Source organism: Trichosurus vulpecula, chromosome 6 (genome assembly GCF_011100635.1).
Source record: "Trichosurus vulpecula isolate mTriVul1 chromosome 6, mTriVul1.pri, whole genome shotgun sequence".
Classification (NCBI taxonomy): domain Eukaryota; kingdom Metazoa; phylum Chordata; class Mammalia; order Diprotodontia; family Phalangeridae; genus Trichosurus; species Trichosurus vulpecula.
In genome coordinates this window covers 259,422,284-259,710,641 of record NC_050578.1, presented here as the reverse complement: position 1 = coordinate 259,710,641, position 288,358 = coordinate 259,422,284, and the positions used below count along the sequence as shown (strand labels likewise).

At 42.6% G+C, this 288,358-nt stretch overlaps 5 protein-coding genes and 1 non-coding gene across 7 annotated transcripts; 1 reads left to right on the top strand and 5 right to left on the bottom strand.

The window, feature by feature from the left end:
- Positions 1 to 2,497: 2,497 nt before the first annotated feature.
- LOC118854199 (olfactory receptor 4B1-like) lies at positions 2,498 to 3,427 on the bottom strand. Its single transcript, XM_036764542.1, has one exon. The coding sequence runs from the start codon at positions 3,425 to 3,427 to the stop codon at positions 2,498 to 2,500; it is 930 nt and encodes a 309-aa protein (XP_036620437.1).
- An 18,559-nt stretch (positions 3,428 to 21,986) lies between these two features.
- Positions 21,987 to 22,916, bottom strand: LOC118854002 (olfactory receptor 4B1-like). The gene has a single exon (XM_036764295.1). The coding sequence runs from the start codon at positions 22,914 to 22,916 to the stop codon at positions 21,987 to 21,989; it is 930 nt and encodes a 309-aa protein (XP_036620190.1).
- A 10,783-nt stretch (positions 22,917 to 33,699) lies between these two features.
- On the top strand, positions 33,700 to 33,804 carry LOC118855615. The gene has a single exon (XR_005010784.1). It is a non-coding gene; the product is annotated as a U6 spliceosomal RNA (small nuclear RNA).
- An 8,282-nt stretch (positions 33,805 to 42,086) lies between these two features.
- On the bottom strand, positions 42,087 to 43,016 carry LOC118853999 (olfactory receptor 4B1-like). Its single transcript, XM_036764291.1, has one exon. It carries the CDS (start codon positions 43,014 to 43,016, stop codon positions 42,087 to 42,089), a length of 930 nt encoding a protein of 309 aa, XP_036620186.1.
- A 9,673-nt stretch (positions 43,017 to 52,689) lies between these two features.
- Positions 52,690 to 56,375, bottom strand: LOC118853701 (olfactory receptor 4S2-like). Of its 2 annotated transcripts, XM_036763887.1 has the most exons (2): positions 56,362 to 56,375; positions 52,690 to 53,617 (listed from the first exon to the last, which is right to left on the bottom strand). In XM_036763887.1, the coding sequence occupies exons 1-2, from the start codon at positions 56,373 to 56,375 to the stop codon at positions 52,690 to 52,692; spliced, it is 942 nt and encodes a 313-aa protein (XP_036619782.1). The 2 variants fall into 2 exon arrangements, with proteins under 2 accessions (XP_036619782.1, XP_036619783.1); XM_036763888.1 differs by lacking the exon at positions 56,362 to 56,375 and having other exon boundaries at positions 52,690 to 53,625.
- A 33,135-nt stretch (positions 56,376 to 89,510) lies between these two features.
- On the bottom strand, positions 89,511 to 259,855 carry PTPRJ (protein tyrosine phosphatase receptor type J). The gene is made up of 25 exons (XM_036763376.1): positions 259,586 to 259,855; positions 134,539 to 134,557; positions 132,327 to 132,557; positions 128,753 to 129,016; positions 126,566 to 126,817; positions 123,111 to 123,347; positions 118,527 to 118,790; positions 116,856 to 117,113; positions 115,935 to 116,201; positions 113,955 to 114,239; positions 111,449 to 111,736; positions 109,720 to 109,851; positions 108,738 to 108,951; positions 107,768 to 107,886; positions 105,831 to 105,918; positions 104,802 to 104,843; positions 102,980 to 102,988; positions 102,794 to 102,881; positions 101,610 to 101,700; positions 100,410 to 100,483; positions 100,144 to 100,278; positions 96,915 to 97,034; positions 96,068 to 96,228; positions 94,142 to 94,277; positions 89,511 to 91,159 (listed from the first exon to the last, which is right to left on the bottom strand). Exons 1-25 carry the CDS (start codon positions 259,853 to 259,855, stop codon positions 91,001 to 91,003), a joined length of 4,203 nt encoding a protein of 1,400 aa, XP_036619271.1. The 3' UTR covers positions 89,511 to 91,000.
- Positions 259,856 to 288,358: the final 28,503 nt, after the last annotated feature.

The window sequence follows — 288,358 nt, the reverse complement described above, 5'->3', positions numbered from 1 at the left end:
AGAGAATCTTTTTTAAAGATTGATGAAAGACGTCCAGACATCAGGAAAATACCAGCAAAATGCATCTTTTGGGAAGAAGGTGGAGACTTCCTAGTGTCTCTTCAACTACACCATGGTAGCATTTGGTTTTTTCCTCTAAATTCCTCAGAATAGGAGGAAATTGACCTCTTTCAGCAACATTGCATGAAATTCAAACAATGATGGGTGAGGAGAAGCTCATGCTACAGTACTATGAAGAGAGGAAAGCATCCTGATTCCTCCAGTCTTAGTGACCCGTTCAATGTCTGCATCTATTTTTATATCTTCTATTTAATCCTCTATAAACATGTATGAACCAAGTGAATTTTGGTCTTTATATCTCAGCTTCCAAGATGATGACTGGCACAGAGTAGGCTCATCACAAATGTTTGTTTGTTGAATGATTGAGGGCAAGCCTACATTTAGAGCTGGAAAAGACCATCTTACCCAATGTCACTATCTTATAGGTGATAAAACTGAAACCAAGGGAGGTTACATGGATGATCCTGGGTCACACAAGTTGTCCTGGTTTTTGTCAGGACTCAAAAGAGGTTTTGACTATAAATCCAAGACTATGTTACAATATACAGTTTCACACATGCCTCTTTTAAAGACACAGATGAATTCCTTGCATAAGTTTGTTTCTGCTTCTTCTGTAGCCACTCTAGAATCAAATTGAAAATATCCACTATTCCCCGAGCCTCTGTTCTCTGAGCCTAGAGGAGGAAACCCCATCCAGAAACTGAACATGTATAATTACATGATCCAAGCAAGAGAGATCTTTCACTCTCATGGAAACTCCACTGTTGAAGTTAATCTCTACATTGAAAAAGGTCAGTTCCAAGCTGCTGTGCCCACTGGGCCTTCTACCAGTATCCATGAAGCCATGGAGCTCTGAGGCAATGATAAGACCCACTACATGGGGAAGGGTGTCTCAAAAGTGGTTGAACACATTAATAAAACTATTTCCCCGACCCTGATTAGCAAGAAACTGAATGTTGTGGAGCAGAAGATTGACAAATTGATGATAGAGATGGACAGCATGAAGACTAATCCAAATTTGGTGTAAATTCCATGTTGGGAGTGTCTCTGGCTGTTTCTAACCTGGAGCTGCTGAGAAAGGTGTCTCCCTGAACCACCATATTGCTTACCTTGCAGGCAATGATGAAGTCATCCTGCCAGGTCCACCCTTCAATGTGAGAAATGGTGGCTCCCATGCTGGTAACAAGCTGGCCATACAGGAGTTCATGATCCTGCTTGTTGGAGTAGCAAACCTTAACCTGAGATCTACCACAATCTGAAGGCATGATTAAGCATAAATATGTACAGAAAGTTACCAACATAAGGGATGAGGTCGGCTTTGCTCCTGACATCCTGGAGAATAAAAAAGCTTTGGACCTGCTAAAGAATGCTATTAGTAAGGCTGGTTATACTGAGAAGGTCGTAATTAGCATGGATGTCACTGTCTCAGAATTCTTCTGACATGGGAAATATGACTTGAACTTCAAGTCTCCTGATGATTCCAGCAGATACATCTTTCCTTCTGAGCTTCAGTACCTCTACAAGACCTTCATCAAGGACTATCCAGTGGTGTCTATTGAAGATCCCTTTGACTAGGATGACTGGGAAGCTTGGAAGAATTTCATTGCTACTGCAGCCATCCAGGTGGTAGGGGATGATCTTACAGTGACCACTCACAAGTGCATTGAAAAGTCTGTGAATGAGAAAGACTGCAACTACCTCCTACTCAAAGTGAACCAGGTTGGCTCTGTGACTGAATCCCTCCAGGGATGCAAGCCAGCCCGGTCCAATGGGTGAGGAGTAATGGTATCCCATCATTCTTGGGAGATTGAAGATACCTTCATTTGCAGACCTGGTGGTGGGTCTCTGCACTGGGCAGATCAATATGGGTTCCCCCTGAAAATCTGAGTGGCTGGCCAAGTATAATCAGCTTCTCAGAATTGAGGAAGAGCTAGGCAGCAAGGCTAAATTTCCTGGAAGGAAATTCAGAAACCCTCGGGCCAAGTAAGTTCTGTGGCCAGGAGGTCTAAGAGCTCACAGGTAGCAGTCATCTCTGTAGAAGTCTGCTCCTGTTCTAAGAATAGGCAGCACCAAGTACTACACCAGGTTGGGGGGGGGGGTGGAGAGGGCAGGGGTCTCTGCTGCTTAGCTTCCTTCTCCCTTCCACCATTCTGAGATGTTCTCACTTCTTCATTAGAACTGTCTTATACCAGAGACTACCTGATGATCTGGCTCTCTGTCAGAAGACACTTATCACCTTGTGATCAGGAAAGAATAACCTGTTCTCCCCGCAAACTCTGGTGTTGATGTGTGGAGACATGTATTTGAGATGAAGCCCTGACAAGCTCACAGGCCAGATCCTTAGTGCCTTCTATGTGCAGAATACAAGTATTCAGTAACCCCCCCCCAAAAATAACAACTATTGTCAAAATCACAAATAATTTTTATGTACACATTTTCATTTCCCTCTCAAGTTCACTTTCTTCCTCCACAACTTCTTCATGGCATTCTTCACTTCTGCATTTCTCAAGGTATAAATAATGGGGTTCAACATTGGAGTAACCATTGTGTAGAACACAGCCACAAGTTTGTCTTCAGTGAAGGTGGAAGAGGGCCGCAAGTACAGAAAGGTGGCAGGACCAAAGAATAAGAGGACAACAGTGATGTGGGACGCACAAGTGGAGAGGGCCTTGCGTCTCCCCTCTGCTGACTGGTTTCTCAAGTAAACCAAGATGACAATATAAGAAGAAATCAAGAAGAGAAGGGAAATCACAGAGAATAAACCACTATTGGCAAACACAATAATTCCTGGAACAAAAGTATCAGTACAGGCAAGCTTGAACAATGGATGGAGGTCACAGAAATAATGGTCAATCACATTGGGACCACAGAAGGGCAATTGCACAGTGATGAGAATCTGAATCACAGAATGGAACATGCCCCCTAGCCAGGAGCTAAGCACCAACACATGACACACAGGACGGCTCATGAGGGTCATGTAGTGCAGGGGTTTACAGATGGCCACATACCGGTCATAGGCCATCACTGTGAGCAGGACAGTCTCAGCAACTCCAAAAAAGTGGAAGAAAAAGATCTGGGTCATGCAGCCATTCAAGGAGATGGTTTTATTCTCAGCCAATAAACCAGAAATGAACTTAGGAACAACAGTAGAGGAGTAACAGATCTCTACTAAGGACAGGTGGCTAAGGAAGAAGTACATGGGGGAGCTTAGGCTTTTGCTAGTGTTCACAGTTAAAATGATAAGGCCATTGCCCAACATTGTGGCCACATACAAAGGAAGAAACGCCACAAAAGAAACTCTCTGTGCTTCTCGATTCTGGAAGAGCCCTGTGAATATCAACTGGGTCATGTTGTTTGTAACAGCCATGGAATCCAATCATGTCATGTCACCTCTAAAGAAGCTCAATAGCCCTGAAACAAGATGAAAGAAGATAAGGCCACTGTAACTATTAATATGGTTTCCTACAACAAGAACAACAAATGGATGGATGGATGGATGGATGGATGGATGGACAGACGGATGAGTCAAAAGGTACTTATTAAGTGCTATCTACGTGCAAAACTCTGTGGTCAATTCTAGGATTAGAGTAGAATAGCAATACAGTTCCTGCTCTCAAGGAACTCACATTCTAATAGGAGAAGATAACACATAGCAAGTTTGTTTTAAAAGTATCTGCAAGTCAGGTACTTCAAAATGCTAAATGAGAAGGGTGAATTAAAATTCATAATATTGATCTCACTCCACAAATCAAAAAGTTATAGTCACATAAAAAAGTTAAATGTAAATCAAGAAATAATAAGAGAGAAACATGAGCTTTTGTTATGCTTAAAGAGACCATGGCAAGTATCAAAGCAATAAAGAGACCACTGAGAATGAAAATCATAGCAATAAAAAATAAGAATAGTTACTATTAAACTGACTTTATTTAGAACTTCAAGATTTGCAAATCTTACTACACTCACTATCTTGTTTGATCCTCAAAACAAACTTATGAATTACCACGAGTAACTCATTGATCTTCAAAACAACATAGGAGTTAGTACAAGTAATTCATTACTAATTACTACAAGTATTAATATCTCTATTCTATAACTAATTCAGTCAATAAGAATTTATTAAGTGCCTTTTGTGTGCCAAGAACGTTAGGAGAATGAATCCAAAGAATGAGATCTATGAGTAAGCTGAAATTTAGAGAAATCACACAGCTGGTGAAGTCTGGAGGCTGACCTTGAGCTTCAGCATCTCCTGATTTCAAAGCCAGTGCTCTTTCCATGACATCACAATGAATAAATATATGGACACTCAATGACATGGCAACCAAAATGGAAAAGTAACCTGAATTGAAAAAATATTGAAAGAGAAAACCATGTGCAGTGTGACTCTTCAGTACTCTACTAAAGAAAGATGATGTGCCAAGCAGAAAGATAAATGAGATGTTAAGAGACATGAACAGAATATTAGAAAGATTGGTTGTTCAGTTGTTTCAGTCATGTCTGACTCTTCATGGCCCAATTTGGGGTTTTCTCAACAAAGATGCTGGAGTGGTTTGCCATTTCCTTCTCCAACTCATTTTACACAGGAGGAAACTGAGACAAACAGGTTGAAGTGACTTGTCCAGAGTCACATAATGTCTGAGATCTGAGTTTAATTCAGGTCTACCTAACTCCAGGCCTGGTGCTCTAACCACTGCACCAATAGAAGAATAACTAACTGGATCAAAGGATCATAAATCCAGTGCTAGAAGGGACCACAGAGATCATCCAATCCAACACTCTTGTTCCATTGTTGAGGAAACTGAAACCCAAGGAGACAATGGTAAGTGACTTACCTAAGGTCACATAGGTAGTAAGTATCTCAGGTAGGGTTCAAACTCAGCTTCTCTGACTCTGGAGAGAGTTCTTCCTTATGTGCAATGCTGATTGTCAGGAAACTTTGTTTCTATTAAAAAACACAGGGAATATTTACTAAAATTCATCACACTTTAGGCCACATAAAGAATTTACCCCAAAAAAAAGACAGAAAAGAAAACTCGAAATGCAACTGTTATTAACCATAATTTAAATTTTAAAAAAATAACCAAAAAGTGAATCGCAACAAGAAGGAAGGAGCCCATATGGAAACTGTTTTAAAAAAGACTTGATTATTTCTAATTACTTTTCTAATATTGAGATATTCTTGAAATCATGGTATAAATTCAATTTGACCATAAAGAGTACTTTTTTGATATGGTGCTGTCATCATTTCCTTATATTTTATTCATCCTTTTGTTGATCCCATAATATTCTGTGCGTATTTCTCTCTGTCTCTCTCTGTCTCTGTCTCTCTCTGTCTCTTTCTGTCTCTCTGTCTCTGTCTCTGTCTCTCTCTCTCTCTCTCGTGCACGCGCCCGCTTTCTGTCCCTCTTTCTCTCTCTCCCTTCCTCCTTCCCTCCCTCCCTTTCTCTCTGCCTCCCTCCCTCCTACTCCTCCTCCTCCTTCTTCTTTCTCTCTCTCTCTGAATTTTTTCTAATTTGTGGGTAAGAACCACATACACTTACAAGTCAATCCCACTGAGCATTTGAAAAACAAAAATTCCTCAAATCTAGAGAAGGAAGGTACTTGACCTGAAGATCTAACACCACTAAAGGAAGTAGGGATGTGCTAGCAAATGTCTAACTGATTCTCAAAAATCTCTGATGGACTATCAAGTTTAATATATACTTTTAACATTTTCTCAATCACTTTCTTAAGTCTAAACATTCAACAAAACAGTAAATCAAGTTTTGTAACATTTTGTGCTGTCTACTGATTTCTGAAGTAAAAATGTTCACACTGAAAATGTAATACTGGGTTCTTCAGAGAGTGAGAGTTGGCCCCAGCACCCACCTGCTGGACACTAAGAATCTTTATCTCCACTTAAGAAGTGATCCAAGGATATACATGGGCCATTCCTGAACTAGAAGCAAAACAGATTATCCAATACAACAAAAATATATTTCCAATTTTCTAATGATCAGAAAAAGGATAATGAAAATAACCTTGAAATTCTCCCTTTACACCCATCAAAATGCCAAAGTAATACAAATGATGAAATTAAATGCTGGTTTGGCTGTGATTTAAAAAAGAAATCAGCCACATTGTTGGACTGTAGGCAGAGCTTTGGACTGGTTCAAACTTTTTGAAAAGCAACAAGACATTGTGCCATAATAAAAGCTACAAATCCCAGTTAGCTACCCAGAAATGTTTTCAAAAAGGGAAGTTAAGACAAGCAAGACAATGACTATATATTGAACATGGATAGGTCCCAATTAGTAAGAGTAATGGATCCCATAAAGTAGTCTCGTTATTCAAATTTGCACCATTCTATGCTATACATATATATAAAATATGATGATTGGTTCCAATCCATATGTCAAAAACACTATATATCACTCCTGTGTTGAACTTAAATGTCAGCAAACAATAGCAATGGTTGGTCTCAATAATTTACACCTTCTTTATCTTTCCTTCTTTATTTTAAATAGCAATTTTTTCTTTATTCTCAACACAAAAATTGAAGGGAGGGAGAATTGGATAGGAGTCTGACAAAAAAAATGGACTACAAAAGCATTTGACATATTGAATGACAAAAAAAACTGAATGGAATTTAAAAATAATTAAGAGTTGTCAAGGTAGTCAGACTTTTTTTAAGGAATGGGAGCCAACAGATGGACAGCCAAGGAGATGCCCTGGTTAAAGACATAGAGGAAGACCTTTAGTGCTTCCAATAGACCCTCCACAGGAAAGGGAGGAGGAAGAGGGAGAGAATGGGAAGATGACAAGATCACAGCAGACGAGAAAATGAAGAAGACAGAAGAGATTCCTTGCTAATTATGATTCTATTTCTTATTAATACATGGTTTTACACCTCATGTTCAACAAAAAAAGACATTTTTATTTCAATACATGCATGCACACATATCTCTATTTAATTGTATTCTTAGGTTGATAGGTTCTACAAATGTTGTGACTTAAACTTATACATACAGATGTGTGTATATGTGTATGTGTGTATGATATTTATATGTAGATCATATATATATATAAACAAAATGAATATATGAGTTTGATACTTTTAGCTTTTGTAACAATAAAGGTACAGGGTCATTGGAAGAGTAGTAGGTGATTCAATTTAACTAAACTCAAAAAACAGTTATTAAGCATCTATGATATGAGGGGACATCATGCCAGGAGATAAGATTAGAAATTTTGTGTTAAAACAGTCCTTACTTCCAAGGAGCTCCTATTTTATTAGTGGTAACGATACTAGTTTTAGGTGATAGTTCTCTGAGGGCCAGAAGACCAAGACCCTCACAGTTTCCCTTAACTGGTGACACAAAGGAGATAGAAAATGAGAAGAGGAAAATGGGGTGAAATGATGCCCCTCTCCTTCTTGCTTTATTTTCCCTCCCTGTTCAATCTTCTGTGCATATAATTTCTCCCTCTGGTTCCCCTTTCTTAAAGGATGCAAACAGATATTTCTCAACTTTAACAATACACCTGCCCACCAAAGCCAGTCCTGGGAATTAAAAATGAGTGAGTGGCTGAGAAGGCTATCTCTAGGTATATAATCTTTCCTGGCCCTTAAATTTCAGGTCTCTGAAGGGTGATCAAAAGTGGCCATGAAAGAAAGAAACCAACAGACCTTTCAAGGCGTATCTAAGATAAACATTCAAGATTTCTAAAAAGAGCAGGCATGAGAAAGGACTGTGTGACAAATGCATTTCCAACATTCTCTTGCTGGGACAGAAATGAAACACCGACCAACTTTGGAAAATGAACATAAACTTGACTATTGACTTATTCTCAGGAATCCTAGCCAGTTGATTCTGAAAATCCTTTAGACCCCAGGAACATGCAATCCCTAACAGTCAGTAAGTCTTCTTTAGACATAGTGCTGCCTTGAGACAATGTGGAAGTCAAAATGACCTTCCAAATAAAAGGAGCACCAAAGGACAGACTCAGAATTCTGTACATGATCAGAAGAGATGGAAGGCTTATAGGCAGGCTGTGGGATGCAAAGACTGGAGCACTTTCCCTCTGATTGTCATCCTTTGAAAAAAATTGAGAAAAATCTAACCTTTTAAAACATATATATGTGTATATATATATAATATATATTAGATATATATTATATAACATATATTATACCTTAGACATATAGATATAACACATTATGTATTAGATAAAACATATTGTATATTTTATTATTTATTAAACATATTTTAATAAAATATTATATTATATTCAACATATAATATGTAATAATATATTGTATAGATTATATATGTACATATTAGACATATATATGTATTTGTTGGCCCACAATAGTCTAAAGATGTTAGCACCCATGGAAAGTAAAGGAAGAATCATAGAATGATAGAATTTCAGGGCTGGAATTGACATCAGAACATACATTGCTAGAATTCAGAAATAACTGAGAATACAGAATGTCAGAGTTGTGATTGTCTTTAGAACAATGGAAATAGAATGACAGATTTAAGAGAAAGTTAGCCAGTCAACACACATTTATTAAAATTTAGTATGCACAAACACTGCATGGAGTTCTGGAGATACAAAGAAAGGCCAAAAGAAAATGTAGTTACTGGCAAAGAGCTCACAATGTAACAATGGAAATAACATGAAAACAACTATGTATAAATAACCTATATATAAGACAAATCAGAGAAAACCAACAGAAGGAAAGTACTTAAAAGGGAGATTGGAAGCCTTCTTACAAAAGGTGAGATTTTATTTGGGATTAAAAGGAAGTCAAGGAATAGAAATGAGGAATAAGAGAATACCAAGGAAGGGGGACAGTCTGTGAAAATGTCCACAGTTAAGAAATAGTGTGTCTTGTTTGAGGAATAGCAAGGAGGCCCATGTCATTGTATCAGTGGAGAAATGGAAGGGAATGAGATATAGGAAGGAGTGAGGTTACTGAGGATTTTAAAAGACAAGCAGGAGATATTATATTTGATCCTGGAGATAAGAGGGACCCCTGAGTCAGAGGTGGAGGAGTGACAGGATCAGACCTTCACTTTAGGAAGATCAGTTTCATAGCTGAGCAACAGATGGACAGGAGTAAAAAGAGGCTTGAGGCAAGAAGACCAATCAAAAGGTTACACAAGAGTGTAAGTATGATGTAATGAGGGCCTGCACCATGGAGGTGCCTGTGTCAGAGAAGAAAGGGGAGACTATAAAGAGAGGTATTATCAAGGTAGAAGCAATGGTATTTAATAAATGATTAGATATGGGTGGTGAGAGAAAGTTAAAGATGACAGCTAGATTATAAGCCTAAGGAAATGACAGGATGGTGGTGCCCTCAAGAGAAATGGGAAATTGAAGAGAGAAGCATTTCAGGGAGGAAGATATGGGCTTCCACTATGGACATGTTGCGTTTCTGGTGTCCATTGTACATCCAGTGTAAATTATCCAAGAGGAAGTTGAAGATGCAAAATGGGAGTCAGGAGAGATACCAGGGCTGTATACATGGGTATGGACATCATATGCATAGAAATTAAATGAACCCATTGGAAATGATGAGATCTATAAATGAAGTACTATAGAGGAACATGAGAGAAGGATGCTGGACAAAGCCTTGGTAAAAGCCCATGGTTAATGCTTATGACCTGGATGAAGATCCCACAGTGAAGAATGAGGAATGGACCTTAAAATGTTGAACACAGAATTCAGAGGTGGAAGCGACTTATAACATAAAACATTCAGTGTCATAACCATAAAGGACCTAGAGATCATCTAATCCAACTTTTTCATTTGACCAAACAGAATAAATGAGACCCAGAAAGAAGAGACTTGCTCAAGGCCACCCAACTACTTAGCATCAACACCCATACTAGAACCTGTCTCTCCATTCAACGCTCTTTCAACTACACAGTCTTACTTTCCCCAAGAAGTCACCTTTACTATTGATATTGCTCAATCACAGTTTATAACTTGCCTTCACCTACACCTAATCTCAAGGTAGTCCATGATCTCTGAAAACAAGCAAGTGTGTCCTGCTAGCAGGTAAATCATTCAGAGCCCAGTTCAAGATTACATGGTCAATCCTTTTGTCCCTTCCTCTAGAAAGAAGGAAGAATTATGAAAGACAACAAAGCCACAGCTACTCACATTGTGTGAGATCACAGACTCACCTGCATGATTTCAATTCTGAGGTGCCCTAACCTTATAAAATGCAGTAACCCAGGAGCTAAGATCAGGAGATCAAATTCTCTGTGGTCTTCTTTGGCTCCCTTAGGAGAGAACAGTGCCAAAGAAATAATGACTTGGAGAAAGGGTGAATGCCTGCTTCAATTATTTATTTAGAGGTCTGAGTCTTAACCCATTTCTAGAGGAACACTGGTAGGTGTCTCTGTGGCAGGGAGAGTTGACTGGCCAGTACTAGATCCTTTCCACTCTTTCCTCTATGGTCATTTAATTAGCTACACTACATTAAAGTCAGCTTGTTTTTGTTGTTGTTCAGTCATTTTAGCCATGTCTGACCCTTTTTAATGCAATTTGGGATTTTTCTTTAGTTTGCCATTTCCTCCTCCAGCTCATTTTTACAGATGAGGTATTGAGGCAAAGTTAATTAACTTACCCAGGGTCACGCAACTAGTAAGTGTCTGAGATGAAATTTGAACTCAGAAAAATGAGTCTTTCTGTCTTCAGGCCTGGCACTCTTTTTACTGGCTGCCATAGCTTGCATTTAACCTCAATGAAATATAATGGCATGCAAGATCCATGTGCCGCTTCCTCTGCTATTTCATGGAGTTTATATCAGACAAAAAGTTATTAATATTATCGTAATAGTTCAGAGCCCTCACTTAGGAAAATCTCAAATGATATTTTGTTCTCAGCCCTAATGTAAATTTTGTTTATTCACAAATCATTCTTGGTTTATATTTATTTGAGACAAAATCAAGACTCAGGAAATACTAAGACAAAAGAAGCTAGTAAAATATATTACAATACCAGTTATAGGATATGGAAAGGATGGAGAAAGAGTGGGTAAGGACAAACCTTATAAAATTTCCTGCAACTTCTGGGAGCCAAAATCTCAGTGTAAGAAAAAAGTCATTCCCACCCTCCCTTAATGACCTCTAAAAACACAGAAAATATCACCCCAGGAAAAACCATGGAACAGCTGATCCAGCAGAAAAACAGGGGGCTGCAGTCTTGTAGCCCATGAACTTGGGGGATTAATAGGAAAGGTCCCTCTCACTCTAGTGGAAGGGGAGTAGTACAGAACAGGAGGCATACCTACAAGCCACAAGCAAGCCCCACTTCACCAAACCAGGGGAACATCTTGAGCCCCAAGGTGGTAGAGCAGGCAAGCACCAACACCCAGATCCCTCCTGTCCCCAAGTGCTTTGACACAGGCAGTGGAACCAGTAGATTCCAGATTGAAAACTACCATGTGCACTGGCAGATGTCCTCCAGTAACCAAACCTCCTGGTCCTTCAGTACAACTCTAGGAGGCACAAATCCAGACAGGAAACCATTAGCCAGTAGCCAAACATTCAATGCTTCAAAGCAGCCCTGGTCAACAGCCATCCTCCAGGGTCCAGATGCCCCATTCCCACCCTGGTAGGTTCAGTGTTGCTGATCTCAGCTTAGCACCAGGCAAGCTGCCAGACCCCTACAGCCTCCAGCTGCCATGATCTGAGGCCACAGCACACAAAACCAGGGAACAGGTGCATGGACCCCAGCACAAGGTGCCAGTGCCCCTTCTGCTACAGCAAGGGAGCTCAACTTTAAAAGCCAGGAAATAGGCAAACACCATGAACAAAAAGCATAAACAGACAATGACCATGGATTCTTACTATGGGGACAGGGAAGATCAAAACGCAAATTCAGAAGAGGACAACATTGTCAATATACCAACATCCAAAACCTCAAAGAAGAATATGAACTGCTCTCAAGCCTAAAAAGCCTTCTTGGAAGAGCTCAAGAAGGATTTTAAAAGTCAAATAAGAGAGGCAGAAGAAAAATTAGGAAAAGAAATGAGAGGAATGCAAAGACAGTCAATAGCTTGGAAAAGGAAGGACAAAAATGGATTGTAGACAACAAGTCCTAAAAAATATGGAGAGAAATGGAGTGAAAAAGTAAACTGAAGAAAATAACTCCTTAAAAATTTATATGGGCCAAATGGAAAAGAATGTACAAATTCTAATTAAAGAAAACAATTTGTTAAAAATTAGAATTGGGCGAGTGGAAGCTAATGACTCTATGAAACAGCAAGAATCAGTCAAACAAAACCAAAGAATGAAAAAATAGAAGAAAACAAGAAATGCCTCATTAGAAAAATAACAGAACTGGAAAATAGATCCAGGAGAGATAATTTTAAAATTATTGGTCTACCTGAAAGCCATGATGAAAAAAATAGCCTGAACAACATTTTCCACAAAATCATCAAGGAAAACTTCCCTGAGGTCATAGAACCAGAGGGTAAAATAATCAACAAAAGAATACACCAATCACCTCCTGAAAGAGATCTCAAACTAAAAAGGTCAAGGAATGTTGTAGCCAAATTCCAAAATTTCCAGGTAAAAAAGAAAATACAGCAAGCAGCCACAAAGAAACCATTTACATCTCATGCAACCACAGTGAGAATTATACAGGACTTTCTACAATAAAACATCAGAGGACTTGGAATATGATATTTCAAAAGGCAAAGAAGCTTGAATTAAAACCAAGGATCAACTACACATCAAAATTGAGCATAATCTTTCACAGGAGGAGATAGACATTCAATGAGATAGGGGACTTCCAAACCTTCTAGAAGAAAAGACCAGAGCTCACCAGAAAATTTGATCTTCAAATACAAGACTCAGGAGAGGCATAAAAAGGTAAACAGAAAATAAATAAAACATGTTATTCTATAAGGCCAAATTGTTTTCATCCTTACAAGGTGAAATGATACTTTTACTCTTGAGAACTGTATCTTTGTTATGACATTTAAAACAGGTATACATAGACAGAGGGTGTGGGTATAAGTTGACTTTGATGTGATGAAAAGAAACTAATGAAGTGGCCAAAAGGAATTGTATTGGGAGAAGAGGAAAGGAAAAGGCAGAAGAGGGTAAATTAAATCAAATGAAGAGGCACAACGACCTATTACAGTAGAATAAAAGAAGTGAGGGACATGAATATTGTTTGAAACTCTCATCAGATTGGCTCAAAGAGTGAATAATATAATCAGTTAGGTACAGAAATCTAACTTACCCTATTGGCAGTAGTGGGGGGAAATGGGGAAAAAAGAGAAGTGTGGACAGAAGGAAGGGAAGAAGTACTAAAGGAAAAGGGGAAGAAAAGGGAGGGGCATGGAGAAGGCGGGCAGATTGAGGGAGGTGGTGGTTGACAGCAAAATTCTTGTGAGGGAAAGGGAGAAAAGAAAGAATAAAACATAAACATCGTAGGGAATAGGATGGAGAGAAAGACACAGATAGTAATCATAACTGTGAATATGAATGGTATGAACTCTCCCATAAAAGAGAAGCAGATAGCAAAGTGGATGGAAAACCATAATCCTACAATATGTTGCTTATAAGAAAGACATTATAAGCATAGGAATACACACAGAGTAAAAGTAAAAGGCCACAGCAAAATACATTATGATTTAGCTAAAGAAAAACAAGCAGGGGTAGCAATCCTAATCTCAGACAAAGCAAAACCAAAAAAAAGATCTAATTAAAAGAGCTAAGGAAGGAAACTACATCCTGCTAAAAGGTACCTTAGATAATGAAGTAATATCATTAAGAAACATATATGCACCAAGTGGTAAAGGATCTGGATCCTCAGAGGAAAAGTTAAGGGAGTTACAGAAAGAAACAGACAGCAAAACTATACTCGTGGGAGACCTCAACTTCCTCCTCTCTAAACTAGATATATATAACCAAAAAAAAAACAATAAAAAACTTTAGGAGACAAATATAATTTTTGAAAAGTTGCACATGATTGAACTCTGGAGAAAACTGAATGGGGATACAAAGTAATATAATATTTTCTCATTGGTATATTGCACCTACTCAAAAATTGATCATGTATTAGGCATGAAGACCTCACAATCCAATGAAGAAAGGCAGAAATTTTAAATGCATTATTTTCACATCATGAGGCAATAAAAATTACATGTAAAAAAAGGGCCATGGAAAGATAGACTCAAAGTTGATTGGAAACTAAATAATCTAATCCTAAAGAATGAGTGCGTCAAACATCAAATCATAGAAACATAAGAAGGGAATAACAATTATGAGACAACATAATAAAACTTATGTGCTACAACACAAGTGGATTTTAGGGGAAGTTTTATATCTCTAAATGTTTACATGAATAAAATAGAGAAAGAGCAAATCAATGAATTAGGCACACAACTAAAAAAAGCTAGGAAAAAAACAAATTTTAAAATCCCCAATTAAATTCCAAATTAGAAATTCTAAAAACCAAAGGAGAGATTAATAAAATTGAATTTAAGAAAACTATTGAACTTATAAATAAAACTAAGAGCTGGTTTTATGAAAAAACAGTAAAATAGATAAACCTTTGGTTAATTTTATTTTAAAAAGAAAGAAGAAAACCACATTATCACTATCAAAAATGAAAAAGGTGAATTCACAACCAACGAAGAGGAAATCAAAACAATAATTAAGAGCAAAACTGTACGCCAATAAATTTGACAATCTTAGTGAATTGGATGAATAGTTACAAAAAATAGAGTTGCCCAGAGTAACAGATGATGAAATAAACCACTTAAATAGCCTCATTTCAGTAAAAGAAATTGAACAACTCATCAATGAACTCCTTAAGAAAAAATCTCCAGAGCCAGATGGATTTACAAGTGAACTCTATCAAACATTTAAAAAACAATTAATTCCAAGACTATATAAACTATTTGGGGAAAATAGGCACAGAAGCTGTCTTACCAAACTCTTTTTATGATATAAATATGGTGCTGATACCTAAACTGGGAAGATCAAAACAGAGAAAGAAAATTATAAACCAATTTCCCCAATGAATATAGATGCAAAAATTTTATATAAAATATTAGCAGAGACTACAGCAACTTATCTCAAGGCTTGTATACTATGATCAGGTAAGATTTATACCAGGAATGCAGGGCTGGTTCAATATTAGGAAAGCTATCAGCATAATTGACCATATCAATGACAAAACTCAAAGAAGTCATACCATTATCTCAATAGGTGCAGAAAAAACTTTTGACAAAATACAACATCCATTCCTATTAAAAACACTAGAGAGGATAGGAATAAATGGAGTCTTCCTTAAAATGATAGGTAGCACCTACCTAAAACCATAAGCAAGAATTATTGTAATTGGGATAAGCTAGAAGCATTTCCAATAAGATTGGGGGTGAAACAAGCATGTCCATTTTCACCTGTGTTATTCCATGTTGTGCTAGAAAGGTTAGCTTTAGCAACAAGAAAAACAGTTGAAGTAACTAGAATAGGCAAAGAAGAAACAAGGCCATCCCTCTGTGCAGATGATGCAATGGTATAGAGAACCAAGTAAAAAATATTTGAAATGATAAAGAAATTTAGCAAAGTTGCAGGATATGAAATAAACCCACATAAATCATCAGCCTTTCTATATATTGATAACAAAGCCCAACAGCAAGACACAGAAATAGAAATTCCATTTAAAGTTACTGTAGACATTATAAAATATTTGGGACTCTACCTGCCAAAACAAACCCAAAAACTATATGAACAAAATTACAAAACACTCTTCACACAAATAAAGTCACATATAAATAATTGGGAAAACATCAGTTGCTCATGGGTAGGCTGAGTTAATATAATAAAAATGACAACTCTAGCTTAATTAATTTACTTATTCAATGCCATTCAAATCAAACTACTAAAAAATTAAATTATAGAGCTCAAAAAAATGATCACAAAATTTATCTGGAAGAACAAAAGGTCCAGAATATCAAGAGAATTAATTAAAAGAAATGCTAGGGAAGGTGGCCTAGCCATACCAGATCTTAAATTGTATTATAAAGCAGCAATCAAAGAAATAGGATGGTGGATTGATGGAACAGGTTAGGGACACAAGACACAATAGTCAATGACTATAGTAATCTACTGTTTGCTAAACCCAAAGACTCCAGCTTCTGGGAAAGGAACTCACTATTTAACAAAATCTTCTGGGAAAACTGGAAAATAGTATGGCAGAAACTAGGCATAGACCAACATCTTACACTCTATACCAAGATAAAATCCAAATGGGCACATGATTTATATATAAAAGCTGATACTGTAAGCAAACTAGGAGAACAAAGAATAGTTTACCTCTCAGACCTTTGGAGAAGGGAAGAATTTATGATCAAACCAGAGATGGATAACATTATGATTTTGATTACATTAAATTGAAAAGTTTTGGCACAAAGCCAATGCAACCAAGTTTAGAAGGGAAGCAGAAAGCTGGGAAACAATTTTTACAGCCAGTATCTCTGATAAAGACCTTATTTCTAAAATAGTATAACATTAAGGCAGAATTCGTGACTTCAAAGATAACCATGAATATACCTGAATGGTCCAGAATAGCAGGATATAAGTACTTCTCTAAGTAGAAGATAGAGGAGTTAAAGCATTTATTGAAACTCAAAAGTAGCAGACGCATGGACCAGTGTCCCCAGTTTGACATCCTGGCAAGAACCTTCCAAAACCGGTATGCCCATCTCACAATAGTGACCAGGAGTCCACAGAAAAACATTATGGCAGCAAGCCAAGCCATACTGGTGCTTCCTCCCCTCCCCCCCACCAATGCCAGGGCCTTCCAGCATGAAGACCACCCACTGGCCTCAAGCCCCTGCTCAGCACTCTCTGGTCTCCACAAGGGTCAATCCTGCCTTCTTGTAGTGCCTGCCACTGTCCCTGCCACTTCCACTGCAATCTCCAAGCTGTGTTCCAGCTAGCTGACTACTTCCTCTCTCCTTCAGCTCTTAACTGCTCTCACCAACTGCCTCACCAACTGCCTCTCCAACTGCCTCTTAGCTCTACTCCAACCATTCAGCAAGCTCACCCCACCACAGGCTTCCATTGGCTCCAGTCCTAGCCACTCCCCCCAGGATGCTGAGAGCTCTGCCCCCCAAGCCCACTCAAATGGGTGGGGCAGATCTTCCCATTCACTGATTGCCTTTACAAATATATAGAGAAATGAGTCAAATTTATAAAAATACAAGTCATTCCCCAATTGATAAATGGTCAAAGGATATGATTAAGCAGTTTTCTGAGGAAGAAATAAGAGTTATCTACAGGCATATGAAGAAAATGTGCTAAATCACTTGATGAGAGAAATGCAAATCAAAACAACTCTGAGGTATGAAACAGTAAGGCAATAAACATAACATCAACCATAATTGTGAATATGCCTATGTAGTTCTGCATCACAAAGTATGAGAGACTCTACATAAAGAAGATAAAAGAAGCATAACATTTATTCAGACACCAGAAAACCATATCCCATAACCAAATGTTCAGCTCCCACAGCCAGTCAGCCCACTTTATCATCACATCAAGGAACTTAAAACACCATATAATGGCCAGGAGCTTGACCATCCCAAAACCTCTCTGACCCCCTGCTGGAGTCTTCCCCAAAAGAAACTCACAGGACATCTAAGTCAGCCTGTTCAGTTCTAACAATCAGGAAGATGGCCATTAGCAGCCATAACATCTCTATCTCTATCTCTCTCTCTCAGCATTTCCTGTGATGCAACTTCCTTTTCCTGTCAGGAAGCTCCTCCCACCATGTAACTTAGGCTCCCTGTGATGTAATCAGGTCACATGGCCAATAAAGGGTGGGAAATGTACTCAAATCTAACTGCTACTACATTCGGCCCCTAGATATTTCTTATCCAGTACATAGGGCAATGGGAATTCTGGGATAACTGGTGTCAACAGAACTTTACACAACAATATAACAGGAATAACACAAAATAAGTATATAAAACAATGCCATTATTCCCCCCTTGAATGAATGGGGCTCGAAATCTTGGGGTAAGGAGTGAAGATCTCATCCTCCAAAGCTTCTTCCTGCTGCAATTGGATACATAGCTGTCCCTGCCCCAAAAGATAAAGTCCTATTTGAGAGGTGAGTTCTTTAGCAAGCTGGCATCTGGAACTCAGTTGATGCCAGGTTCATGGATGACACATCACAGTTGTGGACAGGTCCAGAGATGACACATCATAGACACGGACAGGTCCAGAGGTGACATCCAAACACATCAGAGGGTGACATTTGGCATAAGCAATCAGGCATCTGCAGGTGAATGTTACTAAGCCTGCAGGAAACAACTCACAAAAAAATTTAAGAGACAAAAGCCAAAAAGAAACAAAGAGAATATTATAGCCTCATTCATGATAGAATACATGAGTCAAAGATACAGTTTAATAACCATTTTTTCCTGGGTAAACCACTGTATGAAAATATCATCTATGTAGTGGGTAAGCTGTACACCAGGCAACTTCAATTCATCCAAATGTTCAGCTACAATCCTATGACAAATAGTCAGGCTATGCCTGTAGCAATTGTGTAAAAGTAAATTCTAGGCCCTGCCACATGAAAGAAAACAGGTCCCATTGTTTGGAGTCTATGGGGATCATAAAGAAAGCATTGACCAAATCAATAACTGCGTGGCAAGTCCCATCATATTTCTGGATCCTTTCTATTAAGGTGAAAGTATCTGAAACAGCAGCATACAAGGATGGAGCCTCTTTACTCAATTGACTGTAGTCCACTGTCATTCTCCACATTCCATCTAACTTTCATACTGGCCATACAGGATGATTCCATCTAGTGGTGGTAGGGACTAACACTCCTGCTTCAATGTAATCCTTTATGGTATTGGCAATTTCTTGCCCACCTGGCACATAATACTGCTTCAAAGAAATTTAGAAATTTCAGGTAAAGTGATTGGGTCCGTCTTTACTTTTCCCACCAAAACTGTATTAATTCCCATCTTCCTTACTGCTAGTTGATATCTCCCCTCAGGCAAATTCAGAGTCATGCCTTTCAATATATCTATTCCAATGATGTATTCAGGAATGGTACAATGACCGCAGTATATTCGTTCTTAGGCACTTGCCCAATTTTCATCATCAGTTTCTCTTGTTTGGCTGATATTTCAGCCCCTCCTAGTCCTGTGATGGTAATGGGAGTTCCATGTTTAAATTTGTCAGGGTTTCCTTAAATCAAGCTGGCCACTGCCCCAGTGTCTATCAAAGCTCTAGTTACCGTATTTGATCCATTCTTCCAATATATACTCAGATTAATATGGGGTCTGTAACCCCATCTGTGTATTTCTCTAATCTTAACTGGGGTTTGGTCAATCACCTAGTCTCCTTGAAGGTGTGACTCACTTGGATACAAGAGTTCAAGATCTGTAGGAATTGTAGGGGCAGTTCTTATTTCTATATTCTGTTTGCTATTAAGCCCCTTATTTCAGTACATTTTGTATAGCTCATTAGTTGGGATACCAGCTCTTCTTCTAAAATCTACCACTGCTTTCAATAGAGCTTTAAATACCTCTTTCCTTGTCATTCTATTCCAACATTGAATCTGTTGGCTATGTACCCTTCTTTCCCAAGAAAGATTATTATTTCCCCAGTCTCCTAAGTCACTTAACTGTGAAATCTTTTCCAGCACCTCTGAAAGAGGGTTCCCTAGTTCTGCAATCAGCAGAGTCAGAATCCCATGTGTAAAGGTGGGGGGGAGCTGCCAAATTAACTACCAAATTCCTATGAGAGACTCCCAAGGGAGTATCATAATAAACTTCAGCATTCCCAAACATAATAGCAGTCTTCATTATCTGCTCCTTTAACTTTCTCATACAGTCCCTAATTGAATACCAGGGTCTATCTGCAGAAGGCCACATAGTATCAGCAGTATATTCCTATTTACAGCCTGTCACAGCCAAAGCCAACAAATTGGTTGCTTGATTAGTTCTTTGCAAATGATAATCCCTAAAAGCTTGCTGTACAAAAGAATTCTGACTAATACTTATGAATCTCACCATCCAAGACATAGATGTTTCTCCCCGCTCTGGGTGAACCTATTCAAGATATCTGTGATTTCCTGCTCTGTAAAATCCTCCAAAACCAGCCTAAACTGAGTAGCATCATCTTTTGTTTCCTGCCTCCTCCTCCCTATGAGGCAAATTTCTCTTTGAGAAGTCAGGCATGATACTGTCTGACTCTCTCTGTGAGGAGTACCATGTGAAAAAGTGTTGCCTCCTACCAGAGGTTCTGACATTATATCCTGTCTTTTACAACATGATACATGTGGAAATATGTTTAATATGATTGTATATGTAGAGCCTGTATCAGATTGCATGCCAACTTGGGAATGGGGGAGGGAAAGGAGGAGGGAAAATTTTAGAACTTAAAATCTTGTAAAAGTGTATGTTGAAAACTAAAACTAAATAAATAAATTTAAAATAATTTTTTTAAATACCCTCTCTCCTTTTTTTGGAATATATCTTTATTTGACTGACCAAAGTATGTTTCAGAGAGCATGGAAAGGACTCTGGAAGAGCTCACTGGGGCTTCCAGGTATTGTTATTGACAAACTCAGCTGAGATGTGACTCTAGACACTTTGGTATTGGGGCAGATTTGGGACAGATGTATTAAGTGAGACAAAGTACAAGATGCTAATATGAGTATGACCTTGTGAGATGAGCAGCTAGAAACCTCATTTTGGCTTTCAAATACAGCTATCTTACTTGGAATTGCCTGAAAGGGGAAATTTAGACTACTAAGATGCCATTTTAGGTGTCACTTTTCTCACCATGACTATATTTTAAAGGGTGGATTGTGGAGTTTAAAAATAATACTTTTAGCTGTATTTTCTGGCATTTGTAAGCATTTCAAAATTTATAAGAAGATGAAAATTTTTTATGAAATTAAAGTTGTTTTAATTTATTGACTTCATTGGGAGAAATGAACTCTGTTATATATTATAAACAAATACTATATAATAAGGCATTGTATATTATAAACATATTAGATAATATGTTGTAGGTATTATAAATAATATGTGTAATGTTACATTATATATTATATATTATGAATAATGGGGTTCAACATCAGAGCTGGTGTGGGACTCTGTCACCAGTGTCTCACAACAAACAGACTGATAGAGAAGGATTGCATTTAGTTTCATGTATATTTAATGGCATAATTTCAGAAATACAAAGAAAGAACCATGTTTAAAAAAATTATTAGGTCTAATAAGGTAATCATTGTGTAAACTATCACTGAACCAAAGTTAAAGAGTTCAGAACATTTGGTCATGAGAGAATTCATGGCCAACATTGCATGAAATTCATACAGTGATGAGTGAGGAGAGGCTCATGCTGCAGTACTACGAGAGGAGGACAGCATGCTGATTCCTCCAGTCTTAGTGACCCATTCAATGCCTGCATTTATTTTATACCTTCTATTTACTTCTCTATAAACATGTATGAACCAAGGGAATTTTGGTCTTTCTGTCTTAGCTTCCAGGATGATGACTAGCACAGAGTAGACTTGTCATAAATATTTGTTTGTTGAATGATGGAGAGGTCAGTCCTAGATTTAGAGTTGGAAAAGTCCATCTTGCCCAATGTCACTATCTTATAAGTGATAAAACTGAAACCAAGGGAGGTTACATGGATGACCCTGGGTCACTCAAGTAGTCCTGGTTTTTGTCAGGACTCAAAAGAAGAGGCTTTGACTCTAAATCCAAGACTCTCTTACAATATCCAGTTTTACACATGCCACTTTTAAAGACACAGAAGAATTCCTTACATAAATTTGTTTCTGCTTCTTCTGTAGCCATTCCAGAATCAAATTCAAAATAAGCACTATCACCCATGTCACAATTCATTTTTATATACGCATTTTCATTCCATTCTCAAGTTCACTTTCTTCCTCCACAACTTCTTCATGGCATTCTTCACTTCTGCATTTCTCAAAGTATAAATAATGGGGTTCAACATTGGAGTAACCATTGTGTAGAACACAGCCACAAGTTTGTCTTCAGTGAAGGTGGAAGAGGGCCGCAAGTACAGAAAGATGGCAGGACCAAAGAATAAGAGGACAACAGTGATGTGGGAGGCACAAGTGGAGAGGGCCTTGTGTCTCCCCTCTGCTGACTGGTTTCTCAAGTGAACCAAGATAACAACATAAGAAGAAATCAAGAAGAGAAAGGAAATCACAGAGAATAAACCACTATTGGCAAACACAATAATTCCTGCGACAAAAGTATCAGTACAGGCAAGCTTGAACAATGGATGGAGGTCACAGAAATAATGGTCAATCACATTGGGACCACAGAAGGGCAATTGCACAGTGATGAGAATCTGAATCACAGAATGGAACATGCCCCCTAGCCAGGAGCTAAGCACCAGCACATGACACACAGGACGGCTCATGATGGTCATGTAGTGCAGGGGTTTACAGATGGCCACATACCGGTCATAGGCCATCACAGTGAGCAGGAGGATCTCAGCAACTCCAAAGAAATGGAAGAAAAAGATTTGGGTCATGCAGCCATCCAAAGAGATGGTTTTATTCTCAGCCAATAAGCCAGAAATGAACTTAGGAACTATAGTAGAGGAGTAACAGATCTCTACTAAGGACAAGTGACTAAGGAAGAAGTACATGGGGGAGCTTAGGCTTTTGCTAGTGTTCACAGTTAAGATGATGAGGCCATTGCCCAACATTGTGGCCACATACAAGGGAAGAAACACCACAAACGAAACTCTCTGTGCTTCTCGATCCTGGAAGAGCCCCGTGAATATTAACTGGGTCACATTGTTTGTAACTGCCATGGAATCAAATCATGTCATATCACCTCTAAAGAAGCTCAATAGCCCTGAAATAAGATGAAAGAAGATGAGGCTACTGTAACTATTAATATGGCTTACTATAACAAAAACAACGGATGGATGGATGGATGGATGGATGGATCAATGAATCGATGGATTGTTGGATCAATGGATGGATAAAAAGGTAGATACATTGACATGGATGCATGGATGCATGAAGTCATAGATTAATAGATGCATAGGTAGATGAATTGATGGGTGAATGGGTCAAAAGGTACTTATTAAGTGCTTACTAAGTGCAAAATTCTGTGGTAAATTCTAGTATAAGAATAGAATAGCAATAGAATCCTTGCAAGTAACTCATTACTAATTACTACAAGTATTAGTATATTTATATCTACAAGAAGGATGCTGCCAGCACAGGTTCTTTTGATTTGCTTTACTAAGGAAAGCAACCTTAAGGGGTTAACAATCTTATTTCAATCTAACATACAACTTTCATTCACTTAGTTCAGGGGAAAAATCCAGCACTCTAAACTTCAGAGGAAATACAAACAAATTACAAACATACATTATAAACAGACCAAATACAATTCATAGTTACCCAGAAACCATCAACATGTGGGTGAGCCGGGAGGCTCTTTAGAGCAGCTGCCCAGAGTCCCCCACCAGCCTACCTCCAGGAGTGAGAGCCTCAAGCTAATAGAGCTGATCTCTCTTTTTATACAGTATTTGGACATCATCAAACATCTTCTGAACAACCAGGACTTAGGCTTCTACTATTGGCTCTGGTCTTAGCAACTCCCCTTAGGGACCTGAGGGCTTCACGCCCACCCATTGGCTTAGGACCTAGTAATTAGGGTTTGGTGCCTGGGGCTTTGCACCTAGTAAGGCTCAATCAAAGACACTTACTTAGTTTAGCATTCTAAAACAGTAAAGAAAAAAGTCCCAACTTAATTAATATCACAGTACCCTTTGACCTAATAATACCACTTCTAGGTCTGTATCCTAAAGAGATCAAAGAAATGGGAAAAGGACCAACGTGCACAAAAATATTTATAGCAGCTCTTTTGGTGGTGGCTAAGACTTGGAAATTGAGGGAATGCCCATGAACTGGGGAATAGCTGAACAAGTTGTGGTATATGAATGTAATGGAATACTATTGTGCTATAAGAAATGAGCAGGTGGAATTCAGAAAAACTTGGAAAGATTTATATGAACTGATGCTGAGTGAAGTTAGCAGAACCAGGAGAAAAGTGCACAAAATAACAGCATCATTGTGCGACGGCTAACTTTCACAGACTTGGCTCTTCTCAGCAATGCAAAGATCTAAAACAGATCCAAAAGATTCATGAGGGAAAATGCTGTCCAAATCCAGAGAAAGAACTAGGGAGTCTGAATGCAGACTGAAGCATACTATTTCATCTCTTTTTCTGTTGCTTTGTTTTATTTCTTCTTTCTTATAGTTCCTCCCATTGACTGTAACACTTCTTTACAATATGACTAATGTGAAAATATGTTTGATATTAATGTATGTGTAGAGCCTATACCAAACAGCATGCCATCTTGGGGTGGGGGGGGGGGAATTGAAAACTCAAAAGCTGATGAAAGTGAATATTGAAAAGTAAAAAATAATTAATTTTTTAAAAATGTTTAAGCATCCCTGGATGGATGGAAAAAAAAGAAACCATCTGCCATTCTGAAATCATTATTATGTAAAAATACAGTATACTTAAGAAAATTGGTTCTGAAAATAGCACCTCTCTTGGGGAATGGCTGAACAAGTCGTGGCATATGAATGTAATGGAATACTATTGTTTCAGAAGAAATGGTGAGCAGGTGGATTTCACAAAATCTGGAAAGACTTAGATGAACTGATGCTGAGTGAAATGAGCAGAACCAGTAGAACACGGTACACAGTAACAGTAATATTGTTTGATGACTTACTCTGTTAGATTTAGCTCTTCTGAGCAATGCAAGGATCTAAGACAATTCCAAAAGACTTATGATGGGAAATGCTATCCACCTCCAGAGAAAGATGCCAGTGTAAATATTAACATGGTTTACTACAACAACAAGAACAAATGGATGGATGGATGGATGGATGGATGGATGGATGGATGGATGGATGGATGGATCAATCAATCTATGGATCAATGGATAGATAAAAAGATATATACATTAATGCGTGCATGCATGGATGCATGAAGGCATGAATAATACATGCATGGGTAGATGAATTGAGGGATGGATGAGTCAAAAGGTATTTATTAAGTGCTTCCTATGTGCAAAATTCTGTGATAAATTCTAGGGTGAGAATAGAATAGCAATACAGTCCCTACTCTCAAAGAACTCATATTCTAATCAGGGAAGATAACATATAGCAACATTTTTAAAGTTTCTGCAAGTCAGGTACTTCAAAATGTTACATGAGGAGGGTGAATTACAATTTATAATACTGATCTGACTCCAGAAATTCAAAAGTTTCAGTCACATAAAAAAGTTGAATTTAAATCAAGAAATGATAAAGCAGAGAAACATGAGCACATTATGCTTAAAGGGAAAGTTGCAAGGATCAAAATAATAAAGAGATCACTGAGAATGGAAATCGTATCAATTAAAAAATAATAATAGTTCCAATTACAACTGATTTTATTTCGAACTTTAAGGTTTGCAAACCATATGATGCGAATGTTTGATCTTCAAAACAACCCTATGAATCACTACAAGTAACTCATTACTAATTACTAGAAGTACTAATATCTTTATTTTATTAGTAAACAATAAGAATTGATTGGGGGCAGCTAGGTGGTGCAGTGAGTGGAGCACCTGCCCTGGAGTCAGGAGGACCTGAGTTCAAATCTGGCCACAGACACTTACACATGTACTAGCTTGTGTGACCTTGGGCAAGTCACTTAACCCAATTGCCCTGGAAAAAAAAATAATTTATTGAGTGCCTTCTGTGTGCCAAGAACATTAGGAATATGCATCCAAAGAATAAGATCTATAAGTAAACGGCAATTTAGAGAAATCACACAGCTGGTGAATTCTGAAGGCTGACAATGAACTTAAGCATCTCCTGATTTCAAAGCCAGTGTTCTTTCCATCACATCACACTGAATAAATATATGGACACTCAATGATATGGCAACTAAAATTGAAAAGTTACCTGAACTGCAAAAAAGATTAAAAGAGAAAACCATGTGCAGTGTGACTCTTCAGTACTCTACTAAAGAAAGATGATGAGCCAGACAGAAAGATAAATGAGATGTTACAGATATCAACAAAACAGAAAAAAGATTTGTTGTTGTTCAGTCATTTCAGTCGTGTCTGACCATTCATGACCCCATTTGGGGTTTTCTCAGCAAAGATGCTGGAGTGGTTTGCCATTTCCTTCTCCAGCTCACTTTACACAGGAGGAAACTGAGGCATAAAGGGTGAAGTGACTTCTCCAAGATCACATAGGGTCTAAGACCAGATGTGAATTCAGGTCATCCTACCTCCAGGCCTTGAGCTCTAACCACTGCACCAATAGAAGAATAAATGACTGGATCAAAGGATGATAAATCCAGTGCTAGAAGGGACCACAGAGATCATCCAATCCAACTCTCTTGTTTTATTGTTGAGGAAACTGAAACCCAAGGAGACAATGGTAAGTGACTTACCTAAGGTCACATAGGTAGTAAGCATCTCAGGTAGGGTTCAAACTCAGCTTCTCTGACTCTGAAGAGAGTTCTTCCCTATGTACAATGCTGAGTGTCAAGGAACTTAGTCTCTATTTAAAAAACACAGAGAACATTTACCAAAATTGATCACACTTTAGGCCAAATAAAGAATTTAGCAAAAAAAAAAAAGACAGAAAAGCAGGACTCGAAATGCAACTGTTATTAACCATAATTTAAATTTTAAAAAATAATCAAAAGTGAATTGTGATCAGAAGGCAGAAGCCCAAATGGAAACAGTTAAAAAGCCTCGATTATTTCTAATTACTTTTAGAATATTAAGTTATTCTTGAAATCCTGGTATAAATTCAACTTGACCATGAAGACTACTTTTGTGATATGTTGCAGTTTTTACTTCCTTATATTTTACTTGCTCTTTTTCTTGATGAGATAGTATTCTCTCTCTCTCTCTCTCTCTCTCTCTCTCTCTCTCTCTCTCTCTCTCTCTCTCTCTCTCTCTCTCTCTATGTCTCTGTCTGTCTCTCTCTCTCTCTCTCTGTATGTGTCTCCCTCTCTCTGTCTCTCTTTCTCTCTCTGTCTTTCTCTAACTCTCTCTTCACTTTTTCTGATTTGTGGATCAGAACCACATACACTTATAAGTCAATCTTATTGAGCATTTGAAAAACAAAAACTCTTCAAACCTAGAGAAGGAAGGTACTTGACCAGAAGATCTAACACCATTAAAGGAAGCAGGAGTGTGCTAGCAATGTCTAACTGGCTCTCAAAAATTTCTGATGGACTATCAAGCTTAATCTGTACTTTTAACATTTTCTCAATCACTTTCTTAAGTCTAAACATTCAATGAAACAATAAATCAAGTTTTTTAATATTTTTTAGTGTCTACCAATTTCTGAGGTAGAAATGCTCACACTCCAAATGCAACAGTGTGCTCTTAAGAGAGTGAGAACTGCCCCAGCACCCACATGCAGGAGAGTAATAACCTTTACCTCCACTGAACAAGTGATCCAAGGATATGCATGGGCCATTCTTGAACTAGCAGCAAAACTGATCATCTATTACAACAAAAAAACCTTCCAATTCTCTAAAGATCACAAAAATGCTAATGAAAATAACCTTGAAATTCTCCCTTTACACTCATCAAAATGCCAAAGGTGATAAAAATGATCAAAGTTAATGCTGGTTTGGCTGTGATTAAAAAATAAATCAGCTGCATTGTTCCACTGTTGGCAGAGCTCTGGATTGGTTCAAACATTTCGGAAAGCAACAGGACATTATGCCACAATAGAAGCTACAAATCCAGGTTAGCTACCCAGAAAACATTTTCAAAAAAAGGAAGTAGAAACAAGGAAGACAATGACTGTGTTTTGAACACAGATAAGTCCCAATTAGTAGAAATAATGGATCTCATAAAGTGATCTCATTATGCAAATTTGCACTATTCTATGCCATAAATACATGTAAATCTAGAGATGAGTTCCAATCTATATATCTAAAACAGTATGTATAATCTGTGTATTGAGCTTAAATGTCAGCAAACAATAGAAATTGGTGGTCTCATAATAATTTACAACCTCTTTACCTTCCCTTGTTTATTTTCAATAGCATTTTTTTCTTTACTCTCAATACAAAAATTGAAGGGAGGGAGAATTGGGTAGGAGTTTAACAAAAAAAAATGGACTCTGAAAGCATCTGACATATTGAATGACAGAAAAGACTGAATGGAATTAAGACTTCTCAATAGTAGTCAGACTTTTATAAGGAATGAGAGACAACAGATGGACAGTCAAGAAAATGCCCTGGTACACTCAAGATCTTTTTAAAGAACTAGAGGAAGATCCTTAGTGCTTCCAGTAGATCCTCCAGGGGAAGGGGAGAAGGAGAAGATGACAAAAATTATAGCAGATGAAAGGAGATATAAGAGATTACTTCCTTCTTATCATTCTATTTCTTATAAAATAAATTCTTTTCTACCTGACATTCAACAAGAAAGATATTTTTACTTCAATACATGCATTGTCATTTAAACTGATACATATATCAATATGAGTGTTTGTATACATGCATATGTGTGTACAATTATATATACAGTACACATCATATATATTACATATATATATACAAAATAAATATATTAGATATGTCTAGCCTTTGTAAATATAAAGCCACAGAGATATTGGAAGAGTAGTAAGTGATTCAATTTAACTACACTAACAAAAATTTACTAGGCAACTATTACATTGGGGGACATCATGCAAGGAGTTAAGTTTAGAAGTTTTATTTTAAAACAGTCCATATTTCCAAGGAGTTTACATTTTATTTGGGGTAATGATACTAGTTTCAGATGATAGGATTCTGAGGGTCAGAAGACCAAGATTCTCACAGTTTCCCTTAACTGGTGGCACAAAGAAAATGGAAAATGAGAAGAGGAAAATGGGGTGACCTGATAGCCCTCTGCTTCTTGCTTAATTTTCCCTCCATTTACAATCTTCTGTGCATATAGGTACCTTCCTTAAAGGATGCAAAGAGCTATTTCTCAACTTTCACAATACACCTTCCCACCAAAGCCAGACCTGGGAATTAAAAATGAGTCAGTGGCTGAGAAGGCTATCTCTAGGTATATAACTTTTCCTGGCCCTTAAATTTCAAGGCTCTGAATAGTGATCACAGGCAGCCATGAAAGAATGAAACCAACAGACCTTTCAAAGCATATTTAAGATGAACATTTGAGATTTCTAACAAATATCATGCAAGAGAAGGGACTGTGTAACAAATGGATTTCCCATATTCTCCCACTGGGACAGAAGTGAATCAACACTGGCCAACCTAAGAAAACATAACCAAAAGAAACTTAACTATTTCCTTAATCTTAGGAATCCTACCCAGTTGATCATGAAAGTCCTTTGGACCCCAAGAACATTCAATCCCTAAGAGTCAGTAAGTCTTCTTTACACATAATGTTGCCTTGAGACAGTATGGACGTCAAGATGACACTCCAAAGATGAGGAGAACCAAAGGATAGACTCAGAACTCTGTACATTATCAGAAGGGAGAGAGGGCTTATAGGGAGGCTGTAGGATACAAAGACTGCAGGACTGGGCTATTCCTTTCCTCTGATTATCATCCTTTGAAAAAATCAAGAGAAATCCAATCAATTAAACATGTATGTAATATTATATATTGGACATATATAATACATGATTAATATTTTATTATTATATGTATTTTTGAACTATATTATATTTTATGCCAGACATGTATAATAATATATTATGCATAATGTATGATGTAATATATTATATTTTAGATAAATATGAGCAGATATTAGCCTACAATGGGCTAAATATGTTCTCCTGGAACTGAAATAGAATGATAGATTTAAGAGTAAGTTGGCCAGTAAACATGCATTTATTGAAACTTAATATGTGCCAAATGTTGCCAAAATATCTGGAGATACAAAGAAAGATCAAAAGAAAATATACTCATCGGAAAAGAGCTCACATTCTAACAATGCAAATGACATGAAAACAACTATGTATAAATAGCCTACATATAAGGGAAATCAGAGAAAACTCATAGAGGGAAAGTACTAAGAAGGGGATTGGGAAGACTTCTTATAAGAGGTGGGATTTTATCTGGGATTAAAAGGAAGTTAAGAAATAGAAATGAGGAAGAAGAGAATACCAAGGAAGGTGGACAGTCTGTGAAAATGTCCACATTTAAGAAATAGTGTGTCTTGTTTGAGGAACATCAAAAAGGGTTATGTCATTGTATCAGTGAAGAAATGGAAGGGAATGAGACGTAGGAAGGAGTGAGGTTATTGAGGACTTTAAAAGACAAGCAGGAGATATTATATTTGATCCTGGAGACAAGAGGGACCCCTGAGTAAGAGGTCGAGGAGTGATATGATCAGACCTTCACTTTAGGAAGTTCAGTTTCATAGCTGAGCAAAAGATGGACTGGAGTGAGAAGAGGCTTGAGGCAGGAAGGCCAACCAAATGGTTACACAATACTGTAGTTATGATGTAAGGAGGGCCTGCACCATGGAGGTGCCTGTGTCAGAGAAGAAAACAGACCATAAGGAGAGATATTGTAAAGGTAGAAGCAATAGGACTTAACAAATGATTGGATATAGGTGGTAAGAGAAAGTGAGAAGTTAAGGATGACGCCTAGATTATAAGCCTGAGTAACCGAGAGCATAAGGATGCACTCAAGAGGAATGGGGAATTGAAGAAGAGAGAAGGGTTTCAGGGGGGAAGATTGGGGGTTCTGCTATGGACATGTTAAGTTTCAGGTGTCTATTGGACATCCTGTGTGAAATATCCAAGAGGAGGTTGAAGATGCAAAATGGGTCTCAGAAGGGATACCAGTGCTGGACACGTAAGTATGGGAATCATATGTATAGAGACTAAATGAACCCATTGAAAATGATGACATCAATAAATGAAGTAGTAAAGAGGAAGATGAGAGAAGGATGCTGGACAAAGCTTGGTAAAAGCCCATGGTTAATGCTCATGACCTGGATGAAGATCCCACAGTGAAGAATGAGGAGTGGACCTGAAAATAGTGAACACAGAATTCAGAGGTGGAGGGAGCTTATAATATAAAACATTCAGTGTCATAACTATAAAGGACCTAAAAATAAGCTAGTCCAACTTTTTCATTTGACAAAGAGAAAAAATCAGACCCAGAAAGAAGAGACTTCCTCAAGGTCATCCAACTACTTAGCATCAAGAACCCTACTAGAACCTGTCTCTCCATTCACACAATCTAAGTTTACCCAAGATATCACCTTTATTATTGATATTGCTCAATCACAGTTTATAACTTGCCTTCACCCACACCAAATCTCAAGGTAATCCATGATCTCTAAAAACAAGCAAAGTGTGTCCTGCCGGCAGGTAAATCATTCAGAGCCCAGGTCAAGATTACATGGCCAATCCTTTAGTCCCTTCCCAAAGAAAGAGGGAAGAATTATGAAAGGCAACTAAGCCACAGCTACTCACATTGTGTGACATCACAGACTCACCTGCATGATTTCAATGTTGAGATGCCCTAACCTTATAAAATGCAGTAACCCAGCAGCTAAGATCAGGAGATCAAATTCTCTGGGGTCTTCTTTGGGTCCTTTGGGAGAGAAGTGTGCCAAAGAAATAATGACTTGGGGAAAGGTTGAATGCCTTCTTCAATTATTTATTTAGAGGTCTGAGTCTTCACCCATTTCTAGAGGAACACTGGTAGGTGTCTCTGTGGTAGGTAGAGTTGGCTGACCAGTACTAGATCCTTTCCATTCTTTCCTCTCTAGTGATTAAATTAGCTACACCATGTTACAGTTACCTTGCTTTTCTAGTTGCTCAGTCATTTCAGTCATGTGTGACTCTTTCTGACCCCATTTGGGGTTTTCTTGGCAAAGATACTTGAGGGGTTTGCCATTTCCTTCTCCAGCTCATTTTTACAGATGAGGAACTGAGATGAAGTTAAGTAACTTGTCCAGGGTCACAAAACTAGTAAGTGTCTGAGACCAGATTTGAACTCAGAGAGATGAGTCTTTCTGTCTTCAGGACTGGCATTGTTTCCAATGTCTGCCATAGCTTCCTTTTAACCTAGAAAAAATATAATGGCATGCAAGGTCCATGTGGCCCCTTCCTCTGCTACTTTATGGTGTTTATATCAGACAAAAAGTTATTAATATTATCATAATAGTTCAGAGCCCTCACTTAGGAAAATCCCTAATGATATTTTGTTTTCAACCCTAACTTAATTTTGTTTATTCACAAATCATTCTTGGTTTATATTTATTTGAGGCAAAATCAAAATTCAGGAAATACTAAGGTAAAAGAAGCAAGTAAAATAAATGACAGTACCAGTTATAGGATATGGAAAGGAGAGAGAAATAGTGAGTAAAGACAGACCTTATAAACTTTCCTGCAACTTCTGGCAGCCAAAATAACAGAGTAAGAAATAAGTCACTCCCACCCTCCTTTGCTAACCTCTAAAAACACAGAAAATATCACCCAGGGAAAAATACTGGAACAGCTGAGCCAGCAGAAAGACAAGGAGATACAGTCTTGTAGCCTACGAACTTGGGGGATTAACAGGAAAGGTCCCTCTCACTCTGATGGAAAGGGAGTAGTACAGGACAGGAGGTGTCCCAGAAAGCCAATGTCAAGCCCCACATCAGCAAAACAGGGGAAGGTCTTGAGCCTCAGGCAATAAAGCATCAACACTAGGATCTCCACTTTCCCCCTCCCCCAATTGCGGGCCTTGAAAAAGGCATTGGAACAGTAGATTCCACATTGAAAACTACCATGTGCACTGGCAGGTGTCCTCCAGCAGCCAAACCTCCCAGTCCTTCAGTACAACTCCAGGAGGCACAAATCCAGGAAGGCAGGCATCAGCCAGTAGCCAAATATTCCAGTGCTTCAAAGCAGTCCTGGCGAACAGGCATCCTCCAGGGGCCAGAACTCACTCCCAACCTGAAAGCTTCAGTGTTGCTGATCTCAGCTTAGCACCAGGCAACCTGCCATACCCCTACAGCCTCCAGCTGCCAGCACCTGAGGCCCCAGCCCACAAAGCCAGTGATAAGGCCCATGGCCCCCAGCACAAGAAGCTTGGATCACTGCCCCTTCTGCTATAGCAGGAGTGCTCAACTTTTAAAGTCAGGAAATAGGCAAACACCATGAACAAAAAGCAGAAACAGACAATGACCATAGATTCTTACTATGGGGACAAGGAAGGTAAAAACACAAATTCAGAAGAGGACAACATTGTCAATATACCAACATCCGAAACCTCAAAAAAGAATATGAACTAGTCTCAGGCCCAAAAATCCTTCTTGGAAGAGCTCAAGAAGGATTTAAAAGTCAAATAAGAGAGGCAGAAGAATAATTGAGAAAAGAAATGAGAGGTATGAAAAAGAATCAATAGCTTGGAAAAGGAAGGACAAATATGGATTGTACAAAACAAGTCCTTAAAAAATACAATTGACCAAATGGATGGAAAAAGTACACTGAAGAAAATAACTCCTTCAAAAGTAAAATAGGCCAAATGGAAAATGAGGTACCAATTATAATTGAAGAAAACAATTTGTTAAAAATTAGAATTCAGTGCTTGCTTCAGCAGGACATATTCTAAAATTTGAATGATACAGAGAAGATTAGCATGGCCTCTGTTCAAGGATGACACAAATTCGTGAATTGTTCCATGTTTTTAAGCTCATGCTGGTATACACGAGAATCTGGTGTATGAGAGGAAATCCAAGAGGGAATTAAAAAGAAAAGATGGAACTGCCCCAAAATGTCCCTTGCCCAGAAGAAAGACTTGCTTGCTCAGAAGAAGGTGAGTTTCCTCAGAGTCCAGGAGAGAGCAGCTGATAGTTAAAACATCAAAATCTGTAATTTTCCGTGAAGATTTTCAAATTAAGACAATAAACATAATGAACGTCAAAAAAAGTTAGAATCAGGCAAGGGGAAGCTAATAACTCTATGACGCAGCAAGAATCAGTCAAACAAAATCAAAAGAATGAAAAAAATAGAAGAAAACACAAAATGCCTCATTAGAAAAACAAGAGACCTGGAAAATAGATCCAGGAGGGGTACTTTTAAAATTATTGTTCTACATGAAAGCCATGATAAAGAAAAGACCCTGAACAACATCCTCCACAAAATCAGCAAGGGAAATTGTCCTGAGGTCATAGAACCAGAGGGTAAAATAATCATCAAAAGAATACACCAATCACCTCCTAAAAGAGATCCCAAACTAAAAAGGCCAAGGAATGTTGTGGCCAAATTCCAAAATTTCCAGGTCAAAAAGAAAATACGGCAAGCAGCAACAAAGAATTACATCTCATGCAACCACAGTCAGGATTATGCAAGACCTTCTACAATAAAAGATCAGAGGACTTGGAATATGACATTCCATAAGGCAAAGGAGCTTGGATTCAAACCAAGGATCAACTACATATCAAAATTGAGCATAATCTTTCATGGGAAGAGATAGACATTCAATGAAATTGTTGACTTCCGAACCTTCCTGAAGAAAAGAATAGAGCTCACCAGAAAATTTGATCTTCAAATACAAGATTCAGGAGAGGCATAAAAAGGTAAACAGGAAAGAAAAAAAAAACATGTTATTCTACAAGGGCAAACTGTTTACATCCCTACAACGGAAGATGATACTTGTAACTCTTGAGAACTGTATCTTTGTTATGACATTTAAAACAGGTATACACAGACAGAGGGTGTGGGTATAAGTTGATGTTGATGTGATGATAAAAAAATCTAATTAAGTGGCAAAAAGGAATTATTTTGTGAGTCGAGGAAAATGAGAGGCATAAGAGGGTAAATTACATCAGATGAAGAGGCACAAAGACCTATTACAGTAGAGTGAAAGAAGGGAGGGACATGCATATTCTTTGACCTTTACTCTCATCAGATTGGCTCAAAGAGTGAATAACATAATCAGTTAGGTATAGAAATCTAACTTCCCTTATAGGAAGTAGGAAGGGAAAGGGGAAAGAAAAGGAAGGGGTGGAAAGAAGAAAGGGAAGATGTAGTAAAGGAAAAGGGGAAGAAAAGAGAGAGGTGGCTTAGAAAAGGGAGGGCAGATTGAGGGAGGTCTGGTTGACAGCAAAACTCTAGTGAGGAAAAGGGAGAAAAGAAAGAGTAAAACATAAACTGGCAGGGGCGGAACTAGGATTGAGAGAAAGACACAGGTAGTAATCATTACTGTGAATGTGAATGGGATGAATTCCCCCATAAAACAGAAGCAGATAGCAGAGTAGATTGAAAACCATAGTCTTAAAATATGATGCTTACAAAAAACACATTTGCAGCAGAGGAATACACATGAGTAAAAGTAAAAGGGTGGAGCACAATATAGTATGCTTTAGCTAAAGAAAAAAAGGCAGGGGTAGCAACCCTAATCTTAGACAAAGCAAAAGCAAAAATAGATCTCACTAAAAGAGATAAGGAAGGAAACTACATCCTGCTAAAAGGTACCATAGAAAATGCAGTATTATCATTACTAAAAATATATGCACCAAGTGGTATACCATCTAGATTCTTAGAAGAGAAGTTAAGGGAGTTACAGAAAGAAACAGACAGCTAAACTATATTAGTGGGGGACCTCAACCTCCCCCTCTCTAAACTACATAAATCTAACCACAAAATGAACAAGAAAGAAATTGAGGAGACAAATAGAATTTTTGAAAAGTTACATATGATTGACCTCTGAAGAAAACTGAATGGGGATAGAAAGGAATATAATATTTTCTCATTGGTGTATGGCATCTACACAAAAATTGACCATGTATTAGGGCATGATGAATTCACAACCCAATGTAAAAAGGCAGAAATTTTACATGCATTATTTTCACATCATGATGCAATAAAATTTACATGTAAGAAAGTCCATGGAAAATAGACTCAAAGACTAAATAATCTAATCCTGAAGAATGAGTGGGTCAGACATCAAGTCATAGAAACATAACTTCACATGAGAGAATGACAATAATGAGACAACATACCAAAACTTATGGGTTGCAGCAAAAGTGGTTCTTAGGTGAAGTTTTATATCTCTAAATGTGTACATGAATAAAATAGAGAAAAGGGAGATCAATGAATTGGGCATGCAAATAAAAAAAAGCTAGAAAAAGAACAAATTTTAAAATCCCCAATTAAATATCAAATTAGAAATTCTAAAAACCAAAGGAGAGATTAATAAAATTGAAATTAAGAAAACTATTGAACTAATAAATAAAACTAAGAGCTGGTATTATGAAAAAACAATATACTAGAAAACCTTTGGTTAATTTGATATTAAAAATAAAGGAGAAAACCAAATTACTACTATCAAAAAATGAAAAAGATGAATTCACAACCAATGAAGAAGAAATCTAAACAATAATTCAAGTGAAGTTTTGCCCAACTGTATGCCAAGAAACTTTACAATCTTAGTGAATTGGATGAATAGTTCTAAAAATATAAATGCCCAGAGTAACAGATGAGGAAACAAAATACTTAAATAACCCCATTTCCAAAAAAGAAATTGAACAAGTCATCAATGAACTCCCTAAGAAAAAATCTCAAGAGCCAGATGGATTTACAAGTGAATTCTATCAAACATTTAAAAAACAATTAATTCCAATACTATATAAACTATTTGGGGAAAATAGGCACAGAAGCTGTCCTACCAAATTCTTTTTATGATACAAATATGGTGCTGATACCTAAACTGGGAAGATCAAAACAGAGAAAGAAAATTATAGGCCAATTTCAACTAAGGAATATAGATACAAAAATTTTATATAAAATATTAGCAAAGAGATTACAGTAACTTTTCTCAGGTGTAATATAATACGATCAGGGAAGATTTATACCAGGAATGCAGGGCTGGTTCAATATTAGGAAATCTATCAGCGTAATTGACCATATCAACATCAAAACTCACAGAAGTCATACCATTTTCCAAATAGAGGCAAAAAAAAAGCTTTTGACAAAATACAACATCCATTCCTGTTTAAAAAAAAAACACTAGAGAGCATAGGAATAAATGGATTCTTCCTTAAAATTATAAGTAGCATCTACCTAAAACCATCAGCAAGCATTATGTAATGTGAATGAACTAGAAGCATTTCCAACAAGATTGGGGGTGAAACAAGAATGTCCATTATAACTCTTGTTATTCAACATTGTGCTAGAAGTGTTAACTTTAGCAATAAAAGAAAAAAACAATTGAAGGAATCAGAATAGGTCCAGAAGAAACAAAGCTATCACTCTGTACAGATGATACAATGGCATACATACAGAATTCTAGAGAATCAAGTAAAAAAATACTTGAGATGATAAAGAAATTTAGCAAAGTTGCAGGATATAAAATAAACCCACATAAATCATCAGCCTTTCTATATATTACTAACAAAGCCCAACAGCAAGAGACACAAAGAGAAATTCCATTTAAAGTTACTGTAGAAATTATAAAATATTTGGGACTCTACCTGCCAAAACAAACCCAGGAACTATATGAACACAATTACAAAACATTCTTTATACAAATAAAGTCACATCTAAATAATTAGAAAAACATCAGTTGCTCATGGGTAGACTGAGTTAATGCAATAAAAATGACAATTCTAGCTTAATTAATTTACTTATTCAATGCCATTCAAATCAAACCACCAAACAATTAAATTATAGAGCTAGAAAAAATGATAACAAAATTCATCTAGAAGAACAAAAGGTTCACAATATCAAGGGAATTAATGAAAAGAAATGAAAGGGAAGGTGGCCTAGCCATACCAGATCTTAAATTGTATTATAAAGCAGCAATCAAAGAAATAGAATGGTGGAAACAATGGAATAGGTTAGGGACACAAGACGCAATACTCAATGACTATAGTAATCTACTGTTTGATAAACCCAAAGACTCCAGCTTCTATGATGAGAACTCACCATTTAACAGAAACTTCTGGGAAAACTGGAAAATAATATGACAGAAACTAGGCATAGACCAACATCTTACACCCTATACCAAGATAAAGTCAAAATGAGTACATGATTTATATATAAAACCTGACACTATAAGCAAACTAGGAGAGCAAAGGATAGTTTACCTCTCAGATCTATGGAGAAGGGAAGAATTTATAACCAAACAAAAGGTAGAGAACATTATGAAATACAAAAGGGATGATTTTGATTACATTAAATTGAAAAGTTTTGGCACAAAGCCAATGCAACCAAGATTAGAAGGGAAACAGAAAGCTGGGAAATAATTTTTATAGTCAGTATCTCTGAAAATGTACTTATTTCTAAAATATATAGAGAACTGAGTCAAATTTATAAAAATACTAGTCATTCCCATATGATAAATGGTTAAGGGGTATGATTAGGCAGTTTTCAGAAGAAGAAATTAAAGCTATTCATAGATATGAAAAAACGTTCTAAATCATTTGATGAAAGAAATGCAAATCAAAACAACTCTGAGGTACCAATTTAATTAATATCATAATACCCTTTGCCCCAACAATACCACTTCTAGGTCTATATCCTAAAGAGATCAAAAAAACAGGAAAAGGACCCATATGTACAAAAACATTTATAGCAGCTCTTTTGGTGGTGACCAAGAATTGGAAATTGAGGGAATGCCCATCAATTGGGGAATGGCTGAACAAGTTGTGGTATATGAACATAATGAAACAATATTGTGCTATAAGAAATGAGCAGGTGGAATTCAGAAAAACCTGGAAAGACTTATATGAACTGATGCTGAGTGAAGTGAGTAGAACCAGGAGAACATTGCACAGAGTAACAGCATCGTTGTGCAATGACTAAATTTCACAGACTTGGCTCTTAGCCATGCAAGGGTCTAAGACAACTACAAAAGATTCAAGATGGAAAATGCTGTCTAAATCCAGAGAAAGCACTATGAAGTCTGAATGCAGACCGAAGCATACTATTTCATCTTTATTTTGTTGTTGGTTTGTTTTCTTTCTTCTTTCTTATGGTTCCTCCCATTGGTTGTAATACTTCTTTACAATATGACTAATGTGAAAATATGTTTGATATTAATGTATGTGTAGAGACTATATCAAACTGCAGGCCATCTTGGGAAGAGGTAGGGGAGAAATTTGAAAACTCAAAAGTTGATGAAAGTGAATATTGAAAAAGTAAAAAATAATTAATTTTTTAAAAATGTTTAAGCATCCCTGGATGGGTGGAAAAAAAGAAACCATCTGCCATTCTGAAATCATTATTATGTAAAAATACAGTATACTTAAGAAAATTGGTTCTGAAAATAGCACCTCTCTTGGGGAATGGCTGAACAAGTTGTGGTATATGAATGTAATAGAATACTATCGTTTCAGAAGAAATGGCGAGCAGGTGGATTTCAGGAAACCTGGAAAAACTTATATGAACTGATGCTGAGTGAAATGAGCAGAACCAGTAGAACATAGTACACAGCAAGAGCAACATTGTGCGATGACTTCCTCTGTTAGACTTAGCTCCTTGGAGCAATGCAAGGATCTAAGACAATTCCAAAAGACTTATGATGGAAAATACTATCCACATCCAAAGAAAGAAATGTGGAGTCTGAGTGAAGATAGAAGCATACTATTTTCTCTTTTTTCTTTTTTGTTTTTTCTTTCTCATGGTTTTTCTCTTTTGCTCTGATTGTTCTTTTACAACATGACAAATGTGGAAATATGTTTAATACGATTGTGTATGTATAGCCTGTATCAGATATGCCAACTTGGGAATGGGGGAGGGAAAGAGGAGGGAAAAATTTAGAACTTAAAATCTTGTAAAAGTGAATGTTGAAAACTAAAAGAAGATAAATAAATTTAAAATAATTTTTAAATAACCTCTTTCCTTTTTTGAAGCATATCTTTAGTTGACTGAGACCAAAGCATGTTTCAGAGTGCAGTGAAGTGTCTCTGGGAGAGCTCATTGGGGCTCCCAGGTATTGTTATTGACACACTCAGCTAAGATGTGACTCTAGACATTTTGGCATTGGGGCAGATTTGGGGCAGATGCATTAAGTGAAACAAAGTACAAGATGCAAATATGAATAGCATCTTTTGGAATGAGCAGCTGGAAACCTCATTTTGGCTTTCAAATGCAGCCATTTTGCTTGGAATTGGCTGAAAGGGGAAATTTAGACTACTGAGATGCCATTTTACCTGCACTTTTCTCATCATAACTATATTTTAAAGGGTGGATGTTTCAGTCTAAAAACAATACTTTTAACTGTATTTTCTGGGTTTTGTAAGCATTACAAAATTTATAAGAAGATAAAAATTTTTATAAAATTAAATTTTTTTAATTTATTAACTTCATTTGGGGAAATGAACTCTGTTATATAATATAAATATATAATATATAATAACACATTGCTTATTTTAAACATATTGTATTATATGCTGTAGGTATTATAAATATTGTGTAACATTACATTATATATTGAATATTATCAATAATGGGGTTCATTGTCAGAGCAGGTGTGGGGCTCACAACAAACAGACTTATAGAGAAGCATTGCATTTAGTTTCATTTTATATTTAATGGCATAGTTTCAGAAACACAAACAAATAACCATATTTTAAAAATAATTATATCTAATGAGGTAATCATTGTGTAAACTATCATTGAACCAAAGTTAAAGAGTTAAGGACATCTGGCCATGAAAGAATGCATGGCCCAAGTGTATTCTAAGACCTAACAGTGTTGGTCATTGAAATGTCCTAGGCTCCAAAATTCTTTTGATGTCCTGACTTCTGCTTTTGTTGACTCACTCACTCACTGGCCTTGGGATGACAGCCTCTTTACCATGAGGAAATAAAAATAAGTTCCAGAAATAAAACTCTTGTGTAACAAAAGAGTAGTCAACAAAAACAAATCAACATATAAATTTTTATTTAGGGGAAGGGGTTTATGGATAGTGATAGATATGAAGATAAAAAATCAGTAAAATATTTAATGCACAAAAGAAAGCAAAATGAATACAGAAAAATGCAAAACTAAAGCAGCCATGTTACTCTCGTTAAATTATATATACACATATATGTATATATATGTATGTATGTATATACATGTGTGTTTAATTTCTTTATAAAATTTTTAATATTCACATTAAAGAATAATTCTACATAATGGAAGTCTGAATTTTCTTATATAATCCTCTTGCTTTTTCTTTTAATATTGAAATACATGTTTGTTGATAATTATAAAGTTCACAACAAAAAGAGAATTTAAAAAAAAAGATTGATGAAAGAAGTCCAGACATCAGGAAAAGACCAGGAAAGAAAATCTTTTGGGGAGAAGGTGGGGACTTCCTAGTGTCTCTTGAACTACACCATGGTAGAGTTTGTTTTTTTCCTCTAAATGTAAAACCAGCACAGAATAGGAGGAAATTGGACTCTTTCTACAACATTGTATGAAATTTGTACAGCAGTGGGTGAGAAGAGGCTCATGCTGCAGTACTATGAAGGGAGGAGAGCATGCTGATTTCTCCAGTCTTAGTGACCCATTCAATGCCTGCATTTACTTTTACACTTTCTATTTACTTCTCTATAAACATGTACAAACCAAGGGAATTTTGGTCTTTCCGTCTTAGCTTCCAGGATGATGACTGGCACAGAGTAGACTTGTCATGAATGTTTGTTTGTTGAATGATTGAGATGTCAAGCCTAGATTTAGAGTTGGAAAAGACCATCTTGCCCAATGTCACTATTTATAGATAAAAAAACTGAAACCAAGAGAGGTTACATGGATGAAACTGGGTCACTCAAGTAGTCCTGGTTTTTGTCAGGACTCAAAAGAAGAGGCTTTGACTCTAAATCCAAGACAATTACAATACCCAGTTTCACATATGCTGCTTTTAAAGACAGATGAATTCCTTGCATAAGTTTGTTTCTGCTTCTTCTGTAGCCATTCCAGAATGAAATTCAAAACAAGCCCTATCACCAAAGTCGCAATTCACTTTCATATACACATTTTCATTCTACTGTCAAGTTCACTTTCTTCCTCCACAACCTCTTCATGGCATTCTTCACTTCTGCATTTCTCAAAGTATAAATAATGGGGTTCAACATTGGAGTAACCATTGTGTAGAACACAGCCACAAGTTTGTCTTCAGTGAAGGTGGAAGAGGGCCGCAAGTACAGAAAGATGGCAGGACCAAAGAATAAGAGGACAACAGTGATGTGGGAGGCACAAGTGGAGAGGGCCTTGCGTCTCCCCTCTGCTGACTGGTTTCTCAAGTGAACCAAGATAACAACATAAGAAGAAATCAAGAAGAGAAAGGAAATCACAGAGAATAAACCACTATTGGCAAACATAATAATTCCTGGAACAAAAGTATCAGTACAGGCAAGCTTGAACAATGGATGGAGGTCACAGAAATAATGGTCAATCACATTGGGACCACAGAAGGGCAATTGCACAGTGATGAGAATCTGAACCACAGAATGGAACATGCCCCCTAGCCAGGAGCTAAGCACCAACACATGACACACAGGACGGCTCATGATGGTCATGTAGTGCAGGGGTTTACAGATGGCCACATACCGGTCATAAGCCATCACTGTGAGCAGAAGAATCTCAGCAACTCCAAAGAAGTGGAAGAAAAAGATTTGGGTCATGCAGCCATCAAAAGAGATGGTTTTATTCTCAGCCAATAAGCCAGAAATGAACTTAGGAACAATAGTAGAGGAGTAACAGATTTCTACTAGGGACAGGTGACTGAGGAAGAAGTACATGGGGGAACTCAGGCTCTTGCTAGTGTTGACAGTTAAGATGATGAGGCCATTGCCCAACATTGTGGCCATGTACACAGGAAGAAACACCACAAAAGAAACTATCTGTGCTTCTCGATCCTGGAAGAGCCCCGTGAATATTAACTGGGTCACATTGTTTGTAATGGCCATGAAATCCAATCATGTCATATCACCTCTAAAGAAGCTCAAGAGACCTGAAATAAGACAAAAGAAGATAAGGACACTGTAACTATTAACATGGTTTACCATAACAAGAACAACAAATGGATGGATGGATGGATGGATGGATGGATGGATGGATGGATAGATGGATGGATGGATAGATCAATGGATATATAGATCAATGGATCGATGTATAGATTGATCAATAGATAGATAAAAAGATACATTGATGCATGCATGCATGGATACATGAAGGCATGGATTAGTATGTGCATAGGTAGATGAATTGATGGATGAATGGGTCAAAAGGTACTTATTAAGTGCTTCCTATGTGCAAAATTCTGTGATAAATTCTAGGATAAGAATAGAATAGTAATACAGTCCATGCTCTCAAGGAACTCACATTCGAATCAGGGACGATAACATATAGCAACATATAGCAAAGAATGAGATCTGTGAGTAAACCGAAATTTAGAGAAATCACACAGCTGGTGAATTCTGGAGGCTGACCTTTGAACTTATGCCTCTCCTGATTTCAAAGCCAGTGTTCTTTCCATCACATTACAATGAATAAATATATGGACACTCGATGATATGGCAACTAAAAGTGAAAGGTTATCTGAATGGCAAAAATATTGAAAGAGAAAACCATGTGCAGTGTGACTCTTCAGTACTCTACTAAAGAAAGATGATGTGCCAAACAGAAAGATAAATGAGATGTTACAGATATCAACACAACACAAAAAAGATCTGTTGTTCAATCATTTCAGTCGCGTCTGACCATTCATGACCCCATTTGGGGTTTTCTCAGCAAAGATGCTAGAGTGGTTTGTCATTTCCTTCTCCAGCTCATTTTACACATGAGGAAACTGAGGCAACAAGGGTGAAGTGACTTCTCCAGGGTCACATAGGGTCTAAGACCAGATGTTAATTCAGGCCATCCTAACTCCAGGCCTTGAGCTCTAACCACTGAACCAATTGAAGAATAACTGACCGCATCAAAGGATCATAAATCCAGTGCTAGAAGGGACCACAGAGTTCATCCAATACAACACTCTCATTTTATTGTTGATAAAACTGAAACCCAAGGAGACAATGGTAAGTGACTTACCTAAGGTCACACAGATAGTAAGCATCTCAGGTAGGGTTCAAACTCAGCTATATGTGTGTTTGTGTACATACATAGGTGTGTATGATACATATATATGTATATACATATATATCACATCATATATACATATATATAAACAAAATAAATATATTAGATACTTCTAGCTTTTGTAAAGATAAAGCTACAGAATCATTGGAAGAATAGTAAGTGATTCAATTTAATTAAACTAAAAAATGTTTATTAGGCATCTATTATATGGAGAGACATCATGCAAGGGGTTAAGATTAGAAATTTTATTTTAAAACAGTGCATATTTCCAAGTAGTTTACATTTTATTAGAGGCAATGATACTAATTTCAGGTGATAGGGTTCTGAGGGTCAGAATAACAAGATCCTCACATTTTCCCTTAACTGGTGGCACAAAGAAGATGGAAAATAAGAAGAGGAAAATGGGTGACCTGATAGCCCTCTCCTTCTTGCTTAATTTTCCCTCCCTTTTCAATCATCTTCCACATATAGTTTCTCCCTCCGGTTCACCTTTCTTAAAGGATTCAAAGAGATATTTCTCAACTTTCCAATACAACTTCCCACCATAGCCAGACCTGGGAATTAAAAATGAGTCAGTGGCTGAGAAGGATATCAATAGGGTAATCTTTCTTGGCCCTTAAACTTCAAGGCTCTGAAGAGTGATCACAGGCAACCATGAAAGAGTGAAACCATCAGACCTTTCAAAGCATATCTAAGATGAACATTTGAGATTTCTAACAAAGATCAGGCATGAAAAGGGACTGTGTGACAAATGGATTTCCCATATTCTCCCACTGGGACAGAAGTGAATCAACACTGGCCAACCTAAGAAAACATAACCAAAAGAAACTTAACTATTTCCTTAATCTTAGGAATCCTAGCCAGTTGATTTTGAAATTCTTTTGGACCCCAAGAACATTCAATCCCAAAGAGTCAGTAAGTCTTCTTTACACATAATATTGCCTTGGGACAGTGTGGAAGTCAAGATGACATTCCAAAGATGAGGAGAATCAAAGGGTAGACTCAGAAGTCTGTACATGATCAGAAGGGATGGAGGGCTTATAGGCAGCCTATGGGATGCAGAGACTGGAGCACTGGGTTGTGCTTTCCCTCTGATTATCATCCTTTGAAAAAATCGAGGAAAGCATGTATGTGATAGTGTATATTAAACATATATAATAAATGTTTAATATTTTATTATTTGTTTTGTGTATTTTTAAAATATACTATGTTTTATACTAGACATATATAACAATGTATTATGCATAATATACTGGGTAATACATTATATTTTAGATATATATAAGTAGATACTAGCCCATAATAGGCTCAATATGTTGGCCATCATGGAAAATAAAGGAAGGATCATAGAATAATAGAACTTCAAGGTCGGAATTGACAACAGAACGTACATTGTTAGAACTTAGAATGAACTGATGATACAGAATATCGGACTTGTAACTGTCCTTAAAACACTGGAAACAGAATGACAGATTTAAGAGTCAGTCAGCCAGTAAACACACATTTATTGAAACTTAATATGTGCCAAATGTTGCCTTAAGACCTGGAGATACAAAGAAAGATCAAAAGAAAATATACTCATTGCAAAAGAGCTCACATTCTATCAATGGAAATTAAATGAAAACAACTATATATAAATAACCTATACATAAGACAAATCAGAGAAAACTGATAGAGGGAAAGTATTAAAAAGGGGATTGGGAGGTCTTCTCACAAGAGGTGGGATTTTATCTGGGATTAAAAGGAAGTCAAGAAATAGAAATGAGGAAGAAGAGAATACTAAAGAAAGGGGACAATCTGTGAAAATATCCACAGTTAAGAAATAGTGTGTACAGTTTGAGGAATAGCAAAGAGGTCAATGTCATTGAATAAGTGGAGATATGGAAGGGAATGAGATGTAGGAAGGAGTGAGGTTATTGAGGACTTTAAAAGACAAGCAGGAAATATTATATTTGATCCCTGAGATAAAAGGCACCCCTGAGTAAGAGGTGGAGGAGTGACTTGATCAGACCTTCACTTTAGGAAGTTCAGTTTCATAGCTGAGCAAAAGATGGATTGGACTTAGAAGAAGCTGGAGGCAGGGAGGCCAACCAAACTGTTACACAATAGTGTAGCTATGATGTAAGGAGGGCCTGCACCATGAAGGTGCCTGTGTCAGAGAAGAAATGAGAGACTGTAAGAAGAGACATTGAATAGGTAGAAGCTATAGGACTTAACAAATGATTGGATATAGGTGATAAGACAAAGTGAGAAGTGAAGGATGACACCTAGATTATAAGCCTGAGTAACTGAGAACATAAGGATGCCCTCAAGAGGAATGGGAAATTAAAGAAGAGAGAACCATTTCAAGGAGGATGATTGGGGGTTCTGCTATGGACATGTTGAGTTTCAGGTGTCTATTGGACTTCCGTTGTGAGATATCCAAGAGGAGGTTGAAGATGCAAAATGGGTGTCAGAAGGGATACCAGTGCTGGATACATAAGTATTGGAATCATATGCATAGAGATTAAATGAACCCATTGAAAATGATGTGATCAATAAATGAAGTAGTAAAGAGGAAGATGAGAGAAGGATGCTGGACAAAGCCTTGGTAAAAGCCCATGGTTAATACTCATGACCTGGATGAAGACCCCACAGTAAAGAATGAGGAGTGGACCTTAAAATGTTGAATAAAGAATTCAGAGGTGGAGAGAGCTTATAATATAAAACATCCAGTGTCATAACTATAAAGGACCTAAAGATAATCTAGTCCAACTTTTCATTTGACAAAAAGAAAAAATCAGACCCAGAAAGAAGAGACTTCCTCAAGGTCATCCAACTACTTAGCATCAAGAACCCTACTAGAACCTGTCTCCCCATTCAATGCTCTTTCCACTACACAGTCTTACTTTCCCCCCAAGATATCACTTTTATTATTGTTATTGCTGAATCACAGTTTATAACTTGCCTTCACCCACACCAAATCTCAAGGTAGTCCATGATCTCTAAAAAACAAGCAAAGTGTGTCCTGCTGGTAGGTAAATCATTGAGAGCCCAGTTCAAGATTACATGGTCAATCCCTTTGTCCCTTCCCCAAGAAAGAGGGAAGAATTATGAAAGGCAACAAAGCCACAGCTACTCACATCGTGTGACATCGCCGACTTACCTGCATGATTTCAATCCTAAGGTGCCCTAACCTTATAAAATGCAGTAACCCAACAGCTAAGATCAGGAGATCAAATTCTCTGGGGTCTTCTTTGGGTCTTTTGGGAGAGAAGTGTGCCAAAGAAATAATGACTTGGGGAAAGGTTGAATGCCTGCTTCAATTATTTGTTTAATGGTCTGAGTGTTCACTCATTTCTAGAGGAACACTGGTAGGTGTCTCTGTGGCAGGTAGAGTTGGCTGACCAGTACTAGTGCCATCCTAAGGGGCCATTGCTTGGATCCTCCTTAGGGTCTGACCCCTAGGAGGCCCTGTGATCCCCACAGATTAAGGGGTGGCTACCACTTGGTCTTCCTCTGGGAGTCCTGTGGTCTGTACAGCCTTCCCTAGGGATTATCACAGGGTTCTTCCTCAGGACTTTGGCCCTACCTAGGAAGTCCAATGATCCCCAAAGCCGCGTGTTCTCACATGAGTGAAGATAGAAGCATATAATTTTCTCCTTTTCTTTTTGGTTTTCTCTTTCTCATGGTTTTTCTCTTTTGCTCTGATTCTTCTTTTACAACATGACAAATGTGGAAAATGTTTAATATGATTGTATGTGTAGAGCCTGCATCAGATTGCGTGCCAACTGGGAACGGCAGAGGGAAAAATTTAGAACTTAAAATCTTGTAAAAGTGAATGTTGAAAACCAAAACTAAATAATTACATTTAAAATAATTTTTTTAAATAACTTCTCTCTCCTTTTTTTTTTTGAAACATATCTTTAGTTGATTGACCAAAGAATGTTTCAGAGCACAGTGAAGTATCCCTGGGAGAGCTCATTGGGTCTCCCAGGTATTGTTATTGACACACTCAGCCGAGATGTGACTCTAGACACTTTGGTATTGGGGCAGATTTGGGGCAGAGGCATTAAGTGAAACAAAGTACAAGATGCAAATATGAGTAGGACCTTGTGACATGAACAGCCGGAAACCTCATTTTGATTTTCAAATACAGCCATTTTGCTTGGAATTGGCTGAGGGGAAATTTAGACTACTGAGATGCCATTTTAGCAGTCACTTTTCTCACCATGACTATGTTTTAAAGAGTGGATCTTTCAGTTTAAAAATAATACTTTCAAATGTATTTTCTGGCTTTTGTAAGCATTTCAAAATTTATAAGAAGGTGAAAATTTTTTTATAAAATTAAAGGTTTTTTAATTTATTGACTTAAATGAACTGTTACATTATATATTATAAACATATACTATATAATAATACATTGTATATTATAAGCATATTATATACTATGTTGTAGGTATTATAAATATCATGTGTTATGTTACATTATACATTATATGTTATCAAAAATGGGGTTCAACATCTGAGTGGGTGTGGGGCTCTTACCAGTGTCTCACAACAAATGGACTTACAGAGAAGCATTGCATTTAGTTTCATATATACTTAATGGAATAGTTTCAGAAACACAAAGAAAGAACCATTTTTTAAAAATAATTATAACTAATAAGGTAATCACTGTGTAAACTATCATTGATAAGAAGTTAAAGAGTTAAGAACATTTGACCATGAACGAATTCATGTCCCAAGTGTATTCTAAGACCTGACTGTACTGGTCATTGAAATGCCCAAGCCTCCAAAATTCCTTTGATGTGCTGACTTCTGCTTTTGGTGACTCACTCACTCACTCACTGGCCCTGGGATAACAGCCTCTTTACCTTGAGAAAAGGAAAATGTTTCAAAAAAAAAACTCTTGTGTAACAATAATGAGTAGTCAAGAAAAACAAATCAACATATTAATTTTTTTTAGGGTAAGGGGTTTATGGGTAGTGATAGATATGAAGAAACAAAGAACATCAATAAAATATTTTATGCACAAAAGAAAGAAAAATGAATACAGAAAAATGCAAAAACTAAAGCAACCATGTTACTATCTTATTAAATTATATATGTATATAGGAGTGTTTAATATATTTTACCATGAATGGGGCTATAATAATAGATTCATGAACTCCAGAAGCATGGCTGATGCTGATAAATGCCACAAGCCACTCAGAGGGAATGTGATCTTGTGTGATTAACAGATGAAAGTTTGTATGTGGGGCAAAAAGCCTAGAGGGCAATCCTAGTCTCTATCTAGGATGGGATCCTCCTGATTTAGTTTCCCATTGTGTTCCCTGGTACATCTGGGGAAAGGCTGGGAGAACAATCTTAGCCTCTATCTAGGATGGGATCCTCCTGAGTTAGTTTCCTTATTGTGTTCCTTTTGAAAAGAAACATTTCCCAGCTGAGTTTGGCTATGAGATTGAATCTTTGCATAATTGGAGTCTCAATCAAAATGGAGATGATTTTATTTGAAGGGTAATAGCCCATATTTACCTAGTTTTTTGTTCTTTGTTTTGGTTGACTTTGTTGGTAGTTCTGTGCCCTTCAGGCTTAAGTACCCTAAGTACCCCACACTTTCAGATGACTGACTGCCTAAGCACCTGGCATTCCTGGAATTCCTGCCAACTTGCTAAAGAAGTTACCTCTGAAATGGGACTCTTTACCACTTGGGGCAAGGACAGCTCTACATCAAATTTCAGAAAGAAGAAGCTATGGAGAATAAGACATTTACCCCTTACCCCAAGATTTTGAGCCCCATTCATTTGAAGTGGGGAATGATGATATAACTCTGTGTACTTATTTTGTATTAGACTTGTTGTATTGTTATATTGTTATGGTTTTATTGATACCAGGTTCCCATTGACCTATATGGTGGATACAAAGATCTAGGGGCCAACACGTGAGCCATGTGGCCACTCTGATGATGAGATGTTATGTTACATATTTTGCAAATGTGATGTGTTCATTTTCTGTGATTCTATTGTACTTGAAAAAAAGAGTTTGTACCTATTTAGACACAAGTTGCCTATGTAATGGATGTGAAAGATCTTGGGGCTGAATTTAAAGGCAATAAGTAAGTGAGAAGATCTTTCCCACTCATTTAATAGGCCTCAGGTGGGGCCAATGAAGGGAGTTCTGATTAGATTTTGCTCCTAAGTAGGCCCCAAACCCCTAGCTCCTAGGTGCTAAGCCATAAGCATGAAGCCCCCAGGGTACTAAGGGGAGTTGCTAAGAGCAGAGCCAGTAGTAGGCACCTAAGTTCTGGTCACTCAGAAGACATTCTAGTTCATTGGATGATGTCTAAGGATTGTATAAAAAGAGAAAACAGAGCTTGGAGAGGCAGACATGGTGGAAACAGGAGAAGTAGAAGCAGAACCAGCAGAAGCAGGAGCAGTAGAAGCTGAGAAGCAGAAGAAGCTGAAGCAGCAGGCACTACTGAGAGCAGGACTGACCTGAGAACCAGCTTCCAGAGCATATAAACAGGAGAGTGCTGAGCAAGGGCTTGAGACCAGTGGGTAATCTTCTTACATGAGGGCCCTAGCATTGGGGGGAAGCACAAGTATGGTTTGGCTTACTGCTATAACATTTTTCTGTAACCTCCTGGTTACTGTTGTGAGGCAGGCATATTGGATCTGGAAGGTTTTGGCCACAATATCAAATTGAGGACATTGGTCTGTGGGTCTGCTGCTTTGGAGCTTGAATAAATGCTTTAATTCCGCTGCCTTCTACTTAGAGAATTTCTTATATCCTATGGTTCCAAACCATTATGGCACATTCATGATTTTTTTTGAAGTCACGAATTCCGCCTTAATGCTATAGGATGGTGACTCACACAGAAAAACATCCACCAAGCCTGAGAGGCACTAAGTTCTTATGGGCTGGTCTCTTTTATACTTTTAGGCAAATGGGAAGGTGTGTCAGTGGCTTGAGCCTTGGGATCCTGGATTGATCAAGTTACAGAAATAACTTCTTTGACTTTTTTGGGCGGGGGGCAATATCCTAGTATAGCATGGTGGAGCTATATTGGGAATTAAGATGGGACTTTTTTACTGTTTTAGAATGCTAAACTAAGTAAGTGTCTTTGATTGAGCCTTACTAGGTGCAAAGTCCCAGGCCCAAACCCCTATCTACTAGGTGCTAAGCCAATGGATGGGCATGAAGCCCTTAGGACCCTAAGGGGAGTTGCTAAGACCAGTGCCAATAGTATGCACCTAAGTTCTGGTGGTTAAGATGATGTCTGATGATGTCCAAAGACTGTATAAAAAGAGAGAACAGAGCTATGTGCTTGAAGCTCTCACTCCTGGAGGAGTGTTGGTGCAGGACTCTGGGTAGCCAGAGCCTCCCAGCTCACCCAGATGTTGATGCTTTCTTGGTAACTATGAATTGTATTTGGTCTGTTTATAATGTATGTTTGTAATTTCTTTGCATTTGCTCTGAACTTCAGAGCTGGCTTTTTCCCCTGAACTAAGTGAATGATATTTTTATGTTGGATTGAAATAAGATTGTGAACCCCCTTAACATTGCTTTCCTTAGTAAAGCAGATCAAAAGAACCTGTGCTGGCAGCATGCTTGTGGGCTTGCATTGGCCTTTCACTCCCATAACAGCTGCTAGCTGAATTGTTGCAACAGGATCCCTAAATGATATTATTTCCACTATACCAAGGTATCAGGATGGTAGAATTGCTCCTTGTAGGGCATGGCTATTGAGTCTGCTTAGCCTGCTTCATGATGGGATAGCCAACGCTAAAATCATTCAATATTCCCTGCCAGGGACAGAGACCAGAGAGAGCACCAACTTTCACGAATTCCAGTTCATACTAGATCCCAAGCCCCATAACCTAAGCAAAGCTGTAGTTCTGAATCCAGAGTTTGTCATCATCCAATGATGGACCTACTGAAAACATGAGTCAAGATTAAGTAGGCACTTCTTTGCCCACTCACAAGAGTTGTGACTATGGAGAACTAAATAAACTTAAATGATGCATTTCCTAGAAATCCTGAGTTCATATCAGTCCTATACGATTCTGGATATATCCAGAATCTAAGCGGGCAAAGAATGGCTGGTAGCCGTTCAATAGATATTTTTTGTGTGATTAGGTATTATTCATTGTATTTGTTGATTCTATCCTAAGAACAAATGTTCCATATACCATCTAAGCATGGTTATCTGCTTCTGTGAAGAGTTGACTCCATTATTCCACTCACTGGGCATGCATATATATATAGTTGATATGAATCTGGCACTCCTGAAAGCCTAAGGCTCTTTGCTGAACAGGATCAGGTGAGAGGTTATCAATGCCACCCAGTGATTAAACAAATAAAGGACAAATTGAAAGAAATCACAAGTCAGAGGTGGTTGATTTGAGAAGTAAGAATGACAAGATCTTTCCTAGGTCATGCGAATGACAGATTCAAAGGAAAATTGCTAGAAAACTCTTCTACCATCCCTCTATTAGCTGGTACAACAATAGTTAAGTCTCATTTAGGGTCTTTACTTGTCTCTTCCATCACTTTCTTGTTCCACCGCTTCTTCATGGCATTCTTCACATCTGCATTCCTCAGAGTGTAGATAAGTGGGTTCAGCATGGGGGTTATGATGGTATAGAACACAGCTACCATCTTATCTTCTGTGAAGGTGGTTGAGGGCCGCATGTAGATAAAGATGCAGGGTCCAAACAATAAAATGACCACCATGATATGGGAAGCACAGGTAGAGAGAGCCTTACGCCGACCCTCTGAGGAATGGGTCCTGAGGGAGAACAGTATGACAGCATAGGAGCCCACAAGAATGATGAAGCAGCTCAAGGATATCATGCCACTATTGGCCACCACAATGATACCCACTACATAAGTGTCTGTGCAGGCCAGCTTCAAGAGGGGATGGACATCACAGAAGTAATGGTCAATCAGGTTGGGGCCACAGAAGGGCAGCCACACAGTGAGAAGGGTCTGTATAAGAGAATGAATAAAGCCCCCTGCCCAAGAACTCACCATCAATATGATACATACCCTCTGGTCCATAATGGTTGTATAATACAGGGGTTTACAGATGGCCACATACCGATCATAGGCCATTACTGTGAGGATGAAGATTTCAGTGCAGCCAAAGAAATGGAGACCAAAGAGCTGAGCCATGCAACCTACAAAGGAGATGGTCTTGACCTTGGCTTGGAAGTCTATGATCAATTTTGGGGAAGTGACAGAAGAGACACAAATATCAACAAAAGATAAAAAACAGAGGAAGAAGTACATGGGAGAGTTGAGATTTGGACTGACAGTGATGGTCAGGATGATGAGAAAGTTCCCAAAGATGATGATTGTGTAAAAAAGTAAGAAGAGTAAGAAGCATACTTGCTGTACCATTTCATTCTGGGACAGACCTGTCAGAATAAACTCTGTGACATTACTTTCCATGAGATCTTGATGGTTTTCAAGTATGCCAAACTGTGCAAATTCACCTAAGGGTATGAATAAATAAGAATACCATTAGTCATGAGTCATATGTGAAATCAATGCCAACTTTTACTAAACACACTGCCTTGAAGTTCTAGCTCAGTGGCACACTCTGGTAGGTGGTGGGAAGGTAATGAAATGAACAGATCAAAGAATTAAAATTACTATGTTGCTACATGAAAGATCATAGAATCATAGATGTTCATGGATGGCCTCAGAGGCCATCTAACCCAAACCTTCAATTTCCAGATGAAGAAGTTGGGACCCAGAGTGTGACTTGCTCAAGATCACACAGTTATTCAGTGACAAAGCTATGTCCTAGGCTTTCCTAGTTCCTTCTGGGAAATTGCCATTGTGGAGACTACTACTCCCCCACACACAAAAAAAGACCCATCACAACCCATCTACAACTTAGTAGAAAGATAACTGAGGCGCAGAGGGATTAAGTGACTGCCAAGGGTCACACATGAGAGGAATTATTATTTCTCTGATATTAGTAACCAATTGCTAAACTAGGATTTAGTTTTTCCCTTCCTATTCCTCATTCAGGGACCAGCTCCTGTTGGTCACCCAGCCAGTCTCTGAAGGACATTGCTGTTAGATGAGATTGCCCAAATCCACTGGGTACACACTTCTTGATCTTGGGTGGACCCCACCCAACTAGAATACCTTACAAACAGAATCCAGTGTAGGTGAGTTCTTGCCCTTAGGAAATAAGCCCCCCTCTTTGGAACCTTCCATTAGAATTTAGGATGACCCAGCTTGAGAAGGAGAAAACCAACCAAGTGGTCTGGATAGAGATGGATTCTTTTGTCCAGATTGCTAGAGTCTCATGATCAAGTTATATCCTCAGTAGGAGGAGCTGAAGACTTTTAGCCCACCTCCTCATTAATATATCTACTCCCTAACTGATTGTTCACCAATCACGCTTGATCTACATCTCTCAGGGACATCTACTTTTCCAAAGGTGTTTAAGCATTAGATAATCTCAATGGTCAGTGTCTTTGGTTATCAAGGGAAACCACTGATCATGAATTTATTGGTCATTTGCTAACCTAATTAATAAACTGATTATTAATTACCCAGAAACTGTCTCTCAGGATTTCCATTCATCACACACACTAGTAATACTCACATGATTCGAACTTAGGTTTTCTTGAATCCTATGCTATAATCCTCTTTTCAGAATTAATAAACAAAGAAAAACTAGCCATCTAATTCACTCTTTGTAGCAGAAATAATATCTACTGTCAGAGAAGGGAACCTTAGGTAATTGAGAGACTCTGAAGAAATAGCATCAGTAAGAAAAATGTTCAGTAGTAGCTTTTAATTCTCATGGATACATTTGGATTTAATAGAATGAGCCCAGGACTAAGAGCCAAGTCATTTGGGCTTTAATCTTAGTCCTGCAGTGTGCTTATGTGACTCTGGAATATTTGACTTCTCTTCCTTGGGCTTCGGTTTCTTCATCTGTAAAATGAGGTGCTTGGACTAGGGAATCTCAGATGTCCTTTCCAGCTCTGACATTGTGACTCTGACTCTGACATGAGTCTTTGTTCCTTGACCACATTTCCTGAGTCATTAGCAAGGCAGGTGGGAAGTGGCCACATGCCAGTTTCCATGGAAGCAAATTCAAATGAGGAAATAAGGAAGCAGTACCTTCCATCCACTGAATCTTCTCACCCCCATAAGTTGACTACTCATCTCATTTCCCTCATTCCTGTCACTGCCCACCTTTCCTGATCTCCAAAAATGTATCTGCTCAACACAAAAGCTCAAAAGATGCTGGAACAGCAAGGGATTTTTAGAACACTGATCACAGAACATCAGAGATAGAAGAGACCATAGAACATAGAACAAAGAATGTCAGAGATAGAAAGAACCTTAGCTGGGAAGGGGAACTCTGGATAAGAAAGGAATGAGAATCCAACTGCTCTGAAGGAATTCAAGTCACCTGGCTTAGAAGTACTGATCCTAGACCTAGAGTAACTAAGCCACCAATAAGCATGGATTAAGTGCTCACTATGTGCCAAGCACTGTGCTAAATTCTAGGGACATAAAGGACACAAAAACAGTCTATACCATTTAAGAGGGGCAGTTAGGTATGGCAGTGGAGAGCATCAGGCCTGGGATCAGGAAGACATGAGTTCAAATCTGGCCTCAGACACCACTCATATGACCCTAGGAAAGTCACTTAACTCTCTTTGCCTCAGTTTCCTCATCTGTAAAATGAGCCGGAAAAGGAAATGACAAACCGCTCCAGTATCATTGCCAAGAAAACCCCAAATGGGGTCACAAAGAGTCAGGCACAACTGGAAAACGACTGAACAACGAACTATCTAAGGGCATACATCCTAATAGGGGAGATAACATGTACTTAAACTGGTATATGCAAGATACATGCAGAGTAGATAGAAGGTAACCTGAAAGGGGAAGGCTTTAGCAGCAGGCTGAGGTTGGGGGAGGTGGAGAGGGGAAGGCTTCCTGCCAAAGGTGGTAGCTGAGAAGTGACTGCTGAGGGGCTATTGGTGATCATGCAAAGACCAAACGAGATGATGTAGACATAGCCAAGAGTCTGACAAGAAGCATTTCTCTAGCACCTACAATGCCCCAGGCACTTTGCCTTGAAAAACTTCAAGCATCATATAAATTACCTCTGGTATTGTTGCCGTTGTTAGTGTTGCTGTTTTAGAAAACAAGAGAGGTGCCATGGAACTGGAGAAGAAGAGATGTCCCCATGATCATGGAAAGGGATTGGAGCGTGATCAGAAAACCATTAACTAGCGAGTCTGGCTTTCATTTCTGGAAGGATTCTCGAAGGTGTGATCAAGGGGAAGTTTTCTGGAAGCATTTAGAAAAGGAAGGAGCAATTGCTAAATGCCAGGATGACAGGCCCAGGGCAGACCACATTCGCTTCCTTTCATTTTTCTAACCGAGTTACTAGACTAACCGAAATGTTTTGAAAAATCTCTTGCGTGATTTTTAGAAGACCTACTCTGAAATTGTAGTCATTCCATGGCCTAAGCAAGAGTTAAAATTAGTGTTTGAGCTTATCATATATACACATATATATATGTGTATGTACATATATATATGTATATATAATATGTTTTAATTCCTGAAGTGTCCCTTTCCTCCAGAATGAGTATAATTGGGGAAGAATAAACAAGCTTGTGAAACATGGACATAAATCCATCAACCTGTGGGGTTGGTCATTAACCTCTTTGTTTTGTTTAAGCTGGAATGAGATTCCAGTACAGACAGTTATGTCAGCAAAAAGTACTAACTTATGAGCTATCTTGTCTTATGTTTGAAATTTAAAGGAAAGCTGAATAGTGGGTTTGAAAGATTTGGAAAGATAAATAAAGGTTTGATTGGAAATATGAAAGGCAGATAAGGTTTGGGGACAAATGAAAGTTATCCAAGTCTCTCCTGTCCCTAGATAATTGAGTTTCAGATGGTTTAAGTGTGTTGAGAGAGTGTGAGTACGTATTTTAGAAGACAGAAAGTTATGTAACTTGATTTGATAATTAATGCTCAATCAAATTTGGGATGGTCCTATCTGAAAGATACCAGCCCATATTTATTTGCTGTTTAAGACTTTATGGGAATGCAGTGTACTATTGTTTTAAGCTCTGATTACACGGATAGGTGTCATAAAGTAGATAGTAGAATGGCATGCACTACAGGCTAAGAACTTCTAAAGGTGGATGTCTGTGCCTGGGAAAAGTTTTGAAGACAACCTTGGACACAGCCAAGGTAGGATCTTCCTGACTCTATTTCCCAATTTCACTATTTCCTTTCTGAAAAGGAAAATTCCCCACCTGATTACTCTTAAGCCCTGCTTTCAGCATCTGGTGACTATATGATTGGCTGTCAGGTATGACTCATGCCTGGAATCAAACAGAGCTAAGGAAGTTCTTTCCTTCCGTTAAGATATATGACATTGTCCTTCTTTTTCTTTCATAGCAAATTTATATTATTAAGAAGTTCTGTAAGTACAATGATAAATCTATTAAACAGTAGATGGAAAATTAGAACATCTCTGAGTTAAAAATAAAATTAATATACAGATAACATCCTCCAAACGGAGGAAATGATTAGACAAAGTAATAAGACAAAGATGTAATGTCATAGATGTGTAATTTTAAAAAAGGATAGCAAAATTTTGAGAAAAGCAACAGGATCAGACTGATTCCTCTAAGAATTACATACGGATGTATATGATTGGCTTCCAAAATTTATCATGTTTTGCTAATAAGATCTCAAATTTGGATTTTTGCACAAAATAATTGTATAAGATAGTAGTAAAAGTGAATTATATCTTCTTTATTAAAGTATCTGTCTGATAATTTTGAAAGGCAGATAAGCTCATTTTACATTTGGACCTCCATATTTTAAAGGATTCTTATACCAGGTACAAGATTTAGGTAATATCCAAAGCATCCAAACTGCTTTTGCTCTACTCTAAAAATGCCCTTTCTGTGTCAGCATCTTCAAAGACCAGATAAAACTAACAAGGGGTATCTTTCCTGTTGGTGACAGGATGTCTGCAACCAGAACAGTGGGATTTCTCTTATCCTGACATTCTAGAGACATTTGCATCTTAGGATCATAAACTCTAAGTGACACTACCTTGTCAATTGTCTTGTTCAACTAAGAACTTCCTTTTAAATGATATGGAGATCATAAGATTGAGTCACACAGACATGCTGAGTTGGGACTAAAAATGTACTTAAACCTTCTCATTCCTTCGTTCAGACAGTCAGAACTTACGCTCTGTCTCCTTGTATGTACAAGTAAGCTAGCTCGGCTAGCTTTAAGGGAATAAACATTATGAATTTACATGTCACCTAGCTTGTTTGCCTCCTTTAACCAAACTTTCAGGTCAATGCTGCATACAATGTTCTCTTGGTTCTCATTTCACTCTTCATTATTTTGTGCAAGTCTTTCCATGTCTTTCTAAAATTGACAAGCTCATCATTCTTAATATGCAGTACTATTCTATCACAATCATATACCATAACTTGTTCAACTTTCCGCACTTGATGGGCATCCCCGCAATTTCCAGTTTTTTGCCACCACAAAGAGAGGTACTATAAACATTTTAGAACATGGAGGTTCTTTTCTTTTTTCCATAAAATCTCCCATATGTACCTGCTTCTCCCCTCTGACACTGAACCCACCCTGGGGCAGGACTTCCTACACAAACTATTGCAATAACCTGCTAACTGACCTCCCAGCCTTGTCTCTCACCACCTAATCCATCCTCCATTCAGCTGCCAAAGTGATCTTCCTAAAGCCATATCTATAAAAATAAAAAAGCCATATCTATCCATATCACAGCTATATTCTACTATTACCTCCAGGATCCAATAGAAAATTCTGTCTCAAGAAGCCCTTCATAATCTGCCCCATTCTGGCCTTTCTAGTGTTCTTCTACCTTACTCCTCTCCACATACTCTTGGACCCAGTGACTCTGGCCCCCTTACTCTTCCTTTCACGTGACTCCTTCTCCTGATGCAGTGTTTTCATGGCCTCTCTCACAGGCCTAGCATGCTCTCCCATCTCATCTCTACCTCCTAGTTTCCCTGTTGTTGTTCAGTCATTTAGTTATGTCTGACTCTTTGTAACCATGTCTGGGGTTTTCTTGGCAGAGAGGCTGAAGTAAATTGCCATTTACTTCTCCAGTTCATTTTACAGATGGGGAAAACTGAGACAAATTGGGTTAAGTGACTTGCCCAGAGTCACACAGAAGTGTCTAAGGCCAGATCTGAACTCAGGAAGATAAGTTTTTTTCTGACTGCAGGGTCAGCACTCTATCCACTGCACTACGCGGGTCCCACCTAGTGTCCCAAGCTTCCCTCTAAAGTCCCACTTTCTGCTAGAATCTTTTCCCAGGCCTCCATAATCTTAGTAACTTCCCTCTAAGATCAGCTCCAGTTTATCCTGTGTACCTCTTATTTATGTTGTCTCTTTCTCATTTACCTGGAACTTTCTTAAAAGCAGAGACAGTTTTTTGTCTTTTTATCTCTAATGCTTAGCTTGGTGCCTGGACTAAAGTAGGTGCTTAATCCATGCTAATTTAGTGACTGATCTGATCCAAAAAGCCACCATTAATGAAACAATGTCAACTTGAAGAGAGGTCTCTGGTAGAGTGCCCCAGATATCTATCCTTTACCCAGTACTATTAAATATTTTTACAATTGGTACAAAGCCAGAGATAGCACACTTCTCAGGTGTGCAGATGGAGGGCTTGACATGTGGTGATAGGGTCCAAATCTAAAAAGATGTCAACAAGCTACACCAGGGGTGGGGAGCCTACAGCCTTGAGGCCACATGTGGCCCTCTAGGTCCTCAAGTGCAGCCCTTTGACTAAATCCAAACTTCACAAAACAAATCCTTTTATTAAGGCCTCAAGGCCACAGGTTACCCACCCCTGAGCTAAACCAATGGGTAGAGTCAAATAAGATCAAATTTAATGTATATTTATTATAAAATTCCCCAGCTGTGTTCAAAAAATCAAATTCACAAACACAGGGTAGAAAAAGCATGGCTCAGCAGTATCAGACCTTAAGCTATATTATGAAAGCATTGTTGAAGTATAAAATGGATAATTTGGTTTATTTTAAATTGAAATATTCTTATGTAAATAAAACTAATATAGCCAAGAATAAAAGGAATGCAGAAAACTGTGAGGAAACTTTTATAAACTATCTCTCAGATAGGATGTCCTTGTGTTAGAATATTGCTGTGATATAGGAAATGGTGAGCTGGTTGATTTAGAAAAACATGGAAACACTTGGACTTGTGAAGGGAGATGCTCTCTACCCCCAGACAAATAGATATAGGGAAATATGCATGGTATGGTTTTATATATATGTATGTGTGGGTTTATAGAGATCTATGTATATGTATGTATATGTACACAGATATGTGCGTACATACATATACATACACAGATATATAGATTTGGATATAGATCTATCACTATATACACACTCACAAATAACTAGATTTAGATGTAGAGATCTGAATTTAATTGTAGCCTTCTTTAGGATTGGGGGTTGGGGGGAAACAAAATAAAAAGTGTACAGCAGAAAACAAAAGAAAACCTAGAAGGAAGCAAAGAAAAGCTGGACAGTTTTAAAAATAATATGTAGTATTATATAGGCCTTCTTGAAATAGTAATTTATCGTTTTATATTGAATCCTCTCCTATTTCCTGCTGTGTATGTGGAAATGTTCTTTTTTTTTCTTTTCTTATTTTGTATTTAAGTTAAAAATGAATAAAAAATTTACAAAAAAAAAAAAGAAATAAAGGAAAGGCTTGGCTAAATAGCAATTCCTATGAAAAAAGTTCACAAGGTTTCAGTGCACCACAAGCTTAATGCATGCCTAGAGGATGACACGGTAGCCAAAAGAACAAATGCTACCCTAAGCTGTTTTGACAAGCATCCTGTTCAGAATGATACTCTTCCTTAGTCAGGCTTCATATGAAGAATGGAATCCTAGGAGAGAAAGCCAGATCTATGAGTGGTTGAGAAGTGAGGAGGAACAAAGTAAATGTATTGTGGTGAAAGTTTAACAACTGGTTCTCAAAAAAAAAAAAAAAACGTAAACATGACACATTGGAGTGTTAATGATCTGGGTTACTATCATCTCTCCACAACTTTCTTAAATCACTCCAGACAATCAACAAAACAATGAACCAAGCCCTAATTTGAGATGGCTCCAGCATACCCTCAGATTTAGCAGTGAAGAGTAGGAAAGATGATAATTGTACAATGGAGTGGAAGAGCCAAAGAAAGGCCTTTTCTTAGGACTGGGGAGACCTGAGAATTGATTGTGCATTCATTTTTTCAAGGAGCCAATAGTGAAGGAAAGATTGACAGATGGAAGATGGGTAGAGGGGATAGCAGATTATCACAAGAGCAATATCTTGGAATAGGCAAGAGGGAAAGCAATCCAAGGCCCAAAGAGAGGGTTTAGGCTTAGGGAGTAGAAGCTGTACCTCTTCTTCCAGGATGGGAGGGAAAGAGAAGAGAGTGTGTGACAAGAAAAGGGGGAGGAAAGTGAGAGAAAGAACTTCTGTTAACCTTCCTCTTCTTTCTTAAGTAGGAAACCAAATTATCCCTTATAAGTATCAGCTGGCAAAATGGGCTTGGGAGAAAGGAAGGCTTAGGGCACTTTCTGCAGGAACTGAGATGGGTAGTCAATCAAATTAAGTGAGAAGCAGAATGACATCATATAGAGAGAAATGGGTTTGGCACCAGGAAGGCCTTGGTTCAGGTCCCATATCTGACACCCATTGGCTATAGAACCCTGAAAATCTCTCCGAGATTATAAATTACAGGTTCTAAGCTGTAGGTCTGGTTGGGGGAGGGGGGGCAGGGGGACAGATAGAGAGAGAGAGAGAGAGAGAGAGAGAGAGAGAGAGAGACTGAGAGACTGAGAGACTGAGACAGAGAGAGAAAGACTGAGACACTGAGACAATGAGAGAGACTGAGACAGAGAGACTAAGACAGAGGGACAGAGACAGAAAGAGAGAGAACAAACAAAAAATAAACTAAAAACAAGTAAACTAAGAACAAGTAAAAAATAAACTTTGGACAAGAAGTAAAAAATAAACTAAAGCTCTGAGAATCAGGAAACCCAGGTTCAAATACCATCGGTACATTTATTATTTACTACTTGGGTGATTCATTTCATCTCCTCTCACCTTTACTTTCCTCATCTATAAATGGGTACAATAATAACAGCTCTTACTTAACAGGGTTGTTATGAGGATTGAGTGAGATCATGTTTATCACATACTTTGTGAACCTTCAAGAATTCCATAACTGGCCTTTAATATGAAAGGACAGGCAGTGTAGAGCCACAGGCCCATGTGGGCAGCAGTGCAATTTTATGGGCCTGCCTGTGGGTTTTAATTTTCATGAGCAAAAATAAAAATAATGATAATAATTTGCATGGAATGAGTATTAGATTTTTTAATTCCATCACCAATAAATAATCTGGTTGATGTTAATTTTCTTTGGTGTTTTTAAGCAGTATTACAGAAGGAATACATCACATGGAATTTTCAATCAATCTGTGGGACATGTTCCATCTGTACCACGCAGACTATTCAGTATGCACCTACCTTTATAGTGTTTTGTCATAGCTTTGTCGTTTTGTGTTTGCTTTTGGGCTTCACGGTCGTATTGATGATGCATATTCCCCCACTTTCTATTAGTGTACTGTATTTTTTTATTGTCGGTGTGGCCCTCCAATAACTATTTTATTTTAATGGGGCCCTAAGATAACCTAAGGTTGGACAGCCCTGGTGTAGGGCATAGCAGAAAGAGAATCAGTCTTGGCCTAGGAAGGTTCCTCTTCAAATCCTGCCTCTGACATATTGACTAGATGGCCTCGGGGAAGTAAGTCACCACCACCACCACCACCACTCCCAAACCCACCCATCCACCCCCCCTCCCCTCCACCTCCCTTCCCTTCTTCCCTGCCCCTGCCCCCATTCCAGTGCTCTAGGCAACTAGTTTTCTAAGACTATAAATTAGAAGGTACCAATCTGCATTGCTAATTTCTTATCTATGGGAGAGTTTCCTAAAACAATGAAATCACAGATCCAGTCATTTTTCATATCCCTATTATTATTAATAATACAAAGAAGACTGTGCAGCTTGGCACCTAGTTTCTTATTCAGTTCAGTTGGCCTAAGTATGTTCTAGCACATGTCTAGTCATATCACGGCAAGAATGGTGGACATTCAAAGACATTGACTTACTAAATTTCAAGGTGTTTCTGGTTCCTATTCACCTCCTGCCTGTTATATCCTAGTACTTTTTTTTCTACTTCCAGGGGCATCAGTTGCCTGGAGGTCACAGTGTCTGCGACTCAGGGAGGACTGATCACCCAATGAAAAAATATTTCTTCCCCTCTCTATTCCCAATTTAAGAAATCCAGTGCTACTGAGGATACAGGCTAGAAATTATCTATTTACAAAACAAGAAAAGTGTCCTGAGCCTTATAGTGCCATACCCTTGATAGGGACCCAATACTTACTTGTGGGACTGATTGGAACTAATGGATGATCCAAAAGTCATTTCACCCTCACTCTGAGGTCCACAGGCATCTTGAATAGTGACTCCATCCAAAGTAAAGTGGTACAGCTTGGGAAAGAGATAGACAAGCCCTTTGGACTTCCAAGTGACACAAGAGCTAATGAAAGTGCATTGTCCCTGCCATCACTGGCCCAAATAATGAGCTCCCAAGAGTTTTTATATCTGGAAACTTTGGGCCAAGGAGGAAATCAGTTTTCTGTTGTGCACTGGTGAGGTGTGGAAGCCTACTGGGAAGAGGGTGTGCCAAGTGTATACTCTGGACTTTTGGGACACCCAGGAACCCAATCACCTCGGGTCTTCTGGTTTGGCCCATTTTGCAAGTAAGGCCATTGCCAATTATATGAGTGGGTTACTTTCTAGCAGTTTGAATTCTAATTGAATGAAAAGTTATTAAATGACTCCTGTTAATTCAATTAAACAAATATTTATTAGGCAGCTCCCATGTACCAGACACTGTGCTTGATACTGGGAATACAAAAGTAGAATACCAAAGACAAACAAACTCTGCTTTCAAGAAGCTTGCGTTCTACCAGAGGATGTGACATATAGACAGATAGGTAAATATTAAGTATGGACAAAGCTACAAAAGCTAATTTCAATATGTAGGAAGTTCTAATAACTGAAGGGGGTAAGGAAAGGCCTTGTGTGGAAGGTAGTACCTGAGCTGTGATTTTAGAGAAACCAAATATTCTAAGAGGCAGATGTGAGGTTGTGTTTCCAAATATGAGGAACCAGACTTTGCAGTTGGGTGGAAGATCAAACAGTCACTTCCTCCAACAGGCCATAAACTCCTTGAAAGGAGAGATTGTTAACATTCTTTGTCTTCAATGCTTTTTTTTCCTTTGTGGTTGTTCAGTCACATCTGACTATCTGTGACTCTGTTTGAGGTTTTCTTAGCAAAGATACTGGAGTGGTTTGCCATTTCCTTCTCCAGTTCATTTTACAGATGTGGAAACTGAGGCAAGCAGAGTTAAGTGACTTGCCCAGGGTCACACAGCTAGTAAATGTCTGAGGCTAGATTTGAACTCACGTCCTTTTGATTCTAGGCCCAGTACTCCACATGCTGCTTCGCCAGTTGCCTCTAATGAGGATCTGGGCTCAAATCAGGAAATTTTCCATTAAAGTAATTCCAATATTATCAAGGGGTCTTGCTGTTCAGTCATTTCAGTTGTATCTGATTCTTCATGACCCCATTTGGGTTCTTCTTGACAAAGATATTGGAATGGTTTGCACTTCCTTCTCCAGCTAATTTTATAAATGAAGAAACTGAGGCAGAGATTAAGTGGCTTGTCCAGAGTCACACAGGTAGGAAGTATCTGAGATCAGACTTGAACTCCGGTCTTCCTGACTCCACATCCAGCACGCTATCCACTGCACTACCTAGCTGCCCGAATTATGTGAGAAAAATCACTAAGCTATTCTTATTCCTTGATTTAGCAACCCTACAACTGCACATATTCTCTAAGAAGATTAAAAAGTAGAGCAAAAATGTCTCCTTTATACAAAAATATTTTAGCATCACTTTTTTTATGATAACAAAAATCTGGAAACAAAGTGTGTAGCCTTCAATTGGAAAATGGCTAAACAAGTTAGGATATGTGAATGTGATATAATATTGTTATATAGACAAAAATAAAGATGAGAAATTTAGGGAAACATGGGAAAACTCATCATCTCACCTCTCCAGTCCTGTTTCCTTATCTGCAAGACAAGAAGTTTGAATTAGAAGACTCCAGAAGTTCCCACCAACTTTAAATCTGCATCCCTATGATTCTATTTTTTAATGTTCCTTTTGTTATTATGAACTTGAAGGATATCAGCAAGCATCACCATTTCTCTGTATAAATGTGATGGGGGAGGGGACAACTAGCCATTGAAGGTCTAGCTAGGAGTGTACTGGAGCCAGCTGGAACCAGTTCATAAGAGCTAATTGTTATATTTTTAGCATGAGCATTTACACCTCCAAAATTGACAAATTCTATGAATCCTGGCTTGATGTCACAGTTTGTTGATTGTTTAGACTTCATAAAGTCATGAAGAAAAAGTTAATAGTGCAAACTAAATTTTAAAATGTGCCCTTTGTATTTTTTTTTTCAGAGAGCGAGTTGTAAAAGATTTGTCAGCATACCCCTAAATAATCCCTGAAAGAAGTGTAGATATTCTCTATCTACCTCCAATTCTGCCAGATGGAAACCTTGATGATCCAGTATATTGCCATGAATGCTTCAGAGGTTACTTGTGTGTGATGACAGTAAGTCTTTTAATTGGCTATGAAACCAGAAGTAGTAGTGACTCAAGAAAAGCTAATCCAGAGCCAAGAGTGCGCACATGCATGCGCGCGCGCACACACACACACACGGTGACTGTAAGAAAGAAGATTGCTTTGAGCTACATGCCCAAGGAGTGAGGAGGAGCCTAGCCACATCTCCAACCCAAATATGGCAGCTATGAGCATATGGTCAGTCACCTCTGTCTGCTTATGTTTATCTTTCCTGATATTAAGAAGATGGTACTCCAATATGGACATGTCTGGACAATGGCCACACACATTGGACTAACTGGTGGACCCACTAGTAGTGAGTAGCAGAGATTGAATGAAACCAATATCAGTGGCCACAGGAGTTAATATGACCAAGAGGCAATATTGAGATGAACAGGCCCAGAAAGCAACATTAGAACCATTGCAGGGCCTGGAGAGATTCAGGCCAAGCAACCTGGCCAATCTAGCCCAGCAGCAGCCAAGCCTGGTGTGGACCTGGCTTAGTGACACATCCAGCTGAGACGCTGTGCCTTGGAAGGAGGCAGCTCAGTTGGATTCATTCACCATCAGTGCCAAAACTGACAGAAAACTTCCTGAGGACTCCATAATGAAAAAAAAATTACTTTCAGGGCCACGAGTCAGGAGGTACTGCCTGGGCCTCACATGCTCTCTATCAATGAACAAGCAGTAGATAGAGTGCTGGGACTGAAGTCAGGAAGACCTAAGTTCGAATCCACCCTCAGACATTTACTAGCTGTGTGACCCTGGGAAAGTCATTTAACTTCTTTCTACTTCAATTTCATCAACTGTAAAATGTGAGCGACAGTGGCAGTAACCCGCAAGGGTTTTTGTGAATATAAAATGAGATATTCGTAAAGCATTTATTAAATGCCTGGCACATAGTAGATGCTTAATAAATGGTTATTCTCTCCCTATTCTTCCTCTCTATATGCCTCCCCATCATCATATTTTGTTTGCATCCACTCTTTCCGGTGATCACATGTGTACAATAGGAAGATAAATCCCTGGTTTAGAGGGTACGTTATGCACCACCTGAAAAAAAAAAAAAGTAAAAGACCAATGGTTGATTGATGGAGACTTGTGAAGTACTAGAAACCCTAGCCTCTCAGGATTCCTGGGTAGAAGCCTGAGAATAGTCAGTTCAGCCTCTAGGTACACATATAAGGAAACTCTCTCTGCCAGTAGAGGTCAGTAGTTTCTCTGCAACTTAGAGTTGTCTAGAATATTGAGAGGTTAAGTGAATTGCCCAGAGTCCCACTGCTAGTCTATCCAAGGCAGGACTTGAACCCAGATCTTCCTGGCTTTGAGAGCAGCTCTACATGCATACTAACTCTCCTTCTTTATATTAAGAACAAGAAAATATAATGGTATGTAATACTGTGAATCCCCACTGTGTACAGCTAGGTTTTTTAAATAGAATATATGAAATTTAACACAGTAATCTCAACATTGCCCAGAATGTATCTTCTTCTGAACTTCTCTTTGTTGTCTTCTGCGTATTTCTTAATATTTCATTAATACCCTTTTCTTTCTCTTTTTTCTGGGGTGGGGAGGAGAAGGCATAAATACAATTTTTCCTCCTACAGCTCTTCCCCCCCAAAAAATAAATTAAATTACTTTTTAATTTCATATAACTAAAATTGTCTATTTTATCTCCTAAAATCCTCTCTATCCCATTTGTTCAAGAACCTTTCCCATATTCATAGCTGTAAAAAGCATCCCTTTGTTATTGTTTAGTCATGTCCAACTCCATGTGTCAAAGTCCGTGGAGTTTGGGGGTTTTTGGTGGGGAGGGTGGTATTTTGTCTTCTGGCAAAGATACTGAAATGGTTTGCCATTTCCTTCTCCAGTGTGTCCCCATTTCATAGTTGAGGAACTGAGGCAAATAAGGGTTAAGTGACTTGCCCAGGGTCACACAGCCAGCAAGTGCCTGAGACTAAATTTGAACTCATATCTTCCTGACTCCAGGCCCAACACTCTGTCCACTGTACCACCAAGCTGCCCCATAAAGACATCCCCTACTGTTCTCTAATTTGTTCATGTTACAAAGTTTTATATTTAGGTCATGTATCAATTTGTGAGCTGTTGGTCTAAACTCTAAACCTAATTTCTGCCAGACTACTTGTCCAGCTTTCTCACTAGTTTGTGTCAAATAGTGCAACAATTAGTGCAACAGTTGCCTTTGAGTTTATTGAACCCTATGCTACTATATTCACTTGCTTCTAGGTCTTGTGCCCTTAATCTCTTCCACTAAACAATTTTTCCACTTTTAATAGTACCAGAGTTGATGATCATTGCTTTCAAGTATAATTTGATGTTTGGTACCACTGGCCCCACTTCCCTCACACTTTTTTTCATGATTTTCCTTGAAATTCTTAACCTTTTGTTCCTCCAATTGAATTTTGTCATTTTTTTCCTTGTACTTTTTATCACTGTCCCCCTGGAACCATAGTCATTCATTATATGGACCAAAGCGCTTAATTCTTTACTAGTTGATTTTTATAATGTCATTATTGTTACATAAATTGTTCTTTAGTTTCTGTTCACTTTGCTCTACGTGGATTTGTTTCATCCTGCTCCTTCCAAAGTTACCGTTTCGATTGAAGTTACTGTTTCAAGGTTTATCATCTCATGTGCAAAAAGCCTTGAGTTTGCTTTCTCTATACTGAACCTTATTCCCTCAATTTGCTTTTCTTTTCTTACTGCTTTAGCTATCATTTCTTGAACTGTACCTAATCTTGAAAGACCTCTGGGATTTCTTCATTAGAGATAATTCTAGTTTGTGGTTTTAGATAGATACTATTTTTTACATTAAGAAATTATATTTGTTCTTATGTTTTTAAATGAAAGTATTACTATTTTATCAAAAGCCTCTTCTTATAGATATAATCAAGTTATTTTTATTCTTTTTATAATTTCTGTGAAATATTATATTTATAGCTTTAATTATGATTATAACTTTATTCCATCACACATTCTTATTATAAAATCAACCAGGCCATTGTGTATAATCTTTTTAACATGTTTTTGCATCTTCTTGCCTAACATTTTATACTATATTTTGGGTTGATATTCATAAGAAATGTTGATTATAGTTGTCTTTCTCTGCTTTTTCTCTAGATTTAGGAATCAAGACTTTAGTTACCTCATAGTAAGAGTCTGGCATTTTTGAAGAGCATATTTTTGAAAGTAATTTATGCAATATTGGAATTGATTGCTCTTTGAATGTAATAAAAATTCATTTGTAAATCTATCTAACTCTGGTTTTTCCCCCATTTGAGAATTCCCTTTAACTTGTTCAATTCCTCCCACTGATATTAGGCTATTTAATTGTCTATTTATTGTTTTGTTAATATGGGTATTTTATAGTTTTATAAATATGTTAATTGAATTACTTAGTTTTATTGGTCTAAAATTGGACAAAATAGCTTTTAGTAATTCCCTTTACTGCCTCTGAATTTGCTGTTAAATTACTCTTTTATCTTTGATATGAGAAATTTGGCTCTTTTCTTTTTAATAGAAAAAAGAACTAATGTTTTATCTATTTTATTAGTATTTTAAACCAGTTTCTATTGTTAGTTATCAATTTTTATTTTGTCTCTTTGATTTTCAGAATTTATATTTGTATTCTTAGTTTGACTATTTTTACTTGTTGCTTTTTGAGACTTTTTAGTTGTATCCATAAATCATTGATCTATTATTTCTCTTTTATTAATAAAATTATTTAGAAATATCCACTTTACCCATGGAAGTGTAAAGTTTTTGCTATGTTGTCTCATTACTGCCCTCTACTTTGATGAAATTATCTAAAATTTATAATTTGTTCTTTAACCCATATATTCTTTAGGACTCTACTAGTCTCCATTTAATTTCTAATACTTTCTTCATAGGTCTTTTATTATCATTTTAATTACATTTTATCAGTAAAAGATGTACCTAATACTTTTATCTTTATACATTTGTTTAAGGGGGTTTATGCATTAGCACATGATCAATTTCTCTAAAAATGCAATACAATTCTGAAAAAAGATACATTCCTTTCTATTCCCCTTCAATAATCTCCAGAGTTATCATATCAAATGTTTCTAAAATTCTATTCAAGTTCTCATTTCATTTCTTGATTACCTTTTTGCTAGATTTATCTAGGTTTGAAAGGAACATGATGAAATATTCAACTATTATATTTTTCTGACTATATCTCCCTATAATTCAATTAACTATTCCTTCGAATATTTAAGAATTGCTATGCAACTCAGTGCCTCTGTGTGTGTATTGATATTGATATTATTTCATTACCTCTGATGCCTTTACATACCAAGTAGATTCCATACTCATCTCTTTTAATAATATCTATTTTTACTGTTGCCTTATCTGATCATGATTGATACTTCTGCTTTTTTTAGTTTGCCTGAAAAATAATAAATTCTGTTCCAGCCACTCATTTTAATTCTGTGTGAGTCTTTATGCTTCATGTGTGTTTTTTTAGCAAAATAGTGTTGGATTTTGTTTCCTAATACATTGTTCTACTCTCCTTCATTTTATGGATGAGTTCATCCCAATTACAGTTGTGGTTATGATTGTTGATTTTGCATTTTCCTCCATCATATCCTCATGTATTTTCATCTGTTCCATCTCCCATCTTTGCAAATGCAAGGCTGGATTTGGTTTCCCACCCTGTACTCATCTGATATAATCACAAGCTATAATCACAGATGTGAGGTGTTAATGTGGTAACAAGAAGTTAACATTTGGTGATCCCTTTACAAAGAATTAACATCCTCCACTTCTCTCTCTCATTGTGTATGTGTGTGTATATATAACTTTTTCTTCTGTCTATGTATGTGTCTCTCTTTCTTTGTCTCTGTATCTTTCTCTGTCTCTCTTTCTCTCTCTCTCTCTCTCTCTCTCTCTCTCTCTCTCTCTCTCTCTCTCTGTCTCTCTCTTTCCCTCTTTCTCTCGAGTCATAAGAAAGCAACATCCCCAAACAAGTCCACTTCCCATCTGTAGCTCTGCTTGATTGATGCCCCAATCAGGGTAATATTATTACCTGAAATTTCATTACCATGTTGTTAACTCAGCTTCAGATACTCATCACCTTCCCAACTCCCTCAGCCTCCTTTTCCCTCTGATTGGAGGGTGGAAGGATGGAGCACTAAATTTCTCCCAAAATTATCCTTTAAAGAGAGCTGGATCCCAAAGAGATCAAAAAAAGCAGCAAGGACCTATTTGTACAAAAATATTACAGCAGCATTTTAGTAGGCAAAAAATTGGAAATTGAGGGAATGACCATCAATTGGGGAATGGCTGAACAAGTTGTGGCATATCATTGTAATAGAATATTATTGTACTATAAGAAATGATGTGCAGGCAGATTTCAGAAAAACTTGGACTTCTATGAACTGATATAAAGTGAAGGGAGCAGAAACAGTAGAACATTATACACCATAACAGCAATACTGTACAAGGATCAACTGTGTATGACTTAGCTATTCTTAGCAATACAATGATCCAAAACAATTCCAAAGGATCCATGGTGAAAATGCTATCCACCTCCAGAGAAAGAACTGATGGAGTCTGAAAGCAGATTGAAGCAGACTTTTTTTCACTTTCTATATTTTTTCATGTTTTTTTTCCTTTTGGTGTATGTCTTCTTTCATGACATGACTAATAGGGTAAATGTGTTTTGTGTGACTGAACAACTAAAACCTAAATTAAATTGCTTACTGTCTCAGGGAAGGGAGAAGTGAGTGGGGGAAAGAGAAAATTTGGAACTCAAAAAAATATAATGTTAAAAATTATCTTTACATGTAACTGGGGAAAAATAAAATATTGTCTTAAATTTTTAAAAGACTGTCCATTACTCAATGGAGTTAAGATACAGCAAGCAAACCAACCAAGAAAACCCAGTTATGACAGAAAGAGAAATAATTTTTGTGCCTCATTTGGTTAATTAAATTGATGAGATGTTTTCCCTTTAAAAATATAAAGAAGACTGGAATCTGGACATTTCAGCTAACTCTCCACTTTCCATCTGCAACTGCTTGGTTTGAATTCCATGGAAAATGATTGCCTTGGCTGGGTTACCCATCCCCACCTCCACTCCCAGCCCTGCTTTTGAGCTTTAACTGTCATCCTTGATTCATCATTCTCACATCCACTCCCCTATTCAAGTCCTGTCAATGCTACCTTTGTCTTCTCTGACACCATAATCATTCTGATGCAGATCCTCATCACCTCATGTGTGGACTATTACAACATCCTTCTGATTGGTCTTCCTACCTCAGGTTTCTCTGCACTCCAATCCATCCTTAAGGAATAGAAAATTGTACATAATAGTTTCGCAGTTTCATGTTCAATCATCTTTCTTATTATACTATGTTATGGAAATGCGTGTTTCAAATAAATACGATTAATAAAATAAATATTGATATAATTAAAATAAAATAAAATAAATATTAAAAATAAAACCAACTAATAAATGAATGCTAGTTGGCTTGATTAGAAAGAAAAGGGATTGTTGAAATTCTCAGCATTTGTATTTTGAGAGACAGAGAGAGAGGCCAAGCAGAGGTGTACTGCGAGACCTAGAAAGGAAATCTTGAGGAGTGTTTCTGTGTTTATTCATAACAAAATCTGAGGATAGAAAGAGACCTCAGCAGCCATCTAGTCTAACCCATACATGAAAAGAATCCCAGAGAAGGGACCATCCAAGTTGTGCTTGAAGACCTCCAAGGAGGAGGCAGCTACCATCTCTCAAAGCAGCCCATGTTCCATATTTGGATAGATCTCATTATGAGGAAGATTTCCCTGACATCAAGCCCAAATCTATGTCTTTGCAGCATCTTTCTACCCATTGTTCCCAGTCTGCCAGCTGAGGCCAAAAAAGAATAAGTTTCATCTTTCTCCTACCCAGATCAGCTGGCAGCAATGTAAGCCTCTTTGGAAGCCAAGGACAGACTGGGCAGTGCTCCAGGAAGCCCAAAGACAGTGTACCATATCATTTGACCAGGATGGCAGTGGCTCCCAATTTTTCGGCAATGTTCTTGAAGTGCCCCTGTACCAGCTGGCAGCAGTATCTGCATTAAGAATCAAAGACAGATGGACTCAGATTCACCAGGCTTATGAGAGACCCTCCTTGGCTCCTCAGAAATGGGAAAAAAGGACTTTTAGCAACCAGGGGCTATGAGTTACTCCCTTACCACATATGCTCTTTAAATTTGAGTCTACTTTCTCCTAAATTCTACATGTGCTTGTGGAAGAATGTATCACAAGCATTTGTGAGACTGTTTTGTACCATCTAGCCTTACTATCCCATTCAGAATGTCCCGTTCTGAAACATACTTAAAGTTTTCTGACTAAATGATTCTCAACTGATAATCTTGGTGGGAAGCACACTAGTTGGGGTTCTAGACACTTGCATCAGCAAATCACCCCTAACCCCTTGGGGATACCCCTAAACTCCTAAGGGAGAGATGTAGTCAAGCTCCGGGGATCCAATTCACCAATGGTAGTAGGAATTGGGATAAGGATCCTCAGGGCTTCCATGAGCTACAATAAAATGTAATATACTAAAGGGCAGCAACCTTAGTCTTTGCTTTTGTATCACCAACAAGTAGCACAGTGACTAGAACAGAGTAAATACTTAAATGCTCTTTGAACTGAAATCATTTTGCTCCTGTAGGCCTCAATTACCACATTTTTAGATAATTATAACTGTCTTTTTAAAAGTTTCATTGATGCTTTATTTAAAAAATCACTATCATCTCTGTACATTACAATGACCTCCATCCAGTGAACCTTCTCAGTGTATGGGAGGAAGCTCTCCTCTCCACATCAGTTGCTCAATTAATCACGGAGGCTCAAAATGTAATTAAGAAGTTTTCCTACCTCCTACAACAATGTGTGAATAAGTTTCCTAATTGATCTGAAAGGACTGTAGGACTTTGGCCATTTTGTTGCTATTCAGTTGTGTCCAACTTCCCGACCCCATTTGGGGTTTTCTTGGCAAAGATACTGTAGAAGCTTGCCATCTCCTTCTCCAGCTCATTTTACACATGAAGGAACTAAGGCAAACAGGGTTGCCCAGGGTCACATAGCTAGTAAGTGTCTAGTAAGTGACTAGTAAGTATCAAATATCTCAGGGGCAGATGTCCTAAGTCATGGCCCAACAATCTATCCACTGTGCCACCTGGCTGCCCTTCTTGGCCATTACATGAAGGCAAATGACATCACACAAGAAATATCTAGTGATTGGCTGGGAGAATCAGAAATCCCTCTTGGACTTATCAATAAAAGAGGCAAGCTATTAAGTAGTTCAGGACCTTGAGAATTGGAGGTACTTCATCCAATGGCCATCCAGTGGTGAAAGGCATGACAGATTAGTGCCCTGTGACTCCAAGAATTCTGAAAAATAGATTGCCTAGAATCTAGGCAATGTAGGGATCTAGGCCCTAGATAGAAGCTCCCTTGTTGGGTCAACATTCCCTACTCTCTCATACTTATCCATGGCATCCCCATTCCTCCCATGCTTCTATCTCACTTTATCTTCACCCTCCCACTGTGCCCCTTGGAAATTACTTTGTATGTATTTTGTTTTTAGTGTTCTATGTACATTTTATTTCTCTTACAATTGAATATAAGGTCTGAGGACAGAAAATCCATTTTACCTTTGTATCTCTAGCACCTAACACTACCTGCAAAAAAAAATGCTTATAAAACTGAATTGAAAGGAGGTAAGAAATACAGGTACTTGAGAGTCATTGTGACCTTGTCTGGACTCAGCAAGACCCAGGTTCGAGTCTTGCTTCTGATCCATTTTTCCTGTGAGACTCTGAGCAAGTGACTCAACAGAATCTTAGGCCGTTGTCTAAGACTATAAATTGCAGATAAAGTGCTGAGCCATATTAGAAAACAGAATTTCCTCACTGGGAGTTCCCTAAAGTGACGAAATCATCGGTCTGGTACAAAACAGCTGATGGATCTGGGTCGCCCAGTGGACAGAGCACCCAAGTGGAAGCCTGGGACACCTAACTCCCAATTCTGCCTCAAACATTCACTATCTGTGCAGATTTGGACAAATCGTTTCACTGTTTTCAGTCTCAGTTTCCTCAGCTGTAAAGTGGGGACATGAGCGGGACCTGCCTCCCAAGTGTGTTGTGAGGATCAAACATGTTAACTTGTAAAGTACTTTCTAAACCTTAAAGCACTATATGAATGCTAGCTATTAAAAAAACTACAGTTACCATGACCCCCCCCTCCATTTCCTAAATGACCCCTCATGGTCACACAGTTAGGGGTTAGACTAGGTAACTTCTGAGGTCCTTCCTTTCCGATGGGAAATGGCATCATGAGTACCCTTTGACCTAGAGATTCCACCACCAAATGGATAATCCAAGAGCCTAACGATTTTTAATGGCCCCAGATACATCAAAGTGTTTACAGCTGTATTTCTTGAAGTATCAAAGAACTCAAAACAAAGTAAAGGCCCAATGATTGGAGGAATAGCTAAATAAGTTGGAGTATGTGAATGGAATGGAATGTTACTATGCCATAAGAAGCAATGAATATGAGGAATATAGAGAAGGATGAGAAGTCTCATATGAACTGATATGAAGGAAAGTAAGCAGAACCATGGGGCCACTAGGTGGTATGGTATAGTGGATAGAGCCCCCGGCCTGAAGTCGAAAAGACTCATCTTCCTGAGTTCAAATCTAGCCTCAGACCCTTGCTAGTTTTGTGACCCTGGACAAGTCACTTAACCCTGTTTGCCTCAGTTTCTCATATCTCTCCCAAATGGGGTCACAAAGAGTCATACACGACTGAAAGAACTGGACAAATTCATTACATCCAATGGCAATAACATGGTAATTAGAAAGAATAGCCACAAAACAATCAAAACCAAATGCTGTGAAGTTATGATGACCAAGTTTGGCCCCAAAGAGGAGCAAAAAAGCAACTCAGGCCATTTCTTCACAGAAGTGAGGATTATGGCTCAGGGAGCACCACCCATGATGTCACACTCTATAGATATCTTGGCTAATTTTGTTAAACTGCTTTTTTTTCTCCTCTTATAATAAAAGATCGTCCTCTAGGAAGCTATGAGAGGGAGACATTGGGAAATGTAGGTGATGCAAAAACAAAATATGTCGATATAAATTTATTTCTTAATAAGAAAGAGCAAGAAATGTGACTTTTGATGTTATACCAAAAAAGAAAAAAGAAAATAATGAGACAATTCCATCTGTCGCTGTCAACATTCCACCAGCCAGATGTCAGCCTCTTTGAATTTATTAGAAAGTGTTCCCAGAGCAATCGGCAAGAAACCTTGGCTGATTGCCCCTGTGAGCTGAAAGTTTGCTAATGAGTCAGGCTACAGTATGCCAGGGCAACCCCCATGCGGGCTGAGACACCTAGCTGAGGTTTGGTGACTTAATTGGCCCCCAAGGAGCCAAGGCAGAGAGAGTAAAGAAAGTTTGCAAAGCAACAAATTAGCAACGAGCCTCTGAGAATTCTTCCCAATATACTGAAAACTTCTACTACTTCCTTGGGAGTCTCAGGAGCTGCTGGGAATCATTAAGAGTCTGTTTTAAGACAGGGAGAGAGAATAACCTGCCAACTTCCCATTCCCCAAACTTTAGTGGTTATGTTTCCTGGTAATGGCAGACCAGGGACTCATCAGAGCTGCTGCTAGGAGGGCTTGGAGGCTTAGAACAACAACCTCTTAGGTTGACTGGGCAACTTAATGTGTGCAATGTACTTTACACATTCTCTTGTTTGAGCTAGAGAAACTGTGATGTCCATTTTACAGCAAAAGGAATTCAGGCCAGACCAGATTAAGTGATTTACCCAGGGTCGCAAAGTTTGTCGGAGATGTATTTCAGATGTGGGTCTCTTGACTATAAGCCTTGCTATCTAGCATGCCACAAAGCATTACTGACAACAACAATAGCTAACATTTATAAAGCAATTTAAGATTTGCGCTTTAAACTTCTAAAGCACTTTAAGTTATATATACATGTGTTATTTCATTTTACTCTCACAATTCTGTAAGCACCATCATTATTATCCCCATTTTCCAGATGAAAAAAACTGAGCAGACAGAGGTTAAGTGACTTGCCAAAGGTTACACAGCTGGTAAATCATCTCAGGCTGGAATTGACCTCGGGTCTTCCTAACTCTAAGTTCTATTCACTAGAGCACATAGCTTCCCCTTTCTTTGCAACGGCCCCGTAGGGCAAGTTAAATAAGTCCATTCTATGGATGGAGAAATTTAGAGAGGTGAGGTGATTTTCCCAGTTTCATACAACTACAAAGGCAGGATGGAAACCCAGGTCTCCAATTCCGAATCCTGAACTTTTTCCACGGCCCACTCCTCCTTTTGAAGGGTCAAGCTTTACAGTTCCTTACGTGGCAAATCAAATCATTTCCCACTCCTCTCACCTCCCCTGGCCCCATGCCTGACCCCACAGCAGGGCTCACCTCCCACCCTCAGCAAAAATGTGAGGCGGACAATCTGTCCACATCCCCCTCCCGCCCCCAGCTCCTGCCCCGCTCTCAGGCACTCACTAGATTCTCCCTGATCCTATTCAGCCTGTCTCTCATCCTGTTCCTCTCCCCACCTCGCTCATTTCTCCGAGCCACTGCCCTCAGTTATAAAATGAAGGGTTGGGACCATCCGGCTGCAACTACTTCCAGCCTTCAATTTGCATGATGTAAGCCCCCCACTGCCAGAAAAAAATGTCAGATGAATTCAGAGTTCTGGGTTTGAATGCTAATGCAGTCTCTTTCCACTCATATTAGTGTGGTACTAGGTGAAAAAAACACAGGATCTGGAGTCCGAGGTCCTGGACTCAAATTCTCCTCAGTTAACTACGCGTGTTACCTTAGAAAAGTCACTTAATTTCTGCAGGCCTCAGATGCCTCCTCTGCAAAATGAGAAGGTTAGACTAAATAATGTCTAAGGTCCTTTCAGTTAGAAGTCTGTGATCTAACAACTTAACGCAATCCTGGCAAGACATTTCCACTTTCTGAGCCAGTTTCTCCTTAGGAGGATGAGGGGGGCAGATCGGGCATCTGACCCATATAGTGCTGTCCTAGCTCTGGGCCTTGCTGGGGTTGGACCAAACATCTGCTCTATATTCTATACGCCCTCCCCCTCTCTGGGCCTCTGTCAGGTGAGAGATTGCACTAGATGACCTCTGCGGTCCCTCCCGGCTCTGGACCTAGGCGCCAAAGAGCTTAATAATTTCAGTGATTCCCATAATCAGGGCCAGTGCCAAAGGTGAAAAACCAGATCATCCTGGCTTTGAAGCTGGGACTGTACGACACTGTTTCCCACACCTGTTACTGTCAACTTCCCTGATCTGTGAAACAAGGAGGGTTGGCCTAGCTGCTCTCTAGGGCCGCTTACAGCTCTAAACCAGATGCTCAGGCTCAGCTCCCCTGTGACTGTTGGGAAGATGTGAGCCAGGCAAGCAGGTTCAGCCTCCCCTACCTCCCTGAAGAATGAGCCAATGTTGCCTAATGCCAATCCTATCTTGCCACCTAGTGGCTGTTCGTAGCTCCAGCTACCCTGAACCCACCCCTTTGGAAACAGTTCAAAAGATAGAGGGAAAGGGGGTCCCACTTTCTCCATTTCAACCCCCAATTCCATTCTTTCTTCCCGAGATGCACAATGAGCTTCCTTGGCTCTGCCCACAGAGGAACAATTGAATGGCCTGTCCCTCTTCTCTGTTGGATTTAAGTTCCATCCTTTACAGACACACACACACACACACACACACACACACACACACACACACACACGTCAGTCCACAAAAGGAAATTTAAAGGATTTCTTAGAATGCAAAGGAAGATGAATTAGGCTTAGGGTATTCGAGAATCTCCATTTTTTTCCCTTACTTGCATATGGGAAAGTTCAAGAAAGAAAATTAGCCATTTCTCCCACAATCTGGTTAATTGGCAGATTAGAGAAAACTTTTGGATTGTGTACTCCAAGCACTTAAAAAAAATGAGCACATTTCAATATATGTAGATTTACCAATTTACAAGTTAGATATCCATGCTAGGGACAGGGATAGAGACTGAACCTGTGATTTTTGGGTACTTCCAGGTGAGCAAACTCCTTCCACCAAAGCAGGCCAGCACCTTCTCTGTAACTTCTTGCCTAGAGCACAGAAAGACTGTGACTTACCCAGGGTCACACAACTAGTGTCAAAGGTGGGAATCCTGGTCTTCCTGTTTTTGAAGCTGGTTCTCTATTTGTACCACATTACCTTCTACACCAGTATTACTGTACTAATTAATAATTATGTATGTTATAAAACTTGGCCATTTGACTATACAGGTGAAGACCTTTCAGTTTTCTCATCTTTAAGGTGAGGGGTCTGGCCTAAATATCTAATTGACATTCTCTTCCACTGGGCCTCAGTTTCTTCATCTGTAAAAATCAGACTAGATCTTTCATCTATGTATTCATTTCTCCTCTCAGCACCTTAATTGGCTTATCTGTAAAATGAGATTGTTTGACTCTCCTCCTGATCTATACATTCCCTTCCCCTCTCTGGGGCTCAGTTTGCTCAGCTAGAAAATGAGAGGGTAGGACAAGCTGACCTCTAAGGTGCCTCCCAGCTCTCGACCTATGACCCCATAACCCCAGCCCTCTGACCTCTAAGGTCCCTTATGGTTCTGACAACCCACAATTTAACTGATATGTAAAACAAGGGGGGTTGGCCTAGTTGGTCTTGGGGGTCCCCTGCCTCCCATGCCTGTGTACTAATTAATAATTAGGAATGCTATAATACTTACACAGGAAGAGAAATTTAAAAGTTATGTGGTAAAGATGAAATAGGATTCGATCACAGACTAAAGGAATAGTGGAGTTTAGTAAGGGAGAGAGCTGCCTGGGAGATGTTCTAGTGAGATCAGTCTGGCAGCTGCTGAGCAGAGAATAGATTGGAGTGGGGAGAGGCCTGAGGCAAGGAGACCAAACCCGAGACCTCACTGCCATGTCCAGGGGGAGGAGGAGCCTTGGCCTGCACTGCTGGGGTGGCCATGACAGTGGGGAGAAGGGACAGATGGAAGAGATGGTCGGTCAGTAAGGAAGAGAGAGGTGTCAAAGGCAACCCAGGGGTTGGAAGGATGGAGGGAAGTTTGTCCAGTAAGTGTTCAGCGTTTGCTGAGTTTTGTCCCCAGGGAGCATCAAACCAACGGAACTTTGTATAATAAACGTCTGAATTTTGGAGTTCCTCATGCTCTAACTTCTCCTTTTACAGGGGCTGCCGGCATGTTGGAAACTGAGGTGTGGCAGAGGAGAACCCTGAAGTTTTACTCATTTTGTATGAGGCAGAAACATGAATGAGGAAGTTCAGGCATGACTAGTGCAGGCCACCAGCCCTTCGAGAGCCCACCCAACCGTGTTTTATGCTAAGAGGGGTTTTCACCTCTGTCATCTCATCCAAAGCTCACAACCACCCGGTCAAACTATTCTTATTATCCCCATTTTACAGAGGAAGAAACTGATACCCAGATACCAACACAAGGTCTCAGGGCTAGTTTGTGGTTGAAATGGAAGCTGTGTGATCCCGGGCCAGTCACTTAAGCCCTGTTTGCCTCAGTTACCTCCCAGGGCCATTGTGAGGTTGAAATAAGCCAATAATTGTAAAGCACTTAGCTCGGTGCCTAGCACCGATAGTGCTATATAGTGAAGTAGTGATATATATATAAATTTATTTATATATATATAAAGACCAGTAGCAGCAGCAGCAGCAGCAGCAGAAGTAGGAGCAGCAGCAGCTCTCCTGACTCCCAGGCCTTTGCTTTATCTTCAATGCCAAATTATTTATTTCTCTGGAATAACATCCATTTAAAATGTCGGATACCTACAATTTACGATTCTGTTTACGCTGCCACATAAAGAAAATATTAAAGGCAAAGAAAGCTTTTGGGGGAGAATGTTTTCAAATTCTAGCCTGGGAGTCAGGATTGCTTGGTCACAGCACAGGTTCCTCATTGCCGCTGGGGGCAAACTACTCACTTCTCCTCCCTGGGCCCTAGTTTTATCACAGGTAAATAAAGGTGTTTAGATGAAATGAACTTTAAGACACCCTACTTTCCCACTTGAAAGTATTCTCCTTAGTAGGAAATCTTTCCTTTTACCTCTTGATGTGGTCAGAATTTCTTATTACCACAAATGCTTGGAAGTTTATTTGAGTTCTTACGGCTATCATGACTTTTGTGAATGAAGTATAGTTTCCATCCTGTTCAAAGTACCATAATAATGTTTAAATAAAATTATACTGGAAATGTATGCAGTAGGAAAAGAGCTATTGGTTGTTGTTTAATCATGTCCAACTCTGCGTGCCCAGACTTGGGGTTGTCTTGGCAGAGATACTAGAGTGGTTTGCCATTTCCTTCCCTTGCTCACTTAACAGATGAGGAAACTGAGGCAAGAAGGATTAAGTGACTTGCCCAGGGTCACACAGCTAGTGTCAGAGGCTGGAGCTGTTTAGAGCCATTCAAACATGATCTAATTGAGGGCAAGGACTTTTTTTTTTTACCTTTCTTTGTACCCTCAATGCTTAGCATAAGGACTGGCACCTATTAAACGCTTATTGACTGACTTCCAGCCCTGACATTCTCTGTTCGGTGTTATAAAGGCCCTCGGAGCTCCTGGAGACCAGGGCCTGGTAAGTATTTTTGGTTTGGAGTTTGCAGTTGGGGGGAGGGGGAGCTTTTGCCTCTCTTTGTACCCCTAACACTTAGCACTGCTTAGCACATAGTAGGCAAACTTGTAGTGAGCTTAATATTTGACCTGAACATCTTTTCTAAGTCACTTGTCCACATTCTCTGTTCTAATGAATGGGAAAAAATTAAATATTTTTATTTATTAAGGTCCCTTTCAATTTTGACATTCTGTGTTCTAGGATGAATTAAAATAACTGTGGGGAGGGGGGAACTGTTTGGAGTCAATGCACTGGAGCCAAAAAAAGCTAACATTCTTCATTTAAGGAGAAATAAGGAGCTTTAGGAGCTGACATGGAGTAAATAGTGCAACCATGGCTTAAGAAATTAAAAGCAAAACCTGGTCAGGGTGAGGGGTGAAAGAACACTTGAGAGAATGATCTCACCTTGCCTTAATGGTGTCTCAGGGAGTGTGGGGGAAGGGAGGGAACAGAGCTGTAAAAGAGCCCTGATATCCAAGCAGGGCAGGGTATCCTACCTGAGGCTAGCCCATCCTTAGATTCCTGGGGATCAGCTGGTTCATGCATTCACTACATATCCTTACCTTTCTTCAGGCATCCATCTGAATATGGGTGTGAGTAGGTATGCTACCAAACAGTATGGAGGCAGCTGGTGGCACCGTGGATAGAGCACTGGACCTGGAGTCCCCAAGACCCAAGTTCGAATGTGACCTCAGACACCTAACAGCCGTATGACCCTGAGCAGCTGTTTAACCACAGTCTGCCTCAGTTTCCACATTTGTAGTTTGTGGATGATAGCAGCACCTACCTCACAAGCTTGTAGGGATAAAGTGAAATAAAATGTGGAAAGCACTTTGGAAATGTTAAGGCACCATATAAATGCTGGGACCAGTAAAGGTTCATTTCTCCTACGTAGTTCTGTGCACTTGAAGATTCTAGGGCCGTCTAGTCCTGCTCCTTCAGTTGCCAGAAACTGAGTCATAGAGGGAACTTACTCCACAGGTAAGAACACAGCTGAGATTTGTACCTCAGGGACTCAGACTTGAAATGCATCTTAAGAAGCATCACAATATCGCCACCTTGTGGTAGCTCATGGTAGCACAGCACGCTGATGGAAGGCTCTTTCACATGCATCCCCACACTGTGAGGAAGGAGGAACATAGACTGATTATCCTCACTTTACAAATGAGAAACTGGACTCACAGAGATTAGATGATCTGTACAGGAGCACAAATTAGTGACTGATGGAGTCAGGACACAAACCCAGGTCACCCATTGCCCTGGCCAAACTGAGGCAATCATGGCCTAATGGTAGAACTCTGGATTTGGGAAAAACTTGGTTCAAAATCTGCCTGTGACAAACACTGGCTGAGGGACTCTGAGCATGTCATTTCACTCCCTCGGGCCTCAGTTTCCACATCTGTCAAATGGGGATAATTCCACTCATGCTTCACAGAGTAATCAAGAGATTCAAACTAAATGGCTGCTTTACAAACTTTAAAATTAGATAAACATCAGTTGTTACTGTTATAACACCAGAACACCTCTGAGATACACACAATGCAACTCAAATGGAAGTGATTCGTTTTCCTGGCATGGCTCTGGTAGACGGTCCAGGTTTCACAGGCATACAACAATGAGGTCAGCACCACAGCTCCGTAGACCTTCAGTTTGTTAGTCAGTCTAATACCTCTTCTCTGCCACACTTTCCTTTGGAGCCTCCCAAACACTGAGCTAGCTCTGACAATGGGTGCATTAACCTCATTATCAATGTGCAGTACACTGCCAAGCTAAATGAACTTACCCACAGCATTCAAAACTTCTCCATTCGCTGTAACTAATGGTTCCATGTATGGATGGTGTGGTGGTGGTTGATGGAGCACCCATTTTCTTAGTGTTAATTGTTAGGCCAAAATTAGCACAAGCAGCAGAGAATTAACCCATACTTTGTTGCATCTCAGCTTCAAAGGCTGCGTTGAGTGCACAATGATTTGCAAACAGAAAATCACACACCAACACTCCCTCCACTTTGGTCTTGGCTTGTAGCCTTTTCAAGTTGAAGAATTAACCATCAGTGCACAGCTAACCTTGATGCCATGTGCATCCTCATCGAAAGTATTTGACAACCTGGCTGAAAACATCGTGCTAAAAAGCATGAAAGCAAGCCCACAGCTTTGGTCCACTCCACCTAGTCAACAAGCTTGTATGCCTACAAAAAGGAGTGTACAACAGGCTCATGACAACACAATTGCCACTTGCAGAAAAATGTCACGCCACCATCACCAGTGCACCATGACAAACCCTGATGAGGTCAAAGAAAAATCTTATGAGGACCTGGAGATCCTTATCATCAATGTGCCAAAAGAAGACAAGCTTATAATAATTCTGGGTGACTTTAATGCTACTAGACTTGGCAAGGAGTCCTTGGGAGGAATGGAGTTGGAAACAGCAACAGCAACGGTCACTTACTACTGAAGACTTGTGCATCTTGTGACCTTCTCATCCCCAACACTGTCTTCTGTTTACCCAGACACAGTGCAAAATGTCCATTTGAAAGCAATCTCTTCTCCAGAGGCCTCTTCTCTACTCCCATAAGCCCCTGGAACTGATGGGGGAAAACAAGGCAACTTGATTGCACATTTGCGTTTTGTGTTTATACCTGTGAGTTCACTCTTATAGAGAAGCCTCAATGAGAAACTCCCCAGAGCCACAATGGATCTGCAATTTATGATCTTAAAGAATTGCTTAGGACACTAATTATGTGACTTGCCCAGGGGCACACAGTCCTAGGCAGGACTTGAACCCAGGTCTTCCCAGGCCAGCTCTTTAGCTCTTATTCCTATACACTTCAAGGAAGATCTGCAAAGCCTTCATTCCACCCAAAAGGTAGGCATGGTAAATATTGTTACCCCCATTTGCCAGATAGGAACCTAATGTCCAGAGTGTTGAAAGGAGTTGCATCTACTCACACAGCTAGTAATGACAGAGGCAGGATTCAAACTCAGGTCTGCCTGCTTGGAAGTATGGGTTCTAGCCATTACACCACACTGCCAAATTGCGATGCTGATGTCACAATGAGTGTGACAGTTTTAGCCAGGCAAATGGCCTGTAGTCAGAGGGGCTGGAGATAGGTTTTGGGAGGACAAGGGGGGGAGGGGGGGGCAGGGCAGGCATTAAAAGGAAAAAAACAAGTTCATAGAAGCTGACACTTTGTATTTGATATCTTTAAGTCTTTTGAAACCATTTGCCAAGCCATTTATGTCTTAAACATCCAGAAAAGCAACTGCAATGCTTTGTATATGTGTAATAAATATTAGCACCAAATATGGTGTCTTTAGGGGGGCAGCTAGGCGGCTCAGTGGGTAAAATGCTGGGACCAAAGTCAGGAAGACTCACCTTAATGAGTTCAAATCCATCCCCAGATACTTACAAGCTGTGTGACCCTGGGAAAGTCACTTACCTCTGTTTGCCTCAGTTTCCTGATCTATAATATGAGCTGGAGAAGGAAATGGCAAACCACTCCAGCATCTTCATCAAGAAAACCACAAATGGAGTCATGAAGAGTCAGACACAACTGAAAAATGCCTGAACAGCAGGGTCCACATCAACACATTCATTTCTAGCGGTTCTCAAGTGGATTGAAGTCTAAAGAAACACTCAGCCACGAAAATCAACTGGATTTTTTTGGCAGCAAATTAACATCAGGAAACAAGGTCCAAGGAACAAGCAAAGAAAGCACAAGCAAGTGTTTTAAAAGATGGCTCAGTCCTGTCCACCCCAAAGACAAGCTGCCCATTAGCTACACTTGTGCCCCTTGCACAGGGGGAGCATCGGCCTTTGGAAAGTATGACCTCAGAGAATTCAAGGGGAAACACAAAGATTCCAGACCCTGACTGCAACCCCTCTGGATCTCAGACCTTAGGGCCAACCACCGGTCCAACTCACCTGACAGGTCCAAAAAAGGGAACTGACTTATCCAAAGTCACCCATGCAGTAAGAAGCAGAATCAGCATTTGAAGTGAGGGCCTATAGACCTTTAGAGGTCACTGGATCATAGTTCTAGAGCTGAAAGGGATACCTAAGAGGCAGCTAGGACAACCTTCATTTTACAGTTGGGGAGGCTGAGGTTCAAGAGGCTCAACCTCCCCAGCTGACTCAATCACTTGGGCTATCACCCTTCATCATCCTGATTTACCCTCAGAGGATTCACAATATCACATCTCTAGAGCTGGGAAGAGAGAGTTGAGGGAAGGTGGGGAGGAAGGGGAAGAGGAAGGGAGAGAGGGAGAGGGGGAGAGGAAGGGGAAGAGGAAGGGGGAGAGGAACAGAGAGAGAGAAGACAAGAGAAGAGAGAAGAGATTATACATACATACATATATATAAATATACACATGCATTTATATATTTATAAAGATAGATGGTGGCAGACAGATAGATGGATGGATGGATGGATGGATAGCTAGCCAGACACAGAAACCTCTCCACTAGCCACCTTCTTCCTCTGATTGTAAGGAAAGACTTCATAGCCTGCTGCCCATCTCCCAAGTTTGTATTAGATGAAAAGGAGAGATCCTTGAAGTGTGCGTGTGCGTGTGTGTGTGTTTTAAGGTCTGGTCCCAACCATGGGAGCTTTTCACTTAACCTTTTTTCTATATCATACTGGAGGTTCCCAGGGAGAGAAGGGATATTTGTAGGAATTACTAGTATAAAAAGCCAAGGAAATCAGTAAAGCTTCTTTGAAAAAATAAAGGAGGCAGCTTTTCTGCCTACATTTCGCAAGGAAGAAACCAAATAACTGCACTGAAGGTATGAATATGAATTCTCTGGACTCTGTCTCATTGTTCCTGAAAAGAACTGGAGGCCCCCTCTTGCCCCACCGCCACCCCACCCCCGCTTCTGTCTGAGGTTCCAGCCGCTTTCCACATGCCCTTTGTCTTCACAGTTAGGGTCCTCTTCTCTTCTTACTGTACATATTACTATAAATAGGCATCCTATATTTCCCCGGCCACTAGAAGATGCAGATCAGAATCTCCCTGCCCCATGTGTGACCTCTCAGGAGTCACACTGGGCCTCTCCATTGGCCGTCTTCCTCCCTCCGAGGGTCAGAAACAACGTCAGAACTGCTGCCCCCATCTCCCAAGTCCACACCGGGAGGAAGGGAGGGGTCCTTTAAACAATGTACTTATTTAAGGGGGGGGAAATCTTCTGAAAGGACTGAAGGGGCAAGTCTTTTCCTCTGTTTTTCTTTCCAGAGAGAACGCCCAGATCCAGAGATAGCAACTGGCAGAGCACGGCCAGGGTACAAGGGGTGAGCTGATCATCTGGATGCCTATCCTAGTAATGCCCAAAACAAGGGATAGGATCATAGATTGAAAGCCAGGAGGGACCTTAGCAGTCACCTGGCCCAACACTGTCGTATTAATAATGATAATGGCAAATATACAGAGCATTAATGTTTGCAAAGCTCTTTCCATGGATATTGTCCCATCTGAGTACCACAAACCTGTGGGGTAGGTGCTTTTGCAACACCTCAGATGAGGTAACTGAATGTGGAAGAGATAAAGTGACTTGCCTAAAATCACACAGGCAGTAAGTGGATTTGAACTTGGATCCTGTGACATCAAAGCCAGTGTTTTTCCCATAATGTCACACTGACCACCCTGGAGGATGGAATTTCTACCTGAAGCACTTACCACCAAGTTTTTTGTTGTTGTTGTCAGTCAGTCATTTCAATCACGTCTGACTCTTCATGACCTCATTTGGGTTTTCTTGGCAAAGATAATGGAGTAGTTTACCATTTCCTCTCCAGCTCATTTTACAGATAAGGAAACTGAGGCAAACAGGGATAAGTGACTTGCCCAGGATCACACAGCTGGTAAGTGTGTGAGGTCAGATTTGAACTCACAAAGATGAGTCTTTCTGACTCGACATCTCTTACCTTTGTCCAAATCTGTGGGACTCTTCTTGATTCCCACAGACCCCATCAGAGAAGAAAGAGGGTCTTTCATACTTATTACTCTTTGAATTCTTCAAAAAGCAATAATAATGATAACTGGCATTCATATGGCATGCTAGAGATGGCCAAGTGCTTTATGTAACAGTATCTCAGTTGAGCTTCACCACAACCACTCTGTGTGGCAAGTAAATACTTCAGGTATTACTCCTAATTTACAGTTGAAAAAACTGACCCTCCAAGTGTCTAGCCCATTGTCATACCTCTGTTTCAGTGCTGGAGACAGGACTCAAGTCTAGGTCTTCCTGACTCCAAGCCCATTGCTTGAGCCACTTGCCAGGCTGCGTACCAGTGTCCACATTCCTCCCAAACTCTGGGCACAAAGAGGCTCTCCAGACTTTGAGTCTTCAACAACAAAGTACCTCCCGAAGGGAGAGTCTGAGGACAGGGTCAATAGAATATGAACCAACCAGCCTCATCCATCCCAAATCATGTTCCATCTCATCATGGATTCAAGTCTGAGGTTCAGACCCAATATTAAATGTATTAATAGCTGCTAGAGAAAGCAGAGGATTTAGAAAGAGTAACTCCCTACCATACAAGGACTGGCTGAAGGAGCTGAGATGTTTGGCCAGAAGAGAAGAAGGCTGATGGAGAGGGGCTGGAAAAGTTGTCGTTTGGAAAAGGGATTTAGCTTGTTCCATCAGCACTGAGAGAGCAGAATTAGGAGCAATGGGTGGGAGTGACGAGGAGGCAGATTTGGACTGGATGTCAGGAGAAACTGAGTCACCGAGTTATCTGAGAGCAACATGATGGCCTCTCATTGGAGATCACCATGCAGAGGCTGGTTGACCTCTTATTGGGCACACTGTATGAAGACTCTGACTGGTCCAGGCTGGACCAGATTGGATGGCTGACATCTCTCCCCACTCTGCTATCCCAGAATTCCTCCTGTGGGGATGGGACTAGATCTCATCTTCTAGAACACCAGCTTCTCTTTTAACCCCTTCTGTACCTCAAAAAAAAATTTCTTGTTGTTGTTGTTTGTCCTTCTCTCTCGAAGACCATGAAGTCTTTGAGAGACACACAGAGCTGGAATCCCCTGTTGCTCCCCCTTTATAGCTCTGCTCTGTACCTTGGCTGCCATCTAGTTATTTCTCCAGGATGTACCTGAGGTGAAGGGCACAACCGTGCCAGGAGACAAGCAGGTGCCACACATCAATGGGATTCTAAGACGAAGCCCAAGTCAGCAGCCTGAGTGTTCTGGTCATTGAGGGAAATGTCCACCCAATTACTGGAACTTTGTGTTATTTCATCATGAGACCCTGGAGACATGGAACCCCAAATGCTTTTAATGAGAAGAGTATCTCATGTAGTGTTTCAAGGTTTGTAACATGATTCACAAATATCGCATTTTACCCTCGCACCAACCCTGGGAGATAGTCTCTATTATTGTCCCCACTTTGCAGGTGAGGCAGATAGAGATTAAGTGGCTTGCCCAGGATCATACAACTAGTAAATGTCTGAGGCTGGATCTGAACTCAGGTCTTGCTGACTCCAGGTTCAGTGCTCAGTCTACTGCCCTACCTAAGCTGCCCTCTGTCAGCTCTGAGAGCAAAAAAAAAAAAAAAGACAAAACCCTACCAAATGCCGGATCCTTCCATCTCAAGACTCTGAGGAGTTTCCAAACCAGATACCATTAAAAATAAGTCCACGTTAAATTCTTGCATTTTCAAAAAACACACACTTGACACCTCCCTCCCCCAAAGTGATATTTGAAACAGCAAATTCATGACAGCAGCAGTATATTGAAAAGAATTTTTTAAAATAATAATTACATCTTTGATACAAATTCAAATTTTTTACACCTCAGTTCTGACTCACAGGAGTTTGATATATATACAGTAGATATCAATGCATGTCACTGCTAATAGAGACAAGAGCCAGTGGACTTGGGGGAGGGAGAGGGGGCCTGATTGGACACTGATCATTACACAGAAGTTTTCACAGAATCATACACATATTTTTCTTAAAAAAAAAAAGACATACATAAAATACCAACCTGAGTAAATCTCTACTAAAAAACATAGAGCATTGTGAATCACTACGTCACATATTGCACCTTTAAATAATCCTTCTTACCAAACACAGAAACAACAAAAAAGCCCAGGTTGGGCAAGCGGAGCTGTGTCACTGTAGGGGCAGAGAGCCCATCCCTACCCCTGCCCAGCCAGTGAAGGGCTGGGGGACAAAAGTGACCAAGTCTTTGGGAAGAAACTGGGGAAGTAAAGGGTAGTCAACTAGAGTGAAGGGGAGGAAGAAAGGAGAGGAAGAGGGGAAAGAAAGATGAGGAAGGGGGAAAGAGAGGAGGGAAACATAGAAAGGGAGGAAAGAAGACAGGGAGGGAAGAAAGAGAAAAGAGAGAAAAGAGAGAAAAGAAAAAAGAAAGAGGGAATAAGAGAAGATGGGATTTGAAAGAGAGAAAAGGCTGCTTTAAAAAACACCATAGGAATGGCACTGAAAAGGCTAAGCCTTTTCTACTAATCTATTTTTAAATATAATGTATATTCCAATTATGAGATTCAATATAAAAATATAGATATCTACTGATTTTTGCCTACAGAAGCATAATTAGGAAAGGCACATGTTTAAATATAAAATCCACATGGAGGAGATACCACATCTCCCTTTTGACACTATAAACAACCAAAATTATGCATTTATCCATCAGTGAGATTCCAAGATACAGTAGGTAAAAATAGACTTCTGATCCTCAAAATATAGTCAACTCAACACAATCTTGGCTTCAGAATGTGAACCATATAAAAGAGTTTGCTCATTTAAAAAAAGAGAGAAGGAGAGACAGAGAGAGAGAGAGAGAGAGAGAGAGAGAGAGAGAGAGAGAGAGAGAGAACGAGAACAAGTGTGTCCTTTAGAAAGAAGAGGGGGAAAGATTTGCAGCTCACTTTTCCTCGTTGGTCTGCAACCCCCAGGGAAAAAGTCAACTCATCCTATTCTTAATCCGGAATGTAGTTGGTTTACTCAGCCACAGTCCCTGAAGTCCGACTTCTTGTTTGCATTTTCTTACATATGTATCTTCAAGCCTTCGATTGGTCGTAACCAAACAGAATACATACACGCACACACACACGCACACGCACACACACAAATTAAGACACTGTACATATAAAAACATATCCACAACAGTGCATTCATTTCCCTTTACTGTGGGGGTGCCGGGCCCAGGAATCCCTGGGCAGGAAGGTTTTCCTTTGGAATTAAGCAATGTAACCATTTGTCTTCCCAAAAGCAGTCACTGGCGCGAGGTTCTCATAGATGGTCATGGCCGTCGTGTTTTGGTAGATGAGATCAGCTTTGGAGTCTTTCTGAGATTTGATAATATCCCAAACGCATTGATTGAGGAAGACATACTGATCCTGACCAAAGAAAAGGCAAGAGAAAAACAATGATCAGGAGTTTCACTGATGTCAGCAGGAAAGTTGATTTGAAACTGGGCATGGGACATGAGCAGAAAACCTATTTGGGCCCGAAACTGACTCATGGTCTTTGTTTGGATGGGTCCCAGAGGCTGGAATAAAAGCTTCCTGTCTCTTCCCTTCACCTGCCAAATTCCTCCCAATCCTGTAAAGTTGCTCTCTCCTCCAGGATGCCTTCCTTGATTCCTGGTGGGGAATGAGTGACTATCCCCCTTGGAGCTCTCTGACTACAGAACTGCACTTCTCTGTCATACTTATCATGCAGTGCTGTTAGATAGACATGCCTGTATTAGTGACTTAACCCCCTGGCCCCTACTAGACTCTAAACTCCCTAAAGGATATAGAATTAGAAGGACTCTCAGAGACCATCTAACCTGCACTCTCATTTTACAGGTGAAGAAACTGAGGCCTAGTGATTTGCCAAGGTCAAAAGGTACTAAGTGTCAGGAATGGTATTTGAACATGTATCATCTGACTTCAAAACCAGTGTTCTTTCCACTGCTGGAAAGATACAATGGACTATTGTTAGAGGGGAACAAATGGAAAGACAGCTTAGTTAGATGGCAGGATCCAGTGGGATGTGGAGTAATGGATGATGAGCTGGGGGACGTAGGTTAGGGATAGGTTGTGATCAGAGATCTTGAAGGGACCTTAGAGGTCATCAAGAGGCTATCTTAGCTTTCTATTGGGGAACAAATATTCATACTCTCTCCCCGTGGCCCTCATCGCCTGGCCCTCAACCACCTTTCCAGCCACCTCCAAAATTATTCCCCATCCTGTACCATGTGGTCCAGATGAACTGTCTTCCCTGTTGGTCCTCATGCATGACACTCCATCACCCATCCCTGGGTTTCTGCCCTGGCCATTTCCTCATGCCTAGAATGTACTCCTTGCCTCCTTCCAGGCATGGGCCAAATGCCATCTTCTCCATGAGGCCTTGACCACTGCCCTCATCTACTAAGTGCCCAAAATAACCTTCTACTTGTCTGTTACACATTCATTTTATACATATGTACCTACTGTGTGCCCTCAACAGAATGGAGACACCTTGAGGGAGAGGCTAGGAGTTTGTATCTTTGTTCTCCCAGGGCCTCTGTGCACAGGAAGGGCTTAGGAAATGCTGGGCTATTATTCTGTTTGTGAAGCAAACCAACCCAGAGGATGAGATGCTTTGTTCAACGGCATTCGATTTTGAGCCAAAAAATTTAAAAAAAGAGTGCCTACATCTTTCTCCTTGCCAACAACAGGCTAGATCTGCAGTTTTCTTCTAGGTAAGAGAAGGCTTCCCCAAGGAAACACCATGTGCCTCCAAAAGTCTTAGTAACAGCTAGTGTTTCCATATTGCACCAAGGTCTTTAGAGCGTTTTGATACAACAGGACTGAATCATCTAGTGCTGCTGGTATCATTAGCCCCATTTTGTGGATAAGGACACTGAGGTTCAGACGAGGAAAACAATTTGGCCAAAGTCAGAGAGGCAGGGAGAGACAGCTAAGTAACACAGTGGATAGTGAGGGTTGGACTTCCAACTCGAAATCTGCAATCACAACCGCTCTCCAACCCACCTTCCCCAACTCATCACCCATTACTCCATTTCCTCCAAATTGTCCTTCCTATTGTTCTTCACAAACACCCCATCGTAAAGTGGCAAAGTTAGGGCGCAAACCCTGGTGTACAGGTCCTTCTGACTAGCACAGTGACCTCAAGAGAGCCAGAGAAAGTGCTTAGAAGGCAGCCAGGGAGGGCTGAAGAGTCAGGAAACTCAAGTTCGAATCTTGCCTCAAATGCCTACTAGCTGTCTGACCCTAGGCATGTCACTAAGCCCCTCTGAGCCTCAGTTTCTTCACCTGTAAAACAAGGATAATAATAACGCCTACTTCAGATGGTTGTTGTGAGGATAGAAGAGGAGAACATGGAAAGTGTTCTGCAAACCACGATGTGGTTATTGTTGTAGTTGTTGTGAATTAAAAAACCCTGAGGAAGAAGGAGAGAACCTTTTTATATGAGAGGGACAAGGAGAGGTTTTGAGAAGGAGGTGGCACCTGAGAGAAGCCTTTGAGCCGAGGCAAGACCAAATCCAACCATCCTGCCAGAGCTCCCAAGTGTTCACCCAGTCCTTTGGGCTGGCACTCTGCCAACGTGGGGCCAATGCTTCTGGGCACATTACTGAAATGGCACTGGACTATTAATATATTATTTCATCAAATAAACCTTTGATCTTCATCAGGGGTCCTTGGCCTTTTCTGTATGTCAAAGACCCTCTGGTAGTCTGGTGGAGGCCATGGACCCCTTCTCAGAATCATCTTTGTGAATGCATAAAATTAACTCCATAGGTTTACAAAGGAAACCAGAGATATTGAAATAGTTACCAAATACTAAAAACAAGCCAACAAATTCGCCAACCCAAGGTGAAGGCCTATCCTGGAAGACAGAGCCTTCATCTTTTCTATTTGGATCTTCTGGTACTATAGGCCCAGAACTTTGTAGATTATGAGCTCTGAGGGCAGGGACTGATTTTTACCTTTCTTTGTACCTGGGGCATTTGTGTGCCTGACACATAGTAGGTGCTCAATAAATGCTTACTGACTGTAAGTGTTCAGTGAACAGAAATGAATGTAGTCCAACCTCTCCATGAAGCATAACCTTAGCCAGTGCCCAACTATTTGCCTTGCATTTCAATCAAACAAATCAATCAACATTTATTAAGCATTTGCTATGTGACATGCACTAGGTGAGGCCATCAGGTAAAAGAATTTTTTTTTTCAGATCCAGTAAATCAGGACAAGAATCCCTTCCTACCACCCGTTTTCCAAAAGGGATATTGGAATGCAATATCTGAACAAGAGGGCAAAGTGTGCCTCTTCCTGCTCCTCCTCCTCCTCCTTCTCTCCCCCTTGGCTCGTGGGTACGGCATTTGGCCATACCTCTGTTTGCACCATCAGGGGTCGATGCAGGCGGAGGTCATATACAATCCCATACACGTCTACGGCATTCTCGTTCTCCATCTGGTGGATGAGTCTGTCTATGGCGATGAATGTACCTGTCCTGCCAACTCCAGCACTGAAAGGAAAAACATACGCACTCACGTCACATCACCAAATAACAACAGTTCTCTCTTGGGGACCTAAAACTCAACTTTCCTAGAGGATGCTGCCTTTTGTTCCCATCACATTCTTGGCGCAGTGGAAAGTAGACTAGATCTGGAGGTAGACACAATAAAAGTTTGATAAACTGAATTTAATCTACCAGGGGTAGGGAACCTGTGGCCTCAAGGCCACATGTGGTAGCCTAATCCTTTGCTGAAGCATGAATCTTCCTGTGTACGCACACGTATACACACACGTGTACACACACACACACACACACACACACACATACACCCCTGGGTTTGCTGCTCTAGTCCAGCCCATTTATCTTAGTGCTCCCAATTTCTATGAATAGCTTATTTAAAAAAAGAATATTTAGGTTCTTTCAAATCACCCAGGACTTTGTAATAAATTAAGACTGCATCCCTGCTAGCCATCATCCCATATCTAGGATAACAGGAGCTTGGCCTATATATAAGACACTTCACAGTTTGCAAAGCCTTTCGCATGGGTTCTCTGATGTGCACTTCACAGTAACTCTGAGCCAAGTAGACCAAGTTTGAGTGGATGTTGGTGAGCAGTGACAGTCCCCTTTCTTCCACCCCCTCCTCCACCTGCCCTCTTCTGTTCTTCCAGTTGAACACATCCAGGAACCATAGCATCACAGAATTTGAAAGTGGAGAAGGACCTCAGTAGCAATATTCTGTCATAAGTTCATGAAAAGATTCCTCAAGGTAGCATCCCTGCTCAGTGACCCTCTAGCCTACTTCTTAAAAAACCCCAAGGAGAGGGGAGGGGCACCATCACCTCCCGAGACAACCCATCCAACTTTGGGACAGCTTTAATTGGCAGGAGACACGTCCCCACATCCAGTTCTCTAGACCTGTCCCCCAGAACCTTTCCCTTTCTCTGTCTGCCCCAGGAGCAATCGGTGCCTGCCCGTATCTCTGAGGAGCACATCGGCTACCAGTGACAGAGTGTGCCACCCAATGCTATCCCCACCTTGGACGTGCCTGGCATACCAACAAGCTTTTGGCCACTGGAGGACCTTCTTGTGAGATTCAGAACGAGGTAGTTTGAGCACTTGAGTGCTCTGAAGGATGGTGTTCAGTCCAGAACACCACATTTTAAGAAGGACACTGATAAACTGGAGGGGGTCCAAAGGAAGGTAAAGGGGGTAGCGAAGGGCCTGAATTCATGCCATGTGAGTACTGCTTGAAGTAACTTGGCATGCTGAGTCTGGAGAAGAGAAGATTTGGGAAAAGGGCAAAGTGGAGTCCTTGCCGACTGTCTTCTGATATTTGAAGGGCTGTCAGATAGAAAAGAGGCCTCAAAAAAGCAGAATTAGCAACAATGGAGAGAAGTTACATCAAGTCTAATTGGTTTTCTTTGCAAACAGGAACGTCAAAGAAATTACAGCTATCCAAAACTGAAAATGCCTGGCTCAGAAATTAATCAGATCTTCCAGCCAAAACAGGATAATCACTTGGTATGTTGCAGAATCACAAATGGACAGAAGCTGTGAGGTACAGTGGAAAGAGAGGGCTGGCTTATTAGGGTCAAGGAGTATGGGTTCAAACCCTGCCTCTGCCACTTACTCTTTGCTCTGTGTGACCACAGGTAAATCACTTAAAATCTCTCCACCTGACTTTCTTCATCTATAAAATGAGGGGGCTGTCCTAAATGGCTTGTAGGGTCCCTTCTGAGTCCAAGATCCATTCTACAAAATGCCTCTTGGAATAATCCTGGGCTTGGCCACCATACCTGCAGTGTACCAGCACCGGGGACTCTGGAGGGCTCTGCTTCATGTAATCATTGACCAGGTAGCGGAAGTTGATGAGCAGGTCTGTGGTGTCCGGCACGCCGTGGTCAGGCCAGGAAGTAAAATGGAACTGACGCAAAGGATGGCTCTCACTGGTCTTGTTCTGTCAAGCAAGGAAAGCAATGGAGAAAGATGGCAACCCAGCCTGAAGAGCTCTTGGAGGAGAGCAGGAAGCACTAGGCCTCCACTGGAACTGCAGTTCTCAACTTCTACTAAAATGCTGCTGAATTCATACTATGAATGCTAATTATTAATGAGCTAATACAAACTAAATAATAATGGATATTGGTATTTTATGGGAAGGTAGGGAGTGAGGAAGGCTTTGGGATGGTGGCCAGTGTTTTCATCAGTGCAGGGAGCACTTCAATGAAGGAACTCCCACTACCAAAACAGAGTGGAAGTTATTCTGTAAGTCAAAGCCTTCAAGAGTAGGCTGGAGCAATCACTGGGGTGATGAAATAGCAATTCATACTAAGATTTTTTTTCCCAAAAAAAAATGATCTTCTGGCTAGTTTTTTTTTTTTCAGGAGACTATTTTGGTTGGGGAGGACAAAGAAGTCTATTCCGCACTCTGAGTAAATATCCTGTCTTTAGTCTATCACCCAACAAAGCAATCCAAAAAGGACAGGGAGTCTCTGTCCAGGGCACCTTGTGCTTTTCCAGCAGTGTCTGGATGGCCCCTTGTCAGAGATGATATAGAGAAAACCCCTGCTTGTGAGAGATAGGACTAGAGGCCTTCTCAGGCCCCCCCAAAACTCAAAGACCCCCTTCCCCTCAGCTCTTACTCACATTTTTCACTGTGAAATCCCTTATTGTCCATTCTGGAAGAATGATTTCTGATATTATGCCAACAGTTATATCCCCATAGTTCTGGGTTTGTTTGGAAGGCCAGTATTCCTCACATTTGGTCTGAAACAAAAGATAGCATCAATCCAATCAGCATTTATGCAATACTTATTATGTGCAAGAAGACACAGGACCAGGAATAAAAAGACAAAACAAAGGTATGAGATCCAGGACCAGAGAGGGAAACACTCCTCAGTGTACAAGGGACACACCCAAACTCCACCACAAAACCAAAAGCTTCAACGAGTGACCAAAATCAGAGGATGGTTTCTGGCCAGATTCCATCAGACAGAATAATAAATGGGCAAAGAAACAAAGACCGGACTCTCATTCAAGGCTCTCAACACCACACTCATTGTGAAGTCAGCGTTGATTTTAAATAAAGTAAAAATAGCTGCACAAGTCCAGCTACTTTAGTGCCTTAGAATATGGTGGAGATGGCAGGTAGTGGGTGGAACTGAGAAAATTAAGAAATTCAGCTCCAAGACCACCAGAACCCACCCCCAAGATGGAAAATTACCAAGACCATCCAGATGGTCCAGATGGTAACTGTATTAACAAAAGTTTAAAAAAAAAAAAAAACAAGCTTCACAGAATCCAAACCAACCAGTTCAATCCCTGGGGCGGGGCGGGGAGGAGAACCTATAAGTTGAAGATTCTCCATTAATTGGACCCTACTGTATAAAGTACAAAAACAAAGTTGCTTTCTATGTATACAATGATATTCCCTTAAGTTGTTGATGGTTTCATTAGCCCTATAAGAGATGTTTACAAGAGAAACTACAAACATCATTGCAGTAAAACAAGCATAATTGCGATGAATAATCTTGGTTCTAGAGAACAAGAGACATAACAAACATCTCTCTCTTGTCAAAAGGAAAGAGGGGAACTAAAGGGATGGAATATAAACTGGCAAACTTTATTATGTTGATTGTACGTTTTTCCTGTTCTTCTTTGTTACAATGGAAGGTTCGATGCCCTGGAGTTAATGCCCACTGTCCCTGAGTGATGATGACTCGAGCTATGCTTCACTCCACTGCTGATGCCCCAGTCATCTCCTTGACAGTCCCACCAACCACTCTGCCCATTTCCAACCCCTCCCCCCTCTCTCTGGTTCTGGATACATGATCAAATCAACTACGCCAATTGACCTGGGAAGGAATGTGGCAATGGACTCCCCCTGTATCTCCCCTCACCATCTCTGTAACTTCCTGGGTCCAGGTGCCCCTCCCTAGCTACCAATCTCCTATGTGTGCTGTCTCTAACCCCCATTCCTCTCCCCGGTGGCCTTTAAATATAAGCTCTTAGAGGAGAAAACCTATTTTTGCTTTTCTATTTGTATACCCAGTGCACAAAGTAAGTGACCAATTAATGGGGTTTTTTTTCATTTATTCATTCAATATAAAGGAGGGTGTATATCAGAAAAATCACTATAATGAAAAAACAATCCCAAAAAATCATGAATTTTTTAATGGAATTAGAGAAAAAGAAAGTACACCTAGCAGAATCCTGCTTGCTACCTAGAGAGAGATTCCAGGCTTCCTTTCCAACCATTTCCTCCTAAAATAGTTTCCTATAAATACATGTTCATTGACGTCGTGGATCACATCATGATCTCAGCCTGCTGTGCATCCTTCACAAATTTTACTGACTTATTCAAAAATATCATTGAACCAAGTTCCAAGTTGAACACATTGGGTGGATCTTCCTATGAAGTAATTAGTAGAAAGACTTAGACTAGGATCTCACGGCCTAAGAAGGTATTAAGGCATAAGAAGGTATCATTTTAACTTGGATTCATCCTAGGAGTTGAGTTGTTGGGTTTTTTTTTAAGCTGTTACCTGAGCAGCACATTTCATACTAGTGAAAAAAAAATGGAAACTACCTAGTGTGAAGGTGGCTAAACATTTATGGTATATGAGTATAATGGAATATTACTGTATCATAAGAAATGACACAATAGACAGTTTCAAAACTAGAAAACTAGGAAGACCTGTATGAACTGATGGAAAGCAAAGTAAACAGAACCAAGAGAACAATCTATACAATAACAGCTTTAAAGAAAAATAACTTTTGTGGCAGCTAGGTGGCAAAGTGAGTAGATCACTGGCCCTGGAGTAAGGAGGACCTGACTTCAAATCCGGCCTCAGACACTTGACACATTTACTAGTTGTGTGACCTTGGGCAAGTCACTTAACCCCAATTGCTCCACCTTCCCCCCCTCCAAAATAAATAAATAATTTTTTTTAAAAAATTAACTTTGAAAGACTTTAAAACTCTGATCAAAACAGTGACAAACCACAACTCTGGAGTACTGATAATGAAGCATATCACTCGCTTCACAAGAGAAAGGTGATGGATTCTAAATACAGACCGAGACATACATTGCTGCTCACAGCCAATGAGAGAATCTGCCTTGCTTAACTCTGTGTGTGTGTGTGTGTGTGTGTGTGTGTGTGTGTGTGTGTGTGTGAGAGAGAGAGAGAGAGAGAGCGCGAGAGCGTTTGTGTATGTGAGACAAAGAGAGTGTGTGTGTGTGTGTCTGTGTCTGTGTCTGTGTCTGTGTGTATGTGGATGTGAGTGTGTGTGTGTTTTATGAGGATATTTTTATCATTTCTTTTCGGAGGAAGAATGGGAGGGGAAAAAATAAATGTTTAATTCTCAACTCTGAGCATTTTCACTCCCTCGTGCCTGGAATTCTCCCTCCTTATCTCCACCTACTGGTTTCTCTTCTTTTCTTTAAGTTCCACTCAAAATCTCACCTTCTACAAGAAGTCTTTCCCATTTTTCCTCAGAACTAGTTCCTTCCCTTTCTTGATTACTTCCAATTTATCCTGTAAATATCTTGTTTGTCTGTCTTCATTTGTACGTTGTCTCCTCCCTTAGACCATGAATTCCTTTAGAGCATGGACTGCCTTTTACCTTTCTTTTTATCCCCAGGATTCAGCACAGTGCCTGGCATATGGTAGGCCCTTCATAAATGCATGGTGATTTGACTTGATTGAAAAAAATAACAAAATTAAATAAAAATTAAAAGATGCTATCTAAAAAAGCGAGATATTTCTATTTATGGAGGTAATAAGTTCATTTTTCGCTTTCCTCTTACTTAAGAAAAAAATATTTTTTGGAATCCTAGGAGAAAGGATGCTGATTTTTTTTAAAAGATACTTACCCTTCCCTGTTCAACACACTTGGTCAACATAACAATAGAATAAATATTTTTCTCCCAGACCATACGCCAAAAGTCTTTTAGCGTATTTGGTAAGGGTCCTTGAGTGGCAATAAATTCCTTCTTAGAGTAGTAGCCCTAAAAAAAGAAAGAGAAAGAAAGCCAAGGGACTCATTTTGTACACATAAGAGCCATGAAGAAAGGTTCTGAAGGGTGGGGGAGGGCAGGAGGAGGGAGGAATGGTGTTATCTCAACCTTGGGGTACTTACTGGCATGTAATTGGCATTAATGTAGTCATCAGTCACTTGTGTCTGGATGGAAAGCTTCACACGAGAAATGTCATCTGGGATGTCAGAAGAAAATGGCTATCATAGAAGCATTATACCAGGAAAGTTGCACAGAATTAGTCATGACAGAGCACAGTATTTAGAATGGGGGAAGACATGGCCACAATCTCCTCAAGGAAGAATGCACCCACACTAACATGGCATTTTCAATAACCAATAGTTAACATAAAGCAACACTGGCTCACAGAGCTGGAAGGGCCTCGCCAAAGCCTAGGCCAACCTCAGACACCCTCTCCAGCACCATCACACCACCACCTCTGCCGTCATTCAAAGAGTTTGACTATTAGAAGTACTAAAAGAAGCCAGGTCTTTGAGCTGGAATGGGCATCTGAAGCCACCTAGTCCAAAGCCTAACTTTATGAGGACTTTGGCCAACAACTCAAATCAACAGTTTTCCAACCACCATTGAAAGACTTCCAGCACTAGGAGAGGGATCTACTATCTCCTTGGACAGTCCATTCCACTGGGGTACTTCCAAGCAAATTTTCTTCCTTGGGGCCTCTCTGCCGCTTATAGACTCAGAGATGTGTAACTAGAAGGGACCTCAGAGGTTCTTTGGTGCCCATCCTCCTCATTTTACAGCTGAAGAAATTGGGGTGCCAGAAAGTTGTGACCTACCCAAGGTGACTCATCTCCAAAGAACACAACCACCACCCCACTCCCACTCCCCACTAATCTCCTTTTAAGGAGGCTCCTTTCAGTCTCAGTAAGCTGACAAAAGGAGAAACTACATTGGATAATTCACAAAAGGGATGATTGCCCAGTAAGGGGGCGCCATGGACAGAGTGTTGGACTTGGAGGTAGAAGAGCTGAGTTCAAATCCTAGCTTAGACACTTACTATATGACACTGAGCAAGTACTTAACCTCTCTCAATCTCAGACTCCTCATCTGTAAAATGGGGATCATACTGCACAGGGTTGCTGTGAGGATCAAATTAGATAATATATTAAAGTGTTTTGGAAATCTTAAAGAGCTATGGAAGTGCTTGGTGGTGGTGGTGGATGAACTTCTGGGATTACAACAGACCCAGCACCACCACCAGTCTATCTGTACGATCGTGGATGAAAAAGACTGGTAGAAATTGCCAAAATATTTTCAATGAAACAAAGGAAACAACGTACATGGTAGGACATTATTATATCGGTTCTTTCCTCTATTTTCTGGAATCTCAGCTGCAAATTTCGGTTGATTAACACCGATGAGCTTCAGATCCTAAAAAACAAGAGAGTAGATATTAAGGATATAGCCCAAAGCAGGGGCTTCCACACAATCCCAAGAGGCAACATCACATCACTAACACAGGATTCTAAGTATCCAGGAATGGCCTCACAGTGGGCTACATAATGGCAGAGGGTTTGGTGTGCTGAAAAGAGCCCTAGATTTGGAATCAGAGGCCCTGACAGTACATATGACCTTGAACAGGTCAGCTACCTTATCTAGGGCTCAGTTTTAGCACCTGTAAAATGGTTGGTTTGGGTTGATCCCAAAGGTCCCTGCCAGCTCTGACGCCCAGAATTACTGACTATGGGTAATAATTCCCCCATTATAGGGCTGCCCCAATGCTTCACCATGTCATAGAGGGGATGTTAGGTTTTCAAAGGATACAATGGTAAAGCACAGGGACTAGCAGGTCCCACCAAAGTAGAAAGATTTCAAATGACTAACTCAATGAGGAATTACAAATCTGTCATCCAAGCACTACCAAATGATGCATTTTTTTTTTGGTTCTAGCAATTTAATGACCATGTAGTAGGGCATGGAGAGGTAGAGGGAGGCCCTAGCCCAAACCAATCAGAGATCCATGAAATACTACAATATTGGCATATAGTCTACTGACTTGAGACTCAGCGTCTTAATTTCTACTTCTAAATAATCTTCACTGATTGATAAGATTGAACCTAAATATTAATTTCAAATTCTGAGGCTCCTAGAACTGACAGCTGTAAAGGACCTTAGCACTCAAAACAGCCAACCGACTCATTTCACAGATAAACAACTGGAGGCCAAGAGGAAAAGGGCCTTGTCACAAGGGAAGAAGAGTGACAAAGGAAAGTCTCCAGCCCTCTGATCATACTGTGAAAGGAAAGGCCTCCACATTACTGCTCTAGTCAGTGGGTGGTTGAATGTCGGCCGCCTTTTGGGAGACAAGTTGACTGGTATTCTCAGGGCCCTCTTCTCTAAGTGAGGCCCGGCTCTGGGCTGCCAAAGCTTCTTTCTGCCACCAAAGTGGGTGGGTTTCCTCTAAATTCAAGCTAAAGAAATAAAAGGGCCCCAACATAAAATGTGACTCCCTGGAGATACATACTTCATACTCTTCTGCAAAACCGCAGTTGGAGTCGGCCTGCTGTTTCTTAAAGTACGATTCAAAATTCTCCACTTTAATTATTTTGGATCTGAAATGGGAGAAGAGTCATTAGAAATGCCCTAGCTCACAGTTCACCTAAGTGTGAACCAAAGACATGTGCTAAAGAAATAATGAGAACTTACTTACTTTTTAGGTCTTTACCATAGAGGAAAGAAGAAGAAAAAATCATTAGAAATCAATTGCTTGTATTAGAGACAAAAAAACCCTAAACTATAACTCTGGTCATTAAAAATGTGTTTATCCTGCAAAGAACAATTAACTATATTCTATATATTTATATATGTACATATATAAAATACAGAAACTAGTTAACATGTAAAAGGTATCCCAAAAGTCTTAGCTCAATTTTCAACTATTAGAGCTTATAACTACACTAAGACTTCTGAGACACTCTGTATATATGACCTATTTATGTAAAATATAAATATGTGCAGAATTAAATATACGTATATAAACAACAAAACCCAAGAAACAAAGCTAAAAATCCCAGGCTATAAGGTCTCCATCTGAAAGAAGCACAGTCATAGAGGAAAACACAAGACTAGGGATCAATCAAGACTGGGTCTAAATTCTGGTTCACTACCATTTACTAGTGGTGTAAACTTGGGCAAGTCGCTCACTTTTCTAGACCTCACTTTCCACATCTGTAAAACAGGGAGAAGATGATGGGGGTAGCTTTAGTCCCTCCCTCACAGAGTTAATAATATAACTGCGGCCCCTCCCTCAAATGAGACAACGTACATAAAGGGCTTTGTAAACTTTACAGCACTCCATAAATAGAAGCCTTAGTGTTGTTGGTATTAGTTATTACTATTTCCTCATCTGCAAAATGATTAAAGAATTTCATAGAAGGTGCTCTTGGTCAGAGTTCCAAGAGAACCAAGTGGAGGAAGAAGTGAATTCAAAGGCTGAAACACAAGAGGAGAAAGACGAGGCAGAGGCTGTCCCAGGCGCCTGGCAGCACTCATGCAGAGGCCAAAGGAGGAAAGAGATGGAATGCTAGGCCCCTGTGTACACAGCAAGCTGAAGCCTTGAGAGCCATGACCCTACAAAGGAGGTCCCAGCTCTGCCACTTGATTCAGATCTCTATCTCCCTGCTGATACAGGCTTCATGCCATCTTTTAGTTCAAGGTCTAGCGGCCTGAAATCCATGCCATCGGTTGTGTGCCATGGACTCTGGACATTCTGGTCTAGCTGTTTTCTTTGGGGCAGAGGGGAGCACGTATATAATAAGTCATCTCTACTCTTAGCTAGAAGAGATGATACTTTCATCAAAGGAAGGGACCCTAGAGATGATCTGGTCCAACCCTCTTATTGGACACAAGAAAACAAGCCCAGAAAGGTAAGTGACTTACCCATAGCCACTCGGCAGAGTGAGGACTAGAATGCAAGTCCCCTGATGCCCAAAGATTCTTTACACTAGCATACACTGCCTCCTCTCAGACACCAATGTGACATTGCCACAAAGCCCACACTGGTAAACAGACCAAGGCCAGGAATGGAGCTTCTTACTGTTGTTGGAGAGAGGGAGGGAGGAGGATGGTGGTGGGGGTGGGGGATCCTATGATCTCATCCCAGGGAACTGTAGGAAACTCCTACTATAGAAACTCCCTTCTTTGATACAGACAAGTTACTTATCAACAGCTCAAAGGTGCATTAGACACCAAGAAGCTACGTGACTTGCCCAGGATCACAGAGCTAGTCTGCCTCAGTGGCAGACCATGGATTTAGGTCTTCTTGATCCCAAGTCTGGCTGTCTCCATCAAAACTAAAATGCTGCCTTTTCTAACTTCATTAGATTTGTGAAAAAGAAATCTCTCAGCACTGAAATATAAAATACTAGGCTGGCATGGTCCTTCAAAAGACCACCGCCACATCTACGAACAAACAAGGTACTAGGAGATTGACGATACTCTTACATTTAAAGAACAAAACCATATAAACTCACTTAATTTGAGAAAAGGACACATCACTATTCTTTGCATCTTTCCTGTTTTCAAAGAAAAGGAGAAAAAAGACCCATTATTTAAAGATACACACAAAGTTACTCAATGCAGCAAAGTTTGCTCTCTCTTTGCTATATCTGAATATAGCTATTTGCCCTCTGGGCCTGAATTCCCATAAGGTACGTGAGGTAGAACCTTTGCAGAGCCTGGCAAGTCTGTGGATTCTAGAGGAGTAATAACATAATTAAGAGATGACAAACAAGAATCAAAATCCCTCAGAAGTGCAAAAACCACTTCAATAGACATTGTGCCAGCCCAGTCAAGTTTGGGAGAACAGATTTTACACCTTGCTGTACCCAAGGTGGAGAAAATCCAAACTCTGAAGAAATGTCTATTTCTGCTAACAAAAAAAAATTACTGCAGTCTGGATCTAAGGAACTACCAAGGGGCACTGTCCACCATTGCAGGTGTAACTCATGGTCTTAGAAAGTTGCCTAGAACACTGAAAAGTGTAGTGACTTGTCTAGGGTCAAAAAGCCAGTAGATGTGGGAGGCAGTACCTGACTCCAGAGCTTCCTTACTCCAATCTGGCTCTCTCTCCAAGGGGGTATAGAACTCCTCAGCTCAGAAATTTGCGATGATTTTTTCCCATGACACTCAGAGAATGAAATATCAGTGAGTTGGGTATCCAAAGTACTCAGGGAGTCATAGCTTAGCAAACTGAGTTCCCCCGACTCCTTTCTCCCAAGTGCCACTTCCCATTCCTATATGCCTTTGGCAAAGGACTCTCTGAGGGTTTCCCAAGCAGGAGATGAGAGAGCACCTTTGACAATGTGACCGGTGGTGGCACTAATAACCTGGGCCTTGGCAAAAAGAGCCTGGCTTCTAGGCCTTTGCTAGCGACAGAGCTGGAAGAGCCTTTTTCTAGTGGTGATGAAAGGGTGAAGGGTTAGGCTCCAGGATGAGCAGCATTGCCTATGATAGCTGAGGGGCACTGCTTGGACAAAACCATGCAAATCAACAAGAGTCACCTTTTCCTTCTCCAGAAAATAAAGCCTCCAACAGCCACGATCACCAGGGCACCAAAGATACACCCAAAGACAGCGCCGCAGATAACAGCTGTGGAAAAACCAAATGAGAGATGAATCATCTATCCAGGATGAGTCATGGGACTCGAGGAGCACAGGAAGTCCCATAGCCGTGAACAAATGTGCAAATTACAGACCCACACGCACCCAACAACACCCCAGAAGAAAAACCAGTTAGAACAATGGAAAGAGCACTGGAAGCTTTGGAGTCAAAGGAACTGAGTTCAAATTCCACCTCCGATGGGTACTTCCTGGGTAACTACGGGCAATCCACATCAACCTCTAAGGGGCCCAGCTCCTCATCTGTCAAATAGAAGGCACTGGACGAGGTGGGCTCTAAATCCCTTCGGGTTCTGTATCTCTGATCCTATGATCCAAAGGTTGGCCTCGCCATGTCATTTTAGATGTAACAGCATTATGCCTTAAGGCCCCAAAGGATGGGATGCCAGGTGATGGACACGAGTCAGGAAGAACCTGGGTTCAAATCCTAGTTCAATGACACAGCCTAGCGGGGTGGTCTTACTGCAAGCCATTTAAATACTCCGTACCTCAGTTTCCTCATCTACAAAACAGGTTAGGTCCCTTACATCATAATGAGAAACAGAGGGGACACTTTTGTAAAGCACTTTGTAAACCACAAAGGGCTAATGATAGTGATGACAACCATAATAACTAATGATGACGCAGCACTTGGACTTTTGCAAAGTGTCGTACGGACATTATCCCACGTTATCTTCCCAATGTCTTTGGGAGGTGGGTGCTATTAGAATCCCCATTAGACAAGTAAGGAATCAGAGGACTCGGAAAGAGGCTAAGTGACTTTCCCAGAGTCACATCATTGGTGTCGGAGGCCACATTTGAACTCAAGTCTTCTTGACGCTAGGCCCAGCACCCTATCCTAGCCATTCAGCTGCAACTATTATTAGGAGGAAGCAGGCTTTGACTCAACAGACAACTCTGAATCTTGCCTCTGCCACCGTAGGCAAGCTGGCTCAACCTCTCTGGGCCTCAGTTTCCTCATCCATAAAGTAGATACAATAATATACAAACACTACCTCCTTCATGGTGTCATAGGGAGCATCAAGACGTTCGTCAAGTACTGTGTAACCTCAAAACATTATCAGAAATGAAATTTTTATTTGTTTATATTATATATATTATATGTGTGTTATATATATGTTATACATAATACATGTTATATATAATATCTATTATGTATTATATTACTTATTATTTTTATTATTAGTAGCCATATAAGAAATATTCTGACTGGCCTTGCAGGGTTTGGGGTGACAACACTGTAAACCATGGAGCACTGCAGGGGAAAAGTGCCATCTTTGTAGTCAGAAACTCTGGGGTCAAGACCTGGTCCTGCCTATTACTGCTTTGTGACTCTGAGCAAGTGACCGAAACTCTCTGGGCCTGTTTCCTCATCTAGACAACGAGCTGCAGCTGACCTAGGAGATGTCTAAGGTCTCTTTCATTCCCATAATGCTAAATACGTAACGCTAATGCATACAGAATCTAGGTGGTCAGAAATAGGGGCATCCCGGGCATTCCAAAGTGGGAGTCACACATTTAGAGCTAGAAGTGATCTCAAGAATCATGCAGTCCAACTCCTTCATTTTACAGGTAAGAAAACTGAGAGATTAAGTGATTTGCCCAAGGTTACACAAGTGACCCAGAATTTGAATTCAAGACCTTAGACTCCAATGCCAGGTTATGATACTGATTCCTTCTCCCCAGGAGAGAACACAATGTATTATGGATTCTTAAATGGGTAAGTGGACATCTTAAGTAAAAAATACACCATGCAGAATATGTCATTTCTTCACAATACAGTGAACTTTTGTTTTGTCTTAGCCTCCCCGCCCCTCTACCTGGATTCTGAGGTAAAGAGATTGCATCCGAATAGAGGCTGAATGAGACATAGCTTTCTGTGCCATTAATGAGGTGGAGGCTGTCAAAGGTAATATTGGTGAATCCAGCAATGCAAGCCCTGTTAATGAAGGGAAAAGAATGCATCTGAAACCATACCAACATTCAATCACAGGGAAGCCATGCAAGGAAAACCCCATTTAGCTTAAACGGCAGGGGAAGCAAATCTGCAGAAGGGATGGCCCTGAGGAACTGTGGCATTCTCCAAGCCACTGCAGAGTCTTAGCTGTCTCCATCTGGCCTGGCATGTCCAGGACTTCCCAGCTGGGCTCCAGCCAACCCTTCCAGACTTATTTCACCTGTCCCCCCTCCTTTACCCAGGCGGCATGACAGCCAAACTCAGCTACTGCTCTTTCCTGAGCTGAATGTCTCATCTCCTGCTTCTATGCTTTTATCCAGGCTGTCCCCCTATGCTTGATATGCATTCCTTGGTCACCTGCTCCCTTTAGAATTCCTACCTTTTATTTCTTTCTTTTTTTTGCTCAAGTCTTCTCGTACAAAATGACTAATATGGAAATGTTTCATATGATTGCACATGTATCACCTATTTCAGATTACTGTCTCAGGAAGGGGAGAAGGAAGGGAGGGAGGGAAAAAAATTTGGAACTCAAAACTTTTTTAAAAATATTAAAAACGATTTTAACACCTAATTAGTGGGAAATATTATTTTTTTTTAAAAAAGGATTCCTAGCTTTCTTCACAGCTCAGGTGTCTTTCTGGATCCTCCTGGTTGTTCATACCCTTGCACTTCAGACTGGCAGACACTGACCCAGCCTTATACATGTCAGTGTCCCTCCAGCAAAGAATAGAAGCCCCTTGAGGGCAGGGACTGTTTTGATGTTGTCTTTGTATCTCCAGTGCCTAGGACATAGTGGACATTTAATAAATGTGCATGGAATGGAATGGAATTACCGATAGGAACTGAGGGGTTCCAATTTCCCATTATAATAGCCATCCGTGGTAGATTCATTTCCTACAATGACTTCATACTTCAAGACATCAGACAAAGCCGAGGCAGCTCTCTCTTCTTTCACTGACATGAGGTAAGTCACGTAAGTCTTCGAAGTTCCTTTCTTGAAATCATCATAGGTATATTTCAAAAAGTCAACAGAAGACTTGTTACCACCTAAGTAGCAGACAAACAAATGAAACCTTTAAAAAGGCAACAGACTCATCATATAAGAGAAGTGACAGGTGAGAGATTTGTCTCATCATCTAACCTGAATTCCCATGGACAGACAGGGATTGGGGAGGACCCAGTCAAAACAACCGTGGCAAGATGGCGACAGTCATGGGGAACATTGTGTACTACATCAGACTTCTTGGATGTGATGGTTAGTTTTACTGAACTTTTTCCCCCGCTTTTTTTCCTTTGTTATAAGCCATGACATAGTGGATAGAGCTGGTTTAGAATCAGGAACACCTGGGTCCCAGGCCTGCCTATGACACATAGTGGCCATGTAATCTTAGGCAAGACACTTAATCTCACCAGGCATCAGTTCCTTCATCTGCAAAATGAGAGGGTTGGACCAGATGACCTCCCAAGGTCCCTGCCAACTGTAAATCTATGCTTTGGTGGCGGTTAGGTGGATCAAGTACCAGGCCTGGCGGCAAAAAGACCCGAGTTCAAATGCAGCCTCAGACACCAGCTATCTGACCCTGGGCAGGTCAAATGACCTCTCTTTGCCTCAGTTCTCTATCAGTAAAACAGAGACAATAAGAGCACCTGCCTCCCAGGGCTGTCGTGATGATCAAACGAGATCATTGTGAAGCACTCAGCACAGCACCGGGCACATAGTAAGAGCTATAGAAATGTCAGCTATCATCATCATCATCATCACTACAGTCCTATAAGTAACCACCTGGCACAATACACCAAACCACAGTTCCTTACTTCCATCCGTGGTGAGGATGACCGCATATGCTGTTATTGGTCCGTGGCTGGCCTCAAACTTGCCAAATTTTACTTTCAATGAGTTGTGGCTGATGGGGAAAATATTTGGCAATCCATCTGGAGGAGGTGGGTCTGAAAAGGACAATAAAAATCACCTCTATGTTAACATCATAGAAAATGAAGATGCAGCAACATTTGACTTTGGAAAGCACCTGAAGATTTGCACACAAGGGGTTGCTGTCTCATCGTGGAACAACAGAATTTCAAAGTTGAATGGGACCTCAGCAGCCATCCATTCCAACCTGCTCCCTTCCACGACCCATCCAACAAGTGGTCAGCTTATACAAAGGTAAGTATCAGCTCATTCTCTAGTTCAAGTGACAAGTGTTGACATAATATCCCTCTGCAGCCTCTATCTCTTCCTCTGGACTACCACTGCCAAATATCCTCCCTCCCCAAAGCCATAACTCCCTGCAATATGCCTCCATGCTGTCAGGTGAAGTTTCCCCAGAAGGGCAGCTGCTACACTCAATTCTGTCAGAGTCCAAGGGATAACCCACATACATAACTATGGCAACTAACACTATGGTTCATGAGCCCCTGTTGCTATGTTTCCCACTAATAAATTAGGGGCTGACAATTAACATTAACCAAAACATTTACTGAAAATGAAAAGCAAATATGAAATATTTGAAAAACATTCTATCCATACACCCAAATCACGTCTCCAACGCACATGGGGAGAACAGGCACACACTTAAAGTCCCAGGGCAAAAAGGCACATGCACAAGGAATGCAGGTGATCAGGATAACTCACAACTCAGGAACTGTAGATTTCTACATCCCCTTTCTGTTTTAGGAACTGTTCATAAAATGATGACCATGGCTTCTATGCAAACAATGCTTCCGCTGTTAATATGAGCTGTTTTATGCAGTGCTAGATTAATATTTCACTAGGCACAGCATCTCAACTACAGGAACTAATCTTTTGGGCTGCTTCTCTGATGCTCTGCTTCTAAACTGTCCCTCTGCTCAGCTGGGCTTTCTTGATAGCAACTATAGTATCCATCACTTCCAGCTTCAGGTTTAGCTGACATCTTCAACTGAAGTAGTATTGGGCCTTTCTAGGAAAAGGCAACAACTCTTATCCTAACATTGGCAAAAGGGTCAGAACTCTTTTCTCCTTTGGCAGGATTCTTCTTTTCTACCTCTCAGGTACAATATAGAAAAATATCTTGCCTTTTCTTCTCTCTTTTTCTCAGCAAGTTTGAGTAGAAAATAAAATATATTCTTTCCACTCCTTCTTCTTCTTGTCTCTAGCAGTAGGCCATATATAATTAGCAACTATCTTGTCATATGTAAATCAGCAACTGCTGTCTCACAACACTTAGCAACTTCTTTCCTCAGGCAGCTCAGAAACTATTTTTCTTAGAATACTAAAGCACTTAAATCCCAGACAAGTGAACTGTCAAGGGTCATCCTCCAAATATCGATATTTTACAGGAGGTTGACTTCCCACAATATTATCATCTTTCTTCAAATGACACTGTCAGTTTTCAAAACACAAGTGGAAAATAAAGTTGGGCAGATGGGGATATGGTGAGTAGGAAGAAAGGTTGTGGTTGGGAGGAGAAGCAAACTACAACAGCGTGGCTAACCATAACCGCTGTCTCTTTTTCCAGACTTCAGGAAACAAACAGATGCCCATAACAACATCTCTGTAGCTTACCTGTGATACTAGTTTGGGAAACATTCTGGGTGGGGAAACTCTTTTTCCCACAGGACAAGGTGGTAAGGCTGATGTTGTAGGTAGTAGAATAATTTAAATGTGCCACATTAAAGTCATCAGCCAAATCTGTCGAATTGCAGGGTGGGAGGCTTATTTCCTGGCTCCACTCCCCACTATTGATAGTCAGACTGAAGCCACTGTTGCTGCCAGGGGGGCAGGGCCATCTTAAAGTGAGGGTCGATTGTTTGGGCACTGGATTGCACTCAAGGAAAGCTACAGATGCAGCATCTAGGAAAAAAAAAGTGAAAATGTTGAATCTTCATTTTGGACTCTGAGACAGAGAAATACAGATATCAACTGTTTGGTCTGTCACAGAATCAGAGAGTAAGAAGGAACCATCTACCGCAACCTGGACCTGGACAGGAATCCTCTCAGTAACATCCGTGACAATTGCTCATTCAGTATTTACCTAGAGACCTCTAGTAACCTGAAACTCAATCCCGCCCCTCCCCCCACATCCCCTTTGACTTTAAGGAAGTTCTCAGTTTTTTAGGACGTTCTTGCATAGGTTGAGCCAAAACCTGTATCTCTACAACTTTTATCCCTTGCTGCTAGTTCTGTCCTCTGGGACCATCAAGGAAGCAGTCTGATCCCTCTTGAAGAGCTTTCAGAGGTCCCTGAGCCACCTCTTCTCCAGGCCAACCTTTGCCATTTCCTTCAAACCAAACTTACATGGCATGGTCTCCTGTATCCTCACTCCAGTACCCTCATCATTTCCCCTGTGTATGCTCTGTGGCTTATCAATATTCTTCCTAAACTATGGTCCCAGAACTGAAAAACAACACTGTGGCTGTGATCTGAGACCAGGACAAAGGAGAACAAGACAATCCTATGATAGGACTGTGACCACCAGCTGCTGGTAGCAATTGGAAAACACAAGAATATACCACTGCCATAACTTCAGAGGAGGCAGCGTAGTACCAGGAACAAATCCTGGCTTGGGGGACAGAGGACTTTGATTCAAATTCTACCTCTTAGGGAGGGAGAGGGAAGGACGGAAGGGAGATAATTTGGAACTCAACAAATTTTTTAAATGAATGTTAAAAAAAAAACTGTCTTGCCATGTAATTGGGAAAAAATAAAATACTATTTTTTTAAAGAGAAAAAGAGATCAACAAATTGAGATTATAGCAAAAACATCTAGAAAACCAACAAATTTTTTAAAACTTAATTAAACACCAAAATAAATATCTTGAAAATCAAAGAAAAATTAATAAAATTGAAAGAAAACATTTGATTTACAAAGCTAGAAGTTATTTTAAAAAGACAAAATAGAAAAACCATTAGCTAATTGTAATTTTTTTTTAGGGAAGATGGAGAAAAAGGGGAACAGAAAAACCAAAACCCAAAGTGTGAGGCTTTTTCTTTTTTAAAGTGTCACACACCATTTCTCATCTCGATGCCTTTACACTGACTGTCCCCCAAGAGAGAAATGCCCTCTCTCCTCATCATTGCCTCTTAGACTCTGGCTTTCCTCAAGCTTCAGCTCAAGTACCATTTTCTCCAGGTCATTCCCAGTTCCTCCAGCTGCTAATACTTCCCCTTCTAAGGTTACCTTGTATCTGCATTGTATGTATCTTATACATGCTATCTCTTTTTTCTCATTTTCTTTATAATCCCTCTACCTAGCACAGTGCTTGGCACATAGGAAGTGATCAATAAAGGCTTACTGAGTGATTATCATGCAACTAACAAGGCAGACGACAGTCCCCACTCTATAACAAATCAATTCAACAAACATATGAAATGCCTACCATGTGCCAGGCATTGAGCCAGGTGCTCAGGATATAGAAAGACTAACAATAAGAGTCAAGGAATTTGCATTCCCCAAGAGTAGATAAGAAAGAAAGAAAGAAAGAAAGAAAGAAAGAAAGAAAGAAAGAAAGAAAGAAAGGAAGTAAGGAAGGAAGAAGGAAGGAAGGAGAGAAAGAGAAAGAAAGAGGGAGAAAGAGAGAGAAAGAAAGAGGGAGGGAAGGAGGGAGGAAGGAAGGAAAGAAGAGAGGAAGGAAGGAAAGAAGGAAGGGAGGGAAGGAAGGAAGGAGGGAGGGAAGGAAGGAAGAAGAGAGAGACAGAGAGGAAAGAGAGAGATGCAAAATAATTTCGAACAGCTAAGAGCTGTAACAGCTAAGGGAAATAAAGCTGAATGCTTGGAAATCTTTATCTTTACATTGTGTGTGGGTGTGTGTACATAGGTCTATGCATATGTATATTATTATTAATAAAATATCTGTGACAGACTTAAAGCCACCAATGTAGAGTATTCCAGTTTTTCTCCACCAGGCAGCACCTAAGGAAAGGCAGAGAAGGGGAGGAAGTATACACAGGATATCAGATTTTCTGAAGACAACGTGGGAATGATGACCCGGATGGACCAAGGCAACAAGGAAGACACATGGCCATGATAAAGCAGATGGAGATTAAAGGACAAGCATCTGGAACAACTCACCTGTACAGAAGGATTGATGGGCAGGCTCTCCTTGAAGATCATCTTCTCCTACTTGGGAATAGATTGCAACTTCATAAGAAGTGCCGGGGCTCAGGTCTGTGATTGTAGCATATCTGACTCTCAGTGTCTGGTTGATGGGCGTTGATCCTGGCCTGACAGACCCTCCCTCAACAAGAATGACGAGATAGGTGTAGCCAGTGGACGGACTGTCAGTTTCCTGCCAGCTTAACGTTACCTCTGTGGTACCGATGCTTGAAATACTGATGTTGGACACTGGGCTAGGTTCTTGACAAATAAAAGGTAGTTAGTTAACTAGAATTACAGCATCACATACACTTGTGTTTGGTTGGTTTTTTTGCACTTCCTTAACCCCTCACTAACTTCTTAGGCCTCTGCAATCTACACCCCAACTCCCCATCCCTCTAATGAATCAATTCCCTGGAAGTAACCAATGATCTCTCAACTGCCAGATCCAATGGCATTTGCTCAGTACTCATTCTACTTAGTTTCCCTGAAGTGTTTGATACCAGTGTTCCAGCCTCCTCCTGGATACCCCTTCCTCCCTTGGCTTCCCTCCGGATTCTCCTCCTCCCTCCCTGACTGCTTCTTCTCAGTTGCCCCGGCTAGAATACTAGCCATCTCCTACCACCTTAGCATGGGCATCCCTCAGAGAACTAGCCTAGGTTCTCTTCTATTCTCTCTCTACTATCTCCACCCCCTCTCACCCCACCCTCCCTCCACATCTGCTCCTATGGATTCAAGTGTCATTTCATTGCAGATGGCAGCCCTAATCTCTCTAGGACTCCAGTCTCATATCATCAGCTGCCGCCCAAATAGTTTCTGCTGGATGGCCCACAGAATTTCAATATGTTGAAGATGAAAATTATCATCTTCACCCCCTCCCCTTCCCAAAAACCAAACACTTCTCCAAAATTTCCTCTTCCTGTTGCAGGCCCCAACATTTTCTCAGCCATCTTGGTTTGAAACCTCAGTCATCTTTGATTTTTCCTTCTTCCTCACCCCTCATCTCGAATCAGTTGCCAAGTCTCCACCCTAGCCATCATTCATCTTCTTCTCTATTCACTTGGTTTCTACCCTATTTCAGGCCCACACCACTACTCCCTGGACAACCATAATAGCCTAATAGCCTTTCTTATTGGTCTTTTGGTTTGCCATCTCTCCTCAGCTTTCACCCTGCTGAAGTTCAGAACTCCGAACTCAAGAGATTGACCTGCCTCAGCGTCCCCAGCAGCAGGTAGAGAGTGTGTGAGTGTGTGAGTGTGTGTGTGTGTGTGTGTGTGTGTGTGTGTGTGTGTGTGTGTGTGCGTGCGTGCGTGCCACCACATCCAGGCCCCGAACCATCTCATAAGGCCCAGGCCTATCCATGTCTTTCCCCAGCTCAAAGACATTCCTCAGCTCCCCATTACCTCTAAGATAAAACGTCACCTCCTCATGCTAGCTTTTAAGGCCCTCCACTGCCTGAACCTTATTCACCTTTCTGGTTGTATTTCCTAGTCCTCCTCACTGCACAGAGTCACACATGCTCTTGCTAGCCCTGAACCCACCCATGACTGGAAGACACTGCCTGAAGTCTTCATAGCTGGCTCTCAGAATTCCTATTTTCCTTCCAGATTCAGCTCAGACAAAACTGCTCAGGAAGGCTTCCCTGAGGCCTCCATCCTGAACCCCAATTGTTAATGGCCACCCACTTCAATTTTCCTAGGATTAAACCTTGTTTGAGTAGATGTTATATTCCATGCCCAGGAAAAGAAGGATTTCAGCTCATTGAAGGCAGGAATACCTTTGTCTTTATATTCTCCAGGCCTAGCACCTACTGCCTAATGAAAGTTTGCACAATTTAAAATGCAGTCTTCTCTCACCCAGGTGAAATCTAGCTTAGCCAAACTAATTTTTGTCCTCTCAAGATAATGAAATTCTCAGTTAAGATGTTTATGAGGAAAGATAATCTGAGAAACTCACTTGTATACACAACTCTCGACATTGGACTCCCTTTCGTCCCATTTCCTGCTTCTGGATAGATGGTAACATTATAGCGTGTACCCGGTAGTAGGCCTCCAACGGTCTCATTAAGGAAGCTGACTGTAGAGTTAAAGACCCAGGATCCATCTGTTTCTACCAGCAGGTGATAATGATACTCTAGGGATGCGCTGTCCCAGTTCTGCCATTTTAAGTGTATTGCAGTTGTGTTAACACTTACAACTTCAATGTCTGAAACAGCACTCGGCTCTGTTTAAAGGGAAATGAGGAAGAGTAAAAATTAGTGCAGAGATGAACATGAATGGGGAAAAAATTACTCCCAATATCATCCCCTCACCCAGCCAAGAGATGTCATTGGCAGAACTTGATCCTGCCCCTTTCTGACTCCCAGGCTGGCTTTCCAATGGCTCCCCCACTATAGTAACTCCCCTGTGCAACTGCCCCTGTGATTTCAATTATACTTGCTACAATAAAACCTCTTCTGAGGAACCTCAGTTAACAAATCCTGTCTACTAGTGCCTTCCTCTACTATTTCATCATGGTCCAAAGATGACTCTGGGTTCTTGGAGGCTCTGAGGAAGGTGCAATGAGCTCTGCCAAGCCAAGTCACACTTCAAAGTCTTTGAATCTGGACCCAAGGACAGATTCCATGACCACCCTCTGGGGACCTGCTGACCTACTCTTGTAGAAAGCAGTCACTGGGAAGTCAGCCATCAGGCAGAATTGTTTGTTTTTTTTTTTTTCCCAAAGAACAAGCATCTCCTAAAGGTTGTTAAGGTACTGCAGTGCAGGGAGCACCTACGATAATGAAATCTTGGATCTTGGAAGCATTTAAGTTACTAAGCACAGCTATGTCTTAATAAAGAAATAAAACAATAAGTAAAAAGATTCTTTAACACTCACCAGTTGTTTGTTCCAGTTTTCGAGAGACTCCTTCCCTTCCATCCGGTGCTCGAGGAAATATTTCAAAACAATAGGGTGTCCCAGGTGTTAAGTCTGTAACTAGAAGCTGTTTTTCTTGGTGTGTCTCATTTCTGGGGAACGAATGATTCGTGAGATCTTTAACAAGGATCCTGAAGGAGGAACCTTCGCTGTTCCAAGTCAAGCTGATGCTGGTGGTGTTGAAATACTGCACTCGAAATTCAGAGACCTGATGGGGTGCTGTGGGAAGGAAAAAGGTGCCATAGGTCACAGAGAGTCATAGAACAACTCAGGAGACCCAGGCTGAAATTCCCTACACTTCTCACTGCCTGGCCACTGGACTGAGGACCATGATGTAGGTATATATGAATACCTGACATTGAAGCCAGATGAACTCCCACATTCCTGAATCTCAGAATGGAAGGGACCTGAGAAGCCCAACCCATATCAGGATAAGACTCCCTCCCCTACAACATATTGACAAGTGATCACCTAGTCTCTGTTCAAAGCCCTCCAAGGATGGGAAACCTACAACCATCCTAGGCATCCCATTCCCCTTTGGGATAGCTCTTGTCACCACCACCATCATCATCATTATTACTATTAGCACCTCACTCTTTTTGTGGAGTTCCAATTTATCATTGTCATCGTTAATCATTAGTTATGATGAAGGCTTTCTTGACATCTAAACTTATCTCTTTGCAACTTCAACTACTGCTCCTAATTCTTTCTTCTGGAGCCAAGAAGACCAAATCTCTTTATTCTTTCACATATCAGCCCTTCAAATCTGGGAAAATAGTTATTATGTTCCCTCTAAATCTTCTCTTTTAGAGGCTACACAATCCCAGTTCCTTCAATGAACCTTCAGATAGCAAGAACTCAAGGCCCTTCACTATCATGGTCATCCCACTCTGGACAATTTCTAGCTTACCAATGTCCTTCCTAAAAGGTGGTGCCCAGGAGTGAATGCATTAGAGAGAGGGGGTAGAATTTGGGCCATAAACAACCAGGGACAATCTAGACTTCTCAAGGCATTAGAAACATAACTCTTAACAAGAAAAATCCCACTTCTACATTTGACTCAATCTAATAAGCATTTACTGAGCCCTGACTATGTATCAGGCTTCAAGCTGGGCACTGGGGACACAAAGACAAAAAAAGAAACCTTATCAGAGTACTACACCTTTGCTTCATTTTAAACATATACATTCTAGTATATCATTGGCTCCATGAGGGCTAAGACTGTTTCATTTTTGTCTTTTATCCAGCACCAAGGACAGTGCCTTGAGCAGGGCACTTAATAATGTTTGTTGAATTTAATTAAGCAAACAATGTGTTACTTTTCATGAACTGAATTTTTTGCAAACTAACTGTCTCAAATGACTGGATTTTCTTCAGAATGAGAGCCAGCCTATCTGTTTTCTACATATCAGGTAAACAAGAAGATGGAGCAAAAGAAAAAAGGTAATGCAAAACAGAGGACCAGCTAGACCAGGATTTTTCCAGCAAATGGTGCAAAGGCTCACTGAGTAGCATCCTCTCTCTAGCCCAGAGTTCAAGTTTGGGGCCCAAACTTTAGATTCTTGCTTTTGTTTTCCTCTTTATCATTGACATGTTCAACGGCAGAGACTAGCTGCTAGACAGTGGACTTACCTGTATAAGCCTGGGTAAAAGCTGGCTGGCCTTCAGGATCTTCATTTCTTCTAGGATACACTGTGAAGTTATACAATGTGCTAGAATTGAGCCCTCCGATGGCAACATGGGTATTACTAGAATTCCGGTCAAAGGAAATGGCATCCCCAGCAACATGTATTCTGTACATGTAGCCAGACGATGAGTTATCACTGTTCTCCCAAGTCAAGGTCACTTCTGTGTCACTGACTTCCTCAACTCGGACATTAACCACTCGACTAGAATCTGTTGAAAATGGAAATGTACAAAGTTAGCCATGTGACCAGCAGGAAACGGGATACACTCTTCCTCAGTGCATGTACCCAATCTAATACAAGGCATTCTCTCATCAGGTAAGTACTCATAGAGGAGGGGAAAGAGCATGAGACTTGAAGTCTGAAAACCTGTGTTTCATCAGTCAGTCTACAAGCATTTATTAATTGCTTACTATATACCTGGCACCATGTTAAACACTAGGATACAAAGAAAGTCAAAAACATGGGCTCAATTTCTACTTCTGATACTTACTAGCTGTTTGACCCTGAACAAGTCATTTCACATGGCTAAGCCTCAGTTTCCCCATCTGTAAAATGTAAAAATGGTCCCTGCTCACAAAGAACTAACATTTCACTTTGGGAACATGATACAAAAAAAATATGAGTATTGGATCATAGACTTGGAGCTAGAAGAGACTGTGGAAAACGAGTGAAATTCCTTCATTTTATGGTTGAGGAAATAGAGACTAAAGTAGGGGGAGTAACTTGCCCAAGGTCACATGGCTCATAAGCTTAAGGCATAAGATGTGATCAAGGTCCTCTGACTTGGAGGAAGTGTTTTCTCCATTGTGCTCTGCTGCCACCATGATCATTCAAGGAGGAAAAGAGCATTAAGAACTAAGAATATAAAGAAATGCTTCCCTTCCAGGAATGCATGCTAAAAAGCATCCTACCTAGGCAGTGAGGTGGTCCAGTGACTAGGGAACTAGCCTTGGACTCAGGAAGACCTAAGTTCAAATCAGCCTTAAGATACTTCCAAGACGGAAGGACTTGCGTGAGCTCTCCACCAGGTCCCTCCAAATACCTACAAAAAATGGCTCTGAACAAAGTCTAGAGCTGCAGAACCCACAGAATAACAGAGGGAAGCAGGGCTCCAGCCAAGGACAGCCTGGATGGTCACTGGGTAAGGTCTACCACACAGAGCTGGGAGTGGAGTGGAACAGAGCCCAGCATGAGCCGTGCCAGGACCAACCAGCCGGGAGCCAGGCAGAACAGGCCACAGGTGCCTGAATCATTGAGCTGTGGCAGTTACCAGACTTCTCAACCCACAAACACCAAAGACAACAGAGAAGGTTAGTGGGTAGAACAGCTAGAACTGAGTGAAAGGAGTGCACAGTCGGACACAGCCCCAGGGGTGCGGAAGTGGCGCAGCTCTGGGGCTGCTTCCACCTGCAGTTGCTTCTGGCCCCAGGCCCACCAAGTGGGAGGAACTAAGCAGCAGATCAGAGTGGGAGTGCAGAGCCTGCTTGGATCTGAGTCGAGGTCCAGGTTGGCAGTTCTTGGGGGAGGAGTAGCACTGGTGTGGCAGAGCTTGCTGTATAGAAGTAGCTCTGAAAACAGCAGTATAAGGCCCCTAAAGCTTGAGACAAAGTACTCTCTACTCTACAAGCAGTCATATCTTTACAAAAAGCTCAAGGGTCAAGTAGTTGGCTGGGAACATGAACACTCAGTGAAAACAGACCCAGATTCAGAATCAGACTTTGGAATCTTTTTTTGGTGACAAAAAAGACCAAAACATACAGACAGAAGAAGTTAACAAAGTCAAAGAGACTACATCAAAAGCCTCCAAGAAAAATATGAATTGGTCTCAGGCCATGGAAGAGCTCAAAAAGGATTTGGAAAGGCAAGTAAGAGAAGTAGAGGAAAAATTGGGAAGAGAAATGAGAAGGATGCAAGAAAATCATGAAAAACAAGTCAATGACTTGCTAAAGGAGACCCAAAAAATACTGAAGAAAATAATACCTTAAAAAATAGACTAACTCAAATGGCAAAAGAGCTCCAAAAAGCCAATGAGGAGAAGAATACCTTGAAAGGCTGAATTACCCAAATGGAAAAGGAGGTCCAAAAGACCACTGAAGAAAATACTACCTTAAAAATTAGATTGGAGCAAGTGGAAGCTAGTGACTTTATGAGAAATCAAGATATTACAAAACAGAACCAAAGGAATGAAAAAATGGAAGACAATGTGAAATACCTCCTTGGAAAAACCACTGACCTGGAGAATAGATCCAGGAGAGATAATTTTAAAATTATTGGACTACCTGAAAGCCATGATCAAAAAAAGAGCCTAGATATCATCTCTCAAGAAATTATCAAGGAGAACTGCCCTGATATTCTAGAGCCAGAGTGTAAAATAAAAAAAGAATCCACTGATCACCTCCTGAAAAAGATCCCAAAAAGAGAACTCCTAGGAATATTGTAGCCAAATTCCAGAGTTCCCAGATCAAGGAGAAAATATTCCAAGCAGCCAGAAAGAAGCAATTTGAGTATTGTGGAAACACAATCAGGATAACATAAGATCTAGCAGCTTCTACATTAAGGGATCAAAGGGCTTGGAATATGATATTCCGGAGGTCAAAGGAGCTAGGATTAAAACCAAGAATCACCTACCCAGCAAAACTGAGTATCATGCTCCAAGGCAAAATATGGATTTTCAATAAAATAGAGGACTTTCAAGCATTCTCAGTGAAAAGACCAGCACTGAATAGAAAACTTGACTTTCAAACACAAGAATCAAGAGAAGCATGAAAAGGTAAACAAGAAAGAGAAATCATAAGGGGACTTACTAAAGTTGAACTGTTTTGTTTACATTCCTACAGAGAAAGATGATGTGTATAATTCATGAGACCTCATTATTAGGGTAGCTGAAGGGAATATGCATATATATTTAGACAGAGGGCACAGGGTGAGTTGAATATGAAGGGATGATATCTAAAAAAAAATCAAATTAAGGGATGAGAGAGGAATATATTGAGAGAGGGAGAAAGGGAGAGACAGAATGGGTTAAATTATCTCCCATAAAAGTGGCAAGAAAAAGCAATTCGTTGGAAGGGAAGAGGGGGCAGGTGAGGGGGAATGAGTGAATCTTGCTCTCACTGGATTTGACTTGAGGAGGGAATAACATACACACTCAATTGGGTATCTTACCCCACAGAAAAGTAGGGGGAAGGGGATAAAAAAGGGGGACAATAGAAGGGAGGGCAGATGGGGGAAGAAGTAATCAAAAGCAAACACTTTTGAAAAGGGATGGGTCAAGGGAGAAAATTGAATAAAGGGGAACAGGATACGAGGGAGAAAAATATAGTTAGTCTTTTACAACATGACTATTTATGGGAGTGTTTTGCATAATGATACATGTGTGGCCTGTATTGAATTGCTTGCCTTCTTAGGGAGAGTGAGTAGGGAGGGAGAAGGGGAGAGAATTTGGAACTCAAAGTTTTAAAAGCAGATGCTCAAAAAAAAGGGTATTTTTGCATGCAATGGGAAAATAAGATATACAGGCAATGAGGCATAGAAATCTATCTTGCCCTAAAAGAAAGTAAGGGGAAAAGGGATGGGGGGAAGGGAAGGGGGGTGATAGAAGGGAGGGCTGACTAGGAAATGGGGCAATCAGAATATATGCCATCTTGGAGTGGGGAGAGGGTAGAAGTGGGAAGAAAATTTCTAACTCAAAATCTTGTGGAAATCAATGCTGAAAACTAAAAAATATCAAATAAATACTTAAAGGAAAAACTAAAAAATAAAAATAAAAAAGATACTTCCAAGATGTGTGAACCGGGACAAGTCATTTCACCTCTCTCAGTTTCTTCACCTTTAAAAGGGGGATAAAAAATAGCACCTACTTCCCAGGGTTATTGTGAGAATCAAATGAGATACTATATCTCAAATGGGGCAGCTAGGCGGCTCAGTGGACAAAATACTGGTCCTAGAATCAGGAAGACCTGAGTTCAAATCCAACCTCAGACATTTATTAGCTGCATGGCCCTAGGCAAGTCTCTTTACCCTGTTTGCCTCAGTTCCTCATGTGTAAAATGATCTGGAGAAGGAAATGGCAAACCACCCCAGTTATCTGCCAAGAGAACTCCAAATAGGGTCATGAAGAGTCAGACACAGCTGAAAACAACTCAACAACAATAATATGTCAAATGATTCTACAGACCTTAAAGTACTATGTAAATGTCATTTATTATTATTGAAAATTATTTGGGCAGCTATGTAGAGGGGAGATTGGAGAAAAAAGAGACAGGAAGCCAAGAGTTCAAATAAGAGGCTATTGCAAAAGTCCAAGTGGGAAATACTAAGACCTGAAGTAGGGTGGTGGTTGCATGAGTAGAAGGGAGACAAGGTCAGAACTCAGAGTGGGGCATATGCAGATGAAAACTCTGTGTAGAATAAACAAGAATCAAAAATTGATTACATGTGGGCATTTTGGAAACCTAATATGAGCTCTGGTCCTCATCCAGATGTCTGTCTGCTTCTGTATGAGTTAATGTAGAGGAATTAAACTTACCTGTCTTGAAGATTCTTCTTCGAGGATCTCCTTCAGTCTCATTGGCCGCTTGAGAAAACACAGTGACCTGGTATGAAGTTCCTGAATTTAAACCAATAACATTGACCCTTGTGTCCCCAGAGACCTCTGCAGCCAATGGGGCTCCCTTTTGGAGGCCACATTTGTCTGCCAAGGTGTTGGGCTCAGGGGCTGGCTGAAGTGAGCCATCTACCATGCTGCCGTCTGTGCTGTTGACACCTGTTTCAAATGATACAAAAGGTCATTAACAAAAGCAGACACCGTTTCTTGTTTTCTCTTGGCAGTTGTAAAATTAGCATGCCTTAGCTTTCCAAGGCATGCAATGAATGTTGGCAACTGCATTTCCTCAAGCAATACCCCAGGTGATGTCATTAGAGAATGATTATGATTTTCTTTTAGTCTCACCTACTTCATACAACTTCATATCAAAGAGATTTTTTTTTCCATCCCACTTGATTCCCATCCCTAACTCCCTTGCCATCCAGGACCAAGACAGAACATTCCTATACAGGTGGGTATTTAGAGGACTGAGTATCCCATTCTTATGGTACCATATAAATATTCACGATGCTCAATACTTTCTGAGTCACTTGGCAGTAAATTTAACTTTAAGAAGACCCAAAAGACGTAATAGTGAGAGAATAGTTAGAGCAAGGGATTAGGAGTCTGAAAACTAAAATTCTAGTTTGGGCTCTACAATCTGGCCCAAGTCATTTCACTTCCCTCTGTATATTTCCTCCCTGTGAAATGAGTGAAGTAGAAGAGCTACTCTCCAAAGTTCTGCCCAGTGCTGACATCCTAAAATCCCTCCCAGCTCTGACCTTCTCTGTTCCAAGGACCTCCACTCCCAATACTGACCTTCTCTACTCTAATGGCCCTTCTACCTGACATTCTATGTTCTAAGGGCCCTCCTTGTTGACAGCCTATGAAAATGTTTGATCACCTTGTACTATCCCTCTAATGTAGGTCCTCATCACCTATCATGTGGATTATTACAACAGCCTGCTGGTGGGTCTGTCTGCCTCAAGTCTCTCCCCACTCCAGTCCATCCTCCATTCAATCATTACGGTAACTTTCCTAAAAAGCGCAGGTTTAACCATATCACTCCCCTACTCAATATACTACAGTGGCTCTCTATTGCGTCCAGGATCAAGCACAAAATGCTCTGTTTGGCATCCAAAGCCCTTTATAACCTAGTCCCTCCCACCTTCCCAGTTTCCTTACCTCTTACTCCCTGACACCTAATCTTTGATCCAATGACGCTGGCCTCCTAGGTGTTCCACAAACTAGACTCATCTCTTAGCTCTGGACATTCTCCCCAACTGTCCCCCATGCCTGGAATGCTCTCCCTCCTCAACTCTGCCTGACTTCCCTGGCTTCATTTAAGTACCACATTCCCACATTCTACAGGAAGCCTTCCTGAACCCTTCTGAATTCCAGTGCCTTCCCTCTCTTTCCTATTTATCCTGTACATAGTTTGCTTTGTATATATTTCAATATATATTTATATGTTTGCCTGTTGTTTCCCCAATTAGATTGTGAGCCCCTTGAGGGCAGGGACTCTGTGTTGACTGTGCTAAGCCAGGGCTTAACACAGCCCCTGGCACACAGTATGCACTTAAGAAATGATTATGAAATAACTGATTGTGCTTTCCTACATTAAACAAGGGGTCTTTGATCACCATCCTTCTAGGACTGGCAGTGACTTTGGACTAACCTCTTCAGGCCCTTCTTTACCTTCTACCCTGTCTAAAAACATCCATCAATCAACAAAGCTGCCAGCATGAGGCAGAGGGCACGTCTTCCAGGCCTACCTACTCTGTCAGTTAAGGGAAAGAAGAAAACATGAGCCCCGAACAACTACTCAAGGCCATCACAAACACACAGGCCCACGGCCGTACCATGTCCTATGGGGTGTGACAGGGCACATCTACCAAACCATCTCCTAGTGGACTGACTTTTCCTATTCTCCTCCTGAAGCTCAGGGCAACCAGAAAGTGCAGTGGACAGAGTACTGGACTTGGAATCAAAAAGGTCTGGGTTCAAATGTTGCCTGAGATAATAAATGGCTGTGGGGCTCTGGATAAGTCACTTCTTCTTCCTCAGCCTCAGTTTTCTCATCTGTAAAATGGGATAATAATAGTACCTAACTCACATAGTTCCTGTGAGGTTCAAAGGAGATAGCATATGTAAGATACATTCTAAACCTTAAAGTCCTCTATAAATTCTAATGACTATCATTGTTACTATTATTATTTTTATTATTATGGTTAGTTTAATTAAAGCAAGGGTTCTTAACTGGGGGAAACATTAATTTTTTTTAATATTTTGGTAATTGTAGTTTAATAGAATTGGTTTCCTTTTTAGCCCTATGTATTTAATTTTGTGCATTTTAAAACACTATAATAAGATGGGACCCACCAACTTTACCAGACTGTCCAAGGGGTCCATGACACATAAAACAATGAGAAGTAAATTAAAGGCCATGGCCTCCATCAAGGGCTCAAAAGGACTGAGCCTGAACCTGCCCCACTCATAATTACCCTAATGTCTTAAAGTCAGGAAACCTAGAGTTCAAATCCAGCATCAGATACTTCCTAACTGTGTGATCCTGGTCGTCACTTAACAGCTATCTGCCTCAGTTTCCCCATCTGAAAACAGGCTGATACAGCACCTACCTCTCAGGGCTATTATGAGGATCAAATGAGATAATATTTTTAAATTGTTTTGCAAGCCTTAAAACATCATATAAATACTGTTATTTTTGTCATTTTGATCATTATCACCCAAAGCCTATTCTTGGACAAAGAGGTTCCTTTGGGCAAAGAGTCCCCAGAAGAGAACAGTTAAATAAACAAACCATTGGGGCCAAAGATGGCTGCCTGCACAGAGACAGACAGCCCACCTCCTACACCCATTTCAATTTACCCTTTAAATTCCAAATTACCTGCAATAATCTCCCTAATCTCTGCCCACCAACCCCTGGGAAACAAGGGCCTTTTTCATCCTCAGACCTTTATGTGATGTTCGGTATTATGTATCATAGTTATCTACAGTTGTGTCTTCTCCTACAAACAGTCTTGGAACTTCATGAGGGCAGGGCTATGTCATACCTAAATTTCACATCTCCCCTCATAGCCTAACACAGGGATCTGCACACAGTTGACCCTAGTATTCCCTAAATTGGACTTCAGTGTGCTCGCATTAGCACCATGCAAAAGTATGACCCTGAGGACACTGTACAAGCTTGGGGTCAGGGGGTTCAGAGAGTGAGCAAGGACAGTTATTGTCTTTGTAAGTCTAGCCCCAAATCATTGTGTTCTTCACTGAATTCTCTCACTATCACTCCCTTCCTCAAATACAACCTCCTGCCTCAGTTTCACCTGAGGGGAACAGGCTCAGTAAGAGATAACTAAGAATCCAGTTCTATGACTCACCTGTCCTGCTTTCTGCAGTTTTGGGGTCTCCTTGGGCCTGACAAGGTTCTGGAAGAAACAGAGTGATCTGGTAATGGAAACCTGGCTCAAGGCCTGAAACATTAAGTAGCACCTGGGAGGATGAATTAGTCTCGTCTTCAAAACTTTCCAATAGCATGTGTGTTGCCACAGTGTCATTGTCTGAATGCCAGTTTAGAGTAGCCTCAGTCATGCTCACATTTGTGACCTGGAGCTCAGACACTGGATTTGGTTCTATTTGGAAAAGAATGAGACAGAGAGAGAGAGAGAGAGAGAGAGAGAAGCAATCAAGTTTAATTCATCAACCAACAGGGTGCCATGTTGAACACAGGGAAATGGGATTGAACTTGTGATTTCATTGACATAGAGAACTCTTGGATCAGGAAACCATCTGTACCAATGCAGCTTAGCACCTTCTCTGCAACCTAAAACCTTAGAGAGCTGCCCAGAGCACTGAGAGGGAAGTAACTTGCCCAGGATCACCATAGCCTGTGTATGTCAGAGGTAGAACTTCAACCCACATCTTCCTGACTCTGAGGCTGGCTCTCTAACCACTCTGCTACAAGACCTCCCTCCATGGGGAACCTAAAGCCCTCCGATCCCTCCATGGCATTACCAAGCCACTTAGCCTGGGTCAGGCCACATTGAGAGTAAGAAGGTTAGTTCTAGGAGCACCTTTTAAGAAGAACGGGGACAAGCTGGAGGGCAGCCAGAGAAAGTCAATGAGCATGGCAGGAGACCTCAGGATCCTGACATAGAAAGATTGTCAACAGGAGGGGGAGATAATTAGCCCAGAGAGCAGAGGGGGCAGGGGGACTACTCATGGCAGGGAGATTAGACTTGCTCTGTTTGGCCCTAGAGGGAAGACCTCAGAGCAGAAGCAGCAGAAAGACCAATTTCTGTCCAACATTTGAACACATATGCATGTACACACACACACTCACACTCATATATACTCATACACACTCTCTCACACACACATTCTCACAACTTTCTACTAGGCCTAGCTGTCTAAAAGTAGACAAGGAAATGGCAGAGCTTAAAGACAGCTCTCCTCTCCCACCCCACCAAGTCTGCTCTCCTCTAAACTACATGGCCTCAGTTCCTTCAACTAATTCTTCAACTAAATGATGGAAGATATTTTGTGGGTGATAATTGCCACAATCCTATCAAGTTTCTGATTAAATCTCTATTTACAAGTCAAACTTTCACATGTATACAAAAAAATAGGCATTAAAACAAACAAATGCATGACTGTGCTTTCTCTTTATCACAAGAGAGGATTCACTCACTAGAGGGAACCAGGATATTTCAAGAAACAGCTGCAATATAAATATGAAAGGCACCAGGAAAACTTAAAGAATTTTTTTTTAAAAACCCTACTATGACAAACTACTGGATGAATCCTCAATGGAGAGTTTACAGAAAGGCGCGGAGAAGAATCACCCTGAATGACAGTAGAAATGAGTTGCAATTTCCTCGGGCAGAGGGACTGCCTCCACAAGGAGATCAAGGATCTGTCCATGTCAGTCTTTCTATCCAGCTTTCTGGCAAAAACCCATCCCTCCTTAGCAGAACCATGGCCCTGGGCCTCCCTGAGATGGCCTGGTGCAGAGGGAATGAAGGACCAAGGTGCCCCTACCCACAGACTGGCAGGAATCATTGGAGCCTGGCAAACCTCTAGGTGTCCAGTCCACACAGCAACACCATCATTGGCTTTCTTATTCCTTCTCTCATGGTCTAAGGGTTCCTATCCTTTACTTGCCCAGCACCTGGCTGCACCCTTACTTGCCCCCAGACCACCTTCAGGTGTCTCCCATTTTAGGCCTCAGACCTTCCTTTGTGTCACTTACAACAAGACTAATTAAGCTTTTAGCATGACTGGCCCGTGTGACTTCTATGAAAGCCTCCTTAACTCATGCAAAGGCTGGAAGGCGCTGGCACAGAGAGGGAGCCCTCCCCATCCAAACACAGCCTGGGAACTGAATCACCCCAGCTGCTTGAGCATGTTCAACTCCAATGAGACCAGCGTCACTTCCCCCTTGCCCCAGACTTCATGAGAAACCTCTTTATAAATCAGCCAAGATGAATGGAGGGAACCCCATGGCACAAGGCATCCATTCCCATTCACAGAGGGACTTAATCATTGCTCAGGGAAAACTGACTTACTTGTCGTGACAGTCACAGCTTTCGGGAGTCCCCGAGTCCCATTTTCCAACTCTGGGGAGATGAAGAATACATAATAAGTGCCAGGATCCAAGTCTGGGATTGTAACATTCATGTGCTGGCTGGTGATGACCTTCCTTTCACGTTGCTTCTCGTACTGTACGATGTATTTGTACTCAGAAGCAGCTTGGTCCGAGTTGTTCCAGGTCAGGGTCACCTCAGTTGCCCCCACACTGACAACTTCAATGTCAAAAACTGGATTAGGTTCTGTTTCAGTTTTAAAAGGAAAGAAAGATTACCATCAATAAAACTTAAGAATAAAAGCACACTCCTCATTTAGAAGCCTCCAAAAAAAGTAGTTCTCCCACCTCAAAGCAGGGTTTATGGCTTCCTGTCTGCCACTAGGCTAAAAAAATTAATAAAAAGCCTCGCCTGGCATTCAATTTGATTCCATTTAATTCAATAAACATTTACAAAGCATCCACTATGTGTTGTGCGCTAAGACTACAAAGACAAAAATGAAAACAGTTACTGACCTCAAGAAGCTTTCATTCTGTGGGGGAAAACCAACATCTACACAGACAAATATAAGTCTATACAAAGAGCATTGAATCATGGGTCTAGAGCTGGCTGGGACCCTCAGAAGCCATCTTGTCCAGCCCTTTCATTTTACAAATGAGGACACTGAAGCACAGGCAGGTTAAAAAGTGACTTGGCCAAGATGACACAGGTAGTCAGTGGCAGGGGGGGATTTGAACCCCATGTCCTCAGATCTAAAGTCAGCACTCTTTCCCCCATAACAAATAAATAAGAACTAACTGAGGATGAGAGGGAGATGAAAAAACATCAGCAAAGTCCTCATGTAGGAGGCTCGTCAAGCAGATGAACCTTGACAGGAACCAAGGATTCCAAAAGGTAGCAATGAGGAGAGAACATTCCAGATACCGAACTAACCAAGGTTCCATGGGCATTCCACCTGAAGGGGCCATAGAGGCCAATTTGTCCAACATCTTCATTTTGGAGATGAAGAGACAGAGACCCAAGGAGAGGCTCGGATGCCAACCCCAGCTATGATGTCCACATAAGAGAAAGAAACAGACGGCAAAGAGGAAAAGGAGCCCTGGGATACAAAATCAATGTACGGAGCCCAGCTCAGGAGCTAAGTCTCCATGAAGACTCCAGACAAGAGCCATCCCTCCCTCCTTCTTTCTCCTAGTACCATGTGGGCACCTCTCCTGGGTGATTCCACTCTATTTCTCCCATTCCTAGCTGGAAGGCAAAGTTCTGGAGGGTAGGAACCCTCTTTTATTTCTCTTCAATCAGACATCCCAACCCCATAGTTCCATTCACTAATCTGCTACATCTCTGAACTACATTCTAGACTATGGCCATCTCCCTTTTTTGTGCTGTCTTCCCCATTAGAATGGAGGGGGCTTGAAGACAGGGACTATCTTCGTTTTAATATCTGTATTGCCAGTGCTTAGAATAGTGCTTGGGACTCAGTAAGCATTTAATAAATACTTTTCTATTCATTCCTGACCCACCCCAGCCCCAGCACCTACCATGGCCCCAACACATACACATGGGCAGAATTGAATTCTCATGGGCTCATAGTACTGGCAGGAACCCCAGGGGCATCCAGTCCAACCTCTCATCTTATAGGGGAGCAAACTGAGACGCAGGGAATTTGAGTGACTTGCCCAAGGTCACATGGAAAGACTCCAACAGAAAACGATAATTGTATTCTCTGTTAGCACTTCAGCATCTCAATATGTTCCTATATACCTTTCTGAAAAGGAAATCCAGCCACAGCTCAGCAGCAGCAAATAGCAAACTTTCTAGTTGGATTCCACATTTAAAGAATGTTTGTGAGATGAAAAACAATAAAGGACAAGCTTCTGTCCCACCCTCGGGGGCCTCCGAATCCAAAGGGATCATGGGGACCTTATTCATATTCAGAACAAAGAGCCAGGATCACAGAAGAGGAGGCAAGACTTCAATCTATCTGGGGAAGCTTCTTGGTGAGGACTGGCTGGGCATGGGAAGTCTGGGGAACACAGGCTGATCCATGCAGCCTTCTGAGATCCACTAGGAAGGAAACTCGGAGTCAGAGGACCTCCATGTGAATCCCCATGTGGCACCTTCTACCTGAGCAGCCTCAAGTAGAACCTCTCTGGGCTTCAGTTTCCTCTTCTCTAAAATGAGGGGATTTGACAATATGCCCCAAGGTCTTTCCCGGCTCTAGGAGCCATGATCCCCTCCAACATTACATTCACTTCTATGAAGTATGGAGGCCAGTGAAGAAAACAGAGGGAATGCGTGGGGCAGGAGAAGCTAATGGCAGACGAGCAGGGTAAGAGAGAGAGGGAGAAGCCAAGGGCAGAAGAGCAAGGTAAGAGAGAGGATGGGCAAAGGCCATCTCCACCATGCCGAGTTTGAGAAGACACTGGCCCATCTGAGCAGCTGAATGGAGAGATAGGGGCTGGGGAGAAATCTTCAGAGAACGGTCAGAAATAACAATAGCCAGAATTTCTATCGTGCTGTAAAGTTTGCAAAGCACTGTACAGACATTATCTCATTTGATCGTCACAATAAACCTGGGAGGGAGATGCTATTATTATCCCCAGTTTACAGATGATGAAACTGAGGCAGAGAGGTTAAAGAACTTGCCCAGGTCACACAGTTAGTAAAAGACTGAGCTGGCATTTGAACTCTGGGCTTCCCAGCTCCCAAGTCCAGCACTCTATCCACCACCTCACAGCCTCATTAAAGCATTCTCAGCTAGGAAGTTACTCTTGTCCACCAAGTATGTGGCATGCAGCCAAAAAAGCTGGGGGAAGGAGGACTCAGAGAACAACAGATTGAAGGCCTCCCTGTGTATTACACAAAAAAAAAACACCCAGTAGTGGATTGTGGCCCAAATGTGTACCTCAAATGGGAAGTTTCAGGAAACCTGTCCAAGGTTTTGAGCTCAAGACTCATCTGGTACAGGTCTAACCATGCAATTCCTGTGCTTGAGAATCCTCAGCATCTTCCTATTGTCTATCCAACCAATAAAGTTTCAGTTTCTTTGCTTGGCATTCAAGGCCCCACACACTGTCTGTCCCTGCCTTGTCTTCCACAAAGCTCCCCCCAAGCCATGACCACCATCCCTTCATCCACCTAGTTTTCACCTCTCTGAAGCACTCATGTTTTGTTTGTATGATGTCTACCTGTCACTCCCCTCACCTCCCTGTTCTCCCTGATAGCTTGGAAGCTCCATGAGGGCCTCGGCTGTTTTATCTTGGCCTCATTCTTTCTTCCCACACACCACGTTGGCCTAGCACAGGGCTCTGAATACAGCTGGTTCTTAATAATTGTTTGGCCAAATGAATGGGATTGCTGAATAGGGGGTAGATGGGCCATGAGAGTTTCCAGAGTTGGAGCTAAGATCATGGTTCCACCAGAGATCAGGGTTTTAAACCAAGGCCCGGTGTCTGCTTTCACCAACCCAGCTCTGCTGGATAGTAGGAGCAGCCATTCGCCTAGTGAAGCACTAAGGGGACCCTTTGCAGACAAAGGATCTGACATCACTTACGTGTTGTCCACGTTGTGCAGCAGGTACTGGTACCATTCTTCAACTCAATCTCGTGCATCTCCCCAGGGCTCAGCCCCTCAATCGTCTCGTTCACTGCACTCTCTGACTGGACACTCCAGGACACATGTCTGCCTCTGCTTGTCACATTGGTGAAGGACAAGTTTTCTGGCATATCGGTCAAGTCCATTTCAGTGGTTGTGGGACTCAAAGTCATCGGACCACACTCAACACCTGTAGGAAACAAGACCCAAACAATGGCATCTCCTCAGTTCTCATAGCCATGGAACTTGGAGATCATGGATAGTCACAAGACAATAAACCTCAAGGTAGATGTCAGAGGGCATCTGGATCAATCCCTTCAGATGAGGAAACCAGACACAAGGGAGGCTAAGACCTAAGTAGCAGAACTGGGATACTAATCTGTGTTCTCTAAACCCAAACCCAAACTTCTTTCCACCCCTTGCCACTGCCTCTCATTAACTGTGAAGCAAGATAATATGGTAGAAATAGTCCTGGATTCAAATTCCGCCTTTGGTGGTTCCGAGATGTTACACCTCAGGAAAAGTCATTTATCCTTTCTCTAAGTCTCAGTTTCCAGATCTGTAACATGGAAACTTAGAATACCTGTAGCATCTATCTTATTGTCTTGTTGCAAGGATCAAATAAGACAATAACTACTATTCTCATTTCTATAGAGTTTTAAGCACAAAGCGCTCGCTTCACAATAACCCTGAAGTAGATGCATTATTATCCCCATTTTGCATATTAGGAGAACCGAGGCCCAAGAAAAGGCTCCAGGGTCCCACAATCAGTATGTGTCAGAGCTGGGATTCAAGCCCAGGTCCTGTCAGTCCAAGTCCCAAGTTCTCTCCACCACACTTAGCACTCTATCATACAAAGCGGTTTGTAAGCACGGAAGGCTATGACTATGTCACCTCTTGGTTCATTCTGAGATAACCACCACTATGCCTCAGTGAGGTCAGATAGAGATGGAAAGTTCCCCTCCAGACACAAATTGACTGGGGAGAAGTTGAACAAATTGGGAAAAGAAATTATGAGTACGAAGAATTCAAAGAAATTCAGGAAAGATTGCCTAAATCAATACAGAGCAAAGGAGGCCAAGCCAAGAGAAGCATGTGCGTGATGACCGCAGTAATGAAAAGGATAAGAGAGGTCTGACCAGAATACAATTCTCTTGCCTCTCAGCATGGAAGTGGCCAGACCACAGGTGCAAATAAGGCTTTCATTTTCTGACATGGGCAGTGTATTGATTTATTTACTGAAATACCTGGCTATATTCCCAAGAAAGATTCTGTGCGAGTTAAGCACATAGCTGGCACAGCAGCATTTTTAAAAAATCATCAATAAGAATTTAGCAGCTGGTTGATGCCCCCTCCCCCACCCTCCCTACATATATCCCAGTGCTTTCTAACTGCTTTGTTCTTTAGGTCAGTAGAGCTGCTTTTGATCCCAGGGATTCAAGCACCCACGCAGTCTCTGGTTTATTTGCCAGTCAGATTAATGAAGAGAGAAACCACCCAGAAATTCTAAAACTCTTTGTATATGGGCTACTGCAATTACAGAAGTCCATTTGGTAAACTGGGTCTCCCTGATTCTGAAAAGGAAGTCTAAACTGGAAGAAAATCTAGACCTTACTGGCTTTCCAAAATGCAAAAGAAAGAAAAGAAGGAAGGAAGGAAGGAAGGAAGGAGAGAGAGAGAGAAATAAAGGAAGGAGAGAAAGAGAGAAAGGAAGAAAGAAAGAGAAAGAAAGGAAGAAGAAATGAAGGAAGAAAGGAGGAAAGAAAGAAAGGAAAGAAGAGAGAAAGAGAAGGAAAGAAAGAAAGAGAGCATGAGAGAGAGAGAAAAAGAGAAAGAGAGAGGAAGGAAGGAAGAGAGGAAGAGAGAGAGAAAGAGACAGAAAAAGAAAGAGAGAGGAAAGAAGGAAGGGAGGGAGGGAGGAAGGAAAGAGGGAGGAAAGAAGGGAGGGAGGAAGGAAGGAGGGAAAGGAAAGGAGAAAGGAGAAAGGAGAAAGGAGAAAGGAGAAAGGAGAAAGGAGAAAGGAGAGGAGAGGAGAGGAGAGGAAAGGAAAGGTCATCTGCCAAAATGTCTGGGGGCTCTGTGATCTTGAGTAAATATGCATTCCCCTTCATCTCCTTTAGGGGGCAGTAGAAAATGGGTAGTATATTTACGAAAGAGTCAATGATACTTACAATCACCTGCAGCTGCAATCTGTAACAGAAAGAAAGAAAAAAAGGAAGTCAGTCGACCCACTGGGCTGTGGAAAATGCAAACCAGAAAAAAAAAGCATTTGAGACTTTCACAGCTGGGAGGGGGCGGTGGCGGGGTGAAACTGGACCAGGGTGGGGTGGATGGTGGCACTCTAAGGCTCCTTTATTGCTCTCAGCTCCCTGCTCTAGCACCACAGCTCGGAAATCCATCCCAAAACCCAAGCAGCAAGTATTGGAGCATTTGGCTGTTGGGCCCTCGGACTTAGAGTCAATGTGGTTCAGCACAAAAAGAGCTGGGTCTCAGGGCCTGGGTTCAAATCCCAGCTCAGCCACTTACACCTGTATGATCTTGGAAAAGTCACTCCCCTCTCTGGTTCTCAGTTTTCCTCATCTGCAAAATCAGGAGTTGCACTCAAGGACCTCTACATTCCCTTACAACTCTAGACCCATGATCCCATGGGCTCCGGTGATTCCCATTTTAATGGTTCACAGGGTGGCCCAAGATGGTTCTGCTGCAAATTCTTTCCTGGTCCTTTAAGCAGTAAATACATGCAGAAATTATGAGTCTTATATCAAATCATCCCAGGGATTTCACAATACTTTTTTGTTGTTGCTGCTGAAAGGGGTTTAAGGAACAAAAAACATTGGGAACCTCCTGAACTCGTTCTTTAATGATCTAGTCCCCTTCTTTTTATAAGCCAAGGTCAACAGAAGGGAAGTTACACTGGAGAGGCATAGCAGAGGCAGGCTCCCAGCCCATCGCTGCTCTGAAGCCAGCCTGCCTGCCACTCTCCTCCCTGGCATCATGGGGGCAGAGAGAGCCTCGGGATTTGTTTCCAAAATATTAGCCAAGAAAGACGGGAGGCACAGAAAAACCTTGGCCAGGGGTAAGAGGTATGGGAACTCAATGCAAACCACTTCCTCTAGTTCTCACCATATTCCAAAGAACACAGAGCAGTGTAACTGAGAAGAAATCTCCCCTCTTTACATTTTCAACTGTACAGAGCTATCCTCAGAGCCAGGAGGATCTGAGTTCAAGTCCCACTCTGACCGAGGGCATCTAAATGACATGGGCAAATCATCTAACCTCTCAGTGTTTTGGGGCTGGGTCAAACTCAAAAAGAAAGTCCATAAGGATACTTATGGGTGGCATATTGACTTAGAAAACCACAAAGTACCATTATTTGTGTTGCATTATATTTTTATTTATTTTGTTAAATATTTTCCAATTACATTTTAATCTGTTTCAGGCCTCATTCATTACAGAGCAGCTGTGGGTATGACTCCTCTGCTAAGAGGATAAGGAGCACAGAAGGTTCTGGTTTCCACCAGCAAGGGGAGGTTGTCTCCTCATCCAGGAGCAATCACATCCCTCCTCCATTCAAATACCCGTATGGGTCTCTGGTCTCAGTCACTCAAGTGTTCCCTCCTACAACACAGATGGCAATCTATCCCTGTCTGCTAGTCCTCAGGGACTCTTAGACATATCCTCCCAAAAGATCACTCCAGGCTTCTAACCCACCCAATGTCCGGGAGCCCTTCCCTGCCCTCTCCTGAGCTGCCTGCCACCTGTCATCCCTCACTGGCCACATAACTGACCCATCTTCTTTTCTCCTCAGACATCCTCTCTCATCCATCCTGGCAGATCTGCCAAATCCCTACTCCAATGTGCAGAGCTGACCATGACACTCACTCAGCTCAAGCAGCTTATTCCCTCCCTCTCACCTTAGAATAGCAGGCTTCTTTCCAGGCCAAGTTCAGCAGACACGTCCTACAGGAGGCCTGGCCTGATCCCTGGAGTTGTTAATATTCTGTGACCTTCAAACTTACTTCCTATTTATTCCATATCTATCTCATATATACTAAACCATGTGCATTTTATTGTTTTCTCCCAGTAGAAATGCGTTAGTTCCTCGGAAGCAGGGAGTTTGATAGTTTTGATTTCATCTTTGAATATACAATGCCTCGCCCAGTGCCTGGCACATAGTAGGTATTCAATGACCATCTGTCGAAATTAGTTGAAATTGATAGCATTAAATTTCCCCTCCAATAAGGGGACAGACTCATAAGAGCCTCATTTCCTTCCTTCTATCAGCAGATGGCAGCAACTGATGCTGTTTAAAATCGAAGAAATGAAAGCAGAAATCAGAGCATTTTGTTGCTGGCCGGGCACTCTCATTGCTAGACATGAGGACCTTGAACCCCGAAGAGGTCAAGTCACCTGCACAAGGTCACATGGTTAGTTTGTAGGATCAGTCAGACCAGAATCACAGTCTTCAGACTCCTTCTCAGAATCATGCTTTTAAATGCATAAAATACATAATCATAAATTATATTGAAAAATAGTTACCAAAATATGATTAAAAGCAAGTTCACAGGCCTCAGGTTAAGAACCTCTGGCCCAAATGATCTCTAAGGTCCCTAAAGAGGTGATAAAAATTTGCCCAAAGCTCTAAAAAAAAAAAAAAAACCTGACACCAAGCCTCCACAATCAGTCAAACAAAGGCCTGAATTCCCTATATCGAGTCAGGAGCAGGGGGTGAAAGCAAATCTATATTAGGGGGCACTTTTTCAAAATCCAATGTTCTCACATTGCATCCAAATGTGACAACAGAAGGAGAAGTTGGCTGAAGGCCTTCCCAGTAGCACTTCCTGTAGGGATGGCCTCACTTACTTCCCCTTCAGAGGGGGCCCAAAGAGATCTCTGTGGGTTAGGAACAAAGAAGGAGCCCTTCCTCACTCACCTTCCCCATAAAACCCTCACACCCCCAATCACATCTTCAATGGCCAAAGCACACCAGTTCAGAAAGTTCTGATGGTGAGAGAAGGGAGCTGCAGTTAGGACCGACCAGAAGGCAAGCTGCCATCCAACCCCATACCTCAGCGGTGTGACCCCACCACCCCTCACCAGCCAGTTTTAAGTAGCTGCTTATGCTACAGGCTAAGAATAAGGCCTGCACCTCAGGAACCCACTGGTCCAACTCATCTAAACAGAAATCCTGTCTGTGACCCCCTCTGAGGGGTCCTCTGGCCTTTGTTTGAATTCCTCCAAAGAGAAAACAAACATGCCCCTCCCCCTCCAGCCCAGCCACCCACTGCACTTCTGGCAGGCTCCCTGGTAAGAAGTGTTTCCCTTCCCCAATCCTAAACTCTGCCTCTTGGGAGCATCTCCCCATCACTCCAAGCTCTGCCCTCTGAGGCCTAGTGGAAAGAAGTCTGAGACATCCTCAGGGTATAGCCTTTCAGATGCTTCCGGAACAGCTCACTTCACTTCCAAATATCTTCTTCTGAAGGATACTTAAAATAGCCCCAGTTCCTTCAGCCAATCTTCACACGGCATAGACCCAAGGCCTTTCTGAATTCTGGTTGCCCTCTCCTGGACGCTCCAACTGCTCAACCCCCTTCCTAAGGGATGGTGTCCAGATGTAAATACAACACTCCAAACGTGGTCTGGCCAGGGCCAAGGACAGCAGAACTGTCTCCTCTTGAGATCATTATATTTGTCTTGACACAGCCCAAAATCACATTTATTTTCTTGCCAGCCATACCACATCATTGACTCATCTCAAGCTTGCAGTCTACTAACACCCCCAGATCTTTTTCAGAAAAACTGCTGGAGCAGAACAGACCAGAATGAACAGTACTATTTAGTACCTCCAAAAAGCCACAATTTCATAGATATGGTTTACTTGTCTGTGGTTTCCAAGTATCCACTTCTGAACCTCACTCTCCCACCACCCAACTGGGCCATCTATGCAAATGAAGAAACATAGGATAGGACTCAATGGGGGAGGGGAGGGGGCTAGGGGTTTTCCCTTTACTCTACTGACAGTAGCCAATAGTCCCCAGCCACAGCAGGGACATTGTGAGGACAAAGTCTGGCCATTGACAGAGTCCAACTCGACAAAATCTGTGGGCCGTGGAGCCCCCGCCCTTCTATTTCAGGAGAACAGACACCCCCTTTGTCTACGCATGCAAGCTGGGGGACTTGTCCTCCTTCCCGACACTGGGTGCTTTTCTTCTTTTCCTCCTAAGATCCTTCCTTTAACAGGACACCAGAGGCTGACAGCTCTCTCCAATGGGAGTATTAGGGAGGCCCTCCCTGTGATGCAGAAGACAGAAAAAGAATGCAGAGGGAAGAGAACCGGGTTTGAATCCTGGCCTCAGCCACTTAACCAGCTCGGTGACCCTGAGCCAGTCACTTTAATTAACACGTGGGCCTCAATCTCCTTAAGTGTGAGACAGACAAATGATAAGTATAATAAGAAGTCAGACACAAATAATATCTGCAGGGCAGACTTGCGTAAAGACTCATTGGGATCGTTTAAATTGTCAGTCACTTACTTATCTGTGCAATAACTAGATACTTAGATAAGGTTCCCACTGGCCTGGTACAGCTGTGATCCTGTGAGGTTCGGTAAAGCACTTTGGAAAATGATATGCCATGAAAATATCAGCTGCTTATTATTTTTAGTTGTTATATCTTCCCTGACCATGACTCATTACACACACGCGCGCGCGCACACACACACACACACACCCCAACAACAAAAAAATAACCACAAATAATCCTCCACTTAGACAAAATGAAGTGGTTGAGGCACATTCCAGAGCTAAAAGAAATTCAACAAGCACTTATTAAAGTGCCTACTATGTGCCAAATACTGGCCATATGACCAAAAAGCAACAAAAAATCTCGAACGATCACTGTCCTCCAGGGACAGCCATTCTATTTGGGGCAGGGGAGAAGACCCATCTTTTCATGACAGTCCAATTCTGCCAAGTCTTTCAGAATTGCCGGTGGTCCATTCTGGCCACCGGATTCTCCTCTCATCCAGACCTGGGTCATGTGAAGCTCTCCAACTCTGCTGCTGCTTGCCATCTACTGTACAAACTAAATGCAGATCTCCACTCTATAGAATAAGTGAATTCTCTTCCCTAACCACATCCTCAAGAGTGGAGCGGTATGATGGAAAGGAGAGGATGCTAGGCCTGAAATCTGGATTCAGGTCCTGGCTCCGACACATATTAAGTACGCTGCTTAGGGCAAATCACAAACTATAGGACTCAGTTTTCTCCTCTGTGAGATGGGGGTAAAAATATTTGTGTTACACGCTTCACAGAAAATTTGTGGGGAAAGTATCCTGAAAACCTTTGAGGCTACAAATATATGACTGTAAAAAGCACATTTATTGGGGCAGCTAGGTGGCACAGTGAGCAGAGCACGGGCCCTGGAGTCAGGAGGACCTGAGTTCAAATCTAGCCTCACACACTTGACACACTTACTAGCTGTGTGACCTTGGGCAAGCCACTTAACCCCAACTGCCTTCCCTTCTTCCTTCCAAAAAAAAAAAAAGTGCATTTATTAAGCACGTGCCGTGGGCCAGGCATAGTGCTGAAAGCTGTGATTCAGTCCCCTAAACATCCCTGTCTTTTTTTAATGATGCCATGGCTATGGCCACTTCCCGGGCTAGAAGCCTTCGCATCATCTCTGGCTCTTCCCTCACCTTCGAGGTCTCCTCATGTCGACCTATAAGAAGAACCAGGGCTTTCCCCGACACATATTCCTGCCAAGCGCCAATCCAGGCTTCGCTCGAAGACCTCCAGGGAGGGGAACTCCCCTGCTCCCCAAGGCCTTTGTTCCGCTGGAGGACAGCTCCAACTGTCAGGAATAATTCTTCCTTACGTCAAAGCTAAATCTACCTCTTGGCAGCTCCTAACGAACCACTGCTTTTAGTTCAGCCCCGTAGGAAGAACAGAAGAAGCATTTATTAAGCACCTACTATGCGTCAAGTACTTTGATGGGTGTTTTATAAATGTCATCTCATTTGATCCTCACAACAGCCCTGGGAGGTAGGTACTTTTATCATGCCCATTTTAGAATTAAGGAAATTGAGGGAAGCAGAGGTAAGTGACTTGCTCAGGGTCACACAATTAATTAGTAAGTGTCTGAGGCCAGATTTGAACTCAGGTCCTCCTAACTCCAGGCCCACTGTGCCACCTAGTTGCCTTATAGGGCCAAAGCAGAAGGGGTCTACACCATCTTCCACAAATACTTGAAAGCAGCTCTCCCTCCCTCATCACTCCCACCAAGCCAGCCTGGTCTCTCTAAAAGAGTTCTAAGTTCCCAGAATTCAGACACTTTGTCTTATCCATCCTCAGTGCCCTGGACCCAAAGACTGCACCAGTGGAAGGCTTTCCCAGCTGGTCTCCACGCGTCAAGTGTCTCCCCATCTCCAATCCATCTGTTACATGGCCCCAGCCAAAATAATCTCCATGAGATGCAGCCCAACCACATCACTCCTGGGCTCAGAAGCCTTCTGTGGCTCCCCACTGCCCACAGGGTAAAACAGAAACACCTCAGCCTGGCATTCAATGCCTTCCATAATCTGTTTCCAATCTGTTTTCTAGCTTTATTTCCCTTCACATAACTCTACGCTTTAATCAAACCAATGAGCATTTATGGAGCACCTGTTATGTGTCAGGCATTGTGCTAGGCTTGAGAGACTCAAAGACAAAAAAAATTAACATCTCTGCCTTCAGAATCTTACATTCTCTCTAATATAGTCCAGGAGAACTGGACATCTACAATCAGAATAATAGACCTACATCTAGAAGGGACCCAAGAGGCCTTCCCACCCAACCCAAATGAGAAGCTTTGAGCCCAGGAAGGAACCTTGTCCTCACTTGAACCCACATCCACTGGCTCTATAGCCAGGGCTCTTTCCACTGTTCAGCCACCCTCATCTTACCCTTGCTGCCTTGCTTGCAGACTAATACTCCCTGCCTGGGACACACTATCTCACCTTTGCCCACAGAAATCTTCTTTTCTTCCATGCCAAGCTCAGGTACCACCCCCTCCCAGAAGATTGCCTTGATCTGATCCTGCTGAAAGGGAGCTCACCCTCCTCAGATGTTCCCAGACTCGCTGTGTCTTGTCTTTTCCATCATAATTCCCTACTTTGTATATTAGACCATAAGCTCATTGAGGACAGGTTCTGCATGCTCCTCTCTCTCTCTCTCCCCCCCCCCCCGTTCTCCTCCCTCCCTCTCTCTCCTTTCTCCCTCTTTCCTCTTCTCTCTCTCTCCCCCTTTTCCTCTCCTTCTCCCTCTCCCCACCCCCTTCTTAAGCTTAATAAATACGCCTTGAGTGAAGAACAGGCACTCAATGCATAATTATTAATTGATCAAACCAAAAAGGAAGACTAGAAGTCCCCAGCATTCCCCCTTCCCCACTCCCCAAAGCGGCAGAGTCTGCAGGTGAAACACCCAGAGCAATTTAGATATTGACAAGGAGCTGCATTTCAGCTTTTCCATTCTGAATGTTCAGGTTTTAGGGATGGCTAATAAGTGACTGAATAACAGACTGGGTGACAGACAATAGGCCCTTTATATCTCTGAAGCTAAGCCCCCACACAGTGTGACAGGCGGTATTTTTACCCACTGATGTAATTTTTTTTAATATGCAGAGCTACAAGTCATGTTTTTAATCCAACGTTTTCTGGGCTAAGATATATGCACATTTTCATTTGTAAAGTCCAAGGCAGCTTCCTGCCCCCAGTCCTCCTCATCCCAATCGCCCTTGGGCAAATGTTGTCAGCAAAGACAGAGGGGACCTGGGTGGAAGCAGCAACATAGCCCAGGGAAAAGAGCCCAGGACTCATTGCATGTAGTGTTAGTCAAGTTCAAAATACAAAGAAAAGAAAATGGGGGAAAAAAAAGAGCCCAATCCTGAGAATCAGGAAGCCCAAGGCCTAGTCTCGGCTTGGCCACTAACTGGCTGGGTGACCGTAAGCCCATCTCAGGGCCTGTTCCTCCCTCTCTGAAATGAAGGGGGTGCCCTTCAAAGGCACCTTCAGATCCTTCCCACTGTGACATTCCAGGGCTCTTTGGCCATCACACACACACACACACACACACACACCCCACCACCCCACCCCCCCCACCACCACCACCACCACCACCACCAAAGAGAACTGGCCTCTTGGGAACAGGTAATACCAGTAATGGATCACAGACAAGTCAAATTTGGAGTCCTAACCTTTTCCTCAGGCAAGGGGAAAGTGGTGTCGTGACCTCCCCCACCCCATACAGAAGGGCAGAGAATAAACCCAGTCTGACAAGGGTTTGGTGCTCCAGGCTGGCCGTGTTTGCATTTGATATGCTTCTAAAACATGAAAACGAGAGGACAAACAAGCAATCGGACAGACTGACCTGGCCCTGCAAGAGGTGAACCCAGTACCAAAAGGCAGGCTGGGGGAGATGACAGCTGCAGAAATGGGCCCTGACCCCCCAGCAGGCTCACACACCCGCCCTTCCCTGGCTCCACGTGGCTGATTTTCCTAAGTTGGGTACAGCAGGCCTGAGCATGTGGAAGCATGATTGATCTCTAGGCCTCTTCCCCAATCTTGGAAAGAAAAAACCACTCGATTTAAAATCCAAAGTCCTGGTTTCAGATCCAGTCTCTGCATGACCTTGGGCAAGTCACAACCCATCTTGAGGCCATTTCCTCCTCCATTGCCTTCCCTCAAGGAGCTTCCTCTCCAGAACAGGAGCCCTGACCAGCACGCAGCAGCAGGCCAAGTCAGCCTGATCCTTCAGCTACTGACATTTCAGAGAAACTGCTCCTGTCCTGCGGACAGACCTCGTGCATAGAGACCTAGGCCTGACGCTCCGTCCACCATGCTGCCTGGCAGTGCTCAAGGTACAGCAAGAGGTGAATCACGGGAAGACCGAGAGGAATAAGAACAGCTTCCATTCATGGAGACCACATGACAGATAGGAAAACTAAGGCTCACAGACGGGAAATGACTTCCTATGGAAAGTCTTATAGCTAACAAGTGTCAGATCCAGAATCTGAACCCAGATCTCCCAATTCTTGGCCCATTGTTCAACTTGGATCCCTCTAGTTGCTAGCGAAAAGAAAAAAATTACCTTGAATTGGTTTCTTAAAAAAACATATTCTGTATGTATTTTCACCTAGGAGATGACTTAGAATTAGGAAGACCTGAGTTCAAATCCTGCCTCAGATAATTACTATGTGACCTTGATCAAGTCACTAAACCCTCTCAGCCTCAGTTTCCTCATCTGTAAAGTGGGGGTGATAATAACAGCACCTCCTTCCCAGGGTTATTATGAGGATCAAATGAGGCAATACACGTGAAGAGCTTTGCGACCCTCCCAGCACTCTCAACATGCTGGCTGTGATTATGCCTGTTGACCAGAAGCCACTCGAAGACAGGGTGGGTTTCACTTGTCCCCATATCCCCAGCTCCAGGCACCCAAATAAATGCACCTCCATTGATTGATATACAGGAAATGCTTGAACATCCAAGTGCCAGGTGCTCATCATCCCCGGGGCTCCAGTGAGCCCCATCTCCCCGCCCATCCAAGGAGACAAAGGGAAGGCAGCTTCCAAAATGGCCTCTCCCTGACTCCACATGGGTCCTGCCCCTGCTCACAGCCTAGACTTCCAGGGCTCTCTCAGAGGCCCCAGGGCAAGACAGCTCCCGCCTTCAGCCCTGAGCCTTTCAGGGGAGCCATGCTGCTTGGGGAGGCAGGCCTCCCTCCCCGGACCCCACATCAGCCAGGTGGGCTCATTCTAGCTGCTAACCACAGGGAACAGCTCCAATCATCAACCACAGGACATCCAGCTGCTCTCTCCAGGGCTGAGGGGGCCCCAAAGTAAAGGTTTGGGGAGCCACTTAAACTGCCGAGAGGGCCCATCCGCCAGGGTTCCTCCTTAGATCCCCCAGGCATTGGAATCCAGCCAGCCAGGGTGAGAGAAGGAAAGCAGGAACAGCCTGGGTTCAGCTGCTCAGAGCAGAACAGTGACTGCTAACAAGAAAGAAGCCCAGTGGAAAGAGAACCAGAAGACCAGAATTCAAATCTCACCTCTGACACCTACGAACTGTGTAACCTTAGGCATTTTGCTTAACCTCCCTGGGCCTGTTTCCTGGTCTGTAAAACTAAGGGATCAGACAAGATGGCCTTCAAGGTGCCTTCCACTTCTCATCTAGCATCTGACCATCCAGGTTTGAAGGCAGAAGGACACAGGTTGCTCTGTCCAGAGCAACCAACTGTTGCTCCAATTGAGTAGGGTACCAATGGGCCTCCTAGCAAAATCATTTCAGATATGTACTACCGAGGCCAAAACCACACCAAACATTGTTCAATGCACCCAGGATCACAAAACAGGAAGTCAGAGAAGAAAAAAAAAAAAAACAACATTGATTTGGAGGCTGGAGGACCTTGGTTTGAATCCCAGATCTCCTACTTACTACGTGACCTGTACGGACTCAGGAAGGTCCAAGTTCAAATTCCACCTCAGATATTTGTTAGTTCTCTGGTCCCAAGCTAGTCACTTAGTCCTCAAAGTACTTAGTCATCTTGGTGTCCGGTATCCCCAAGCACTTTGGACAGATTAGGGACAGTGACTGAACACCTGTGATTTCACTGACAAAGGACCAGACATGTCCAGGGAGGAAACTCCCTGAATTGATGCAGGGCAGTGCCTGCACCAGCACCTTCATGTTCTCCTTCTCCAGGAAGCATTTCCTATCTGGGTCCAGTTTCCTCATGTGAAATGTAACAGAGTTGGTCTAAACGATTCCTAAATTCTCTCTTGACTCCAAAATTCTACGGTTGCTATGTAATAAAAATCACACTTAGGAAAATAGCTAAACTTTTAAAAATAAGTATTTAAAGCAATAGTGATCATTTGATAAAATGCTAATAAATATTCAAATTTAGCGGAAACAAAAAGAAATGTGAAACATATGAGGCTATTCTGATTCTGAGCATAAGGCAAAAACAAGCCCAGTTTGACTGAAATACATACACCATACCTAAAAGTTACCATTCATCTTCGGGGAATCCAAAATTCTACAGTGGGGAAAAGAGCTTAGGGGAGTAAAGGAAGCTTAGAGGCAGGAGAGAAGAGACTAGATGGGGTACCAAGACACTGGGCTTCTAGTCTGACCTCTGTGGTAAGCTGACTTCATGACCTTGGACAAGTCACTTGCCTCAGGGTCTGGGTTCCCTCCTCTCTACAAAGAGGGGGTTAGATGAGGTAATCACTAGTGCCCCTTTCAGATCCAACATTCGGTTGCAGCTGGGACCCTATTTCCTATCACTCTCTGGAACCTGCTGACTCATTCTAATTCAGCAGGCAGACGGGAGCTGGAGACAACGGGAAACAACCCCAAAAGGACCCAAAATGCAACAAGGGAGGAAATTAACCTTCTTTGAAAAGCAAGAGGAGAAGAAATTCTTTACAACCAGTTTTGAGATCATCTGAGGACAGTCAGTCTCCTGCTTTGCAAATTAAGCAAGAACGGCTTGGTGGCCATGGTTTTTGCCCCAGCATAAGGAGCAAGGTCTATAGTAGGGCCACTCCATGAACAGCCAGGGCCAGGAGCGACAATGTCAGTCATTCAGTAGGCTGTGAGCATCTGGAAGACAAAGGCAGTCTTCAAACAACTAGGGAGAAGTGGGAGGGGAAAGAGGTAGGACTCAGAACTCCTGGCATGGAAACTCCCTCCACCCAAGCAGAATAGCAGCTGACTCCCAATTTAGCCTGACTTAGAGAGCTAGCTGGGGGCCCTGAAAGGATAATGACAAGCTCAGGGTCATAGAACCAATATGTTTCAGAGGCAGGCCTTGAATCAAAGTCTTCCTGTAGATCACGCCATGCTGTCTCTCACTTGGCACATAATAAGGACTTCAAAAATTCTAGTCGACTTGGATAAATACATGAAACTTAAGTGGAATTCCCTCTGCACTCAATGCCACAAATGCTCTAAGGAGCCACCCAGAAGACCTCAGTGGCTTCCCTAGCAACCTGGCCCTCCGAGGCTCCCTCTGTACAGGAAGGGACCCGGTCATTTTCCTATCACTTCTCCAAAACACCAGTTAACATTAGGTAAAGCAGCATTAATGAGGTCAAGGTGAAGTAATAAGATCCTCAATCTGCAGATAAAGATTGTCAGAGAGCCAAGGGACCCTCCCCATAGTCCTCCATTAAATTCCTTCAATCTGAGGAAAGCAAATAAACAGGCATCGATGACAGTTGCAGACTCCAAGCTCTGGGGGGGCTGCTCAAGCCGAAAAGGATCCGAGGAAGGACCATCTGGGCACCACAGAAGGCCTAACTATACTCTCAAGAAGCACATCCCTGGATTAGCCATTAAGTGCTTTGGCCCCCTTGACTCTCAAATACCATCTGCCAAAATGTTCCCAGGGCTGCTATCTGTGCTGGTGGAGGGTTCTTCACAATTACCCATGAAACAGGTGGGCACAAGTATTGTCCCCTTTTGAGGGAGGAGGAAACTGAAATCTGGAAACACTCATGACATCCCCATCACACGGTAAGTTTTAGAGTAAAGATGAGAGCCCGGTTCTTTGGATTGCAAACTTGTAGCTTGTTCCCAAATGACTGCCAGGGAGGACTTAGCTTCATGGAGGCAAGGAGAAGATGCCAATCCAAACGGGGTCATGAAGGACCCCACAGAAAAATGACTGAATGCAACAGCCCCAATTTTAAATATTTTAACACAGTCACAATTTTGGAAATTGTCTAATTTACAATTTGGTAGTCCTTTCACCACTGTAGTGGTATGAAAAACTAGTTAGAAAAAAATCATTGAACTAAAAAATGACCAGATGGCAGCTCTAACATACTCCCCCAGTGAGCTAATTAACAAAGCCCATGTTCTATTGATGGCAGCAGAATCTAGTGGAAAGAGCATTGATTTGCATCCTTTAAGACTTGGGTTCAAATGCTGCTTTGGATACTCACTAGCCATGCTGTGACTCTGGACAAGTCACTTAACCTCCATTTCTCCATCTGTTAAATGGGGATAATAGAAGAATCTACCTCCAAGGCAGTTGTGAAAATCAAACCCTTTGAAACTTGAAATAAATATCAACTATTATTGTTATAATGAAGAGTCCACATAGCATTTGTGTACAGAGAGCTTGGCCTTAAAATCAGAAGGACCTACATTCAAGTCCCACCTGTGACATATACTGGCTACGTGACCTTGGGCAAGTCACTTCACCTGAGCCAAGCAGAAAAAGTCTAACCCCACTCCTGTCACCAAACCCTGGCCTGGTCTCTGGCTGAGCCTTACAGTACATATGTCAACATTCCACAAAATGTCACCTCCCTGATGTCACAGCTTGGGGGCCATATTTTCTAGCCTTTCAGCAGGACTGGCAATGCTGAGATCTCAAAGCCCTCCCACAGGGCTCACATTTTGCTTCACAAACAAGGTTTCTCAAAAATCTCACATGTTCACACTTAACACAAGAGTGGCCAGCCAACATGCCTGGAAAGGTCATTACTCATTTTTGGTCCTTTGCATTTGAGTAAGGGAAAATCGACAGCTCCCAAAGTCCCCCCAAGTCTAATCAATCTGTCTTTGCCCACTGATAAAACACTTTTTATTTCCTTTCATGGATTCAAACTTCACTAAAAGGCAAATTGTATGAGGATATGCCTCCAGAAACAACGGGACTCTGTGTGCACGCCAGGCATCTTCTGTTCTGCCTGAATGTTTTCTCCTTTTAGAAACAGACACTGTACAGAAATAGCATTAAAATGGGTCCTGTGATCTCCCTAATTGGGATCCAAAGATCAACCCCAAATGGGGGGAAAAGCATTCCAAAAAGTTACAACTGAAAACACCAGTGCAAGACCCTACAGCTGTACCTTTGGGCAGGGATCTAAGATGGGACCAGGGAGGCTTTGGGGCCCACAGGCCTCCTGGGATACTTACTCCCCCTGCCCTGCTCTGCTCCTAAAAACTCAAACAGGAAACAAAGATGGCAGGAGATGTGCCCTTTCTTAGGATCAGATGACTGGCTGAGACATCTTGGGTGTTACTGCTGGGAAAAGAGCCTCATCGTAAATGGGGCAGCCAACTCTGCCCCCAGTTGCCATCTGATGTGGATGGGAGACAGACTGGTTTCTGGAGCTGGCCTCAACTGCTTTGCACCCCTTCTTCACCAAAAAAAAAAAAATTAAGGTTCCCTCATCTCCCATTCCCTTTCTGTATTTGTTTGGGGAGAAGATTTCAACCCAAAGAAGCTAGAATAACTTATCTATAACTAATAGAATAATTAAGATCTTAAAAACCTAGACTGGTAACTTGAACCTAATAAAATTATGTTTAATTAGGATAAAAGGCTAAATAATGGACCAACAAGTAAATTGCCAAAATGCAAGATGAAGAAACATAGCTGGATAAATACATACATAGATAAATAAATACATAGACATAGACAGAGATAGATAGACAGTGATATATACAGACAGACAGATAGATAGATAGACAGACAGATAGATAGACAGACAGACAGACACACGGGAAAAGACCTAGGGATAATAAATAGACCAACAGTTCAATATGTGACAACATTGTGAAGAAACAGTCAAAAGAAGCAAAAGGGGGGAAGGGTGAAAGGCCAAAAGGGGAAAGAGGAAAGAAGAAATTCACCTCAAGCTATCCTAACAGAAGTAGAGGATTGTGGGAGAGAGGAGGAATAAAGCCTCTGTATTCCACCCTGGTCAGTCCCCCCCCCACTGCCACAGTTTGCAGTTCTGGAAGCTGTCTTGATAAGAGACAGATCTAGTAAGAGTACCCCAAAAAGGGTGAGAAAGAAAGTGAGGGGGGCTGAAAGTCACATCATAGAATTGAAGCTTATTCAAGCCAGAGAAGAAGATTTAGGGGAGAAATGTTAGCAGCCTTCAAAGATGTTCATGGTAATCACATAGAGGAAAGATTACACGGGGTAATCCTTGGGTAAAGATTATGGCTTATTGTAAGGAAAAAATTCCCAAAATGATTACTGCCCAGAAACTGAATGGCATGACTCTGTAGGTAATGAGTCCCTGATCATTTCGAAGTATTCAAGCAGAAACCAGGTCAGCACTTTTTGGGGAGTTTAAGGTTACTGGATTAGGAGTCAGGTGACCTAGGTTCAAATCTATGCTCTGATCTTTACTACCTCTATGACCTTGGACAAATTATTTACCCTCATAGGGTATCAGTTTGCTCATCTCTAAAATGGGGGGTGGGGTTTGAATCAGAGTCATTCTAAATCTGTAACTAGACAAGAGTCATGGCTCAGGATAGAGAGGGAAGGGGGTGGGGGGAGCACCCAGTGTCTGCTTCCTCACTTTAAAAATGTGGAGGTTGGCCCAGAGCTGATCTCCAAGTGCCCTGTAGTCCTAAAAGCCACTGATTTTCAGGACAGTGAGTGTTTTCACTGCTCCCAATTTCAGATTTGGCTGAATTAATAAGGTATGCCTCCAAGCAAAAATAAGTAAATAAATAAAGTGCAAGCCCTCCACCTGGGGGACAGTCCAAATTCCTCACTTTGGGAATGTACTAAATGGAACCAAGGTCAGTCCAAGGTGCAAAAGGGCCCCTAAACACAGACTACAAGCTTATGGGGAGAAGATAAGGCCCCAGATCCCCAGCAAGTACAGCCACCAGCCAGAACAGCCTCCTCCAAGTCATTTCTACATCCGGCAGACTGAACATAATAAGCCATAAATGTTTGGCTGCAGGGCTTCCTAAACCCAATACATGCACTCGGCAGCTCTGTTTCAGAGACAAAGATTACAATCACCCAAGCAATCACCGTAAAACCAGGTTTCTTTGGCAAGATACCCTAATGGCACTTAATTTAAGGGCTAAGAGGGAATTTTCCACCATTAACGAATTAAATATCAGAAAAAATAACTTGGTCCCTGCTGTTGGGAGCAAAATAACTCCAGTGGCACTTGTGGCTTCTGACATCCCGCCAGGTCCTAGACACTGAAATGTGAGCAGGATTAAAAAGGATTAAGACTGAGCAATTGGTGCAGTTAACAACCCTTCTATGACATGCCTCCATCTCACTCAAAATTCAGTATTTCACCAGGGGAAGGGGAGGGAAGCAGGAGGAAAAATGGCAGGTAGGATCAACAAGTACCTGCTCTCTTTGGATAGGCCCAGAGAGGAGGGGATGCTAGGCTCCCTCTGACCCAGCTAGCAGTAGGGGCACATGAGCCATTCGGGCCTTAGATCACTGAGGAGAATCCTAAGAGAGTAAGAGCTGTGAGAAGCCTGAGAACAGGGAATGTCAGGCTGGCAGGGGCCTGAGAACAGGGGATGTCAGGCTGGGAGGGGCCTGAGGACAGGGGATGTCAGGCTGGGAGGGGCCTGAGAACAGGGGATGTCAGGCTGGGAGGGGGCGGGGGGGGGGGGGGAGCCTGATAACATAGAATGCCAGAGCTTAAAAAAAGATTAAAGGGAAAAAGAAAGGTCTCCACATAGAGCTAATATCCACATCGTGCTTTACAGATTGCAAAGCACTTTCCATGTGATATCTACAAGGTGCTTGGAATTATTATTATTTTACAGGAAACTGAGGTTGAAAGCAATTACATAACCTGCCCAGGAGTCACACAGCTAGTAAGGGTCTGAAGCAGGATTGGAACTCAGACCTTCCTGACTCTAAATCCAGCACTTTATCCATCCAAATATTCATGGCAACACTTTTTCTATAAGCAAAGAACAAGAAACAAAGTGGATGCCCATCAGCTGAGAGCTGGCCAGGCAATTCTGGTACCTGAACATAACAAAACGTATGTTACTGTGCCGAAAGAAACGATCGACATGAAGACGTCAGAGAAGCATGGGAAGATTCCTACGAAGAGACTGAAAAGTAAACTAAGCAGAACCAGGAAAATGATATAGAAGACTACAACAATGGGAAGAGGGAGGGGAGGGGAGAGGAGTGAAGGGAAGGAGAGAGGAGGGAAGGAGGGGAATGAAGGGGAGGAAAGGGGAAGGGAGAGGAGGGGAGGAGAGAGGAGGGGACAGGAGGGAGGGAGGGAAAGGGACAGGAAGAGAGAGGAAGGGACAGGAGGTGAGAGGAGGAGAGAGGAGGAGGGGACAGGAGAGGACAGGAGGGAAAGGAGGGGAGAAGGAACAATGCTGTGGAATTATAATGACCAGGCTAGGCCCCAAAGATGAAAAAAGGCACCTCTCTCCTTTCAACTACAGAAGTGGGAACCTGTGGCTGTGTATGGTCAGACTCGATTAACATGGGGGTTGGTTTGACTGAGCAGCCTTTTCGTGTCTCCTCGCAGAGGGCAACAACGCATAATGAGCAGGCTGAAGCATATAACCTGCACCCTAGAAGAGAATTAATGCTCCCATCATCTGCTCTGTGGGACCAAGACTGGTCACTGCATTTAACCTGAGTCCGGGGCATTTTGGTCTTTTCCTTTTTTACATTCCCGTAGTTGTTGAGTAACCCGCTTTTCTTGGTTCTGCTTTTTTCATTCTGTATCAGTTTATCCAAGTCTTCTCATTTCTCTGAATTCCTCATGTTCGTTTTTGTAGGGCTTACTAATATTCCACCACATCCACATGTGATGACTTGTTCAGCCTTTGCCCAGTCGATGGGCACTACAGTTTTTCCCAATGTTGTCATCATTGTTGGTTGTGGGGTGAGGTTGGTTTTGTTTTTGCTGTGATAGAGAACACAGCTAAGAAGATTTTAGCGTGTATGAAGCCCTTTCTTCAGTCGGTCATTGACCTCCTTAGGATATATGCCCAGTGGTGGGATCTCTGGGTCAAAGTGTATTATTAGATCCATCTTAAAGAGGTAATAGAGAAAGCAGCTGTTTCTGTGACTTCTCTGCCAGTCACCCAAATATGGATCAAGTTCCAACCAAACAAGATCCATCCTGTTCCATAAGGATATAAACAGTTTGATTTTGTAGTATTAAAAAAAAAACGCCCTAAGCACTTAACCACTTCCGTATAACTGTCTCCAGGTTAACCAACTCAATCCCAGAACCCAAAAGAATGGCTCGCAACAGCAGCAGCACTATCTATGGGCTTTCCCAATGATGGCCAAAGGCTTTATTCTGCAGGACCAGAAAACTACAAGTTAAGTGCCTGACTATAAATTGTCCTTGTCTAAAATACCTTGGGATTACACCCCTATAGTGTCTCTGGAAGGGCATTTTCTAAATCACCAACCAGTAGCACTTCTGTTGGCAAACACTCCCAAATATCAGTTCTTTATAGGGGAAAGTACTTGGTGAATTGCCACAATGAGGGTCAGGCAGAGACAGTGACCCCCAACGAGCTGAGATTCACAGCGACTTTCTGGGAGGCAAGATTTGAAAGGATTCCTCAAGGCTTAGAGATCTACAGCCAGAAGAGCTACCTTAGAAGGCCATCCTGTCCAACCCCCTCATTTTACAGGTGAGGAAACTGAGGGCCAGGTTGTAAGTAGCAGAGTCACTGATTTGAATTCAGGTCCTCTGAGTCACGTTCGGCATACTTTGTGACTATGAGGCTAGTAGACTAAAGCCACAGCCCTCTTCCCATAGGTGTGTCTATATAAGCAATTTATATTCTTCTCAGACATGCTGATGATAAACACCAGGATCAGAACAAGACTCTGGATGCCAACAGCTCATGCCAAAGTGACTCCCAGGATGCCAAGAAGTACAATGGAGCATGTACACACCTGTACCCAAACAAGCTAAGATTCCAGGAAGCTCAATTTAGCCGACATTCAATGCCTACAATGTGCAGTCCACAGAGCTCAGCAACAAGACGCCTAAGACACGGCCCGTGCCCTCAAGACGCTTGCAGTCCAGTGGGGAGAAAGGGAAACCACATAATCCCAGAACACAAGACTGAACCTGAGTCATCGAAGGCCCTTCAGATATTTGAAGGTAGCAATCAGTCCTAAGTCTTCTCAAATCAGGTGATCAAACAACTCACTGAGATCATATCTGTCAAGCACTTAGGACAGTGTCTGGCATACACTGGGCACTTAACAAATGCATGTTTCCTTCCTTCTGTTTTCCAGGCTACACACACCCAGTGCCACCTAGCGATCATTTGGGGCAGAGCTTCTCACCCTTTTTTTGTGCCCTGGACCCCACTGGACACTCATTCTGGTGAAGCCTATGAGCCCCTTTATAGAAGCATGTTTTTAAATGAATAAAATACAGCAGATTGCAAAGGAAACCAAGTATATTAAAGATCTGGGATGGGGGTGGGCTGTTAAATTCATAAATACTAGGTTATCTAATTAAGGAGGTGATACCCCAGGCCCTTCCCTATCCTGGCCACTCTCCTCTGGACAGAAAACAAAGAAAATGCCCTTTAAAAATAAAAGAAATTTCTAGCTATGTGACCTTGGACAAGTCACTTAACCCCAACTGCCCTACCTTCCCCCCTCCAAAAAGAAAAAAAAAGATTAAAAAAATAAGTAAATAAAAATAAAAGAAGCTCACAAATAGAAGGAGCTTGTTGCTAGCAACAAGATGATGGCTCATAGGCTATAAAGTGACTAGATAAACAAAAATTATGAGGAGATAAGAGTGTGCTACCAGAATAAATAGATGATAAACTCTTCCCTGGGGTGATCAAAATATGACGAAGCAACAGAGTAGGTGGAAATCTGTGCTAGGAAATCTAAACCTAATTGCTTAACAGAAGATCTGCCTTAAGCCAAATCTCAGTCCCCAGAATGACTGTGAGCCCATCCCAGTCAGTGCCAACAGAAGACATGTGGGACTTGGGAAGAGAAGAGGGTCGCGTCATCACAGCTGCCTAGCCCCAGCATCTTATCCAGGCAACCGGCAAAATGGAGGATGGGGGCAGGTTTGAGAAAGCAGGAGTGAAAATTCATATCCTGGTACATTGGAAAGAAGACTAGGCTAAGAAATCTGGGCTTCGAGCCCCAGAAGTGCCCCTGTCCAACTAGTCACAGGACTTGAGGCAAGTCCCCTGCTCTCTGGGAGTTTGCATTCCTGCCCCACATAAAAGAAGGGGTTGGACCAGGTGTTCTCAAGGAGGGACTTGGAACACATCGTGAGGTCATCAGAACAATTCCAGTAACAACAGCTTCCGCTGTAGAGACAAAGTGGCCTTGTGGCTTTGGAGGCTGGAAGGCCTGGCTCCAAGGCCTGCCTCAGACCTGGCCTGGCTTAGGGACTCTAAACAGGTCCCTAACTCTCTCGGTGCTCGAGGCCACTTGCTAAGACCGTAAATTACTGAGAAGTTGCTGGAAGTGCATTGGGACAGGGAATTTGCTAGAGATGGTCAAAAGAGCTTTGTGAGGTTTGCATCTTTGCTTAAGTTATCTATTCGATCCTTACAACCAGCCATTATTATCCCATTTTAAAGATAGGGAAACTGAGGCAAAGGGAGATGAAGTAACTTATTCAGGATCCCAAAGCCCAGAGATGTCCCAGGGGATTTGAACTCAGGTCCTCCCGGCTCTGACGCCAGCGTCCTATCTTCTATGTTAGGCTTTAGCCCTTCAGACCTCATTTTGCAAGCCACCTCTAACATTACTTAATAAGTAACATTACACAAGTCACCTGCCCTCCCAGTGACTCAGTTTCTTCAGCTATCAAATGAGGCAGCTGAATTAATACGACCTCTAAAATACAGTTTTGTCCCTCAGGCTGCTGTTAAAAGCTAGATGCACAAGTTGCTAACACTGACACACCGGCCTATGTTGTATTAATCGTGTTAGAGTTTGGTCTGATAGTTCTTTCACAACATGACTAGTGTGGAAATATGTTTAATATGATTGTACATGTACAGCCTATATTGGATTGCTTGCCATCTTTGGGAGGGGGGAGGGGAGGGAGGGAGAAAAAATTTGGAACTCAAAATCTTATAAAAATGAATGTTGAAAACTCTCTATGTAACTGAAAAACCCAAAATAATCTTTCTAAAAAATAGTGATAGATTCCTATCCAACCCACCACACTCCCTCCCCATTTCACAGACGGAGAGACTGAGTCCCAGAACCCAGTTAGTTAAACCCTGATCCCCCAGCTCTCGCTGTGTGGTGCTAACAAGGCTGATAGGGTGTTGATTCGGTTTCTCAAGCCTTCACCAAGCCACCCCAGAGTACCCCAACTTTTCCTCATTCCCTTCTTGGAGTATGTTATACACCACTATCATAATGGCATTTTCATGTTAGCAAAGAAACTACTGAGTGAGTGCACAAGGCACTGGCCTCTTGAGCAGATGCTTCTCAGGGAAGGGAGGCAATAAACACACAGAGAGGCCTTTTCCTGAGACAGAATGGTCAGCCAGGAGGCCTCCAGCTTAGAAGCTCAGTTAGTCATTAATCCTCAGTCGGAAACGTCCCAATGGCGAGGCCCCTCCGGCCAGTCAGGGAAGGAAAAGCGCTATGTCCCCAGGAGGACCTAGCGATGAACCCTGGGTCAGGACATTCAAGTGTGTTTCCACCTCTCCCAAAATGTGACCCAAGGCGAGTGACTTAGTGCCCAGGAGGCCTTTGTCTTCCCCACTGTGAAATGGGGAGACTCCTGGCCCTGACCGAATTTAAAAACTGTGATAAAGAGAAAGCAAGAATTCTCTGACCTGTTGCCTCTTCTACCATCTTTCTTCATCCTTTCTATAGCAAGAAAAAATGTTTCCTCACGTACAATCGTGAGCCAATGGGAGCAAAATGAAGTTTACTTTTCCTGTGAGTCTACAATATTGTTTAAAGAGGCCCGAGGTACAACCCCTTCATTTTACAACTGAGGCCCAAGGAGGGCAAGTGCTTTGTTCCAAGTGACCCAAGAGGCAAATATCAGAGCTAGGCTTTGCACCCAGGACTGACACTCAGGCCAAACTTGCAGTTTCTCCCGAACAACCCCGAGATGCCTTGAATAACACCCCCAGGACACAGCCTGGTTACCAGTTGCACTGAGCTCTGCCAAATGACCTTTAACAGCCTCGGTCCCCAAGAGGTGACTAAATTGGAGGCGTTATATAACCAGGGCCCCATCCTATCCTTTACCCCTCCCATTTCACAGATGGGGAAGCAAGAACAGAGGCTTGGAATCCACTCCCCCAGCATGGGCCAATGAGTCAGTGGGGCAGCTGGCCAGAAAACCCAGGTCTCCTGACTTCCTGTGGAACACCCTCCCCACTGGCCGCCCCAGGCACAGGCCCTACGTGTTTACCCAAGGCCCTGCTCTGAATTTCCCAGGAGCCCAGCTTAGCAGCAGACATCAGGAAATGGTACCATCCATTTGTGGCTGCACACAGATCCAACCCCAGAGAGAGCTTTCTTTCAGGAGACAAAAGGCACATACACCATCATCCCACAATGGCCACCCAGGGTAGAGCCCGGCGCGGTCCACCAACCTCCAACCTCCAAATTTAACTTCCTCTTCTCCCCCTTCTTCTCTTACTAGTACACTTCCCACCAAATGCAGAGGGAAAAGTCTCAGAAGTTCCCATCTGCCTGACTGGTCAGCACATTCCACTGAATCAGACCATCTGGGCCACAGACAAAATGGCCAAGATGTTCCTCATGCCAGCCTCCTTCCATCCCCACCAGACATTGCCTCTGCACCTCAGCCAGTCATAGGATGAACGAACGTGTCGCTATTTTTAATTTTGTGTTCCACACAAGAACCAGGTTTCGCCAACCTACTTGCTATATATGACAATCCATCTCCCTCTACCAGGCCTTTGCACAGGTGGTACCCCTTGCCTAGAATGCTTTCCCTCCTCAACTCTATCTCTTAGAATCCCTAGATCCATTTACATCTCAACTACCACACTGGGTTTTTCTAGATTCCACCCTTCCCCCACCCATTATCACTACCCTCCCCATAGCATTTTGCACATATTGTATTTACTCATCTTTACACATCTCATTTCCCATCCCCCACCAAGCAGACTGAACAGATGCTTATAATCGAAATTAAGTCTTGTACCCAAGGTCATAAAGGTGATCCACTGAATGAAGAGGGGAGATCCTTGTGGCCTCTGCTGTGGATGGGAGCAGAACCCATGGAGGCCAAGTGTCATTGCAGAGTCTTCTAGGAGCCTGAGGCTCCTGTGTCCTGTCCCAAACCAAGCCAAGTTTTCACTACATGACACACAAGAAATGCCAGAAGCCCAGGGTCAAAGGAGCTGAGGCTGGAGGGAGGGGGGGGATGCAATGGCCTTTCCCTCCAATCCTTCTTTCCTACAACTTCCAGACTAATGGCTCACACGGAAATCTGACTGCGCCACTCCCCTCTTCACAAATCGCTAGCAGTGCCCTATTGCCTGTGGACTAACCTTCTGGTTACTGATTGGCATTTGAGGCTCTCCACAAGCTTCAGCCATCTTCCCATGCCAATATTAATCCCACATCGTCCACCCCTGATTGCAGGCTCTCTGGGCTCCAATCCCATTGGAATCCTGCCTCCTGTCCTACGTCATATAGTGGACCGTGGGACTCCCGTCCCTTGACACCAGTGGTCTCTTCCCTTTGCCAAACTGCCTTCTCTCACTTCTCCTGCTGCCCCCTCATTACTGGCTGCCCAGGTTTCTCTTGTTCCCCTTTCTGAGAGAAAGGGAAGCAAGTCAGCCGGTAAATGCTCAAGTTGGGGGCTCAAAGCTAACAGGAGCTCACACACTGAGAGTGCAGTAAGGCTTACACCTTAGATCTGCTATCTCTTTGGAGCCTCACATTGTGTGCTCAGAGAGGTCGTGGGAAATGCCAGCATCACACAGCTGATAAGCCTCTGAGGCCAGAGTCCCCCAGTCCCAGTCCAGAGTCCTATTATGTTGTTGAAGATTTGCAAAGCCCTCTAAATCCACCACCTCACTGGATGCTCACAGTAGCACAGGGAGGTCAGTGCAGCAGGTCTTATTACACCCATTTTACAGATTCTGGTCACACAAACAGTATGGGGGCAGGTCTGCATACAGGTCTCCAGACATCAAGTCCAGTGTTCTTTCCACAACCATACTGCTTCTGCCACTAGAGAAAGGAGACACAAGCAAATGCCTATGTCGGGGACATTCTCCCCTCCTCCATCAGGTTCCAAGAATAAAGGCCCTTGGAGCTTGGGTGGGTAAAAGTTTGTGGGGTGAGAAGGGAAGGGAAAGAGAGAAAAGAGGAGAGGGAGAGAGGGAGAGAGGGAGAGAAGGAGAGAGGGAGGGAGGGAGAGAGAGAGGGAGAGAGGGAGAGAGGGAGAGAAGGAGAGAGGGAGGGAGAGAGGGAGAGAGGGAGGGAGAGAGGGAGAGAGGGAGGGAGAGAGGGAGAACAATCCCAAACATCCCATCAGGCAGAATCTGGATAATGCCATCTGTTTCCAGCATTATTTCAGAAAATACAGGAACAAACAGATCTTCATAAACATATAAAGTCTGGAAGCAATCCAACCGATATCACCATCACTTAATTCCATTTAACTATTTATTCAGGGTTATTGTTTGCAAGGGGCTGAAGATATAAAGACAAAATCTCCACTCTCAAAGAGTTTACATTGTTCTGAGGGGACAAGGAGATAGAAAAGATGAACAAGTCAATGTAGGGTACTCTGAATTAATCAGGGCAACCAGGTGGCGCTGCAGTGGATAATGGCAAGGACTGAAGTCAGGAAGACTCATCTTTTCAGGTTCAAATCTGGCCTCAGACACTTCCTAGCTGTGTGACCCTGGGCAGGTCACCTAACCCTGTTTGCCTCAGCTTCCCCATCTGTAAAAATGAGCAAACCACTTCAGCATCTTTGCCACAAAACCCCCAGATGGGGTCAGTGGAAGAGTCAGATACGACTGAAATGACTCAACAGCAACAAGATTCTCATAGAGATTGGGTGTAGATAGGGGAGTAGGCTTAGAGGTTGGGGGTTGTTGATGTTTTCTCAGTGGCCCTCCCCTCCTTTGGACAACTTGAAAATCAGTCCCTCGATGCCTTTAAATTTGTACCACTCGGAGCATTGGTCTCTTCTGGAGATACTTGATCCAATCCAGCCATTTTCTCCCTCTTTGCTCTCGTTAATGCCATTCTACTTCCTCTACAAGCACTTCCAAGACTGTGATGTTAGGGTCTAAACGCAATGGTTCCACTATTCTTGTTGAGAAAAAAGTTTTAATTTTTGGAAATCTTTTCCATTTTCCTACTATCCATGCTCACCCTCTAATCCCTTGAGATAACTTCCTTTACACTGATTTTCATCCACCACTACTTCTCTTTGTCACCGTGCATGATCCTCCATCATCCTTTCTTGTAAGATCTTTCCAAATGAATTCTATTCTAACTAGGTGATGTTTTCGGTGGGCACTTCTCTGTTTGGCAAGTAAGTCAAATGTCTGCCGAGTCCTTTTGTCCACTCATAGCAAATTGTTGTTGTTGTTGCTAATTATAACAGTAATCTTCACAAAAGTTCTTCTCCAGTGTCTCAGCCAGGGCTCTCCAAGGTTACGCCAGCAAAGGGGAAGCTCTAATAGGTCCCACAAGAGGCTGGAAAGGCTTTGATCCCAGCTCTAGAGAGAGGTCATGTTTGTTGGCTCAGGGGTAGACTAGCAAGTACACCAAGGTCCATCACAAAGAAGTCTGCCACCAAGCAATAATTTTCTGGGGGGTGGGGGGAGGGGTCTGGAAACTCATGAGCTTGGATAAGTCAGGAGCTATAGAGGATAATTCCAAGCCAATGAAATCACAGATCATGAGAGGAAGTTCTATGGAGGACAGAAGGAGAGATCATTTAAGATCATTGGCTCAGAGATAATTGAGATAAAAGGGATCTAAGAATCCACCTAGTCTAACCCCCTCACTTTGCAGAATGAGGAACCGAGGCATGGTGGTGGGGGCGGGGGGGATATCTAAGGCCACATAGGATCAGAGCACTGCAGCTGGAATGGACCTTCATTTGGCAGATAAGGAAACTGAGGCCCAAAGAGGTCAACTGACTTGCCCCTGGTTACACAGGTAGTTGAAGTGACAGAGAAAGATTTGAACCCAGCACCTACATCTAAATTTAGCCCTTTTACCCCTCATCTGTGAGATCTCAGGGAAGGCATCTCAGAGACAAAACAAAATGATGTGTAACGATTTGACAGGGAGGATTGGGGAAGAGGGAGAGAAAAGGGGAATTAGAAACAGAGGAAAAAGAATGATAAAAGACACCAGACACTTCAGGGAAAATGTCAAGTAAGAAGATACCAGGACATGTGGTGCAGGGCGATGCTCATCCAATGAGAAATAGCAAAAAGAAATAAAATGGCTAAAGTCTTAGAGAAATACAAAAACTCACCACCAAGCCGATGGGCAGACGGCGGATGAGCACCAATACCCATACTGACTCTTCTTCTACACCCAAGAAGAAAGGGGGCAGAGAGGAGGACAGAAGAAGCAGAGACTCACTGAAAGAGTATCTGAAACAGCCACACTGGACCAGCACCTCTGTAGCTAAAAGGGACCAAGATGTCCTATCCAAATAAGCCCACCAAAGGCCAGAGAGGGGGAGGGCCTAGCCAACAATCAGAAAAAGGAAGCAAACAGCTGAGTTAGGATCCAAGCCCAGGTCCTCGGCTTCCAAATCCAGTGGCCTTCCCACCATATAACCCTGCCTTTACTGGAAACAATGCAAGCAATCCCTAGGGAAGCGCTTAGATTGCTTCCAGACACACTCAAGGAACTAAAGAGCTGAAATTGGGGGGAGCATAAGAGGAGCCAAATGGCCACTCTCACAAACCTCCGGATAAAGGGACAAAATCCAGCAGGTTAGAAAAATGCAGAGTAGAATTTTTAAATACCAACAAACGCAAGCACAAGTTTACTACCCCTAGGAAGTAGAGTAGCTGATGACACCAGGGAAGCAGAGTATTTAATGGTGAAAAAAAACTAGACAGGGAAATGAGGCAGGCACATGGGTGAATGGGTTAGATTTAGAGAACATTCAGGGAAAAGAGGCCTTGGAATTCCTGGGATACAGGAAACACTAAAGAAAAGACTCTAATCTCTTCACTTCAGGAAATGGCAGAGAAAAATCTCCCTGCCCCCGCCCCCACCCCCACCCCAGATTTCAAATCCAAGGAGCAAACTACAAACAGAGAGCCTGCACAGAGTCCCAGGAGGCCTGGCATTCTTTCCCTGGGGTCCATGAACTCATTTTCCTAATTATTTTGGTAACTGCATTTCAAAATAATTCATTTTTTTTGGAATCCTATGTGTTTTACTTCATGCATTTAAAAACATGACTCTGAGAAGAAGACTTCATGACAAAGGGGTGCTGGACACATACACGAAGAATAAGAAAATATTCCCACAGTTACATCATCAAACTTCCAAATGATGATGAAGTAAAGAAAGTTGGAGGAAAGGGAGGGGTATATTTGGAGAAGACTAAGGACCATAGCCAGAGGTTTAGAGCATGAAGAGACCTTGGCAGCCACCTAGTCCAACTGCCTCATTTCACAAATGAAGCCAATGGAGGCCTAGAAAAGTCAGGTGACTCAGTCATCCTGAAGGCAGATGCAAAGCCAGGATTCAAACTTGGGTCCTCTGCCTCCAAATCCAGGGGCTTTCCACTGTACCATCCAGGTGGTCTGCAGCGGTTGGAATTCAACAACTCAGCCAAGTCAGAGAGCCCGGGGCCCACAGCTAGGATCTCCCAGCTGCTGATTCCTCAAGACCACAGAAGCATTCAAGCTCAAAAAGGTCAAAGGTGAAAAGAAGGAGGCCATAGATGCTAAAAGTGTCGTAGCAACACTTTGCGGTAGCAAAAACAGAACAAAAACAAAAACAAAGTGGGCGTCCATCAGTTGGACAAAAGCCAAGAGAGCTGGGGCACATGAATGGAATGGCATATCACCAGTGTGCTGTAAAGAAGGACAAATGTGAGTAGTGAAGAGAACTCAAATGACCAAGAAGCTATTAAGTGCCTATTACTGAGTGCCCCGCCTTTTCCAAGGAAACATGGGAAGATCTATATTAGCTGATAAAAGGAGAGAGAAACACTACCAAAAAAACATATACAATGAGCACAAAAATGCATATGATGACCCAATACATATAGGAACATGAAAATCTGATTATTTGATGCTCAATCTTGGCTCCTGAGACCAGGGGAAGAAAGGCACTTCCCTTCTGGTGGAGGGAGGTAGGGTGCTACAGGTGCAGAATGCTGCCTATAATATCAGGTCACTGTGTCGATTGGTTTTGCTTAACTGACTTTCTTTGTTACAAGGGAAGATTGTCTTTGGAGGTGGGAGCAATGGACAACCAAGAAATGACTGTGGTATAAGAAAGAAAAAGCACTAATAAAGTTTTTATTTATTTGTTTTAAAAGAAGACTCATAAGCCACTTTTTTGTCTTCATCTTTGAACTCGCTCATCTTCAGACTTCCCAGCTCAGGCTTCCTGTTTCTATTCTCACCTGCTCAAAGAAGAGGGAAAGGGCATGAACTACAGACTGTGCTGGCAGGAAGGGCCCACAACCCAAGCTCCCCATTCCTCTCCTTCGGCTCCCCAGTATGACTTGCTGATGATGCTGCATTGAGAAGATAACCAACATGTCTGGAAAGATTAGATTTGGCCCCTCAATTTCTAAGCCTCTGGCAGGGGAAAAGCCTGTCAAAATTACTTTGCATTTACAGTGTGGGGGTGTGTAGCCATATATATCCTGTATACAACACACACACACACACACACACACACTCACTCTCTCTCTCTCTCTCTCCCTCTCTCTCTCTACTTATCTGCCTATCTGTTGTGCCCTTCCCCAGTGGAATATTGGTCTTTGTACCCTAACACCTACCACAATACCTAGTACATGGTAGACACTCAATAAACACTTGTTGAATTAAGCGAGACTGAAAAGTATTATTTCTCAAGTCCTTTCTTGCTCCATACCCTGAGTAGCAGGGATCTTACTGCTCCTGAAAAGAGTTCCAAGGGATTGATACTTTTTGAGAGTCAAGACACACCCAAGGCAGCCTCCACAGGTCAATCATGGGGATGTCTGAGGAAAGGGGTTGGTACCATGGACAGAAGGAATGGCCATCTGCTGGATTTGAGACAAGAAGATGGTTCAAATGTTTCATTTACCATCTGTGGGTGATAAGTCACTTTATCTTTCTGGGCCTGTCACCTCAGTAGTAAATTAAAGAGTAGGTAATAACCATTATGAGATCATAGATCATAGCCAGGAGAGACCATCGAGGTCATCCATCCAACTGCCTCAATTTAAGGATCAGAAGAATGTAGCTCCAACAAGTGAAATGACTTAGCCAGTCACTGAGATAGTAAGTGGCTGAGCTGGGATTTGAACCCTGGTCCTCTGACTCCAAATCCAGTGTTCTTTCCACAATCCCATATTGTGTAGGGTGGTAAATAAAGTTTTAAGAGATAGCATTATCTAATGGGAAGAATATGGAATCCTGGATCAGTCATTTAACATGGGGAAGTTACTTTACTTCTTCAAACATCTAAGATGTCAACCTTAAAATCTAAAATCCGCAATCCTATGACCTCTCTGTCTCTAAGGGTTGTCCATCCTGATGCCAGCATGAGATCTCAGAGATCATGCTGGAACCCCCGACTCTGGACTGGTCCCATCTTCCTCCAGCAACTAGATTTGGATCCAATACAACCAAAAGTGTCATCTACTAGACAACCTGGGACTTAAAAGAGGAACCAGAACATTTCTTGAAAAAAATTCTGTGCTCTTGGTCTCAGCACCATTTTGTCAACCCACTCTGCCTTGAGAATGAGAGAGAAGAAACAAATACAGGGTCTGAAACATGAGAAGGATGAGGCAGAAGTCCAAGGGGCCAAGCATAGAGACCACAGTCTCAGAGATATGGAAAGCCCCTGCTCACACCAGACTGAAAACTTTGGAAAACATCCCCCTAGGGAGGACTGTCCCAGCTCCCAACTTGATTCCGAACTCTTAACTCTACCAGCTGCCACAGGACTCTTACCACGTCTTGACTCCTCCCCGGCAAAGGACATTCCATCTTGTAATGCAAGGTTCTGGCTGCTTAAATCAATTCCCTTGGTTGTGCACCATGGACCCCTTGACATTCTGCACTGGTTGTTTTTGCTGTGACTAAGGGTAGCATGTGTATAATGTATAATAATAAATCATCTCTACTTTTTTGGTTGGGGGCCAGGGAACCTGCCTGTCTGTTTTCCCTACCCAAACCTCAACTACCTAACATTTCATTTCTGAATTCGGATCCCCAGCACCAAGAACAGTGCGAGGGACATTTGGTTGTTCTTCAGTCATTTTAGTCACGTCCCACTCTTTGTGACCCCACTTGGGGATTTTCTCAGCAAAGACAATGAAGTGGTTTATCATTTCCTTCTCTGACTCATTTTATACTTGAGGAAACTGAGGTAAACAAGGTTACGTTGCCCAGAGTCACACAGCTGTTAAGTGTCAGTGGCCGGGTTGGAACTCAGATCTCCCTGACTCCAGGCCTGGCACTCTATCCACCGCACCAGGGACACAGTGGACAGCTAATAAATGCTTGTCAATGGACTAATTGGTCTCTGTTATGAAATCATCAGATTTAAAGCTGGAAAAGACCTCAGATATCATTTAGTTCAACTCCACCATTTTAGAGAGGATGAAAGTAAGGTCCAGAGAAGGGAAGGAAGTGACCCAGAAGCTCTTGAGAGCAGGGACTAGCTTTTGCCTCTTTTTGCATCCCCATCACTTAGCACAGTGCCTCTAACATAGCAGGCAATGAACACAGTAGGTGCTTAATAGATGTTAACTGATTGATAGATTTGCCCAAGATCACAAAGCTAGGAATTGAGCCCAGGCTCTCTGAGCTCTCCCTGCTGTGCCATCAGGCCCTCCTCCCACTCCCAGATATGGGATGAGTCCCACAGGGCTTCAACCCTCTTAGGTCCCTGCAAACACGCTGCACAGATAATGCAATTGTTTCTGTACTGAAGTCTTGCAACAAGAACAAGAGAAAATAGCAAACGCTCCTTTAATTTTTTTTTTTAATGATCTTCAAAAAAAGCAACAAGCCCCTCATTCTCCTCCTCCAGTTATGAAATGGTTCCAGGTGGATTCTTTGGGGGAAGGGGAGGAGGCAAAAGCCTCCTTCCCTTCAGAACTACACTGGCTTGGGGTCTCCACCTACTTTCTTTTCCTTTCAAAAGGGAAGACAGACAGACAGACAGGGAGGGACAGAAAGAGGCAAAGACAGAATGAGACCGAGAGAGTCATGTGACTAAAGTCACTGCCCTGGGTGTCAGTGGGGAGCCCTCTGAGTTCTTCCCCAAAGGGGCTTTGAAGTCGACTCTTTGAAGTGATCTTGGAACAGTCTGGAGACTGGTGAGACCAAGAAAAGGGAGTTAAAAGGGAGTAATTGGGGGAGGGGAGGAAGCAGGGGGAGGAATGTGACCTCAGCTGGAAAAGAGTAGCCCCAGTTTTGGAAGAACCAAAGTTTCACACATCCACGACCCCTGCCATGTCTTTATGAGCCCCAAATGGCTACAAACCAAACTGATTCTATGTCCCCAGAGTTCCAGTGGGAGAAATGGGCATGGCAGCCAATGGATGCAAAGAGCAGAGAGGTCCTGGAGGCTGAGGGCTTGGCTCAGGAGAGGGCTGGATTTGGAGGTGGAGGACCCAAGCTTGAATCATGATTCTGCCATTTACTAAGGAAATCACTCTTCCTCTGGCCCATCCACATCTATGGCCTGCTCTGCATCCATGATCCCACGAACACTTAACCCGGGGTGGGAAACCTGAGGCCTCAAGGCCACATATGGCCCTCTAGGTCCTCAAGTGCAGTCCTTTGACTTAATCCAAACTTCACAGATCGATCCCCTTAACAAAAGGATTTGTTCTGTATAATTTGGACTCAGTCAAAAGACCACACCCAAGGACCTAGAAGGCCACATGTGGCCTCAAGGCCTGAAGGTTCCCTACCCCTGGCATAACCCAAGACCTCCCTCCTGTCTGATAAGATGTTTCATTTCTTTCCCTTTTAATAAAGACATTCCTGCCCAAAAGTCAGATTCTCACATAGGCATCCTCATTTCCCCCAAATAATACTTCCTGCCCTTTCTCAGGGTATGTCATGATACAATGAGACCAAAGCACTGGGCTTGGAGTCCCGAAGACTTCCATTCCAATCTCACCTCTGCCATTTAATATCCGGGTGACTCCTAGAAAGTCACTCAACACTCAGGCCACCTTGTATGGATGGCCTAACAAGAATCCCAGGTGCCTACCTAGATTCTTTGAATATCTCCCTGATGGACAAAGCACCAAGTGGGGAAAGTGGGAGGGCCCTGTCAGCAGTGAAAATCTGATTCCAGAACATAGTCATCATCTATTCAGGGCAATGATGACCAGCCAGAATTTGGAGATTTCTCCTAATTATTTCAAAAGTGGCTCAAATTCTCAAAGACAGAAAAAATAATAATCCCCTTTTACAACATCTATGCTTTAATATATGCCATATTGTACTTTAAGGGAGAAAAGAACCATGGAATCCAACAAGGTCATCAACCCAGCAAAATGTTCAGAACCACCGCTCTGAAGGCCCCTAGAGCCGAACTCTTTGAATGAGTCTCAGAAAGTCAGGGTTGGAAAAGCCCTAGAAAATCCTAAATCCATTCCAATAGAAAGCAAACTCCTTGAGGTGAGGGCAAGGTCAATTGCACATTTTTCTTTGGGCCGGCATCCAATTTGACACATAGTAGGCATTGAGTAAACACTTATTGATGGACTGCTTGTGAAGCCCAGTATTTTACTTCCCTGGGCCTTACTTCCTCACCTAGACAAAGAGGGAGCTTAACTAAGTGACCTTCAGGGTCTCTTTCAGCTCTGAATCTGTGATCCTATGAATCATCTCCCCCCAATTTTATAGATGAGAAAACTGGGCTTGCCCAAATTCACACAGTTGCTAGTAAGCACCTGAGCCAGGACTCGGATCACAGGCCAGCCTTTAAATTCCAAGTCCAGTAATGCTCATGGGGTTATTAAAGAAGTGGAGGCATACAAAGGGCTTTGCAACTTTCCAAGAGCTTCCATGATGATTCCCATCATGTCACACAGCTTTGGCCAGGCAGCCAGCCCACAGAAGCTTCACCTAATGTCCAAGAAATCCAAACCCGATTTTCAGCTGGCACTTTATCATTTTCAAAGAAATTTCAAATACGTGACCTCATTTGATCACTAGAATAATGATCAAAGCATATGAAGAAAGTATTAATATCCTCATTTGATAGGTGAGTCAACTGAGGTTGCAAAAGGTCAAAGCAAGTCCGCTATGATCTACCATGGGAGCTTGGGGGGGGGGGGGTCACCAAGGCCCTAAGCTTCAGTTTCCCTGTCTCAAAAATAGGAAAGTTGGCCCAGGGGATCCCTAAAGTTCTTGTCTCTCCAAGCCCTCCCAGGTTATGGCTCTGCATTCTTAGCAGTGACATGCTCACACACACACACACTAAATCAGAAAATGCTCCTTTGCTATCATTCTTATTCTATCAGCTTGTTTCTATTTCACACACACAGATATGACTTATAACCTCCAAAAGGGGAAGAGAGAAAATGAACTAGAAAGTGAAAAGATGTTAAAATATCCTTTTCTTTCCATTTCTTTTTTGGAGGGGACCAAAAAGAGGAATCATGGCAGGGCTTTTTCACCATGAGGCCAAGGAGGGTCTTGAATCTCCCAGCTCAAGTTACAGGTGCTAAGGTCAATGCTTAAGGAGGAAACCTACGAACAAAGGGCTTATAGTCCACAGAGACCAATTAAAGCCTGGAAGCCGAGATCTCAAATCCTGGCTCAGCTGCTCCCTGGATCTGCAGCCCAAGGCCAGGCACTCCAGTCTTAGCTCTTCTACTTCCTACCCCTGTGACTCTGGGGACAACAATAACGGCAGAGCCAGTTTCAAGAGGGCCACATCCTGGAGGGGATGACTTTCTCCAGGGGGACGGATCACAACTGACTCCCTGCTGGTGTTATCACTCTCACAGAATCTCTGGGTTGGAAGGAATTTTCAAGGGCCATTGCATCCAGAATGCCCTGAAGAGAATCTCTTCCATCAACAACCTGTGGCAGGTGGTCAGTCACCCCATCTCTGCTTGATAGCCTCTAGTGAGGGGAGACCTCTAAATGTCCAGGGGAGCCATTACACTGTGGGATAGTTCTCAATGTTAGAAGTTTCTCCTTACACCAAACACATATCCACCCCTCTGCCATTTCACCCATTTCTCCACGTCTGGCCCACTTTAGGCCAGGCAGAACAAATCTAAGCCTCTTCCGCATGAGGGCCTTTTAAAAACAGTAACAATGATGATTCACTCACTGGCACACTGTTTACAGGTTTGCAAAGCAATTTTCTCCCAATCCACCTGTGAGACAAGCCCCACTATGTTCATATCACATAAAGCAAGGATCTGGCACTAAATGTGGGTGCTCTTTCATCCACAAGGGACAAAGATGGTGTTTGAGAGTTGTTGGGTCCAACTCCAGGGGACCCAAGAGGAAGTATACTACCCACCTCCTGAGCAGGGTGATATATTAAGAGGGCAGATTGAGATATTACATACATATATGGGGGGGCGGGGTTGTGTGTGGGTGTGTTTAGATCTGGCCAACTCAGGAATTTGTTTTGTTTGACAATACATGTTTACGACAAGGGTTTTGTTTTTCTTTCTCAACTGGAAGGAAGGAGGGGAAGAAGGGGGGAAAAGTGGATTTTCTTTACATAAAAAAGCTGAAGTTCAGTGTTTTATTTAAAAAGAGTAGTTGTGGTCCAAAAATGCATCTCCCTATTAGCAAACATGATGATGAGCTCATATGAATGAGACCCCACTCAGACCACTGCCAGGCCCATCTGTACATGAGGCCTTTGCAGCTTTATGGAATCTGCCAGAGCTAGCGCCTTGGAGAGATTCCCTCCATGCCACAATAAGGATCAGACAGCAGTGCAGATTCCCACGTTACAGATGATTCAGTTTCATTGCACCTTCCTAGCAACCAGTCAGTGATGGAGTAAAAACATTATTACCTCCCAGCTTACTGGTAAGGCCAAGTTACATCCCCAGTTTGGGCCTCAGTTTCCTCAGCTGAAAATAAGAAAGATGGATCTGGTCTCCATGGCCCTTCCAGCTCAAAAGCTTGTGATTGGATGCTAATTCCCCCTGAGCCAGTTATTAAAGGACCTTAGGAGGAAATAGTTTCAGTGCTTCCCCTCTCATAAGTATGGAGAACATCATTTCTTTTTCTCTTATGCTGAAAAGGCAGCATAAATGACTGAGTTGGGAACTGAGGGCAATGTTCTTTCAGTCACAGGGTCACAGGTCCAGAGGGGACTCTCAGGGGTCATCTAGTTCATTTTACAGATGAAGGAAAGGAGGCCCAGAGAAACAAAGGAACTCACCCAAAGTCATGCTGATGGCAGAGACAGAATTGAAAGCCAGAAGCTCTGACTCTATAGTGAACGAACGGCCCTCTGTCTCACCACAATCCATGATGCCGTGCACAGAAAACTCCTGGGCTTACCCAGACAGAACCAGGAGCCTGACTGAGGTCTGACTACACCCCTTTCTACCTTTTGGGACAAATGGAATATGAAGGACCCTGAAGGCAGACTTCAATAGGAGCTCAAGGGGAAACTAACTCTGAGTGAGGCACCAATAATAAACAGACACAAGGTCACAAAGGCATGTGTGTGACGTGGTAAGGGAGGCAAAGCATTGACTCTGGAATGCCTCCTCAACCCAAAGATCTTCACAAGAGGGCCCAGGCCTGCTACAAATGCTAAGTAAGCTCTGTGATCCCAGAATATTAAAGTTGGAAAAGACCTTAAAGATTATCTAATCCTGGGCTGCTTAACCTGGCCTGCACAAATGTCCGAAAATATTTTTTAACTATATTTCACTATAATTCTTTCCTTTGTAAATACATTCATTTTATCATAATTTAATTTTTATATTTTATTTTATATTGTATTTACTACATTATATTATGATATATTTGTATAGTATTTATATTAATTTTATTATTGATAATAACAATAGCTAGCATTTATATAGTGCTTTATGGTTAGTAAAACACTTGACAAATAGCATCTCATTTGATCCTCGTAACAACCCTTAGAAGTGGCAGCTATTATTATCCCCATTTTACAGATGAGGAAATTAAGCAGACTGTTATTAAAGTCACTTGCTCAGGGTCACACAGGTCATAGGTGCCTGAGGTAAGATTTGAACTCCAGATCCAGTGCATTAGCCATTGGGCTACCTAGCTGTTGAAGGCTTTTAAAAATGTTACCCTTAGAAGGGGTCTATGACTCCCTGCCAAAAAAAAGGTTATGAACTGATTTAATCCAATCCCTTTGTTTTACAGATGGGAAAACAGAGACTCACTTCACCAGAATGGTTAGGTGACATGTCCAAGGTCACTCATGGCCAATGTCACATACTGCCAACTCGTGATGCAGCCAGTAGTCTAAAGAAAGTCAGAAAGCTGAGTGGAATTCAAACCCAGGGCTCCTGGCTCAGAACCCAATTCTCCCTTCCTCCCCACCCCAAATTGACGGCTTCCTCCAGCCAACTTCCTCTGGAGTTTACAGCCTAAACTCACCAAACTGAGAAGCTCTTTACTCATAAGCCTTTAAGAAAGGACTCTTCTCTGAATTTACTTTATTTTTAAAGGTCACATTAATATTTTCACCCAGTCATCTGTTTTTCTCTTTTTAGGGGCTTTTATGAGTGCTTCTGAAACTAAAGGTCAGTGATGCAACCCAAGAACACTTCAGGGCTAGCCCCTGGGTTTTTGCAACATGGGCAAAATAACACAACACAACTTCCTCTTTCGAGATTCCAAGAGTTTTGCAAAATTTATACCAAGCAGTTCAAGGAACACACACACACACACACACACACACACACACACACATATTTAAGTAGCACCTGTATATATTTGTTATGACTATTAGAGTATATATCTTATGGACGCAATCATTCCAGATTGGACCACCATAGACTACGATCAGTGTGTCATCGATTTAGACCTGGAAGAGGTTACCATGTCCAATTTTGAGCTCCTCTCCCCACCCCATGCCACCAGGGATAATATCTCCCAGGTCTTTGGGTCATAGTACCATAGTCCTCAAATGTGAAAGGCTCCCGATAACCATCCAGACTAACCCTTTCATTTTACAGATAAGGAAATCGAGGTGCACTGTCTATCTAACCTCATCCAACTCCACGGGCATAATAATCATCTCTAAGCAGGTGACCCCTGGATCAGTCTATTGAGCCCTAGTCTCTCCCCGGAGCTCCATTCCCATAGCACCAATTTCAAACTGTATGCACCAGAGACACATCCAAGACCAAACCCATTCTCTTTCCCCGTAAAACCCACCTCTCTTCCAAACGTCCTTCTTTCTAAGGGACCAGCATCCTTCCGTTGTCCCACATTCATAACCTCGGCATTATCCTGGGCTCCTCACTCTTCCTCACCCACCATGTCCAATCAGTCATCATTTTTGCTTTCACAACAACTTTCATATATGATCCCAGGTCTCCACTCACCCAGCTGCCAGTCTGGTTCAGGCCCCCATCATCTCTGGGCTGTAGCAGCCTCCTCACTGGTCTCCCAGCCTCATGTCCCTCCCCGCTCCCGGCCATCCATCCTACACGCTGCTGTCCAAGTAACTTTCCTTAAGCATGCATCTGATCATGTGACTCTCCTACTCATAATTCCAGGGGCTTCCTATTTATTATCTCTAGGATCAAACAAAGTCTTCTGTTTAGCTTTTAAAGTCCTACACAACCTGGCCTTGACATGACTTCCCAGCCTCATTGGACAGTACTTCCCCACACCTGCTCTGAGATCTTCTCTCTATTCTTCATACATGACTCCATTCCTTCGCATAAGCCATCCTCTGTTCCTGGGATGCACTCCTTCACCACCTTCACCTCCAAGAGTCCCTTCTTTTCCTTTAAGATGGCTCAAGCACCATGTTGGGCATGAGCCCTTTCACAGTTCCCCTATAATCCAATGCTTGTGTCCTCCTTCACAAATTACCTCGCATTAAACCACTTTGTACACATCCGTATTAATTCACTTTCTATTTATGCTGTGTATATTTACATATGTACTTAGCTCTCCTTACCCAATAAACTGTAAACTCCATGAAAGGGATGATTGCTTAACTCTTTATGCTTTGTATCCATGGTGCCTGGCACATAGTAGGTGCTCGATAAATGTCTGACCGTTGATCACCTACTCAAGGTTACACAGTGGGTAAACATCCCAAGTGACCTTTCAGTGTTCTCTTTCCCCTCCTCCACGATGCCTCACCCAGAATATCCATCACCAACGGGACCCTCAGTCACCCTGTCCAAACCTCTGATTTTATAGGATAAGAACCTCAAGTCCACAAAATGTAACGACCTCCAATGCATGGGTTCATGGGATTTAGAGCTGGTAGAGACCTTAAAAATGGAGCCCAAACCTTCATTGTTTTTTTTTTTAAATAGGTGAAGAAACTGAGGACCAAAAAGACAAAGTTGTTGAATATTTTGCAAACCTTGAAGCTATAGAAACTTCAGCTATTTTTCCTATTGGGGTAGCTAGGACAGCTAGGTGGCACAATGGATAGAGCTCTGGGCCTGGAGTCAGGAAGACCTGAGTTCAAATCCAATGCTAGACACTTACTAGCTGTGTGATCCTGGGCAAGTCATTTACCCTTTGTTTGCCTCTGTTTTGTCATCTGTAAAACGGGGATAATAACACATTTACCTCCCAAGGTTGTTGAGAGCTTCAAATGAGATAATCACTATAAAGTGATTAGCACCAGTGCCTGAAACATAGTAAGTGCTATATAACTGTCAGTTATCATCATGACCATTGTCATCATTATTGTCCAAGGACACAGCAATTGGACAAGCATTTATTAGGCATCTACTGTATACCCAAAGTCTCTGGTTTTATGCCCATTTTGAGAATGGCACATTTCATACTGACGGGTGTCTACCTCCTTCAATCCTCCTTCCCTACCCTACATCTTCCAGGGAAACAAGTAGTCAGATAACCTCTAAATTATCATGGAAACATTCCAAAGTGGTTCTGGACTGGAGGACACTGTCTGCCATTCAAGGGGCTCATAGAAGCTTATAAATTTATGGATTTAGAGCTAGGAGGACATTTCAGAGTCATCTAGCTGCACCATCTCATTTTAGATATGAGGAAACTGAGTACCAGACCCAGAGGCTTGTCCAGCAATGCAGAGCTAGTCACAGAGATGAAATTAATAATAATAAAAAGAAAATCTGACATTCGTGGGGTATTTTGCATACATTATCACATTAGTGCCTTACAAGAGACCTAGAGAGTAGGTGCTATCATTTTAGAGATGAGGAAACAGAGAGCTAAGAGAAGTTGTTCCTGGCATAAGATAGGTGCTTAATAAATGCCAGGTGAGTGACTTGACCAAGGTCACAGTCAATAAACATCCAAAGCAGGATTTCAATCCAAGTTTCTCTTGTCGTCTCTTTCTACTATCCCCTGTTGCCTCTAAGGATTCTACTCTAGGTTCTCTGATTCCAAATCCAATATTCTTTCAACAATTCCTTCATGTCTCCAACATCTTCGCTCCTAGTATATTATCCACCCTCCCTCCAATGACAGCTCAAGTCCATTTTTATTACAATGCAGAGGAAAGAGAAGTCAACATGTAGTCCCAAGTCCCAAGCCTTACACTGTCATGTGCTATCCATGGTAGCAAGTCATTTTTCTTTGGACCTTGGCTTCCTCATGTATAAAATGGTGGGACTGAAACACATGACATCTGAGCTCCCGATTCTAATTCTCTACTCCTATGATCCATTGCTCAATCGATTTCTAATTTTCTTAACTCATGTTGCAAGGAGTACAAGTGTATGGCATCAGTCACATCAACCAGTGGTCTTGTCACATAGAAATTGCTACATTTCCATCTAGATTACAAAAGGTCCCGATTCAATTACATTTGAAACCTTTATTTAGCCCCTCCTATATGGAAAACTAGGTGCTAAGAATACAAAATATTTTTAAAGTGACATAGCCCCTACCATCTAGGTACATAGATAATATGTTTTATTGAAATACTTTATATTTCTTAAATCCCCTTAAATCCAGGGAAATAAAAATACATCTTTCCTAAGAACCAATAACAAAAGCAAAAGCAAAAAAAGTTCTTACCGATGACCCCACCAACTTACTGAGGACCACCATTAAGGGATAAGCAATGAAAGTAAACTCAATAGCCTTTTAAGAATGTTTCTCCACCCAGAAAGACTTGGGACAAAAGGAAAGTCATCAGACATCATTCGGCAGCATATTTACACATAAAAAGACAGGTTCTCAAGTCACACATAGTCATAAAGTATTAGACATTGAATTCATGGCCCAAGTGGAAAGGGTGTTGGTCTCTGAGCTCCCCGCTCTGATCCCATAACCTGCATCTTGCTATGACACAGTTTTGTCTCCAGCCCCAAGCACACATTGCTTTTGGTACATAGTACATCGAAGTTCAAGGGATTGCACTGATGGGCGGAGGGGGCAAACCAAAGAGCAACAAATGGGAAGGGGGGAGTTATAGAGAGACAGATTTTTTTATAGTTGGAGTGAAGAACTTCCCAACAATGAATGATCCAAAAGAAGGGAAGTTGCTATCTCTAGAGGTCCTTAAGTGAGGACTGTATGACCATTTCTTAGAGATGCTGGAGAAAAGATTCTTGGTTTAACACAGGTTGGAATGAGTCTTTTTCAGCTCAGAGATTCTGTGGTCACCTCTGACCAAAAGAAATTTTACTTATTTAGTAGTACTGGAGACGAAGGCATCCTACATCCTCTGTCATCAGGGAACAAGATATCCAGCACAACTAACCCTTCCAGAAAAACGTTTTACCCTCTTAAGGGCCATTTTTTTTTTGGTTCATTAACTATCTGGGATTGTGAGCTCCAGAAAAGTAGGCACCTATATACCTTGGCAAACCCCCACAAGGATCAGGGAAAGAGGGCCTCATGAGTAGAAGGAGGCCCCTAACAGATATATGAAGGACGAAAGGGTAGAATATCTCTGGAGTTCTTCTGCCTTCCTAAACAAAGCCCAATAAATTCTCATTTAACTTTTTCTTAATGACTCAGAAGCACCATTATGAATTCTATTTATTGTCTTCTACAAAATGCAAGTGGTTGAGGTAATCTCAAACATCCCTAGAGTTGCTAACGTTCTATGTTCTAAGGGTCCTTCCAACTGGCACATCCCATGTTCTAAACTCTAAGGTCCATTTATACAACGTTATCTTATATGTTCTGGGATCTAAGGGACCTTCCAAATTCATAAGTCCCTTTCCCCTCCCGGCTGGGCTCCTGAGTCTCTAGTCTTCCTCTGTATCACCTCCCCTTCTCCCCACAATCTCCTTCTCTTTAGGTTTTGTCTTCTCCCATGAGCATGGAAGTTCCTTGAGGATAGGGACTGTCTTTATTCCCAGTGCTTACCACAGTGTCGGGCACACAACAAGCACTTAATAAGTACTTGTTGCCTGCCTATGATGCTACCATTATCTACTGGGCTATCTAACAATGATACCTTCAGTACCTACTGAGGCCCCAGACAACTCTACTTCTTTTAAATCAGTCCCCTCCCCCCTTCTATTTACGCATCTGTTACAGGTGGGGAAAAGATATGGCCAAATGTATTGGAATTATATGTAAAGTGAGTGAATCCTTTTTGTATGAGAGAAGCCCTGGTGCACAGACTTTGGGTCACCCATTTGGCCTGCTCAGAGGTCACTATGGTCCCCAGCTCTGTTCCAAATAAGGCCAGGTGACTGAGTAATTAGCTTCAGAAAAATGAGGCTTTGCTACTGTACTCCCATAAATGAATTTTCCCAATACCCCAACAGGAGGCACTTTCCAACAAGGCCCTTGGTCCTGGACTGAATGTCTCTTTCCGGTACAAGAGGATGTGAATAGTGAAAGTATATCCTATATGCACATCCTATAACTGGGCCCCAAACTAGGGCTTTTAAAAGGAGAAGGCTCTAAACTGTTGTGCTTAGGAAGTCATCAGCATTGTAAGCAAATAAATGTCTTCCCTTTCCTTCCACCCTTTGTTGAGGAAGGATCAATGTTGGAGGCTGGGTGACAAAGACAGCAATTCTGGTCTGGCTGGGGGATTTGAGTTTCCCCCAGGCCTTGAGGCAGAGGAAATCAAATCATTCCAAAACGTCCTCTCCAACGCTCCTCCCCCAACCCCCATCCACTCCCCTGCTTCCCACAAGATCTCCTCAATCAGAAGACTTTTGTTCAAATACCATCTCTGCCACTCACTGACTATGGCACCTTGACCAGGCCAGGCCCTTCCCTCCCTAGTTCCTCGTTGCCTCCTTGTTCAAAAAAGGGTCCTGAAAGTCCCATGAAGTTGAGATACTGTCATTCTCGTGCTCTTCAAAGGAGGCAATGTGTTGCACTGGAAGGAGGGTTAGATTCAGAGAACCGGTTTCAAATTCTTCTCCACTCCCTTATCACCTGTGTGGCCTCAGACAAGTCCCTTCCCCCTCTCTGAGCTGCAATTCCCCCAATAACAGAATAAGATACCTGGCCTAGTTAACCTCTGGGGTCCTTTCCAGATCTAAAGCTATGACTGTGCATGACAAAACAAGAGATTCTCAGTTTCCCCCCCAATACTACCCTCCCCACTCCCAAGTTCCCAGATTTTCCATCTTTTCTAAACCAATATCACAAGATTGGGAACTATTGATAACACCACCAAGACCAAATCTCCTTTGTGGTCACAGCACAGAGACACCAAGCACATCCTTCCAAAACCAAAGCTGGCCAATATTTACCGAGTCACCTATGATGCTCTCAGCCTGGAAGAACAGCAGGGCATACAGGACACAGGCTGAACTTGGAAGCAGGAAGCCCTGGCTTTACAATGCCACGTGTATCTTAGTCCCAGCTGGGTGGCTCCAGACAGGCCACCTCAGTTCCCTGAATCATGTTTTCCTCACCTAGAAAATTGGAGTTGGAGTAAGGCCTCACCAGGTCTTTCCAACTCTAACCCTGTGAGCCTATGCTAGGATGCCCTCTCCTAACTGTAAAAGTGAGCTAACTCCCTGTGGGCTTCAGTTTTCTCAGCCTGGGGTCCATGAACCTAATCCCTAACCCACTTACATACCTCCAATTCCATTTCCTAACCATCAAAGGCTCTGTGGACCAATTTCAAGGGGTCTGGAATCCATGAAATTTGATAGGAAATAAATTACATCTTTATTTTTACTAATCTCTACCTGAAATTTAGCAATTACTTGAATTATTTTAAGACATTCAAAGAAGAGGTCCATGGGTTTCAACAGACTGCCAAAGGAGGGCTCCTTTACAAAAAAACCAAAAAGTGTCTAAGAACCTCTGCTTGAAGGTCTCTCCATATTCTAAATACTATGATTTAATCCTTGTTCTCAAGATCCATCTGACTCTTTCTCTCCACTCACCTTCTCAAATACCACCTTAGGTTTCTAGTCTTGCTTCTCTAATGGCCTCCTCACTGGTCTCCCCACTTCAGGCCTTCCTCTACAGAGCTGCCAAAGGGATTTTCCTGGAGCTCAAATCTGATATTCATTCTCCTCTTCCAACCAGGGGCTTCCTATTGCTTCTAGGATAAAACATCAACTCTTCCATTTAGCTTTTTGAAAACTTCCTAACCATGCCACCAAACAACCTTTCCAACTCCATTGGACATTACCCTCCACTCCTGCAAAGCCAAATTTGCCTCTGTTGTTCACACGAGACACTCAATTGCCCACAGCCATGGCTTTGCTCTAAGAAGTCTAAGAAAACCCAAGGCAAACAATGTCAATAAAGGGGAGGGAAGGGGGGAATTCAAGCAGCCACGTTGGTGATCTCCCTCCCACTACTATCATGGACATTGGACAAATTCCATTCTCAGCCTGTCATTCCTGCTAAAAACAAATCCCTTAGGGGCTCCCCATAGGATCACAGCCCCAGAAAGGATTCTTAGAACTAATGTCTCAGCCTAAAGTTCCAACAAGCAATCCAAGTGAAGATGGTCTACATTTAAGCCAGACTAGGGAGAAGTTGGGCCACTGGTAAAAAATTTGCCTATATGGGATTCACCGGTATAGCTAATTTCATGGCTGAAATCAAGTGAATGCCTGAATCACAAGGGAGCAGCTTCTTCCAGTTTTCCTGGAATACTTTATCTGGATCTTTCTGACCTCATCATACCATACACTTATCTGTAGACCTGTCATCTGTAACTTGTAGAATGCAAGTTCCTCAAAGGCAGGAATCATGCCTTCAATTATGTCTATATGTCCCTGTGCCAAGGACAGGGCCTTGTATTGAGCAGGCACTAAGGGGGAGACCTCTACTGAACTGAATTGAACGGAGGGTGGCCCATATATGGCACCACCCGTAGGAAGCTCCGTGGAAAGAATGCCAAATTTAGGGTTAGGGTTAGAGGGCCTGGGTTCAAATCCTACCTAATCATTTCCTCTCTCTGAGCCTGCTTCCTCAGTAAAAGGTGTGAAGTTGGACTAAATTACCTCTGAGGTTCCTTCCAGCACTAAATCTTTGGTCCTATGTGTATATGTTCCAAAAGTTGTATGTAAAATGTAAAGAAAAAATGTAGTTAAGAGAAAGAAGGGAACATGGAATAGATATCTAAGGAGTACAGATGGGGAGATGGGAAGGCTTAGCCCCAAGACTCTACCTACTGCCAGCTGAAAGTGGTCTCCCTCCTATGATTTTCCAGAGCACTTTATCTGGATATCTCCTTCACTTCTCCTTATCTCACTTTGGTCCTGTGTATACGTTCCAAAGGTTGTATGTAAAATGTAAAGAAAAAATGTAGTTAAGAGAAAGAATGGAACGTGGGATAGATATCTAAGGAGCATACAGATGGGGAGATGAGAAGGCTTAGCCCCAGGACTCTACCCATTGCCAGCTGAAAGTGGTCTCCCTCCTATGATTTTCCAGAGTACTTTGTCTGGATCTCTCCTTCACTTCTCCTTATCTCACTCTCTCCTTTTATCATCATGATCTGTGTACATTCCAGTCTTCCCCAGGCCCCACCCTCCATTTGACTGGCACTGATCTCAAGTCTTCCCTCTTCAGGTTTAGCTTCTATTTGCCATATTATTATGTCCATGCTCACTCCCCTCCCCAAATCCAATTCTTCTACATCAATATCTCCAACTCTTTATCTACCCACTTCATCCTTTCATGGTTTGCTTCCTCCTAGCCTAGGGTGACCTGAGACTCTTTCTTCCCTTTATGGCAAGAATTGGCAACTTCTGTGAGCTAAAAGAGCAAGGTATGGCAGAGCTGCCTTTGCATGCAGCAGGTGATTAACAGATGCCAAGACCAGCCCTTGACAAAACTGTGAAACAGGCAGAGTTTTTCTCAAACAACTTCCCAACCTCCTCTATTCTCCTTCCTACCTTCCTGTACCACCACTCCACCCCAGACATCCATCAGTATTCTTCCTTAACTAATCTGTACTAAGGTATTAGCTGATAATTGAAGTGTCACCTGATAGGGACTTAAAGTCTGACTCTTCTCAGGGGTATTTACTCTTTTAAAGGGGGACCTAAAAAGGAACAAGACTTTAAAATCCATCCAAAGACCCAAGCACAATCCTTAAAGCAATAGCTTCATGAAGGAGTAGAAGGCCCTGTGGGAAGTCCCTTACATGCCAAGCAAGAGAGAGAATCTATGAAAACTTAGCAGCCACCTCTGGAAGGTTGCCCATTCCTCATGTAGAGCGAGAAGAGCCAACAGTAGGAGGGAGGGAACAGGAAGGAGGATGTTTAACCAGGAGGGCACAATCTGAGAATGACTGAAACAGCCAATTTGGATCATGACCCCAAGATATTCACGTTGAAAGTTCTGACCCATTGGAGGCCAAGTGACCACAGAGGGGAAAGCACTAAAAAAAAAAAAAAAAAAAAGGGACCAAGAAGAAAGAAGATGCAGAGCCTCCATCAAAATGAGGTCCATGTGGGTCTCCTTGTTCAGAAGGAGGCCCCAAACATAGAGAAACCTTTCACAGGATTCCAGATTTGGAACTGAAAGGGCCTCCGAGGCCATCCAGTAAAACTCCTTCAAGCAAACCAAGCCCAAGAAAAGGGCTGCTTTGGCTGCCTGGAAATACCACCCTTCTCACATCCCACCCCGTTTCCACCTCGAAGAGGAGGCTCACCAAATAGGAGACTGACTCCCTAATCTACAAACTAACCAAGACTTGAGAAAGACAGACATGGAGCCAGGAAAAGGGACTTGAGAATGCACCCTCAGTCTTGGCCACCAGGCCAGCCCTCGCCAACCATTACTCTGCCTAGGACCTAAAAATAGTTCCAATTAGTTCCAAGGTTACCATGAAAAGAGGAAAAGCAGGGCCACGTGTTTACCAGCAAACCTCTCCTTTGTTAACTAGAAACAGGTGGAGTCAACAGCCAGGCCAGGTGAGCACAGCACTTGGAAAGGAGTGGGGTTTGAGAGAGCTGTTTTTAAGACCCCTCTACAAAGGAACTGAGCTTCCTGATTTAACTAGATTAGTTTTAAGGCTCAGATTCTGAGAGCTAATTCTGTGGACGGATGATCATTTCTCAGGGAGCAAAAGTCATTCAGGATCAGAAGTTAAGCCAAAAAAACGGCTTGTCCAAACACACAAAGTTGAGAACATTTGACAGCAAACTCAGAAATTCAGCTTGGGAGAATGATAGGAGCCTTTGGGTAAAATAAACAGGAGGGGGGAAAACTCCCCAAGCATAAACCAGTAGAGAGGGGAAAAAAGTCTCTTCCTGCAGATCAAGTTCTGACCTTCGAATGAACTCGGAATAACCAGCTCATGGTTTCGCAAAGCAGCAGGAATGGTAAGCATTTTGAGTGACGCTAAAAAATCTTAGTTCCCCCTCGGACTTTCTGCTTGGCAGCCAAATGTATCGCTCAGAGCAGAGCTAGCTGAAAAATGTCCACTTCTCCTGCCTGGAAAGGAACTGGACAGAGCCAGAGCCCACAGAGGCTGGTTTTTGCAATGCTAGAGTGAGTTAAGAACTGGCCTCATTTCACAGAGAACTGCAAGACCTCTGTCCAAAAATAAAATCTTTAAGGAGAATTCCCTGGCTAAGTTGGTTGCATTTTCTCCCAGAGATTCTCTCTCCTAAGCTGCATTCTGAATACAGGTAACCCCCATACCTCCTCTACTCTCCCTTCAGCACCCTAAAAAAAAAAATCACAGGCCCACAAATCTGTTCATCTCAGCAAAGCCACCCCTGAAATTCTACAGTGGGCAAAGCTCTAGACTTGGAGTCAGGAAGACCCGAGTTCTAACTCGACCCTTGACACTTAGTACCTGTAGGGGCAAATCACTTACCCTCTGCCTGCTCGGTTTCTGATGTGTAAAACAGGCATCACAATAGCCGCACCTACCTCCTAGGGTTGTGGGATCAAATGAGGCAATTTTTAAAGAGCTATGCAAATGCTAGCTTTTATTAAGACCCTACTATGTGTCAATCTCTGTGCTCTTTAAATGCCTATTATTATTATTATTATTGATAGGATTGCCACTAGTTGTCTGAATCCAGGGTCTGATATAAGCCACTTGAGCTACACACGCTGTCGTCTTTCTCTGAAACCCCAAACTTCAGCTTGGGCAGGACAGAAGCCCCTTTCTAAAAGGCTGGGCCTCCGATGTTGCTCGACTTCCTAAAAAGAGCAGTTGGACACCAAGTGGATGGCTGTCATCTCCTTCCCCAGGGTGTCTGGTCAGGATGCAGACAGGAGAAAGGCATATTGCTCTTGGTTGGGCACTGAACCCACCACTACTGGATCTCCAGCCCATAATAATCAGGTAGCAGTGGGTCCATCACTTAACCTCATCCAGCCTCAGCTCCCTCACCTGCAAAATGGAGGCAATACTTCTAGTACCATCACCCAGGGTTGTGAGGATTACATGAATAAAACTTTGCATACTTTCAGGTACCATGAAAATGTCAGCTATCATTGTCATTTGATTCCTCAACTAGTTCAAAGGCGTTCAGCTAAAAAACCCCTGGGACAGGTTGCTATCCGACCATAATTTCTTTGTGTTTTAACTATTCCACAGACTACTGCACAGGGGGAGAAAATGACTTTTTTTTGGAATTGGATATAAGTGCTGGAATGCACAGTCATCCTCTTCTAGGCTCATTGAAAACCTGTTCAGAAGAACTCCAGCAGAATACAGTATGATGGGGACATGCTTGTATTTCATTCCGTCCACACACAGTTTTTAAGCCTTCTGCTAGGTCTACTATAAAACTTTTCATTCCTCCGAGTTTGGAGATTGTCAACATCTATTAAAAGAATGATTTTAAAGTTTTTATGCATTGGGATCACATCCCAATGATTGTGGGCAACAGTTTTGTCTGGAATGAATGAATGAATGGGCATTTCTTCAGTGCTTACTATGTGCCAACCACAGTGCTAAGCACTGACAATACAAATCCAAAAGGGCAGTCCCCTCCCTTCAAAGAGCTTACATTCTAATAGAGATGCAACAAAGGAAAGAGTAGTGGCCTGGCAGAGGCCCTTTCATCCAGAAAGTCACAGGGACAAAGAGTGAGACCACAGAAAAGGAAGTTGACACACCCCATCCAAGGACAATGACGGAGCTGGTTCGATCTTGGCTCATGATTCCAGAAGGGGGTGAAGGGTTAGAGGGAGATTAACAAGAAAAAAGATACCTCCAGAACACAGTTTCTGGCAAGGCCAGCTAGGTAGCTGGCTGAAGCAGAATTTATTTGTTCAATTCTTAAACATATTCCAAGGTTTTTATTGGTAGCATAGGGATTTGTTTATGACAAATACCAAGTTTTTGATAAATAATTGTGTTCACCAGGTCGTACTTTTCCAGAGATTCAGTAAGTCAGTGTCTGCAACCTGCAGTGATGTGTTGTTAACAATAAGGTTGGTAATGTTATCCTTATTATTAATTGTTCCCACCAGGAGCATCGGGAAATCTCAGCATTCACAGATTCACTGGATTTGAAGCCAGACTAGGCCTTAGAGAATTTTTAATCCAAGCCCCTCATTAACAGATGAAGAAGCAGGACCCCACCCCAGGGGAAGTGACTTGCTTAGCAAATAGGTTCAAACAGAGAGTTGAACACGGATGCTCTGACCCCCAAACCCAGAACCCACTCATCCTCTTCCATGAGACAATTTCTAACAAATAGCATTTACCCTGATAATGGTGTGGCCACGAGTTTGTTCAGAGGAAAAAGCTGTCTGAGTGTTTTTCAGCATTTTAACAAGTGCCCCAAGTCACGGTTTTGAGTTACTCATTAGTTCCCACCTCCCACTCAGCACCTTTTCCACCTCAGAGAGTGGGTAAGGCCAATGTTTACTACATGCAGAAGTCAGTTATTTCCTCCTCAATGTGGCAACATGGGTGATGTGGGCACATTCTGCTCGAACTGCTGTAAACGGCAAATGAATGGCCCTGTAAAGGCACATGCATCTCCCGGGCCTGGAATTCCTTCTCTCCTTCGCCTGGTGGATGGTAAGGCCCAACTCAAAAACAATCTTTCTCCATGTCCTCGGGTAACAGTGTCCTAGACTTAGAGTGAGGAGGGACCTCAGAGGTCCTCTGCTCCACCACCACCACCATCACTTTACAGAGAAGGAAACAAGGGCACAACTAAGAGGCACAGGCAATAGATCGCTTCACCTGGAGTCAGGAAGACCTGAGTTCAAAGCCTACCTCAGATACTTGCTGGCAAGTCACCAAACCTCTCTCAGCCTCAGTTTCCTCATCGGCAAAATGGGGATAGTAAGAGGACCCACCTCACAGGGTGTGGTAGGGATCAAATGAGATGACACATGTAATGAGCTTCATTAAAGTGCTTTATAAATGCTAGCTCTTATTGCTATTATAACATCTCTAAAGTACTTGTAACCCTTAAATATCTGTGTGTGTTATTATTAGCACTAGTTTTAGTATGTGACAATGTTAAGATTTGAACCCAGGTCCTCCGGACTCCAAAGTCACTACTCCTTCTACAGCACCAAATAAGGGTAGATGAAAAGATGGGGGTGGGTCAAGTATTGGTTGGACCAGACAGCTCCAAGACCCTCCCAACTCCGATTCTAAGAGAGGCTTTCCTTGTTCCCTTTGCCATAACCTTCCATCCTCCTACAGCCTTTCTAAAGCATCTATCCCAAGTTACTGTTTGCTGTACCCATCTGTGTCAGTCGGTCAACTAGCATTTATTAAGCACCTACTATGTGTCAGGCATGGCACTCAGTGCTGAGAGGAGCCCTGGTCTCAAGGAGCACATAGTCTAATATTGAAACACCAACATGCAAATGAATATGTATAAACAGGATGCATACTGTATAAACAATGTATAAACAAATGCATAAACAAGGTATATGCTGTATAAACAAATATATAAACAAGATATATACTGTATAAACAAATATATAAACAAGATGTATACAGGCAAAACTGAAGATTAACTAAGGAGAGGAGTAATTAGGGAACATCAAGAAAGGCTCTTGCAGAAGGTAGAATTTTGGCTGGGACTTTGAAGGAAGCCAGAGAAGCTTGGAGGGGATGGGGGGAGAGACGACGAGGGAGAGAGTTCCATGCATGAGGCGCAGCCAGAGCAAAGGCTCAGAGTCAGGAGATGGAGGGTCTTGTTCCAGGAACAGTAGGAGGCCACAGTCACTGGGTCATAGATTCTACAGAGAGGTGGCAAGGCAGGGCAGGCCAGTTTCTGAAAGGCTTTAAATATCAAACCAAGGATTTTCTATATGATCCCAGTGGTCACAGAAAATCTTTTGTGTCTTTTTTCCCCCATGTGATTGAAGTTCTCCATGAGAGCAGAGACCCAGTTTTATTTTAACAGTCATGTGGAACAAGGAATAGACTTATTCCAGCCCCAAAAGGCAGAAGTCAGAGTGATACGTGGAAATTACAAGGAAGTAGATTTGGGCTTGTTAGGAAAACCATCCAGCCTAACGATTAGAGCTATCCAAAAATGGGCTTCCATGGGCTGCCATGGAAGGGGGCAAGTAGGCTTCCCTGCTTCCGGGGTCTTCTGACAAAGGCAAGGGGGTCACTTGTTGCTCTTCTTGTCTCTATGGTCTCTTCCAGCTCAGCGATTCAGGGAATCTGCAATATCATCTTTTATTTCAGGGAAATTCATTTTCAGGTTATTTTGGTTGGAGCCCTACCTTCTGAGAGCCCTGAATATAGGGCTACCTGTAATGCCGACTCTGAGGGAAAGTAATCTTAGTTGTCAGCCAATAGTCATTTACTTACAATAAGCACCTGTGCGCCAGGCACTGTATTAGGCATGGGAGATAAAAAAAGGCCCTGCCCTCAAGAAGCTCCCAGTCTAATGGAGGAAATACCATGCAAACAACTGCATACAAACAAGCTAGAAACAGAATACATTGTTGAAAATGAGCGGAGGGAAGATACCAGGACGAAAAGAGGCTGTGGGGAGGTTTCTCATAGAACAGGGGCTTTTACCTGGGCCTTCAGGAAGCTGGAGGGGAGGGTAGAGAGCATTCCAGGCAGGGGAGAGAACCAGGGGAAATGCCAGCCAGGAGGCCATGTCCAAGATCACAGAGTATGTGTCAGGGAGTAAGGTGTGAGAAGGAAAGGGCCATCTTGTCAAGGGCTTTGAATGCCAGATGATTTTATATTCTATCCTAGAGGTGAGAGGGAGCCACAGGTGTTGATTGAGTGAGGAAGTGACTGTGACATCTGAGTGGAGGCCAGACTGGAGTGGGGAGACACTGGAGCCAGAGACACTGACTAGCAAGCTATGCCTTAAGGTGAGATGCCTTAATCAGCACCTGGTCATTGCCCTGGGATGCGGTAGAAGGAACAGTCCATTGGGACTGGGTTCTAGCCCTAACACTAATACTTAACAATTTTTACACCTTAGATAAACCATTTCATGTCTCTGGGTCTCAGTTTTATCTGTAAGATGGGGACAATAAAAGCAACTGCCTCAAAGGCCTAGCACGGGGTCAAAGGAGAAGATGAACATGAAGTGCTTGGTCAACCTCCAAAGTCAACTATTGCTTTTGTTATTAGACCTGCTTATGTACCTCAAGTGTACCCGGCCAGAGAGGCCGGTATGAAAGAAAAGCTTCCCTTTATTCTGGGCTACATCTGAAAGTCATTGTCTTACTCATCCCCATTGGAGATAAGCTTAGGGAAGATGGGGGTTGGTGTGGTTTTGTGGGAAGGCTGAGCTGATGAAATCTTTTATGGTTTGGCACATCCTAAAAAAGTTCTTTACAAGCAAGATTAAAAATATGCACGAATTTTTTTAATGTGGTTTTAAAGGTTCATGTATCTGCAGCCCTAAAATTGTATTTCTTTGAGAGACATATAAACAATTCCAATGATGAGTATTTTAAACTTCTCCACACCGGCAACTTGTAAGGTGGCACAAGGGAGGCTGTGGGGGAGGGGCAGAAATCTAAAGGAATCTTGGGCTCAGACATCCAGAGGACACCCAGAGCTGGAAGGTGCCTTGAGGATAATCAAATTCAACCCTCTCAGTTTGCAAAGGGGAAATCCGAGGTCCAGTTTAATAACTTGCCCAAGATCACAGAGCTAGATTGTAATCCCAAAGTTCTTTATAAAATACTCTTTACTTTACAGTAGAAAGTGGGGGGGTTTTGGTTGGTTTGTTTGTTTGCATTATATCACACTCTGCTCCAAGTTCTTCTGGAAAATACTGTTCAATTCTAGGCACCTAGGAAAGCCACTCAAAGCAGAAGTGGGGCTCCAGGCAGACTACGCTGGCAAGAGAACTACAGACCATGCCATATGAGGGTCTGTTGAAGGAATTGGGGGTCTTTGCCCTAGAGAAGAAAGGACATGGGGTGGCGTGGGGGAAGGGGATGAAAATTGTCTTCAGGTATCTGAAGCTGACCTGTAGAGCAAGGACCAAGGTGTAGAAACTACAAGGGAGGCAGATATCAGCTCAAAGTAAATCCAACTTCTAACAGCAAAGCTGGAAGAAAATGAAATGGACAGGACTGTTGAAGTGAGTCATTCTTGTAATAAGGACTCCTGGATGGTCCTGATATCTGTTTCAAGTCCTACTCCTAGGCCTTCTAGGCCACATAGGCCACAATACATAGCACCCAGTCTGCCAGGGACGCGAGACTTCTCCGAGCAGGCCTCCATGCAGGCCATGAGCCACTCAGCCACTAGGCTGCCAACCAAGATGCTTCAACCAATTCATCCCACAGTCCAAGCATTTGTGAAACTCACACATAAGCTAAAGAAGAGACTTCAGCATCTCCCAGTGACTCTCTAGAGGAGAAACACTAAGGCAGTGGAACCTACAATGCTCCAAGAGGAGTGGATTATTTCAAATTCAATACACTATTGATTAAAGGTTACAATGCTCAAGGCTGGTGCAACAGAGACAAAAGCCAAAGAGCGCCTTCCCTCAGGGGGTATAGGATGGACTGATGGAGACAAAGAGGGTGGGTAACACTCATTTTGTTCTTCAGGAATCTGCCAGCTAGCCTAGCCATGGCTTCCTCGCAGCGCCATTCCTTCAGTCGCTGACGGGTCACCACAGCCCATGTTGGACGTGTGTTCATCAAATGAATGTCTAAGCCACAGGAGACCATCAGAGCTGAAAGACAATGAATAGAGGTCATCTAGTCCGATGCCCTTGTTTTATAGGCATGGAAAATGGGGCTTAGGATGGGGAAATGACTTGGCCATAGTCACAATGCCAATGAATAGCGGAACAAAGCTCCCATCCCAGCCCAGTGTTATTCCTACGGTCTGCTGCTGCCTTGAAACTGACTATATGCACTAAGTGGCATGCTCAGCACTGACATATGTCTACGTAAAAACACCAGACACCATTTAACTTTACATAAACAGCTCTCCTAGAGATGATAATCCTTTTCTAAACCAAAACTCTGGCTGGCTTTCCTAAGATATTGTTGGTGGAGCTATGAATTGGCCCCACATTAAAGCAGCACGATTTGGAATCTCTCAAAAGGAATCACTGAATAATTCCGCCCCACTGACCCAAAGATCCCTTGTACTTGTTACATGCCCAAAGAAGCACCCAAAAAGAAAGGTCTTATATATAAGATAAACTATGGCAAAATCCCTTTATGGTAGCCAAAATTTAAAAAAAAACAACTAGAAATGAGCGCCTGTTAATTCAGGAATGGCTAAACCAACTGTAAGATATGGATGTGATGAAATTCTATTACAATGTAAGATTTTTTTTTTAAAGAGAAGAATACAGAGAAGCATGGAAAGTTCATATAAATAAACATTAGTTCATATAAAGCTGAGTGGAGTGAATAAAATCAGAACAATATACAGATAAACTTAGCAATGGAAAGGAAATCAGGGTTAAAAAATACCAGATTTTAAATCAACACCACATCCAGAGGCTTGATGATGAAACCCAGGTCTCTCCTGGGGTGGAGAGCTGGGAATCTACAGTGGCAACAAGTGGTATGGGCCATCAGACATGGTCAGTGAGTTGGTTTGTTTTGCTTAAGTGTGTTCCTTCATTACAAGGGAAGGGATTGTATTGGGAATTGAAAGGGTTGGCAAGAAAAAAAAGCATAAATAAAACTTTTGTTTAAGAGATAAGATCCCGTGGTGGTGTGCAGAAGGGAGAGGAAGTCAGATCACTGAATAAAAGAAGGCAGTGCTCTTCATTTTCTGCCTAATATGGCAGCCTGTTCAGATGAGAGCATTTCATTCATTTATTCAACAAAGAAATAAATCAATGTTTGTTAGATGAATGGAGTATTTAGAACATATCGAACAATATCCCCTGTATTTCACTAGGAGCCCAAGAGTTCCCAAATTGAGGTTACACCTGAATTCCCACCCTGAAAGAGAAGGAACAGTTTTCTTCTTCATTGAAAGATACAGGGATCAGAAAACGATTTTCCTAAGCCTGACCCAGAAACAAGGCTGGAAGTGATCAAGTGACTTCCCTGAGATCTGCAAAGTACATAAGCTTCTTGGCCTGGAATTAAAGCCTCAAACCTCCCCAATCCAGCCGATCTTAGGCTACAGTTCCACAAGAAGGCATCTCTGATCTGACGCTGGCAAAGAGCAATTCGTTGAACCACTGAACGAGTGCAAGTCCAAAGGCTTCCTACCACAAACGCCACATCACAAAGGGATGGATGGTGTGGCGGCCCACCTGTGGAGGGGGTGAGGCCTAAATGGTAACCCTGTCTCAGATACCTGCTGGCCATGTGACCCTGGGCAAGGCACTGAACCTCTCAGACCTCAGTTTCCTCATCAGTAAAATGAGAGGGTTGAACTAGATGGCCTCTGAAATCCCTTGGAGGTCTAGATCTGTGATCCCAAGAGAAGAGACACAGCAAAGGGACCTGATGAGCTCATCATTCCTAAACACTGAAGGAGTTCTATTTGTATTGACAACAGAAAAGTACAGTGGGAGCTTTCAAAAAAAAAAAAACTCTGGCCCTATTTATGGTCACCAAGAACGGCTAATCACTTCCTGAATGAGCCAGTGCCCTTCCTAAAGAGCAGTGAAGATTACTAGTGCACCACCACAGGCAGCCAGAGTGGCAGTAGGGAACAGCCACCTGGAGATGAACAGACTCCTGAAAAGCTGTCAACAGAAGAACCCCCTGGAACATGCTGGGCAAACACCCCAGGAGACCGCCTTTGGACACTAGAGTAGCAGCCAGTGTTCACATTTGGATTGCCCCATGCTGGAGTCTCACCAATCAGGCCATGCTACCATTCTCTTCCAATAAATGCATTACTCTGAGCTCTCGGCATTTTCACTGGCCATCCCCAGCGTCTGCAGCTCTCTCCCTCTTCATGTCCACCTCCTGGTTCCCCAGGCCTCCTTCAAATTTTACCTCACCCCTCCTTCTGCAAGAAGCCTTGCTCAATGCCCTGGCTGCCAGGCCCTTCCCTGGCTTCGATCATCTCGAATTTATCCTCTTCATACAGAGTTGCCTACATGTCGTCTGCCCCATTAGACTGGGAGCTCCTCGGGAGCAAAGATCATTTTTGGCCTTTCTTTGTATCCCCGGTACTTAGCAGAGTGCCTGGTACATGGTAGGAGCGTACTTGATGTTTGTCAACTGACTGTTAAGTGAAACTGAGTGAAGAAAATCAAACCACACTGCTCTGCTCCACAGCCTAACATGGTGGCCACCAACATGCCTTCCTAGAATTCTAGAGCCAGAAGAAATTCTTGAGGCCACCTAGTCCTACTCTTTCATTTTTATAGAGGAAGAGAAAAAAAAAAGCCAAGAGACAGGCAATAACTTGGCTACAATGACTCAGTTAGCTTAGGGAACAGATCTGGAAGAACATTCTCTCTCATTCACAACTCTTCAGTGGCTCCCCAGTTACTCACTCATAAAGGATCATAGGATCAAAGACCTAGAAGTGCAAACTACCTTAGAGGCCCTTGCATCCAACCCCTCCATCGCATAAAAGAGGAAATTGAAGCTAAAAATGTTTGGTGACTTGTGCAAGGTCACATAGCTAGTGACAGTGGTAGAATTTGAGCCCAGATCCTGACTCCAAATACAGGCTCTTTCCTCCACTGAACTACTCTAAGAGACAGAGACCCAACTGTAATGGCTGAAACAACCAACAAGCATTTATTAAGCACCTACTTTATACCAGGCACTTCGCTACCTGATGGAGAAGAGGCACTCTACCAGACAGTATGCAGGCTGAAATAGCAGCCCTCCATCCCCCAACACGAGGATGCATGTTCTAAATATGCCCTGACTATAAAGGGGAGGGGGCACTGAGCAAGCTGCAGGAATGCCTCTACTTGTCCTCTTACTCTCTTCTTAGCCCTCTACTCTGGTTTCCAGACTCCTTATTCAACTGGAACTGCCTTCTCCAAAGTTGCCAGGAACCTCGTAAAGGACAAATCTGATGGCCATTTCTCAGTCCTCATGCCTCTTGACTTTCCTGCAGTCTATGGCATTGTCAGTCAGCCTTTTCTCCTTGATACTCTTGTCTCTAGGTTTCAGGGACACTTTTGTCTCCTGGATCTCCGGACAGCTCCGTGTGACTGCTCCTTCTCAGTTTCCTTTGCCAGATCTTCATCTAGCTCATACTAACCATGGGTGTCTCCCAAGGCCCAGTACTGGACCCTGTTCTCTTCTTCCTCCAAGGTCATCTAATCAGCTCCTGGGGATTCCATTATCATCTCTATACAAATGATTATCAGATCCCTAGATCCAGCACTAAAATATCCCTCTTAGGTGGTGCCATTGTGCAAGGAGTCAGGAAGACTCATCTTCCTGAGTTCAAATCCATCCTCAGACACTTACTAGCTGTGTGACCCTGGGAAAGTCACTTAACCCTGTTTGCCTCAGTTTCCTCATCTGTAAAAATGAGCTGGAAAAGGAAATGGCAAACCACTCCAGGATCTTTGCCAGGAAAACCCCAAATGGGGTCATAGAGATTTGGACATGACTGAACAACAACCTCTCTTCTGACTTCCAGTCTGGCACCCCCAAATGCCTGCTGTATACCTCGAACTGGTTGTACCATAGAGAGCTTAAACTCAACGTGTCCAAAACTGAACTTATCATCACTCCTCCCAAACACTCCCCTCTTTCTACCTTACCTATTACTGTCAAGGGTACCACTGTTTTGCAGTCATGCAGGCTCACAATGGAGAGGTCAACCTTATCTCCTTACCCTCCTGTCTCACATCCAAAAAGATGTCCAGTCCTATCCTTCCACCTTCTCGACATCTCCCTCCATGTCGCCTTTTTGCCTCTGCCCCTGCCACCACCTCTTGTGCGGGCCCTTATTACCCCATGCTTGTACTACTGCAAAGGCCTTCTGCTTGGTCTCCCTGCCTCAACTCCACTATCAAATTGGAATGAGTAAAGTACACGTCACTCCCCACTCAAAAAACCCCATTGATCCCTTACTTCCTCCAGCTTCAAAGAGAAAATCCTCAGTTGGGCTTTTAAAGCCCTTTATAGCCTAGTCCCTCTCTACCCTTCCAGTCTTTGTCTACCTTGCTCTCCTCCACATCCTCTGTGCACCAGCGACACCAGCCTCTTCGCTATGCCTCACACAGAACGCTCCATCACCTAACCATGTGAGGTCCCTGGCTGGCCCCCATGCCTGGCACTCTCTCCCTCCTCCCTCCTCATCTCTGCCTCCCCACTTCCTTCCAGTCCCAGCTTCTGCCAGAAGTTTTGCCCAATGCTCCTTCAACTTAGTTGTCTTTCCTCTGAGATTATCCCCAATTTCTCCCATATATATCCTGTATATAAATGGTGTTTGCATGTAGACAATGAGTTCCTTCAGGGCAGGGAGTGTGGGTTTTTTGGCAGTGGGGGGGGGGGCAGGGAGGGCAGTGCTTAGCACAGTACCTGGAACACTGTCAGTGCCTAATGGATACTTCTTGACTGACCCCACCCCACAAGAGAAGAGCCTTCCCTGGGGGCCCATAGAATTTGGCAGACACCTGGGATCTGTGTTAGAAGAGGGACAAGTGGAAGATACCTTGGAGATCATCTAGTCCAACACATTATTTTACAAATGAGGAAACTGAGTCCCTAACTGGGGAAGAGACTTGTCCAAGGTCCCACAGGGAATAAAACAGTACCCGATACATAGCAGACACGTAATAAATGCTTGTTGACTGACTAATGCCACCCAACTGTGAGAATAAGAGCACTTCTCATTAATAGAGCACTTCTAAGCTTTCTAAATATTTGTGGCACTCCAAGCCTGGGAAAGAGGCGGAGCTTTCACTAATGGGGAAAACCAAGGTATGGGGAAGGTAAATGACTTGCCCAAAGTCTCATGGTTGGCCCATCTCCAGGCTGGGACCCCAAACTACATCCTGGGAAGAAGCTCAGACTTAGCCTCAGAAGTCAAAACCCTGGATGTGAAGGGGGCTAGGCTCCCCTCCCAGGCCTCTCTAAAAATAAAGACACTGGGCAAGAAGCCTTCAAAGATCCTTTCTGGTTCTGAGCCCGTACAATCCTATGAGCCGACACGTACTGCAATCCCAGGTCTGCAAGAATCATCTTCAAGATTCCTCACTAGACTCTCTTTGCCCCAAATGCAGAATGAGGACACTGGATTATGTGGTTTCTTTCGAGTTCTGAATCCTATCAGCCCTTCTCCAGGGTTGGCACCTTTTCTGGGGACCATATATGTACAGTAGGGTCAGCTGGACACCAATTTTCCTCTTCCAACCCCTCAACCCCAAAATAAAGTCAAATCATGGCAGAGGAACGCAGTGGAAGGAGGCTGGATTGGGTTTAGATTCTGGCTTCACCACTTACTACCCAGGTGACTTTAGGCAAGTCATTTAACTCCCCTAGTATCCTTTTCCCCATGGGTTAAATAAAGGGTTTGGACTAAATGCCTCCCAAGGTCCCTTTCAGCTGTAAATCTATGACCCTATGATCCAAAGATCAATAGACTTCAAGTAAATTCAGGAATGCTTTTCCTCTCCTTCTGTCTCTCCCCCTCCAACCCCTAAAGGAAAATGAGGCTGACTAGCACAAAAATGTCCTTTAAGATGAAGGAGGGATCCTAACCATGGTAACAAGGCAGTATGGGGCCCTGAAACAGACTGCCTTCAAAGAAGAACTCTGCAAGGGTCTCTTCTGCTAATCAAGTCAAGTAGGCTACAACCACTGCTCTGGGGGCACTCGCGCGCGCGCGCGCGCACACACACACACACACACACACACACACAATCAACAAACCTCCCTCCACTGCCACTCCCACAGGTAACTGCCCTGGCTGAGAAGTATACAATCTGGCCTTCGAGTGAGGCCAGGAATCTCTCTTTTCACAACAAAACAGGCAGCTGCCAGACCATCAAGTCCTCCTCTCCAGCCTCTAACACATGCCATGGTCTACCTAAACTTGGCATCTCCAGACTTTGACGAGCTGTGGATTGGGCTCAGACATGGGGCATCCCAAATACTTACCTGTGGTAATAACTGTGAGGAATTTATCTGGCTTTCTTTTTATCCCCATGTTCCCCCCCCCCCCCAAAAAAATCCTAAGATCAAAAATGACCAGAGCTTGAATTCTGATTCTGCCACTGACTACCTGTATGACCTCAGGTAAGGCAGGCACTTCTCTCTTTTCCCTTATCTGTAAAAGGAGAGGTTGGACCTGGCCAGCCTCAGAAGTCACTTCCAGCTCTGTATCTATGACCTAGTGATCCTAAATCACCAGATTTTGTTGGGCCTCAGTTTCCTCATCCGTTAAATAAGACGGTTCAATGAGATGACTTCTAAGGTCCCTCTTAGCACTATCCTAAATCTCGTCCTCTACTATCCTAGATTTAGAGCTGGGAAGGGCCTCAGGGGCTATGGAGCCCAGCCCCCTCATTCTCCAGATAAAGAAAATGTAGCACAGAAAGATTAAGTGGTTTTTCCCAGGGTCACAGAGCTGGTAAATGAGGGGTGGGATGTGAATGCCCACTACAAAAAGATTCCCCACAAGGTCTCTTTAAACAGCAACTTCAACGGGACTCCCAGACTTCAGGAAACTCACTGAGGCAAGTGAGGTGTAATTGTACTTTTAAGTGTGGACTGGGGAAGAGGGCCACAAGCTAGGCCTGGCCCAGCGCCCTTCCTCAGGAGGACCCCAAGAGGCAGAGGGGCCAGCAGAACAAACACTCATGCAGCACCCCAATATCTAAGGTGTGAAGACCACCAGAGTCTTCAGCATCCTTTACCCAAAGAAGAAAGCAACGGCAACCATTCTGAGACCATTTGAATATTCCAACCCTGTTCTCACTGAACCAGTTACTGGCCACTCAACCGTGCTGGGTTCAAAACACAAAGTGGGTGGGGAAAAGGGAGGCCCAAAAGGGGGAAAAATCTCAACAAGATCTTAATCTTGAGGCTGCCTCTGAAATACGGGTGGAAGGTCTCTCCTCGACACTTAACAGAAGAGCAAGTCTGTGTGTCCCCTTCAGGACTAACAGATAGGTGGATACAGATGCTCCTCCAGTCCTCCCACTGACAGACCCAAGGTGGCCATCCAACATGGCAAACTGCCAAATCACAAGATAGGATACAGAAAGAGACCCTAAGAGGTCATTTGAGTAGCTGACAGCACACAGCCTCTGGAGTCAGAGGCCTTGGGTTCAAACTCTTGTGCATCTTAGGCACAAGCCACTTGTCTCTGGATTTCTGGTTCCTCCTCTGTAAAATAATTAGATTGGTCTAAATAGAAAAGGAGGACTATAGATAAAGCTAGAAAGGCCCTCAGAGGCCACCTAATTAGTTTTACAGAGGAGGCCCTGCAAAGGGGAGGGCTGTCAGAAAGAGGATTTGAACCCACCCTAGATGCAAAGCTGGAAATGACCTTGGCCTAGGTGGATGAGAAAAGAGATGCCGCCCAGCAGGCTTCAGGAACTTGCTCCAGGTCCCAGAGGGGGTCATCAACAGTGCTCTGACTCCAAACCAAGCGCTCCTTCCTCTACATCCCATGGAGAGAATCCATTCAAACAACTAGCATTAAACATTTTCTTAGGTTTCTATAATTAAGAGCTTGTCCAAAGAGCCTGTTCACTCACAGGAAACAAATTCTAAGTAAGGAGTTCTGGAATCTGGATCTCACAGAGCCGCAAGGCCTCTCTGAAAGAAACAGAAACAGGAAGAAAAACCAGGAGAGGATACAAGAACAGAAGGAGCCTCAGAGGGAGGCCTGGAGTGAGAAGCTTTTCCTTCTGAGACCCCACCTCCTGCTCCTGTGCGGGGTTTGTTCCGTTTGGTTTAAAATCATAGCATCACAGAGTTAGAGTTGAAAGATAAGGTCACTGAGTCAAACTAACTTTTACAACTGGGGAAACTAAGGCAGGCCCAGAGCAGTGACTTGCCAGGGTGCGGCAGGTGTCACAATTGGGAGATGGGAAGGAGGGAGAGGACTTGGACGTTTGCTGCCCCCTTTTCCTTGCTATCTCCTCACTTCAATGACCTGCCTTTGGATCAAGAAGGTCTGACTTTCTCCTTGTCCCAACCCACCTCCATCCCGATTTTCACCACTTCCTTCCCTTCTCTTGTTGGGGGCACACAGTCTCATGTCAGGTGGCATATACTGGGATTTTGTCTAAAATTAAAAAAAGATTAAAGCCAAGCCCTTCTTTGTTCACACTCCTCCATCAGCCTTCCCTTCCATCTTGCAAAGGACAGCATTGTCCTTTGCTCTCCTATTCTGTCTCCTATATTTGAAGGATAGGTTTCTGTTACCTAATGCAAAGGCCAGGCCTAAACATGGCCAAATTAATCCATTTACCACCAACAAGTGAGTGATAAGAAATAAGGCCATATTTGAACTCAGATCTTCCTGACTCCAGGCCCAGCACTCTATCCACTGTGCCACCCAGCTGCCCACAAGGTATGTTGAGATGCTCGGAAAACTGGAGACTTGGACGCCTGATTCATATCTTCGGGGAAAATTTATTTTTTCCCCATGGGTGATGCCCTATGCATGCTGAGTCCCGGGTACAAGTCAGCCCCTGACACAGATCACAGATCTGGTTCAAATACTATAAAGAGTCTCTTTACTTTGTGTTAGCAGACAGGTGCTTGGTTTCCAGAAGGAACTGAGAGCTCTCCCTTTCTGCCTACTACAATTTAACAGCCACTGTTAAGTCAGATTCAGCACTCTTAACTTCTTGTAAATTACCTCTATTTTCTGAAATTCAATTCCAGCTCTGATTTTTTGAGACAGCCAACTAGGTCTAATCTACCAAGGGGCTTTAGCTTAGGGACAGCAGGGGAAAGAGGTGTAGCTAGCAATTCTGTCAGCCAGGTCAAGCAGCCTTAAATGCTCCCTCAAGTAAACCATGAAGGAAGAGACCCCTGAGAAGAGAAACAGACTCCCAGACACTGCAAGGCTACTTCTGGGAAGGTTGCTGCCCAGGGAAAAGTAGGATGGGCCAGGCCAGGAAGGAACTCCCTGCTGTGCAGCCATGGGTTTAGTGGAGAGAGGCAAGTAGGGCTCATTACTCTTGCTAAGGAGTTTCTACACTGCTGAAATCAAAGTACTATCAAAACATAAATGAGCCAATTTTTTTTAATACACAATTTAAAAATCATCATCTTTAATTCTGGTGCCCCATAAGTTTCTGGACCCCTGATTGCCTCACCCTCGTTACAGTGCCAATAAAATCTCCAACAGTTGGCATCAATTTCTTGGGAATTTGCTAAGATTAGTCATATAATATTAGTCCTTCTCTCATGTCATTTTTTTTCCCTTTGGGTTGGCAGCAAAATAGAAAGATTATCTACTTTGGAACAAAGGAACCTGGGTTCTAATTCTGACTCTACTATTCACTACCTGTGACCTTAAGCCATTTCACTTCTCTGGGTGTCTTTTTCCTCAGCTCTAAAACAAACCAGTTGGATCACATGACCTCAGAGGATGGGTGCTCCCAGCTCTGGATCAATGACCCTAAAACATCCTACCAGCCTAACATGGGAGATAATCTCTAAACGTTAAGTAAACTTGAGAGCCATGGAGTTCAATGTGGCTATTTTCAAAGTAAAGAAACAGATGCAGGAAGAAGGGGGAAAAAGAGATAGTGAGAAACCCAAAGGCTATTGGCACCCTCCCCACATACACACATGGTGCCCTACTGCATGGACACCAGAAAATGTCTTCTCTTTCAATGATCAGAAGAGGGAGAAAAAACCCACCAGATCAAACACTGTGGAGATACACCCCAGGACAAGCTCCACTGGATCAAGAGATCAGGACACAAAGTGTTCCATTCATAAGGAAAAACATAAGATAGACATTTTGATCAACCGCTCAAGGCCTCAGTCATGTTCCGCTGTGCAGACAAAATTCACATGACCACGTGGATGATGAAGAGGCCCATTATAGCATAATTATGCCAACACTTCAATAAATTGAACAGCAGCCATCATGCCTCAATATAGAAGGTGATCCAAATTAACTGAGTAAATGCTCTCAACCCGTTCCCAGTTGTCAAGGAGATCTCCTCCAACGATCCCATAATGAAGCCGAACATAAAGTCCTAATTACAACCAGCCAGCAGAGGTTACAGCGCCAAGTTTTAGTTGACAAAGAAACTCTCTCCCCCATCTTGCACAAGGGTTAACAAATTAGAAATCTCCACATGAAACCAGCGAACTGACAATTCTATCAGAACTCAGAGCCACTGGGAGAGGCAGCAGCAGGGTCCAGGGGAAAGGCTGGGCAGCTCAGGGTTTGTGTATTGGCTCTGCCTTTTACTAGCAAGTTGTTATCTCTATCAGTGAGGACCTCTGCCCCCTTCCAGCTCTTAACACCTCTGACTCCTGGCTCTCAAGTTCTAAGTATATGGGGCATATCTTTGGGACTTCATACCCCATGATACTCAGTATGCATAGGGCATCACCCATGGGGAAAAAATAAATTTTCCCCAAAGATGTGAATCAGGCATCCAAGCCCCCAGTTTTCCAAGCATCTCAACATACCTTGTGGGCAGCTGGGTGGCACAGTGGATAGAGTTCTGGGCCTGGAGTCAGGAAGATCTGAGTTCAAATACGGCCTTAGACACTTAACTGTGTGACCTTGGGGGAGTCACAAACCACTCTAATATCTTTGCCAAGAAAACCACAAAAGGGCCACAAAGACTCAGACACCACTGAAAACAACTGAACAACAAACAATACAATGCTGCCTGCACACTGGCTATCACCACCATTCCCTCCTCTCCCCCTTCCCTGAATGCACTCAAGCTCTCTCTCTCTCCCTCAGTCACACACACACACACACACACACACACACACACACACACACACACACCGGACACCAGGTCAAATAGATGAGCCTTTTGCCTTATCTTGTCTATAATCCTCCAAGACACTTCCTAGCTACCTTCATACCAAACCATTCCTGGCCTTGCTCAGTTTCCAGCTCACTTTTTTGTGTCCCTTCCCCCATTAAGACATAAGCCATCTAGCTTGCTTGTATTCATCTCCCCAGCTCTGAGCAAAGTGTCTTGGGGAGGGGGCGGGTTTGCGGGACCTGAGGCCTCAAAGCCACGTATGGCCCTCTAGGTCCTCAAGTCCTGTCCTTGGACTGAATCCAAACTTCACAGAACAAAGTTTGAATTCAGTCAAAGGGCCACACTACACAAAGGGCACACAAAGGGCCAGGGTTCTCCACCCGTGGCCCAGTACATGTTAAGTACTTCATAAACGCTTGCTCTGTCTATGGTAACATCACCAAGTGAGGACCCCAATGGGTACCAGGGAGTGCTGTACAAGGCTGCTGATTGAAAAAGCAGGGGTTCCCACTAACAAAGCTAGGTGGGGCTTCAGTGGGGGCAGAGTGAGACATTGAGGACGGCGGCCCAGGCATTTCCAAGAACCACAGCTGGACCTTAAAGACTACAGAGGGGAGCAGAGATGTTCCAGCCCTTTTCCATAGAGCATCCAAGATATTCCATTCAACAAGCATTTATTAAATGCCTAAATGCCAGACACTATCCTAAGCACCCACTCCCACAAAGGATTACGGGAGGCAGATAGCACCTCACCCTAACCATCTACCCCCAGGGTTGTGAATTCTCAGGTGACTGTGCCATCCTTCAGTGCTGGCTGAGGAATCACAGAGGGATTTGTTATTCCATTATTCCAAAAGAATCACAGGATTAAAGCTGAATTAGATTATACCTCCCCCGGAGGTGTAGGAGCTTGCTTCCATTTGCAAATGGGCGCTAAGAATGCTATTTATTAGTCAATGCCCTCACTCTTTTTTTACAGTGTTTCCTAGCTTAATTAAACGCTTTTGCTACTGGATTTATATGTCTCTTGTATGGTACAGCAATAAAATTAGATTGGATGTGGACTCAGGCTGTGAATGGCTTAATTGATTCCACAACGAACCCAGGGGTGCTGAGTAAGGGCCCTTCCAGCTCTGCTGTTCTGTGCTCCGTGGTCTCCATTTCACAGCTTTGTTCTAGCCAGCTCTGACAGTCTGGTCTGTGAACACTTCCACAGACAGTGTGCAGGAGCGGTCAGTCAGGAGTCTTTTCAGGTGGCACCCACACAGGTCCAGCAATCTGGAAAGTAACTCTCCTCTGATCTGAGGAGGAAGACTCCTTATCCCAAACTCAAGTAAAGTTCAGAATAATTAGCTTGTGAGAAACACAGTTCTTTCACCTACCTGACCATATTCACATAGGAAAAGTTAAATAAACTGACTTATTTCACCCTGAGCAATTAGAAAGGGGTAGCTGAACAATGAGGAAAGACCAACAAGACAATCAGAATATCCATCACGGCCTTCTTCATGGGATGCGACTGGAATTGGTTTGCATCCCTTAAAAGAACTTAGAACAGCCTTGGGAGAAGAGAGGTCAGAAGGTGGATTCAAGTGAAGTCTTGTGAACTTACTGCTATATGACCAAGGCAGCAGTGCATCCACAAGCTATCATTAATATCCAGGCAGGGATAACGTGTTAAGATGGAAAGAACACAGAATTTGGAATGGGAGGCTGGTGCCTGGGTTCAGAGATTGTCTCTATTGGAGACCAAGCCAGCATTGTAGTAAAGATGATTTTCAATATGAGTGTTCCCGCTTCAGAAATCTGCAAACATCAGAGCTTGATCGATTGTCTTGTTGACTGTCTAGACTTAAGAAAGTGTCGGAGGAAGTGTTAATAATGCATATTGAACTTAAAAGTTTGCCATGTGGACACTTTTCCTCCCAGAGAGCTGATTGTTTAACACTGACCAGCACACACCTGTGTATGACCAAGGGAAAAATTGCTTTCCCGATCTAGGCTTCATTGGCCTCATCTACAGAGTGTTCCTAAAGTCTGGACACATAGGTAAAAATGCATAGTTTGAAATATTTGGAATATTAACAGACCTTAGCCCCCTTGACTTCTTTTCCTGGGGCATGCTAAAGGAGAAGGTGTACTCAATGAAAATCACAGATGCAACACACTTGATTGAGCACATAAAGAGTGAATGTGCTAAAATTGATGGCAACGTGGAGTTATTGCATCACGTTCACATGAATATTGCAAAGCGCATCAACCTTTGCATCACGAATGATGGAAATCATAATGAAGATATTATTTGTTAATATTCCAATTAAATAAAATGTTGAAAATTTCATTTCTTGAAAATATGCATTTTTGCCTCTGTGCCCAGACTTTAGGAACACCCTGTATAGCACCTGGACTACGTTTTTCCCGATGGTCTCTCCCAGCTCTATATCACATGGCCCTGCTCAGAGAAACATAGATTTAGAGTCGGAAGAGACCTCCAGTATCATCTAGAGGAACCCATTCATTTTACAGTTGAGGAAACTGAGGCTGAGAGGCTAACTCCCCCTACATCTGGTGTGTTTAAGAACATTTTCTATCAGACCAGGCATCTTTTTCCCCTGTCATCTGGGATGTTTAGCTCCGAAGAAAAAACTTATCACAAGCCAAAAAGCTACCACGCAGAGGTCAACAGACACTATCACCATCCACCGTGTCAGAAAGAGAAAAGAGGAAGGAAAGGCATGGTCAGAAGAACTAGTTTCTACAAACAAACTGCTTTATTTGTCCAATGTGGACACACCACTTTTAGCTACTAGGATATGGGTCATTTCACAGCTCTGGGAGGTCATGATAACTGGCCACGAAAGCTGACTCTGGATCTCAAAAAGTGATTATTAGCATGTCATAATTACATGTGCAAATTAGGAGTGTCATGCACATATAGCCCAAGATGTTTTCCAGCTCTCCATGAGTACTATTATTTGCCACTGCTACACATCTACAAATTTTGTGTCACGTTCAAATGACCCAGAGGAGGTGAAACATTCTGAAGTGTTTCCTGAGACCACCCAAAGGGTACTTGTGATATTAGGGGTTTGGGTGCTCCCTTCATCAATGGTGTTGTTGTTGAGTCACTTCAGTCATGTCTGACTCTTCGTGATCCCATTTGGGGTTGTCCTAGGAAAGATACTGGAGTGCTTTGCCATTTCCTTCTCCAGCTCATTTTACAGATGAGGAAACTGAGGCAAGCAGGGTGAAGTGACTTGCCCAGGGTCACACAGCTAGTAAGTGTCCAAGTCAAGAAGATGAGTCTCTCCCACAATGCTCCGTGCTCTCCCACAATGCACTGCTGCACTGCTGCACTAATCGCCAATAGCAATCCCATCCAAAAAACTAAGCACTTTACTATGTATATGGCACAATCCATATTAGCTATTAGAGATAGACTTTTTTCTTTAAGTACTCCCTGCCCTTGAGAAGTTTCCATTCTAGTGCATTCTACTAACTGGAAAATCATAACCCCTCCATGCTTTCTGATTCTGTATACTTTTTTGACCATGTTTTCTCATAAATTTTCCAAAAAGGATCTACTGAATAGATATGGACTTCTGTTTTTTGGTGGGGTGGGGGGGGGGGTGGGAAAGGGAGTCTTTATAACAAAGCCTCCCAGGCTGTGCAACCATTGGATCTCATTTGTGTTATGCCCCCTTTCACCTCCCTTTGAAATCAGATACATGATGAATAATATTTTTTATGTCACTTCTTGAGCCCAGTTTCTACTTCTTCTGAATCAAAACCAGATTATGTGTCATATCCTGCACGGGGCAGGGCTGGGGTGAGATAGCAACTCCCTGGTTCCCCCACTTAGCAGGAAATGGGGTTCACACTGAAAATAAAATAAAAGTAAACCAAAAATCCGGGGCAGGTGGGTCTTCAAAACACCAAAGCCCAACAGCTGAGCCTGGTGTGAAACTGGTCATAGGAACAAATCAGATCAGGTCAAAATGGATGTGGAGGCAAGATCCTAGATGCATCGGAGAAGCTATTGGTTGTCTGACTCAACTCATCCCACCAGTGCACTTTGGTGTTAAGGCAAGTACTGAATTCCCAGGCTCTAGTCTACACCAAACCGATAGCCAAGTGATCTCAAGCCAAGTCTGCCATGGCCCTCCCTGAATGGGAGCAGCAGCAGCAAAGCCATGGTCCCAAACATTGCACCAAAGATCATCTCAGTATTACGTTCAGCTATGTTCTCTGGGAATCACCAAGTCTCAAAGATTTCATGGTGACTTTATCGACCAGACCATCACATTAGCAAGAACGTCCTCCCTTTATGCCCAGGGTGGATTAATGAATTCATCCATCAACAAGCATTTGTTAAGTGAATATGTGTGAGACCCCTTCCAGACAATGTGCCAAGTGAACCTGTAGAGCAGGCCTTCTGGGTCGCTCTCACCTTTCCAAGCTCTTTAAAGAGGTGCCAAGCCATGTTCACGCTCACGCGCACACGTGTACACACACACACACACACACACACACACACACATTTATGTCCACCAGTCTGGAAACCTGGGTAGGGAGGCAGAGTTTAGCAGAGATGCCACATGTCCATAGAAAAGACTACTAGACCTGAGGGTCAGGAAAGGCCTAGTGATTTATCATCATAATGCACCTACTATGTGCCAGGCAGTGCACTAAGTGTTGGGGATACTAAGAAAGGCAAAAACAGTCTCGGGTCTCAAGAAAATCCCAGTCTAAAGAGGGAGACAACATGCAGACAACTCTAAGCAAATAAGACATGGAGGAAAACCTGGGCACCGAGTTGATCTCACTCTGCAGGAGTCTCCTCATCATTCCACTCAAACTGCTCTCCCCAAAGTTACCAATGATCTCTTAATTACCAATCTAACAGCTTTCTCATACTCCTGGTTCTTTTTGACCTCTCTGTAGCCTTTGACACTACTGGTCATCCTCTTCTTCTTTATATTCTCTTCTCTAGGTTTTCAGGAAACTGCTCCTTCCCAGCTCTCCTCCTCCCTGTCAGAGCTCCTTCCCAGGGCCCTTTGCTGGATTTTCATCCAAGTCATGCCTGTCAACCATAGGTATCCCCAGCCCCAAGACTCTGTCCTGCTTCCTCTTCTCCCTCTATACTATTCTCTTTGATGAGCTTATCAACTATGATAGATTCAATTATCCTCTCTAGGCAGATGATTCTCAGATCTGTGTGTCTAGCCTTAACCTCTCTCCTGACCTCTGGTCTCACATATCCAACTGTCTGCTAGACGTCTCAGACAGGATAGCCCATAGACATCTTGAGTGCCACATTCCAACACTGAACTCCTTGTCTTCCATCTCAAACCCTCCCATCTTCCTACTTTCCCATCATCTTCCCAGTCCCCCAGGCATACAACCTGGGTACCACCCTTGACTCCTGACTCTCACCTCCAAGTCTTTTCATCTCTACCTTTTCAACATCTCTCATATCCACATTTCCTTCTCTCTTTGGATGCTGCGGCCACCCTGTTACAAGCCCTTATTCCCTCACACTTGGACTACTCAACACTCTGCTGCCCAGTCTCTCTCTCTCAAACCTCTCTCAATTGCAGACCATTCTCTACTAGGCTATCAAAGTGAAATTCCTAAAGCAAAGGTCTAACCTAGGTCTAACCCTAACCCTACTCAATACACTCCAATGCCTCCCTATATCCCCTGGGACTGAATCTATAAAATTCTCCATTTGGTTCTGAAAGCCTTTCATAACCTAGTCCCTTTCTACCTTTCCATACCTTCCATACCTCCTTCCCCTCCATGCACTCTAAGAAATACTGGTCTTGCCATTCATCACACAAGATGCTCCATCATCAGCCGAGAAAGTAGTCCTGCTTCTCTGGCAGCTCCAGTCACACCTTATACAAGAAGCCTTTCTCAGGCCCTCTCAATGCTAGTGCCTTCCTCCCTCTGCTGATCAGTCCCAATTGATCCTCCATGTCTACTTTGCTTTGAGTTGTCTGCATGTTTTCTCCCTCTTAAGACTGGGAGTTCCTTGAGACCCAAGACTGTTTTTGTCCTCCTTAGTATCCCCAATACTTAGCACCCTGCCTGGCACAGGGTAGGTGTTTTATGAATGCTTCCTGGCTTGTGAAGTGGGGATGATAATAGCCTTGCTTAAAGATACCAAAGCATTGCCAAAAAAAAAAAAACACCTCACACAACTGGGAGTCAGAAGACCCAGTCCCAAAGCCTACACACTTGCAGGTGTGTGCCCTTGGACAAGTCCTAGCCTTGCTGGATCTATCAAACAAGGTGGGAGGGGCTAACTAGATGACCTCTTGCTTTTAAAGCTATGAAACTGAGGAGATGAAAGGAGACAAGGGCGCTAAAGTACTTTTCGAAACTGTGAAGCATGATACATGGTGTTTCAAAAGTCTTAAGACTTACATAAAATATTCATTATGATCATTTGTTATTATTATTCCTTTATGATAACTTTGGCATCTAGGTAGCACAGTACACAGAGTGCCAGGCTTGGAGGCAGGAAGAGCCAAGTTCAAATTCTGCCTCAGATGTTTACCAGCTGGGTGACCTTGAGCAAGTCACAGAGCCTCTCTAAGGCTCAGTTTCTTCATGTGTAAAATGGAGATCGTAACAGCACCTGTCTCCCAGGGTTGTGATGTGGATCGCATAAGCTAATGTACAGAAAGTGCTTTACAAACTTTAAGGTACCAAGTGCTCGATATTAGTGCCGTGATTACACCCTTCCTGGCTGTCCTGATAGCTGTGTTGAGTGAAATATGCATATTTCCCAAAGGGAAGATTCAAGCTGCAGAATCCCATAATTCCTATGTGACCTAGGGTGAACTAACTCACCTTTCTGGACTTCCTCTGTAAAATGAAGGAGTTGGAGCAGAAGGCCTCTGCAGTCCCTTCCAGCTCGGAATCTATGACTTTATGATCTCAAGCCCTCACAGACAAATGAGGATAAGTTTCCCATGAGTATTAAAGAGAACTGTGCAACGTGGGAAGGGAACTCGGCAAAGGAAGGAACAATCAATTGTACCCAGAACCAGGAAAGATGAAAACATGGCCCAGGTCCAGAAACCAAGTGACAGGAAGGAAGGAAGAAAGGAGAGAGAAAGAAAGAAACAAAGAAAGAGAGAAAGAGAGAGAAAAAAGAGAGAAAGAGAGAGAAAGGAGACAGTAACAAAGAGACACAAAGGAGACAGAAAGAGAAAGGAGAAAGAAAGAAACAAAGAGAGAGAGAGAGAGAAAAAAGAGAAAGAGAGTAAGAAAGAGAGAGAAAGGAGACAGAAAGAGAGAAAGAAGGAGAGAGAAAGAGAGAAAGAGAGAAAGAGAGAAAGAGAGAAAGAGAGAAAGAGAGAAAGAAAGAAAGAAAGAAAGAAAGAAAGAAAGAAAGAAAGAAAGAAAGAAAGAAAGAAAGAGAAAGAAAGCCAAGAAGGGAGTGCAGGAAGTTTGAGGTTAAGAATGACTCAAAAAGGAGCTGAAACTCTAAGTTAGAAGAAACCATAAAAGTCAGCAGGCATGAAACCCGAGAGGGCCTGACCCAGACCTCCAAGCGGTCCCCCAGCAGGATGCCACAGCAGCAGCCCTGCCAAGAAGGAGCAGGAGGGAGACAGGTGGGAGACAGTGAGCTGCCCCATTGATTTCCTGGGGAGATATAGGTCACTGTGCCATTGATTCCCAGAGCCGACTCAGATGGAGATGAAAGCGGCCCTTCTCTGGCAGCCAGGGAGCCCCAACGGCCGACATCTGGGCAGCATCCTGCCACAACACGGCTCAAGTCAGTTTCATTTCTCTCCTACAAACTGGGGCTGGGGGACCCAGGGAGAGTAAAATGCCAGGCATGGAAATTTAGCACAAGGGATCTAAAATACCCTAAACTGTGCACTCAATGACCACAGAAGAGACCTTGGGAAAAGCAAAGGGCTCACTCTTTCCCCAGCTCCATTCTATGCTCTCATTCAGGGCTGTATAATTAACCCAGGGCTTTAGGGCTAACACTGAAGTTGTTCATCCTGATGAGAATATCATTTAGTAACCAACCATCTTTAATAATAGCAATATAAACACAATAGGCTCTATTGAGGCTCTAATCAGGGCAGATAGTCATTTACATAGAACATTTTCTGTGACTCTCTGTAATACAACTCCACAAAGGCCCAATTGAGATCCAGGCTCCTTTTCCCATAAACGTTTAAGAAAAAACTAGCCAACCCACAATTTCCTTTGCAGGACAGTACAGATGGTCCCCACCCTTCCCAAGGGTTCACCAGGGATAGGGCACTTCACTGAAACTGCTCATCCCAACTGCTCACCAGAAACTGGGGGCAACTTGATTAACCATTCTTCTATTCACATATTAACTAAATCTCTTAACGCAGGGCAAGGAAATTCTGGATAACTTTAGGAAATGCTGGACTTTAAAACAAATTGAGAAATAGGGTGGAAGAAATGAAGGATTGGCTCCCTTAGGAAGCTTGAACCAAAAGGCAGTGATGTGGGGAGCCCTATGGTTATTAAACAACACCCAAGACTCAGTCAAAAAACTTGAGCTGTATTATCCCTATGGAAGACCTACTGTGTGTCCAGTGTACCTTCAGTGTGAAAGAAAAGTGGTGCAGAAAAGTGATGATTTGGGTGTTGGACCCAAAGTAAAAATGGTGGCCAAACAAGTGTGTTGGATGAGATGGCTGCTGAGGGTCCATCCCACGCTCCAAGGTCCCCTTTTCCCCTCAAAGTCATATTCCCCAGGATCTCCCCTCTGATAGCTCATGTTCTGAGGGTCCTCCTCTCCTCTGACATCCCACGTTCTACCTTTAATCAAGATGGCAGGCATTTGGTTTTTCCTCTTTGCATCCCCAGAACTTTCCACAGTGACTTATACAAAGGGATATTGACTGGACTTGGGATTTCAATGGCACAAAGAATTCCCAGTGAGCAAGTTGGGTTGGCACCTTCTGTGTGGTTATAATCTTAGAGATCTGCCTAGAGCAATGGGTCCAAGGCAGGACTGAAACCCAGGTCTCTTGGGTTCCCAGGCAAGCAATCTATCCACCACAGCACAATATCTCTGCCTTGCCTTCAGGAGGCATTTAGCCTAAGTTTCTCAGGTTGGCCCAAAGCAGCGTGGGGCACCCAGGTGAGAAGGCTTCTAGAGCAAGAGAAGAAAAATAAAAAGTTGTCATACATTTTTACTCACTCTCCAACTTGCCTGGGATTCTCTTCCTCTTCATCTCTGCCTCCTACCTTTCTTCAAGGCTCAGTTAAAAGTCCTGCCTTCTACAAGAGTATCTGTGTGTATATATGTATGTATGTGTGTATATACATATATGTATGTATGTGTATGTATGAATATATATACACCTATATACTATACATATATGTATATATTACATGTAAATATAAATACATGTATATGTAGTATTGTGTGTATATGTATACTATCTTATATGCATATATACATATATGTATATATTGTGATATATATGTATACACGGATGTCTTGTTTGTGCATAGTTATAAGCATGTTATCTTCCCATTAGACTGTGAGTCCCTTGAAAGCAAGGACTGTCTTTTGTCTTTCTTTGTATCCCCAGCCCTTAGCACTGTGCCTGGCATGTAACAGGAGATTAATAAATACTTGCTGACTGATACAACATCAGACTCCTCAAAGACGGGAGACCTAGGCATACTCTCTTTGAAATGTTTTTAGAAAGATCCCCTTGGTCATGGGAGGGCCTTATTGCTCTGAGTGAAAGAAGACCCGTATATACCAGAAGGCCATGGCAAACGAGTTTCTGAGCAGCATGGAAACATAAGTCTAAGCCTCATGCCTGCATAATCATGTTCTCCTAAAGCTCCCAGTACTCAGTGACAAACTGTGGTCTGTATTCCCTCTCTGGAAGACCTGCTGTGTATATGCTGTGCCCACATGCTATCCCAGGGAATCATCTCTGGAGGAGGCACCCTCTAGAACCAGGAATGGAGTACACCAACAGGGAATATTTATACCAAGCTTGTGGATGACTTTCTACCACAGCCAAAAGCACAATATTGCTCAGCTCTAGAACTACTAAGATTCAGACTTGTTTAAGCCCTCACACGGACTCGAAAGGCCCTGAATCACTGTGTGAACCCTTCCTCCATCCGTATCCAGTTTCACAGTGGGGGGCCAAGGCAGTCAAAGAGTATGCCCTTCTACCCTGCCCCAAGCTGCCCATCCAGGACAAGCTAATTGCTATCACTTGACCTTCCTGGAAAAGCACACAAAGGCCTTAAGATTGAGTCCCTGATGGCATGGCTAGTTGGTGACATCCTGCACAGGCCAGTCTCCACCAAGCGAGACAAGCAGCATGCCAGGTCCAGCTAAATTGGATATTTAATCCAGGACTATGCACGCAGACCCCAGAGCTGGGCTTCCCTTGAGTTTTCCAGACCTTGGCAGATTCCTTGGAAGATCTGGTTATAAGAATCATACGCTGGGAGTCAGAAGAAACCCTAGAGATAATTTCGGGCAGAGGTTCATAATCATGGGGTCCGTGGGAAAAAATGCATCTTTCTTTTCATTAATTTTTGCTTCCCTTTGCAATCCTATGTATTTTATTTTATGCATTTAAAAACCTGATGCTGAGAAGGGGCCCAGAGGCTTCACAGGTCTGACTGCCCAAGGGGTCCAAGACACAGAAATGGAGAAGAGCCCCTACTCTAGTGGAGAGGGTGCTGGGTTTGGAAAAAAAGGACCAATTTGGCTACTGGAAGAAGGGGGAAGAGTGAGGGAGAATGGAGCAAATTATCTCATTGAAAAGAAGCACAAAAGAGCTATTACAGAGGAGGGGGAGGTGGAGAGAATACTAATCCAGTGTTTGAAAAACCCAAAGATTCAGTTTGTGGGGACAAGAATTTACTATTTTACAAAAACTGCTGGGAAAACTGGAAAACAGTTTGCAGAAACTAGCTAGACCAACATCTCACACTGTATACTAAGATAAGGTCAAAATGGGTACGTGATTTAGACATAAAGTAATATACCCTTTATGCAAATTGGGGGAACATGGACCTGTGAGATCTATAGATAAAGGAAGAATGTTACCAAACAAGAGACAGAAAGAATTATGAGACGTAAAATGGATAATTTTGATTATAATTAATTAAAAAGGTTTTGCACAAACAAAACCAATGCAGCCAAGATGGGAAGGAAAGCAGAAAGCTGGGAGGGAAGGGACAGAATTTTGCAGCAAATGCTTCTGAAAAAGGCCTCATTTCTCAAATCTATAGAGAACTGAGTCAAATTTATAAGAATACAAGTCATTCCCCAGTTGATAAATGGTGAAAGGATATGGACAGTTTTTAGACAAAGAATTCAAAAATGGCCAAGATGGCAGCTGGAAAGCAGGGACTTGCATAAGATCCCCGCCAGGTCCCTCCAAAAACCTATAAAAAATGGCCCTAAACAAATTCTAGAGCTGCAGAACCCACAAAATAGCAGAGGGAAGCAGGGCTCCAGCCCAGGACAGCCTGGATGGTAGCTGGATGAGGTCTATTGTGCACAGAGCTGGGAGCGGAGGGGAGCAGAGCCCGGTGTGGGCTGAGCCCAGACCACCCAGACCTGAAGCCGGGAAGAACAGGCCCTAGTGCCCTGAATCAGTGAGCTGTGGCAGTTACCAGACTTCTCAACCCACAAACACCAAAGACAACAGAGAAGGTTAGTGGGAAACGCTGCAGGGGACAGAGTGAAAGTTCGAGGTTTGGCCACCACCCCAGAGGTAGCGGGGGTGGTGCAGCTACAGAACTACAGTTGCAGTTGCTTCCCACCCCAGGCCAACCTGGTGGGAGGAATTAAGTGGCGGATCAGAGCAGTAGTCCAGAGCCTGCTGAAGATCTAAGTCCAGTCCTGGTTGAGCGTTCTTGGGCAAGGAGGAGTGCTGGTGTGGCAGCGCATCCACCCAAGGTTAGAACATAGTTCTCTAAACTCTAAAAGCAGTCATACCCCACTGAAAAACTCAAGGGTCAAGTTAGTTGGATGGGAATATGGCCAGGCAGCGAAAATGCACCCAGATTCAGTCTCAGACTTTGGAATCTTACTTTGGTGACAAAGAAGACCAAAATATACAGACAGAAGAAGTTAACAAAGTCAAAGAGCCTACAACAAAAGACTCCAAGAAAAACATGAACTGGTCCCAGGCCATGGAAGAGCTCAAAAAGGATTTGGAAAAGCAAGTTAGAGAAGTAGAGGAAAAATTGGGCAGAGAAATGAGAATGATGCGAGAAAACCATGAAAAACAAGTCAATGACTTGCTAAAGGAGACCCCAAAAAAATACTGAAAAATACACTGAAGAAAACAAAACCTTAAAAAATAGGCTAACTCAAATGGCAAAAGAGCGCCAAAAAGCCAATGAGGAGAAGAATGCCTTGAAAGGAAGAATTAGCCAAATGGAAAAGGAGGTCCAAAAGACCATTGAAGAAAATACTACCTTAAAAATTAGATTGGAGCAAGTGGAAGCTAGTGACTTTATGAGAAATCAAGATATTATAAAACAGAACCAAAGGAATGAAAAAGTGGAAGACAATGTGAAATATGTCATTGGAAAAACCACTGACTTGGAAAATAGATCAGGGAGAGATAATTTAAAAATTATTGGACTACTTGAAAGCCATGATCAAATAAAGAGCCTACATATCATCTTTGAAGAAATTATCAAGGAGAACTGCCCTGATATTCTAGAGCCAGAGGGTAAAATAGAAATTACAAGAATCCACAGATTGCCTCCTCAAAAAGATCCCAAAAAGAAAACTCCTAGGAATATTGTCACCAAATTCCAGAGCTCCCAGATCAAGGAGAAAATACTGCAAGCAGCCAGAAAGAAATAATTTGAGTATTGTGGAAACACAATCAGAATAACATAAGATCTAGCAGCTTCTACACTAAGGGATAGAAGGGCTTGGAGTACGATATTCTGGAGGTCAATGGAGCTAGGATTAAAACCAAGAATCAACTACCCAGCAAAACTGAGTATCATGCTCCAAGGCAAAATATAGATTTTCAATAAAATAGAGGACTTTCAAGCTTTCTCAGCAAAAAGATCAGAGCTGAATAGAAAATTTGACTTTCAAACACAAGAAGCAAGGGAAGCATGAAAAGGTAAACAAGAAAGAGAAATCACAAGGGACTTACTAAAGTTGAACTGATTTGTTTACATTCCTACATGGAAAGATGATGTGTATGATTCATGAGACCTCAGTATTACGGTAGCTGAAGGGAATATACATATATATATATATATATATACAGAGAGAGAGAGAGAGCAAGCACAGGGTGAGTTGAATATGAAGGGATGATATCTAAAAAAATAAAATCAAATTGAGGGATGAGAGAGGAATATACTGAGAGGTAGAAAGGGAGAGATAGAATGGGGTAAATTATCTCACATAAAAGTGGCAAGAAAAAGCAGTTCTGTAGGAAGGGAAGAGGAGGCAGGTAAGGGGGAATAAGTGAATCTTGCTTTCATTGGATTTGACCTGAGGAGGGAATACCATACACACTCAATTGGGTATCTTACCCCACAGGAAAGAAGGAGGAAGAGGATAAAAAAGGGGGGATGATAGAAGGGAGGACAGATAGGGGGAGGAGGTAATCAAAAGCAAACACATTCAAAAAGGGACAGGGTCAAGGGAGAAAATTCAATAAAGGGGGATAGGTTAGGGAGGAGCAAAATAGTTAGTCTTTCACAACATGAGTATTGTGGAAGGGTTATGCATAATGATACACATGTGGCCTATGTTGAATTGCTTGACTTCTTAGGGAGGGTGGGTGGGGAGGGAAGAGGGGAGAGAATTTGGAACTCAAAGTTTTAAAAACAGATGTTCAAAAACAAAAAAAAAAAGTTTTTGCATGCAACTAGAAAATAAGATACACAGGCAACGGGGTGTAGAAATTTATCTTGCCCTATAAGAAAGTAAGGGAAAAGGGGATGGGAGGGGAGTGGGGTGACAGAAGGGAGGGCTAACTGGGGAATGGGGCAACTAGAATATATGCCATCTTGGAGTGGGCAGGAGGGTAGAAATGGGGAGAAAATTTGTAATTCAAACTCTTATGAAAATCAATGCTGAAAACTAAATATGTTAAATAAATTAAATAAATAAATTTTTAAAAAAAGAATTCAAAGCTATCATATAAAAAATGCTCTAAATCACTACTGATTAGAGAAATGCAAATTAAAACAACTCTCAGGTACTACCTCATACTTATCAGATTGGCTAGTACAACAGAAAAGGAAAATGATAAATGTTGTAGGGAATATGGGAAAATTGTGACACTAATGCACTGTTGGTAGAGTTGTGAACTGATCCAACCATTCTGGAGAACAATTTAGAACTATGCCCAAAGAGCTATCAAACTGTGCAGACCATTTGGCACAGCAAGACCACTGCTAGGTCTGTATCCCAAAGAGACTGTAAGAACAGGAAAAGGTCCTAAGTGTACAAAAATATTTATAGCGGCTCTTTTTGTTGTGGCAAAGAATTAGAAATTGAGAGGATGTCCATCAACTGGGGAATGGCTGAACAAGTTGTGGTGTGTGATTGTAATGAAATACTGTTGTGCTATAAGAAAGTGTGAGCTAGATGGTTTCAGAAAAACCTGGAAAGATTTATATGAACTGATGCAAAGTAAAGTGAGCAGAACCAGGTGAACACTGTACACAGAAAGCGTAACATTGTACAATGATCAACTGTGAATGACTTAGCTATTCTCAGCAATACAATGACTCAAGCCAATTCCAATGGACTCATGATGAAAAATGTTATCTACCTCCAGAGAAAGAACTAAAGGAGTCTGAATATAGATCAAAGCTTCATTTTTTCATGTTTTTCATTTGTAATTTCTTTCACAATATGAAAATGTTTTACATGATTGTACATGTATAATTTATGTCAAATTATGTTTCTCAGGGTGGAGGAAGCGAGGGAAGAAGGGAGAGAATTTGGAACTCAAGATTTTAAAAAACAAATGTTAAAAATTATTTGTACATGCAACTGGGAAAAAATAAAATATTATTACTAAAAAGAAAAAAAGAATTGCCCAAAACACTTGCCCAGGGTCACACAGCCAGAAAATGTCAGAGGCAAGACCTGAACCCAAGACTTCCCAATTCCTTCTACTATATCACCTAGCGGATCTCAGAAGTGGTTATTATTATCGTCATCATTATACAATACTTTAAGGTTTGCAAAGGGCTTTACAAATATGATCTCATTTTATCCTCACAAAAATCCTGGGAAGTAGGTGCTATTATAATCCCCATTTTATAAATAAGGAAACCGAAGGGGTGGGTGGGGCGATGTTAAGCAATTTGCCCAAGGTCATACAGCTAGAGAGAGCCTGTCCAGATTCCAGGTCCGGAGCTCTATCCACTGCGCCACCCAGGTGCTGGCAGATGTGAAGAAATCAAACTCCCACATTTGAGGGATTTGGACCCAGGAATCCAGAGAAATTCAGAAAAACTTGCCAAAGATAGAACTGTAAGAGGAGGAGTCGGGTTTAAAACTCAGATCATAGGACTCCAAATGCAGCTCAGACTCCACCGTACCAAACTGCCAAGGCCAATTCTTGTTGTGGTCCAACTCTTCTAGGGCAGGGACCTAACTCCTCATACTCCTAACCCCCATAGTACTTTGCAGTTTTTCACATAGTAGACGTTCAATAAATATTAACTCATTACTCATAAGCATCAAGCAGCTTAAATGATGCCATGTGGTCATGTATAATGGAAGAAAAAGTGAGCTGGTGACAGCACAAGTGGGAGAATCCCTGCCTGGCCAGTCCACAGGCTCCCCAAGTCCCCACAAAATACTCCCAAGCAGAGAAAGACTGCCTGCCAGCCATCTCTGGCAGATTTCCCTAACAGCAGCAGCAGCCAAAGCATTTCACACTTTCAGGTTTTCAAAGCCCTTAAAAACTTTTTCCCCTTGGGGACAACTAGGTGGCGCAGTGAGTACAGCACTGGCCCTGGAGTCAGGAGGACCTGAGTTCAAATCCAGCCTCATACACTTGCCACACTTACTAGCTGTGTGACCTTGGGCAAATCACTTAACCCCAATTGCCCTGCCTTCCCCACTCCAAAAAAAAAAAAAAAAACTTTTTCCCCAAAATACACAGATGAGAAGCACCCAAGATCAGAATGAGTAGATGGATTACAACCTGGCCAGTGGAAGAAAACTACCCATAGCAACAACAAAGAACCAATTCGATCAATATTTATTAAGCACCTAATATGTGTGAGGTACTACACCAGGCACTGGAGACACAAAGACAAAATTAAAATTCAGAAGTCCCTACCTACAAAAGGCTTATGTTCTACTGGTGGAAGTAGTGTGAGGCCAGGCTCTACCACTGAAGGATCCAGAGTACTGACCAATGAATGGGCCAGTCTTTCCATGTAGCCAGTCCATTTCAAGGGAACAGTCCTCCATCTTAGTCATCTTTCTGTCCCCCTCCCTGAGGGTTGTGCACAACACCTACTGACCAAATACATGAGAACCGTGAAGCCCCTGAACCTTTCCTGGTGCCTACTCACACTGCACTGGGTGCTTTCAGCCTAACGCACTTATCATGCCACCCTGGGCATTAGAGCTGGCTGGATTCATGTCTACCCACCCAAGCCAAGAAGAATCTACAAAGCAAGTACCATGTGCCAGGCACAGTTCTTATCCCCATCCATTAAAACTCCACAAGGGAAGAAACTGCACCTTAGCTACTTTTTCTTCACTCCTAGGGCCTAGCACAGTCAGGTCAATAAGCATTTATTAAGTACCTACTACGTGCCAATCGCTTCCCATGCATTGGCAATGCTCTACACCCAGCAGGTGCTAGAAATAATGTTGGCTGTATCCCATTGTTATATGCAATAGAGAGGCAGCCTGACAAGACCTGGGTTCAAGTCCTACCTCTGATTCAAAGTGGGCTATGTGACCCTGGACAAGTCGCTTAACTTCTGCTCCAGTTTTCTCATCTAATAATAGACCTTACCTCCAAAAGTTGTTGTAAGATAATATTTGTAAAGAGCTTGGCAGAGTTTAAAATGTTAAATAAGTGCTAGCAATTGTTTTTAATTATTGTTACTCAACCTCTCCGTGTTCCAAGCAACTCCAACAGTTGCAGATCAGCATTGGTAAAGGGAATTGCCGTACCTGAAATTCCCTGCTCTGATGACATCGAAGGTCTGAACCAAAAAAAGAAAAAGATGACGCACGAAGTCAAGTTTCCATACTCTTTCCCTACTCTTTTCAGCCTTTCACATTATTGATCTTGATGTCACCCATCTTTCCTCAACTATTAGACCCCAATAAGTATCACTTAATGAGTGACTAAGGCTGCTGATCAAGGTGAAAGTCACTAAGTCACATCAACAAGCATGTATTAAGCACTTACTAAGTGCCAGGCATTGTGATAAGCATTGTTGGGGAAAATACAAATACAAGCAAAAAGACTAAGGCTACCCTCAAGTAGCTTGTATTCTAATAGGGAAAAACAGAGGAAGTAGAGGAGGAAAGGGAGGGGAGGGAGAGGAGAGGAGGGGGGGGAGGGGAGCAGAGGGGAGGGGAGAGGAGGGGAGGGAGAGGGGGGGAGGGGAGGGGAGCAGAGGGGAGGGGGGGAGGAGAGCAGAGGGGAGGGGGGGAGGAGAGCAGAGGGGAGGGGGGGAGGGGAGGGGAGCAGAGGGGAGGGGAGGGGAGGGGAGAGGAGAGCAGAGGGGAGGGGGGGAGGAGAGCAGAGGGGAGGGGGGGAGGGGAGGGGAGCAGAGGGGAGGGGAGGGGAGGGGAGAGGAGGGGAGGGAGAGGGGGGGAGGGGAGGGGAGCAGAGGGGATGGGAGAGGAGGGGAGGGATATGTACCCACATGAGAGTATGGTTGAAAAATTCCAGAGTCGAGAGTGGTACCTGGAGAGGAAAGCAACTTCTTGAAGATAACTTCTCAAGAAAAGCCAACAATATCCACTGTGAGTTTTTGTTTGGTTTGGGTTTGGTTTTTTTTTTAAGGAAGCCAAAAGGTCAACTTATGGCCAAGTTCCCTTTGTAACCTGTTCAAATCTAGAATATAAAAGTACAGTACTAACAAAAATCAAACCACCCTCCAAGGTACCTCTGTCACCAATACCAAACCAACTCCATAAAAAAGCAAAACATCTGTCCCGATAAAAATCTAACATTCCTGAAAATTGGTCTGTTTTATATTTAAGTATCCAGAACTTCTAACATTATCATCTTTTTCTGTTTCCAGAGAGCATATGATAAAGATTATATGTCTTTCTCTCCCCTTCTCCTTCTTTCCGGGAGTATCTCTTCAGGATTCTTCATTAACCCATGGGCAAGTCGGATGTTCCATATGGAAGGGAAGGACAGAGGAAATCAAATTAGAACTAAGCACTTTTCATCTTTCTTTCTTAAAGCTATGGCTCAGAACATGCTTATTTTTAAAAGGCCAACAGTACTGACCAGCTATAACCAGCTATCTGCTTCATAGGTCCCCTGGAAGAAGGGCCAACATCACTCTATCGATATGGAGAAAACCCTCAAATCCCATGCCTAGAGTATGGTTCCATTAACTGCAAAGGAGGCTCTGAAATAAACCCTGCACTGTTTAAAAAAAAAAAAAAAAGGCCAAGATGTACAGAAATATGGCCCTAGCATCCTCCTGAATTTTAGAAATTTCTTATGAAAATGAACAACCAGTTTAATAGGAATGTATGTATGGAGCCTATATCGGATTGCATGCCATCTTGGGAGGGGGAGGGAAGACGGGGAGAAAATTTAAAATTTATGGAAGTGAATGTTGAAAACTAAAAATAAATAAACTTATTTTTAAAAAAGAAAACGAACAAATCATAGACAGGATCAAAAACTTAAAACCAAGAAAACAGCATACATAGCCATGACAACAGCAACAATATTAAAACGAGTAAAAAAACTGATATAATTCCCCTCCCAGGAAATAAAAGATTCTCCAAAGCAGGGACTATTTTTTCTTATTCGTATCCTCCTTACTCAGCAAATACCAGTCACTTATTAACACTTGTTACACTGGATTAGCCGGCTGCCGTACAAGGCGCCATTCAGAATGAATCCAAGATACATAGTCAGCAACATGGCAGAACTCACCACCTGAAAACAGATAAAACTCCCCAACGCCACAAGACACAGTGCTGACTGTTTAAGAAATGAAACGGCCATGGCTGAGTTTCAGCACATGGTTAGTTTAAAAGCTGATTGGTTCCTCACAAATTCGGATGTTCACAGATTCTCTGAACTGGGACTTCAACTATGTTTGTCTCCATTAGTTGGTCTTAAAACTCCTTTGCGTTTCAAGGAAACTCAACCCACATCCTCAAGTCAAAAATCGAAAGGAAAAACACAACAACAGGGCAGGTACCTGAGCAAAGCATAAGCTTCTTATAGGAAGAGACTACTCCAGGTGGTAAGTACATAGTACAGACTTTAATCAATGTTCTTTGGATTATGGGGGGCAGGGGGGGAGGGGGGTGTTACATCTTTATTTCAACAGAATGCTTCCTTTGTAATCATATGTCTTTTATGCATTTAAAATCATTATCATAAGGAGCAGTCCATAGGTTTCACCAAACTGTCCAAAGGTCCATGGATTAGGTTGACAAACAGTACTATGGTTCTATGCCATAGTTCATACAAATATCATTAGCATGTACTAGGTGGCACATCAGTTAGAGCAATGGACCTGGAGTTAGGGAAACAAGTTCAAATCCAGCCTCAGACACTGCTTACCTGTGTCACCCTGGCCAAGTCTACCTGTTTCCTCAATAGCAAAATAAAGATAATAACAGCACCTACATCCCAAGGTTGTTGTGAGGATCAAGTGGGACAATGTTTGTGAAGTCTTAGCAGAGTACCTGCTGGTACATAACAGGTGCTATGTAAATGTGTATGCCCTCCCCTTTCCCTCTACTTGTCCTATGACCCAGCTGAGGCTCCCACAGAAGCCTGTGACTCAGAAGTCATCTGTCCAAAGTCACTCAGCCAGTGACAGGGCACGGCCTGAATTTGAACGCAGATCTCTTAACTCCAAGACCGGCGAGATCCTGCCATCTTGCCGTACTGCCTACCACGGCCTCTCAAATTTCACGCTTTGGCTAAAGAGAGAAAGCCAACATACCTCAGACAACCAGAGAATCAATAAGGGCAGAATGTCGGCACTGATGGGGAGGTTAGAAAATGTAGGAGGCTCTGCGCTAAGCCTTTGCAAACATCATCTCGTTGGATCCTCAATAACACCGGCATTAGGTAGGTGTGGTCATTATTCCCACTTTACAAGCTGAGGAAACTGAGGCAGAGGTTAACTGACCTGTGCAGGGTCACCCTTCTAATACATGTCTGGAGTCACATTTGAACTCAACTCTTGCTCGCAGGACCATGTGATGGTAGCCTGCTTTGAGGAGTCAGATATCCAGGCCTAGTCAAATGATGGCCCGGCTGTGGTCTGACTAGGGCAGAGAATATCTCTGGACAGCACGTTTTAGAAATGACATTGATAAGGTCAAGAGCATGGAGACAATGCCAACAAGGAGGGCCAGGCAGCCAAAGGGCCTTGAGTTCCTGCCACAAGTGAATCAGCTGAAGCAAATGGGAAGTTATTTTAGCCTGGAGGAAAGAAGCCTTGGGGCTCATGATATCATGACTGCTACATGGAAGAGGAATGATGCCCAGCTTGGGCACAGAGGGCACTACAGTGGGTTGCTGCAAAGAAGTCAATTTTGCTTGATGTCAGGAAAAGTTTCCTAAATGCGAGAGCTCTCCAAAAGGACAAGGGGCGACTGGAGCAGGCAAAAGCTGACTTTATTTATTTCTCGTCAAGGATAATGATACTAGTCAGAATTTACATGAAATGCTTTATATAAGTTACCTCATTGGATCCCCACAACAACCCAGGGATGGAAGGGCTGTTATGATCCCCATTTTAAGGAGGAGAAAACTGAGGCTGAGAGATGTTAAGTGACATGCCCAGTGTCACATAGCTAGCAAGTATCAGAGGCAGGATTCTTGTTAAGGTACAAATTTAACTTGGAGGCCTCTGAGGTCCCTCCCACCCTAAGGTTCTGTGACTTCTGAGGAGGGAAATGTCACTTGGGGCTGAAGTGAGCTTGACAGATGGGAACATATTTCAATGGGCAGAGAGTGGGGATCCTCAAAATTCTATTTTGTCATCATTCAGGATGGGGGTTCTGGGGAGAGGAGAGACCAAGATAGACAGAGAGAAGCAGAGACAGAGAAGAGAGACACAGAGGGGAGGGGGAGGGGAAGGGGGAGAGGGAGAGACAGAGAGACAGAGGCAGGGAGACAGAAAGAAACAGACACACAGAGACAAGAGAAAGAGACAGAGAAGAGAGACAGGGAGACAGAGAGTCAGAGACAGGACACTGGAGAAAAACTAAGTCTCTCCAAGCTTGGGGCAAAAAGAAGAGGCTTCCAAGTCCCACACTTCACTTAAAGCAAACAGCCTCTAACCCCCACCAGGTCTGTCAGTTAGGAAGTCACCAGCTGAGTAAAGGAATGGATTCTTCACTTTTCTAAGTGTCACCGACACCTTGGGAAGTCTGATAAAGCCTTTGGACCCCTCCTCAGGATGTTTTTAAAGGCATAAAGCAAAATATATAGTGTTACAAAGGAAATCAACTGTCCTGGAATAGAGTTATCAAGATATTAAAAGTTTCAAGTTCCTAGATCCCCTGAAATCAATGCACAGACCTCTTGGAGGATCTCCAGACCCCAAGGCAAGATCCCCAGACCCCAAGGCAAGATCCCCTAATTTATTCTAGACCAATCCCTCATTTTACAGATAAAAAAACTGAGACCCAGACAAGTCAAATGACTTGTCCAAATTCACATAGGCAGGTAAGTGGCAAAGACTGGATTTGAACTCAGATCCTCTGACTTTAAACTGGAGTGCTCCTTCCACTGTCCTAAGCTAGCTCCCCCTTCCAGGATGTTTCCCAAGCTATACAGCACGTAAACTGATTTGTACTGGTTTAAATATTTTTCATCTCCTAGACAAACCCACACCGCTAATTTCTCTCCAAAACTTCAGCTACTTGGTACACAAAACTGATACTGACAAAGCTCCTTGGGATCCTGGGGGTAAGGGGGAATCAGGAATATTTAAAGGATTAAATGAACACCAACATTTTCTAATGAGAAGGGGCTAGACTAGAAAGCCTCAGAGGTCCTTTCCAATGCAGACCTTTAATCCTAAAATTCAGTCCCCACCCAGGCTCCCCACCCACCCACCACCAAACCAGCTTTTACATATAATACAAGCTATGGATGGCTTCTCCACCACAGTGAGTGGGTCCACATTTGCTAGGGCCCCATTCACACTTACCAAGGGCATCCCTACCCATCCTCACCTCACCCAGCCTACTTCCTCCTGCTTCCATCCTCTGCACTCTGCCCACAGCTTATGAGGATCAGAACTTTCAGATCCAGAAAGGACCTCAAGGGGTTATCTAAGCCACACTCAGATACTCCAGGTGGGCAAGGTTTTACTATGTCTGTTTTTAAATGAAGTAAACACCGAGAATTCTATGAAGATTTTTTTAATGTAGAGTACTTAACCATTTAAGACTATCTTTCACGTGATCTGTATTTCTACCCACAGGATTTTTTTTAAAACTTTATTAATAACTTGTTTTTCCATCTCTCATTTCAGATAGACTAGAAGCCCACTCCATCATTACCCTCACCCAGCACTGAACTTCCCCTTGCAACAAAAGAAAACAGCTCAGGAAAAGCAACCATTACAGCGACCTTGGTTCAGCAACGTGTGGCAGCATTCTGTCTCTATAGACCTTCTCTACCAAGAGTCCACAGACATATTTAGAGCTGGAAGCAGCTTTGGGGTTCAGCTAGTCCAGGGGTTCTTAACTTTTTTATATCATAGATCCATCTGGCTACTACAGTCTGGTGAAGCCTAGGAATTCCTCCTCAGAAGCACATTTTGAAATGCACGAAATAAAATACATCAGATTACAAAGAAAACCAATTATATTGAAATAAAAGAGTCCTTTTTCCCCCATTCAAAATCACGGACCCTCTGAAATCCATCAAGAATCATCAGTTTAGTCCAATTCCTTCATTTTACAGGTGAGAAAACTGAGGCCCACAGAGAGGAAGTCATTTGACCAAGATCCCATTAGTTATAAGTGGATTTGAAATGCAGTCAGTCCAATCAGTGAAAATGCAGGGCTTTTCCCACTGGAGCAATCAATCAATCACTAGGCATTTCTCACACTCACTCTGTGGTAGGTAGAGACCCAGAGCGACCACTTAGGAACGAAGCCTCATGCATTCAACTAGTTCCTGCTACAGAACGCTTAGGGATCCAAATGTTGGCCATTGTAGCTACCTGGTGGTGAAACTTCCAAAAAACAAAACAAGAAAATCTCCACTTAAAAACCACCCCCTCTTGGTGGACACCCTGCTTTACTTGGGGTTATTTTCTCTCTTGTTTTGGAGCACTATATCATCACAGTGGAGTGTTATGAAATGACAGATTTAAAACCTTAAGAGACCCTTTCCCAGTTTCCTCCTGGGTAACAAGGGGGCCTGAATTAGCTGGTAAGCGAAGCTCCATCCAGCTGGAAAACCTATGATCCTCTGATACAGTCCTGATACCTCATTTTATAGGAGAAACTTGGGTCCAGTGAGGTTCAATAAATGACTTGTCCAAAGTCACAGTCAGTAGCAGAGCTGTGGGTCATCACAAGGTACCTACCCCACAGTCTCATTCACAATACAGCTAACTCCATGATGCAGGCAGCATGGAATAAACATTGCACTTCAGTCAAGAGACCTAAGTTCAAATTCAGATTCTGCTACTCAGTTACTGTGTGACCTTCAGTAGGTCCTTTTCCTTTTCTGGGACCCACTTTCTTTATCTGAAATATCGGAGGAGGAGAGGGAAAGTTGGAGTAGATATGCTGTAAATATTTCCATCTAAATCTAAATCTACACTACTTCAAAGTCACCTGGTCCAACCTCCCCATCCAATTCAGGGGCAACCTCACTCCAAAGTCACTGACTCATGGTCACATCTAGCTACTGACTGATCCACCAGACAGGAAAGGTCAAGGGACAACTCCAAGGAAAAGGGAGAAAAAGAAGGGGAAGAGAAAGAAAGACGCTGATGGGAGTCAAATCAGGCAGCATCACTTTCTGGCAGGTCTGGATGGACAAGGGGTGAAGTAAGGGATGACATCTTGGCTTTCGCCTGTCTGTCCCCGATGCCCTCTCACCACTGGTTGGGCTCACTTGGGCCTCATCCCCAGCTCTGCTGCTGCTTTTCTCCAGCAAGAGAAAAGCCCACAGCTCCAAGTAGGGAGGGAACTGGAGATCCCAACAGAGCAAGAGCTGCCTATCACACATGTCCTGGAATAAAGGTGTAAGAGGAAAGAGAAAAGAAAGCATACCAGGAGGGCAAAAGGGCAAAAGGCATTAACCCTACCCATCGCCGGGTGCTTTGTTCAGTGTGTGTCACCTGGGGCAGCAGGAAGGGTGGCAGATGCAGAACCACTTACTACCTGGGGGATCTTTGGGCAAGTCACTCACCCCTCTCTGGGCCTCTGTTTTCTATTCCATAAAATGAGAAGACTGGATGAGATTGGCACAAGACAATCCATTCTCCAGACTGGGCATTTTCTCTGGCTGTCCCTCAGGCCTGAAATGCTCTCTCCTCATCTCCAAATTCTAGCTTCTCTGGCTTTTTTCAAGTCCCAGCTAAAATGTCCCCTTCTAGACAGACTTTCCTAATCCCCCTTAATACTAGAGTCTTTCCTCAGTGGTTTTATCCTGTATGTATCTTGTTTGAACATAATTGTTTGCAATTATGCTGAAACTCTCCCATTAGAGTTTTTGAGAGGAGAGACTGTCCTTGGCTTTTCTTTGTATTCTCAGCCCTTAGCACAATGTCTAGCACACAATAAGCACTTAATAAATGCTTGTCAACTTGACTCAGAGGCTTTCAAGCAGATGCCTGGTATGTTATAGGGTGGATTTCATTGGTATGTGGGTGGGACTAGACAGATGACTGCTGAGAACTGCTTACAAATCTCACATTCTCTGATTCTGTGGTTTAGTGACCTCAAAGGTCAAAAAGCCTTTGATTCTCTAACAGTTCCATACACCCAAGACCTCACCCCTACAGGGCTTTCAGAACAGGAATGGACCAAAGTCCATTCCTGCTTTCTCATTCTGGTCCATGTCTTTGCACATATTTTTCATCAGTGGTCTCTATGGTCTTTTGATCTACCCAATACACCGGAGGCTTTTTTCATATTCTGTGGGCAACAATGCAGTGCTTGCAGAATCTCAGAGTTGGAAGAGACCTTTCTCAGAAGACGTGGAGTCCTACCCACTCCTGAACAAGAATCCCCACTTTAACAAACTTGACAAGTGGCCAACCTAGAGCCCTAGTGCAAAGGTCTCCAGTAAAGAGAAAGCCTCCAGTCCAATCCACTATGGGACAGTTCTGATAGAGAAAAGCCCACTCCACTGAGAGGCAGTTCTGATGGACAGCAACCCACTCCACTGAGGTGGTTCTGATGGACAGCAGCCCACTCCACTGTGGCAGCTCTGATGGACAATGGCCCACTCCACTGAGAGGCGGCTCTGATGGGCAGCAGCCCACTCCACTGAGAGGCAGTTCTGATGGACAGCAGCCTGCTCCACTGTGGGAGCTCTGATGGACAGCAGCCCACTCCACTGAGAGGCAGTTCTGATGCACGGCAGCCCACTCCACTGTGGGAGCTCTGATGGACAGCGGCCCACTCCACTGTGGCAGCTCTGATGGACAGCAGCCCACTCCACTGAGAAGTGGTTCTGATGGGCAGCAGCCCGCTCCACTGTGGGAGCTCTGATGGACAGCAGCCCACTCCACTGAGAGGCAGTTCTGATGGACAGCAGCCTGCTCCACTATGGGAGCTCTGATTGACAGCTTTTCTTGACATCAAACCGAAATTTGCTTCTTTGCAACTTCTAGATTCTGGCTCCAGGGTCAGCCCTCTGGGGCCAAGCAGAGCACAAAAACAGCCCTCAATTATCATTCACATTTTTATGCTGGAGGGGCTGCAGAGCACTTTCCTTTCAGCTAGCATTTGGGACAAGTCCCCATACATCTTGCCCTTGCCCTTTGGGCCACCTTCAATTGAGCCAGTTGCATTCTGTCCATGGCAGCCATCAAGCATTGGCAGAATATTGGGATTAAAATGATGGGCTTTGGGAGGGCATTGAAAGCACCACATCACCTCACAAATGCCCTTAACCCCCAATGCCTCCACCTGAAGGACGAAGCTGGGAAAGAATACTGAATTTAGCATCAGAGAACCCTGGTTCCAATCCCAACTTTGCCATTTACTGTTTGACCTTCAGTCTCTTCCTCTAAGAATCTCCCTCTTCCTTCTAGCACAACTCAAGAGCCACCTCCTCCAGGAAGCCCCTCCAGATACCCTTAGTTGCAAGAATTGTCTCCCTTTGTAGATTATCTTACATGGCTTGTATTTCCTTACAGCTGCATATGTTATGTTCCTCACACAGGCCCTTTAATAGAATATTAAGATCTTCCAGAGACAAGACTATTTCATTTTTTACTTTACCCAACACAATGCTTTGGACCCAGGAGACAGCTAATAAATTTCTGCTGAATGGAATCTTTCAAACGAAGGGGCCAGACTATGGAACCACAACTAATTCTAGTGTCGGCGGACCTAGGTTAAAATCCCATCTCTGAAGCTCACTGTGTGTGACCTTAGGGGAATCACTGCATCTCTCTGGGCCTGTTTCTTCATCTGTAAAATGAGGGCATTGAGCTGGATGGTCTCCAAGAGCCTTTCCAGATTCTCGAGCAAGGATCTGATAACTCAGATGACCTCTGAAGGGCTCCTTCCAGCTCTAAATCTATGGTCATGAGGGAACGGATTTCCCAGGAAGAAAAAAAGATAACAGAATTCCATTCATTTGAACAAAATGGAATTTCTAAGGTCATAACATCATAGATTTAGAGCTGGAAGAAACCTCAGGAATCACATAGGTCAAGATCTTGGAAACATTTTACAGATAAGAAAAGTGGGGCCCAGACGGGGAGCGTGACTTAGGACCAAAGAAGCAAACGCAGAGCTGAGAAGGCTTTAGACATCTAGTCCAGCCCCTTCATTTTTAATAATAAGGAAACGATCTGGTAAAGGATAAGTGATTTGCCCAAGGTCATACAAGCATTGATTCATACAAGCCATGATTCAAACACAGATCCTCTATGAAACAAGGATTCTTTCCTGGGATGCTCTTAGTAATAAAACTCAATCAAAAACTTCAAAAAGATTTGCCTCACCAGTTTTGACATCTGCCTACCTAATCACCAGCACTTTTTTCCAGTGTAAGATACCCGGTGAGGCTAAGAAAATTGCATTTATTGTCTCTGGATATTTAGTCATTGGGCCAATTCAGAGTCCACCAACTTCCAGGTCCAGAGCACAAAAGAAGCTGCAAATGGTACAACTAGTGATTCTTGCTGCACCAGCTGGTTCTGTGCGTCTGAGGATTGTCGCCCAAATGTTTTACGCGCCTGCCAAGACAAAGCGATCTCAGAAATCAAAATCTTTTCACTTGGAGAGCCATCCCATAAGCCAACTTGGCGCCTGGTTCTGTGCTTCCATGCCTTATCTCCAATCCACAGTTCCTTTTTCCCTTTAACAAAAATACTCCTCTTTAAACAATATGTGATGTCGGGCACCAGGGGGTTCGAGTCACCAAACACAAAATTTATGGCTACTTTTCTGCTCCTGTTTTACATACAAACGCCACCCGAGCCCTATCACCAGGGAGCCAGGATAGGGCCACATATTTGCAAGGACTTCTTTAACTTCACTTGAGTGAATTTTTTTTAAGGCAAGCCAATCTATTATTCCCAAATTAACCATATTTTTTTCCTGAATAAAAAAAGGCTTTTAAATCTAGTAAGAAGAAATCATAGCAGAATCCTGGTCATTTGAACAACAGAGAATTTCTGAGATTCTCAGGCCTTTTGAAAGCTTACGAAGTGTTTATTTACCTAAAAAGTGAATGGGGGCCCCACAGCAAAGCCTGCAGCAACTCCCAGCCCTGCAACTGACTTCCAACCTGGGTGGACGGATTATTATTTCTGGGGCTGCTGGCCAGGCCACAGAAGTTGATAAGGCTCCTTCCTGAACAATCCTTAAGCACTGTGGCAGACCATCCCATAATCCCCTCTCCATCTCCCACAAGGGATCCAGAAACAGGCTTGGCCCCTGGAAGGAAGGTCTGTCAACCCATGGGAGCCAGGAGAAAAAGATTACCCTGGTAAATATCTGTGCAAGGGGAATCCGACCAAAGGAAGCAACTTGGGACAAGGCTCCAAGTGTAAAGACTGCTGCTTCCTCAGATGAGAAATTTAGAGCTGGAAGGGACTTATGGAGGTCTTTGAGGCCAGCCCCATTGTTTTACAGGGAAGGAAAAAACTAAGGCACAGAGATTTAAACGCCTTGCCCAGGATTTACATAGCTAGTACGGGTCAGAGGCAGGATTTGAACCCAGGCCTTCTTGACTCCATCACATCACATCACCCTGTTCTCTATTGGACAGCTACTAAAAGAATATTAATAATAGAGTAACAGTGGTAACTGACCTTTAAATAATACTTACAGTTAGCAAAGAACTACAGATAGATAGATATAGATATAGATATATATAAAATTTGGCCATCATGATAACCCCCCATTTTGGGTTACCTGGATGCTGGGTTATTTCCTTATATACTCTTCATTCAAACTCCAGTTAGTAAGTTCCTTAAGTGCAAGAATATTGAATTTGGAGTTCCAAGATTTCTGGGTTCAAATCTTGACTTTCCTACTTATTACCTCTATAGCCTCTATACTTCAACATAAAAAGTAAAAATAAATAAATAAATGATAGAGGCAGCATGATGTCGAGGATAAGAATCAGCCTGAAAGTCAGAAAGACTAGGGTTCAAGACATGCCAGCTCTTTGGACACTTAGCTCATCATTCAACTTCTCGGTGACCTCTAACCCGACGATACAAGAAAAAGTGCTGGACCTCCAGTGGGAGGAGGCTCTTTCCTCATCACACACTCCCTATAGCTCTGAAATCACAGGTCCCCTCACTGCAAAAATAAAAAAATAAAAAAAAAGAGAGAGACAGCTGACACTGATTATGCCTTTAAGGTTTACAAAGCACTTGACATCATTATCTCACTTGATCCTCACAATAATGCTGTCAAAGAGCACTGCTGCCATTAGCTCCACTTTTACAGATGAGGAAACTGAGTCTTAGAAAGCTGAGCTTGCCCAAAGCCATACAGTGTCTCCAAAGTAAGAGTTGAACCCAGGTCTTCTGGACTCCCAGACCAGCATTCTAGCCTCTACACCTGAGCAAGTCTCCTAAACTCTCAGACTCAAGTCCTATGTAAAGGGGAGCTTTTAATGATTGTAACATCACAACAAGCTTCCAGCCAGAAGAAGAAAGGAAAATCAGATTTCTGGATGAATGGCTTAAACTTTTCATATCCTAGAGCAAACGACCTTAAATAAATCATTTCCCCTGTCTAGGCTTCAGTTAGTCCAGCTGAAAGTAGAAGGTTAGAGTCAGTCTCTCTCTTCTTTCATTGTAGAATTTAAAAAGTGTGGCTGAGGCTGCTTTGAGAAAAGGAGGGTTTTCCCTTCCCACTCGAAGCTCCCCATGGGGAAGGGCCTTCCTGTCTGCTCCAATGAAGTTTGGATTCAGTCAAAGGGCCACACTCGAGGACCTAGAGGACCACATATGGCTCCCCACCCCTGCTCTAGAGCTTGCTTGTACCTAGTTGTTAACAAGTTGTCTCCCCCATCAGACTGAGAGCCCCTTGAGGAAAAGGACTATCTTTTACCTTTCTTGGTATCCCCAGTGGTTAGCACAGTGTCTAACACTTTACTACTAAAAACCTGGCATCACCGTTTTATTAAGTAGCCACTTAAATGTTTAACAGGCCATTCGGTCAGTGTTAAACTAGTCAGCCTCTAGCCTCAATACTCTTATGATTGACACGTCAAGATACCTAGGGTCTGGTGCTACCTTGGGCATGTCTCAAACTCTCAGACTTATTTTCCCTATTTGTAAAATGAGGCAAATATCACCTGCCCTACATCAGTTTCCAAATTTCTAAAATAAAGGACTATACAGGATGGCCTTGGCAATTCCATACAGCTGGGAAAAAAAATTTCTTAGATTCAAAGTGATTTAGCCATGGCATTTCCAGCCCATTGCCACCCTTATCTTCCTTTTCTACAGTTCCCAGGCACCAAGGATGAATCAGGGAGGGTAGGTGAGAGAGAGAAGAGATCCCTGAAACATTTTCAAGGCTACAAGCTGGAGAACATGTCCCAGATAAAGAAGCGTAACTAGCCTCAGTCTAGGCAACACTAGCAATAAAAAATACCACTCGTCTATGTCGGTATAGTAGTTTAATCTCCTGTTTTGTTTTGTTTTTTATAAAGTGCTTTATCTGATTTGCTCCTCCCAGCGACGTTGTGACATAGACAAAGATTACTTAATAGAAAAAGCTCCCAGGTTGGGAACCAAAGACAAAGATTTCAAACCATGGTTCCATCCCTGATTGGCCCTAGGACCTGGCCCAAATTATCATAAGATTTCAAATTAGAAGTACACTTGAGATCATTTAGTCCAAGCTCTTTGGTTTCACAGATGAGGAGCCAGAGAAGTAAAGTATATTCCTAAAAACAAATGACAGAATTGAAAATCAGCTCCTGTGACCCCGAGTCCAGGGCCCTTGCCTTTCTGCCCTTACTGTCTCCCCATATTTACAGGGGTATGGAGGTGAGAGCAGAGATTTTATGATAACAGATCTAGAACTGGGAGAAACTTTTAAGGCCAAACCCCCTTATTTTACAGGTAAGGAAATTGTGGCCCAGGAAGATTAAACTATATGGATGTGAAAGAAAAGCTTGGAAATGATCAAGTGCTTGAATATCCTCACCTACCTAGAGGCCAAAGTCACATCTACAAGAAGCCAGGTGTAACCTAAAGAAGCAGGCCTATAAAAAGCCTGAATCCACAACCTTGGCTTGATCAGCACTAGGCTCTGAACACTTAGCCAATCAGACCCCAGGCTCACTTCACGTCAGTAGAACTACGTTAAAACCAATGGGCCGCACTGGGTCAGCTTTCTCTGGGAGCTACGGAAAAAGGAAAACAAGAGCAAAAGCAGATTTATAAAATGTCTGAACTGGCAAGGACCCTGGAGTATAAAACAACAAATGCCTCACAACAGAGAACAGCCAAAGATAGTAGAGAACCTCCTAATAGAGAGCTTCCAAACTGGATGGGGCCTTCAAGCATAGAAGATACATCTGCCCTGGAAAGGAATCACTGAATAGAGATTTTCCAAGCTGAAAGGAAATGAGACAGAACGTTAGAGTCAGAGGAGACCTTAGAACAAAGAAGCACCTACCTCCCAGGGTTGTTGTAAGGATCAGATGCACACGGGTGCAGTACTTTGTAAACCTTAAAGCACTAGTTTTTTTTACTAACACAGACCGTTCAAGCTAAAAGGAACCTTAACATAGAATGTGAAAATAGATGCAAGCCCTAGATGAGATCTTAGGAAACAGAATGGTGAGCTGAAAGGGGTCTTACTAGACCAAGGGTTCTTAACCTGGGGTCCATGGACAGATTCCAAGGGGTCCATGAACTTGATTAGGAAAAAATTATATCTTGATTTTCACTCACTTCTAACTGAAATTTAGCATTTCCTTCAACTATGAATGTAGGCAACAAACAGTTATTCTGAGAAGGGGGCCCATGAGTCCAGAAGAGGTTAGGAGCCCCTGATCTAGACCACAACCCCCTTGTTTTACAGGTGAGGAAAGAGACCTACAAAGGCTAAGTGACTTATTAGTGACAGAGGCTGGTCCAGAACCCAGGTCTCCCGACTCCCAGGCCAGGAATCTTTGCACAGATGCCCTGGCCATTCCAACCTAAGTCCAAAAGACTCTTACCAACAAACTCAAAATGGAAGGACAATGCGTGATTATGAATCCTGGAAGATGCATGGATCAAGGCACATTACAAACAGACCCATCACCCAAGATGACTGCCATGGAGTCTCATGTTGCTTTTCATACCAACAGATGGCTCTCCTGGAGGCCTGATCTCAACATATGACTGTTGGCCTACCAGCAGGGTAAAGGCCAAGCTCCAATGAGCACCCCAAAAAGGGCAGTGTTCTCTCTAAAAAGAGAATGTAGCTAAAGGGGTGAAGTAAGCATCTGAGTCAGGCATCAGGCCTAGAAGCTGGAGGCCACTGGGGAGGAGATGTGCATGGAGCAAGTGCATCACCCCATGCTAATTTAACTCATTAAGCCAAGAAACCACCCAGCAGAAGGTTCTTCCATCTGCCCGATTCACCGAGAATTGACCACCACTATCTATGGGTTGTTACTTCTCCTTGGCTGCTTAGACCATCAAGGAAGGCCCTCAAAAGTTCCACCTGAGTTTGGCAGCTGCCCCCTGCACACAGAAAAGGTGGGATTCACCAGGATTTAGAGGAAGCTTTAATGACCCCTGGGAGACTAAATCATCCTACCCCATCACAGGATTTCAAGCCAGTGTCAAGGTCGTCTAGGCCAGTGCCTTCTTTTTACAGATGAGGAAAATGATATTCACAAAGGTCTCACCAAAAGTCATCAGGAGTGAGGGACAGAGAAAGGATTCAAATCTGGATCCTCTGACTCTTTATTGAAACTCCTTCCATTAGAGGCTCAAAATTGGGGGGGAAATTGGAATGGGTGGCATACCCCTACAAGAATTCCCTCTACAACACAGGGGTCATCCAGTGACAGAGCAGCCAACTGACCCCCTCTGCAGGCAGCTCATTCCAAGCAAGTAGTGTTTCCTGGCATCTGGTAGACATTTGTCTCTCTGAACCTTCCACCCAGAGCTCCCTGTTCTGCCCTCAGGCCAAGCGGAACAAGGCTAATCCCTCTTCTCCAGGACAAGCTTTCATGTACTAAAGTCAGTAATCACAGAAGGAAAGCTCCCTAGCAAAGCAGAAAAGGAATGGAAAAGGCTTCCTGCAACAAGGTGGGATTGGATCTGAGTCTTCAAGGGAATCGGGAAGCTAAGAGGTGGGGGGTGAAGAGGCAAGGATGCCAGGCACAGCAGAGAGACACGGAACAAGTAAGCCAGCACCCACAGCTCATAGAGTTCTTACTCTACATTACATGGGGATCGAATATCAACTCCCCCACCAGGCTTTTAAAGCCCTTCACAAGCCAGCCCCTTCCTACCTTTCCTGTCTTCTTACAGCTTACTCTCATCCAGTAACAGCAGCTTCCTGGCTGTCCCTTACACAGAGCACCCTGGCTCCCAGCTTGGTCACCTTCCCTGGCTGTCCCCCACCCTCCTCATCACAGCCCCCATCAAGGCTCAGCTCAAATCTCATCTTCTAGAGGGGTTCATACCAGGTGCCCCCTGCTCTGCAATGCCCCCCCCCACCGAGATTAGCTCACATTTATACTCTCTGTATCTTACACGTCACATAGTTATCTGCAAATTGTCTGTCTCTCATAAGAGAAGGATAGGGATAAAGACCACGTTTTACCTTTCTTTGCATCTCAGTGCTTATTAAATACATATCAAATGGTACACATTAGGTACATATTAAGTGTTAAATAAATACTTGTTGCCTGACTGACATCCGTGTGTCAGAGTTTAAGATTCCTCCTGGGGAGCCAATTTGGCTCCCGACACTAGACTGGGAGTCAAGAGCCCTGGGTCTCAAGGCCAGCACTGCCATTAGCCGACTAAATGCCCTTGAAGCAGTCACTGCCTTTGCTGAGCTTTCCTGCTCTTCCCAATGCCCAGAGGAGCTAGATGGCATGGTTGGACAAGGCATCAAACCCATTTAAGAGATATACAATTTCCAATCCCACACCCAACATTGATTAGCTACACAAGTTATTCACATTTCCTCAGCCTCACTTTCTTAATCTGTAAAAACAGGGTAATAACAGCAGCCCTCTCATGGTCTTGTTGTGAAGGTCAAATGAGAAAATGTCTGTAAAGCGCTGTGCAAGCCTTCAGACACTCTGTCAATGCTCTCTCCCCTCATCATTACCATCGCTATTCTTCCTGGGCTGAAGGTTCCCTCTGTCCTCGAACACTGTTCTCAGGCTCCATGGTACAGTGAAAGAAGTGATGCATTTGAGTTTGAAACCTGCCTCCGCAGCCTGTTATATATTTAGCCTTAGGCAAACCACTCTCCCATCTACAAAATGGACTGGATGAAGACCTTGGTTCCCTTCTAGCTCCAAACCTAGGATCTTCTGGGAATGCCTTTAGAGAGTCTCCAAATGCTTGCCCAAGTCCAACTAATTTCACAGCCAGGGACTCCAGATCTCTAGCCACATTAACCCCGTGCAAGTCAAGAACAGCAACAAATAGTCAAATGTCAAGGGAACTCTCACGTTTACAAGGTGCTTCCTTCCTAACCAGCCCCCAAGGCAGGGTTCATATTCACTATCATCCCCATTTTGCAGATGAGAAAATTGAGGTTCTCCTAAGACTCTATATCCAGAAAAATGTACAGTTTATCCATGGGATGTGAAGAGTGGGTGTTACATCCACTATTGGGTGGATAGCCATGCACCACCCACCTTGGATTGCAAAGATGTTAGGTTTAGAGACAGATAACCAGGGTTCAGATCCCAGCTCTGGCACTTACTAGTTTTATGACTCTAAGGGAGTCCTTTCACCTAAACCTCAAATTTCCTCTTGTAAAATAAGGGATCTGACCACATGACCACTCAGATGCTACCTCTAAATCTGTGATTCTAAAATCAGAATTTAAAAAAACAACCACCTCTCTGGGAGTCAGTTTCCTTATCTGTAAAATGAGGAGTCAGACTCAATGACTTCTCAGGTCCCTTGCCGCTCTACATAAATCTGTTATCCTGCGACTTGTCCAAAGGTGCTGCCCCAGAGTCAGAATGGGACATAAAGCGGTGCTGAGCTGAATAAGGAACACTGAGTCAGGAGTCATGGGTCTCAATCCAGCCCTGGCAAGTTACTTCACAGCTGTCAGCCTCAGCTTCCTCATCTATGAAATGGAGATACCAGGAGCTCTAGAATTCACTTTTCAGGGTGGTTGTTATAGTTCCAATGTCAGTTATTTTTAGGACCATCATCATCAGCGGCTTCCAATGCTCTTGCCAACAAGTCAAATTGCCTTTGGTTGGAAACAGATCCAAAACATCCTTGGTGGAAACACTGGCCATTGGCAAAGCTTCAGTTATCCACTCGTGAGAATGCACGATGTTCTTAAATCCAACTAGGCTTCACAGAACTAACTAGGTTTCACTAGTCGTTAAGTCAGATGCCATGTAATTATAATGAACAGTCATGGGTCCTGAGAAGAGATGAGGAAATACACTCCCTTCTGCAGAGATGGGAGACTGACCATGGGTATTGAGTGTCGAATGTACTGTCAAGAGTTCACTGTGCCCATTAGTTTTGTCAACTCTTTTTCTTTACTGAGAGGGAGACACACAGACAGACACGCGCGCACGCACACACACACACACACACACACACACACACACACACACACACAGAGGAGGGGAGGAAGCAGGGAGGGAGGGGGAGGGGAGAGAGACAGACAGACAGAGACAGACACAGAGAGAGAGATGACTAAATCAGGAGGCATCCATAACACCTTCTTTTAAATACAGGCTATTTAACAACTAATATTTATGTAAAGCATTCTATAAATGCTATTATTTAAGGGCACAAAACTCTTCCCAAGTGGCCTAAACACTTGGAATCCCAGATCCAGCATTGCTTGGGCCCTCCAAGGTCCTCAAAGGCCCTCCAATCCAACTCTCTCATTTGCAGATGAGGAAAACTAAGACCCAAAGAAAGAATGTAAGTGACATGCCCAAGGTGCACAAGTAGTAGGCATCAAAGCTGTGGTTAGACCCAAAGTCCTCCCACTCACTTATGTTCAGTGCTAGTGACGAGCTTTTCCCCCAAGCAAATGTGTCAGCCACAAACATGACCTGCCAACATGCTGGTTAAACAGTAATCCATAAAGGTTGGGAACCAGGAGATGTCTCTGACACAGCCAAGGATCTTGGGTCTATAAAGCTAACTCTGAGAACCACAGGGAGGGGGTGTGTGTGTGTGTGTGTGTGTGTGTGTGTGTGTGTGTGTTTATGTCCTACAGTTGTGTTGTGTGTGTAAACACCTCCCCAGCCCAGAAACAAGGGTATCAAATTAAAACCAGGGGGAGGGAGGGGGCAGGGAGAAAGCAATGACCTCACGAATTTAAACAAGTTGGCCGGCTTTACTTCCCTATCTGAGGGTGGGAGGCTCTCATAGTCACTAGGGAACTTCCCTGCAAAAGCAGAAAACTAATCGCAGCCCAATTGGCAGCCTCTTTTCCCAGCCCCCATACCAGTCTGACTACTCCCTCTTCCTCCTCCAGTCAGTCCCTGGGCCCTGGACATAAGGTCTTTGAAAAGGACTCTGGACTAAGAAGAAGAGTGTGGGTTACCTCCCACGTCTAATGCTTACTATCCAGTGCCCTGGCTTCAGTTTGCTCATCTGAGGGGCCTGCCAACTCCAGAGCTGCAGCCTCTGATACCTTCTCCCTTCTCAGTGCCAGCACCCAAAATCGAGCCCTTAACTCACACTAGAATAGAATATTACTAGAAGAAATTGCCAATCCTCAAGCGCTCCAAGAATTCCAGTGTCCTTTCCTCCCAATAACCTGAGAGAGAGGTAGGACAAATATTACTAGGCTCAGTTTGCAGAACAGGTATCTGAGGCCCACAGTGGTCAACTAAGTTTCCCTAAGTTGCCTTGTACCAGTCAGGGCCAGAAATCTAACTTGGGTCTTCTCACTCCAAATAGCATATAAGTCATGCTGACTCTCAGTATGGCAGTAGCCTCTGAACAGGTTCCTACCCCTTAACCTCCCACAAAACCATCCTGCTGCCAAAGTCATCTTCTTAAAACAATGCTATCATATCACTCTCCCACTCTAAAGCCTCCCATGGCTCCCTACTGCCTATAGTCTAGCAATTGAGACCTTCCACAGCTCACCCAACCTCTCCAAACTCCCCTACAGGTCAAAACTCTCGATTCGAGGCTGTACTGACAGCCCCAAAGAAGTTGAGCATTTTGCGCTGGATCACATGGATAGAAAGCAGCAGAGACCCAGATTTAAATCCAGATCCTTGTACTCCAAACCTAATGTTCTTTCCAATACGGCAGCCATATACCACATCCATGAGGCTCAGTTGTGAGCCTCAGCCCTCCATTTACACCAACAACACCTCTTATTTCTACAGGGTCCCCCGAGGACAAAAGCACTCAACAGAAACGTCTCACTCGACTGAGTTAGGCAGTGCAAAGAGTAGCCCCATTTTACAGATGAAGTTTAAAGAAGGCCTATGGCTAATTCACTAGCTGAGCCCAGATTTAAACCTAGCTCCTTGGACACAGCCATCCTTCACACAACTACCAAAGTACCTAGTACACAGTAAGCAGTTAATAAATGCTGGCTAACTGATTAATTCCTGATCCAAATTATTTATTAATCCCAGGCAATTCATTGCCTCTTTTTGTATCCCAAGCACTTAGTACAGTGCCTGGCACATAGTAGGTACTTAATCAATGTTTACTGATTGATCCAGAGCTTGTTCTTCCTGTCTAAATTCTATCCATCCTTCAAGGTCCAGCTCAAGCACTTAGCTGCCTCCTAGCCTCCTCCAGCCATGCTGCTCCCCACACCTCACAGCATGCATGGTCCATAGCCACTCCATCACATGCTGCTTACCTGGACCTGGTTTGTGCAGGGAGGTTCATTCCCTAAACACTAAAAACTCATCAACAGAGGAGACCAGCTGGGATCAGTCTCTATCATCATGAGATGCCCTTAGCACCAAGCACAGTGCTATACTAGAGCCACAGCTAAAGGAACACTTTGTCTAAGGAAGTGACACCAAACCGTCACCTGTAAAAGGTTTAAAATACCCCAAATGGAGGGGCTGCCTGTGTTAGCACCTTATTGAAAAGAATACTCCCTCTGGACTCAGAGAATCTGGATTCAAATCCAGCCTGGTCACTTACTGTAGGACCCTAGACAGGTTCACTTTTGCCCTTTCTGGGCCTTAGTTTCCTCATCTGTAAACTGAGACAACTAGAATCAATGACTTGTGCAGTCTCTTTCAGGTCTTAATCAAACAACCACTTTGGTCCTGCTGGCCTGGAAGATTAGAGCTAAATAAGAAAATTGTAAAGGCTTAGATCATTGGGAGCAGCAGATCTGGGTTCAAACCTTTACTCTGCCATTTATGATCCATGGCACCTTGGGCAGAGTATTTAAGCTCTCTGAGCCTGTTTCCTCCTTTGTAAAGTGGGGGGAGGGGGTAACAAGGTAATGGACTACAGGACATGTTCCTTCTAAATCTATGATCCTTTCAAAGCTAGGGCCTTCCCTCAGTTGATTATCTCCAATTTAGCTGTCTTATCTCTCATGTCATCTCCACCATTAGACTAGGAGAAACCTGAGGACAGGCACTGTCTTTTGCCTTTCTGTATACCCCAATACATAGCACATGCCTGGCATGTAGTAAGCACTTAATAAATGCCTGAATACTAACTGACTTATGGGCCAGACCTTAGAAATCATCTAGTCTCCTTTATCAAGCTTCTCTTATGTGCAAAGAGGTGTGCTAGGCCTTGAATACACAACTACAAAACCATCCCTGCCCTCACAGCACTTACATTCTACTGAATGGCAGGACAGACAAATGACATTTACACAAAAAAGTAAATGCAAAGTTATATACAAGGTAATTTCAAGGGGAGGGGGTCTAGGGAGAAGGGGTTACCAGAGCTGGGCCTTGAAGGAAGTAGTGGATCCCAAGAAATAGAATATCACGGATAAAGCAAGGTTGGATGCAAAGAAAGATGCCAACATAAGACAGGGGAGGGAGATGAGAGGCAGCCATTGTGTGGAAGTCATTAAATGCCAGGCTAAGGATTTGGCATTTTACCCTAGAGGCGATATAAAGGCATTGAAGAGATTTGAGTGAGCAGGGGCACTGTACAGATGGGCGAATGCAGGCCCCAGCAGGGGAACTGACTTGTCCAAGGTCAGGCAGTGAGAGAAGGAGCAGCAGGCTTCAAGCCCCAAGCAGCGTGGCTGACTTGCTCTCTATGGTGCCCCAGCCATCCTGCCATGCTGTCTTGTTGGCATTCATAGGATTTCATAACACAGTGAAGGCCCACAGAGGCCAAGCTGCTCTTGGCTCTGTTCTGGGGCTCCAAGGACTCCAGCAGCCATGTGCTTGTGGAAGTTTAAACCACAAGAGGGTGTCATCAGATTTCTTGACACCTTCTCGGGGTGTTTGTTTTAAACCCACAAGGCGTGAAGCATCTTCTGGGAGTCACACAAATGAAGGGCAGCCCAAAGTGCTCTAAGGCAGCTACCATACAGCCTGCTTGGCATTTCTGAAAGCTTAGAAATCTATTTCCATGCGGCTCAGGCTCACACGGACACCAAAGCAAGCCTGGGCTGAAATCAAAACAATTTCTTAAAAGCCATTTTCAGCTGACCAGTCTGCTCTGTTTGTCAAAACAAGAAAAAGCAGCCTTCCTGAAAAAACCTCAGTGAGGCAAACCCCAGCTGGCTGCAGTCTGTGATTCATAGATGTAAAAACACAGAGACAGAGACATAGAGAGAGACAGAGGCAGGTACACAGAGAGAGACAGAGAAAGAGGAAGAGAGAGAGAGAGGCCACCTCTTTTCTTCTTAAGTTAGGGCACAGACAACTGGGGATAGGGGAAGGTGGCCCAAGAGACTCACCCCATGCTGTGCCAATGTGCCAACACTCAAAGACTACTGAGCAAAGGAACCTGGGTTTTGGTCTCGGCACTTCCATATGCCACATGACCTTGAACGAGGAGCTTCAGCTTGGGGGGCCTCAGCTTTCGAGGCTGGATAGAAAGGGTAGAGGAGTTAGGGATTTCAGTCAAATGCCTCCAAAAAGCTGTCCTGACTCACTGCCTCCCTATACTCACTCCTCAACCCTCTGCAGTCTGGCTCTCAGACTCATTATTGAACTGAAACAGGTCTTTCCAAAGTTATCAATGATCTCTTGATCGCCAAAACTGCTGATCTTTGCTGGGTCCTAATCCTTCTCCATCTCTAGGTTGCATCTGACATGTTGACAGCCCCTTCCTCCCACATCTGGGATTTTCTGTTGGAACACTCCTTCCTTGGAAGACTCCTCTGTTATCTCATCATCCACATCCTGCCCCCTCACTGGGATACTCCCTAAGCCCTCAGTCCTCTCTCTTTTGGAAGCCATGTTAGAAGCCATGGGTTTAACTATCATCTCTACGCACATAATTCCCAGATCTATAAATCCAGGTTCAGGCTCTCCCCTGAGCTTCAGTCCCACATCATCAGTTGCCTATTGGCTGCATGTCCCGGAAACATTTTAAACTCAACATATCTAAAAAACTCTTTTTCTCCAAACCCCACATCTTCCAAACTTCCTTATTTCTGTCAAAGACACCACCATCTTTCCAGCCTCCTAGGTTTGTAACCTCAGCAACGTCCACTCTCCCTAACCCCACACATCCAGTGAGTTGCCAAATCTTACCATTATGTACTACTTTCACAACATCTCTGATATCTGACCCAATCCATCCACTCAAACAGCTACCACATGGTTGGGGCCTTCATCACTTCTGGCCTAGATTGTTGCCACAGCCTCCTCACTGGTCTCCCTGCCTCGTGTCCCTCCAGGCTCCAGGCCATCTTACACACTGCTCTCTAAGTAATTTTCCTTAAGCACAGATCTGACCATGTGACTTCTCTATTCAACCAATTCCAGGGGGTTCCTATTTATTACCTCCAGGATCAAATACAAACTCCTCTGCTTAGTTTTTAAAATCCCACATGACCAGGCCCCAATATAACTTTCCAGCCTCATTAGACATAACTCCCCATTTCATGCTCTGAGATCCAGTCAAACTGATCTTCTCTCTGTTCTTCTTCACACATAACACTCCATCTCCCATCTCTCTGTCTTTGCTTGGGCTGGCCCTCATGCCTAAAATGCACTCCCTCCTGATGTCTGCCTCAAAATCACTTTCTTTAAGATCCAACTCAAACACCATCTTCTACATCAGGGCTGTCCAACTTTAAGTTTTTATTGAAACAATGGACAGTATATTTTGATTTGCCATTTTAGTGAGAGCTCTGTGGTAGCTCAGCTTCGTTTACTAAAGCATTTATGTAAATTTCTATGCTTGTAGGCAGGCTGCATTTGGGACAGCCCTGTTCTACACCTTTCCAGATGCCCCCAAATTCTAGTGCCTTCCCTCCCAAATTACCTAAAATGTGTGTGTATTTATTTAGGCTACATAACATATATGTCTATTTATTTCTTGTCTCCCTGAGAATAGAAGTTCCTTGTGGTTAGGACTTATTTCATTCTTTGCACTTATGTCCCAAGCACCTAGCACAGGGATGGACAAAGAGTGGGCAGTTAATAAATACTCAGTTGATTCTCAGCTGGGAAATTCTAGGTTCTACATGCAAAGGGCATTAAGGGATCTCGTGGAGAGAGTCCTGGGCTTTGAGTCAAGAGGAGCTGCTGGAATTTAGCCTCCTTCACGAGTGACCCTGGGCAAGTGACTTCACAGCTCACCCTCAATTGCTTCTTCTGTGGGATCAGGATAAATATAGTGCCTAACTCCCAGGGTTGTTGTGAGCAGCAAATGAGATGATAAAGGGAAAGCACTTTATGAATTTTAAAGTGATACATAAAGTAGATTATTAGGTTATCATCATGATTAAGGGCCTTTTTAGTGCTAACATTTTTATGTTCCAAGGCCCCTCCTAGCCCTAACATTCTCTGTTCTAAGGTCCCTTCCAGCTCTGACATTCTGTGTTCTAAGCTCCCTCCCAGCTCTGACATTCTGTGTTCTAAGCTCCCTCCCAGCTCTGACATTTTGTGTTCTAAGCTCCCTCCCAGCTCTGACCTTCTGTGTTCTAAGGTCCCTCCCAGCTCTTACCTTCTGTGTTCTAAGGTCCCTCCCAGCTCTGGCATTCTGTGTTCGAAGCTCCCTCCCAGCCCTGACCTTCTGGTTCTAAGGTCCCTCTCAACTCTGACCTTCTGTATTCTAAGGTCCCTCCCAGCTCTGACCTTCTGTGTTCTAAGGTCCCTGCCAGCTCTGACATTCTATGTTCTAAGGTCCCTCCCAGCTCTGACATTCTGTATTCTAAGGTCCCTCTCAGCTCTGACATTCTAGGTTCTAAGGTCCTCCTACCCTGACCTTCTGGGTTCTAAAGTCCCTCCCAGCTCTGACCTTCTGTGTTCTAAGCTCATTCTCAGCTCTGACCTTCTGTGTTCTAAGGTCCCTCCCAGCTAACATTCCATGTTCTATGGTCCCCCCAGCTCCAACATCCTATGATCATGAGGTTTTCATATCTATGGTTCCTGCTGCTACAAGGAAGTCAATATCCTATTGTATGTCTTTGTGTTGTTTCCTCTACCTGCATAGATTTAGAAAGTTTCCCTCCCGATGGCCTCTGAGAAGATACACCCACAGAGTTCAACAGGCATGCTCTACTGAAGATCCTTTAACCTGAAACCCCTCAGAGGAAGGTAAGCTCCTAACCCAGAGGCCTGGTGGAATCACCACCAGTGAACAGAAAAGAAGTGCTTTAAGAACTAACTCAGGAGCCAAGAAGCTTGGGAACACTAGAAGTCACTCATGATGGGCTTAAAACCTGAGCCCCTTCCAGCACTCACTATAAAAGTTGAAAAAGATCTGTGAGCTGAGCTGGCAAGGGCCAGACTTGTTTTTCTAGACCAAATCCCTTACAGAAACTATCTACTGACATCTATAGACTCACAGAATGACGATCATGTAATGAAAACAGAAAAATGACAATGAACATGGTGTAATTTTAATGGCCAGGTTTGGCCCTGAAGAAGAGAGGAGAGAATGCATCATCATCCCTTCCTTGCAGAGACAGGAGCTTGTGGGTGTAGAACATTTCATATTCTATCAGATAGAATCAGTTGAAATTTTGGTCGTTTTGCTACACTGTTTCCCTTCCCCCATCTTTGTTAGAATAGTTGGTTCACTAGATAGGGGAGGGGGGGAGGGGCACAGGCAGAAATTAAGATGAGATCACCACTTTTATTTTATATAATCTGAGGAACACTAGCTATGACAATAATAGAGAGGGAATAAGCACAAGCCAAGAGGAAACAAAATGATTATTTTTTTGTAAACAATATGATGGTCTTCAAGAGCCCTAAAGATTCAATAAAAAATTAATTGAAATATCTTCAGCAAAGTAGCAGGAAAAAAAAATAAACCTACAAAATAATCAACCTTTCTGCATATTAACATAACTCAGCAAGAAAAGATAGAAGAAATTGTATTTCAAAGAAGTACTGAATGTATAAAATATTTCAGAGTACACCTGCCAAGACACAAAGAGGAACACAAAACACTCTCTACAGGAATAAAAACAAACATATGTTTGGAGAGATAGTAAATGCTCATGGTTGGGCCATGCCGATATAAAACAAATGACAATTATCACCTAAATTGATTTACTTATTCATTGCCATACCAAAATATCAAAGAATTACTTTGTTATTACTTCTTATTTATTATTTATCAACACTGCTTATAGAGGCAGAAAAAAATAATAATGAAACTAATCTAGAAGGACAAAAATCTCAAGAGAATTAATGAAAAAATATGAAGGAAGGGGGCCTAGAAGTACCAGATCTCAAACTATACTACAATGTAATAATTATCCAAATGGCTAGGTGCTGTTTAAGAAATAGAGAAGTCAATAAATGGAACAGATTATGTACACTAAATATATAATCAAATGAACATAGTAGTCTAATGTTTGATAAACCCCCAGACCCTAGTTTCTAAGGTAACTCACTATCTGACAAAAACTACTAGGAAAACTGAAAAGCAGTGTGACAGAAACCAGATGTAGACAGATTTACCACAATAAACTCCAAATGGGTACATGACCCAGATATTAAAGGTCATATCATAAACAAATTAGAGTAACAGTCAAGGAGATGCCGTTCACAACTATAGAGGAAGCTATTGACCAAATAAGAGATAATATAGACTCTTAACAATTCATAAAATGGATAATTTAGGTTACATAAAATTGAAAAGCTTTTGCACAAACAAAATCAATGCAGCTAAAATTAGAAAGGAAATAAGTAACTGAGAACTACCTTTGCAGCAAATTTCTCTAACAAAGTTCTGATATCCAAGATAGATACAGAACTGATTCACAGGTATAAGAACAAAAGCCATTTCCCAATCGATAAATGATCAGAGCATATGAATGGGTTATTCTCAAAAGGAGAAAAGCAAGCTATCAACAACTACATGCAAAAGAAGTCTCCAAATACCAGAAAAATGCAAATTCAAACTCTAAGGTCTTACCTCACATCCATTAGACTGGCAAAGATAACAAAAAAGAAAAATGAAATTTGTTGGCAGAGCTGATGACAGGAACAATAAAGCTCTGTTGGCTGAGCTATAAAATGGCCCAAATATTTTGGAAGCAATTTGGGGCCAACCCAAAAAGTCAGGCTGTGATACAATTAGTAATCACATATACCAAAGAGACAAAAGAAAGAGGAAAAGGATACATATCAACAAAAATATTCATAGTTGGGGCAGCTAGGTGACACAATGAGTAGAGCACCGGCCCTGGAGTCAGGAGGACCTGAGTTCAAATCCAACCTCAGACACTTGATACACTTACTGTGTGACTTAACCCCAATTGCCCTGCCTCCAAAAAAACAAAACAAAAACAAAATATTCATAGTAGCACTTGTCAAAGAACTGGAAACAAAGTAGGTGTCCATCAGTTGGGAACAACTAATCAAATTATGGTATATGAATGTAATGGAATCTTATTTTGCTGTAAGAAATGACCAAAGGGTTGGATTCAGAGAAATGGGAGTACCTATAAGAACAGCTGCAGAATTAATGAATAAACTAAGAGAACAATTTTTACAACTACAAATTATAGAGAAAAACAACTTCAAAAGCTCAAAGATCTCTGATCAATGCAATGTCCAGTCAGGACTCCAGAAGACCAATGATAAAACATGCTTTCTACCTTGTGCCATATGGTATGTTATGGACAGTGATTCTTAAACTGTGGGTCATGACCCCACATGGGGTCATGAAAAATCTGGCAAAAATAAAAGGTTTCTGAATGTGCAACAAACAAAAATTAATTTAAAATCAAACACATAATGAATTCAACGTGCTTCTGGCAGCGCTTGGCCATATCGCATGGCACAACTTCACTTCAGTCTTGGTTCTGAACACAAAGCATTTGTACTTTGCACTGTACATGCCATCACTCGATGCAATGCCAATGAATGCTGCCCAAACATGAATGGGTCATGAGAGGAAAAAGTTTAAGAAACCCTGGACTAGAGGTATAGAGTGAGACAAATTTTCAGACATAGACAAGTGCATTTGTTCTGCTTGAACATGGTGAGTTGTTATAAAGGAAGTTTTTTTGAGGGGAAGGGTAGAATTAGTTACAGTGATCTCTTTTAAAAGGAAGAAGCATCAATAAATTATTTAATGAAGATGCACTGAAGAGATCAGAAAGATGTTCAAAGAGCAACACAGACAAATGAGAAACAGAAAACTAATGTGCTGAACTGAGTATATACCTTTAAAAAATAGCTGTGGTAATGAAATTCACAATTTAATATATAATCAATAATGGCTGTGGTAATGAAATACACAATTTAATATATAATCACATTTTTCTGTTCTTTGTATATGGAAACACATGGTCATACTTGTTGATATTTGTCAAGGTCAGAATTTTTCTCAGAGTTAAATTTCTTTTTTAAAAAGTAAAGGTAATATTTTAAAATATTTAATATGTTTAATATTTTAAAGGCATTAGTAAATTTTTGAAAGAGTATTAGAACTAGAAAGAAACTTAGAATAGAGAACATAGAGTATCAGAGATGAACTGAGCCTCATAATATAGAACATAGAACATAAGGGCTGGAAGAGACTTTGCAAAACATTGAGTCCAACTATCTCACTTTTCAGATGGGAAAACTAAAGACACATCTTAAGTGATGTGTTCAAAAATCACACAGCACATTGGCAATAGAAGATCCAGGACTAGAACCCAGGGCTCCTTACTCCCAAACCAGTGCTTTTATCAATAAATCCCATAGCTAGCTAAGTTGGGTGGAGTATTAGACCAATGAGGTACCAATAATGGATAATAATGACAGCTTGAATTTCTATAGATCTTTAGGTTTGCAAAGTGCTATACATATTTATTTGATGCCCACAACAAACCTGGGAGGTAGGTACAATTATTATATCCCCATTTTACAGATAAGGAAACTGAGGCAGCTTGTGCTTAAATGACATGCCACGGGTCACACAGCCAGTAAATGTCTGAGGCAGGATTTGAGTTCAGGTCCTCCTGACTCCGACTGCATTCCTCTATGCACTTAAGCTGAGAGGAGCAAAGGAGAATTCCAGATAAAGAGTACTAGGAAAATTCAAGGAGAATTATCACTTGCAGCTTGGGGGTGGGGGGGGGGAAGAGCTTGAATAAAGAAAGGGATCAGGGAGGAAGTGGCACCAGAGCTGGGCAACAGTATCTCTTGGGCACATTTGACCACATTAAGCTTGAAATAATTAACCCTATCTGTTGTGGGAGGAAAGTAGCTAAGGCTCTCAGTCCCTGAACTAAAGCCATGCTATTTATAGTGTGTGTCACAATGTAGCTGCCTAAGAATTTGTATCTGGAAGGGTCCTTCTAATTTACAAAGGCTCATCTAAGCCAACTCCCTCATTTTAAAGATGAGTAAGGTGAGGCAAGCTGGAAGGGAGCTTCAGAGGTCACTGAATCCCACCCCCCCCCCACTCCCCACATTTCATAGACAGGGAACTAAAGTCCAAACATATAAGGCAACTTGCCAAGAGTCATAAAGGCAATAAATAACAGAGGTGGGATTAGAACCCAGGACCTCCAACTCCAGTCAGGTTTCTTTCCATCATACCACACTGCCTGTCCACCTCCTCCTAAAAGAAAAGTTCTAGACAAACCAAATTTTTGTAAATCAAATCCCAGTTTCCCTGAGGACTGACTTCTGCCCTCATTATCCCAAGTCTTTTTATCTTCCTATCTTTCCTTGATTGATCTTCAGTTGGCAGAAGCTTCTAAAGCTTTGACTTTGTTTCTCTGCCCAGGCTTCTCTGACAAACAGCTAATGATCTAGAAATACTTAAACACACTCCAGGGAGCCACTACAGAAAGCAAATGTGTGGCAAATTCCTTTCTAATGGGAACTACTAAAGCAGTGCCCTCCTGCCTCTCCCGAAGCATTCAGCACTCCCCCGATGGCCAGCACCCAGGTAGGGCCCCTCTCCTGGATGATAAAACTCCCAGAGTAGAAGGACTCCCTCCCCACCTCCCACCTAGTCCCAAGGCATTCAATAAATATTTATAGAATAAATTAATCCTCCCAGTTATTTATTTTCATAAGGGACCACTACCCTAATGATATATATATGGGAGGGAGGGAGGGAAGGAAGGAAGGACTACTATATGCCAGGCACTATGCTAAATGCTTAACAAATACAATCTCATCTGATCCTCAAAACAACCCTGGGAGGTAGGTGCTATTATTTATCATCCTTGCTTTACAGTTGAAGAAACTGAGGCAGACAGAAGTTAAATGACTTGCCCAGGGTCACACAGCTACCAGTTAAATGTCTGAGGCAGGATTTGAACTCGGGCCTTCCTGACTCCAAGCCCAGGGCTCTGCCCACAGCAACACCTAAGTGCCTCTAATAAAACTAAATTTTTTTAAAGTAGTATAAGCTTGGTAACTGTGTAGAGGTTGAATTGGAGAACCCTACAGATGCAGAGAGACTTATCCACATAACTATAGATATGAATGTATAAAGTTAATTATTATAAAAGATTAAACTTGACATTTATAAATGTATGTTTCATGGCTGTATGATCTTGGGAAAGTATCTTCCCTCCTCTGTGCCTTGGTTTCCTCACATGTAAAATGAGGGGAGAGCCAGGTACACAGCCTCTATCATCCTCTCTTTCATCCTCCACAGTCAATCAGTGGCCAAATCTTGTCCATTCTCCCCACACAACATCTCACTCCCATCACTATTTACAGCCACCCCCTTCATTCAAGCCGTAATCACATCCAACCTGGAATGGTTCTAAGCTGCATTCAGCCCCTTCCACCTTCCACTTCAACTCTCACAGCTGCCAAATTGATACTCTTTTTTTAATCATTTTATTTTTTCCATTTTTTTAACTAACCAAAGTCTGCTTTCTTACTTCTCCACCTCCTCTGTCCCTTTTCCCAAGAAAGAAAAACAAAGCCCTTATAAAAAATACATATAGTCAAGCAAAAACTGATTGCCACATTGGATGTGTCCAAAACATACATATGTCTCAATTGCACTCTGAATCCTCCCCTCTCTATTGGGAGGTCAGGAGCATCATCTTCTGGATCTGTGGATGGTGATCGCAGTGGTCAAGTTCAATATCAGCCAAACTGATATTCCTAAAGCATAGGTTTGATTGTGCCATTCTCCTGCTCAAGAAACTTCAGTAGATCTCTATTACCTCCAAAATAAAATATGAACTTCTCTTTTTGGCATTTAAATTCCTTCCTAATGCTTACTTCCTGTGCGACCTTGGGCAAGTCATTAACCTCTTTAAGCTTCAGTTTCCTCATTTGTAAAGTGAGGAGGTTGGATTTTATGGCCCCCAAGCTCCCCTCTACCTCTAGAGCTATGATCTCATAGTCTGTTCCAAGCTCTTTTTCCAGGCTTTTTTCACATTGCTCTCCACCCATCATTCCCTCTGTGATATAGACTGACCCACTTGCTATGGTACATGCTAAGCAACCTCTCAATTTTGTCTAGGCATGGCATTTCCCTTTGGAACATAGGCTCCTTAGAAGAAAGGACTGTTCCTACAATCCCAATACTTTGGGTAGTGCTGGCACACAGTAGGTGCTTAATACTTAATACTTTTTAAGTTGAATTAGGAATGGTGGGCAGGAGGCATCATCAATATCACATATATCTCGGTAACCTCTCCAGGCTCCAGGCAACTCTCAGAGATTAAAAATTAGATTGAGAATTTGCAAGTTGGCAAGAATCTCCCCAAGGTTTCCTACATAACAAAATCACAGACATGAACTATTTTTGCTATTATATTATGAGGCTGATGTCCGACACTTAAGAGCCTATTGTTCTGCCCAGAATCCAGAGAAGTATGGGAAAAGTTATTGCAACTGTTGCAAAGGGAAGTAAGTAGAAGAAGGAAGACAATATACAATACTACAAATGGAAAGACCAACAACAAAAATGAATGTGTTGTCATTATAATGACCAAGTTTAGTTTGTGAAGAGATGAGAAAATGGACTCCCCCCACTTCTTTGCAAAGGTGAGAGACTACAAGGGGACCACTGCATATACCATCAGACTCAGTCCATGCGTTGCTTAGATTTGCTGGACTTTTCCCTCCTTTTTTATTCTTTGCAAAGGGACAGCTGTCTGGATAGAGAAAAGGGGGAGAGAGATTTGAAAATTAAAATAATGTACAAACTAAAAGATATCAGTAAAAATGATTTTTCCCATTCTAAAATACAGGAAGTGCATCCATCTTCCTTTTCTCTCCTCACACACAGACCAAATCATTTGAGCAGCTCCCTGCCAGACCTCCTTGGCAAATCCTTTCCTCCCAGGGTCTCAGTTTTTTCATTTGTAAAACAAGAACAACATGGTCCTCTTTGAGAAAGGCAACTTGAGGAAAAATTCTCCTAGCACGATGATATCCAATGCTCAAAATGGATGAAGTGCCAAGACAAACGCTACTATAGAAACAGATGAGAAAAGTAGTCAAGGACTCTCTCAGCCTCCTGTTTCCAACAATTAAAACCAAGACTTCTTTATTTTTTCCTTTTTTTAAATTTCAACTTTGGGTCCTAAAATAACTCCTCTCAGACCTCCATAGGAAAATAGTAAGACAAACATTAGAGCATCAACAAGAGGATTGTGAATGCCCTGAGACAAATACTTTGAAGACAGCCAATGAAAGCCTCTTAAACGGGGCCCTGACTTGACCCTCTGGCTTCCTCTTCATTTTATAGATGAGGAAACTGAGGCCACAGAGGGTAAAATGACCTATCCAAAGTCCCATAGGCAAGCCAGGAGCAGAGGAAAGCTTCCAAACCATCTCTTCCAATTTCAGACCCTGGGCTCTTTCCATACTTCCCAGCAATAACTCAGACCAAAGCTAGGAGTTTTAACTGGGGGCCCATGGATAGATTTTAGAACATCCATGACTTTGGATAGGGGGCGGGGTGGAGAAATGGCATGTTTACTTTCACTAGTCTGTAACTGAAATTTAGTATATCCTTCAATTATTTAAAAACCTGACTCTGAAAAGGGGTTCATAGACTTCACCAAACAGACAGCTAGAGGGGACCCTGACACACACAAAGATATTACTAAGCCCTGGACTTCAGCTCAGGAGATCCTGAAATGGAAGAACTTCATTCTAAACACCTCTGGGCAGCATGCTCTGGTGCTCATTATTGACAATGAGGATTATTGGTATGACTAATGAAAATAAAATATTGTTTGTTTCCTCTCAGAAACAGCAGCAGGGCACAGCTTCCCTCTAGAAGGGAGGAGGAAAAGTGGAACTGAAAATTATTTGCATTGTTAAAATTAGACTTTTTTTGTAGGAGCCAATTCTGTTTAGCTTTGAGAATTCTTTTTTCTAATTTACTCTCTCTCCCCTCAACCAAGCCCTGAAATTTACATGGCATGGAAATTCTTTGACAATGGGAAGGGTGTAGCTATCACTAATGAGGAAGTACATAAGAGATTTCCTATCTCAGCAGTTTGGGTCCAGAGCAGAACTAGAGGGGCGAGAGAGATGTTTAGAAATCTGGATGCAGGCCATGCTTGGGAGGAGGCAAAGAGAGATAGAGAAAAGGGTCCCCAATCCTCCTGAACACCGAACTCAGCAGCTCAGAAGACCAAGTTTTAATTTGGAAACCTTCTCTGACCCCTTCCTCCCACCCCTCAATTGGACTTTGGAAAAAGGATGAATAGATAACAAATATATAAAAATAAATAAGAATAAAACTGTTGTAAAACTATGTACAAGTATCAAATATTTGGGGAAATGAGCTGTTAACAACCTGGCTCCAAAGACCTGGGTTCAAAGTTAAATCTGTTGCTTAATAACTGAAGAATCTTGGGCAAGTCACCATCCACACCCTCCCCTTACTGCTTGGGCATGTCATGACCCCAGCTCTGGGTCTCAGTTTCTTCCTCTATAAACTGGGGGAGAGGATAAGGAGGGAATGGTCTCTAAGGGTTCTTCTGGCTATGGAGGTCTATACTCTATAATAATAACAACTTACATTTTCAAAGCCAGCACACCAAAGCCTTTTGTCGGTTCACTCTACATTCTATGGATCCTTCTTATTCTAAAACTCAAAGACAGAGAATCCCAGAACTTCAGAGTCCGAAAGGGACCTGAGGGGCTGGCTGATCCAACACTGAAGTCAACAAAAGGAGATAGAGAGCCCTGGCTTCTGAATCTCTTACTGTGCTCAAGCCGTGCCTTGCACGCATATCCACATGCCATATAGGAATTCAAGTTAGAGTTAGACATTTACTGTTGGTATGACCCTGGGAGAGTCATTTAACCTCATGACACCCCAAGTAATGCTCTAAGACCAGGTGTTGTAGTGCATTGGGGAGAGGGGGTGGGGCACATGACTGAATGTTTATTGATCACCCATCGTGTCTAAAACCAGACTGCACTCAGAAGAAGCCCAGGCCTCACCTCGGAGTTACAATGTAACACTAATATTAAGTGCCCCCGCAAGCGGATGGCCAGAGGCAGTAGAGCTTAATGGGCTACAAAGATGCATTGGAATCAGGAATCAATTCGACCATAGCTACTATGTGGCCACCACAGTGCTGCACAATATGGATACACAAACCTGCCGGAAACAATCCCTGACCTAGAGAGGCCCACTTCTACTGGGAAACATCACACACCTAGCCAAGGAAATGCAAAATGACTACAAACCTAGGGGCCTGAGGGGGAAAAGAGTTAGGTTATCAGATCACAGATTCAGAGCTGGAAGGGACCTAGGAGATCAGTTCAATCGCTCATTTTCCAGTTGAAAGCCAAGAAGGTTAACTCAGCTGAAGTCTCAAAAGTAATATAATTATTCCAGGTTGGATTTGAACCCAAGTCTGCTGACTCCAGAAATGGTGCTCTATCCACAGTACAGAGACCTAGATTCAAGTCCTAACACCCTGGGCAAGTCACCTTCCTTCTTTCTTCCAAGTAACTTCCAAGCAAGCTGCCAATCTTCATGGTGGAGAGAATTTCCATGCTGGGAGGTCACCATACCACACACACACATCTGAACAAAAAATATTCCACAGTCCTGGGCTGCTACAAAGAACATGTGGAGGGGGGGGTGGGGAGGGAAGATATATAAAAACAGTAACAGTCCCTACCCTCAAGAAGCTTTCATCATACTAGAAATAGCAATAGCTCACATTCTATGTAGGAGTTTGCAAAGTGCTTTACATGTATCATCACATTTGATTACCACAAGAGTTGCTCTACTCAATCTTTCTTCTCTTCTCATACGGGAAGCACACAGAAAAAAAAATGTCACCCACCCTGCAGCTCTCAGCACTCAACAGTGGGCAATTCAAAATCACTCCTCTTCAACAACGGGACCTCGCAAGGAATCACCAAAAATAACACTGATGACCTCAGGCCTAAACTCAAAATCCTGGCAAAAGCCTGGGCAAAGGCCCCAACAACAACCACCACAATAACAACAATCCCAACATCCAGGAGCTAGCCACCACCCCCCAGCCACCCACCCAAGCTAACCACCGTGACTCACCATGCAGCTAGGGTTCTCCAGCACCAGGAGCAATGGAGTATTTTGGTTACTGTCTGTGTTGCAAGGAGGGGAACTATACCTCTGGAAGGAGGCTAAAATTCACATCCTAACCATAAACCAATTTGCTATGTTTTCTTAAACTATCTGCAAACAAAACAAACTCCTTTGGCTTTTTTCCCCTCCTGTTTTGAAAAAAATCTCAATTTTTTTAATGGAAATTTAACCGGAAGTTTCCAAGAGCTCAGTCAAAACATTTCTAATCTTCTGGATGGCCAAGGTAATTGGGTTTAGGAATTAGCCCATGCTAAATTCGTGATAAATACAATCTAGCCTTCTGCTCACCCAGGAAACAGACAAGCAAAGAAAAGATGCAGAGGACATACCAGAGGGAGAAACAAACCTTTGCTCATGCCCCTGCTCTTTAACCTTTAAGCACATAGGCACAATGAATTGCCCAAAGAAATCTTTAGGGCTGCAATGCATCAAAGTGATAGAGCACTCAATTCAATTTATTAAGCTACCTACTATGTGCCAGGCAATGAGCTAATGCTGGAGGAGGGGAGAGGGAGAAGAGTACAAAATGCATTCTACTGAGGAGAAGTTTACAAGCTAATGCCCATAACAAATGGAAAATTTGGGTGGGAGAGATAGAAGGGGGGAAGTGAATGAAATAACACTGAATTTGGGATCTGATAACCAGGGTTCAAATCCTGGTGCTGCCACTTATAATTGAATGACCTTGGGCCAATCATTTTCCCTCTCAGGGCCTGTTTTCGTATTTGTAAAATGAAGGACTTGGACTACCCGCTATTTCAGGTCCCTTTGGTTCTAATGATATTAGCCTATGATCTTTAAGTCAGTGAGGTTGGATTGGGTTCAAATTCTAACGGCCATTTTTCTCCCTCCCTAGAAGTCTTCATTTCCTCATATACAGTCAAACTGTATAACCCTAAGGCAGGGGTGGGGAGCCTGCCCTAAGGTCATCTAAGGTTAGCTCCATATCTACAATTCTAAGCAATGCAAAAAGAGAAAAACAGAACTAGGAGGACATAGGCCACAGTGGTTTCAATGATGCAAAAACATTAAGTGATAATATGGCACTGTGCATGGACAGTCACAATCAGGAAGACCCAGGTTCAAATCCAGCCTCTGACACATATGGGCTATACGACCTCTTTTGGCTCTAGGCTATTCTCCAGTTCTGCAAATTGTAGAGAAGGAACTGGTTTATAATAGTAGAAAGAGCTTCCTCACCTGGTAGTTCCCTATACCAGTAAAATCACAGGGTCCAGTCCCAATCCCTTAAAAAAAAAATCACGCATTTATACACATGTGAATGTACAATCAAAAGACCTTCCAGGCGTTAAAAAGCAAGATATTGCTAAATCATCACTGATTCCCTGATGTTTAAATGTACTTTTGAGTATGAAATTGATTAAGCACAAAGAAGAGTTACCCATGTTTGTAGGAGGGAGTTTCCCAGAGTTTCCATCCTGGGAGATAGGGGGGAAGGGATATGTCTGGCCCTGCTAAATTTTCTCAAAGGCCAGGAAGGGAGGAAGGACGAAAAAAAAAAAAGTAAGCTTTGACACGTTGCGGAAGGCCTTACACATGAAACCAGAGCAAAAGGGGACAAAAATGTTCAGTGAATGGGTGGAGTCTGAGCCCTCCTAACCAGAAAAGTCCCCATGTTGGAATTATCTCTGACCATCCTTCCTGCCTCCAAGAAGGAAAATGAGATGCTAGGTTTTCACATGGCTTTTCTGGGCCTACTGCACACTGACCCCAGTGTCCTCTGCCCACTGGGCAAACAGAACCATGCCCACTCCAAAAAATCTCACTGGTTAGATCAAATAGTCACCAGCCACTGATATGCTGATTCGAAAAGTCCAAGCATCCTAAACAGATGCATTCTGGGAAATAGTTGGAGATTTTTTTTTTCCTGGTACCCTAGGTAGCCCTCTCTCCTAATATGTTTCAATTACTCAATTTGCAAAAATAATCTTCATGAAGTTTAAGCACATAGGAGGCATTTAATAAAGAACAGTTGATGTGAGGTGAAAGGATCAGGCAGAAGAGAAAAATGGTGCTTACAACTGTAAAACGCTCAAGATTTGGTCTTTTAAAAAAAAACCTTGATTTAGGGAATTTTTAAGTTTTTTTCAATTTCCAATTTAGTGCTCAGCCTGGTATAAAAGGAGAGGAGCACGAAGGCAGGATGACATGAAAGACAGTGGGATACAACAGAAAGGGCTCTGAGATCAAATCTCTGCCTCTCTAACCTTCAACAAGTGATCTAACCTCACTGGACCTCAGTCTTCTCCATAAAAAGAGGGAGACAGAGAAGGGGGAAAACCAGATGGAAGTTCCTTCCAGGCTTTGATCTATGATCCTCTGACACATACGGGCTGAGTGACCATGGGCAAGTCATTAAAGCTCTCAATGCCCTATGAAACCAGTTAAAACTTACACATAATGGGAGAGTTGCCCAACTTAATGGGAGGGGGTCTCACAGAGTTACCACTAAAGAGTTCCCCAAACTGATGGAAATTATAGGTCTCGGGATCTTCTTAATAGGATTTGTAGCTGCATCATCTAGTCCATCCCCTTCCTACAAATGAGGGAACTAGGGCCCAAACACACTTTACAGCATGACATGCCCAAGGTCATACAAGAAGTAAGCAGCAGAGGCCAGGCCCAAAGACTCCAAAGCTGGAACCCTTTCCACTGCTGCTACTTACTATCAACACATGGGCAGTTTCTAAAGAAAGAACCTAGATACTGGATTTGGAGTCAAAGGAACTGAGTTCAAATCTTAGCTCGCATAATTACTACCTTTATTAACAACCTGGCTAAGATAGAAACATTGAATTCAGAGCCAGGAAGATGGGTTTGAATCTTTCTATTACTAGCTGTGTGACCACATTACTTTACTCCCCTTAACCCTCAGTTTCTTCATCTGTAAAAAGAACAGCTGGGTGGCCCAGTGGATGGAGCGCCGGGCCTAAAATCAGGAAGACTTCATCTTCCTCAGTTCAAATCCTGCCTCAGACATTTACTAGCTGTTGTGACCCTGGGCAATTCACTGAACCCAGTTTGCCTCAGTTTCCTCATCTGTAAAATGAAGTAGAGAAGGAAATGGCAAACTGTTCCAGGATCTTTGCCAAGAAAACCCTGAAGAATTGGACGTGACCGGACAACAACAACGCAAGCATGATGATAACACCTACCTCATAGAGTTATTGTGAAGATCAGATGAGATGACATACACAAAGCACTTGAAAAACTTTCTATAACTCTCAACTCTGATTACCATAACTACTTTCTTGGGAAAGTCCTCTCCTCTTTGGGCCTCAGCACCCTCAGTTGTAAAGTGGGAGTATTGAACGAGATGACCCATGAGGCCTCTCCCAAGTCTAAATCTGATCATATGATGAACTAGAAAAATAAGGAAATATCTGATCATCAGGCGGCAATAATATGTGATGTCAAACAAGGAAGAATAGGACAAGAAAAGACATTTACCCAAGAGACTGAACTCATTGAATCAAAACGGAGCTCAGCAATCCAGGCAGCTGCAGTGGAAAAAATCTGTATGGGTGCCTCTTTCTTGCTTCTCTCCCAGAACTTTACCCCTGCTAGGGGTTTAATCAATGCTCACTGAAATGAGATTGATTGTTTCCTTCCCTCAAGACTTATCTCCTCTAATCTGTCAAACCCCAGGAGAAGAAGATAATCCAGCCCACAGAATCCTGAATGTGACAAAGGCTCCTCACAGCTAGAAACAGAAAGACCAAGTGACATCTTATTGCTACTGTTGTTCAGTCATTTCCCAGTCATGCCAACTCATCGTGACTCTATTTGGAGTTTTCCTGGCAATGATACTGGTTTGCCATCTCATTCACCGGCTCATTTTGCAGATGAGGAAGCTGAGGCAAACAGGGTGAAGTGACTTGCCCAGGGTCACACAGCTAGTATCTGAAGCCAGATTTGAACTCAGGAAGAGAAGTCTTTCTGACCTTAGGGCCAGCGTTCTATCCACTGGGCCACCTAGCTAGCTTCCCTTAAGTGCCATCTAGACTGCCTCAATCCAGTAAACATATATTAAGCCCCTACTATATTCCAAGCACCAGGGATACAAGGTAATAGTCCCTGATCTCAAGAAGTTGACTTTTTTTTGGGTGGAGCATAGTGTCATCGTGTAGCATCCCTACTGGTTTCACCCTCACTTGAAGTGGCAAGTTGAGTGGATGACTATTGCCCTCAGAGTTCTAAATAGGTAAACCTGAGGTGCTGCAGTTTTTACTATTGAAACTCATAAGCCCCCATCAGTGTGCTCCTCCATGTCACTCAGCTGACCTCCACTACAATTGGATTGTAGATTACAGTTGGCCCAAGGTTTAGATGAATCCAATCCCTTCATGTTACAGATAAAGAAACTGATGCATGGAGTGGATAAGTGACTTGCCCAAGGTTACAGAGGTATTAACTGGCAAACCAGGATTCAAACTCAGGTCTTATGACTCCACTTGTAGTGTTTTTTCCACTGGACAATGTGGAAAATTAAATACAAAATGTATATAAGTGACTTCCAAGGAGCTCTTAGTGGGTTCTTAATAACTGAGCAGTGAATTGAGTTGAACTTTACTTGGTGGTGGTTTGAATGGGGAGAGGAAACTAACTTATTAATCAAAAGGCCTAGTGAGATAGAAAGAGCCATGGAATAGCGGAGCAAGATGGCTTCTGGTCCTGGCCCAGTAATTTCCAGGAGGAAAGTACCAACAAGTAGAGGAGTCAAGAGAAGTCTCGTCTTGGAGATAATGCTTGAGCTAAGCCTTGAAAGAAGCTAGGGATTCTCTAAGGGGTGGGGGGAGGGGGGCCCATTCCAGGAAAACAAGGGACAGTAGCCTGGGCAAAGGCAAACCGTCATAGAATAGCCAACAATCCAGTCTGGCTGGCCAATAGATTACAAGTTGGTTAGTAACATGAATCAAGCCTGAAAAAATAATCTGGAGTCAGACGTTGAAGGGGTGTAAAAGCCAAACAAAGGAGGTTGTAATTTATCCTAGAGGCAATGGAGAACCAGCAGGGCCTCTCTGAACAAGATGGGCAGATCTGTTCTTTAGTAATATCAATATGATAGCTTTGGAGAGGACGGAATTGGAAAGAGAGGGCAAAGATGAGGGAGGGGCATGTGAAGAGAATGAGTGAAATCTGGCCTTTCGCAGGGCCTTTCATCCCCTAAAACTGAATCTGTTCTAGGCCAACAAGTAGCTCCCTGATGGAACTCCAAGATTCGTGCTTGACCTGACTGTACATGGTGGAGATGTATAGACCGAGTGAGGTTTTCCCATCAACGAACTACAAAACTTGCAGTTGTTGGAAAGATTTCAGTCTCACTTCCAAATAGTTTGAACTATCACACCTGTTTTTAGACCCAGTTAAATAGACTACCTGACCATGGTTTCATTTCCCTCTGCCTCAGTTCCCCTTCTGCGCAATGCCCCACCCCTCATGAATTTCTTGCTCTTTTACAAAAATGCTGTGAAAGGGAATTAGGTTTTGCAAAATTCAAGGCATGAACCCGACCCTAACAGCAGCTAAAAGATGGGTGTAGATGAAACAGCAAGCTGAAAACACTTGTGACTTGCACATTTGACTCCCAAAGTACTACTTTCCAAAGGAACCTAAAATAATGCCTACAAGACCAGAGGGCACGGTCACTGGCCGAGTCTCACTAGGAAAAGCAGGACTAGAGGTTATCTTGTTCCCTTGTTTCCAGTGTTCTTTCCACTACTTACAATCTGTTTTAATTAAAAAATTAGTACCTCCATCCAACACCACCACCAAGTAAAGTTCAGTTCAATTCCCTACACTAAGTTATCAAGAGCCCACTGTGTTGTCCACTATGCTGTCAATGAGGGAAAGCATAAGACAGATTTTGATAAGAGTGGGTCCCCGCCCTCATAGAATTTAATCTGAGAGGATGTCACACAAATATTGAATTTAAGGGCTCACTTCTAGGTCTAATGGAGACATGGGAAAATGCCTTTGCAAAGACAAAATTTATTATGGATGATAAATGCATTTTAAAATGGTTATGAATGAACTGTTGGTGTTAAGACATCATTCTTACCCCACAGCTACTCTTTTCTCCAAGACTGGGAATGTCTCAGATTCTCAGCTCACAAGGAGCGAGCCACTGAGAACATTTCTGTCCTAAGAGGGTCAGCTGATTTTTTTTTTAAAGGCTCCAGTCCTTCCAAACCTACTCCCTTCCTTCTGCGGGAAAACACTTAAATACAGTCAAAAAGACTGTCCTGCCCTGGGGAAAGCCCAGCCTGGGGGAGAGTGACATGTCAATTACAGTGTCCTGGCTTCCTGGGGCTCACCCACCCACCCCCAGCAATCACCTCCCTTGGCCTGTCACAAGCACCAACAGAGAAAGCCGGACCAGCTCCAATCTCTGGGCAAACAGCAGCTACACACACATAGAGAGCCCACTATCACTGCCCGCAGCCAGATGTGATCAGTTTCGAAAAAAAAAAATGATTAGAAGGGGGGCATTTAAGAAGGGGGGCGGGGAACGATATCGTGTAGGTCCTAAAAAAGAAAATACTCCAGGGCATTCCCTCCCCCTGCCCCCCCCCCCCCGCCAAAAAAATGAATGGCCTTTAGAAACCTGTGGGATGCCTGCCTGAGCCCAACTCCTGGCCCAGATGCCTCTGCGACCACCAGACCAAGCCCCAATCCCGAGAGCCTACGTCAGCCCACCTATCACCCCCCGCAGCAGGATGCCACCTCTAGCCCCAATCACCTCCCTCCTTTCCTCCACCCTCCCCCCACCCCTCTTGGGCCCCGCGCAGGTGGGGAGCCCAGGCTCCTCGGTCTCTAAACTCAACCAGGCGGCCTCCGTTCGGAGCCCAGGAGGGAACCCCCGGGCCGCTTCAGGTCAGGTGAAGAAGCCCCAGCGCTCCGCGCGGCCCGGGCCTGGGCGCCACTGGAATGCCGCAGGTGGGGCGCTGGAGCAGGTGCAGGTGGGACCCGCCTCCAGAAGGGGGAGGGGGTTGTAAATGCCAAAGCTCCCCTCCTCTCCCTCCCTCCCCTCCTCGCCCCTGCCCCCGCGCCATGCCCACCCCCACTGGCCCCCAGCCCCAGGCTCACCTGGCCGAAGCCGAGCAGCAGCAGCCCCAGGCGCAGCAGGAGGCAGAGCCGAGGCTGCGCCCCCGCGCCCCTGGGCTTCGGGCTCCGCGCGCCCCAGAGCGAGCCCGGGAGCAGCTCGGCGAGCCGGGGCCGCGGAGCAGCAGCTTCAGCAGCAGCCTCGGCGCCGGGGGCAGCAGCCGGGGGCCGGGGCCGAGGCCGCCGCCGCCGCCGCCGCCTCCAGCTCCTCCGCCTCCGCTCCGCTCCGCCCGCCCCGGGCTTCCCCGGGGACATGGCAGCGGCGGCAGCCACCACCAGGCTGGGTCTCGGGCGGGCGGGAGCAGCCCCGCGTCCCTCGGAGGCGGCGGCGGCGGCCAGGAGGGCTTCCACGGGGCGGAGCGAGCGGCGCCCACCCCCCGAGCTGCAGCGGCGCGGCGGCGGTGGCGGCGGCGGCGTCCAGACTCGGGCGGCTCGGGCTACGGCTGCCTGCTCCACGCGTCCGGCGGCTTGGGCTCCGGTGGCTCGGGTTCCGGCTGGGGCTCGGGCTCCGATGGCTCCGGCGGCTCCCGTGGCTCGGGCTCCCTGCAGCCGCCGCCGGGAGAAGCCAACCCCCTCCCTTCCCCCCTCCCCCTCTGAATATTCATCGCTTCCTCCCTCCCTCCCTCAGTCCGTCCCTCCCCCTCCCTCTCAGGGCTGGGCTCGCGCGCCGGCCTCCCCTCCCCTCTCCACCCCTCTGGGATGGGGACCTACCCCAAGCCTGCTGCAGCCTCTGCAGCCCCCGCCCCCACAGCCGCCGGAGGGTGGGAGGCAGCTGCGGGCCAGCCCGCCAGCGCCTCTCCCCCTTCCTCCCTCCCTCCTCGATCTGGGGGAGGAAGCGCCCCCCCTTCTCCACCTACTCCCACCCCAACAAAAGCCCTCCCACATTCCTGGGGCTCCTAGGACCGAACTCTTGTCCCTGAGGCTCAACCGCTGGCAGACCGTGAGCTGGCCAAATCGTGGGCTGAGTGGCCCCCAACCTTACTGTTTCGGTTTGGTCTTTGTGACTCCCCCCGACACTTAGTACGGTATCTGGCACGTAGGTCCTGTAACAAATCATTGTTGAATGAATGAATCCCTCCCTCCCTTCTTCCCTCCCTCCTCCCCTCCCCTCCCCTCCCCTCCTCTACCTCCCCCAACCCCGGCACCCTGCCTCGATTCCCCAAGCTGTGGCTTTGGGTTTTAAATAGGCATTTGGATTCTTTGATTAGAATTTGCCTCGTGGATTGGGGGGTTGGAGGTGCTCTAAGTCTCAATTTCTTTATTAGTAACTTGGGAATAATTCATTCATTCGACTGTCCACAAGCAGGTGCTAGGCACAGCCGTAACAGCTGAGGATCCGAAAACCTAGAGGAAAAAAAAATGTCAAATCCCTGGCCTCTAGGAGTTTACACTCTAACGGGAGAGCTGACGTTTATAAGCAAACTAAGCATGGGTCTGCCTTTGAGTAGGGGGAAGATCAATGATTAAAGATTTATGGGAACAATTTCACTTTCTCCTCTTTATCAGAGGGTCTGGCGATGTGTTTTGAGCTTCCCTGGAGAGAGACCTTCTCATCCGCCTCACATCTTCCTAGAGCACCTTCTATGTCTTTTTATCTCAGGCACTGCCTATCTTATGCTACAAGAACTGGTGTACACATCTTACCCCAGGCAGCTTCCTTTCCAGCACCACCCCGCCTCCACCCCCGAATTGTAGACTCCGGAGGTGAGAAACTGCTTGTTTTCTCTGAGTTTCCCCAAAGTCAGGTACTTAGGATAGCCTTTGGAGCTTAATAAATGTTTGTTGAAACTTACATGACAATAGGGATGTGTAGGAAAACGGGCTGAGATTGGGAACTATTGCTTTAAGCAGAGGCCAGACCAAGGTATTTATTAATCCCCTGCTATGTGAGGGGCACTAGAGATGCCAAGACAAAAAAGAAACTGTACCTTTCCTCGTGGAGCTCACATTCTATTCACGACATGTCAGACGCGGTTGAAGGTTCTCATTGGGAATTGAAAGTGACATTTTTTTTAAAAATCAATGAAACATTTTAAAGTGAACTGTTAAATTCCGTTCAATTCAGGAAGCATTAAGCACGATTTGAACTGAATACACCCCCCCTTTATCTTCCCACACACACTAGCTCAGAGCGCTGCTTTGCCTAGTGACTTGCCATCCCTAAACCTTATGTAATTCTTATCATATTCCATAGAAGTGAATCTCTTGCCCTTCCAGCTTCCGCTTCTCCTACTGTGAAACATAGGTTGTGTTATTTGGTTTTTTCCTAAGCATTCCTGTTATCTTAAGCCGTAAAACTAACTTAATAATTAAGATGTGCTTATGGCACGTGCCATGAGATCCTAATACTTCAGATCTGGAAGATTGGGATACATGGCCAGACTTTTGTAGGTTTAAAGCAGAGTTCTTAACCTTTCTTTATGTCATAGACCCCTCTGACATTCTGATGAAGCCTATGGTCTGCCCACAATAACTTTTTTTAATTCATATTTGAAGGAAATATTAACTTTCAGTTAGAGGTTGGTGAAAATAAAGATGTAATTTTTTTTTCCAACCAAGTTCTCCAGTCCTCTGAAATCTATCTGTGGACCCTGGTTTAGAGAATTTAGAGCTTAAAGAGGCCACAGAGAAGCATGAGGAGACACAAGAACTAAAGAGAAGTGAAGTAAAAACTGGAAAAAACAATAACAACACGAATGCTCGGAAATTATAATGACCAAGCTTGGCTCCCTGGAAGAGCAATGAGAATGCATATCTCTCTCTCTCTCTCTCTCTCTCTCTCTCTCACTCACTCATTCTCTTATATTCTCTCTCTCTCTCTCTCTCTCTCTCTCTCTCTCTCACTCACTCATTCTCTTATATTCTCTCTCTCTCTCTCTCTCTCTCTCTCTCTCTCTCTCTCTCTCTCTCTCTCTCTCTCTCTCTCTCTCTCTCTCTCTCTCTCTGTCTCCCCCTTGCAGAAGTGAGGGACTATGGATGTGGAATAATGAGTGATACTAGATTTGGTTGATATGTTGGTAAGGATTAATGAACTGAACTGGGGCTTTTCTTCTTTCTTTAAAAAATTATTTGTTCTAAGGAATGGCTCTCTGGAAGGGAGAGGAAAGATGCTGGGATGGGGAGATGATGTGAAAACAAAACACATAGATAAAAAAATTTTGAGGGAACTCAGAAGTTATCTGCTTCAACAATATCATTTCACAGATGAGGAAACTGAGACCTAGAGAGGAAAAATGACTTGCCTAAGGACACTGTGAATGATTGAAGGAATGAAAAAGCTGCAAAGTGCTGGAAATACTTTGTTGTTGTTGTTGTTGTTGTGGTTGTTGTTTATCCTTCCTTCTCAACGAGGACCAGTGCAGTAATGTATTGACTTGCCTTCTAATTGGAAATACAAAAGCAACCCAGCCCTTGTCCTACAGGAGCTTACATCCTAATTGAGGAAGACACTACTTAAAGGGGAACTAAATTGGGAAAGGGAGGAGGGGTAAGCAAATGACCACAGGGTTTGGGATGGCCTGGAATTAGTGTGGTAGGAGTAGAGCCAGAGCTCAAATGTGCAAAGGAGAAAGAGGGGGAGGAGGCCATGCCAGGATTAAAACCCATGTCAAATAACCATAGAATCCTAGATTTAGAGCTGGCAGAGACCTCAGAGACCATCTGGCCCAACCCCCTCATTTTGCAGATGAGCAAACAAATGACAGGCCCAAGGTTATACAGGCAACCCTGTGTGAACCCATGTTCTCTAACTGCAAATGGGTACTTTTAATCAGAAGACTAGAAGCTTCTCCTCAAAACAAAGATTTTTTTCGTTTTTTTTGTCTTTGTACCCTCAGCACCTAGAATAGCGCCTGGCACATAGTAGGGACTTAATAATAGTAGGCTTATTGAAATGAATTGAATCACCGAATCTCGGGGTTGAAAGAGGCACCAGAGCTCACCTAGTAGGAAGCCCCTCCACAGCAACCCCATCCCCAACAAGTGCCTCTGAAAACTTCAGTTGTAACATCTGAAAATAGTGCTCTTTCCTTTAAACCACCCTGGCCCCCTGCCCCAGTACCTGGAGTAGAACTTTGATATCAGTGTGAATGCCCTTATTTTCATGGGTGAAGTGTTGCCTCTGTGCAGGCGGGGAATTTCCTCATTGTGGAGTGATAGACTGACAAACATTACTCAAGAAACCTTCTTTATTAAATAAAGAGTTGTGTAACCACTCATCAGATACATTTAGTTTGGGAGTTGGACCAGGTGGTCGGTGAGGTCCTTCTAACCCTCAAATTCTGTGATTCTGGGAAGCTGAGTAAAAATTCTACCCAGCATGCATTAGGATCAACAACATATCATATTGTGTAAGAAGGAAGTTGGTCCAAGGTACCATCTTTCCATCTGCTTTATTAATTTATTTGAGTCTGTGCTACTTGAAGTAAATCTACTATGTGAAAATCCATTTTTATCATGAATACCATGGAAGAAAGAATATCATTCAAAGAATGGTGACTTGGTATTTTGGCACTTGGGCCAAGCAACACAAAACTTATCCTTAAATCAACTTTATAATTCATGATATAGGGGCAGCTAGATGGCACAGTGGATAGAGCAACTGGCCCTGGAGTCAGGAAGACCCGAGTTCAAATCTGATACCAGAGACTTACTAGCTGTGTGGACATGGGCAGGTCATTTAACTTTGATTGTCTCCAATTAAACTCCAAAAAAAAAAAAAATTCATGATATGGACACAATACAAGGCAGTAAAGACTAATTCAGTTGAGTGGAAGAGGATATACATTGACCCAGTCAGGGGACACCCTAGGTCTTTAAGACTTGAGGGAGAGGAGTGGAGGTAGAAGGAGAGAGATCATCCTGGGGCCCAGCAAGAATAGAGAATAGCTCACCTCCATGGAGGGAGGCCTACAATTGGAGGAAGAAGAAAATTTGCCATTTGGTGCCATCTTATTTTAGTTAATTACAATTAATGGAAGTTAGATGGTATAATAGATAGAACATTGGACTCAGAATCAGGAAGACCTGAGTCAGAATCCTGCCTCAGACACTAACTATGCCACCCTGGGTAAGGCACTTAACCTCTCACTTCAGTTTCCTCCTTTGTAAAGTGAGGATATTAATAGCACCTAACTCACAGAGTTGGTATGAGAATTAAATGATATAAATATATAAAGTAATTTCAAATCTTAAAGTACTATAGAATTGTTAGCTATTGCTATTATTACAATAGGCACATGGTATTCTAAAAATCCTTACTGAATCGAACTGATTATTCTTGCTAACTAGGTGCCTAAGCTCCATTATTTTTCTGCTACTGCTGAAGGGAGTAGAAGAGCTACCAGAATGTAAATGTAGCATTTCTTTTGTTGTTCAGCCTTTCAAAATTATCATTTTAATGTTCTTCACTCTCTAAATTTTGGTTCCCCAGGACAAAGCTCCACTGACCCCACCTTAGTTACAGCTGTGTATATTGGTTCATCTATAGTCCACTAAGCCTGACTTGCACAAAATCAGGCTGTGGCCACTCTTTTGGAGAAGATATGACAAAGAGGGAAGGAGCAAATTTGTTGTTTCTATAGCACTCTTAGGTTTAGCAAATTCTTCCTTCATAGCAACCCTGTGAGGTAAGAAGTATATCCTGGGAGTGTGAGTGTGAATGAAACCTTTCTATCTGAGATAAAAGAAATGTAAAGGGGGAGGGGAGAGAAACAATCACCTTTTACGATAAACGTTTTTCGAAATGGTCATTTTATAGAATGATTTTTGCAAGCATGCAAACTATTTCTTTTTTCATTCTGGGATCTCTTTTTTGGAGGTGCAGCTTATATTCAGACCCATGAAATGATGATAATAACTTATATATGATATGTACAATGCTCAGTCTTCACAGCACCAAGAAACAGTTTGTTGAGGCATTATTAACCCCTCCTTACCAGTGCAGGAGCAGGAAGGCTAAGCAGGGCCTTGGAGAAGTGGACAGTGCCAGTACTGAAACCCAGGACGCTATCCACAAGATCACCCTACCTTTCCCATGCACAAGGTGAAATTAGCAATCAATCAACAAACATTTGCTAAGTTTTTTCCTACATGCCAGGCACTGTGCTAGACAATGAGAATACAAAGATAAGAAAGGAAACATTCCCTGCCCTCGGGGAGCTTATATTCTCTTGGAGGAGATTCTATGTATACCATAAACAACTTATGTCACAATATAACAATACTTACATAAGTATAGGGCAGCCAGGTAGCACAGCGGATAGTGCACAGGGCCTAGGGTCAGGAAGACCTGAGCTCAAATCCAGCCTCAGACACTAGTTGTGTGACCCTGGGCAAGTCACTTAACCCTGTTTGTCTCAGTTTCCTCATCTATGAAATGAGCTGGAGAAGGAAATGGCAAACCATTCCAGTATTTCTGCCAAGAAAATCCCAAAACAGGGTCACAAAGAGTCAAACACAACTCAACAACAACAATATATAATTATAAATAACTTCAATAACAACAGATAGGAGATCAATAGGAGGTAATTTGTGAGGAGAGGGACAAGCACTTGAGGGAGAAGGGGAATTAAGATAAAGTTCACGTATAAAGTTGTAATAGACACAAAGGCTGCATTCTATGAGGCAGAAGGACTGTTCACTCTACCAAAAGCCTGTCCCTAAATCACATGCTACCTCCAACACATTTTAAGTAAGATGAATCACAAACATTTCAACGGTACCTTTTTAAGGAACACATCCACTGCACAAAGAAAAGGGCATGTGGATTTGGGAATGTCCCCAAACTTGACATTCCAGCATAAACTGGCTCCCATACCTGGCATGCCCTCTCTCTTCACCTTCTTCACCTGTTGAGAATGTTATCTTACATACACACACACACACACACACACACACACACACACACACACACCTCTTCACAATGTCTCCTACTTACCTATTTAGGATCATAAATCCAGAGCACTGATGTCACGGTCATCTAGTCCAGCCCCCTCCTCTTACCGATGAGGAAACTGAGGACCATAACAGTGAAGTGACCTGCCCAAGTAGGTGGCTTTGGACTCAGGTTCTGTGATTCCTAGTTAGGTAAGCAGCGGCCCTATCCAACCAGTAGAATGTAAAGCCTTGACCCTTTCATTTTTGTCTTCATGTTGCCAGGACCTAGTGGACCTGATTCTTAACAAAAATGCCTGTTGAACTGAATGAATCACCCCTGCAGTATTGTAGCAGTGTCCCCAGGCTCAGTAATTAATAATCGTAGCTACCATTTTTATAGTACTACAAAGCACTCATTTTATCCTCATAACCCTGGAGGGTAGGTGCTATTATTATCCCCATTTTACAGATACCTCAACTGAAGCAAGCAGGTTAAATGACTTACCCAGGTTCACATAGCCAGTAATTGCCCAAAGCTAAATTTGAACTCAGGTCTTCTTAACTCTAGATCCCAGCCACTCCACTATCTACTGTACCACCTAGCCGCCTGTATAACACCTACCTTGCTCCTAGGAAGCGCATAGTTTTACATCCATGCCCTCAGCTCTCTAAAGGCATGGAGAAAAGTCTAAAGAATTCAAATGGAAGTAGGAATGCAGGACACCTAGGTTCTATCCTTTACTCTGGGGGTGTTGAACTCCTATAGAAATGGGGGGCCATTAAACCATGCATAAGGATCCCTAAGGGTCAAATGACTTAAAACCCTACAGGTTTATAGATTTTTTTTCTTTTTTTTAGTCATGTATCAACACATTAAAATGTCCTATTGCATCCTGGGCTATTTCCAGTTGTCCTGATGAATCTAGACCCAGATGGCTCTGGAGGAGAAAGTGAGGCTGGTAACCTTACAGCCCTCCCTCATTCAAATCAAAGTCAACTGCAAGTCATGTCATCATTTCCCTGATGCCATGGTCCTCTTCAAAAACAAAGGACGAACACAACAAAATCAGATAGGAAGTTCACTTTAATCTGGTTGTGTCAGCCCTGAGAGTGTTGCCTGAGGCCAGCAGGCCATGACTTTGACACCTCTATTTTCTGTCATTAGTCACTCAACCTGGGTCCCCCCCCCCTTTCCCCATCTTTGAAAAGAAGAGGATGAAAGCCCTTCGCAACCTGATTCCAACCTGCCTTTCCAGTCTTATTAGGACTTCTTCCTTTGCCCTCTATGGTCCAGCCACACTGGCCTTCTTTCTCTCTCATTCAACATTCCATCTCCTGTCTCACAACCTCTACACACAGTATTCCGTAGGCTGGTACCATCCCACTGCCTCCTCTAATCCCTAGTTTTGTTCAGAGTTTAGCTTAGGCATCACCTTCTCCAGGAGATCTTTCCTAATCCTCCAAGCTGCTAGCAAATGCCTCAACTGTCCCCAGCCCCTCCCCAGATTAACCTTTATTTGCATATTTATTTTGTAAGCACTTGTATATGCTGTGTCCCCTCAAAAAGGTTAGCTCTTTGGACTTGCATCCCTGTGACCTAACAGTGTCTTCTCTATAGTAAGCACTTAATGCATACTTGATAATCAATCGATTGAATTATTGATACAACAGTTCCTTAGGAGCATGGGAGATAATTATAGCCAAAGGTTCCTTAGAATTTAAAGATTTATGTGCCATTTTCCCGTGACAACCCTGTGAGGTAAGCACAAAAGCTCCACAGGGTCATTAGCACAGGGGTATTACTCTGATTTTATACACATGGTAACCAAGTCTAAGAAAGAGAGAGGGACTTTGCCCGTGATCACAGTGTTGGAGTGTGCCCCAAAAGTAGGAAGGTACAAGGGCTTGCCCATGGTGATGACTTAAGGCAGGCCAAGCACAGGATTCAAACCTGGTCACTGACCCCCAGGGAGCCATTCAGACTCACAACCTTTAGTTTACTTTAAAAGCCACCATGAGCAAACCATTCTCAAAAACGTCCCCTAAGCTGAATGGAATGCTTCTCGCAAGCCTGATTAGCTAATGTTCCGGGCATGGCTACGTTGGATGTGACTGACACTCAGAAGCAAATTGAAAAAAATAAAAATAGAAAGAAGAGATTTAAGGAGATTGTTTTTCTTTTCTTTTTTTTTCTTTTAAGTAACCTGTTTTTCCTCATAACAGCCACTAGATGTTTCCTATGGATTAAGGACTAGACTTTGGCATTGTCCATATTTGCCGAAAAGATCCTCAATTCATCCTTGAATGCCTAGATCACTTGCCATTCTCCCACCCCAGCATCCCAGCAACTTGGCACTTTCATTTTTCTTTCTGACTTAAAGCATTTTGTAATGAATTTTACTAGTTGAAACAAAAAAAGAAAAACACAACAATTAACGTCAGAGTTTGATGTGCCCCCCAGACAGATGCTGAAGTCATTGCCATGGAGAAAAAGTTTGTAGAAGAACTGTAAGGGACCTTAGAGCACAGAATATCAGAACTGGGAGGGACCTTAGAATATAGAATATCCAAGCTGGGAGAAACCTTGAAATGCAGAATGTCAGAGATGAAAGGGACCTTAGAACACAAGGTCAGAGCTAGGAGGCACCTTAGAACACAGAAGGTCAGGTCTGGAAGGGACCTTAGAACACAGAATGTTAGACCTGGGAAGGACCTTAGAACATAGAATGTCAAACCTGGGAAAGGGCTTTAGAACACAGATCTGGAATGGAAAATAGAACATAGACAGGCAGGGCTTGTTGGAACTGTACAGTATGAAGCATAGGATGTCAGAGCAGGAAGAGATTTTGAACAGAGATCATAGAAGGTTAGGAGGAAACATTATCCAAATATACTGAGAACATAGAATGTCAGAGCTGGAAGGGACCTTAGAACAGAAAACATAGAATGTCAGAACTAGAAGAGACTTTAGAACATAGACTGCTAGGAAGGAGTCAAATAGTATATACTAGGGTATCAGAACTGGAAGTAACCTAAGTATTCTTTACAGATGAGGAAACTGAGGCCCAGAGAGAAGATATGATTGCCCAAGGTCCCATAGCAAATTAGTGTCAGAACTAGGAACAGAAACCAAATCCAGGGAATGTCTCCACAAGGAAGAGAAAAATCTCTGTAATTTAGAATTCTACACATGAAGCCCAAATTGCAATCTATTTATTTGCCAGATCAGATTCCAGTCAGCTGCCCCTTGAATTCTACACAGTTAAACACCTAAGGCAGTGTGGTCCAATACAAAGGAATGCTAAGGAACTTGGGTTATATCACTGGCTGTCCCACTAACTCTGTGACTATGGGGATGGAATATTCCCCTTTAGGGGTCTCAGATCCCCCTCTACAAAAAAAGAGAATGTTAGATTAAGTTACCTTCAAGGTCCCCTTTAGCACATTTATTTTTTCCTATGAATCAGATAGAGCTGGGGAAAGTCCCAGTTATCTATACACAGAGTACAATAGGGCTTTTTTCCTTTCCTTTTATTTACTCTTTCTCTGAACCAGGAAAGAAACTAGAGTTTGAAGCTTGAGGATACAGCCCTTGGTATTTCACTCTTGACAATAAGTGGCATTAATGACCTCACCAGCGACACGATGGCCAAAAAAGGAGGTGAGCCATTCACGTAAATGGAGAAGGGTGGGTATATGAATGCAATGAAATATTCTTGTGTAGTAACAAATAATGAATATACTAATATGTTGTTCATACAATAGTGAGAAGGGCAGAAGCAGTCATATACTGTACATAGTAACAAGAACAAAGTAAAAGAAAAGGTCACTAAAAGGAAGTGGAACTCTAAATAATTGCAAAAACAACAAATGTCCCTGAAAACAGATCATGTGACATATTTCCCTCCAGCAGAGAGGTGATGGACCATTGGGACAAATTTTCACATACATTGTGAGATATAATTGGTTGTTTTGCCTTAACTATTGTTTGTTGCAAAGAAGAGTTTGACTAAGGGCAGGAGGTGGTCAATATATCTAGAAAGGAGTTAGATATAAAAATAAAAGGTATGAATCAAAGTTTCATTGTCCTTTTAGCGAGCGATAAAAGATGTATGTCTCAATGATATCAATAGTAACTGTACACTTTAATGCATCTGCAATCACATTGAGATGGACATTTCCTCCACTGAGGCAGATCTGGCCTGGTCCATGCCTGAAGTTTACAAAGAGCTTCCCAGAACAGCCCTGTAAGAGACATAAATATTATCATCCCCATTTTATAGATCAGGAGATGGCAGCTGAGGGAGGTGAATTACATGAATGCATGTGGTCACCCAGCTGGCAAATGTCCAAGGTAGGATCCAAACCCAGGTCATTCTTGACTCCAGGTCCACTATACACGCAGTCTCTCCAGTAAATAACTTAAAAATAAACAAAAGAAAACATCTAGTACATTGGGCAGGTCTCCCATGGAGGGTATGTGGAATTATACATATAAGAGTCACATAGGATAAGAATTTCATTTAACTCAGTTAATTCAACTTTGTTAAGTATTTGCTATATACAATATACTATACTGGGTACTGGAGATACAAAGTCAGAATCAAAATAAGCGTTTCCCTCAAGGAGCTTACAGTCTATGACAGAAGGATAGAACTTGGATACAAAGTTAATATAAAATATATAAAAAGTTGTACACAATAATTTTCAGTAGGAAGAATTCATTAGCAACTGGAAGGATTAGGAATGTCCTCACGTAAGAAGTGGCACCTGACCTGTACTTTGAGAGAAGCTAGGCGTTCTAAGAGGCATAGAGCAGAAAACCGCATTGCAAAGGGATGGAAATGGGAGATGGAATCCTAAGCACATGGAACAGCTCCAGCCACCCTGGAGAATGATTTGAAATTATGCCCAAAGGGCTATATAACTGTGCAGACCCTTTGACCCAACAATACCACTACTCAGTCCATATCCCAAAGAGTTCAGAGAAAAAGGAAAAGAACCTCCATATACAAAAATATTTCCAGCAGCTCTTTTTGTGGTGGCAAAGAATTGGAAATCGAAGGGATTCCCATCATTTGAGGACTGACTGAATAGGTTGTGGTATATGATTGTGATGGAATACTATTGTGCTATAATTAATAATGAGCAGGATGGTTTCAGACAAATTAGAGAATATGACGCGAAATGAACTGATGCAAAGTGAAATGAGCACAACTAGGAGAACACTGTACACAGTAACAGCAATGTTTTATGATGATCAACTGTGAATGACTTAGTTACTCTGATGAAGACAACGATCCAAGACAATTCCAAAGGACTTATGATGAAAAAATTCCATCTACCATAAGAGAGAGAAGAACTGAAGTCTGAGTTCAGATTGAAGCAATTTTTTTTTCACTTTATTTTTCTTGTTTTTGTTTTTGTTTTTGCAACATGGCTAATGCGGAAATAGGTTTTGCAAGATTTCACATGTATAATTGATATCACATTTCTTTCCCTCTCAAAGGGTGGGGAATAGGTGGGGAGGGAGAGAATTCAGAATTCAAAAAAAATTTTTTAATGTATGTTAAAAATAAACAATACTTTGAAAAATAAGTACATGGAACAGCTAGTAGGCAAGTTGGACCGGGAGGGAGAATGTATGAAGGGGAGTTAATATAAAATAAGACAATAATATGAGAAACCTGTGAAATCATGGGAAGATTTCCATGTTGCTTTGAATATTTGAAGATGCTGTCACTAGCCCACAATTGGAAGTATGTGATGGTGTGTTTGGGGCTGTTCCCACTAGCAGGGTTGAGTTTGCTCCAAGCCATTTCTGCTCTGAATCCCCTTCATGACTGATTAGTGGTTAGCTCCTGTGAATGGATTGGCCATGGCTAGGGGTACAGACTATGCTGAAATAACAAAAAGAAACTACAAGTTGCCCATATGAGGCACAACCTTTTGATCTTGGTGACATTACAGTAGCATGGAATTATATCATAGATTTAGGTCAATGGACAATAGGACAACAACCCTAATCACAATAGGAAAGGAAAGGGATAAAGTCACTCATTCAAAATGGTCAGACAAAAGTAAATTTGCAAAAATGGGAAAAATGTACAATGGTCAATGACAATAGGATTATGGGAAAGCAAGCATACCAATACGTTATTGGTAGGGCTGTTTATTGTTCCAGTTATTTTGAATTTGTATCATGCAAGAAAACTAAACTTTTTTGTTTTTTGGGTTTTTTTGTTTGTTTGTTCCCTATGACCCAGTGATCCCATTACTAGTCATTGACCCCAAGAAGATCAAAGATAGAGAGAGGAAAAAGTCATGTGTGTGTGTGTGTGTATACCAAATTACTCAGAGCTTCACTTTTTGCAATAGCAAAAAACTGAATTCTATCAATTAGAGAATGAAAAAATTATGACATATGAACATAATAGATTGTTGTTATTCAGTAAGAAATTATAACTATGAGGAATTCAGAGAAATATGGGGAAGGACATGAATGAATGAATGGATACAGAGTTGGCGGGGGGGAAAGAACCCAAAAAAACCCCAGTTTCTCTAACATTACTGTAACAATGTAAATGAGATCATTAAAAGTTTTGTCATTTTGATTATATTGGCTCAATCTACCCATGAACAATTAATATCTCTCCAGTTATTCAGACCTGTTTTTAATTGTGTAAAGTGCTTTGTAGTGATTCATCTATTTCCTGTGGGTCTTGGTAGGTGGACTTCCAAGCACAGAAGATTACTAAAGAGAGATTGCTAAAAGCAAGCCAGATTCTGAGCAGCTCTTGGACCAGTTATGGTCCTGAAAAACAGATGGTAAAAAGGATCTCTCTTCTTGGGTCTGAAAGGTAGTGAACTGTTAGGGCAGAACGATGTATACATTATAGGATAAGGTCACGGTAGCATATATTGTTGTTGCTGTTGCTGTTTATAAGGAAGGATTCAATTTGCCAGGCTGCGGGTCATTTCCAGAAAGAGCATAGGCAGCAATAAAACTCATTTTAATCATGGTTTTAGACCTGTGATTTCATCAGTTTAGGGAACTGCTGATGAAGAAATGCCTTCTATCAAAGCAGATCAGCCAGCACCTCCTCTGAAACTTATAAAACTTGTGGTTTTAGAGAGTGACTTGAGGCATGGAGAGGCTAGGGGACTTGCATAGGAGCCCTGTGTATGAGGTATGGGACTTCGACCTAAGTCTTCCTAACTCTCAGGCTGGCTCTCTAGCCAATGTTCCGCATTTCCTCTTACTTCTCTCACTTCAAACAGATAGATAGATAGATAGATGGATAGTAATTAAATAGATGATAAATCAGTGTATGAGTGGATAAATAAATAAGGAGACAGAAATATGCATAGATAATTACATAGATGATAGATGAATGGATAGATAAAAATAAGTAGAAGATAGATAATTAGATCGTAAATAAATGAATGCATGGATAGATAAATAAGTAGAAGATAGATAGATTGATTTGTAAAATGGCCAAAGCAGCCTTTGGGCATACCCAGACTAGGTTCATATCTGAACCCAAAGGGAAGCCATAGTAGTACCAAGCACTCTCATTAATGAGCCCACCAAAGACTGCAATATCCCACTAACTTGCTCTGGAGTAGAATGGAGCACATGCTCCCTCCTTTGGCTTATGAACTTTCCATGCTGCTATTCCTGGGTGTAATCTGGTTTGATTTTCCCATTTCCTGAGTTGACTGGGCTGTGCCCTTTCTAGCAAATCCTATCAGTGAAACTGATCCACTTCAGTCTTACCATTTCAGCCCGTGGCAGACTGCTCTCCATTATTTCATGAGCCCTCCCAACACTGAACAGAAGGATTTGACTTATGTCATCTCCTGCCCTGCCTTATGTTATCTCCTGCCCTACAAGGCAGAACTAAGAGCAATGGAATTAGAAAGGCAGCTGTAGATTCAATTTAAGGGGGAAAAATATTTTCCTATCAAAGTGAACCAAAAGTGGATTGGGAGCCTTGGAAGGTAGTAGGTTCCCACTTGTCGAAGATCTCTCAACAAAAGAGAAAGGATGACTACTATGGGGGGTGTTATTGAGGCAGATTCTTATTTTGGTGTGGGTTGGACCCCGAGCTCTGAGGTTCTGTGATTACCCTGCATGAATGGAGGGGGCATCCATCTCCATCTGTGAGACTACAACTCCATCAGAATATTAGAAGGAGCCAGGGTTACTCAAGCACTGCCCTGACTGAGCTAAACCTTTTCCTATTCTCCTCTGGGGGAGTTGCCCAAAGGATCTTCCAACCCCCATCTTCCTGTCAAGGGAAAGGAAAGATGGACATGAGTACCTTAACTCATTGGGCTCACATGGCAAAACCCCAATTTTGAGGCCCAGGCCCCGGGAGGCAAGTTCCATGGGGCACTTGTCTCTGTCCCATTTCCAGCACATTTTCATATGTTCGTTCTCACCGAACAGTGCCTACATTGTTTCAGGCTTTGGGTCAGCTTCATAGAAGACTGGGGCTGACTTCAGGGTCATGATATTCCTAGAATCATAGAATGCTTGAGCTGGAAGGAACCTTGGAGCACAAAATGCCAGAGCTGGGAGGGACCCAAGAATATTAGAACCCAAAATATTAAGAAGACAGACAGTGAGGGACACTGGAAAGAATATTGATTCTGGAACCCAAGGACATGGATTCAAAATCTACCTCTGACACTCCCTGCGTGATGTTGGGAAAGTCACTTAATTTCGCAAGGTCTCTGTTACCTTGGTTATAAAAAGGGGACGGTTGAACTCAGTGACCCCTAAGTTTCCTTCAGGGTCTAGGGTCTGATAAAGATTGCCACTTTGTGTTTCCTACCCTATCTGTGAGTAATTAGGAAGGAGGGTCTTGTCTCCAAGATTTTAAGGTTTCTCATGTTGGCCAATCAAAACTGTTGGTGTCTGAAAACTTGCTTGTTTTAGATATACCCTGATTCTTTCCTGTGACATCATAAGCAACTATGAATTTGGGATTGTTGACTGGATTTAGTGCCCAGAGGGAATACCGGTCCCTCTTTGTCCTTGGGCTCTGTGACTCCAGCAAACTATGCTTGTCTGTGCCCGGAACTGATGTGGACACTTCCTTCTGCTCTTATATGGTGGTTGGTGGTGGTGGGCCTTAGTTTGTGAAGAAGGCCAATGACAACATGGGTCAGAGAGTGGGAAAAGAGCACTATGGTAGTCAGGGATGTGGGCTAGTGAGAACCAATTGTTAAATTTTCAGCATGAATATTTACACCTCAATTATCTTCAACATGAACATTTACACCTCAGTTATGGGCAAATGCTACAGATCTCGGTTTGATTGTTCTGTTGATTGGACTTAAGGAGCTTGTGGAAAACATGTTAATAATGCAAATAAAACCTAGTATGTAAACTTCATAAAGTGTATCCTGTGTACATTGGTTTTTCTCAGGAGAGCTGGTAGTTAAAACTTTACCGGAAGTCCCCTGAATGTGTGTGGGGGGTGCGGGGAAGCAAGAGCTCTGGAGTCAGGACACCTGGAATTCAATTTCAGGTTCCCATGGGAGCTGTACATCCATGGGCAAGAAAGGCAGAGTGTGGGAGCCACGGGACAAAGTAATTCTCTTGAAGCAAGGAAGACCTGGAATCCAATCCTCTCTCTGACATTTACTAAATAACTGGGGACAAGTGACTTTCTCCCTCAGCGCTTTTGGCAGCTCTTCAAGACCTAGTAGATAATCTATAGATGAGATGTGCTGGTGGAAGGCATTCCCCCACGTACAACCTTGAAATGTGTCTGGAGAAACTTGCCTCCTCTGAACCTATGGGAAGAAAGATGTACTTAATAGAGTACTGAATTTGGAATCAAAAGCCCTACCTTTGAATCCTGGCTCTGTTACTAGTGAAATGACCTTAAACAAATTTAACTTACCTGCATCTCCATTTCTTCTGTAAAATAAAGGGGCTAGATAGATGACCCCAGGGTCCCTCCCAGCTCTAACAGTCTAGGAAACCATCCTAGGTGATGTGTCCCTGGGGCCCTGGTTTTCCAGGCAGGGCCAGACTTGCCTCATGCTCTGCCCCACCAGCAGCTTGGAGTCTTTACCTGGCTTTTAGCCAACTAGAAAGATTTTTGAAGCCCTGGTATATCAATAAAATTGGTATTTTTGCCTGGGGTGAAACATTTGTGATCTCTTTTGTTTAGGAGAAGTGTTCAACGGCACTGTGATAAACCCAAAGAAGGCTGAACAGGAAGCTGCTTCTGCATCTTGAATTGACTATCCTGGAGGAAGCCTGAGTTCAGACCTGATCACCTCAGGCCATGATGCACCAATCTGGGACAGGTGTGTGTTCTGAATTCTGGAGAGGGGAGGGAAGGAGAGATGTTTAGGTGAATCTACTAGCCACCTGGGTCCCCTCTAGCCCAGGAATTAGAATGTACCATTCAGCAGCAAATCTTATCCTAAAGTACATTGGTCACAACATCCCTGATAGTAGGGCATCTCCTGGAGAGTTTTCAGTCAGTCCACAAGCATTGATTAAGCATTCTCTTATGTCCCAGGCACTATGCTAAGAGGGATACAAAGAAAGGCTAAAAAGAAACCCAACAACAATAATCTAGATCCTGCTTTCAAAAGGTTCACAGTTTAATAGCAAAGAGGACATGCAAACAGTGATGCACAAAGATAGAGATGATAAATTAGAGCTAATCTCAGAGGGAAGGCACTACAATTATGGAGGATTGAGGAAAGCTTCTTGTAGAAGAAGCCTTTAGCTTGGAATCTCTTTAACTGAGTTGAAGGAAACCAAGGAAGCCAAGATGCAGAATGAGGGAGAGAATGCTTACTACTCATCCCACAGCCCAAGGCTCTGTCCTGGCCTCTCTTTTCTTCTCTCTACACTCTTGGTGACTTCCTCAGCTCCATAGATTCAATTATCTCCATGCAGATGACTCCAAGATTTATATATCCAGTCATAGTCTCTCTCCTGAGTTCCAATCCTGAATCACCGATTGCCTATTAAAAATAAAATAAATAAAATTTAAATTTAAAAAAGAAGGCAAGCTTCTAGATGGCAGGGATTGACTTGCTTTCAGTGAAACAGAAATCCTCAAACTGGACCCTGTGGCTTTCCAAGTCTGACCCTTTGGCTAGTCACTGAAACAGTTTTAAGCTATTTCAAGTACAACCAATTCTCTCAAAAGAGAATCAAAAAACTCCCCATTATCTGCTCTCTAGGCTTTTTCCCTTCCTCAAGCCATGGAGGGCAGTAGAGGCCAAAAAAACAGCCCCCAAGGGATGTTGTTGTTGCACGTTGTTATTGTTGTTAGGTCCTTCATTTTTGAAGAGGGCTGTTGATATCGAGGTTGTCCAATCCTGTGAATTGGATTTAAGTGAGGCAGAATTGCACTAAGTTGTTGGCCTCACTCTTTTTTCTTGAGTCATCTCAGTTCAGTGGCAGGACAGAAGTCAGGACAACTTTTGCTGGGATACAGTGGATGACCTTGGTGTCTTTGATGCCTGACCAAGTTTTAAGTGCTCCATAGTGCCTACTTCAGCCATCTTCAAGGCTGTTGGAAAAAAAATTGTTCTCATCCTCCCATTCCACCAGGGGAAGTCTTCACATGCTTGGGTTAGATGCTCCCTAACTCACCAACAGTTTTGAGGCCTGTTGGTTACTCTCAATCTGGTTTAGCCCATTTGCTGAGACAGTTTTGCTAGGGTGTGGCTGCTGTGCCTGCTAAAGCTTCTTGGAGCCACAGGAGAAAGCTGGGTGACAAGTAGACACCAAAGGTGAATGATCCTTTTTCTAAGAGATAGATGCACCATTCACGGGCAATACAGACAAACCCAATCACCTCTTTACATAGTAGGAAGATTCTGCTTCCTCTAATCAGCTTCCTGAAGTTACACAGTACTCTCTAAAGAGTTCCTCATAACAAATGCAAATCAAAACAGCTCTTAGGTACTACATCACACCTATCAGATTGGCTAACATGACAAAACAGGAAAATTATAAATGCTGGAGAAGATGTGGGAAAATTGGAACAGTGATGCATTGTTGGTGGAGTTGTGAACTGATCCAACCATTCTGGAAAGCAATTTGGAACTATGCCCAAAAGGCTATAAAAATGTGCATACCTTTTGATCCAACAATACCACTTCTAGGGCTGTATTCCAAGAAGATCATAAAAATGGGGAAAAGACACAAATGTACAAAAATATTTGTAGCAGCTCTTTTTGTGGTGGCCAAGAAGTGGAAATTGAGGGGATGCCCATCAATTGAAGAATGGCCAAACAAGTTGTGGTATATGAATATAATGGAATACTATTGTGGTATAAGAAGTGATAGGCAGGTGGACTTCAGAAAAACCTGGAAAGACATATGAACTGATGCTGAGTGAAATGAGTAGAAACCAGAGAACACTATACACAGTAACAGCCATAGTAATTGTGTAATAAGTAACTTTGATAGACTTAACTCTTCTCAACAATGCAATGATCTAAGACAACTCCATAAGACTCATGATGGAAAATGCTATCCACATCTAGAGAAAGAACTATGGAGTCTGAATGCAGATGGAAGCATACAATTTGCTCTCTTTTTTTGTTTTTTTTTTTCTTTCTCAGGGTTTCTCCCATTCATTCTAATTCTTCTTTACAACATGACCAATGTGAAAATATGTTTAATAACAATGTATATGCAGGGCCTTCATCAGATTGCACACCATCTTGAGAAGAGAGGGGAAAGAGGCAGAGAAAATTTAAAACTCAAAAGCTTATGGAAGTGAATGTTGAAAACCAAAAATAAATAAATTAATTTAAAGGGAAAAAAAAGAGTTCCTCATAACAAATCCAGAGACTTTCTGGCTTCCCGCAGACTGATGAAAGAGCAGTGGATTTCAGACATGTTTTATTTGAGATGCCTACGTGACATTCAGTTTGATGGAGTCCTGAGTTGCAGTGGTGAGGAGAGAAGGTTATAGCTGAAGTGTGGGTGCCCACGATTTCCTTGTTCAGTCATTCCCCAGTTGAAGGACACCCACTTTCATTCCAGCTTTTCACTACTACAAAATGCACTCCTATAAATATTTGTGTATGTATGAGACCTTTACATCCATCTTTGACTTGAGAAGGCCTCCTTTACTGCCTCAGGAGTGGTACCACAAAAGTCAAAGAGTATATACAGTTTAGTGGTTTTCAAAAATATAATTCCAAAAAATTGTACAAATTCACAGCTGCACCAGCAGTGCATTGATGACACATCTCCTCCAATATTTACCAATATCCTCTTTTGTCATGCTTCCCCATTCAATAACATATAACTGACAATTTTTTGATAACCTGTATTTTTCTAATTATTAGAGGCAGCTAGTTAGCACAGTGAATAGTGCTGGGCCTGGAGTCAAGAAGATCTGAGTTCAAATCTGTCCTCAGATAGTCTCTTGTGGGGCCATGGGCAAGTCATTTATAATAATAATGATAGTAGCTAGCATTATATAGCACCTACTATGTGCCAGGCACTATGCTAGGTGCTTTACAATTATCTCATTCGACCCTTGCAGCAACCCTGGGAAGTAGGTTCTATTATTGTCCCCATTTTACAGTTGAGGAAGCTGAGGCAAACAGAGGTTAGTGACTTACCCAGGGTCACACAGCCAGTGAGTGCCTGAGGCTGCATTTGAACTCAGGTCTTCCTCCTTCCAGGCCCAGCACTCTCTCCACTGTGCCTCAGTTTCTTCATCTGTAGAATGGAGACGTGAGGTTCAAATGAAAAAATACATGTGAAGTGTGTTGCAGACTCTAAAAGGGTATGTAAATGCCAGTTTGGGATGTTATCATCATTATTAATCACAGAATCTTCAGGCTGGAAAGGACCTCAGAGATACATCTAATCTAACCTTTTCCTAAGCAAAATTCCTTTCTATATCTAGTCTCCCCTTTGAAGACCAATAACAGGGAGCCCCTGCCTCCCAAGGCAGGCCATTCCCCCTTTGGACAGCCCTGAGCGCTCAGAAGTTATTACTTGTTTCGAGTTGGAATCTGCCTCTCCACAACCCCCACCCACTTGCTCCCGGGCCTGCCTCGCTGGGCAGACCCATCCCACACAAAGGGTCTCAGTGATAGATACTTGGACCAGACTCTGCTTCCCCCTAAAGCATTCAGTGAGCCGCACCCAACAGGAAGCTCCTTCCCGCCTTCCCTTCCTGGGACTGGGAGACAGCCACCCCTTCTGGCTGGGTACAACCTATGACATCCTGCGACTGAGAAGCAATTAAGAATGTCTATTGTTTTCCTCAGACTCTCCCTTCAAGTCTACTTTTACTCCCGAGCTTGGTAGGAGGAGATGATGTTTAAACTAATTCTGTAACTTTGCTCTGGAGTTAGAGCTAGGGTCTGTGGAGAGTCCCTGGGCCTGATGAAAAATGCTACCCAGAAACAAAGAGCATACTCAGCTCTCCCTTTCTCTCTTTTTAAATGTGTTATTGTTTTTATAAAGCAGTTTAAATACTTTTTAAAATGAAAGGCAGTGCGGTATAGTAAATTAATAAGTAGCCATGGAGTCAAATTCCTGGATACTCCTGGGCCTCAATTTCTCCATCTGAAAAATGAAGATCTAGCCTAGATGATCTCTTAGGTCACTGAGCTCTAGCTACCAGCACTTAAGTATCAAGATTCACAACTAGCCAAAGTGTCGGCCCTTCTTTCCAGGTAGAGAGAAGGCTTAGAGCGAGACCAGTACTGAGCTCCTACTGACTCAGAGCTAAGGGGATGAGCCAGAGCAATCGACAAGAACACTTTGAGAGATTGGCAGTCCATGACCTTCCAAGTCAGAGGAAAGCAACTGACCTAGTCACCCCAGCCCGGTGGAGATCAGTTTATTCTGCTCAGCTCAGGGGACACTCATGTTTCTGAAAGGACTTTCACTGTTTCTCTGCACATAGGCAGGAGCTCTTTGACCATTACCAACCCACACTGGCCAGTTGGCCACACATAGGCTATAATATAACCCTCTGACCTCCCCACTGGAGGTGTAGGGACTGGAGACTGGAACAATGTAGGGACAAAAAGGGAAGAGACTTAGGTAGGTTCTTAATACCAAAATTTAGATTCTGCCCCTGGACCTAGGACCCTGGCCTGCAATAAATAGCTTTCATCTTATGTGGCCCCAATCCCAGCTACCATGCTGGTGAAGCATCAGGTGATGCAGGGGATAGAGTCCTAGGCCTAGAATCAGGAGGACCTGAGTTCACATCCAGCCTCAGATATTCACTAGCAGTGTTACCCTGGGTAAGTCATTTAAGTTCTGTTTTTACATCAGTTTCCTCAACTGTAAAATGAGGATAATAGTACCTACCTCATTGGGTTGTTGTAAGCGGAATGGCCTTTGTTTTCTTTGAGTGACTCAGCTTACCTCATTGAGCCTCTGGACGCTGTGGCTTGCTCTTCCGGGGCAGGAAGTCCAGAGATCATACCAGGAATCAGAACTTCCTGTGTGATGAGTCATGGGGCTGGCTGAGGGGAGGTGTTAGCTCCAGAACCTGGTCTACGCTAGGGGGAGGGGCCAAGTCAAGAACCAATCTGCCCTGGTCATTCAGGCGGCACTTGATGATGTCAAAAACTCTGTAAGAGGGGAGAGGACAGCTTGAAGCTCTCTCTTTCCTCTTCCGGTTGGTTCAAGCTTGACTCTGGGCCAGCCCTTGCTCTCGGGCCGAGCCCAGATGTTGGTAACTATGAATTGTGTTGGGTCTGTCTGTCAATATTTGTAATTTGGTTGTATTTTGGTTTTGAGGTTCGGGGTGCTGGTTTGTTTTCCCCTGGACTAAATGAATGTTTTGAACCTCAGGGTGCTGGTTTTTTCCCCCGAAGTAAGTCAATGAATCTGTATTTGGTCTGTCTCTTGATGCTTGTCTGTATGCTCCCCTGAACTAACTGAATGCTGGCGTTTTCCCCTGAACTAAATGAATGTTGTCTGTATGCTAACTGAATGCTGGATTAAAGTAAGCTGGTCAACCCCTTCACCGTGCTTTCCTTGCTTAAGCAGATAAAAAGAACCTGTGCTTTCCTGGCAGCCCCCTGGGTGCCGGCTGTGGGGGAGGGATCTTACGCCCCCACCGAAGCTGCTAGCTGGGTTGTTAAAACAGTTGTTGTGAGGATCAAATGAGATAATAAATATAAAACACTTATCATGGTGCCTACCACACTATATAAATGCTTATTCCCCTTCTTTTCCCCACCATGCCACTTTCTGGCCATTTCTAAACCATGCTGCAAGGAGTATCACCCAGCCACTTCTACTGACACTAAGAGCCCTTCATGTGTTGTCTTCTATAAGCTCCTTGAAGGTAGGAACCACCTCATTTTCTTGTATTTTCATCCCTAGCACTAAGCACACAGTTCTTGGCAAAAAGTTAGTACTTAATACATGCTTTTTCATTTATTCAATTCAATTTATTCATTCAAGAACACTGGCTTTAGAGTTGGGGACTTTGCTATTATGTTAAAAAGTATACTTAGAGCATATTAAAGTACAACTTGACTATATCATAATTTTGAATTATCTAAAAACAATAATGTTGGCATAGCAAGTACTGAGGACGTAATTAATAATAACTTTGTCTTCTTAGAATTTAGGATTATTTGGTTAGTCTCTTTTTTGAAAAAGTTGTCCAGAGAAGTTTGAACTGTAGCATAAATTTTCCTGTCGCAAAGAGGAAAAAAAAATAAGAGTTAGAGACCTTGGTTTAGATTCCGATTCTGTGACTTAATACCTGTGAGACTTTGGATAAGCCATTGCCTTTCTCTGGGTCTTGGCTTCTGAAGATGACAAAAACAAGTGGCTGGATGACTCCCTGAGGGCTGAAACCATCTTATCTTTGTATCCCTATCAACTGACTCATAGTAGGCACTTAATAAATGCTTGCTGGCTGATTTGTTGATGATCTTGAGATTTCTTTTGGTTTTAAATCTTATAGTCTGATTGAACATGCATAACTGATATCAGATTGCTTACTATCTCAGGGAGGGGGAAGGTGAAAGAGGGAAAGAGAAAATTTGGAACTCAAAAAAATTTAAATGAATGTTTAAAGTTGCCTTTTATGTTACTGGGGGGAAAGAAAGAGAATATTATTTTTTTAAAACCTCAGCATCAAAAAAATCTCATGTTTCATTTTAATTTGAGTCTATAAAGAGTCTTCTAGACATGAATCCAGGACATCTTGTTAAGAACTATTTCTAGGGAGCAAGCAGGCTTTCATTAGCATTATTCACCATCGGACTGCTTTATTATTTTGCAGTTGGCTGGAAAAATGTAGAAAAGACAGAACTCTACCGTGCTTATTATTTGTTGATTTTTTAAAGCATTTGATTCAAGAGAATAAAAATATCACCTTCAAGTCTTTCTTCCCACAAGACATCTCCCATGTATATATTAAACATGTTCAAGATTTTTTTTTAGGGTTTTTTTTTTTTATGGTGAAGCAATCAGGGTTAAGTGACTTGCCCAGGGTCACATAACTGGTAAGTGTCAAGTGCCTGAGGCTAGATTTGAACTCAGGTCCATCCTGACTCTAGGATCAGTGCTCTATCCACTGCGCCACTTAACTGCTCCTCCAGATTTCTTAAAAGATGCAATGATACAAATAATCTGTTCAACAACCCTCTAGTCATAATCATTAGGAGAGGTATTAAAGAGAGGGAGTCTAATGGGCGTATATTAAATGTCTACAATGTACCAGGTGCTATATTAAGCACTGGAGGCACAAAGGACGACAGTCCCTGCTCTCACAGAGCTGACAGTTTAATAAGGAAGACAACATGGAAACAACTGTGTACAAACAAGATATCATTGAGATCAGTTAGAGATAGTCTCTTGAGGGAAGGCACTGGATTAAAGAGGACTGGGGAAGGCTTCTTGGAGAAGGTAGGATTTTAGCCAACACTTGAAGGAAGCCAGAAGGCAGAGATAAGGAGGAAGAACCTTCCATAAAGGAGGCACAATCAGTGAAAATGTGCAGAATCAGGAGACGGAGGGTCTTTGGCTAAGAAATGGCGAGAGTTCAGTGTCACTGGGACAAAAAGTACAGGGACAGAAGGGGAGAGGAGTGTCTCTGAAGACTAGAAAGGAAGAAGGGGGCCAGGTAATGAAGGGCTTTAAAAGCCAAACAGAGGATTCCTATTTGATCAAGGAAGCCATTGGGAGTCATTGGGTTTCATTGAATAAGAGAGTGAAATGATCAAAGACCAATTTGGTAGCTGAGTAGAAGGTAGATTGGAGTGGAGAGAGATTGGTCAGGAAGACCAATCAGTAGCCTATTGCAATAACCTAGGGCATAAAGTGATGAGGGCCTGAAACAAGGTGGTGGCAGTGTTAAAGGAAAGAAGGGAGAAGATGTTAGAAAGGTCAAATCAACACAACTTAGCCAGTTACTGGATGTAGGGGGTGAGAGAGAATGAGGGGTGGAGCATGACACCTAGATTGTAGACCTGAGTGACTGCCAGTTGTTAACATCAACAGTAACAGGGAGTAATTCTCCATGGTTGGAATCAAACAAATTGCTTCCTGTAAAATGAAGATGCTTTTAATTATTCATTAACCCTATCGTTGCCATGTAGCATTCTTAACAACAAATTTTTTACTTCAATAAATGAATTTGCCTCGGGGTGGGGAGAACAGTAGTAGGGAAGGTAAGCAAAGGAGAAGGTTTGGGAGGAAAAATAATGAGTTCAGTTTGGAACATGCTGAGTTTAAAATGTCTATTAGATGGCCTGTTTGAGCTGTCCAACAGGTAGTTGGAGAATGGAGACAAAGTCAGGAGAGAGGTCGCAGCTAGACAAATAAATCAGAGAATCATCTGTGTAGCGATGATAACTGAATCCATGGGAAACGAAGAGGTCACCAAGTGAAACAGTAGAGAAGAAAAAAGGAGGGAGCCCAGGACAGGGCATCAGGGACCCCCACGGTTAGCAAGTAGGAGCGGCCAAAGAGAAGTCAGAAAGAGAAGCAGGAGAGAGAAGCATCACAAAAACCTAAAAAGATCGTCAAGGAGAAGAGAGCTATCAGCAGTGACAAAGACTGAAGAAGGGTCTAGAACAATGAGGATTGAGAAAAGATTGGTTAGATTTGGAGGAGCTCCATTCACCAAACTTGCTCAGCAGTGTAATAGAAAAGATCTAGCTTAGAGTCCAAGAAGGATTCCCTAAAGATACAGAGCTCCAGCAGTAACGGATTCATGTGCTGGTTGCCCCCAGCAACACTGACCATTCCTATCTATGTGATTTGAAGGAAGCTAAGGATTCTATAAAGTGTGCTTGAGTAAATGCATGGGAAAAGTATTAAGTCCTTGTGTGCCCGGCATTATGCTAAGTGTAAGAGATACAAATGCAAAAATAAAGTTGGTCCCTGCACTCAGGGGGCTTGCAATCTAAGAGGAACTTCTTTTTTTGTTTTTTTTTTAAATTTATTTAATATATTTAGTTTTCAGCATTGATTTTCACAAGAGTTTGAATTACAAATTTTCTCCCCATTTCTACCCTCCCCCCCACTCCAAGATGGCGTATATTCTGGTTGCCCCGTTCCCCAGTCAGCCCTCCCTTCTGTCACCCCACTCCCCTCCCATCCCCTTTACCCTTACTTTCTTGTAGGGCAAGATAAATTTCTACACCCCGTTGCCTGTGTATCTTATTTTCTAGTTGCATGCAAAAACTTTTTTTTTTGTTGTTTTTGAACATCTGTTTTTAAAACTTTGAGTTCCAAATTCTCTCCCCTCTTCCCTCCCCACCCACCCTCCCCAAGAAGTCAAGCAATTCAACATAGGCCACATGTGTATCATTATGTATAACCCTTCCACAATACTCATGTTGTCAAAGACTAACTATATTTTGCTCCTACCTAACCTATCCCCCTTCATTGAATTTTCTCCCTTGACCCTGTCCCCTTTTGAAAGTGTTTGTTTTTGATTACTTCCTCCCCCATCTTCCCTCCCTTCCATCATCCCCCCTTTTTTATATTCTTCCTTCTTTCCTGTGGGGTAAGATACCCAATTGAGTGTGTATGGTATTCCCTCCTCAGGTCAAATCTGATGAGAGCAAGATTCACTCATTCCCCCTCACCTGCCTTCTTTCTCTTCCTACAGAACTGCTTTTTCTTGCCACTTTTATGCGAGATAATTTACCCCATTCTATCTCTCCCTTTCTCCCTCTCTCAATATATTCCTCTCATCCCTTAATTTGATTTTATTTCTTTTAGATATCATCCCTTCATCTTCAGCTCACCCTGTGCTTGCTCTCTCTCCCTCTCTCTCTCTCTCTCTCTCTCTCTCTATATATATATATATATATATACATATATATATATGCGTATACATATATATGTATATATATGTATACACATACATATATACATACATACATATATATATACACATACACATACATATAAATATATGCATATTCCCTGCAGCTACCCTAATAATGAGGTGTCATGAATCACACACATCATCTTTCCATGTAGGAATGTAACCAAACAGTTCAACTCTAGTAAGTTCCTTGCGATTTCTTTTTCTTGTTTACCTTTTCAAGCTTCCCTTGCTTCTTGTGTTTGAAAGTCAAATTTTCTATTCAGCTCTGGTCTTTTCACTGAGAAAGCTTGAAAGTCCTCTATTTTATTGAAAATCCATATTTTGCCTTGGAGCACGATACTCAGTTTTTCTGGGTAGGTGATTCTTGGTTTTAATCCTAGCTCCACTGACCTCCAGAATATCATATTCCAAGCCCTTCAATCTCTTAATGTGGAAGATGCTAGATCTTGGGTTATTCTGATTGTGTTTCTACAATATTCAAATTGTTTCTGTCTGGCTGCTTGCAGTATTTTCTCCTTCATCTGGGAGCTCTGGAATTTGGTGACAATATTCCTAGGAGATTTCTTTTTGGGATCTATTTGAGGAGGCAATCGGTGGATTCTTTCAATTTCTATTTTGCCCTGTGGCTCTAGAATATCAGGGCCGTTCTCCTTGATAATCTCTGGAAAGATGATATCTAGGCTCTTTTTTTGATCATGGTTTTCAGGTAGTCCAATAATTTTAAATGATCTCTCCTGGATCTATTTTCCAAGTCAGTGGTTTTTCTAATGAGATATTTCACATTGTCTTTCACTTTTTCATTCCTTTGGTTCTGTTTTATAATATCTTGATTTCTCATAAAGTCACTAGCTTCCACTTGCTCCAATCTGATTTTTAAGGTGGTATTTTCTTCAGTGGTCTTTTGAACCTCCTTTTCCATTTGGCTAATTCTGTCTTTCAAGGCATTCTTCTCCTCGTTGGCTTTTTGGAGCTCTTTTGCCATTTGAGTTAGTCTATTCTTTAAGGTGTTGTTTTCTTCAGTATATTTTTCAGTATTTTTTTGGGTCTCCTTTACCAAGTCATTGACTTGTTTTTCATGGTTTTCTCGCATCATTCTCATTTCTCTTCCCAATTTTTCCTCTAGTTCTCTAACTTGCTTTTCCAAATCCTTTTTGAGCTCTTCTGTGGCCTGAGACCAGTTCATGTTTTTCTTGGAGGCTTTTGATGTAAGCTCTTTGACTTTGTTGACTTCTTCTGGTTGTATGTTTTGGTCTTCTTTGTCACCAACGAAAGATTCCAAAGTCTGAGACTGAATTTGGGTGCATTTTCGCTGCCTGGCCAAGTTCCCAGCCAACTTACTTGAGCCTTGAGTTTTTCAGCAGGGTATGACTGCTTGTAGAGTAAAGAGTACTTTGTTCCAAGCTTGAGAGGATGCACCAGCTCTGCCACACCAGCACTCCTCCTTCCCCAAGAACCCCCAACCCAGAATGGACTCAGATCTTCAGCAGACTCTGCACTCCTGCTCTGATCCACCACTTAATTCCTCTCACCAGGT

Excerpts from the sequence above, each read along its gene's own strand:
- LOC118854199 (XM_036764542.1), bottom strand. The coding sequence starts at position 3,427 with ATGGCTGTTACAAACAACATGACCCAGTTGATATTCACAGGGCTCTTC.
- LOC118854002 (XM_036764295.1), bottom strand. The coding sequence starts at position 22,916 with ATGGCAGTTACAAACAATGTGACCCAGTTAATATTCACGGGGCTCTTC.
- LOC118853999 (XM_036764291.1), bottom strand. The coding sequence starts at position 43,016 with ATGGCCATTACAAACAATGTGACCCAGTTAATATTCACGGGGCTCTTC.
- PTPRJ (XM_036763376.1), bottom strand. The coding sequence starts at position 259,855 with ATGTCCCCGGGGAAGCCCGGGGCGGGCGGAGCGGAGCGGAGGCGGAGG. Across the intron at positions 118,791-123,110 it reads AAGAAGAATCTTCAAGACAG|ATTCTAGTCGAGTGGTTAAT; the intron begins GTAAGTTTAATT and ends CATTTTCAACAG. Across the intron at positions 105,919-107,767 it reads CTCTTTACCTCAGAATCCAG|CTGTTATCTGCGGCGCTGTC; the intron begins GTAGAGGGGCGG and ends GTTTTTCCACAG.